The 238,318-nt window shown below is 48.2% G+C and overlaps 6 protein-coding genes, 2 long non-coding RNA genes and 1 pseudogene across 25 annotated transcripts; 5 read left to right on the forward strand and 4 right to left on the reverse strand.

The window, feature by feature from the left end:
• Positions 1–263: 263 nt before the first annotated feature.
• On the reverse strand, positions 264–11,349 carry SLC2A10 (solute carrier family 2 member 10). 4 transcript variants are annotated; one of them, XM_053199871.1, is made up of 5 exons: positions 11,328–11,349; positions 6,749–8,029; positions 6,174–6,296; positions 4,076–4,211; positions 264–1,530 (listed from the first exon to the last, which is right to left on the reverse strand). In XM_053199871.1, exons 1-5 carry the CDS (start codon positions 11,332–11,334, stop codon positions 1,413–1,415), a joined length of 1,665 nt encoding a protein of 554 aa, XP_053055846.1. In that variant the 5' UTR covers positions 11,335–11,349; the 3' UTR covers positions 264–1,412. The 4 variants fall into 4 exon arrangements, with proteins under 4 accessions (XP_053055846.1, XP_053055843.1, XP_053055845.1 ...); XM_053199868.1 differs by lacking the exon at positions 11,328–11,349 and adding an exon at positions 10,366–10,632; XM_053199870.1 differs by lacking the exon at positions 11,328–11,349 and adding an exon at positions 10,366–10,631 and having other exon boundaries at positions 264–1,476.
• Positions 11,350–21,625: 10,276 nt separating this feature from the next.
• TP53RK (TP53 regulating kinase) lies at positions 21,626–24,049 on the forward strand. Its single transcript, XM_027070257.2, has 2 exons — positions 21,626–21,972; positions 23,509–24,049. Exons 1-2 carry the CDS (start codon positions 21,690–21,692, stop codon positions 23,985–23,987), a joined length of 762 nt encoding a protein of 253 aa, XP_026926058.1. The 5' UTR covers positions 21,626–21,689; the 3' UTR covers positions 23,988–24,049.
• Positions 24,050–24,075: 26 nt separating this feature from the next.
• On the reverse strand, positions 24,076–38,135 carry LOC106968983 (uncharacterized). Of its 12 annotated transcripts, none has more exons than XR_008289070.1 (8): positions 36,560–37,176; positions 33,531–33,587; positions 32,886–33,104; positions 32,329–32,449; positions 30,956–31,631; positions 29,962–30,005; positions 29,712–29,812; positions 24,076–26,653 (listed from the first exon to the last, which is right to left on the reverse strand). It is a non-coding gene; the product is annotated as an uncharacterized LOC106968983 (long non-coding RNA). The 12 variants fall into 12 exon arrangements; XR_008289071.1 differs by having other exon boundaries at positions 24,076–26,657; XR_008289073.1 differs by having other exon boundaries at positions 29,732–29,812; positions 29,962–30,011.
• On the forward strand, positions 37,205–110,819 carry SLC13A3 (solute carrier family 13 member 3). 2 transcript variants are annotated; one of them, XM_027070255.2, is made up of 13 exons: positions 37,205–37,338; positions 65,259–65,524; positions 67,764–67,924; positions 77,948–78,014; positions 81,260–81,430; positions 84,314–84,439; positions 87,074–87,172; positions 88,146–88,250; positions 92,050–92,147; positions 97,189–97,301; positions 103,911–104,072; positions 106,981–107,118; positions 109,887–110,819. In XM_027070255.2, exons 1-13 carry the CDS (start codon positions 37,228–37,230, stop codon positions 110,061–110,063), a joined length of 1,794 nt encoding a protein of 597 aa, XP_026926056.1. In that variant the 5' UTR covers positions 37,205–37,227; the 3' UTR covers positions 110,064–110,819. The 2 variants fall into 2 exon arrangements, with proteins under 2 accessions (XP_026926056.1, XP_053055847.1); XM_053199872.1 differs by lacking the exons at positions 67,764–67,924; positions 77,948–78,014.
• A 6,519-nt stretch (positions 110,820–117,338) lies between these two features.
• OCSTAMP (osteoclast stimulatory transmembrane protein) lies at positions 117,339–125,086 on the forward strand. Of its 2 annotated transcripts, XM_053199873.1 has the most exons (3): positions 117,875–118,082; positions 120,852–121,854; positions 124,523–125,086. In XM_053199873.1, exons 1-3 carry the CDS (start codon positions 118,051–118,053, stop codon positions 124,883–124,885), a joined length of 1,398 nt encoding a protein of 465 aa, XP_053055848.1. In that variant the 5' UTR covers positions 117,875–118,050; the 3' UTR covers positions 124,886–125,086. The 2 variants fall into 2 exon arrangements, 1 of the variants encoding a protein (XP_053055848.1); XR_003424049.2 differs by lacking the exons at positions 120,852–121,854; positions 124,523–125,086 and adding an exon at positions 118,669–119,293 and having other exon boundaries at positions 117,339–118,082.
• An 8,562-nt stretch (positions 125,087–133,648) lies between these two features.
• LOC106969014 (thyrotropin-releasing hormone receptor-like) lies at positions 133,649–138,304 on the forward strand. The gene is given in 3 exon segments (XM_027069284.2): positions 133,649–134,764; positions 134,766–135,041; positions 137,449–138,304. Coding segments are annotated over 3 exon segments (1,092 nt in total). The 5' UTR covers positions 133,649–134,254; the 3' UTR covers positions 137,755–138,304.
• A 6,029-nt stretch (positions 138,305–144,333) lies between these two features.
• Positions 144,334–160,245, forward strand: LOC128311103 (uncharacterized). 2 transcript variants are annotated; one of them, XR_008289075.1, is made up of 3 exons: positions 144,335–150,304; positions 150,371–159,731; positions 159,777–160,245. It is a non-coding gene; the product is annotated as an uncharacterized LOC128311103 (long non-coding RNA). The 2 variants fall into 2 exon arrangements; XR_008289074.1 differs by having other exon boundaries at positions 144,334–159,731.
• A 54,225-nt stretch (positions 160,246–214,470) lies between these two features.
• On the reverse strand, positions 214,471–215,592 carry LOC113602564 (28S ribosomal protein S15, mitochondrial-like; annotated as a pseudogene).
• Positions 215,593–220,108: 4,516 nt separating this feature from the next.
• On the reverse strand, positions 220,109–223,175 carry LOC128311344 (FAU ubiquitin-like and ribosomal protein S30). The gene is given in 2 exon segments (XM_053201347.1): positions 220,109–220,175; positions 222,758–223,175. Coding segments are annotated over 2 exon segments (462 nt in total). The 5' UTR covers positions 223,153–223,175.
• Between the last annotated feature and the right edge of the window lie 15,143 nt (positions 223,176–238,318).

The following is a 238,318-nucleotide window of genomic DNA, read 5'->3' on the forward strand; positions in this document are numbered from 1 at the left end:
CGGGAGGGGGGTGGGATGTCCCCGTGTCTCTCGTAAGATACGCAAGGAACCTCCAGGGCAGAGCGAGAGGTAGCGAGATAAGGAAGTGATGGGTTTTTAGCATGTATTACTTTTGTTGTTAATAGAATTTATTGAAGTGTGAGCTTCAATAATTTAATTTCTCTAAATGGCTTTGTTCAACAACCAGCTGGCAAGAGTCCTGAAAACTTAATGACGGGCTCTCACAAGCTAGGCTGAGGGGCCTCCCGCACACCACTGGGTGCAAGAGAAGCATCTAGAACAAGAGGAGAGAAGCCGAGAGTCCAGAGTCCAGAGGCCACGGAGCAGGCACAGATGACCAAGGTCGTCCCACGTCAGCGCCCTGGGTCTGCGTTAGCTTTTCATTTGCCTCAGCATCCAGGAACTCATCTTTTTTGTTTTTTAATTTTTTAAGTTATTATTTTTGAGAGAGAGAGCATGCGTGTGAGCAGAGAAGGGGCAGAGAGAGAGGGGGACAGAGGATCCGAAGCGGGCTCTGTGCTGACAGCAGAGAGCCTGATGCGGGGCTTGAACCCATGAACCATGAGATCATGACCTGAGCTGAAGCCGGACGCTTAACCGACTGAGTCACCCAGGCGCCCCAGAACTCACTCTTGCCAGGCCCTTCCTCTGGTGACCTCTGGCCCGAGTTCCTTGCTTAATCTCTGACTCACCCCTCAGGGGCTGACCCTTAACAGTGTCTCAAAGGTGGGGGCCTCGGTAACTGAGGGTGAACAGAAACCCCCCAGGCCCTGACTAGCTGGATGGGACCAGCTGAAGACCCTCCTGCAGTCAGACAGGGGTTAAATACACCCCCGGGGGCCCAATCATCCCCCTTCGGTAGATGTGGAAACTGAGGCTAGAGGGAGTCGTTACCCAAGGCGACAGAGGCAACACCAGCATCCAGGCTTGTCAGCCTCCAAACCCATCTCCTTTCCGCAGAGCTGTCCTGCACCATCCTGGAAACAGCTCCCAGGGCTTGCTTCACACACCATGTCAGCTCTTGGATTCTAGTGCATACGATTCTGGAATTCTATTTACCATTCCCCTAATTAAAACTCACATCCCCTAAAGAGATGGCCGGCAGCTTGAGAGCAGGGCTCACGCTGAACCTGTGTTGAATTAGCAGCATTTAGAATTCCAGCTCATTGGCATCGGATGTGATCTTAGAGAACTCCTTGGTCCAGGTCCCCCATGGTACATATCGGGGAAACTGAGGCCCACGGTCATGTCGCGATGACACCAGGGAAGCGGGACTAGAACTCAAGCAGCCTATCACCCAGTCTGAGCTGCTGGTGACTGTGGGGTCACACAGATCGTGACCTGAGCTGGCTCTCCTCTCACCGAAAAGTCCCAGCCAGATGGAAAAAGAGAGCTGAGAGTATAGTGTATCCTCATCTGGATTTGGGGGTGATGCCAGAAAAGACTTCCTTCCAGGACTGGTTCCTTAGAGGTTCTCTGAGAAAGCCCAAGGAGCAAAGGAGACTCCATGAGATGTTGTCAATATAGGTCCTGCAGGGACGTGCAGAGACAATGGGGAAACCGAGGCAAGAAGGCACATCGTCAGGGGCCCTCAGAGCCTGAGATTCAAAACGAAGACTTCTAGGTTCTCAAATTTTCTCCTCTTTCACCCGGGGCCAAACAGACCTCTTCTAAAGCATGGGTGACTCTTACAGGACCACCTAGAACCATGCTCCAGGGGCCAGGAAGCTGGAGACTGTCTGCTAAAGCCATGGTTCCAGCACCTTCCCAGGCAGACGGATTCCTCAGGAGGCGGCAGCGACCTCGATGCGGGTGTATGGGATGCCAGCAGAGCTCTGCCGGGGGCCAAAGCTCAGGGCGAACCTGTCAAGGAGAGTCGCAGGGCGGAGGTCGGGGGGGGGGGGGGACAGTGAGTGTCTCCGTCTGTCTCTGATGTCAGGGCTTGATATCTGAACTCTAGGGACTAACTAAAGTGAGGACTGCCAGACCCTGTCAAAGCCCCTCACTTTGACCTGTCTCTTCCTGAGGTCATGGCAGACCCAGCTACCTCTCCCCACAGGCTGGTGGCCTGGCCTCCGCCATGTGACCCCAAGTTACCAGCCGGCACTCCCCTCCCTCAGCTGCAATTACGTCCTGCTTTAGCCCAAAGCCGGCTTCCACCTGCCTTTCTGCCTCCTTAGCTCCTCATCCCAGAGGAGGCGGCTGGAATCTTCTCCCAGGAAAGCCCATATGGAAGAGACGCCAGTGGCTCCTGCTATCAGATTAAAGCCCGTTTCGTGTGTGTGTGTGTGTGATCTTTTTTTTTTTAATGTTTATTTATTTTTGAGAAAGAAAGAGAGCGTGAGCGGGGAGAGGCAGAGAGAGGGAGACAGAAGATCCGAAGTGGGCTTTGCGCTGACAGATGTGGGGCTGGAACTCACCAACCACGAGATGGTGACCTGAGCCAAAGTCGGACACTCAACCGACTGAGCCCCCCAGGCGCCCCTAAAGCCCCTGTTTCTCGGCCTCCCCTGCAGGTGGGTGTCGCCAGGTTCTGTACAAAGGATGTGGGTGGAAGTGACAGGTGCATCTTTCCAACTGCGTCCCCCTCTGGCCCTCCCCTCTGCCGGGACTGTGGCGGCTCACCGTCCCGGGCTGTGTGGGAAAGGTAATACGGAAGAGAAGGCGGACCGAGCAGAGAGAAGGAGCCTGGGGCCCCGGATGACCTCTCGGAGCACAGCTGCCTCCCCAGCCGTGTTCCGAGCAGCCAGATCCGTTTCCTAACTGACAGGGTTGGGCTGCTGAGGGGTCATCCAGAAAACAGGGGGTGTTCCCCTTGCAGAGAACAGTCAGGGGTGGGGAGGAGCAGGTTGGAGGCCGTTACAATGGCCTAGTTCTGCGTCCCTTCGGGGACCAGGTTGGGTGGGACTTGGCAGGCCAGGCAGCTGCGGGAGGCGAGTTCTAACTCACTATTAGAATGACTTATTTTTACAAAATCGTTTAGGGCCTCCCAGGAGTAGAACGGGCAGTCGGGTGCTGGGGACTCCTTTTACTACAAGAAGTAACCAGGGACATTTGCCAAAGGCATGTAGGATTACAGGTCCCTTCTGATGCCCCTATTCCTCTCTTCGCTTATTTGAATGGCCAAGGCCCCACGAGGCCGAGATTCTCCACTCCTCGCTATGATCTGAAGACCTGCCATGATCAAGCTCCTACCAACTTGGATGGTCTCATCTTCTGCCCCTCCTGCCTCCCTCCCTCTGTTCCAGCCACCCTGGTTTCCTCGTTGTTCCTTGCATATGCCAGATACGCTCCCAACCTCAGGGCCTTTGCACTTGCTGTTGTCTTTGCCTGGAATGCTCCTCCCCCTCATCTTTACATGGCTGTCTCCTTCTCCCGAACTTAAATCGCACCTCCTCAAGGAGGCCTCCCCTCTCTGACCACCTGCTCCACTTTGGCCACAACGCCTTGCCCCTCTGTGAATCAGGCCTTCTCAACAGATTTCACTGTTTCCTTTTCTTCCAGCTACATATCACTCCCCAAAATGCTCTTGCTGATGCCTTGATGGGCTTATTTTCTGTCCCTACCCTCAGCCTCCTTTCTGCTTGTTTATTTAAGTCCCTACTCTCAGCGGCTCACTGTCTGTTTCCGAAGGCCCAGACACTGCCTGGCACAGAGCAGGGGCTTAATAAACACCCACTGAACTGAGTAGATTAAGCCCACAATTCTCTGTGTGTGACTTTAAAAGGCCACCGTTATAAAATTTTCCTCTACGCTTCTCTGATTCTAAGATGCTGCGACATGAGGATTTTACTATTCTAAGCTCACGTGATCCCATAGCGGCATGGTTTTAAAATTCCCATGAGCCGGGCCTTAACGTCACATGAAATTCTGCTGTAGGTAGAGATCAACAACTCAAGGGAAACAGCTCCTGTATGAGGCCAAGACAAAACTGACCGCATCCAGGCACTAAGAGGGTCGAGAAGAGGAGAAAAACGCTCTCTTGCACACAGACAGTGTGAGGACTAAATCCTGAACTGATTTGCTCAGGATCTGATGTGACTCTTTCCCAAGGCCCAGCCCTGTCCCCTCTCACCGTCTCCTCTGGAACAGCTGGTCTATCTCTGCCAGTGACTGGCCTTTGGTTTCGGGGACAAATACATAGATGAAGCCCAGGCCGAGGACAGCGGTCAGCCCGTAGAGCAGGAAGGTCCAGGACAAGCCGATAGTGCCTGGGAACAGGAGGGCGGGAGTGTGGGCAGGGGCCCAGCCCAAGCCGGGGAAAGGAGACAATGAGGGAAGGGCTTTGTTGAGGCAGAAACACAAATTATGTTCCAGAGCCATTACCATTCTCACCTCAGAGGCCATGACCTCTGAGCAACCTCCCTGACCAGCTTGGCCTCCATTTAATCCCCAAGCCAGCAAGGAGAGGGCTGGCCTGGGAGTCAGGAGGGCTCGGGGCCAGTTGTCTCCCTCCCTGCTGGCCTTGGGAAGGACGCGTTGGCCCATATGTGAAATGGGGGTGGTCAGGATATGATATAATTCTCATCACTCCCTCCCGCCCCTCCCCCACCTCCCCATCCTCCCTCCCTCCCTCCCTTCCTTCCGCCCATCCTTCCTCCCCTCTCCTTCCCTCCCCTTCCCTCTCCTTCCCTCCCTTGCCTCCCCTCTCCTCCCATCCTCTCGTCCTCCCTCCCTTCCTTCCTTCTTCCTTCCTTCCTTCCTTCCTTCCTTCCTTCCTTCCTTCCCCTCTCCTTCTCCCCCTTTCTCTCTCAGTTATTCCACATAAAGGGGATGCTCGAAGGCTGAGGCAATAGGAAGCAGCCTGGCTTCCCTGAGACTGGGGGTGGGAGACTGACACTGTGGGCAGATCCTTCTATCAGCCTTTCCCACAGGCCCCAGGGGTGGCCGTGCCTTTGAGGAGGAAATGCTTGGCTGCAGAAAATGGGAAAATAACTGAGCCCTAAGAACTGTGCCTTGGGGCTCACAGTGAAGGAGTCCTTCCCACTTTGGCTCCGGTGACCAGTGGCCTCGGGCCAGGAGCATCTCAGCAACTCGGAGGTCCTTTCTGGGTGTTCTCGGCCCAGAACACTCCCCCCCGCCCAACCCTACCATGGCTCAGACTGGGTTCGAATGCCAGGTAGGAAGAGATAGTTGTCATCCCAACTAGATAGAAGATACAAGAAGCTGACAGGTGGGCATGAGCCTGTTTGAGCCGGTTTAGAATAAAAAAGCTCACAACTCCTATACCCCCCGGTCTCAGACACATTCTCACTAGTGTGGGTGTAGACTGGCACCCGATCAAGCCTGGAGACTTTTACATTCTGCACCAAGTCTGATTTAGAGAATAGTTGTCTTGCCACAAGCAGGGACTTTTCAAAAACTCCCCTGCTTTAACGGTAAGGGCCTTTGGGCTACGGTGAAGAAAATGGGCTTGTTGGGGGGCGGGTACCAGAGCCCCACACTCAGGTCTCCAGACCCCCCCATCCCCCCACCGGGGGCTCGTTCCCTCCCCTCCCACACCAGTCAGATGGCTTCCAGATGCAAGACTGGACGTTTCAGCTCTTCCCTCCTTCAGTCCCAACTCCCAACTGCCATTCAGGCCGGGCTACTCACTGATGGGGCCTGGAATGGAGTAGAAGCTTCAAAGGTCGTGTCTTCTCTCGTCGTGGTTGCCTTGTCTCCTCCCCCCTTCGCACTAGCCCTCCTTTGCGGAGCCGCCCCTCCAACCTCTGTCCAGGCGGTTGGGTGAAGCGGTCCCCCACCCACCCTGACTCCAGGGGGTGGTATACACCCCAGGACGGGCATCAGAATCTTACAGCCCTCCAGGCAGGGATGGGCATCCCAGGACTTGGGTCAGAACACCGGGAAAGAAACGCTCTCCTTCCGCGGGGGTGCCCAGCCACGACATCCGCAGGTGGCCGTCTCGGCTACCACGAGGCCGGGCTGCCTGGGAAGGAAGCCCACCGCGCGGCAGGCAGAGCGGAAAGAGAGTGGAAGCTGGTGACAGCTTTGTGGCAGCCCGTGACTTAAGACAAAAATCCCACTCTCCGTGACTGAAGACAAAAATCCTCCCTTTGGTTCATAAACTGGTTTGCACTGGGTGTTCTGGCACTTGCACCCCCACAGGTACAGAAGCCCTGGCTTCCCGGATCTAGAGGGGACGGGACCTCTATTTAGGTCACAGGACTCACCGATGAGGTCGAGGAAGGAGAGGCTGACGAGGAGGTTGCTGGCCCAGTTGAAGCTGTTACAGAAGGCGAAGGCTCTGCCCCGGATCTCCGCGGGGTAGATCTCGCTGAGGACGAGCCAGGTCACTAGGACAGGAGAGCAGGGCAGACTGGTGGGTTGCGGCGGGGACCGGGGCCTGGCACCCCCCGGTCCAGCGGGCAGCCCCCAACCACAGAGTGTCAGTCCCCCGACACCCACTCCGCCCGCTGCCTCCCTCCTACTGCGGTAAGAACTCCCTCTGAGTAAACCCCGAGTGAGCTATCCAGGGGCAACATTCAGGTCTTCTGAGGCTTGAAGCTTCAATAATTTGGGGGCCTTTGTAAGGAAAAAAGAAAAAAAAACCAACTAGGAACAGGAAATTAGGCCCCGCCCTCCGAAGGAGTGCCCACCAAGGGGCACGGCCAGTGGAAGCTTCACTGGCCTCACGCTCAAGCCACCTCTGGTGTCCTTCTGAGACCCTGACTGACGCGGTCCCCAACCTTTCCCGCTGGGTGGGGTAGAAGGCCGCAGAGTCACCTGCGAGAGAACCCTCACCTACCTGGTCCAAATCCAAAGGAGAAGGCGCTCACAAAGACCATCAAACAGACCAGCGCGGCCCAGTGCAGCAGGACGCGCTCTGGGGCAGAAGGAGGTGCCGGGGAGGCGGGGCTGAAGGCCGGCAGGGCCGGGGCCGTGGGGTCCCCAGCTCCGGGAGGAGGCTGGATCGTCTCAGAGGTCGACAAGGCCGGCCTCCCTTGGCTCTCACTGGTTGTCGGCGGTGGAGGGGGAGCCATGGCCCTCGGCAGGCCGGAGTCCCCAGGGAGGCCTGACAGCCTGGTGGCATTGGGCACGGCCAGGCAGCTAGGGCCGGAGGCCATGGGCACGGCAAAGCTGACAAGGCCTATGCCGCTGACCGACAGGGCCATGAGGGCACAGCCGGCCAGTAACAGGGCCCTGCGGCCCGCTCGGTCCACCAGCCCCATGGCAGTCAGGGTCGCCAGCACCTTCACGGCCCCGAGTCCCACAGAGGCCAGCACCGCGGAGGAGCCTCCCCGGAAGCCCACCGCCTGGAAGATGGTGGAGGCGTAGGACAACACATTGGGCTGCCCCGTCAGCTGCTGGAAAATCACCAGCCCCAAGCCCACGGCGGTCCGGCCTCGCATGTTCTCCCGCGCCCTGAAGAGGTCCAGGAGGGAGGATCTTGGCCTCGCCAGGCCCAGCTTGGAGGTCCCACCTCCCTGGAGAGGAACGAGGTCCTTGGGCGCTGGAGTCTCGGCGGTGCCAGCAGGGAGATAAAGGAGGCTGAGGGACTGTAGGAGGGCAGGTGCAGCGGCCCAGCTGAACATATGCCTCCATCCCCAGGGGGCGCCAGCCAGGGCGTAGTTGAGTGCATAGGAGAGCAGGATGCCCGCGGTGACGCCTGCCTCGTAGAGGGACACCAGCACGCCCCGCTGCCGCGGCCCCACCAGCTCTGACACATAAATACAGCAGGCCATGGAGGAGAGAGAGATGGCAAATCCAGCGGCCAAGCGCCCCAGGACCAGCCAGGCCAGGGAGCCGGCCAGGCCTAGGCTCAGGCTGCCCGCCAAAAGCACCAAGTTGCTCCCAAGGATGGCTCGTTTCCTGCCATACTGGTCGATGAGGACGCCGCCCACCAGGGAGGCGAGGAGAGCCCCCAGGAGCAGGCTGCCCACCAGGAGCTCCTGCTCCGAGCAGGACAGCCCGAAGTCCAGCTGCAGTGGCAGCAGGGCACCCGATATGACTGCCAGCTCATAGCCGAAGGTCAGGCCACCCAGCAAAGACACAGAGGCACACAGGGGCAGGAGCAGTTGGGGACGGCCTGGAAAACAATAGTGACAGAAGCAGAGTTCAGGACGGCTCCTTGCCAGAGCATCCGTCCGCCCAGCTTTCCCTCCATCTGTCAACCCCTCCGTCGGTCCATCCAGCTACCCCATCAGTTACCCGTCCATCCATCCGCCCACCCATTCATTCATTCATCCATCCATGCCCTCCCCCCTTCACCCGCCCACCCCTCCACCCATCTACCATCATTCTTCTATCTGTCCATTTACTGTTCCATCCGTCCACCCACCAATCCGTTCATCCCTCCGTCCACTCCATCTATATTCACCCGTCGAGCTATTAATCAATCTATCCATCCATCCCTTCACCATCCACTCCTCCATCCGTCCGTCTGCTCCCTCTACCACATATTCATCCATCCATTCCCTTCCTCTAGCCCTTAATTCACCATCCACTTATTTACTGATGCACCTGTCCACAGACACAACCATTCATCCCCCATCTTTGTTTTCCATCCCTTCTGTACCCGTTCACACACTTACCCATCCATCCATGCATGCATCCATCCAATCTTCAAAATTTTATTTATCTGGCATCTACAACATGCCAGACTGTGTTCTTGGGGCTGGCAGTACAATGGTGATGTCGTTTTATATATATATATATATATATATATATATATATATATATATAAAATATATGTAAATATATAAATATAAATATAAATATATAAATATATATATAATATATATGTATATATATATAGCAGACGTTTATATATATATGTGTGTGTATATATATATAGATAGATAGATATAGATAGATAGATAGATAGATATCTTCAGGTGGAGATAGGAGTCACAGAAAAAAGCAGGGAAAATGGGTTGAAACTGATGGAGGAATTCAGTTTTAAATAGGGCAGTCGGTTAAGGCTTCTCTAAAGAGGGAAGATTTGAGCAGAGATCTGAATTGAGTGGGGGTGAAAGCCATGTACAATCTGGGAGAACATTCTAGAGAGGGAACCGCAAACACAAAGGCACTGAGGCAAGACAGTTTTTGGTATGTTTGAACAATAACCATGAATATTAATAGCTAGCGCTTATGTGGCACTTACTAAGCGTGTCTTAAGAACTTTATGTGTACTTACTCATTGAATTCTTACCACAATCCTAGAACATATTATTATTAGCATCATCCTTTAAGGCTCAGTGAGGGTAAGAAACCTTTCCCATGGTCACACAGCAAGTGGTGGCAGATGTCGCCAGAGAGGGCAGGCTCTTAATCGCTGTGCTATCAGCAGAGGTCAGGGTGGCTCCGGTGACAGGAGATAAAGAGACAGAAGTAGGCAGGGGCCTGATCACGTGGAACTTTTTAAGTCGTGAAGACGGTAATGAATTTCATTCTTAGTGGAAGAAGGCAAGTCTTTGAAGGCTTGAGCTGGCCAGAGAGAGGTGATCTATGGTACTCACCAGCACATGTGACTCCCGAGCCCTTAAAATGTGGTCAATGTGATTAAGGAACCTCATTTTTTATTTTATGTAATTTTAATTAATTTACACGTAAAAATTTCTGGCTAGCAGCTACCATATCGGCACTGCAGTTACAGGTTACTCTTAATTCTTCTTTTTTAAAAAAATTTTTGATGTGTATTTATTTTTGAGAGGGAGAGAAAGAGACAGAGTGCAAGCAGGGGAGGGGCAGAGAGAGAGGGAGACACAGAGTCAGAAGCAGGCTCCAGGCTCTGAGCCATCAGCCCAGAGCCCGACGCGGGGCTCGAACTCACGAACCGTGAGATCATGACCCGAGCTGAAGTCGGACGCTTAACCGACTGAGCCACTCAGGCGCCCCAGTTACCCTTAATTCTTCATTCACATGCTTACACTTAGATATTTCTAGATGCATCTAGACTATTCCAGCAGTGTCTAGCTCACCCACGCCCATGCTGGCCCTGACAAGAACATTGATAATACTACAGCCAGATTCACTGTTTTCTCTGGACCAGGCACTGCTTTGAGCACTTTCAGTGCAATAACGCATTTGACTTAATGTAACTTCATGTGGTGGCTTTTATATTATTTATGAATGAATAGACTGACCACCAGAGGTGAGGTGACTTATCTCAGGTCAAAAGTAGCTGAGCCTAGATTCAAAGCCAGGCAGGCGGTCTGGCTCCACAATCCACACCCTTCACCAATCCATGACAAAACCTTGGCAAATGGCGATTTTGCTCTCTTCTCTCTTGCCTCTATCTCTCCCCATCTCTGTCAGGCAATTTTTGTGCAGGGGAAGGAGTTTCATAGGTGGAAGGCTCACCCCCCATTTCTGTTCCCCCTTCTCCCTCCCAGCCCCGCCCCCTGGGAGGTAACCCCCTACCTTTCCCTGGCTGGCCCCGCGTTTCCTGCTCACGACCCGTGAACAAACCCCCTAGGAAGATTATGCGACCCAGGTCCTGCCCTGTCTTCGCCTCCCTTTGCCCCCATCTCCCTCGGTTCCTGGAGTTCACTGGCAGGAGGGAAGGTTCTTTCAGGCCGTGTGAAGCAATCAAGTGAAAACAGAATTTGTTTGCCATTTCCTCAGCTCCTCTTGAGTTGAAAGGGAACCCAGCCAAGGGACTCGGAGGCAAAGGTGACTATCGACAGGTTCTGCTGGAAAATGCATCAGGGCAGATTCGGGTCATGGTGGGAACAGCAGAACAGCAACGATAATAGTGAGACAGAATAGTAATGCAACCGGGTGTCATTGATTGAACATCTCCCCCACGGAAAGACTTTAGTGCCTTCTGTTAACTCATCTTCACAACCGCCCCGAGGTGGTGCAGGTGCAATTGTCCCCACTTTACAGATGGGGAGGTAAGGCTCAGACTCTTCTCACAGGCGGGAAGCAACAGCATCAGGCCTCCGACACTGATCCAAGTGACTCCCAAATCCATATACTTAAGAGCTCTCCTGAACTGACCTCAAGCAAGGACAATCAAAGAGAGGTGGGGTGTGAGGAGAACAGGGGTGCAGGTTCAGAGAGGGAGGGGAAATACTGATACCTTAGCCCTCAGGGAAACCCAAGTCACAAAGCGTAGTGGAATGATGGTGCCCCAAGAAACCACGAAGGAGAGGCCCCAAGGAGTCAAGGCCATTGGAACGACTAGGGAAGTACATTCCCTTCCTAAAGCTTTCCATGGCTCCCATCGCCTGCTCCATCAGGTCCTTAGTGTGTCATTCCAGGCCCTACCTGAGCTGAAAGCCCCAGCCGAACGCCTCGGTCACTTTCCCACCCCGGCTCTGTCCGCACCTCCCCACCTGCCTGCCACAAGCCCTGCACAACTGGTTCCCAGCACGCACCATCCATTTTCACGCCCACCTACCCCTCCTGCACTGCCTGTGCTCCCCACAGGTCCACGTATCCTTGTGGGTCCCAGCTCACGGTCACCTCCCAGAGGGGTCTTGAGTTGCACGTGTCGGGTATTTGGCAACCCCCCCGCCCCGGCCCCAACCCCGTCCTCTCTTGGGGCTCTGGTCTTCTTTGCCCTTTTTCTCTCAATCTGCTGGTTTGGGCAGAAATGGCCGCCCCCACCTCCACCCCCACTGCCTCACTCCAGGGCCATGGCCATGACCCAGATCTGACCAACCAGCAGGTTCCCAGGCCCTGGGCAGCAATGAAAACCACTTGGCTGAACCTGGGCCAGTGTATTTGCTCACTGTAGTTTACCTGCTTGGAGCAGTTGGATGCCATCTTCCCCCTTGGTGGGGGCGGGGGGGTGGGAGGGTTCCCATGTGTGAGGCCATGGGATTTTCAGTGACTACCTTTTTTCTTTTTTTTTAATTTTTTAAAATGTTTTTATTTATTTGTGAGACAGAGAGAGACAGAGCGTGAGCAGAGGAGGGGCAGAGAGAGAGGGAGACACAGAATCCAAAGCAGGCTCCAGGCTCCAAGCCATCAGCACAGAGCCCGACGCGGGGCTCGAACCCACAAACCGTGAGATCATGACCTGAGTGAAGTCGGACGCTTAACTGACGAGCCACCCAGGCGCCCCACCTTTTTTCTTTTCTTCCTACTTTTTAAAATTTCTTTTTCTTTCTTTTGTTTTGTTTTATTTTGTTTTGGTTTGGTTTAAGCTAGTTCAAGGGAGGCCCTGGCTAATTCCTGTACATCTTCCTCAACTTTCCAAGCCACGTTTTTCACTTCCAACCAACTCTGCATTCCCCCTTTATTTGCTTACACCATCCCAAGGTTGCTGATGTGTCTTCCTTATTAAACAGGGAAGGGCAGGGACGGAGACTTCCAGTCTGTGCATCCTGAACCCCAGCCCCGTGCTGCCGCCCAAGAGGGGCTCCGTAAGATTTCTGCCGAATGAACCAATGACTGAGCTGGGGACTAGGGAGGTGTCACTGCGTGGCATTCCAGGGGCCTGTGTCAGATACATGTGAACCTAAGAGAATGCTCCAGGACAGCCGGAGGGGTCCTGTGAAAGCCTCAGTCCTTCTGCTCACAGCCCTCAAGGCTCCCACTCTATTCTATTCTGAAAAGATGCCAAGTCCTGATAGTGGCCTTCAAGGCCCTGCAGGATCTGCCTGCTCTCTCCTGGCTCCATGCCAGCCAGCTTCCTTGCTGTTGCACCTCATTCCTGAACTCAAGGCCTTTTACCAGCTGTCACCTCTGCCAGGAGAGCCCCCCCCCCCGCCCCATTCCTTCCCTCTTTCCCTCTGGTCTTTGCTCAGACATCACCTTCTCATGAGGCCTTCCCTGGCCCTCCACGTAAAACTGCAACCTCCCCATCACATCCGGCACTTAAAAAAAAATTTTTTTTTAATGTTTATTTATTCTTTGAGAGATAGAGAGACAGGGCATGAGCGGGGGAGGAGCAGACAGAGAGGGGGAGGCACAGAATCCGAAGCAGGCTCCAGGCTCTGAGCGGTCAGCACAGAGCCCGATGCGAGGCTCGAACCCACGAACCGCGAGATCATGACCTGAGCCTAAGTTGGACACTTAACGACGGAGCCACCCAGGCGCCCCTCACATCCAGCACTTCTAACGCCCTTCCCTGTTTATTTGTCTCCATGGTACTTCTCACCCTCTGGAAGAACAATATATTTTACATATTTATTGTTCTTCCTGACCAGAATATTGGCCCCCAAAAAAGAACAGGAATTGTTTGTTTGTCCTTAGCTGTCTCCCTGATGCCGAGGACAGTTCCTGGCATTCAGCAAATACTTGTTAAATAAACAAGATGATGGAATGAAGGAACTCTGGGGGGCTTAGGGAATCCAGAGAGAAAGGATCTGGACTCTTGGGTGTTTGGAGACGTCTAGGGCCTGGAAGCGGCCACACTCCACAGCAAGTAGAGTAGATTCTGGCCCCCCAAGTTCGAGCCTAGCCTGGGTTTGGGAACTGCTCTCCCTTGCTATGAACTATCCGTCTACATATAGGTTGTATGTGAAGCTGTCTCACACTGGAGGAAATCCCTTAATCCCCTAGGCCCTTCCCTGTGGAGGACAGGGCTTCCCAGGGAGAGAATCAGGGAGTAGAGGAAGGGGCAAGAGGTCGGGTTTGGGGTAGCTGTATCACCAGCTGCAAGTCCCCGGGAGCCTCCCCTGGGTGACCCTGGAACAGCATCTCAGCCAGAAGTCACAATGCATTGGGGCCCTCCCCTACCGGAGATCTGCCCTGGCTTTCCCTGAAGCTCCAGGGAGAAGGCGGAGCAAAACTGAAATATGCAAATACCCTTACCTGGGAGGCTGGCCTCCAAATGTCCCAACACAGCTCATACTTAGGGAGCACTCACCACAGCCGGCCAGACCGCCACTTCTGGAAGCTCTATCTGTATCAGCCGACTTAATCCCTACAGCAAACCTATGACATGGGCCCTGCTGTTATTCCCATTTGACAGATACAGCAACCGAGGCACAGAGAGGTGAAGACATTTGCCCAAGGGGGCAGTATTGTAAGTGACAGAGCAGAGGCTCACCTTGGCCAGTCTTTGACTCCAGAGTCCCAACACTAGGTGTGATGAAAAAGGAAAGCTCACGTTAAGTGACCGTTCACCGTGGGTAGGTGGGGGGCCGAGCCCTTTTTGTGCATTTGCTCGTCATTTTCATGGCTGCCTTGTGATAAGCGTCTTGTATGTGGGTCGTTCCATAGATGAGGAAGCCGAGGGCCAGGGAGGTTGACGAGATGATGGACCCAGAAGTGGGAGAACGGGAGCTGGAACCCAGGTCTATACACAGGACCCAATCCCTGAGAAAGGGAGCCCGGGAAAGCAGCATGGGGTCTCTGGGGAGGACAGAGCCCGGTGCCAGTTCGATTGTACCTCCCTCCTTCACTCCCACTCAGCCCCAGTCCTGTTCTTAGGTGATGTTCAGTCAACAGCTGTTGAATTAACTTAGGAGGCAGCAAAGGGGTAGGAGGGGCAGGTGCAAGGGACCAAGGTCAAGCTGAGTGTTCTTGGGAGGACCTCTCTGGGCCCAGGATTCCCTCGGGCTCTGGGGCAGTGTGCCTTGAGGGTTAAGAGCATGGACTCTGGAGTCAGAGCTGGAATTGGTGATCAGTTGTGCCATGACTCTGCATGAGAGGCTGGGTGGTACGGTGCTTAGGAATGCAGACTGGAGCCAGAGTGCTGGGGTTCCATCCCAGCTTTTTTACTCCACAGCTGTGTGACCTTGGGCAGCTCCCTTAACCTCTCTGAGCTTCCCTATCTACAAATGTGGATATTAGTCATATCTGCATTGGATGCCTGTCTAGCTTACAGCCACTGTTAGCTATTACGATTCTCCACAGAATGATCCAGAGTTGAGTTTTTAAAACACAATTAGGGTCATGTTCCACCCCAGCTTAAAAGCCTTCTCCAGCTTCCCCTGTCATTCGGAATAGAATTCAAACCGCTCACCCTGGTCTACAAAGGCCTACACAGTCTAGCCCCTTGCCTAACTCTGACCTCCCTCCCACCCTTTTCCCCTTGCCCACTGTGCTCCAGGTGCACTGGCCTGACCATACCAGCTCACTCGTGCCTCAGGGCCTTTGCACGTGCTATCCCTCCCCCTAGAAGCTCTTCTTCCAGATCTTAGCAAACCTGTTTCTCAGCTCCAGTGCCTCCTCTGGCAGGCCTCTGCTCTCTCCCTACCTAAAGAAGCCGCCTCCCTCTCCAGTATCACATGACCTTATTTTGTGTGTTCCCCCACATTCTATCACTCCTGGAGATTATTTTATTCATTTACTTGCTCATCCAGCTTCTCAACTGGAATGCCAGCTCCATGGAAGAGAGGACTATCGTCTACTTTGTTCCCTGCTGAGTCCCACAGTAGAGGGACGAATGACGGAGCGACCACACGAGGCTCTGGATCCAGAGAGCGACATGGAGATCCTAGTCCCCTGTAGCAACAAAGAAATTTTCTATTCCCCTCCCACGCACCCACCCAGCCCCAGTGCTGGATTCCAGTCTCCCCGTCTCCCTCATTGAATATCTCGGAAGCAGAAGTTTCGCCCGCGTTGCTCACGGCAGCATCCGGAGGCCTGGCAACAGAAGTGGTCAGCAAACTGATGAATGAATTTGCTCTTTTTCGGAACCTCGATTTCTTTATCTGCAGGCTAGGAGCGGTCTCCCTGGCCGGGGGTGGGTGTAAGGCTTGAAGCGGTCAGGAGAGGGCCTGCCCTGGGTCCGCAGCTCAGTATCAAGTAAAGAGCACTCTCGGGTCACTTTTTTTCTGGGCAGAAAGGAGCCTGGAAGGAAGTGCGCCCGCGTCCCCTCCCAGCGCGCAGCCAGCCAGGCCCGCGGTCCCCACCCGAGTGGGTGGTTGGGGGGGGGGGGTGGGGACGGTGCAACAGGGGGCGGGGCGCGCACGGATGGGGTCGTCGGGGCTCCCCCGCGGCAGCGCCCGATCTCCACTTACCCATGGCGAGCTCGACTCCCGTGCGAGCGGGGGCGCCGGAGCCGGGGGCGCATCCCCCGCCGGAGTCCCCGCCTCTGTCGCCCGACAAACTTTCCGGCCCGCCTCCCGCCCTCCTCCTCCCCGCCCGCCTGTCCACAGCGCCACCGCCACGTCGGCCGGGCGGCCTTGGCCCCCTGTGCGGGACCATCCCGGCCTGGCTGGGGTCCCCAACCACTGTGCTCCTCCTGGCTCCCGCCCACTGTCATCCCTGTTGTGGGGGACCCCCACATGCTCCTCTCCCCTGTGCTCCCTGCAGCCCACATTACTAGTCCGGCCTCTCCAGCGTGTATACACACACACACACACACACACACACACTCACTCACTCATGTGTCTACTGGGACCGGGACACTCACATACCTGGTTCAGCCACTCAGACGTTCCCTGGATTCCCTGACCCTTCATTGGACAGTTGGGACAGTTGGGACACCTCCCAAGTACCCACAGGCACTGTGGTGGGCCTTAGCCACGGGCTGGAAGAACAAGACAGACTTTTTTTTTTTTTTTTGTAATTAATTAAAAAAAAAAGTTTATTTATTTTGACAGAGTGAGAGAGCGCACGCAAGCAAGTCGGGGAATGACAGAGAGAGAGAGAGAGAGAGAGAGAGGGAGAGAGGCTGATGCCGGGTTCAGCCATGAGATCATGATATGAGGCTAAGTCAGACGCTTAACTGACTGAGCCACCTAGGTGCCCAAACAAGACAGATCGTGTGTGTGTGTGTGTGTGTGTGTGTGCGCACGCGCGCGTGTTCTTGTGGAGTTTGCTTTCTCGTGGGGGAAGCGGAGAAGTATGACTGCAGGAGCCAGAGACGCACCAACAGTGATTAGGGCTGGGCAGGGAAGGAAACCAGGCTGCTGGATGTACAGGCCCAGGTGGCTGTTCCAGCTGGGGGCCTGGGACAGCTGCCCTTAGGGGGGATATCTGAGCTGAGACCTTAGGTGCCAGGCAAAAGGAAGGGCAAAGGCGAAGGCCTCCATGGAGGGAGCTTGTGGAGTATAAAGAACAGAAGTGAGGCCATCGTGTCTGGAGCACAGGGGGAGGTGGGGAGAGCAGAGAGTGGAAGCAGATAGAGCCCAAGGGAGGGGCTGGCCAAGGCCAGATCGGTTAAGGCCTTGGGAGGTCAGGGTAGGGAATGTGGATCTTATTCCAACGGACACAGAAAGAATCGGGGAGGTCCAGTGGGTTACGGGGAGCAATGGCCGAAACAGGAGGACCCGAGTGACGGAGGCTGGTGGGAGGTGAGAGAGAGGCTGATGTGGACTAAGGGAGTGGAGGAAAGTAGGAAGATGGCAGACAGACTCAAGAAGGACTCACCGACTGGGAGAGGAGCAGCTTGGGACAGAGCTCGGTTCTGGCTGTGCGACAGTTAAGGTCCTCATTAGGCATCCATGTGGAAATAGGTAGGCAATTCCATATATGAGCTTGGAGCTCTGGAAAGGAGCCAGGCTGGGGACACCCCACTAATGCTCCTTCTCGAGCAAAAATGCACATCTAAGGTCAGCACTCACACGGCCACGGGCTTCTCCAAACTCTCAATGCGTGTTCACACAAACGCACTCGTCCATGGGCATCCACAGCCACACTCTCACCCAGCAGGGATCATGTGCACTCACACACACACACACACACACACACACACACACACAGACACACACACAGCCATCTCCGCAAAAAAAGAAGCATCGACAACTCCTTCTGAGCCAGAGGACCCTTGTACAGTTCTCAAAATAATAATGCCTGGGGCAGTTTGAACCATGGCTCCAAAATTCTTTGTTCCATCCCTTGAAATCTAAGTGGGCTTGGGACTGCTTCAACCAGTAGGTGGCTCCAAGTGGCCCTGCGTTGACTCCTGAGACTGAGTCACTGGGACAGCGACACCTGGAGCCCTGCTGATCTCTGTGACTTGCATTAAAGTCATGAGGGTGGGTACGTGCTTGCTGCCGGCCTCTATCTCCCCTAGAGAATAGAGAATCCCTCTTCATTTGTTTCCCCCAAATGAGAAAGGAAATTATCTAATTGGTCCTTTGGGCAAGCATCTTCACACACGGCTTCCGTTGAAGGTGGGCAGGACCTATTAATTCATTTCCTAGACAGCAAAAGTGATGAATGTCATCTTAGAGATTAGGTTATAAAAGATGGCAATTTCCATCTTGTTCGTCCTCTCCTGATGTCTCACTCACTCTCTCCGATGTAAGCTGCCCAGTGGAGAGGTCCAAATGGCAAAAGGTGAGGGTAGCCTCCAGGCAATAGCCTGTGAGGAACTAAATCCTGCCACTAATGAAATAGTCACACCAACAAACAAAAAAAGAAAGTCTGTGACAATACAAAAAAAAAGGGGCACCAGAACTCATAAAAGTTGGGTTTTCTCTGCTCTGAAAAGTCAGAGAGGGCCTCCCTGAGGAAGTGACATTTGAGCTGAGCATGGAAAGATGTCTGGATGGGCTGAGGCAACAAAGGGAGGGAAGAGCACTTCTGGCATAGGAAACAGCAGGTGCAAAGGCCCTGTCGCAAGAGGGAACCTGATAAGAATGAGAGACTGAGAGCAAGTAAATGTGTTTGAAGATCAGAGAGCAAACGGGAACTTGGTGGGAGACGAGCCTGGAAGAAGGACATAGGGTCCCACGCAGGACCTCGTGGGTCTTTAATCCTAAACACAATAGGGAGCCGATGAAAGGCTTTAAGCTAGGTTTTCCTACCATAGGAGCCAGAACCAGTCTGACCATAGCAAGCTTGGGACTTGCAAATATGTTTGTACAGTGGATTTTCCAAAGGAGGGGTTCAGACAGATTTGGTAACCATGGAGATGTCTATGTGGACACTAACAATTATGATAATGAAGCCACAAACTTGGGAAACCGGGCGTTATAAATAGAATTTGTTCCGGGTGAGCTTTGAGTAGTCTGGGCTGACGAAAGGTGCTGGAAACCACACTGTGCCAACACAAAGGGTCTGATGTCTGAAAAGGTGGCTCGCCCTGTGTGTGAACGGCGCGCACGGACTGCAGAGCTGAGGGCTGGTGCCATAGCAACCCTTGGACGAAAGGGCCTTTCTTCAGTATTTCAAACAGGGTCCCGATGATGGGAGAAGGAAAAGGAACATATGCAGCGTTGTCTGCCATCCACACCCTCACAAGCAACATCTTATTTAATCTTAATAATTGCCACAGTAAAACTAATTATCCTCGCTCTGAGGATGATGAATCTGAACCTCGGAGAAATGATATTTGTACCTAGCTCCCTTCCTCCTTGCTTCTAGAGCAGGTCTCTGTCTGTCCAGGCCCAAAATGCCAGATCCTGGGGCGCCTGGGTGGCTCAGTCGGTTGAGCGTCCAACTTCGGCTCAGGTCATGATCTCGCGGTCCGTGAGTTCGAGGCCCACATCGGGCTCTGTGCTGACAGCTCAGAGCCTGGAGCCTGTTTTGGATTCTGTGTCTCCCTCTCTCTCTGCCCACCCCCCGGCTCATGCTCTGTCTCAAATATGAATAAACGTTAAAAAAATTTTTTTAAATGCCAGATCCTTACTTTTCCCACATCCTCTGCAGTTACAGCAAAGGCACGTGGGCCGGTCGTGGCCAATGTCCTGTAGAGGAAGCCCGGTGTGAGAGGAGGGATGTCCAGCGAAGGGTTTTTTCCCAAATAAAGATATAGAGGACATAGCACCTCTCTTCTTCAGACAGATGTGTTTGTGTCTTCATATCACGTGTAGAGCTTTGGTGGCCAGCTTATGACAATAAGATGACAAGTGTAGGGACCAAAGCTGAGGCTGGCGAAGGGCACGAGGGTAGAAAGATGGAAAGACCTTGGGTCCTTAAAATTAAAAAGTGCCTGAAGGACGCTTGGGACCCCTTACTTCCTAAAATTTTGTTCCGTCAGATAATAAATGAGCGTATTGTTTACCCAGAGTAAGCTATTTAGCTGACCAATCTGCTACTTTCAGCTTAAAATATCAAAACTATGGCAGTCTAGGGGCGCCTGGGTGGCTCAGCCAGTTAAGCGTCAGACTTAGGCTCAGGTCACGATCTCACAGTTCCTGAGTTCAAGTCCTTCGTTGGGCTCTGTGCTGTCAGCTCAGAGCCTGGAGCCTGCTTCGGATTCTGTGTGTGTGTCTGCCCCTCCCCCACTCATACTCTGTGTCTCAAAAACGAATAAGCATTAAAAAAACCCACAAACCTATGGCCGTCTACTAATTGCACCCTGTTCTAATTCCTCCCCTACTTCCTTTTAGTAATAATCTCCCCAAGTTTTAGCTGGGTTCACGGCTGCCCTGCTAGCGAATATGTCTTCCAGCTTCCTTTTCAGCTTCGGGGGCTCTGTGACTGCGTTCTGGCCAATAGGATGTGAGTGGAAGTGACGTGTGGAACTTTGGATCAAGTTCTTAGCTGCCTGTCCTCACCCTCATCCTCCTTCTTGCCAGCTGGAGTGCTGGACAGCTGGGATAGACTCAGAGAAGGTAGCAACCGGTTGAGGATGACCGATCTATACTTTTACATAAGAAAGAAAGGAAGCTCTCTCATAATGAAGCCGTTATTTTTAGGTCACTGTGTTATAGCGACTTATCCTGGACCCTCGCAATAACCAAAACACACAGGCATTCAGTGGCGGTACAAGTCAGGGTTCTTGCTGGAAGCCACACAAACCACCTTGCTCCCGTGTTTGAGCACGGGCAGCCAAGATGTGGAGTAACAGAGGGTCTTCCAAAGTTCAAGGTGGGTGTGGTGTTGCCCCGGGACACAATGCTATCGGGAGGCCCCTTCCCTCTGAATAATGGATGCCGGGAGTCAACTTGATAGCTATTGTATGAAGTCCTCCCTAAATAATAACAGCTTTAATCTATGGAATGCTTATTATGTGCCTGGTAATAGTCCCATGGGTTTTACCTCTAGTGACTCCTTTAATCCTCACAAAGCCCTCTGTGATAGATATGATTCACAATCTTATTTTGTAGACGAGAAACTAAAGCATAGAGAAGGTTCAATAACCTGCTCTTGCTCAAACATGCCAAGCACACTTCTCCCCCGGGGCCTTTGCACTTGCTGTCCCCTCTGCCCAGAATGCTCTTCTTCCAGGCATCCATCCACATGGCTCAAACGTCACCTGTTCACAGAAGCCTTCTTCTTTTTGCATAGAAGCCTTCTTAACTGTCTTTTTTTTTTTTTTTTTTTTTAATGTTTATTTATGAGAGACACAGCACCAGCGGTGGAGGGGCAGAGAGAGGGAGACACAGAATCTGAAGCAGGCTCCAGGCTCTGAGCTGTCAGCACAGACTCTGGGGCTCCAACTCCAGAGCCCCGAAGTCACGACTGAGCCGAAGTCCGATGCTTAACCCACTGAGCCACCCAGATGCCCCTTCACTACCTTATTTACTATCTTACCGCTACCCACTCGCCGCCACCCTCCACTCCACCAGGGTGACCATATAATTTATCACCCAAACCAGCACGCTCCGAAGAGCCAAGAGGGGACACAATCGGTAGGTATCCTATTTCCGGAAAAGAGCCGCAGAACGGGTGGCAGTTCGTCGACTCCCGACCGGGAGGCGGGGCCGCCTCGGCCCCTCGGGCGGCTCTCCGCGCGCTGCAGGCGAGAGCCCGGGAGGTCGAAGCGCTGCCTCCCGAGCGCCGCCAAGGGTTTACGGAGACCGCCGAGGACGTGGGAGGCGGGGCCACGTCCAGAGGCGGAAGCGCCGGCGCAATGGTGGCCGAAGAGGGCCGGAAGGGGTGACGTCACCGGCAGTCTCCGGAGAGAGCCGACGGGCCCCGAGCGGCGGCGCCGAGGCGCAGTCATGGCGGCCGCCTGCGCCGCGGCTGCTGGGAAGAGCGAGGATCCGGCGCCGGAGGCCGCGGCGCTGGCCGCCGCCCGGGAGCGGAGCAGCCGCTTCTTGAGCGGCCTGGAGCTGGTGAAGCAGGGCGCCGAGGCGCGCGTGTTCCGCGGCCGCTTCCAGGGCCGCGCGGCCGTGGTGAAGCACCGCTTCCCCAAGGGCTACCGGCACCCGGCGCTGGAAGCGCGGCTCGGCCGGCGGCGGACGGTGCAGGAGGCCCGGGCGCTGCTCCGCTGCCGCCGCGCAGGTGAGCCGGCCCGGCCCGGGGAGGCCGCTGCGCCTCGTTTTGCCTCAGTCTCTCTCTTTGTACCCGCCGCGTGAACTTCAGTTGGGAAGTGTCGGCCTTTCTCCCCCGCCCACTCCCCCCGCCTTCGTCGTTCATTTCATTCTTTGGCCTTGGCACCCGCGACGAGCACGTGTCCCGGAGCCCTTGCTCCTGGTTCAGTTCCCGGCTCTAACTGTCGCTCGGCGTTGAGCACGCCGTTTAACTGCCCCGCGCCTCGGTTTCCCCATGTGCACCGTCTCCGTGTTCGATCATTATCTTTACGTTCGTGACTTTTAAGAAGCCGGTGCAATTACAAGTACGAACTCGCTGCGGAGGCTGTCGGGGTTCCAATACCGACACGACCGCTTCCCATGTAGCCTTACAACAAATTATTTACGCTCAGCCTCAGTTTCCTCCCCTGTAAAGGGGAGTGAGTCATAGTATGTTTGAGTGCGTGATTGGTACATAGCGCTCAGTAGATTTTAGACTCCGTGAACTTGTATATTGAGTTTTTCATTAAAACACCATTGTCCACCACGGTATATCCCTTGTCCTCAGATGAGAAACTGAGGCTCAGGCGGGGGAAGTAACTTGCCCAAGGTTGCACAGCTAGTGAGTGACCCAGCCAGGCTCCCAGCCCATAGCCTCTGACTCAGAAACACTGGCTTTTCAGTTTCACACATCCTTTCTTTTATTAACATTCGTTAGGCACCTGCTTTACCCCAGGACATTGTTAGGTGCTGGGTGAGCTGGAGGAAATTCAGTCGCCAGCAAGCAGACAGATCTCTTGCCCTTGCTTGGATGTGATGAAGCTATTTGTGTGTTCCTATTTTCAGTTTTCATCTGATCTAGGATGTAAGGTCCACTAAGCAGGGATTGGCTGCTTTGTTTCCTGCTGTATCCCCACTGATAGGTCTCCAGTATCTAGAAAAGTGTGGTGGGCCCAATTGTCATTCAATAAATATTCATTGAAACTCGAAGTCAGTGAATTCTTTGCATTACTGGAGGTATTGTTCCCGCGTTAGGGAAACAGAAACAGAGGCTCAGAGAATTGATGTGACGTTTAGGTCCTACAACTAGTAAAGGAAGGCAACCAGGATTTGAACCTGGCCTTTCGAACGCAAAGATGAATCTCTCAGCTAGCGCACTGCTTGGCCTGTTTGTGTCCTGGTCAGGTAGAACGACTCTGACTGGGCGATGCTTACCCTTCTAGGTCTTTGTTTTGTTTTTAGGGAGTAAGTATGACAAATGCAATCCAGTCATAAAGGGTAGAAAGGAGGAGGGAGTTTTGGCACTACTAAACTTAGCTGTGGGGTGGCTTAAGGCTCAACCCTGCAGGGCATGAGCCGGGGAAACTTCCAGATGAGTTAAATTGTACTATTCTGCAGCATTCCTAAATTTTTTTTTTTCCCCTGAAACAAGCAGATATGCACTGTAAAAGTCTGGCTCAATCTTTGAAAATTAAGCTTAACATGAAGAGAGAATCTCATCCAATAACAATTTGTATCTTGATTGCAGGGATATCTGCCCCCGTTGTCTTTTTCGTAGACTATGCCTCCAACTGCTTATACATGGAAGAGATTGAAGGTTCAGTGACTGTTCGAGATTATATTCAATCCACTATGGAGACCGAAAAAACTCCCCAAAGTCTCCTCGGCTTAGCCAAGACGGTTGGGCAGGTTTTGGCTCGAATGCACGATGAAGACCTGATTCATGGTGATCTTACCACCTCAAACATGCTGCTGAAACCCCCCGTGGGACAGCTGAACATCGTGCTCATAGACTTTGGGCTGAGTTTCATTTCTGCACTTCCAGAAGATAAAGGAGTCGACCTCTACGTGCTGGAGAAAGCCTTCCTCAGTACCCACCCCAATACCGAGGCTGTGTTTGAAGCCTTTCTGAAGAGCTACTCCACCTTCTCCAAAAAGTCCAGGCCGGTGCTAAAAAAGTTAGATGAAGTGCGCCTGAGAGGAAGAAAGAGGTCCATGGTCGGGTAGAAGAGTCTGACAAGTACTGACGTGCTGGCCATTTGCGTCAAAGGGAATTTGAAGGAAGGCTCCGAATATGAGATTAGACCTAAATAAAGGCATTGAGATCCTTTTAAGTGCTGTCTGTGATCATGCTTGTTCAGTGTCATTATCATCTGCGGTCGACTGTTCTCAACAGCTTACTGTGGACAGAAGACAAGTTCTAGGCAGAATTGGGTATTTAAAAGAAATCTAGAACGGGCTTCCTCTTTGGCCAGGCCGCGTATATGTCAGGTACCTGGGCAATGGCATTGCAGAACGTTGAACCACGTGATGAGAACATTACTCTTCAGTCTTTTGGGTGATGTGGGGACAGAGTCTCAGTTGGTGACAGATACCTTTATCAACCCGCTAACCCAGCAGTTTTTTTGTCGTGTACATGACATATTCCCCCTGAAACCAATGCAATGGGATACAGCCAGCATTTTAAAAATGAACTAGAGGGGCGCCTGGGTGGCTCAGTTGGTTGAGCGTCCAACTTCAGCTCAGGTCATGATCTCACAGCTCGTGAGTTCGAGCCCCGCGTCGGGCTCTGTGCTGACAGCTCAGCCTGGAGCCTGCTTCCAATTCTGTGTCTCCCTCTCTCTCTGCGCCTTGTCTGCGTGCACTGTCTCTCTCAAAAATAAATCAATGTAAAAAATAAAAATGAAGTAGAATCATAGAATAGAAAATATCAGAGCGCCTTACGTGTATTGTTTAATAAAACTTGTTTCAAGTGTATGTATAGACATACAGATACCCAGGGTATCTACTGGGTTTTGATGTAAGACACATTTCTTTTTGAGAGTCTTAGCAAAAAAAAGATGAAAAATACTGCTGACCTCCAATTAGTCTCATTTTAAAAAAGCAGGCTCATAGCTTTCAGGCAACTGGAATTTATGTGATTTTATGCAGCATTGTTTTTATCTTTGTTGCTCCGTATTTCTATGATTACCTTCTAACTAAGACAAGGGATTGATCTAAAGTTCCTTTTAGTTTAAGTTCCTTTAGTAAAAGAAAGTGAGTTGATTTATATCACAGATAGTAAGCACGTAGAACAAAAGAGGTGAAACTACCTAGAAATGACTAGTTTGATAAAGCCTGGTTTAAGGGAAGGGGCAGGAAAACAGCAAAGATGCAAAATGCCGCCAATTAGCTTGCACTTAAAACCCCTCCCAGCCTCAGTCTCTTCCCCAGAGATGTGTGTCTGTGGGGAGGGAGGTATAATAAAGTACCTCTCCTCCTTGTCTGCACCAGCCAGCAAATAAGTACTTTGAGTGCCTTCTCTGTGCCCAGTATCATTGGCTACTGGGTACGTGGGCAGTGAGCATTTCCGTGGGTCCAGGACTGTGGGTTTCCTTCACCATAGTCAGCCCTGTGCCTGTGGCAGATGCCCAGGAATGAATGAAAACTTCCCTTCCTGGGTACTGGTGACCAGTAGACAGGAGAGTGAATATCGTTGCCTGGTTATCACTTGTCAAGATACCGTCCCAGGAGTGTTCATATTGGAATTGAGACAACTCTAAGGTAGCATCCCCAGTGTATCGATGGAGAACTTGTCCAAGATGTCACAGGTGCAAGGGAGACTTTTTCCTGGCTCCCAAGCCCGTGTGGCCTCCACTGATGCTTTAGGAAACGAGATGCTGGAAGGGATACACTTTTGATATATCTTGACCTTCTATAACGTTATTTTCCAAGAACTTCAAGGGCCCCAGGGGCAATGATGTTTTCAAGGAATACTGTCAACGTGACTGAGAGCTGTCTGCCTCGGGGTGAGAATGACTGGTGGGCACACACGTACAGGTAGTAAGTCAGGAAACAGCTAGAGCTCGCCGCGTGCGGGGCCCTGGAGATAGAGGGGGACCTAAGGCTGCCCTTACTCAACGAGGAAACAGTGACATTAGAACTGGTGTGTGAAGGAGAGCTGGCGGCACCCGGGTGGCTCAGTCGGTTGAGCGTCCGACTTCGGCTCAGGTCATGATCTGGTGGTTCACGAGTTTGAGCCCCACGTCGGGCTCTGTGCTGACAGCTCAGAGCCTGGAGCCTCCCTCGGATTCTGTGCCTCCCTCCCTCTCTGCCCCTCCCCTGCTCGCGTTCTGTCTCAACTTATTTTTTTCTTAATTAAACCAAAAAAGAACCGGGAGGTGGGGGAGCGTGTCCCAGGCAGAGACCCATGAGGGACAAAGTTGGTAAAGGAGGGGCATCCCTGGGCAGCAAGGCCAGGGTGGCCAGTTCTCAGTGAGCAGAGCAGAGGAAGAGCGGGAAGTGAGATCAGAGAGGTGGGTGAGGACCAGCTCGGGGCCTTGTCACGAGCCCGGGTATTGTTCTCAACTCGACTGCAGTTTTAAACAGGAACGCATTTTACGTTTTCAAGGGATCACATCGGGAGAAAAGGCGGTAAAGGGGGGCTGGAGGGGAAGGGAAAAGCCTTTGCAACTGGCCGGGTCTGCGACAGTGGCAGCCTGGGGCAGAGAGAGGCCTTGGCGAGCGTGCAGCGATCCGCTCGGGCCCGTTGGTGCGTGTGACACGGTGGCCAGCACGGCGGAGGCGGCAGCGTTAGGGAGGCTACAATGACGTTTGCAGGCATCGAGGGCGAGGGGGGTCCTGCAGCAGCCACACATGTCCCCAGGAGAACTGTCCATCTATGTACTCAGGCCCTGGCTCGGGATGGGAAACAAGGGATTATCACACAGTCCCAGGCGGGCAGTGGATTCCGTCCCTCGTTCAGCATCTCACAAAGGACCAAGCAATCCTCTGAAGTTCCAGATCCCTCAAAGTCCACGTGGGGACAGTGGCCCTCTGCAGCGGTGAGCCAACGGCCCTGGCAGCTCTGCGTGAATTCCATCTGGAGCCTTCCCAGATGCGGCTTATAAACCTCATTTTACAGACGAGGAAAGACGCTTCACAATGCAAACTATCATGTCTTAGGGTCACAGAAGTGGCAGGTCTGGGATCCAAACCTCCATTTTTAACAACAGCCGTTCGCTACTGAGTGGTTACTATGTTCTTTGCGTGCATCAACCTATTTTGCAGAGGAGGCAATTGAGGCACAGAGAAATGGAGCCTTGCCCAAGGGCCACGCAGCTAGTGAGTAGCAGAGCCGGGGAAATGTGATGTGATACTGAGATGTGTCCAACACTGAAGAGGACACAATGCCCACATCTTCTAGAACATTTAAAAGAGCTCTTGTGGGGCACCTAGGTGGCTCAGTCTGTCAAGCATCTGACTCCGGCTCAGGTCGTGATCTCACGGTTTGTGAGTTTGAGCCCCGTGTTGGGCTCTGTGCTGACAGCTCAGAGCCTGGAGCCTGCTTCGGATTCTGTGTCTCCCTCTCTCTCTGCCCCTCTCCCGCTCGCACTCTGTTTCTCTCTCTCTCTCAAAAAGTGAATAAACATTAAAAAAAAATTTTTTTTTTTAAAGACCTCTTGTGACTGCGGGCCACAGCATGGAGCCACCCATGTTGGGCATAGCGAATGCTTCTTCAGTGTTCTCGTTAGGGGAGCTGACCACGCTCGCAGCATGTGCCGGCTGAGGGGACCCGGGCACACCTGCACTAGTGAAGGGATGTGCACGTAATCTCAGCTGCGACTGAGAAAGGAAACCCGAATCCTGATCCCGGTTCCAATCCAGTTTGTTTACAAAACCAGGCGGGCAGCTCGTGGGCCATCGTTTGCCAAGTTGATTTTTTAAGATACTGCATTAAAATGTTTGTCTTGATTACTGGGTTTTTAGGTGCCGCCTCGAATTAGTGCCCTGGTAAGAGGCTCGCTCCCCTCATCCTGGTCCTCACCCGGCTGCCACTGACCGCTGGAACCCCTGGCTGTGGGAGCCCAGCTGACAGGGCCCTGGGAATCTCCTCCTTGAGTCCTGAATTCAGAGTGCCACAACTCCAAAGGACCCAATTCCCCTTTCCTGAGCCCAGACGAGTGGCCGTCCTGGCCAGCAGAGGTCGCCAAGTTACCGTCGTTATCCATGCAGGGGCGCTTCCTTCCCCTTCCATTCTCCTCCTCCACTTCCTTTTCTCTCTCCCTTTCCTCTCTCTCCCTTCTTTCTCTTCTTCTTCCCCTTTTCGTCCTATCTCCCTACCTCGAACTTGGCTCACTTATCCGCCCAACACCGAAGCATCCCCGTGCGGCAGGCACCGTGCAAATCACCCAGGCTACAGTCAGGGAGGACGTGGGATGTCTGGTTCCCTCCTGCCCGAATTTTGTCATGCGCTCTCTCCCTTCCCCACGCCTTCATTCACTGGGTATTTATTCCACACCCTGGCTCTGTCTGGCTCTGTGCTGGGTCCCAAAGAAGCTACTGGGATGAGAAAGCCCACAGCTACCACCCTGGAGCCCCTTCCCCTCCCCCTGCACTCTGCTGCAATCAATGGTTTCCCCACTGCTCCCCACTGTTTCTGCCCTGCCCATTGACCCCCCAAAACGTTCTTCCTTATAAAGCAGCCAGAGGCACCCTTGTAAAGCCAGTTTATGTCACTTGTCTAATCGGAACCTTGATGGCTTCCCATCCCACGTCTCCTTGCTTACCAGCTACATGATGAGGGACCCCCTCACCGCGCCTCTCTGAGCCTCGGTGTCCTCATCTGTAAGATGGACCCATTTTACAGATGAGGAAGCTGAGTCTCAGAGATGCTAAGCGACTTTTCTAGTCATCAGCCTGTAAATGATAGAGATTGTGCCGGGCACTGTCTGTTGTCTACCCAGAGCCACACTCTTTATTCCTTCTGGACAGAACCTCTGTTTATCCAGGTATCTATTAGGTGAGAATGGCTTCATCTCAGGGAAGGTCAGACCGGTCCCTGATGTACAGGTGGGCACGTGGCTCCTTTCTGGCCAATAAGACAGAAAAGCGAATCTGCAGAAGTTGCTTCTGGGGAAGATTTTCTTTCTTACAGAAAGGGAGAAGGCTGTGAGAATTTGCTCCATGCCCTGACCCCAACACACCCGCACCAGCATTTCCTGCCTTTAAATGCAGTGGTGATGAGTGGAAGTTCAGCAGCCATTTTGGGGCCGGGAGGCCAACGGTAAAGCACCGGCGAGGGGAAGACAAAGGAATCAAGAAAGGGCAGGGTGTGAGTCCGCGGGAACTCGGACCTTTCTTCCCTGACTTATTATTTGCATAAGTAAACATCTTCAAAGCCGAAGCTGCTTTAGTTGGGTTTTCTATCACTCGAAGCAAAAACAGTCCTAACCAGAACAGATACAGATCCCCGTCCCCCTCAAGCCACACGCGGGGTCACTGGCATCTGGCTGCCTTCCCCGGGGCGGGCTGGCATATCGGGCGGCACAGGCCTCTCGCCTGAGATCAAGGTGAAGGAGCCACGGCAGACAGTCTCCAGCCCCTTCTCTTCCAGGGCCGGAAGGTGAGACCCCTGGACTGAGATTCAGCCTGTGCGAGGCCTGGCCAATGTGCCCGCAGCTTCCTGTGTGTGTCTGGCCCCTTCTGCTGTTACTCTGCCCCCACTTGCGCACGCTGTTCTTCCAACAGACAGTCCTGCTGCTATCTCAGGGTCTTTCTCCCTGCTGTTCCCTTTGCCCGCGACACTGTTCCCCGCAGACCTCTATGTGGCCTCCTCCCGCACTTCCTTTAGGCCTCCGCCGGATACCGCTGTGAGAGGTCCCCCGGGAGCACCCTCTATAAAAGGTGGCACCCCCCTCCCCAGCCCTCCCCGCCCCTCCCCAGCTCTGTTTCCACCCCGTTCACCAGCACCTGCTATCCTTCAGATTCACCTGCTCGTTTGCATCCTGCTTGCTCCGTGGGCAGGGGGCCATGTTTGTGCCCGGCTCCGGCCGCGGTTTCTACAGTGGTGCCTGGAAGGTAGTAGATGCTCTGTAAACATTTCCTGATGGCAGTGGAATTCCCTCGTGCAAGCGTAGCCTGCTTGTGGGAAAGAAAATTCACGGGGCCACATGAGCCTCCCTCCCACTGCCCGCCCCCCCTCGCCCCCACGTGCCACTACCCACAGTCTTCCCTGCTGGAGGCAAAGCACAGTGTGGCCCCGGCCTGCAGCTTAGAACAAAAAACATTCAGAACCCTGGGGATTTGGTGCTGATCAAAGGCTTCCTCGTGTTTGTAAACCTTCACCCTCTGCCCAGGACACAGAAGGTTAGGGGCGGCCCAGAGCCCAGAGTTAGCCGGTTCCAGGCCGGGGGACTCTGGGCCTGCCCCTTCCCCGTAGCGAGGAAAGGCCCCCACCGCAAGGCCGAGCGGGTTGAACCCAGCCAGGGATCTAAAAGGGGTAACTAATCCCACCCCCAGCCTGAGGCCCACCTGCCGGCCCTTGGATTCAAAGCCAATGTTACTCTTGGAGCTATGGAGGCCTGACCAAAATGTCACGCTGAAAGATGCTGATAGTGGTGCAGCTCAGCGGGGCGGGGGGCAGGCGGGGAGGCTGTGAGTTCTCCCCTTCCATGGAGGGGGAGTGGGAAGCTGGTGCCTGCATACTCTCAGCATGCTCTCCCCTCCCCCAGCCTTATTTGTCTTCGTAGCACTAAGCACTGTGGGATATGTGATGCATTTCACTCACTTATCTTATGACAGAGCAAATAAAAGGGAGGCTCTGTGAGCCCAGAGACCTTTGTCTTGGTTGTTCACTGCTGTAGCCCCAGCGCCCAGAATGACACCTGGCGTATACAGTAGGCGCCCCACGAATACTTGTGGACGTGGGCCGCCCGGGGGGCTCCGTCACGTAAGCGTCCAACTCCTGATTTCAGCTCAGGCCATGATCTCACAGTTTCATGGGATCGAGCCCTGCATCTGGGCTGGCACAGCCAGAGTCTGCTTGAGATTTTCTCTCTCTCTGGCTCTCTGCCCCTCCCCCCCCACTCTGTCTCTCCAAATAAGTACATAAACTTAAAAAACGACTTGTGAATAAGTGGTAGTCATGATTTTGGTTGATGTTCACAATAATAAAGTGCAACAATTTAAGACAGGTTCAAGTTTTCAATGCTTACGGAACCTCCGCTATGTTCCAGGTGCTGTTCCGGGCACCGGGGATACGGTGAGGATTAATGAGGACTCCCGGTTCTCATGGAGTTTAATCTAGTAGGGAATGGTTTGAAACGATGACTCGTGCTGTGAAGGAAAGAACTCGGGGCAGACTCGACATAGAGTGTGTGACGCAGAGTGGAGGAAGGTTACGTTTCAGTAGATTGGGGGTTGGGGGGGGGCGCCTCGGAGGAGGTGACGTTGGAGCAAAGACCCACGTGAGAAGGAAGCAGCCAGTGAGGTGGGATGGTGGGGGGATGTGGGGGGGGACATCCAGGCAGAGGGAGCAGTCCGTGCGAAGAACCTGGAATGTTCAAGGAGCAGAAAGGAGGTCGTGAAGAGGGTGGCAAGCAGTGATTGAGGGGAAAGCGGGTAGGACGTCAGGCCAAAGAGCTAGGCATGGCTCGATCATTCATGTCCGCGCCCAGCACAGTGCTTGGCACATAGCAAGCCCTTAATAGCTGGGCTGGTGACTGTAATCAGTCGATCACATCGATGGTTATTTTCCTCTTAGAAATGGGGAGGGGCAGTGGCGGTGCGGATCATTGGAATTTCAGCCCTGTCGTGCACTAGCTGTGTGACCTCGGGCAAATGTCTTAATCTCTCGGAGCCTCAGTTTCCTCATCCGTCTAACAGACAAGCCTAGTAGGGAATGAAAATAAATGCTGGTCAGACCATCCGTCAACTGTGGAAGTTCTTTAAGAATTTCCTCCCACTTTGGGGCAGGGGGACAGGGGGGGGGCTGGGTAGGTCAGTCGGTTAAGCTTTGGCTCAGGTCATGATCTCGCAGTTCATGAGTTCAAGCCCCAAGTCTGGTTCTGGGCTGACGGCTCAGAGCCTGGAGCCTGCTTCGGATTCTGTGTCTCCCTCTTTCTCTGCCCCTCCTCTGCTCATTCTCTCTCTCTCTTTCTCTCTCTCAAAAATAAATAATAATAATAAAAACACTTAAAAAAATTTTTTTTCAATGTTTATTTATTTTTGGGACAGAGAGAGACAGAGCATGAACGGGGGAGGGGCAGAGAGAGAGGGAGACACAGAATCGGAAACAAGCTCCAGGCTCTGAGCCATCAGCCCAGAGCCCGACGCGGGGCTCGAACTCACGGACCGCGAGATCGTGACCTGGCTGAAGTCGGACGCTTAACCGACTGCGCCACCCAGGCGCCCCTAAAAACACTTTTAAAAAAAAGAGAATTTCCTCCCACATTCTACTTCTTTCTCAGTGTAAAGGGGGAAGAAACAAAGACAGGGAGTTCGTGGGTCCAGCCTTGGAGCCACTTTTCCTCCTACAAGGGCTAAGGTCCAAGCCATCCAACTAGGGGCCTCGTGTTGTGTGACTCACCTTCCCGTTAGAGGCTCTTCTTTGAGGACTCGGCCTATGCAAGTCCTGGCCGATCTCTGCCACCTGCTTCCTCTTGTGAGTTTGACCGCTTCTTCTGCTGCTCTGCCCCTACTTGTTCACGCTGGGTGAGAAAAATAACAGCAGTAGTAAAAGTTACCTATTGCTGTTGTAACAAGTTGCTCCAAAACTTAATGGCATAAAACCACCGTTTGTTATGCTCGCGTATCTTGTGGGTCAGAACTTTGGAGAGGGCAGCACGGGGATGCCTGCTTCCTGTTCCACCACGTCTGGGACATCAGCCGAAGGACTCAAAGGCTAGGGGCTGGAATCATCGGAAGGCTCATTCGCTCATACGCCGGTTAGCTCTTGCTGGCTGCTCGTTAGGAGCCTTGCTTACTCTCTGTGGACCCCCGACCCTCAGTGGGAAGAGCGTCCATCACGTTTAAGAGGAGCATATGGGAGGCGCATGTAGGGTGGGAGAGAGATAGGTGCCATCCTGGGAAAGTAGAATCTGCCACGAGCTAAATGATAATAATTGTCACTTGCTGAGCACTTACTATGTGCAGGCACTCTGCACCACGGCCTTGCTTATTAATTCTTCCCACATCCTTGTGAGCTACGCCCCCTTCGTGTTTCCATTCCAGACAAGGACACAGGCCCCCAGGAGTTAAAGCTCTTGTCTAGGGTTGCATAAGAAGCCAAGCGGTACGGCTGGAATTTGAACGTCGCTTTGTGTAATGCGGGGCGACAGACGCAGGGAATGCGTACAGATTATCCTACAGATTAAATGAGTTAAAACATGTAAAGTGCTGAAAACAGTGCCTGGCACATAGTGAGTGCATTATATTGCCATTATTATTATTATTATTATTATTATTATTATTATTACTATTATTCCATTTGAGCCACTGGAATAATAGGGAAACCTCTGCCCTGATACTAAGTACTTACTGTCCTCTTAATCTCTTAGCTCCTTCCAGAACAAGGGAGCCAGTCCAGGGGCTCTGGGAGCAACATACCCTGGTCCCAACTGCCTCCATCAGGCTTTGGGGAGTGACCACAGTTTCTATGACATCAGCTGGACTAAGTCCCCAGGAATAGTTTTTCCCGTTTGGAAAACTGTCCTCCCACCCCCGGGCTTTGAATGTCCAAAGTGCTCCCTCCGGGGCCTCACCCTTTATCCGAGATTGTCTGACACTAACCTGGTTGGAACCTTTGATGAAGCCGGTTATGGAGCTGCTCAAGGTCAGGTGCCTGATCTGAAAGGACATGGGAGAAAGTTTCATCACAGCCTGCCAAGGGCCCATTGGGAAATAACTTGCCCTACGGGCTTACGGGCAGCATGGCAACGTGACCCACCTAGGAAGCGGGCACTGCCCCTCTTTCTGGTCCATATCGCCATCTTTGAATGAAAAGCGTTTAAATTTTATTTTTATTTTTATTTATTTTTAGGGAGAGAGCACGAATGGGGAGAGGGGCAGCGGGAGAGAGAGAGAGAATCTTAAGCAGGCTCCATGCTCTGCAAGGAGCCCGACACAGGCCTCGATCCCACGACCCTGGGATCATGACCTGAGCTGAAATCAAGAGTTGGATGCTCAGCTGACTGAGCCACCCACGTGCCCCAAAGCATTTAAATTTTCAGTGAAAAGGATGCTCATTAGAATGGCCACCGTAAAAAAAAAAAAAAAACCAACTCGGTTAATAATAAGTGTTGGCAAAGAGGTGGAGAATTTAGAACCCTCCTCCGCTCTTCATGAGAGCTCTAAAATGGCGTGGACACTTGGGAAAATGGTCTGGCAACTCTTCAAAAGGTTACATACAGAGTTAACAAATGGCTCACCAATTCTACTCCTAGGTGTAGACCCAAGAGAACTGGAAACGTGTCCTTACAAAACTTTGTACAGGAATGTTCGCAGAAGCATTATTCATAATAGCCAAAAATGGAAACAACTCAAATGCCCATCAACTGATGACTAGACAAATAAAATGTGCTTTATTCACACAATGGAATATTATTTGCCCCGTTAAAAGGAGCAAAGCACTGATCTGTCATGCTAAGTAAAAGAAGGCAAACACAAAAGACCATATATTGTATGATTCCATTTATGTGAAATGTCCAGAACAGGCAAATCTGTACAGACAGAAAGTAGATGAGTGTTTATCTACCATTTGGGAGGTTGGGGGGTAGGAATTGGGGTGATCATTAATGCATATGAGGTTTCTTTTTGGGGTGATGAAGTTCTCTACAACTGATTGTAGTCACGATTGCCTGTGTGAGTATACTAAAAACCATTCACCTGAACACTTTAGATGGGGGAATTATATGCTATTGTTATTTTTTAAAAAAAATTTTAAACATTTATTTATTTTTGAGAGACAGAGAGAGACAGAACACAAGTGAGGGAGGGGCAGAGAGAAGGGGGGGGACACAGAATCTGAAGCAGGCTCCAGGCTCTGAGCTGTCAGCACAGAGCCCGATGCAGGGCTCGAACCCATAAACCGTGAGATCATGACCTGAGCCGAAGTCGGATGTTTAACCAGCTGAGCCACCCAGGCGCCCCACTATTAAGTTGTTATTTTTCAAATGAGAACAGAATATGCCACTCTGCTTAAATCCCTACAGTGGTTGCCTTATCATCATAGTGCGGGTACACTGTCCTCACCCAGGCTTTCAAGATCCTGGGTTGTCTAGCTGCTGGCTGTCCTTCTGATCACACCTCTGCATCCCAGGTTCTGGATCATTCTAAGCCACCCGGTTTGTTCCTGCCTTGGAGCCATTGCACTCGGCTTTTCCTTCTTCTGGAAGGAATTTTTCATTTCGCTTGAGTACACACCATGCTGATCGGGATTGCCAAATGGTAAGCTAGACGGGTGTTTATAAGATACTGATGTATCGTTTTCCAAAGTGGCTGGCTAAGTGATCATTTCCAGTAGCCATCTGTGAGGCTTCCAGTTGCCCTAGAGTCTGGCCAACACTTCACGTTGGCCTCTGTTTAACTTTGCTAGCCCAGGGGGTTCGTATCACCCTGAGATTTCAGTTTGTATTTCCCTGATGGCTTGTAATGTTGAGCATCTTTGTATGTGCCTAATGGTCATCTGCAGGTCTTTTTTTTTTTTTTTTTTTTTTTTTTTTTTTTTTTTTTTGTGAAGTGTCTTGAAATATTTTGCCTATTTTGAAATCGGGGTGTGTAACTTCGTATTATTGAGTCGTAATAGATTTTAGAATAGAGATACGAGTTCTTTGTCAGATATAGTTTTGAAGATATTTTTCCCGGATTATGTTAAATTTATATTTCAAATGCTCATCTTAGGAAAGGACAAAGGTGTAAAACCAATGATTTCTAGCTTAAGAAGCTAGAAAAAAAAAAAAACAGACAAATAAGCCCAAAGTAAGTAGAAAGAAGGAAATAATAAGAACAGAGGGGCTTCCCCGGGGAAGGTGGAGCAGACCTAGTTTTCTCTACTCTTCCTGCGGAGGACGATTGGGAACGCTGTACCCAAGAATACTTCAGAGAGTGGAGAGGTGAAGGCGGGGACTTGGGACCCAAGGAACAACCTGGTGATGGGTTTTCTTTCTGCCTACTCTATCTCAGGCTTGGAAGCCGCAGGCAACCTGGAAATGTCAGCAGGGGCTGCCAAAGAGCCCTGACGAAAGCGAGCGCTCTGTAGCCAAAGGGCCAGGAAAAGTTCAGCCAAGAGAGACCACTTTTAGACAGAACCTCCAGCTGAACACCATGGGGAAAACATGGGAGCTCGCTCCCCCCAGCACAGGCTGAGTGAGGAGCCCCAACTTCGATCCTCACCGGGCTACGACCCTGTGTGCCAGCTTCCTTCCCAGGGTGGTGTCAGAGGAAGTGGAGGAGGGGGCTGGGACTTGTGTGCTCCCTGGTTAGTAAGGAGCCTCCTCTCCTGGTACCCCCTTTCCGTGTTTGCTGGTTTTGTTAGAAGGATGGAAAGACAAGCGGTAGCCTGGGAGGAAGTGTTTGCAAACCGCCTATGGTATCCGGCGTATATAAATCACTCTCAAACCTCTAAGACCACAAGGCCATGTGTCTACACCTCTATCAGAAGGGCTAAAACAAAAAAGTAGGGACAACACCAAATGCTGGCAAAGATGTGGAAAAAACTGGATCACGGATTCATTGCCAGTGGAAATGTAAAATGATGCAAACACTCTGGGAAACAGTTTCGCAGTTTTCTTTAAAAGCCAAGGAGGCAACTACCGTATCACTCAGCAGTTGTGCGCCCCTGCATTTATCGAGGAGGAAGAAAACGATTCCTTCCTCCAGGCTCCGATCTCCAGACGGCTCACCCACCTTGGGAACAAGTAGAAACTAAATCAACAGCGGTGACCCCCGCTCAGCGCTTGCTCTGTGCCAGGCGTCGTGCTAGGCGTCAGCGGGCCATCTCCCTCAACCTTCCCAACAGACCTCTTGTCTGGTAGAGGCCGCGATCATCATCGCCCCCACTTTCTGGACGAGTAAACCGAGGCTCCAAGGCCGTTGCTCATGGCCACGCGGCTGGACTGTGCAGGGCCCGGATTCAAACCCAGGGGGACGCTGACAAGTGCTTTCATCCTCACCTGGTCATTACCAACCGTTTAACGGGGGCGGTAAAAAGCGTGGAAAAGGTGTGGCCGCGGCCGCGGGTTAGACCCGAGGCCACGCTGCCCGGAGGGCCGGAGTCTGGTTCCCAGTTCCTGGGCCTGACTTCCCTTAACTTTGCCGGGCCTCTCGCCCCCAGGCCCAGGGGCGCAGGCACCACCCTGCAGGGGCAGGAGAAGGCGGGCCCCTGAGCGCAGTCCCCTCCCCGAGCCCTCCCCCGGGCTTTAAGCCGGAGCAGGGGAGCGGGGCGCGGGCAGTCCCGGGCTGGCTCGGTCCGCCCGGCGATCGCGCGGATATGGCGGCGCTGGCGACCGTGGCCAAGAAGGTGTGGAGCGCGCGGCGGCTGCTGGTGCTGCTCTTGGCGCCGCTCGCGCTGCTGCCGGTGGTCTTCGCCCTCCCGCCCAAGGTAACGCCTCGTCCGCCGGGCGCCCCCCGTCCCGCGCGCCCGCCGGCCCGCCCCCCGAGGTCCCAGACCCGACCGATTTCACCAGAACCCCCCACCCCCACCCCTCGACCCTCTCCCCCTGTGCCCTGCCCCCTCCGGCCCTTTCCCGGCCGCGCCTTGGAGCCAGAGTCCGGCCCAGCCTTCGGGATGGTTCCCCCGTCTGCCGGAGCGAGTTCTCTTTGCTGGGCTCGGCGCGCGGGGCGCCGGGTTGAACGCTTCCCTAGATGATCCCAATGAACTGTTCAGGAAGGCCAAGCTGAAGGGCCTGGGGCAAGTCACTTAGCTCCGCTGGACTTCGGTTTGCCCAGATGTAACAGTGGAGGCAGCGACGGCGTTGGGGCAGATATTAAATAGGGCAATCTATGTACCTCTCTTCGAACTGAGCCTGGCCCACAGGAAGTGCCCGCTGCCCCACTGGCTGGTCTGATGCCAGGCCCCTTACCTGCTGGGAGCAGGCCGAGATTGGAAGAACCCCCTGGAGCCGGGCGCTAAGCTTTTAAGGTGGCGCTAAGCTTTGCCTTAAAGCGCGTCGTTTTATGTCATCCTTTCAGTGCCCCTCAGGGGGTGAGGATTATTTATCTCCTTTTCTAGAGAAGAAAAGTGAGGCTCAGAGAGAGGAAGTGACTTGGTCAGGGTCACATGGCTAGCAGCTGAGCAGGGATCCATTCCCTGGCTTGTCAGAAGCCAGCACTCGAGCGGTTTCTCCGCTCTCAAAGAAAGCAATCCCTCGACCAAAGGCTGCAGATTGAGCTCAGGAATGTCATGATGAAAGTCAACACCAATGGGGGCTGGGCGAAGATGGGTGTCACAGGTCCCTATTGCGCCCCTCACTGGTACCCAGCCCTTCTGGGGCGTCACGGGAGGGCATAGGACAAGGCTCCTACCTCCAGGAAGTTGTTTCACTATCTCTCAACGTGAGGCTAAATGTTCATAAAAAATAAAAGCAGAGAGAGGGTGTCATTTAGAGGTACATTACCCAGCACCCGCCAGCAGAGACCAGGGGAGCTGGGAGAGGTATTCGGAGAGGGCTGCCTGGAGGAAGGGGTCCTCCTTGGGCACAGGGAGTGAGGAGGTGATACCAGCTGGTGCCAGAGAGACCCAGAGCTAATGTACAAACATGGTCTTTAGTGTGGAATTACCTAAACGCTTCGACTTTTTTGACATAGAAGAGAGAAAGACAACAAATGCCCGGATAAGGATTACGTCACTTTCAAAAACCGTCCCGTTCCCGGCCAGGTGCTGACCTCAGGATCTTAGTCCAACCCCCTTTCTTCTTTGGGTCTCACTTTCCTTGTCTGTAAAACGGGGCCCTCGTGGTGCTGGCTTCTGAGAATTGATGTGCAAGGTTGAGCGAGGAAGTTGCCTCACTTTATGGGGCATCATTAGGGGAAGGACGGATGGGGTCTGTGATGTCCCAGGTGGAGTCCCAGGGAAGAAAAGACAGAAACACCCAGGGTCTTTCTCCTCAGGAGGGGGTTCTGCAGGCTTCTGTCTGCTCTGCACTCTAGCAACATCCATGAACTCAGGGACGGATCCAAGGGTTATGGGGCCTGAAGCATACAGTATTTGAGAAGTGCCTTTTAAGAAAAAGCACACAGATTGACAAAGAGAAAATTCAGTATAGGGCTGGGGAGGGGCTCAGCAGCTTAAGCTCCATAAGCTTCGCGGTGAGTCCACTTCCATGGGAATCCTAACGTGCACAGGTGCAGAGAGCCTGTGACCTTCTGCAGGGGTGGTAGGCCCCGATAAGTAAGGTGTCGTGTTGAGTGCTTAACGCTCAGTATGTGCCAAGCGCCGTGCAAAGAGCTTCTCAGGCATTGTCCTATATAATGTGCACGCACCCAGGGAGACAGTTACTATTAGCATCCCTACTGGCCAGCTGAGGAAATGGACCTCAGCAAGGTTAGGTGACCTGCCCGAGGTCACACTTCTCCTCATTGCACCGTATAGTCTTTCTTCAGTTGTGATTGAATCAGAGTCTTTCGTGTTCCCTGCAGATCCTGGTGGGGACGCTTTGTGTGGCCTGAGATGTCACTGCCTCTTTAAGTGGCTGATAAATGAGGGCCTCCCCGGAGGCAGGTCTGGCTCTTTGGGGGGGGGGGGGGCGTCTTAGCTTCCCTCAAAGATCCGTATCCCATACTCAAAGCCTCACCCCTGATAATGATATACTTACTTACTTATCATTATTTTATTCTTGGCTAGTAACTGACATGTTTCTCAACCTGCTGTGCAATGTGAATTACGCATCCTTAGAGAACATTGAACAGAGAACATTGCCGTTTCTATCGATCTGGGGCAGACATTTAAAGCAAAGAGTGGGTGTGCTAGGCAAACACAGCTTCCAGACAATTTCTGTAGTAATCTTAACCAGTTTCAACCCTGTGCTAACCTCCCCAAACAAAGCCTGGGCAGGGGGCGGCTAACAAAAACTTTCTGTTTGCTGTGCAAATGTAGCTTCGAGGCAAGTGTCCTTGGTGTCCACTCCCACTCCCAACGTCACATTGCCACTTCTGAGCCTCCGTCCCATAGAAATTCTGGAACCAGCACCAGTGCAGGTTATATTGTACACATGGGTTTCCCCCAAACTTTGCAGATATCAGATCAGGAAAAACAATGGAGATGCTTGGGCATTGGCCACCTCCCCCTCATTGGGTCCTGATGATGGCTCCCAGCCACCACTCCTCTGATGTTCTGGGAGTCTGTGTGGTCGACAGGGTTGGCCCTCAGGCACCTGTCCCCCCGGCGGCTGGTGAGCCGGTCTGCGGGGAGGTCAGGGTTAATCTGAAGAGCGGATGGGAGGGGGGGAACAATTCTTACATTATGTCCTCCTGGCTGGGAATGCTGTCAGCAGGGATGAAAGGAGTGGGATGCCCTTCTGGAATGCAGTGGTTGCAATTTCCAGTTCCACTGGAGATCCTGGCTCTTGCTACGACAGTGCTGGAGACTTAGGAGGTCAGGATGCTGCTGGAGGGACCACCCCCAAATCTTCCAAGAGTGGCCATTCTGGGAGAGGGAAGCTTAGGGACTGGCCTTGGGCGGCCAGTGGGGATAGATGAGGCTGTTAAAGCAGCTGGCAAGGGAGTGCTGGCCCCATGTGTTTGCAGGGAAGTCTTGCCCCCTTTCCTACCTTACAACCCACACCCACCGAAAGCAAATGTAGCCAGATTGACCAGGTGGCCAGGATGAGCTCTTGGAGTGGGTACTCACAGGTCACTCTTCCTAAGGACGCTTTGAAGAGGAGGAGTCTGGGGATATTCTAGGCAGGACTGCTACAAGCTGTGTTGTTGCACAGGCTGTGCACTGCGCAAGGGGCCTCGGGTTGGCAGTGAGATTGAACCACCCTGCACTTTACCTGCCAAGCGATGTATCCTGGTGCAGTGCTAGATCTGCCTGAGGAAGAGCTCCTCCCCATCCTAATTTGCACAAAGGTATCAAGTCTGGCTAGCAGCAGACTTGTTCTGAGATGGTGGAATTTTTTTTTTTTTTTTTTTGAGATGGTGGAATTTTTTTTTTTTTTTTTTTGAGATGGTGGAATTTTTTAGGCAACGGTAGTGCACCTGTAAGGTCAGAGGCCCTTTGGCATTTTCCTAATTCTTGTGGGTGGCAGTTAGGTGGGTGATGAGGAAAAATGGTCATTTCATTCCTGGTTTGGAGTCTTGGGAGTCAGAACTGGATTCCCATTCCACATGCTTGCTCTGTGACCCTGGGCAAGTCATTTTACTTCTCTGGGCTTCATTGTCTTCACTGACAGTGTGGCCACAAGACCACCGTCCTCCCTGGTTATTATTTGGGCCCAGTGAAATCATATACTGTGCGTGTGCCCTTACTTCCTACTTTTAAATTCAGTGCTCAAGGCATGTCTCACCTCTCCCGTGCTTTAGCTGGAGAAACGGACACCCGGAGAAGTCAAATGATGGACAGAGCACCAGCCTAACCGCCGAGAAGACCTGCCTTTGGGTCTTGGCTCTGAAACTCTGAGACTGGAGGCTTTGCATCTCTGAGCCTTGGTTCCCTCATTTGTGAAGTGAGGACTCACACCCTTCCCAAGGGCTTTACAAGACTTAATTAAGAGAACATACAGAAATTGTCCCGTGGGGCACCACACGTAGTGTGGTTTCTAATAACTGCCAAAGCGTTTCCCCACTTATCCTTTGCTGACTTACACGCCTTTCAAATTTTGGTGTATTTACTCTTTCCATCGCCTTAAGAAGAGGGAGTAATGATGATCCCCATTAGTACAAATGAGGAGAACAAAGCACAGAGAAGTTAGGTAATGTTCCTGAGGTCGCACAGCTACTGAACATTATTTTGGTCACTTCTCTTGGTCCTGGGTCTTGGAAGATAGGATGGCCGGGGTTCTTAGAGACCCTGACTCTTCCCTTAACAGGGGCTTCCCAGAAAACCCCACAGACCCCGCCCTGTGGGTCGAGAAAGTTCTCTGGCCAGGTACTGCCCTGCTGCTTTTAACTTGTATCCTCTCATTGAACCCAGAGGGCTTGGACAGGGAACCCCCAAATGGACTAAGGTTTGATTTAGCTTCCATCATCCAAATACCACCCACAACGTTTTTGCCAGATCCCCTTTACCCCGCTCAGTATACTCCTGTCACCACCCCCTTCTTTCTTACATTACTACTGCCTTACTCCCCCTCCCCTCCTGTTCAAAAACTTATATACAGTGACTTAAAAAGGAAATTTAATGCCAAGACCATGTATGGGAAAACCAGGATCACAAATGACTCATAGAAGAAAGGTAGCAATAAATACCTCTGCAGTGTTGGTGAATTTCTGGCTGTATCCTCCCGCCCGCTCGAAGCTGAGGGCCTGAGACCCGCCCTCTCTGTGTCGCGTAGGGAGGCAAGCGGTCAAGGGAGGTGGTAAAGACAAGTCAGTACCAAACTGAGACTCTGCTTTGGAAGGAGCGAGAGGGAGGAAAGAATCCGAAGAGTGTCTTCACCCCGCTGAAATGGTTCCCCACCGGATAGATGGATTTGCTCATAGTCCTTTCCTCCCAGGATTTCGTGATGACGAATAAGTTCATGTGCAAAAACTGCATCTCAGACACACATACATTTTTTCTTTTGCGTTCTGTCCTTTACACGGTTTTTTCCTGGAGGGATCTTTGAGGCTAATTGGGGGAGGGGAAAAGAGGAGCCGCTTGTGTGTTTGGCGGAATGAGCTGCATTGAAATGGTCAGTCCTAAGCCTCAGTCTACTCATACGGAGACTGGGTCTAATCATACTGGAATGAGTTCATATGCTTGAGGCACTTCGCCAAGTGCTGGCTATTAGTAGGCACTCAGTACATGTCAGCTGTTGGGGTGCCTGGGTGGCTCAGTGGGTTAAGCGTCCACCTTCAGCTCAGGCCACGATCTCACAGTCTGTGGGTTCGAGCCCCACGTCGGGCTCTGTGCCGACAGCTCGGAGCCTGGAGCCTGCTTCAGATTCTGGGCCTCCCTCTCTCTCTGCCCCTCCCCTGCTCGCACTGTCTCTCTCTCTCAAAAACTAAATAAACATTAAAAAAAAAATGTTTAAGTAAATGTCAGCTGTTATTGCTGCTACTGTCACGATGTTCCAGAACTTGGGGATCACTCCAGTTCAACTTCCGCAAAGAGGGAACTGAGGCCCAGAGTGAGTGAGTGACAGGGTGGGGGTGAACTTCCTCCCCCTCTCTTTGTCCATTGATCCAGCCATCATGTTTCATCTGACACTATTTCCTTCTGTCTCTGAGCCTACCTTCTAGATACAGGGTGAGGGAAATGAGAGGTCAAGCTCCCTTACTTCTGCTTAGATCATGTGGGCCCTCAACAAAGAATAAGAACAGCTCGGGGCGCCTGGGTGGCTCAGTCGGTTAAGCGTCTGACTTCAGCTCAGGTCACGATCTCGCGGTCCGTGAGTTCGAGCCCCGCGTCGGGCTCTGGGCTGATGGCTCAGAGCCTGGAGCCTGCTTCCGATTCTGTGTCTCCCTCTCTCTCTGCCCCTCCCCCGTTCATGCTGTGTCTCTCTCTGTCTCAAAAATAAATAAACGTTAAAAAAAATTAAAAAAAAGAATAAGAACAGCTCATATTTATTGAGCATTTAACTAGGAGCTCTGGTCCCCTCGCTCCCTCTGCTCCCACATTGACCTTGCTCTTTCTTAAATACCTCAAAATTGCTCTCACCGCAGGGCCTTTGCACTTGCAAAGACCCTCTGTCTGAATTGGCCTTTCCTCAGCTATCTGCAAGGCTTCCTTTCTCACTTCATTCACCTCTGCTCAAAGATGAACCTCCCTGAGGTCTTCCCTGACCTCCCTGTCTAACAGAGGAAACAAAAAATCCTTCACACTCGTTGTTTACTATCTGTAGGAATTAGCTAGCCCTGGTAGGGGCTGAACTTCCAGGGTTAACAAGGTCCCAGGATGTCAGAGCATCAAATTCAGAGACTAGAAAACATGCTTGTTTCAATCTCCCACACTCTCCCCTCACTGTAATCCGGCCTCATAGGCCTTCTTTGGGTTCTTCAAACCTACTGAGCGTGTTCCTGCCTCAGGACCTTTGCATTTGCTGTCTTCTCTGCCTGGTATGCCCTTGCCCCGGATCTTCCTGATCCTTCTGGATCCTTCTGGTCATTCAGGTCTTAGCTCTAATAGCATCTCTTCTGAGGAGTCTCCCTTGATTACTCCTTCTCAAGAACGCTTGTCCTCCTTACCCCCCAAACACTCTCTAAACCAGCCTGCTGTTTTATTTCTTTCGTGGAATTCATCCCAATCTGAAATGGTCATTATATGTTCCCCGTCTGCCTCCCCAGCTAGACTGTGTAAGGGAATGGCCTGTTCCCTACAGCATCCCCAGTGCCTAGGACAGCATCTGACATATAGTAGGTACTCAGTTAACACGTGAATGAATGAATTTGGATTTGAACCTAGGTATCTCTGATTTCAGAAAACGTACCCTTTTTTTTTTAATTAAAAAAATTTTTTTCAAATGTTTATATTTGAGAGAGAGAGAAACCACAAGCAGGGGTGGGGCAGAGAGAGAGAGGGAGATACAGAATCTGAAGCAGGCTCCAGGCTCTGAGCTGTCGGCACAGAGCCCCACACCGGGCTCGAACCCGTGAGCCATGAGATCATGACCTGAGCCAAAGTCAGATGCTTAACTGACTGAGCCACCCAGGCGCCCTGGAAAACAGGCACTTTGAAAAACCGCAGACTGCTGCCCATTTGTGGAAGACTGGAGCTGGAACCAGTATTCCCAGATCTCCTTTTTTTTTTTTTTCATTTGGGAAGACTGAGGCCCGGAGAGGGAGAGGGCCTGGAGGGGCTTTCGCGGCCTCTCCCAGCCCGGTGGCCCCAGAACCCTCATCTGTGCCCTTACACACTCTCCCGGAGGGTCTGACCCATTGCCCACACAGGCCCCTGGGCCTCGGAACCGCTTCTCTGAGGCCCAGCCAACTTTCCACTTCCCCGGAGCTCCAGCCAGGTGTGTAAACAGGCCGATGCAATTCCTGGTGATGCAGCAGGGAGCAAGATCGTCCCCTGACCAGACTCAACAGGACAGTGCCCTCTGGACTGATGAGCAGGATGTTCTGACACCCCCCAGACCCTGAAGACACAAAGTCAGCACCTTAGCAAGGCCGGACCCGGCCAGGCCTAAGCCAAGTCACGCACGCGCTCCCGAGTCACCCTCTCCGGCTAGGACGCATCAGGAAAGAGACGCACAAGGCCACAGTTCAGAGCACCTCCTGGCCAGTCCCTTCCCTTCCCTGAGCCTCAATCTCCTCACCTGCAAAGTGGGCATAATGACACCAACCTGCTGGGAAGACGTGAAGGTGTCTGATGCATAGTAGGTGCTCAATAAAGGAGCCTGGCTGTTACCGTTATCTGCATAATAGGGGTACCAGGCTCTTGGCCCTGCTGCCTGTCCCTGAAATTTACAGGCCAGGGGCAACGAAGGGGAAGGAGCCTGTGTTGTCGGGTCGGGGGAAGCACGACACACAGGACCGAACGGTGATCCCCAGTCGATAAAGAGGTTGGAAAAGGGGCAGGGGCACAGACCAGGGTGGGCCAGGAAGTGGGGTTTGATTTCAATTGTATTAAGCGCTCCTACGGGAATGTGCTGGTCCCTGGGAGGCTGCAGGAAACGAATTCAAGTTTGTCGATGTCCTGCCCCACAGGCCTAATTCATGGCCCCTTTTCTGTTCCCCAAGAGGCTCCTAAGAGTCACAGCCAACACCTCTCCAGCGCAGCTCAAAGCACTCAAGATCCTCTAGCTAGCACATTTATGCTTCCTATGGCTCTGTGGGGCAGGTGCTGTTATCGTCCACATTTACAGACGAAGAAACTGAGGCACAGAACGGTTTAGTCACTTGCCCGAGCTCCCAAGGCTTGGGGGTGGCAGAGCTGGGACCCAAACCCTGGCACTCTAGCTCCAGAGTCGGTGCTCTTAGGCACGATGTGTGACACAGGGGTAATGGACCCATTTTATAAGTGGGCAGGTCGAGACCGAAAAGCGAAGCCACTTGCCAACACCTCACAGTCACTGAATGAGCAGCGGGACTGGCATTTGAGCCTGGGTCTACCTGGCTGAAAGCCCACATTCCTTCGTGGTTCAGTGGAGGCAAGGGGTAAGGAAGGGACTGCTGTGCTAGACTTGTTGGGGACATCAGGAAAAGCTTCCCAAGAGACACCTGTCACCCTGACCCAAGTAGGAGTTCGGAAGTCTCTCGGGGAGCTCTCTGAAGACAGGAACGAACACAGGGGGTCAAGCATGACATGTAGGAGCTTGGCTTTCGCCGCTCGGGTTCAAATCCTGGCTTTTTCATAGGCTGTGTAACCTTAGGCCGGTCGCTTGGCCTCTCTGTGCCTCCGTTTTCTCTATACGCAGGTATGATGATAATCCATGATGTTTGTGAAGGTTTCGACAGACGTTGGCTGACTTCACGGACAAATCACCTACTACGTTCTAGGCTCTTGGGCACGCTTTAAATCAGGGCTTCTCAAGCATTTTGCTCCCCAGGAGACGGCTGGCGAAGTCTGGGGACATTAGTGGTTGTCACAGCTGTGCTGGAGTTGCCGCTGGCATCTAGCGGGTGGAGGCCAGGGGTGCAGCGAAACATCCCCCCGTGCCCAGGTCGCCCCACGACTAAGTCCTCGGGCCCCAACGTCGGTGGTGCGGCGCTTGAGAACCCTGCCTTCAGTGTGTTTCTTTATTTTGATCCCCACCCCCCGCCAGCCTGCGAGGCAGGCACGGTCAAGTGCCAAGGCCGCGAGGGGAAGCGCTGGCCTGTGGGCACACAGCCTGGCTGCAGACGGCCTCATGGGGCCGAGAGGGTTTGGAAATGGAGGGCGTTCCAGGCAAGACGGAACCCCGGCCACCCAGCCCAGCTCACAGACCAGCTCCAGGCGGACGGAGCTGACCCGTTGTCCCCTCTGCCCTCGGGACTCTCGGCGGGCGGGGGACAGCCACCTTTGCCTTGGCTGGGAGAAACAAGGGAAGCCCTTGTTCACTGCCACCCACAGCCTCAGTTGTCCCCGAGCTTTCACAGGCTGCTTGCACCTTTCTCTCCTGACAAGCTGCTTTCCCCGCTGGCCGGGGGCCTGGAGGAGAAGGCGGGGGTGAAGGAAGACAAATCCTGCCCCTCCCTGCTCCAGCCCCAAACACAGACGTGTAGATGGTTTGCTGGGGGTGTGTGTGCGAGGGGCGCCCACGCCCGGGACCGGGACGTGAAATGTGGGGACCCGGAGGACACGGCAGACGCCTGGTGCAGCACCCTGCCCACGGACTGGCTCCCGCCTCTTGTAGGGGACCCTGGGGACTCCGGGGACTGAGTCCCGTTCTGAGAGCACCTTCTCACCCCCGCTCAACCGACCGTCAACCCGGGAGGCCTGGCTCCGTTTCCCGCTCCTGACCTTTTTCTTCGGTGGGCCCTGGGCCTCCTCCGGGCCTCGGCTTTCATCCTCTGGAAAATGGGTCCACCCACGATCACTGGGCTGGGGTGCCCGCCCCCAGAATCCCTTTCTGAGAGGTGGCGAGGGCAGAGTCATGAGAATACGAGCCCTGGAACCAGACTTCCTGGACTCCTCTCGCTCTACCCCTTCCTGGCTGTGTGACCTCGGACAAGTGACTTAGCCTCTCTGTGCCTCAGTTCGTCCTCCGTAAAATGAGGACACTGCTAGGACCCACCTCATGGGGGTGCTGTGAAGGTTGGCTCATACACCTTAGAAACTTTCGGCTGTGCCTAGAACATAGGAGGTGCTACGTTCACGTTTGCTAGTTGTGTATTCTTAATGGCGTTCGCATTTACAAAGGAGCCCACGAATCCGGAGGTCTGGAAGTGATTTACGGGAAGTGAGCCTTGCTCCTGAATCCTCTTGGCCTCCTCCCTTTCCTCACTGTGTGGGTTCTTGCGTCTCCTGAGCTCTGTTCCCTTCCTCATAAGATGGAATAAGTTCCTCTCCCAGGGGCTGCCGAGAATATTAAGTGAGCTAGTGCTTATCAGAGAAAAACGTCTTTTTCTTATTCTTGGCCTGAAACCTGGAGCCCCAGAGGCCTGAGAAGTGAGGGATTGTGGGCAGTGGAGGGTCATTGTCAAAAGGGGCTTGGAAACTCCACAGGTCGGGCCTCAGCGGCAGGGGCCAGCTTCCCCCCTCGTGCACCGCACCGGCCCCCAGGATGCCTGGAGCGGGGCCAGCTGGACCAGAGTAGGGGTGGGGTGATGGGAAACAGAGCTGAGAATGTGAGGAGCAGGGCAGACCCCCAGTGCCTGAAGGAAGTGAGGCAAAGTAGTGCTTGCAGGGAATACGTGGCCTCAGCTGACCCGGGATGGATGCCAGCATGGCCAAGAACTTGCTCTGGGAGTGGGGGGAGCACTCGCCCGCCTCGGTGTCCTGATCTGTCTCATGGGCCTGCCTACCTCATGGGGCCATGGTGAGGATCCAGGGCCAAGAGCTTTGTATGCAGTAAAGTGCCCTGAAATAGTAGGGACCCTGTCTTGTTCACCAATGCACCTTCCCACACCCGGCACACAGTAGGTGCTTAATAAATGTGTCCACAACAAATATGGAATAAAAACGGGTATTTCTAGTTTTCTGTGCCAGGCCCTGTCCACAAGTGATGAATACATTCAGTCAAACATTATTAATTGAGCACCTACGGCATGCTGGTTGCCATTCCAGAGGAACGTGGCAGTGAACCAAATAGTCGTAAGTCTTCATACTTGTGGAACTGACATTCTAGACGGGGAGACATTGAAAGCACCCACAACAGGTAAATAAGTAAGATCTAGGATATGCCAGATAAGAAGAAGTACCCCAGAGAAATAAAATCGGGGAAGGGGAGTGGGAAGTGGACAATGCAGTTTTAGAGTCAGGAGGGTTTCGTTGAGAAGGGACATTTGAACGACTACCTGAAGGAAATGACACTTGAGCAAAGCTGGGCACGTGTAAGGGAGGAGCAAGGAAACGGCAGGTGCAAAGGCACTGAGGCAGAGCGCGGCAGGTGTGCAGGAAACATCAAACGATCTTCTTGAGTCCTCGAGACAGCCCTTCCCGGGAGACAGACCCCTGGCCCCCTGGTCATGGAGAAACTAAGCTCAAGGGCCGAGCTGGGATTTAGAGTCAGATCCAGCAAACGTGCCAGTGCCTTCAGGTCGGAGGTCGCTTCAGCCGGAGAAAGGGCTTCTGTTCGTACCGGCCCCCAAAGACGCGGAAGGGGATCTGAGGAGAGCAGGGTGAAACGAAGAAGCTTAGGTGCACCCCTGCCCCATGGTGGGAACCGAAGGGCCCTCTGGACGGCTAGGGAGACAGGCCCAGGGAGGTAAAAAGAGCCACCCAAGGTCACAGAGTGGGCGTTGCCCTCTTTTTTCGGAACAGCGTGTTCTGTCCTTCTTGGGCCGAGTCAGGCCCCTGGGGCCTCGTGGGTCCCGTGGGGCTCCCACCCTCCCCACCTGTCTGTCTGGCTCATGAATGGTTAGTGAAGCTTGGGCAGCTGTGTTGTGTGAGCTACCCCAGGAGCACTTTTAATGAGTGGCTCCAAGAGCTGGAACTTGCTAGAACATCTGCTAATGAGTCCAGGGGTCTGACCCAGTCCAGTTCAAAGGGAGGGTAGGAGGGTGAGGTGGCTGCAGCCTCACAGGTCTCCCGAGGCAGGTCACTTCCTACTGCTTTTTCCTCTTCTCCCCCTTGCGTCTAGGGCCTGGATGGACACGGGTGGGTCCTAACTGCTTTCCTGGGTGTTTTCAGGCCCAGGAGAGGGTAGGCGGGAGCCCTGGTTGCAAATTAGAGACCAGACTTCTCGGCTGCCTCCACGATTTCCCTCTGGGTCGCCCTGGGCTAGTTTCTGACTTAGCCTTCCGCGCCCCGGTCTCCTCCGGAAAATGGGCACACGGAACGCACCCTCAAGGTCCACACTGCTTATCCTCAAGACTGAACAGACGCAGAGAGGGCGCAAACGGGCTTGTAGAAAGCCTTTCTGTTGAGGATCCTTTCGTTTTCTTTAATAGAACCTTCCACACTGCGTGTGGAACCAAAGTCGGAGTAAGTCTAAGGAGCTCGGCCCCGCACAGAGTTGGTCGCTCAGTGCTGGCTGTTACCGTCACTGTCGTTCTCGGTGCTGAGCCTGGTCGAGGGCTCTGGGCTCAGACCATGTGGCGGGAGTCGCACTTTACCCCTGGCTAGAAATCCACGTGGAGGAAAGAGTCACGGAACCTGTCTGGGCCTGTTTTCTCGTTTCTAAACAGGGTCTTGTGTCAGGCAGCTGACTTAGTGAGTGTCGGAGGCATGCTTGGTGGCTGGCCGGGGCAAGGCCTCCGGAAACGGTAGCCGACTTAGTCTCCTCTCCCACTCACATTGAGGCAGTATGACCTTGGGCAGGTCGCTCAAGCTCTCCGAGCCATGGTAGAGGGGGACAGCGGTTGTGGCTGTGGCTGCCTCACGGAGCTGGGGCTAGGGCTAAAAACAAGGAGTCCACGGGAACCCGCCTGGCGTGGAACAGCGTTCGGTGCATGTGGCCATGTCGAGTAGCGGTGGTATTGCTCTGAGGCAACGAGGGACAGTCCCTTGAGAGACTGGGGGCTGAGGGGAGAGAGGGGACATGCCCAGAGCGTTGCAGGCCTTTCGGAGAAGGGCCATGGCCACGTTCCCTTTGATCGCCCTCCCGGCTCTCTCAGAACGGCGTAATATGCCTCCTCATTTACGAACGAGGACCCAGAGGCTCGGGAGGGACACGTGTCGGTCCAAGGCTTGCAGCGTGTTGAGTGCTGGACGAGGGTTTACTCCCAGGACCACGTGGCTCCCGGTGGCCTGTGCCCCTGAGCCGCAGCTGGCTTCATTCCCCACCCCTCTTTTGAAATGGAGGCCTCATGCCTAGATGCCTCTTGGCCTCTCTCAGGCTCTCTCTCGTCTTGCCAGGCTGGGCCTTTTCCCTGGGCCTGCCGTGTGTCTGCTCCAAACTCCCTTCCCTTTGGGGTCCGTATCTGTGTCCCACTTAGAATCACCACCTTTATCCTTAGAGATCATTGGGGTGAAATCGCGCACTTCGAAGGGCAAGAGAGTAAAAGAAAAGCAAAGGGGGCAAGACACAGAGCTCGTCAGTAACGGGGGACATTTTGTGAGGTGCTAACTCTGCCATCCATCGCTCCCAGGCCTTCACCGACGTTAACTTAGTTTACCCTTGAGACAAGAACTATGAGTCGAAATCCTTATCGTCACCATCATCCCTATGTTGCGGATGAGGAGACGGAGGCATAGAGTCAAGTCACGTACTCCAGGAAGCATGGAGGCAGGATTCGAACCCAGGCACCCCGGCTCGGGATGCCAACGGCGTGACTCATAGGGCCCTCTGCTTTTTGGGGGATCAGGCCCAGATTTCAGCCCCCGGGTCCTAGCTCCCCGTCCAGGTCTTGTTCTACTGATCTCATCAGCTCCTGCTTCTCGGGGGCTGGCCTTCCTCCGCGTGCTGGACCGTCCTGGCGATGGGGACGCCATCGCTCCTATGTCACCTGTGAGCAAACCGAGGCTCCGATGGGGAGGCGGCCTGCTCGAGGTCTCTCACACCAGCAGCGATGGCTCCAGAAGTTCCGGTCACGGCACGGGCCCTGAGCTGGGGTCATGAGAGGATATGCTGGGAGGCTTAAGGCATGGTTTCTGCCTTGCTAGAGTTCGAGGCTTCCCACAGTCGGCCCTGCGCACTCCTGGGGACGGGGCATTTTCTGGGCAGCGGGAGGGCACCACCGTGGGCAGCTGGCCCCAGTCCTGCGCCCTGAAGGGCTGGCCGACCAGCTCTCTGCCTGGCATGGAGCCTGCAGCCAGTGCCCGCTGAGAGCCTGGCCATGGCTCAGCGCCCTGACAAAAATGCCTGCAGCGACCCAGCAGGGAGATGGGGCGCAGGAGGAATGATGGCCACAGACACAGTTTCTGGCCAGCGCCTGACCCTGCCCTCAGCGAACAGACCGTTTGCTGAGTGAGAAGGGGCAAGCCTGGGGGCGCCGGGGCAAAAGTGGCCTCGTGTCTGCCTGGAAATCATTCCCCAGCTCAAAAATTAACCACCTGACACGGCATTTTCTTCTTTCTGCCCCACTCATCTCTGCGTATTTTGTCCGCAGACTTTAATCCCTGTAGTAACGGGCTGGCTAAATCCGAGAGGCTGGGATTTCTTTGGTGGGGGGTGTGTGTGGGGGGGATTGTAAGGCTTCCTGTAAGAAATGGCTGGGTTGGATTGGCATGACTAGGTCAGGGTCAGGGACTCTGGTGACCAACCCCACCATTCGTGGCTCCCACCCGGGGCCAGGAGGGGCGTAAGCCAGATGAGGCACTCACAGAGCAAAGTTTAAGCTGGGCTCTTCCTCATCCAGCCCTGCTCCCGGCTCCTCTGCCTGGCAAAGCTCAAGGCACAGCAGTCTTTCAATGAAACAAGGTACAAGTTCCTCACCTCTCACTTGCTGTGTGACCTCAGGCAAGCCACTTTCCTTCTCTGGGCAGCCATTGTACCAGGGCTTAGGGTAGACCACGGTTTCTCAGCCTTCACACTAGTGACGGTGACAGCACCGGGAACAAATAATTCTTCCTTGTGGGGCCGTCCTGTGCATCGTAAGGTGTTTAGCAGCATCCCTGGCCTCTACCCACCAGGTACCAGTAACACCCTTTCCATCATGGCAGCCCAAAGTGTCCCCAGATAAGTGCCCCCCGGGGGACAAAATCCCCCCCTGTTGAGAACCATCGAATTAAATGATCTCAGGGCGCGCCTGGGTGGCTCAGTCGGTTAGGCGTCCAACCTCGGCTCAGGTCATGATGTCGCGGTTCATGAGTTCAAGCCCTGCCTTGGGCTCTGTGCCGACAGCTCAGAGCCTGGAGCTTGGAGCCTGCTCTGGATTCTGTGTCTCCCTCTCCCTCTGCCCCTCCCCAACTCGTGCTCTGTGTCTCCCTCTCTCTCTCAAAAATAAACATTAAAAAACATTTTATGCAATGATCTCAGGTTCATGCTGGCTCTCATATTTTAAGATTTATTTTAAGAATGACGAACAGCATTTTTGAAGGCTAGCTTCAAGAAATTAAACCTGTATTATTAAGACTATAGTACCATTACTCTCTGATTACTACTAATAAATAAAACATAACAGCTCATATTTATTGAATATTCTCACATGACTATCGCTGGGTAACTGCTTCTTCTATTACATAAAATAAATCACTCTCTGAGGTGGGTACTATTATTATGTGCTTACAGCAGATAAGGCAACTGAGGCAGAGGCCAGTTAAATAACCAGATCACACAGCCAGAGTGTGGACGGATTGCATTTCTAATGCAGGCTTGCCCAATCCCAACACCCGTGCTATACTTCTGTTATGTAAAAGGATTAGAAAATACAGATAAACAAAAGGCAAGACTGTAGTTTCTGGTAACAAGATTGCTAGGTGGGAGGCACTTCTGGTTTAAGTTGGTGGGATCCAGCCTTTTCTATTCCATTCACCTTTCTGAAGCGGTCTGCACGCAGCAACAAAGAGCAGCAAACAGAACATGCCGTCGCGAGGAAAGGCGGCAGTCCCCAGTGCTGCCCCGGGGGTAAAGAAGGGCTGACGATGGCAGTGGGGTTTGGACCACACTGCGGGAGACCAAGAGCGAGGCGAGCCTTCGCGGTTCCTGGGCAGAGGGCAGACTCTCCCCAAGCAGTTTTCGACTCCCTGAGCCCTTCTGGACGCTGGCGAAGCCTGGGGCATGCGCAGCAGGGAAGGCTGAGTCCCCGAGACACATGTGTCAACACAGATGAACTGGATGAGGAGGCTTGAAGACCCTCGGCAGGAAGTAGGATGCTTTAAGGGGGCAGGAAGAAGACAACGGATGGATGACGACCAGCTGTATGGTTGTAATGGGTCTCGTTTTCTCCATCAAAGAGGCATAAAGCCCAAGGAGACCCCAAAGAACTGGGACATTCTTGGGACTTCACACTTAGTCCCCACAGTGAGCTCACCGCCTAGAGTAGAGACCCACTCCAGGGCAGTGCTGGTGAGACAGGGTTCCGAGAAAATTCGCAGAAAAATGCCTAGACACCTGCTGCCTCGGCTCCCCGCCCCCCACCCCCCGACCATCCCCTCTCCCCACGCCTGCCTTTCACAAAGAACTCGTCTGAAAAGAAGAATGCCCCTCATTCTGTGTTGATGTGGAGGAACCAGCATGAAAAATAAAAAGACAGAGGACATCCAGTAAAAAAGGAAACAATAAATGCTGAAGCGGCTGTGGTACCAAGTAGGAGAAACTACTGAACAGACGTTTCTCTGTGAAATATGAAACATAAAGAAATGATGGCCTTCCTAAAATAAATCTCAAGATCAGGAAATCAAAGGGTCAAAGAGGAGACCGTGAAAAGGAGAAGGGCGTGGGGGAAAAAAAAAAAAAAAGCCCTGTTCCGGAAGTGGGTGGGAGAGAACAAAATCAAGCCATTCTATTCTAAAAGCCATACTAGAAACCGAAAGGTGGAAAAAGATTCAAAATATAACCGGGGACGTGATGTCCAGGTGGAAGACTGAACAAAATGAGGCAGAAAAGAAAGAAAGGATGAGAGGAAAAATGATCCGTATGGAATCCAAAGGAAATCTGACTTCCGCCTAACTGGTGTGGCTCAAGGCGAAATAAGGAAACAGACAAAGGAAGCAGAAAACAGCACAACTCCCTCCACTTACATCCCGATGAGCCCCTTGTAAGTTGAACATACCGCGAGTCGAAAATGCGTTTCCTGCACTTAACCTACGGAACGGCACTGCTTAGCCTGGCTGCGCTCGGAACACTTCCATCAGCCTCCACTTGGGCGAAGTCATTGGACACGAAGCCCACTTGATGATAAAGTGTTGAATATCTCAGGGGATTTATTGAATACTTGAGTGAACATGGAGGGCAGAACAGTCGTATGGACGCGCGGTGGTCGCGGGCGTGTGGGTTGTTGACCCTCGGGATCGCGGTGGCCGACCGGGAGTTGGGGTCACGGCCGCTGTGCAGCGTCAGGAGAGAGCCGGGCAACATATATGGCCCGTGCTGGTGGGAAAAGATCAAACTTAAGAACTCAAAGTACGCTTTCTACCGAACGTGTGTTTTTGCACCCTCCTAACCTAGAAAAATCATTAAGTGAAGCCATCGTACGTTGGGGACCGTCAGTATTAGAATCTCTAATAGCAGAAAAGTGCTCCGAAACTAAAGGAAAACATATGCAGATTTTCTGTCTCCCGGAAAAAAATAACGTATAGAGACTCATCAACACTGAGATGTGTATGTCATGGTAACAGTCAGGGACTAGAGGGTTAAACGAAAAAATCTTCTGGCTATCCAGGCAAAAGATTCTGGTGAGCTATAAGGAGGAAGAAATCAGGCTGGCCTCAAATTTCTGCACTAGAACAATGAAATGTCTAGTAATCTTCAGAGAAAGGAGCACACCCCCAGTGTGTTACAGATCTAGTCCTTGTGTGTATTCAGAGATTGTCTTCTTTAAGAAGAAACCAGGGTCGCTTGGGGAGCTCAGCCGGTAAGAGTCTGACATTGGCTCAGGTCATGATCTGGAGGTCTGTGGGTTCGAACCCCGCATCGGGCTCTGCGTGGACAGCTCAGAGGCTGGAGCCTGCTTTGGATTCTGTGTCTCCCTCTCCCTCTGCCCCTCCCCTGCTCGCACTCTGTCCCTCTCTCTCAAAGATCAATAAACTTAAAAAAAAAAAAAAAGACAAACCATATGTGTAGTTGAAATTTGGAAAGTAGGGAGAATAATGAAGAAATAGACATGTATTCATTCATAATCTCACTCGTAAAACAGCCTGCCCGACGGTTGCACATTCCAGATGCCTTTGCACACATCTCTTCTGATGGGATCCTCTCTGATGTAACATCCCCGGGTCATTATTATTATCGTCAGTCGGCAGGTGCAGGAACTTGGGCTCAGAGCGGTCAGTGGCTTGCCTTCAGAGCTCCGTAGTGGAACCACCACACCCGGGCTTCCTGGCCCTTGAGCCCATGAGCAGCTCCATCCAACACAACTTTCAGTGATGATGGGCATTTCTAGCTGTTCCATCTGGAATGGTAGACCCTAGTCTCAAGTAGTGAGCTGAGCCCCTGAAACGTGGCTCACGTGACTGAGACACTGGAATTCTAAATTTCCTTCCTTTTCAGCGAATTCAAACTTGCAGAGCAGCGTGTGGCCTGAAGCTCTGTATTTGGCCAGCCTGGCCCTGGAGATCTCGTTGGCATTCTTTTCCCTTCTAAGAAAACGGCTGGCCACTTTCCGTTCAGCGTCCCCCAACCCCATCCACATCAAGTTCATCCAAAGCCTGGCCCGTGAGTCAACCGTGATAACCGGGACCAGCCAGAGCTTCTCGCACCTGTCTAATTGGGCCGCGGCCTCCTTCAAGGGCATCCCCACCCCTGGAGGCTTCCGCCTAGTTGCACCAGCTTCTAATGGCAGAGGGGACGGGCCAGGCAGCTGAGAGATATTTCATCTGAGGCCATGACTCCCTCGACCGTGGGCCACCTCAGCAAGATGACCGACCTGTCCTGAACAAAGTGGCGAGGAGGCCAGTTGCTGACTCAGAGATGACCCAGAAAGGGAGTCTGTGCAGGACCAGACACCTGCCCCAGCCAGAAGTTAAATTTCAAAGGAATGAGGCCTTGGGATCACGTGACTCTGTGCTTCGACCCGAATCTGCCCTTGAAGGATCAAGGGAAGTCTCCATTTGCAGACCAGCAGGAGGAGCGTCCGTGCAGCCAAGTGGCTGGTCTGAGTTCATGGAAAAGAGGACCCAGACGCAGAGGTGGGACAGATGTGCTGTGGGCTGGAGTAAAATCATGGATCCACCCGGACCCTACTCCCTGGTCCATTATTTATTTAATCTTATTTTTTGAGAGCGAGACAAAGCACGAACAGGAGAGGGGCAGAGAGAGGGAGACACAGAATCCGAAGCAGGTTCCAGGCTCTGAGCTGTCGGCACAGAGCCTGACGTGGGGCTCGAACTCACGGAGTGCGAGATCATGACCTGAGCTGAAGTCGGACGCTTAACCGACTGAGCCAGCCAGGCACCCCTCCCTGGTCCACTGTTTAAATGGCAACCAGGCCCAGGTGTGGTGAGATCTGCTTTTGAATTCTGCCTGTCCTCAAGAGATCACTGTTCCTCACCAGACCTCCGTTTCTATAGCTGTAAAATAGGAATTTTAAAAGGGAGTGGAGATTTTAAATATAGCATCCTAGGATCCCTAGTGCTCTGTAAACAACTTGACATTAGATTCGGATTTGGGTCCGTGTAAGCCCTTTTCTGGGATTTTACACCAATGAAAACCATTTAAACTAGAGATCATAAACCGGTAACCATGGGCTTGCTACTGTTTGCCGATGTGGGCTTTTTGTTTTTGTTTTCGTTTGCCTACACTTTGCTCTTACTAAGTAAATCTTTTAAAACTCTGAGCTTCCACGTAAAAGCACAGTTTCAAGCTTCTTTTGAAAAAGCAGAAGATCTGGCATCGTGGGGCTCATGTTCTCATGAACTGGGCAGCAGTCGGTGTTCTTGGACAGGCCTGTACTTCCCGTGTGTCGCCGTCCCCAACTCCTCCCTGCTGCCCTCGAGACGCTGAAGCCCAGCGCCAGCTCTCATTTGTCACCAAGCTTGGGCTTTTCCACTCCCCTTCCAAAGGGATGGTTTTCTGTACCCACAGCACTGTCAGACTTGAGGAAACGATGTGATGTTTCTCACACCAGCCCACTCCACTCACTCACTTGTCGCCCGCCCTTGAGTTTGGATCCCTGACTTGGATCGTTTCTTCATTCATTGAACAGATATCCATTGAGGCCCTGGAGATAGACGTGAACAGATAAAGACAAGAGTCCTGTTTGTTTGGAGCTTAGGGTCTGGTTGGGGGAAGAGAGAACAGGAAGCCAGCAAACGAGAAATACTCGAGTTAATTGTGAAGCACTTGATGAGAGCAAGGCCAGACAACATGGAAATCAGACCATAATCGATAGCCTGGTCAGAGTGGGACTCCCAGAGGAGGTGACCTTTGAGAGGAGGGCCAAATAACAAGCAGGAGCCAGCTGCACCCGTGGTCAGGGTTGAGGGGACCCAGCAGAGGGGGCAGCGGGTGCAAAGACCTGGAGGCAGGAACTGGCTCGGCCTGCTTGGTCTCTGAGAGCCCACCACTTAGTGTGTGCGTAGGCACCCCCCCCTCTCCAGGCCTTGCCTGCACGCCTCCTGCGCGATTTTTGCTCTCTGGAAGTCGGTTCCGTCCTCAAGGCCTGGCAGGGATGGGGGGTGAGGGCCAGTAGTACTTATTAATTCCCCGCCAGATGTCTGGCATCCAGCTGGCGATTGTGAATCCAGTTGCCCACAGGAAGCTGAGCTGGGGCAGGCAAGCAATTTGGGGTCACCTTGGCCCTGCTCCAATCCCTAACTAACCAGCAAGGTAATGAAACACGCTCTTGACCCACTTACTGGCAAAGCCCCATGCCGGCCAAGGATCAACTTCCCAATTCCCGCCATTTGCCTCGGGTCACCTCCCCCAGCTGACCTGTGCTGTATCTGGAGTGTTCCTCTGCCAAGGACTATTGTTGACATCTTGGCGAGAGCACCCGGGGTTGGGGGGGGGGGAGAGAAAGAGGGAGCGAGTAGAGGGAGGAGAGGGAAAGAAACAGAGCGAGAACAGGGGAGGGGAGGAGAGGGAGAGGGAGAATACAGGCCTGGGACTCAGAGCCTTTGAAAGGCAACCCTTGCAGCCAGAATTTACCAGAAACCGCCCCCCCTCCACTATATAATACGCGGTAATTGTACACTTCACCAAAGGACCTATAAGATGGCACCCCCGAAGCAGATGTATTTGAATGTTCACAGAAGCTTTACTCATAGTTGCCCCAATCTGGAAACAATGCAAATGTCCGGCAGAAGGAAGATGTACAGATAGAGGGTGGTGTGTGCACAGGATGGAATACTACTCAGCAGTAACAAAGAATAGACAGCTGACATACAGAGCCACGTAGAGGAGCCTCATGGGCATTGTATGGAGCAAAAAGCATACAAGCTCATCCTTCTGATTCCGTTTAAGTCCCAAGAGCACGCAAAACCCATCTATAGCAGGGGAAATCACAGCAGCGTTTTGGGAAGGGGCGTAAGGATTGACCTGAAGGGGGCAAGAGGGAACCTTCTGGGGGTGATGGAAGCGTTCTGTATCTTGAAGGGGATGTGATACGGGTGAGTACATCTGTTAAACCGCACATTGTACACTTAACAGCGGATGCATTTGGGGCGCCTGGGTGGCTCAGCCGGTCGAGCGTTCGACTCTTGATTTTGGCTCATGTCATGATCTCACCGTTGGTGAGTTCGAGCCCCTCCTTGGGCTCTGCGTGGACAGTGTGGTGCCTGCTTGGGATTCTCTCTCTCTCCCTCTCTCTCTGCCCCTCCCTGCTTGCTCTTTCTTTCTCTCTCAGAAAATAAACTAAAAAACTTAAAAAAAAAAAACCAATGGATGCATTTGATGGTATGCAAGTTATAGCTCATAAAGCTGATTTTTGAAAAGCCGTGTTTTGTTTTGCTTTGTTTTTCTCTCCTGCTGTTGCTGTAAAATGTATTCAGCAGGGGATGTTCTTCTGTGGTCACTGGGATGTAAACTCCTGCAGACCTCGTGACTTCTCCCATCACTGTTGAGAAGTAGCTAAAGTCCTCCGGTTACTTTAATACACAAGCACGGTCTCAATTCCGAGATCAGAACGGGCTGTTCCAGGTGACGATTGAAACAATGAGCTTGGTCGGAAGTGAAGACTTTTCCAGCCCCCCACCTGGGAGCTCCACAGGCCCGGAGCCCGGTAAGAGGGCTCTCCTTTAGGGTTGGTCCTCTCCCTTTTTCTGGAGTTTCTAGGTTTCTGACAGGCACTGTGAGAGAAGGCATGGGGGCAGGCAGAGGTAGGTCAGCGCCTGACGGGCTTCTCTGCCCAGCTGGCTGTGCCTTCTGGGCCCGGGGCCTGGCACATTCTCTGACACGTTCTCTTGTGAGCATCACAGGGGGTGGAGGTAAGAGGGTACCCACCCCCAGCACCTGCCAGAACACTCCCCTTCGGGGAGATGCTTTTCTCTGATAGGCTGCTCCCCTCCAGTGCTTGCGTTTCCATGGGTCTGCTGCATATGAGCTCTTTGGGGGGCCTTAGAGCACCTGAAAGCAGACCTCCTAGGCAGGGCTTAAGTTCTGGTGAACTTCTCTCCTCGCGACCCACTTCCGGTCCTCCAGAAACACTTGGCCTTTACCCTTCTCGCCTCTTTGGAGTATGGGTCCAGCTAGGGTTGCCAGACGAAATAGAGTTGCAAAATGTCAGATAAACAATGAATAATTATTTTTAGTATAAGTGTGCCCCACATATGACATGGGCGATGCTTATGCTAAAAAAAAAAAAAGTTATTCTTTGTTACCTGTCCTGGCACTGACTGGACATTTGGGAACAGCCTGCTTAGCTTCTCCCGCCTCCCCCTCCTGCAGTAGCTTCAGGCTGAGCAGAGGCCCGGGAGCCAGCACGCCTGGTTCTTATCCAGCAGGCTGCCCTGGTGGTCACTCTCATCACTCTGTGCCTCAGTTTCCTTATCTGTAAAACGGAGATCATCACGGGACCGACTTCACAAGGTCGTTCTGACAAGCGCAAGTCAATTGAGATAGCAGTTGGGACGGGGTCTAACGCGTAGTAAGTTCCCGGTACGTGAAGGTATGATCAATCTTGATATGGTGCTGGTGTTGCCATCATGCAAAGAGGGAGTGCGGTAGCCTCCAGTTAGCTTCTGCTCTGGAGGAGAGAAGCCATAATGGAAGGGTGAGGCTCCGGGGATGGGGCGTTGGCAGGGGACAGGGTGGTTATTAGGAGCGTGCTCTTTACGAGAAGTGGGGCGGAGGCAAGAAGCAATAGCGGGCCACACATGGCAAGACCAGGCCAGTGGGCTCGAGGACTGGGAGAGGCTCCAGGGATGCCAGAGAGTCGAAGGATGCGGGAATGGAACAGGGGTAACCGTGGATCGTGCAGAGTGGCACAGAGGCGTATGCTCTGGAGCCGGATCGCCTGGGTTCGAGTTCTGTCTCTACCTCAGCAACCCTGGGCAAGTCACCCGACTCAGTTGTCCCCTCAGTAGAGCGGAGAACGTAGTGCCTGCCTCCCAGTGACAGTGGGATGGAAGGAGTTAACGTGTGTGAATTGCTCGGCAGAGCGCATGGGCAACAGTAAGCACCTCGGTCGTTGCTAGTGCTCCTTTTACTTGGGAGTCCCTTAAATGCTTAAAGAAAAGAGGTTAAAATTAGAATTCCTGTCTAGACTAATTCGTTTGTGCGCGACATTACCCTGAGACTGAATGACTTCGGTCCCAGCTTTATGTGCACGGCCGAATCGATGTCCTTTTCCAACCTCCCCTCAAAAGTGGGGGATAGTAATAGTATTTCTCATTGACTGAGTTCATACATGGAAAGTGCGGGAACTTAATAAACACTCAAAGCTGTTGGTGGTTTCGGTTGTCATTATTCCTGTCATTCTTTTGCATAGTGACGCGAGGCAGGCTAGAAAAGGAAACTGGTTTTTCAGACGACTTTGTGTGTCCCATCAATGCTGGACCATTATGATGTTCTCTTCTTTCCTTTTGGTGCCCTTGTCAGGATGACCCAGTAACAGGGTTACCCTGGCCTCACACCATGAATTGGGAAGTGTTCTCTCTCTCTATTCTCTGGAAGCACTTGTGTAAGATGTGTGTTACTTACTTGTCAAAAGTTTGGGAGAATTACCGTTGAAGCCAGCAAGCCTTAGACGTTTTTTTGCAGGAAGGTTTTTAATAATCGATTCCATTTCTTTAATAGATCCTGAAACGTTCAGCTTTTCTCTCTCTTTTTCTGATGGTTGGAGACGTTGTGTTTTCCGAGGAGCTTTTCTGTTTCTCCTAAGTTATCACATTTATTGATATAACGTTGTTCATACAATCCATTTATTATCCTTTGGAAACTGTGAGATTAGATCAGCTTATGAGCGTGGGGCCCCGTGATGGGGTTACAGCCTTTGGGAAAAAAAGTGAGCTTTCTGCGTGCACACAGCAAGTATGGACCAGGTGAGGACACAATGAGAAGACGCCCATCTGGGAGGAGAGCTGTCTTGCGGGAAAGAAATGCCTGTTGTTTGAGTCACTCAGTCCATGGTATTTGGTTATTTCAGCCCCATGGTACATAAAACAAGATAGACGTGGCCTGTCTTCCTGAGCCAGCAGCAAAATTTGACAGAAAATAATTGTATACTTTAAAAAACAGTTGCATTATGGAACATGGGACCAAACATGGGTTGAAGAACGTCAAGTTCGCAACGGAATGTGATCCAGATTCCTGGGGTGTGGCGGCGGGGGGCAGGGCGTGGTGGTTTGCACGGATGTTCTGCCTAGAAGCTCACAGCAGCGTCCTGGAGCATAGGCACCAGCTCTCGATATCTGATTGCCAAATTGTCACAAATTTGGCCAGCCGGTTGTGAAACATAGATATTGTTTAAAATGGAATTATACGAACTCGTGATTCAATATATTAAAACAGAGGTAATAGATACGCAAAGCTCACCACTTCCTGCTTATTTTACTCTCACCTGTGGTCTTAGGATTACCTATATCTGCTTTATTTACATCAGTATGTGTGGAGGAAATGCTGCGTAGCGATGCGGTATCGCCGGGCTCATTCCAACGCTGTGTTCAGTGATGTCTCTTGATAGCTTGAAATCAACCACGCGGGGGTATTTACACCGTAGAAGTTGACAAACACCCCAAATCAGGGCTTAGCTTTTTGTTTTGTGGTTTGTCTGGATTTAAGAGAGTGATGGAAAGTGGTCAAAGTGCAGATCAAACTTAACAATGTGTTGCGGTCACAGCGGTTACATGGTGAATAGCCCACCCCCGCCCCGGCAAGATGAGGGAATATTCTTCCAGTATTTGAAAACTCTCACTTGATTCAGTAAAGAAGTGACTCGCGTCATTGGTGAATGAGTGAATTTCTGACATACTTCATTGTTTCCCTCTTGTCTTAATTATTAATGTAAATAAAAACATAAGCTGACGTTCATAGTAGAACCAAATTCATTGGTCAGTGAATGAGTGACTTCTTAGCTGAATTGAATAGTAACCAAGCACTTTTACACACACGCGCGCGCACACACACACAGACACACAGAAAGAGCTTTGCAGAGCGCCCGTTGTTCAACATTTACCGTCATACCTCTGCTCCCGAGAGACTTGGTGAGCAGAGTCTGTGAGGGTCATTTGAGTTTGAGAAGAACCAGCCATAGGGGACCGTTCCATGATTGGTGGGGTCACATTTGCTGGTTAAAGGGCAGTGACTATGCCTCACTCATTTTCCTGGCCTCAACTCCCGGTCCAGTCGTTGAGAAAACAGGATGCGTCTTCAAGGTACGGAAGTGGATTGTGGGTATATCTCACAAGTCTTCCCCGGCTCAGTAAATGACAACTGCTGAGATCAACAATTGGAATGGCTCCTGGTTCCTCTCTTTGCCTTACACCTCCTAACAGATTGTCCACACAGCTGTCAGGCTCTTCCTTGGAAACAGACCCAGAATTTGACCACTTCTCACAACCTCCACTGCCCCCCCCCCTCCCGAGACCCTAGTCACTGGTAATTTTTGCTTGGACGATTGCCAAAGACATCAGTCCCTCTGATCCTGCCCTTGCCTCTCTGTTAGATGGATTAACTCATCCTAGTGTCTGCACGTAGCTGATGCCTGGCCTGTGTGGCCGAGGGTATGTTCTGTTCAGCTGGTGCCTGTTAAGATGGAATACAGGTCAATGTCCTGTGGACTCTGAATGAAGTCAACCAAACCCACTGGGAGTGAGAAATAAGGAGCATAAAATGGCACCAGACAGCACCAAATTCAAGAAATAGTCTGTGTTTACTGGAACATGCAAGGTCATTGCCTTGAGAGAACATAAGAAAGCAAGGTCAGGACAGTAAGTCGTTTTATTCAACAGTGACCATGTGAATAATAAGACACTCTTTATGATGGATCTTATGGGATACTGATGCATCAGAAGTGAAGGCGTTGTCATTACTGCACTCTTGTTTCTAGAACATTTCCATCACCCCAGAAGGTGCCCTTGTACTCCTTTGCAGCTCTCCTTCCCCCCCCCCCCCAACACCTCCTGCCTGAGCCCTGACAACTGCTGATCTATTTTGTTCCGGATCTTTAATATTACATTGTCAACTTGTCATAGGTTAGGTTCTAATATTCAGCTGGTAACAGTTGGGGGTACTTGGTTAAGAGCGATGACTCTGGGGGCACCTGGGTGGCTCAGTCGGTTGAGTGTCCACCTTTGGCTCAGGTCATGATCTCGCAGTCCATGAGTTCGAGCCCCGCGTCAGGCTCTGTGCTGACAGCTCGGAGCCTGGAGCCTGCTTCGGATTCTGTGTCTCCCTCTCTCTGCCCTTTCCCCGCTCACGTTCCGTGTCTCTCTGTCTCTCAAAAATGAGTAAACGTTAAAAGAAAATTAAAAAAAAAAAAAGAGCGATGACTCTGGAGGCCAACTGCCTTGTTCTGCACAATCATCGCTTTGCTCGTGACCTCCTTGCATCTCTGCTTCCTGACCCATAAAATGGGGATGCTTACTCCTCTGGGATTTGTGAGGATTAAACAGTTCCTGGTACTTAACAGCCCAATAAATGTCGCTTATTCTTATTACTGTTTGCAGAGTGTGTGTTATGTGTTGGTCATTGTGCTAAGTGTCATGTAATGGATGTGCCAGCGGCCACTGCTGCACTCTCCACATCTCCCCGGCACTCACCAGTCTGCACGTGCCCATACCCTCTTACTGAACCTGAGATGCTCTGCACGAGTGCGTTCTCTCTCTCCAATGCTGGAGAGTTAATGCTCCCAGGAGCAGCCTTAAACCAGTGACGGCCAGGAGTTGGCAGGTGAAAAGCCAGCTTCCTTGCCTCCCAGGAGGACAGCTCTGAAGCATGAGCTACACTCTCTCCCAGGGTCCCCCATCAGGACTGAGCCCCAACTGCCCACAGGGTTAATCTTCTCATTAATACACTGTCTGTACTGGCTTCCTTCTGTTTCACTTCCCTGTTGCCTTTCCAGAACTTTCTGGGATCCTCTACCAACTAAACTATGTTCAGTCTTCATGCTCATCTCGGCGTCTACTTCTAAAACGACGGAGTGTTTTGTTTAATCCTCAATAGTCCTGTAAAATGGACAGATGTCGCTTCCCCCTTGCACACTTGAGCAAAATGGGGCTCAGGTGATGTTATCTGTTCAAGGCCAAAGCTCTGGGCACTCACGCTCTCCACAGCCTCCCTGAGGAACATGCTCTGATGGGCGCTGCCCCGGGACGTCTTCTCGCCCTGCCGCCTGGGGCTCCGCTGACCCCTCCTGAACTACATCTCCCCCTTGCAGGAAGGCCGCTGCCTGTTTGTCATCCTGCTCATGGCGGTGTACTGGTGCACGGAGGCCCTGCCCCTCTCGGTGACAGCCCTGTTGCCCATCATCCTCTTCCCCTTCTTGGGCATCCTGCCCTCCAACAAGGTCTGCCCCCAGTACTTCCTGGACACCAACTTCCTCTTCCTCAGCGGTCTGATCATGGCCAGCGCCATTGAGGAGTGGAACCTGCACCGGAGAATCGCCCTCAAGATCCTGATGCTCGTTGGGGTCCAGCCAACCAGGTAAGAGGGACCGCATCCCTTGGAGCCCAAACCCACCCTTCCTGGTCTGGTCCGGTCACCCAGGTCAACAAGCTTATTGTGTCCCACCTGCCATTGACTCATTCAATCCCCGGATGTTTCGAAAGTCAGACACAGTGCTGGGCTCCTGGGTGGCTCTCAGAAGTGCATGAGAATCACCTGGGGAGGCCACTTGAAATGCATACCCCGGGCCCCACCTGGGTCCAGTAGTTTTAGAGAGGGCCATTTTAGCAGTGTGACTCAGGCCACTGGGGGCTGAATCCCACCTTTCCTGCTCTGGGAAATGACTTCACTCCTCTCTCTTTGCCTGTAAAGTGAAGGTATAATAGCTTAGACCTGTAAGAGTGCAGTAAATCCTGGCCGATATCATCCTACTTTGCTATTTAATAGCCCAGATGCCAAGGCTGGTGGGGAACGGGGGACAAGATGGCCTTGGAGAGATAGGGTGGGAGGGTCCATTTCTGCAGGGCCTCAGGCTCCCTGGTTAGGATTTGAACTTTTGTTCTAAGAGAAATTAAACGACCTTTAAATAGGGTTTCAGGGGTGCCTGGGTGGCTCAGTCGGTTAAGCGTCCAGCTTTGGCTCAGATCATGATCTCGCTGTCCATGAGTTAGAGCCCTGCATCGGGCTCTGTGCTGACAGCTCAGAGCCTGGAGCCTGTTTCAGATTCTGTGTCTCCCTCTCTCTCTGCCCCTCCCCCGCTCATGCTCTGTCTCTGTCTCTCTCAAAAATAAATAAACATTAAAAAAATTAATAAAAAAACCCCACACACATTTATGATATAGTCCCATATGCACTCCTTTACAGTAAATGATAAGATCTAGCGACTGACCTAATAACAACTACAATAACTCCCTCTAGTCCCAGTGTCCGTGATAGTCCAAGATGTTCGTGACTATTACGGCATGATATGAAAATATCTGTGATCCTAATTGGCAACCGAGTCCCAGGCACTTCTGCTCCTATTGAATTTTGTTGCCTTTGTCTATCCCCAAAGGAAATACTTGATTTCTATTAGATATTAATACAATAAAGATGCACCTCCCCCTCATTTCTATCCTGAATTTTATCCACACTGGTCATGAATCTCTGCTTTAAAGAGTTCTAAGGTGGGGAATGACATGACTAGGTTTGCATGAAAAAAAACACGCACAATTCCTCTAGGCTGCCGCGTGGAGAGCAGACGAAGAGGGAGACACTGGATGCAGCCTAGTTAGGAGAATGTTCTGGGTGTCCAGACGAGACAGGGTGACGGCTTGGACTGGGGTGATGGCAGTGGAGATGAGCTTTGGAAGCTCTTTGGTTGATAAAGTAGCCGGGGGTAATGGTTAGGGAGAAGAAGGTTCTACGTAACTCCTAGGTTTCTGGTGTCGACTGTGTGTCCAGCACTCTGCCCGACTCTGTAACTGTGTTTCCTCATGTCTGTGGGAGAGAGTCTAGCTGTAGAAGTGATTCCAAGAAGTGATTTCGTTGTCAGAACAACGAAAACGGTGTGACGCTAGTCCAGAAATAGATTTTTACATGCCGCCTAACATTCTAGAAGAAATCTCAATCGGTGGAGGAAGGAAAGGATTATTCAGTAAACGGTGAAGGTTGGAATAACGGGCTTATCCTTTGAACAGAAAGAAACTACTTAGATCTTGCTTCGTACTATCCATCTAAACAAATTCCAGGTCGATTAAGAGTTCAATGTGAAGCGAAAAGATCATGGAAGTCGGATTCCTGTGGGTGGGAGGGGCCAAGCAGTGGCAGGCAGGCAGGGGGTCAGGGCCTGTCTGGGTGTGCTGGTGAGTTCAGGGGAGTCTGAGGCGGTGCCTGGTAAGAAGGGGAGGGGAACTGGGAGAGGAGGCTGGCAAAGGTGGTTTGAGGGGTTACGGTGGATGGTCTCGGGGGCGAACCAAGGCAATTTTATTCTGTAATGGAAGCCACCAAGGACTGGGGGACAAAGGGGAGAAAATTTCAGGGCTGGGTGTCTTTGGACTATTTTGCCTGGGGGACCCATGGCCAGGTGAATCCGTGGCCACGTGGAATCCGTTTCCTTAGACCTGAGATAAGGCTGGCGAATGGATCTGGTCCCCACTCGGTCGCCTGGCTTGTCCCCTCTGGGCCTTGGCTTTCCGTCGGTAAAACAAGTGGCTGGATTCCTCAAGGTGGCAAAGTGGGACCAGAGGACCTCCTGGGCCCCCGTTCTGGATGCGTCTCTAACTCCCTCTGTTCCCAGGCTCATCCTGGGGATGATGGTGACCACCTCCTTCCTGTCCATGTGGCTAAGCAACACCGCCTCCACTGCCATGATGCTGCCCATCGCCAGCGCCGTCCTGAAAAGTCTCTTTGGCCAGGAGACTCGGAAGGACCTCGGCCAGCAGAGTGAAGAGAACGCAGGTGAGGCTGTGGAAAGGCACCGGGGCAGCCCCCCGACCCAGCACGCAAGAGTGGGAGCAGGGTGTCCAAAAGTTGCAGGGGAAGGTGAAGCAAACGCACTTGCTGAGCATATATTATGCGCCGAGTGTTTACATAATAATAGTAACTGACAATTAGAGAAGTCAGACCTTGACACCTTTCTTTCTTTAATTGCATTCACTGAGTGCTTACTGTGTACCGAGTGACGAGTTCAACACTTTGCCTACACTGTCTCTTTTACCTCTCAAAACAACCTTATGAAGTAGTTACTATACTTACGCCTGGCTTCAGAGCATTTGAAGAGATGCTCAGCACCGCTAATCCCCAGAGAAATGCAATGTGCACAGACCCTGTAACCCGGCGGTTTTGCTCCTGGATGCACACGCCAGAGGAGTTCCGATGCAGGTCCACGAGGGGACAGTTGGGATGGCGCTCACTGCCTCGTACTCTGTGGTGGGGTGACTTGGTAGCCACGTGAATGCAATCACCAATAAAGGGGAAGGTGAAGTGCGTGCTGTTGAGCCCCATGCTGCTTTTAGGAGCAAAGAATTCGTTCTAGAAACGGATCTCACAGAACACAGTTGGGATTGAAAGAAGCCAGAATGAGAGACAGGAGACAATGCCATTATGTAAATTAAAACTTCACGCAAGGGGCCACTTCGCAAGAACATAAGCGGATGAGAGACTACAGATTAAACACATCAGCACGGTTGCTCTGGGAAGGATGGGAGTGGGAAATGGGAACCAAAGGGACTAAATAAAGAAGTAAATAGGGACGCCTGGGTGGCTCCGTCGGTTAAGCATCCGACTTCGGCTCACGTCATGATCTCACAGTTCGTGAGTTCGAGCCCCGTGTCGGGCTCTGTGCTGACAGCTCAGAGCCTGGAGCCCGCTTCCGATTCTGGTCTCTCTCTCTCTCTCTCTCTCTGCCCCTCCTCTGCTTGTGCTTGCTCTCTCTCTCTCTGTCTCAGAAATAAACATTAAAAAAAGAAAAAAACGAATAAAAAGAACAAAAGAAATAAAACAAAAGAACGGCCTTGTACAATAAGCGGTGAGAATGGGATGTGATTCACTCGAATGCTGGAAACTGTGTTCTTAAGAAAATACAAGTAGCTGCTGCATTCTTAGATGACTAACCAAGGGCTCAGAGAGGGGAAGTGAATTCCCCAGGACACAGCAGATGAATGGCCGAGCCCAGCCTTGCACCCTGGCAGTCCGGTTCCAGAATGTGCTATCTTACCCATGGGACCAGCTGCATCTGTGAGAATGCAGGTAAATGTCTACTTGCAAGTGGCTTGAAAAATAACAGTTTATTTTCCTCAAATACCAAGAAGTCAGGTGGAGTGCCTGGGTGGCTCAGTCAAGATGATTTTGGCTCAGGTCATGATCCCAGGGTCGTGGGGTCAGGCTCCCTGCTCAGAGTGGAGTCTGCTTGGGATTCTCTCTCTCTCTCCCTCTGCCCTTCTCCCCCACTCACTCTTTCTCTCTTTCTCTAAAATAGAGAAAGAAGTCAGAGAGAGGCAAAGACAGGATTGATTGATTCAGAGACACAAAGATGCCAGGACTTTTCACTGGCATCTCTGTGATTCCCTTGATCTTTCCCTCCCGGTTGCAGCAGCTGCCCTCTTCTGTCTGCTTTAAAATGTCTTCCTTTTTGGGGCGCCTGGGTGGCTCAGTCGGTTAAGCGGCGGACTTCGGCTCAGGTCATGATCTCTCCCTCCGTGAGTTGGAGCCCCGCGTCGGGCTCTGTGCTGACGGCTCAGAGCCTGGAGCCTGTTTCGGATTCTGTGCCTCCTTCTCTCTCTGACCCTCCCCTGTTCATGCACTGTCTCTCCCTGTCTCAAAAATAAATAAAACGTTAAAAAAAATTTTTTTTAAATAAAAAATAAATAAAATGTCTTCCTTTTTATTTACATAAATGCAGTTTAAAAGGAAGCTTTAAACCAGTTCATGTGTGGACAGAAATCTCTAGTTCATCCCCAATATTGAGTCTGTCTTTGCTCTGTTAGTGATAGAACCCCCCCCACATGGGCACGTGGCTTTGGAGAGAAAAAGCTCAATTTCCTGGCTGCCCTTGCAATGAGGCGTGGTCACGTGACAAAGTTTGACCAATGGTATGCGAGCAGGATGGTGCCTGCCGCTCCCGGGTCCTGCCCTTCCTGCCCTCCACTCCTGCTGGCCGGAATGGGACCTGACCGAGAGATGGGGTGGGAAGTGCCACCTGGGAAGCCACATGTTGAGTGACAGATGGGGGAGCTTGGGGTCATTCTTCCCGGATAACACAACCAACGCCGTTCGTGAACCCCTGGGCTCTGAGTGCTAGTTGTGTATTTTTTGAATACGTGTTAAAATTAATATATGTGTTAATAATCTAAACAGTGATCCGTGTACCATCTAAGTTCATCTTGTTTACTGTGGTATGAGTCTCTGCCTATGATGCAGTGAGGGGTTTTGTTTATTTTATTTCCACATCGGCCCTGCGAGCTAGGCACGATGAGAACTACCTTCCCGGTGAGGTTCAGAGAGGTGAGGTGACAGGTCCAGAATCAATCACACTGTTGGTAAAGCAGCAGAGCCGGGATCTCTGCAAGGTCAAAATCTTCCAGGTGGAAGGGAAGAGATGTTCTACAACAAGAGTCAGAAAACTTATTGTGGGGGCGCCTCGGTGGCTCAGTGGGTTGGGTCCGACCTCCGTTCACAGTCCGTGAGTTCGAGCCCCGTGTCGGGCTCTGTGCTGACAGCTCGGAGCCTGGAGCCCACTGCAGATTCTGTGTCTCCCTCCCTCTCTCTCTCTCTCTCTCTGCCCCTCCCCTGCTTGCACTCTGTCTCTCTCTCTCTCTCTGTCTCAAAAATAAATAAAAAAATTTTTTAAATGTTTTAAATACATTTTTAGAAAAAGAAAACTTACTCTGTAAGCGTCCAGATAGTAAATATTTCAGGCTTTGCTGGCCACACCATCACTACTGCTCAAACTCTGTCCTTGCAGAGAGAAAGCCTCCACAGGCAATATGTAAATAAGCGGGTGTGGCTGGGTTCCACTGAGATTTTATTTATGGTTGCCGAAATTACAATTTTGTGTAATTTTTACATCACGAAGTATTAGGCTTCTGCTGACTTTCTCCAGCTGCTTAAAAACGTAAAAACCAATCTCCAGGCGCCCGGGTGGCTCAGTCAGTTAAGCGTCCGGCTTCGGCTCAGGTCATGATCTCACGGTCCATGGGTTCGAGCCCCGCGTCAGGCTCTGTGCCAACAGCTCAGAGCCTGGAGCCTGCTTCGGATTCTGTGTGTGTGTGTGTCTCTCTCTCTCTCTCTCTCTCCCTCTCTGCCCCTCCCCTGTGCACGCTCTATCTCTCTCAGTCTCTCAAAAATAAGTTAACGTTAAAAAAAAATTTTTTTTTTTTTTACACTGTAAAAACCATTCTCAATTGGCAGGCAGCGGGCCAGAGTCAACCCACGGGCCACAGTCTGCTCACTTCCACGGCTTCATCGGTTTTCGGACTGTTTCCCTTGGGCGTTGGGCTTCCAGAGAACTGCCTCACGGTCACCCTGGAATGGTGACTCAGCTCCTTCTCCGACTTCTACCCCACTTCCTCTGTTTTATACGCTGGGCTTCCAAGGAACGATCACAGATGTTTCCTGAGCACTTACTTCAGGCCAGGGTTCTTGGGGGCCTTACATCTGAATGACGTAGAACCAGCATTGACTCCATTTAGCAGATTGGCAACCGAGGAAGCAATTTAAGAAAAGAGGCTAGAGTAGCCTCCAAGGTCACACAGCTGCACAACAGGGGCTCTGGTATTTTGAATCTTGGCTGGCTGACTTCAGAGCTTGGACTCTTAACCTCTGCTAGTGTGTCTTGTACACAAGATTTTTTTTTTTTCCCCAAGAGTTTGGTGGCCAGGAAAAAAAAAAAAAAAAGAGAGAGAGCCATTTCCTTCGTTATAAAGATGGAAAAATCTGAGATCCAGGAAGGGGAAAGGACTTGCCTACAGTCACACACAGTGTTGGGTGCAAGGCGAAATCCAGAATCTTCTCCCATATGCTGTAGGATGTCAGGAGGTAGGAGACCCTGGGAAGCAGGGGCAGATAACTACTTTCACAAGTGGTAGGATCAGAGAGCAGGACTGATTAATGATCAGCCCTGAGTCCTAAAGGAAGGCTAATTCCAGTGCAAAGAGAGATGTTCCCTTCCACCCAGTCTCTGTGGCCTGTCCTGGTGGCAGGCCATGAGTGAGGACAGCGGAGGAGGGAGTGGAGACTGTTAGTGGGCCAGGACGGGGGGGGGAGCAGGCTCCTGGGGGACCTAGGTCCATGAGGGACACCCAGAGCAACCACAGAGATGATAATATGAGCTCTCATTTCTTGAAGACCCACCAGCCAGACGTGGTGCTTAATTTTTCATACTCGTTAGCTCATTTTATAACAGTACCAAGAGGTAGGTGAGCCTCATTTTACAGAGGAGGACACTGGGGTTCAGGGAGGCAAAATGATTTGCCCAAAGCAGCGTGGTTAGTTAGTTGCTGAGCTCTGTCTGAATCTAGAATCTACGATTGTAAAAGACGAGGCTGGCTTACGATCCTTCAAGATAACGTCATTCAAAAAGCAATGTTTTAGGCTAGGTTAAGCACTGCCCTCCTCTTTCACTCCTCATTCACGAGGTCAGAAGCGGGAGGGGGGGGGGGGCTTCCGAGGCCCTTTTCTCATCTGTGAAATGAGGACACCTCCCATTTCGTACATATCGTTGGGAAGCTGGCATGAGATCCGAGAGCCTGGCGCACAGGATGTGGTTGATACATGGCGGTTGTATAAAAATCACTAAGATTTCCAGGAATAGGGGAGGAGCGGGTGATACGACCCTACCCCTTGGTGCACCTTTAAGTTTCCTTGAACCTCTAGTGGAGAGGGATTTGTTTGTTACCCGTCTCCTCCACGGACCCAGAGCCCCATGGCGGCTTGCGTCAGTCTTTCCTGTTGCCGTGAACAACCTACACGGGTAGAGTGTTGTTCACCCAGAACGCTGTTTGGCACGTAGTAGGGCTTCAATAATTGTGTGGCGTTAATGGATAAATGAATGAATGGATCAGTTACGTCACTGTTCTTTTTAAGTTTTTATTTACTTATTTTGAGAGAGAGAAAGAGAGAGAGGGTGCAGGGGAGGGGCAGAGAGAGAGGCGGAGACAGAGAACCCCAAGCAGGCTCTACACCGTCAGCGCAGAGCCCGGCATGGGACTCGATCCCACAAACCGTGAGATCATGACCTGAGCTGAAATCAAGAGTTGGACGCTTAAGCGACTGAGCCACCCGGGTGCCCCAGTCACATCACTGTTCCAAACCTCAGTGGGTTTGGAACCTCCTCCATAAAATGGGGTATGAATACTTATTACCCAGACTGTTGCAACTGTTAAATGAATTAATGGATGTCAACCTGCCCAAGCTTGGGGGGCTTTGATACAAGATACCGAATTTGATACGAGAACTCTTTCCCGAATATCCCAGGCTTCAAGAACATGCTATCCACACACAGTTGGCTGTGCCAGGTGAGACCTGCTAAGAGCCAGGTGGGTGCTGTTGGAGATGGAGCGAGATTCAAGAGGTGGGGGATCAGCGGTCCTGGGAACAAGCCTGACTCTGCCACTGACCCACTGGGTCATCATGATCCAGGCTGTAAGCCGCCTCTCCGGGCCTCAGTTTCCCCAGATGAAAGGAGGACGGGAGAAACGGCCTAGCTCTCCCAGGCTCTTCTGAGGCTGCTGCAAGATTGCAAATGGGAAAGTTCTTTGGGTCCCTCAGGGATTGGTGTTATTTCGGCAAGACCTCACATAAGCTCCAAGCTCCTAACTGGCCAGCCATTTTGGAGACTTGGCCCCCACTGGCCGATTTGTGCATGGTCACCTGGATCACTGTGGTCACAGGAGGCACGGGGGTGCACCCTGGGTAAATAGTTAAGAACATTCAGCATCTTGGTTTTTTGTGGTGTGTGTGTGTGTGTGTTTTTCAACTGCATCCTCGTGGGCTTTATTATCATCACGCTTATGAGGAAAATGATGCTCGGCATATAAGTTTTTCATCTTGCTGACTTGTATAAAGAGGTAAAACTCCTTCCTTATCTCGTGCGCTATACTGATGATTGCTGTTTACTGTTGTACCTGCACAGCTTTCTTTCTCTGCCTTGCCAGTAGCAGGTACGGTCTCATATTGGGGCCCCCCAGCTCAGTTGCTGGTGGCCACCAGCTTCCGTAGGTGAGTGACAGGGGCCAGGTGGGGACTGTAGCAGACTGCCTGCGAGCACAGGCCCCTCGGAGGGTGTGGGCAGCCTCTGGAGGCCACAGTCTCCCCCACCTATAACTTGGGGTGAGTGTTTTCAATGCTGGCCGCACAAAAGAATCAACTGCTGAGCTTTTAAAAAATACCGAAGCCCAGGTTCCTCTCCCAAGCTGCTAAACCAGAGCTTCTAGGGTGGGGCCTGGACACTTCTAGGAAATTCTGCCATTCCTCAAGGGTGCCCAGAGCTGCCTTGGGTTGTGCCTGAGATGTTAGCGAGCTCTGCTGAGGTCTAGATGCCGTGGGACAGCTGTGGTCCCAACCCAGGTAGGAAGTGAAGGGTACAGAGGAAGGTCGAGGTGAGTCGGGGCTGGGGGGTTGCTGGGTCCGAGTTCTTCATGTCTGGCCTTGCCCTGGGGAGCGACTTTGCCCACGATCGTAGGTGTCTTATTAACGGCCCTGACCTCCTGCTTCAATGCCCTGGCCTCTGGCCCCGCTCATTGGATGTGGTGGTGTGCTCCAACATAGGAGCCTTGGAACCCTCATCCCTGTGGCCCAGGGTGAGCCGATCTGCATTCAGCCTTTGGACCTCTGCTGGCGATCAGCAGGCCCAGCCTTGGTAAAATGACAGTCAGCTCCCACAGATCCCACTCCCTGTAAATACCAACAGGGAAGAAACAGCCCAGCGCGGAGAGGGGAAGGGACTTCTTCCCCAAGCCACACAGTGAAACAGGGAAAGAGCTGGGGCTGGAGTCCAGACCCTTCCTCCCAAACACACATCTGCAGTTAAACAGCTGGAGTTTATTCTGGTTGCCCCAGTGAGAGAGAGCACAAGCCACCAGCAGCCGTGATGGCCTCCGTCAGACGCGTTACAAAAGACCTCTCATGGGCTGTGGGCTTTGGCTGAGGCATTTGTGGGCGTCTAAGGAACCTTGCTCTAGATTGAATGACATCAGGAGTCGGGGGCAATTCTACAGGTAAAGAAGTAGCAGCCATTCATTCGGCAAGAGAGGGTGTGCTTGGCATTTTGTGGCGGCAAGTGGCTTTGTGCTGTGACAAGATTATGCAGTGTCCTTGCTGTCTCACTTCATCAAGTCTCAGAGAGTGACTCTGTCTGATGTTGGCAAAGTGTAAGATGATTTAGCTCCAACAAGAGAACACATGGCAAATCTGGGCCAGACCAATTCTGGACGTCAGGGGCCGCTTTCTTATTCTTTCTCAAGAGTAACCCACATTTACTAAATCCTTGCTAGGGCTCAGATTCCTGGTAAATTCTTTCAGTTGGGATCTGGTCAACTTTGGCTCACTACATCTAGCCCACCTCCTGGTTTTTTTGTGTGTGTGTGTGCAACCTATGAACCGAGCATAGTTTTTATATGTTTAAATGGTTGAATAAATCAAAAGAATATTTTGTGACATGTGACAATCGTATGATCTTCAGATTTCAGCGTCCAAAACTAAAGGTTTAGCCACACATATTCATTTATGTATTGTCTGTGGCCATTTCATGGCAGAGTTGAGTACGACAGAGACGTATGGGCCCCCCAAAACTAAGATATTTACTGTCTGGTCCTTTACAGAAGAAATGTGCCAATCCCTGCTTTATTTGTTTATTTTTGTGTTTATTTTTGAGAGAGAGAGAGAGAAACAGGGTATGAGCAAGGGAGGGGCAGAGAGAGAGAGAGAGGGAGGCACAGAATCTGAAGCAGGCTCCAGGCCCCAAGCTGTCAACACAGAGCCCATTGTGGGGCTCGAACCCACGAGCCATGAGATCATGACCTGAGCTGAAAGCAAACGCTTAACTGAGCCACCCAGGTGCCCCACCAATCCCTGCTTTAAATGGTGTCTTAGTCCATTCAGTCTGCTCAAACAAAAATACCGTGGATTGGGTATTTATTTCTCATAGCTCTGGAAGCTGGGAAGTCCAAGATCAAGGTGCCAGCAAATTTGTTGTCTGGTGAGAGACTATTTTTTGATTCGTAGACGGCCGTCTTCTCTGTGTCTACACACGATGGAAGAGGCAAGGGAACTCTATGGGGCATCTGTTACAAGGGCACTAATCCCATTCGTGAGGATTCTGTGCTTGTTACGTAATCACCTCCTAAGGGCCCCACCTCCTAGTACCATCTCAGTGGGGGTCAGGTTTCAACATATGAGGCTGGGGGAGATGCAGACATTCAGTCTATAGCAAATGGGTCAGCTCCTTAATCCTCTTGACAACTCTAGAATTATTACTTCCATTTTATGAATTAAAGAACTGAGGTACAGCGAGACTAAGAGATTTTTCCAAACCCAGGTTTCTCAACTTCAGCACCGTGACGTTTTGGGTGGGATGATTCTTTGGGGGGGGGGGGCTGACTTGTGCATAGGAGGACGTTTAGCAACGTTCCTGGCCTCCACCCACTAAATGCCAGTAACACCCCCACACCCCCACTCCCACTCCCAGTTACGACAGCCAAAAATGTCTCCAGACGTTGCCCAGTGTCTCTCAGAGGCAGAATCGGCCCCAGTTGGGAACCACTGCTGTAAGCTTGCATCGTAAGCGATGGATCTGTGATCTGAACCCAGAACCTGTGTGTTCGGCTCTCCGTCACACCCTCAATGCCCAGGGATAGGTTCTCTTGTTCTTGGTGATGGTTTCAGCTACAAAAAATCTTAATCCCTGCAATTGTTCTTGTCTCCAAAACACTATTGAAGGCTTCCAGGGAGACTGACCTATTAGGCAAGGGGTATCTTTAAAAGGAAGTCAGATCCTGTCCTGACTCCCCTTTGCTCAAACACTCCCCTGGCTCTGCTCACATCTGACTCGACGTAAACGCCGAAGTCCTTACTGTGAGCCCCAAGACCTCCGCGTGACCCAGCCCACCTCCTGCCCCTGCTCGCTCACCCCCGCTCCTTCCCTCACCTCACCTGCTGCCACCCTCTCCTTTACTTAGGCCCCTCCAGCCCCAGCCCCACTGCTCTCCCTTCTTCTCAACACACCAGATACATTCTCACCTCAGGGCCTTTGCACTTGCTGCTACTGTTGCCTAGAATCCTCTTCCCACGGCTCTTCCCATGACTGGCTCCTTTTTTCTTCTTCTTTTTTTTTTTTTTCCTCTTGGCTCCTTTTATCCTTGAGGTCTCAAATCAGCTGCCATCAGCTCATGGTGTCTTCTCAGTTGACTTGGTCACAGCCGCCCACCTGCTCCCCTCCCGACTCGGCAATCACTCTCCATCACACCACCCACTTTCTCCTACATCCCTACCTGAGATGTTCTTTCTTCATTGCTTGTCTGTCTCCCCTTCTGGAATATAACCTTCCTGGGAGCCGGGAGCTTGTTCTACATTATTCACCGTGTACTGCAAGCTCATAGCCAATAGCACATAGTAGGTGCTCAACAAATACTGAATGAATGAATGAATGAATGAATGCATGTATGGGAGAGCAGGGTGACTGACCCATTACTTAGAGCTAGTCTTTCGTAAACATCCCATTGCCAATGGCAGCTCAGGGGAGTCCGGAGCTGAGTTACCGGTCGTCTAGAGGACTTGCAGTGTAACCCCCGTCCACAGGCCCCAGGACCATCTCCGAATAGGAATAGGTGGGACGGAAGGATGGAATCTCAGGTGCCTTTTTGAAAAGTTCAATTAACGGTATAGGAGGGGAACCCGAAGAAGCCCTTTCCGCTGACGACGTGAGAATAGGAACACTCCTATCCACTCACCACATTCCACTAAAGACGTCCTGTTCTTCCCTCCCAGCTGCTGTGCGGAGAAACGGGCTGCACGCGGTGCCCACGGAGGTGCAGTTTCTTGCTGGCACGGAAGAGTGAGTTCCCGGTGCACTCGATAGAGGACCCAGTGCTTGATCCGAGGAGATGATGACCAAGAATTCAGTGCTGCAAGCAATTCTCCCCCAGCCCCCACTTTCTCCAAATGACCTAGTGCCCAAGTTTCTACCACTCATCCCTTTGGCTTAGGCCAAAAAAAAAACCCCAAACAAACAAAAACCAGTGCAAATGTGGACGGCAAGGGCAGGGGAGCACATGAGGTCCCTAGAGGTCTGGTGCGGTGGCGCATCTGAGAGGAGGGGCCAGCCGAGCGGGAGCACGCGGCTACGAGACGGTCAAGGAGGAGAAGCACGCAGACAGGGGTCAAGAGGCTCTAAAGGCAAAAGTATCCTAAGAGACGATCACAATCCTCACAGCTGTGTGACTAAGGAAGCCTCTCCGCCTCGATGGCACGTTTAGTGTCCGATGTCCTTTGTATTTGGCAGTGTGCTTAAGAGCTTGGGGTTTGGGAGCCCTGCAGACCTGACTCTGGATCTGGTTCTGCGGCTCGCCGGCCGTGTGATTGGGACAAGTCAGTCAGGTTGGTTTCATCCACCAACTGGGCGTGACATTGGTACCCACCTGAGAGGGCTGTTTTGAGATGAAATCAGCTAACGTCGATCAAGTAGGTCGCCAGGCCCTACGGGCACAGGTAGCGCTTGTTGTTAATGGCATTGTTCCCTTGGTTTGTTGGCGATGAAACGGCAGGAAGTAAAGTCGCCTGCTCAAGGCATTGCTTGGCACCAGTCAGGTCTGTTGTATGCATCCAACAAATATTTATAGACAGCTGAACAACATGAGGCACCGCCGGAGATGCAGCAACAGGCAAAAATCCAGCCCTTGTGGGGTTTACATACCAGGGATAAGACACAAACATATGAGTGGAATTCATAGTATGTCAGATGGTTGGTGAGAGCTACGCAGGGGAACAAAGCAGGAGAGAAGGCCGGGGGGAGGGTGGCCTGCGGGGTGTGAAAAGGCAGCTTTAAAACAGGTGGTCAGAAGGTGACACTTAAGCAAACACCTGTAGGAGGTGAGGGTCATGGGGGCCCCATGGGAAGAGCGGTCTCAGCGGAGGGGCCGGCAGGTGCAAAGGTCCTGAGAGTCCAAAGCGGCCAGGAAGCCAGTATGGCTGGTGGAGTGGATGGCAGCAGTTGGGGTCCGAGAGATCACTTGTGTGGTGGTGGAGAGGCAGACCGTGAGGGACCTCCTAGGCTAATGATGTAGCCTTGACTTTGAACGAGAGGGGAGCCAACGGAGGCTTTTGGCAGAGGAGAGACATGATCTTATGTCTGATTGTCTTATTCTGTGGCCTCCGCTCCTTCCTGGCACCATATCCGGGGGCTTTGAGTCCAGCTTTGAGATGTGGTTTCTGTGAGTGGCCCGGCCACTCACTAATACATGCAACCTAGGAATCTGTGTGGGCCATCTGCCCATGCAGAGCTTGTGCTGAATCTATGGGAAAAGACTCAGTCCTCATTCCTCTAGAACTCTGTGTCCACTGAATGAACACCCCATCCATTGGATGGGGGCTCCATATCCATTGGAGTGGAAGTCCCCTCTCCGGGCCTTAGTTTCCCCAACTGAACAAAGAAGTGCTTGCACAAGGTGAACCCTAAGGCCCCTTCTGCTCTCATTCTCATCGTGAGGCTGAGTCTGGTCCCCTAGGCCTGGGGACCCACAGTTCCTGCCAGGACTTTCACCCTGAGAAGTCAGGCCATGACATCAGTCTCCAGCCGCCTCTTGTCTTCCCTTCCTTTTAGACCCCAAATCACATTCCAGTTGCCTTCCAGATAAGGGGCTTCTCATTAGCAATTAAGGCCAGAAGATATTTGAAGTATCTTTGATTCCTTAAAAAAAAAAAAAAATTGATCTGTTATAGAGGGACAATTGTTAATGTCATTCATTTAGAAAAATTTTATAATTGCACAATGAAGAAGAATACTCTTTTTTTAATGTTTATTTATTTTGGGGAGATACAGAGAGACAGTGTGAGCAGGGGAGGGGCAGAGAGAGAGGGAGACACAGAATCCAAAGCAGGCTCCAGGCTCCGAGCTGTCAGCACAGAGCCTGACGTGGGGCTCAAACTCATAAGCCGTGAGATCATGACCTGAGCCGAAGTCAGATGCTTAACCGACTGAGCCACCGAGGCACCCTGAAAAAGAATACTCGTAGACAAAAAGAAAGACGTACCCAGCATCTCGGTCCCAAAGACAGATTAAAACAGTTAAGGGAATACTATTCTAGACTATTTCTGGATGCCTCTCTATGTACATAAATGCATTTTTAAAATAAAAACGTTGATAATGCTGCATATGCTCTTATGTAACCTGCTGTCTCACTTAATGGAACGTGGTCAGCATCTTTTCACCTCAATAAATTGATGGCAACGCCATTATCTTTTAATTATATAATTAACAATTCTTAAATTCATTCTTTCCCAATCCTCTTAACTGCACCAGAAAAACAACCCAGAAAATATAAAGAATAAAGGAGGGAAAAAATTCCATAATTTCATGCCCAAGAAAGGCACCTTAAAAATAACTTTGTGTATACCATTCTAAATTTTTCTTAATACTCACGTATTCATCAAATATATGAATATTTTTAAAATAAATTAAGCAGTTACGTACCCTTTTTCACTTTATATAATGGACATATTTTATCCTAATAAACATCTGTCTAGATCATGTGGGGGGTTTTTTGTTTTCGTTTTTGAGAGAAAGAGAGAGCACTAGCAGGGGAGAGGGGCAGAGGGGGAGAGAGAGAATCTCGAGCGGGCTCCACAGTGACGTGGGGCTCCATCTCACGACCCTGGGATCATGACCTGAGCCGAAATCAAGAGTCGGACGCTCGACCGACTGAGCCACCCAGGTGCCCCTAGCTCATCATTTTTAATAGCTGTGTTGGTGTTCCATCCAGAAAGAGGATCATTTTGATCTATCGAATCCCCTTTGGATGGAGATTAGGGTTGTTTGTAATGTAAACTATATTTAGTGCCGTGGTGAACTCATACCCATGCCCGAGGCACCTGCCCAATTATTTCTTTGGGATTAATTCTGAAAGTAGAACGTTTGAGCTGAAGGGTTGCATGTCTTTAGAGGTTTTCCATGCCTGTGCCAAGCTGCCTTCTAGAAAGACCACTTAGTTCTCCCAACCCAAGCGATACTTCCCCCCCGCCCCCCCAGAAGGCCAGAAATTCTGAAACGTGTTCTGAATGGCTTCTCTTTGGGTTTGTTTAAAGCAAAGACTGCCCTGAGGCGGAGGCTCCCTTGGACTGCAAGAAGGAGGGGGAATACCACAGGAACATCTGGAAGGGTTTCCTTATCTCCATTCCCTACTCAGCCAGCATTGGGGGCACTGCCACCCTCACGGGCACGGCCCCCAACCTCATCCTGCTTGGCCAGCTCAAAAGGTAAAGGCAGGTGCTCCACGGGGCACGGGGGTCTCTGCTCCTCCCACCCCTCCTCCTCTCCTTCACTCAACATTCGGGGAAATAGGTACCGAATGCCTTCTATGGGCCAGGCTCTGGGGACCCAGCAGTGCACAAGCCCAGAGAATGCCCCGCGCTGGGGAACTTCCATTTTGGTGGTGGAGACAAGCAATAAAGGAAAAGGCAGCTGGACACATATGCAACGATGTGATAAGTTATGGAATCAAATAAAGCGGGAGAAGGGTGCGGAAGGGACAGGAGTGGGTGCTATTTTACAGAGGCTGGTCAGGGATGTGCTGCCTCTATAGCAAGGTGACATCTGGGACCTAGAAGTTATGTGAGCACAGGAAGGAGGAACATTCCAGACAGGGATAACCGGCGTGGTCAAAGGTGAAAGGCACAAAGACCAGGAGCGCAGAAGGCAGAGGGGAGGGAGTGTGGGGCGACAGAAGGTGAGTTGTTAGGACCCCAGCTTTTGCTGCCAGTGAGATGGGGAGCCCAGTGCAAAGCTGAGAGCGAAGGAACGACATGATGTGACATCGGCTTTGAAAAACCAACCCCGGGGCACCTGGGTGGCTCAGTCAGTTGGGCGTCCGACTTCGGCTCAGGTTATGATCTCACGGCTGGTGGGTTCGAGCCCCACGTCGGGCTCTGTGCTGACAGCTCGGAGCCTGGAGCCTGCTTCAGATTCTGTGTCTCCCTCTCTCTCTGCCCTTCCCCTGTTCATCCTCTGTCTCTGTCTCAAGAATAAATAAACATAGGGGCACCTGGGTGGCTCAGTCGGTTGAGTGTCCGACTTCAGCTCAGGTCACGATCTCATGGTTCGTGGGTTCGAGCCCCGCGTCAGGCTCTGCACTGACAGCTCAGAGGCTGGAGCCTGCTTCCGATTCTGTGTCTCCCTCTCCCTGCCCCTCCCCTGCTCATGCTCCGTCTCTCTCTGTCTCAAAAATAAGTAAAAACATTACAAAAATTTTTTTTTGTTTAAAAACCAACCCCACTGGGGGCGTTGGGCTGTGGCCATGGCTGTGGCCGTAAGGTCCCAGGAGAAGCTCTGTAACCAGGCCCCCGGGCCAGCAGTGGAGCGAGCCCTGCCAGGAGCTAGTCTCCCCATTGCCGGAGCTGTTCCAAGAGTGGCTGGGTGGCCGTCTGTCGGGGCGGGAGAATAAAAGAGAAGGGTTCTCAGATGGCATATGACTTGTCAACTCCGTGATCCCAAGCCCCTGGGTTTGAAGATGTAAGCAACCCCAGGTATTGCCAGATTCCGTTCCTACGATGTTCAGATTCCAGGATCTGAGAGGCGAGGATTCTAAGATCCCTCTGCAAAGGGAGGGAACCTCAGACGTTCATTAGTCCACGTGAAAGCACTTGGCAAACACACACAACAGACGTATTTAATATTCAAATGGCCCCAAGTGCGGGCCAGCTCCCTTACCCGGTACTCAGTCCAAGAATCATGGACCTCCTGAGATGATGGGGGAAAGCCGGCTGTGATGGTCTTCCAGAGAGGAGGTTTGCTATCACTTCCCATCAAAGTGGTTTTCGTGGGAAATTCCGAGCACACCTGTCTTTTAACCCCCTAAGCCAATTTTCTTTCATTTGGAGAGAGACCGAGAGAGTGCGAGTGGGGGAGGGGCAGAGAGAGAGGGAGAGAGAGAACCCCAGGCAGGCTCCATGCGGTCAACAAGGAGCCCAACACGGGGCTCGAACCCACGACACCGCGAGAGCACGACCTGAGCCGAAACCAAGAGTCAGGCGCTTAACCGACTGAGCCGCCTACGGGCCCCCCGGAGCCGATTTTAAAACCTTAACTTTCCACTATATTCTCAGGTCCTGAAACCTTTTGATTTTAAAAGCTGGTGATAGACACCAGTGATTTTCAGCCATGGGTGCATATCAGAGTCACCCTCCCGGGGTGCCTGGGTCTCTGTTGCAGAGATTCGGATTCAGGAGGTGTGGGATGAGGGTAGGGCTCAGCACTTTCCCAACTGACTCAGCCCGCTGCACGACTTCGGGTTGTCTTTTCATCTTTGAGCAGGCCTGGCCATGCCTTGTGGGTTTTGGTCTGTGGCTTTGTTTGTTTTGTTTTGTTTTTAAGGACTGCAAAACGGAAAGCCAAGATGGTCCTGCTTGCCACGTGGGGACAAGCTGAGTTGGGCCCTTTAGTGCCCTCAGTTAGAAGGAAGTACCAGCAAAAGGGCGTATGGGCTGGGAGGACAAAGCTGGAGCGCATCCCTGGGCTGGGCAGGAAAGATGTGGGCTCTGGGGACTTCCGGGGCAGATGCTGAGTTGCAGGGTAGGGGGGAGCGGGGCAGGTGGGGGCCGTTGCTGTCAGAGGGTTTTCAGGCTGCCTGCCCACCCTGATACCAGCAGGACTTTGTTCCAACTTGAAAAGAAATTAAGGGAAAAAATGCTGGAGGCAGAAGTAAAAATATCAAATGTGAAGGATTTGGGGTAAATTACTTGTAAATCACATGCAAATCATACACAGCGTTTGACTGCATAAGCTTGGACCTTCTGGTCTGGCGGGAGAGGATTTAAAATGAATGCCAAATCATGCGGGGTTCTGATCCTCTAGCCAGGAGCGTGGGGAGGCGGGGGAATGGTTGCCCTGAGTGTCGCCCTTGGCCTTCGCTCCCCAAGTACATTTTATTACTTCACTCTGATTATATAGGTACATTGCAGGACACTCAGGAAATGTAGGGGGAGAAAACTGAAATACGTTCAATCGCACTGGTAACATTAAACGCACTGTTGTTGATTATGTATAAACGCCCATGCTCGCGCTGAGAAATCGCTGCGTGTATATACGCCGTGTGCATCCGCGAGGCTGACCTTGGCCGGCTCTCATCTCCCCTGTTTCTCCAGTTTCTTCCCACAGTGCGATGTGGTGAATTTTGGCTCCTGGTTCATTTTTGCCTTCCCTCTCATGCTGCTGTTCCTGCTGGCGGGCTGGCTGTGGATCTCCTTCCTGTATGGGGGAATGACCCTGAGGTACCCTCATGCCTACCGTGAGCTTTGAGCCTGACGGGGGTCCCCGCTTCCTTCTCGTCGGGTAGACAGCGGCCTTCTCGAGTCTAGTTTCCTCCGGTGTAAACGAAGGATCGTCACTAATCTCATGTCACCTTCTCCCAGGGTGACTGTCGCAGAGCCCTCACCTCCCGGGGATATGAGGATTATGGGTAGTGTGAGCTGCCTGCTAGGCCCAGGCCCTCAGTTAATGGCCCCCATCGTAACAATTACGGTTGGCGTCCTCCTTTAAGTACTCCCATTTTATGGGCCCCTGGTGCAGGAGCTGATTTGGGGTGGCACAGGGCATTAACTAACATCGACTCATATAGTGCGAAAAAGAATCCCTTTGCCAACTGCCATAGAGGGAAGCAAGCGACTCTTGGGTGATGAGGCCACCGTCCTACCTATCTAATATTTCCAAACCAGCTTTTTAAACAAAGAATGAGTGTCAGTTCCAGAGACGTAAGCCAGCAATGGTATCTGGCAGAATGTAATGATTGCCCTGCTTTCGTGTGTTTATTTTTATGATTACGCTTTTCTAACAAGTGATTCTTGTTTTCCATTGATGGGAGCGATATAAAGTGTTGTGTTTACATACATAATTAAAGACTGCAATGATGAATCTATTTGGAGGAACGTATTAAGCAAATATTAGCCAAAGGCTCTGATCATGGCGTTCCTTGACCCAGACGCCATCCGGAACTCCCCCCTAACAGAGACTCGGGGTTCAAAGCCTGCATTAGCCCGGGGAAGCAAGTCCTGACTTTGGACTCAGATGGACCAGAGTTCAAGTCACACTTCCATGTGACCTTGAGCAATTTTGTAAACCTCCCCGAGCTTTTCATTTCTTCACTTGTGGATTAAGGCTAAAAATTAGCTACAGCAAAAGTACAGGCTGGATGAGGGAGGGTGTGTAGACTGCCCAGGACTGAGCCTGAAATAGAGCCCTTTTATCCGGTCGACTTGTTTTCATCTAACAGACATCTGCAGGATGCAGCCACAAGAGGCCATGATGGAGGAAATGCAGTGTTCAGTGACAGGTGTTTCTGGATAACAGAGAAGTTTCAGGCCAATGACGTGACAACATCTTCACTCGGCAAATATCTGCTGAGTACCCACTATGTGCCTGCTAGGGTTGTAGGTATTGAGCGTGGAGCAGTGGGCAGGGCAGAGACCATCCCTGCCCTTGGGGGGCTTGCGCTCAAGGTGGGGAAGACAGACAGGGAGCAGCCAAAGGCAGCAGGAATGCCAGTCATAAGTGCCGTGAAGGAAAAGACAGTGACATATGAAGGTGCACCCTGGAGGGCTCTCACCTAACGGGGAGGTCAGGAGAGCCTTCTTGGGAAAGGGACTTTTTTTTTAATGTCTATTTCTTTTTAAGAGAGAGAGAGAGAGCATGAGAGGGGGAGGGCAGAGAGAAAGAGAGAGAGAGAGAGAGAGAGAGAGACAGAATCCAAAGCAGGCTCCAGGCTCTGGGCAGTCAGCACAGAGCCCAACCCAGGGCTCAAACTCGTGAACCGCGAGATCATGACCTGAGCCGAAGTTGGACACTCAATGGACTGAGCCACCCAGGCGCCCCAAGAAAATTTTCATGTAGATGAATTTCTCAATCCTTCTCATGTGGCTCCTGAATTTTCAGTTACAGTTAGAAAGATTTCCCCATTTAGGAGTTGTAAAAAAACAAACAAACAAATAAACAAAAAACTCATGTTTTCATTTAGTTTTTTTTTTTTTTTTTACACTGAACTCTTTGATCTGTTTGGGTTTATTCTTAGGGTGCAATGTGAGGTTTGGATCCAACTTCATTTTTGTTCCAGATGGCCGCCCAGGTGTCCAACACTGTTCATTCATTGGCACATGAAAGTTTTTAAAATTTGATGAAGTCTGATCTATCTGTCTTTGGTTGCTTGAGCTTTTGGTGTTATCTCTAAGAAATAGTTGAAGTTGAAATCGAAGGCCAGAAAAATTTCCCCCTGTGTTTTCTTCTAAGAATTGTATACCCCTAGCTTTTGTATTTAGGTCTGATCCCTTTTGAGTTATTTCTTTTTAATATGATATGAGATAGGGGTCCACATTTACTCTTTTTCCTGTGGCTATCCACTTGTCCTGGGATCATTTGTGAAAAGACTACTCTTTCCCCACTGAATGGTCATGGTACCCTTGCCAAAAGCCAGTTAAGCATGGAAGTACGGGTTTATTTCCACACTTCCACTTCTATCCCATTGATCCGTATGTCCAGCACCACTGACTGAATAGTTCATCATTTCTACACCAGTCTGAGAGACCAGCTTTGTCGTAGACGCAAATCCCCAATCTATTTCTGGGCCTTTCTGTTTGTTCCATTGGTTTATTCATGTGACTGTTTGACCCCCTACAAAATCGGAAGCCTGGGAGTCCTCTGATCACATTTACTTTTTTAGAAGACCATCCAGGCTGTAGGTGGGAAGGACAGATTTTGGAAAGGCTTCCCCAGGGGCAGGAAGGCCACTCCCAGCGGCAGCCGGTGCTGTCTCCGGAACAGAGAGAACGAGGCTTGGCCGGGGCGTGGTGGGGTCGTTGACAAGTTAGTTGTACCTTTGCAGTGGCCGTTCCTAACCTCCCTGCTCTCTGTTCCAGGGGCTGGAGGAGGAAGAAGAAATCCGAGATCAAGACGGATGCAGAAGATAGAGCTCGAGCAGTGATTCGGGAAGAATTCCAGAACCTGGGGCCCATCAAGTGCGTGGTGTGGGGGTTCCTGGCGTGGGGAGAGAGCCCAGGGTAGACTTCACTTTCAGGAGAGTTACCTCCTGGCCTGACCACTGGATCCGTAGGGGCTGAGTCCCGGGAGGGAGGGAGGTCTCAGGACGATGGCCTGGGAGCCTAGAGGTGGAGGGTAGGAGGGTGGTTTACACAGTCAGCCTCTTGCCCTGGTGCTGTGCAAACACTCTGAGGACCAGGAAGCCCCTCGGCGTGTAGTTGGGGTGGGGATCTGCTGCCCTGTCCTGGCTAAAGCACCCTTTCCCTTCCGGCACACGGGGTACCCCCTGCCTCGGGCAGCTGCCGGGACCTTTTTCAATGCATGTTTCCCATGTGGTGAAAACGCCTAGGAGTCAGGGGGCCTGCACCCAAGACTGGCTCTGCTGCCTACTTCCCGTGTAGCCTTGGGCAAGGCACTAACCCGCTCTGGGCCCTGATCCCCAGTCTGTGAGATGAGCACCTTGGGTAGATGTTTGCTTGGACGTTGGGGGATTGTCTGTGTCTGCCCCTGTCCATGTCTGTCTGCCCCCTCTGTGCATATAGTTATCTAACTTCCTCTGCGTGTGTGACTGCTCCCGTCTCACCTACCTCTTGGCTGTTTCCTTCTTTTCAGTTTTTCTGGCTCTGCTTTGCTCTTTCTTTCTCTCTGTTGAGTCTCCACCTCCCCCAAAACCTTGGGAAATTCCCAGAGGGAGTGATATAAATAGCTTGGGGGGACGTGGTGTTTGATGCTCAGGAAGGATCCTGGGGGAGTGTGGAAGCCCCTGGACGGGAATCCCTTACACCCCAGGATACCCTTCCCCTCACTGTGGGGAGTGAATTACCTCTTGCAGCTTCTCGGAGGCAGGGCCTGGGCCCATCACAGCCAGAGGGCATCTGCCCAAGGCCTTCCCAACGCTGTGGTCCGCCCAAAGCCCACCATCACCGTGGCGCCTGCCTGTCTGTGCCACAGGTTTGCCGAGCAGGCCGTGTTCACCCTCTTCTGCATGTTCGCCATCCTCCTCTTCTCCCGGGATCCGAAGTTCATCCCTGGCTGGGCCAGCTTCTTCACCCCTGGGTGAGACTCGGGGGACCCGGGGGTGGAGCCCAATAGGGAAGATTCTGGGATGGGCCAATGCGGGGGGGGGGGGGGTGCGGGCGGTGGTTGGGTGTGTAACTTTGTCCCGTGTAACTATAAACAGCTCCGTCCTTTACCCTCAAAAAATTCAGGTTCAGATGATAAAACGTTTGGGGTTCTCACGTGTTAGGAGCTTTTGCCTTTGGAATCAGACAAAACTGGGCTCAAGCTTTGTAAGCTTGGCCACTCACAAATTGCGTACCCCTGAGATCATCATCCGCTCATGCATTCTACATCTTTAAATGGCTAAAAATCAAAAGATAAATATTTGTGACAAAGAAAATTACATGAAATTCAAAGCTCATTGTCTGCAAATAAAGTTTCATTGGGACACACAGCCACACCTATTCATTTATGGATGGTCCGCAGCTGCTTTCATGGTGGTTAGTTGGAGAAGAACATTCTGTAGGAGGCTGCAGGTGGCTTCTCAACGATTCTAGTTTGGACTTGGGTTAGGCTTGTCATGAAGGCGAATATGTCTTTCAGATACTGCAACAGGCATTTGGAACCGTAAGCCTAGAAGCTCGGAGGAGGTGTTGGCTTGCAGATATAAATCTGGGAGTCATCACAGAAATTTGGAATTTAAGTCCAATTAAGGAATTGATGGGGCCAGCTGGGGAAAGAGTAAAGGGACAGTGCAGAAGATTCTGAGGACCCCCAACATTTAGGAGCTGGGTGGAGGAGAGAAAGGGGAGAAGCAGTCGGGAGGTAAGGTGGAAAGCCTGGGGCAATGAACCAGCCAAGGCCAAGAGAGGAGAGCGTTTTAGTAAAGAGTGAGCGGGCGACCACGTCAGATTCTGGTACGTCAGAACACGAGTAGATAGGAAATACGTCCTCTGGACTCGGTGAGAGCTCATGATTTCCATTAGCACCATCCAGTAGAAATAGAACGTGAGCCACGGATGTAATTTTCCAGTTTTAGTAGCCACGTTTAAAAAGTCAGAAGAAACAATGAAATCAATTCTAGTCATATCGCTCACTTAACGCACTATATCCTTTCAACACGCGATCTACATAAGAAATTATTGAGATCTTTTACTTTTTTTTGCACTAACTCCTCAAAGTCTGGTGTGTAGTTTAACTGCAGCCCATCTAAGTTTGCTCTTGCCAGATTTCAAGTGTCTACTAACTGCTGGCTACCATTTGGATAGAGCAGCTCTACTCATGTAACTCTTGGGGCCTCGGACTCCCCCCTGGTTAAATGGGTGATATAAAGTCCTCATCTCATGTGGGTTGTTATAAGGAAGAAACGATGTCACTTCATCGAGCCAAGAGGAGAGGCTCTTACTTCCACTGTCTTCTTTTCCCAGGATGTAGATGCTTTGTTCTTTTTCTCAGATGAAAGATGGGTGTTGTAAACAGGCCAACAAAGCAAAGAGAATGAAAATCACCTAGAAACTCAGTCTCCAATTCTGACACACATCTTTCCTGACTGAAAAATGCCTGTCTGGGAACCGTTCTCCATCTCAATCCCATGGGTAGTTACAGGACTGTATACATTAGCCAAAACTCAAAAGTATATTACCCTTCAGATGGGCACGTTTGATTGCATGTTCATTATACTTCAATAAAGCTAATTGCAGAGATATATGCAACCTAGCTAAAAAGAAACCTATCTAAACAGAAGATTTTTTAACAGAAATGTGAGTACAGGAGACATATAAGTTGTGATCTGCTTTTTTTCTTTTTTGTTTAATCGTAAAAGTTATGCATAATCATAACAAATTCAAACGATGCTGAATTGAAGAACTAAAAGTTATTCTTCATTTAACCTCTGTAAATGAAGAGATTTTCACAATTAAAACTTCGTGTCTGACGTATCTGATATACACACACCCTCGCCCATAATAGTAGGTACACACAGACATATACGTATGCATATTACAAAAACTGGGAGAGTACAGTACTATAATCCTGGACAACTTGGTCTTTCTAACCTACTTCATTCTTTTTAAAAAATTTTTTTATGTTTATTCATTTTTGAGAGACAGAGCACAAGCAGGGGTGGGACAGAGAGGGAGGGGGACACAGAATCTGAAGCGGGCTCCAGGCTCCGAGCTGTCAGCCCAGAGCCCGCCGCGGGGCTCAAACCCACAAACCATGAGATCATGACCTGAGTCGAAGTCGGACGCTCAACCGACTGAGCCACCCGGGGGGCCCCTACTCCATTCTTTTTAAATGCTCCATAGTAGTCTATAGAAGGAGAGCATCTTAATTTATTTAATCAATTCCTTTTGGATTGTGTCTAATATTGCAAATAAAAAGGTTTTATTTGCAAGATACCTTCGTTGTACTTCTATGTCAATGCTTAAAGATTGATATCATCTTATATCTTTTAAAAAAACAGATGCAGGGGCGCCTGGGCGGCTCAGTCGGTTGAGCGACCGACTTGGGCTCAGGTTATGATCTCGGGGTTCGTGGGTTCAAGCCCCGCGTCAGGCTCTGTGCTGACGGCTCCGAGCCTGGAGCCCGCTTCCGATTCTGTGTCTCCCTCTCTCTCTGCCCCTCCCCTGCTCACGCTCTGTCTCTGTCTCAAGAATAAATAAACATTAAAAAAAAATTAAAAACAAACAGATGCAGGACATTTCATTATAGATGAACTATTATATATACATTGTTGTACACAATTTAGTTACACGTGTCTGTACTAAAACTCTTCCTTTTTTTTTTTTTTTTTTTTACTCTTATCCATCATGAACATCCCTGTTCATAGTCTGTGTACGAGAGTCAAGTTTCCCTGAGGGTAAATTCCTAGAAGTACAATGACTGGATCAAGGGGTATTTACATGTATTGAAACACGTTGCCAGCTGCCCTCCAGAAGGTTAAACCAATTTATTTTATACCATCGGTATATGCTTTCCAACGTCCGCATTAGATACTATCCTCACCCTTTCAGGTTTGGCCTGTTAGCAGACAAATGATACTCCAGCAGCATTTTGGTTGATATTTCTCTAACGCAGCAATAATGGCCATCTTTTCCAGTTTCTTGGTCCCTTGAATGCTCTCCTTCCCAAATGTGTGGACTCAAAGGGCTTTTGTTGACGTGTGGCTCTGTGCCTCATTGAGTTTGGAGCCAGACGCATCTGGGTTCAGTGCCCGTCTCCCGCATGGACCATGGCCTGGCCTCGAGCAAGCTGCTTCTGCTCTGTGAGCCTCAGGTGCCTCATCTGAGATAGAAACTGTGTGGCCCCGAGAGACTTCTGTGAGCCTGATGTCTCCGCAAGAGGCGATGTGGATCCTTGAAAGGTGGTATTAAATTTCGAGGGGCTGTGAGGCTGCCCCCATCTGGTCTCTGCTGGCGCGACCGGGCCGCGTCTCCATGCCGTGAGCTGCCCCTCCCAGGAGGAATGTGAGCAGAAGCAGAAGAAATACCTGACAGAGTCTCAGAGAAGCCTTGGTTGTGTGTTGTGTGATCCATGGGAATTCCGCAGATCCCGTATTCGGTGGCGCTCAGATTCTGCCCTCTGTGGTCAGCTCTCTCTTCCTGGGAGGGTCAACATTTGTTTGTCTCAGCAGCATCTAAGTACCCCGGGGGGCCGTGCATAGAAGGCTTGTGCAACACGGACAGTCGCATCCATGCTGAGTGCAGGCAGGACGCTGTCCAGTGGCCCGGAACAAGGCCCCCCTCGCAGAGAGCTCCTAACTCCCTCCCGCAAATCCTCGTTTGCAAATCTGCCAAACTTTTTGGCCTGCTGTGATGCCCCCGGGGTCACACGCTTTGGGGCCTTGTCATTGTAGGTTTCTTTCCGATGCTGTCACTGGAGTGGCCATTGTCACCGTCTTGTTCTTCTTCCCGTCCCAAAGGCCCTCTCTCAAGTGGTGGTTTGACTTTAAAGGTAAGGGGTCAGGGCTGGGGTCTCAGTGGGCTCAGTGACAACTGTGGCCTGAGGCATGGTCATCAGTGGCCCGGAGGCAGGGCCCGCGCCTGGGACCCGAGCCCCATGGCACTAACCTGCTTCTTCCCTTCTCTCTGTCTGAGCCATTACCTTGTCTGGGGCACTTCGGGCCGCCACAGGTGACAGGCGGGGACAAGAGTCAGCAAGGAGAGCCGGCCCGATCCAGCTGGCCGGCTGCTTTGTACGGCCCACGAGCTAAGAATAGCTTTGACATTTTTTTAATGGTTGAAAACAATCCAAAGAAAAATATTTCATGACATAGGAACATTACACGAAATTCAAATTTCAGTGTCCATAAATAAAGTTTATTTCTTCGATAAGAAATTTGTGGACATTTATTCTCCTTAGAATCATATATAGAATAGCCTTGATTTTGCCTCTTGGCTCACAAAACCCGCCATATTCACTTTCTGACCCTTTTGTAGAAAAACTGTGCCGCCCGTGGGCCCGAGGCCGGAGCTGTGATTCAGTTGCCCAAGGGGCTGGACGTGAGGCTCTCAGGCCAGGTTTCGATGGCTAGGAAGTAGTAGAGACAGACGCACTTCTGCCTAACGGCATTCCGGGTTATGTTAAAAGGATGCCGAGTCCCCCAGACTGGCCTTCAGGTGGCCAGTCTGTGACCCCGCTGGGATGGTTCCCAGCAGGTTAGCCCCTGTGACAGAGGGATGGGGCCAGTGGGATGAGCTCGGCACCAGGAGTCGGGAAATAGGGTCGTCATCTGTTTTATTTTATTTTTTAAATTTTTAATGTTTATTTATTTTTGACAGAGAGAGAGAGACAGAGAGAGAGAGAGAGAGACAAAGTGCAAGCAGGGGAGGGGCAGAGAGAGAGGGAGACAGAATCCGAAGCAGGCTCCCGGCTCCGAGCTGTCAGCACAGAGCCCAACGCGGGGCTTGAACCCACGAGCTGTCAGATCATGACCTGAGCTGAAGCCGGACATTTAACCGACTGAGCCACCCAGACGCCCTGTAATCTGTTTTCTGTCGTTGAGACAAAAACTAGAGTAATAGGTGGGTTAAGCTCCAGTTTCAGGGGAGGGGGTCTGAGTGTGGGGCATAAGGTAAGGATCAGTAGGGAGCCGATTTCACAGGGCCCTAGAAGCGGCTATAGCAACAGAGCGAACACTGGGTCCAAGGACGCCCGGGCAGGGGGCTTTCGGACCCTGCAAACGGGCAGGATTCGTCTCTGCTCCCCGTCTTGCTTCCGACCGGCTTTCCCCATCATCCACACTGGGTACCACGTGCTGACCTCTCCATATTTCTCCACCTTCTAAGTTTTGACCTCCTTATAGCCTCTGCTTCTTTACGGTTCCTGCTTTTTGTCTTCTGTAACTTCGGTTCCCCTACGGTGTCTTCTGTCTTGTCGTGCCCGCCTTCGCCAGACATCCACAACCGCAGCTTCCTGCCTCCTCCCTCCCGGCCCGCTCACGTCCCCTCTGCTTGCGGCCTGTAGCTATCACCGTAGCACCCCCTGTCTGTCCGCTTGCTGTGGACCTCCGAGAGTGAGACCCTGCCTGGTGTGGCTCGTTCTTACGCAGGCAGCTCTCCCGCGGGGCCACTCCTAGCCTCCTGGATAGCTGGCCTGTGGACCGGTTGCCCTTGATCAGGTCCCATCCATGCCTCTGTCACCTGTGGGGGGTGGGGGGAGGCTGAAAAAGGCCAGGCTTCCTGTCAGCCGGGGGCTGTCGGGAGGGCACTGTGACATAGATGTCTGGTATCCCAGCTCTGCTGCTGATGTGCTGGGTGACCCTGAGTAAGTTCCTAGGATGTCTGGGCCTTCTTTTGCTTTCTTTTTTTTAAAATTTTTAAAAAATGTTCATGTATTTTTGAGAGAGAGAGAGAGAGAGAGAGAGAGCGCAAGTGGGGGAGGGGCAGAGAGAGAGGGAGACACAGGATCCAAAGCAGGCTCCAGGCTCTGAGCTGACAGCACAGAGCCCGACGTGGGGCTCAAACTCACAAGCTATGAGATCATGACCTGAGCCATAGTTGGACGCCTAACCGACGGAGCCCCCCAGGCACCCCTGGGCCTTCCTTTTCCACTTAGAGAATGAACATGCCCCTTAGGCACTTTTCACCTCTGCCTTTAGTCGTTTTCTGGAACAGGGGTTGCAAACCAAATGCCCACAGGGAGGTAACAGTTTTGGATGCAGCAGGGGGGGGGGGGCAGGAAAATGGGTTCCGTGAAACCGGGCCCTCCCTGTCCAGCTTTCCTTTTGCATTTTTGAAACAGAGACCAATGTCTATATCGTGAGGAAGACGGCAGCTGAGGATGATCTTGAGTGGCGAGATCCTTCACATCAGGGCACTGTGGGGTCTGTGGAAATCTGGCAAGCCAGTACCCTTGAAATAAAGGGGCGCTGTGACTCAGTTTCCACCGAGTGTCACCACACAGGAAAGCTGAACTGGTTTCACCACATTTGCTGACTTTTCAAGGGAAGCACAAAACTTTATGCAATCGCCCTGATTTTAAGCGTCAGCAACTGATTTCAGTGGAAAACCACAGCGTGGACCCACAACAGTAGTGTTAAAACGCGTCTGCGAGTTGGGTCTGGTCCACGGGGGCACAGCATGCCCCCTCTGTGGAGATTTCTTCGGGCTGGAGTGTCTGGGGCTGCCTGGTGGGTGGGGAGAGGGGACTCTGTGAGCTCTCCTGTCCTTGGACTACCGGTGGGCCCCGGGGAAAACTTGGCTGAAATGGTACATTCCAGCACTTAGGACTTACACGGAGCCCAACAGAGTGGCCAGTTTCCATGGAGAGCAAGTGACTTGATCAAGGTCACATGGCTAGTGACACAGAAACAGGAGGTGGAACCCAGGCACCCAGGCCAACCTAGATTTTCTGATTATGCCTGCTGTCTTCCATTCTTCCCGGGCTCGGAGTTGCCCTTGTATTTCTGTCCCTTTATGGTCACTCGACAAGTACAGATGCAGTGCCTGCTATGTGCTGGGTGCTGTGCTTGCGGATGACAATGAGGACGATGGCAATGGTGACTTCCATTTCCTCTCTGTCCACCAAGCTCTTCTTCCAGATATCGCGTGACTCACTGCCGTCACTCTACTCAGACTCTGTCCAAATGTCACCTCCCCAGAGAAGTCTTCCCTGACTACACTGTCTAGAAGAACATCCCTCCCCCTTGTCACTCTTCACCCCTTTACCCTACTCTCTTGCCTTCATAACACATTACATTTCCTGACATTGTGAATTTATTGGTTTCTCACCCACCTCCCTTCCTGGAATGTAAGTTCTCCAAGGCGGGGGGGGGGGGGGGGGGGATTTTTTTTTTTTTTTTCTGTTTTGGCCACTTCTGAATCCCCAGTGTCTAGAAGAGTGCTTGACACCCGATAGGTCCTCAATTTATATGTGTTAAATGAATAACCAAGGACTTGTTCTGGGCCACACCCAGAGCTGAACCCTTTGCGCACGTGGACCCATTTCCTCTCCCCAGTGGGTCTCTGAAGTGACATCACTAGCTCAAATCGCACAGCCGGACAGCCCAACGGACGGCAAGCTAGGATTCAAATCTAGTTCAGATTCAGGGCCTGCTCCAGATAGCTCGCAGGCTAACACGGGGCGGGGAGTGTGAGATTCACATAGTTGGAGGCTCTGTGCTTTTAAGAAACAGCAACAGGGCGCGATTGGATGGGAAACTAACGAAGCCGATCATGGCGATCATGGCGAAGGTTGAGTGCAGCAGGTGGCCTCTTTAGCACTTACCATGTAACTCATTGAATCTGCATGATGTTAAACCCTCCGTCAGGGCCTTTGCTTTTTCAGACCTTGCCTGCCTCTTTAATGAAATTATACTTTATCGCCTGAAGGCAGAGGACTGAGCCACCCAAGATCTCCGGCTTTCGCTTCCGGTAATCACAGTGTACAATTTGGAAAAAGCTGAAAAGGAGGAACAAAATGTCCACGGCTGGGTGACCCAGGAATTGTCCTGGGAAGTCGGGAACGGCCGTGCATGGGCCGGACCTGACCTCCTGCCTCCCTGGTGGCCGCCTGCAGGGACAGTTTCATTTCCAGAGTGTTCACTCTGCACCAGGCATCGGGCTAAGCCAGGCACCTAACATCAGCTGACGAGCATTTTGGAGTGCACGCAGTGACACGGGGATTTGGCCGTGAACCAACCAGGACCCTCTCTGTCCACCAGCGGCTCTGCCATTAACCTCGTCAGTGTCCACGAGGGCCCCCCAAGGGACTCTCTCTGTGCCACGTGTCAGCTGAGGAAACAGGGGCTCAGACAGGCGAGATCACGTTCAAGGGCGTGCGGTGAGCCAATGTTGGAGCGTCTGTCTCCAGGCCTGTGCTCCCAGCACAGGGGTGGCAAACCTCAGCCCACAGGCCAAATGCACCCCTGCCCTAAGTAGAATTTCCTGGGGACACCACAGTGCCTTGTCTGCGTCTGTGCATATGCTACAGTAGTGGCCTGTTTGCAACAGAAGCTTGCAAACCTGAAGCAGCCGCTCCCCAACCCTTATAAAAGTTTGCCGATCCCCCCCCCCCCCCCGTTCTAACCAGTGCACGCAGACACTGCCACTTTTGTAGAAAGAAAAATCATCCCATAACTCCACGGAGGGAGGATACCCTTAGTTTCTCTCTTCCCGTTTCTTCCTTCCACTTTTTTCTGGCCCGCACCCATTCAGTTACAAAAAAGAGCCTTTTCTCTTGTAAATGAGGATGAAAGCACCACTCCTCCAGAAGGGGTTTGGGGAAATTGAAAGGATGTCCTGCATGTACGTGGGGTGCCCGGTTCCAGGAGGTTCTCACGCCGTGGGAGCCATGACAATGATTTTCCTTCTGAATAGAGCAGATGCCCCTCATAATGCTCCGGGGGGGGGGGGTATTTTTTCCCTAAAGCTCCCAAATCAGATGCTGGAGCCAGACTGTGGCTCCCTGGGGACCCCCCAGCGGTGCCCCCACAAAGATGGGGCCGCAGGGTGTAGTGACCCTTCTTCAGCCTGAGTGTCCTCTCTCCACCCAGCTTCTAACGCGGAGACAGAGCCCTTGCTGACGTGGAAGAAGGTCCAGGACACGGTGCCCTGGAACATCATCCTTCTCCTGGGAGGGGGCTTCGCCATGGCCAAAGGCTGCGAGGTAAGAGCAGCAGGCGGGCTGCGGGCCTGGGGAGGTGGGCGCAGGTCGTAGCCCCAGCTGCAGGCTCCGACTCAGAGCACCCGGGGTTGCGCGGGCCCTGCGGCCACCGGATCCCTCGTTTACCAGACGGGGACAACCAGGGGCTCCTACCTCAAGGCGCCACACTCAGGGCTGGGAGCTGTGCAGGAAAAGAGGGATAAGGTCTGATCCGGATTCTCAAGGAGCTCACGATGAGCACACTGCTACTCGCGACTACGGCTACTACCCAGACTCGAGGGGTTCCGCGAGCAGAGGAATAACATCGTCTTGGGCTCGCCCTGGGCCAGGCCCTTCTCCACGTGCTTTACACACCCGAACGCATCTAAACGTCCCAACAAGCCTCTGAGGTCGATGCCCCTATTATCCCCGTTCGATAGATTCAGACACCGAGGCACAGAGAAGGAAAGTAACTTGCCTAAGGTCACAAGCGATGCGCTCAGGATTAGAATCCGGGTCGTTTGGTGCCACAGCCTACTCTCTTAACCACCATGGTAGAAATGTCAGATATCCTTACTATTAATTAGGGTTATTACGAATGTTGTTCTGGAGGGCTCTGGGAGCTGGGGCTGCAGCGGGGTGAGTGGAGCATAGAATTTCAGGAAGGGCTGCCTCAGTGTTGTCTCATCAAACGCTCACGCTGACCCTAGGGGGTGGGTAACATGTGTATTCCCATTTTACAGGTAGGGAAACTGAGGCACGGAAAAATTAAGCAGCTTTCTTAAGGTCATACAGTTGCATTCGGCTCAAGAGCGAGGGTTCCATCTCCAGGCAGGCTGCTTTCAGAGTCCCGCCTCCTCATGGCTCGTTTTGAAGAACTTCCCAAGAACAGGTTCCACCTGAAGCGCTTTGCAAATAATGGACTCCTCTAACCTTCATCAACACCCCTGAAGTAGAAGGATCGCTTGTCCCCATTTCAAAGATTAGGGAACCGAGGTAACTGGAGGCTAAATAGCTTGCCTATGTTCATGCACCCGGGAGATTGTTGGAGCCGGGATTTGAACCCCCAGCTCATGATCCTGGAACCCACCCCTGCGTCTCTCCTTGTCCGCCGAGGCATTTAAACCCACAAGCAATTAAGGGTTAATCTGAAATTCAGATGAAGGAAACCTGAAATTGCCTCTCGGATTGCTTTCTTTCTTTAAAAAGTTCTTTTTAATGTTTTTATTTTTGAGACAGAGAGAGACAGAGCATGAGCAGGGGAGGGGCAGAGAGAGGGGGAGACACAGAATCCGAAGCAGGCTCCAGGCTCTGAGCTGTCCGCCCAGAGCCCGATGCAGGGCTCGAACCCACGGAGTGTGAGATCATGACCTGAGCCAAGGTCGGACGCCCAACCGACTGAGCCACCCAGGCGCCCCTTGTTTTCTTTCTTTCACTCAATTTTAATTTCCAGTTGCAAACAGTGATGCATAGAAGACATCCGTAAGGTATGTGCTAGTAAGAAGCCTCCGCGTGAGAATGCAAGTGTCTGGATCCCAATCCCGGCTCTCCCACTTTGCGCTGTGGTGCTTTGGGCAAGTTGCTAAACCTCTCTGGGCGCCGGTTTTCTCATCTTTGACTTGGATGGAAGTTCTTCCTCTTCGGGGTTGTAGGACGTGACCCAGAGCAGACGTGTGCGAGAACTCCCCGTGCGTTCTCTCGGAATCCTCATTCTGTGGCTATTGTGGGCGGGGCTCCCAAGGAGCAGACTCTGGAATGGACATGCGTGAACAGGGGCATCAGCTTGGGCCCTTGAGGCGCCCCCCTCTGTGGAAGGGGGAGGAAGGAAGCAGGAGAGGGCGGGGGGGGGCGGTGCCCCACGACACCCCCACCAACCCCACAGGGAGCACAGAGCTGAGCTGGCCCTTCAGAGATGCCCCGATTGGTCTGAGGCTGCCCCGCCAGATCCCGGCATCCCTCCATCAGTCTGCGCCGGTGAGCAGCCCCAGGAGTGACTGTGACCTTGGGCAAGACAACTCCCAGGCCTGAGACAGTGCTGGGGCCCCCGGGGCCTCTGGAGTCCGGGGTGCTAATCTGTCACCCACAAGGGTTTCACCGAAGGTCAGCTGAGTGGCCGGCTCAGGTTCTCCTTTTTATGACATGTAGATTTATTTTACTCATTTTTTCCCAACACATAACACACACGAATACAATAGTATAGACTTCAAAAGGAGCAAATGGATGGTTCAGCAAAAGTACTGTCTCCATTTCAGGAATCCTGAGGACCAGAGAGGTTAACTGATGGATCCTAGGTAACACAGCTCATAGGTAGCATAGCATAGCTGGGATTTGAACTCCTGTCTGTCTTGACTTTTCTCACCACTGCCTCCTCCTGGGGATGTATCAGGGAAGGCTTCCCGGAGGAAGTGGCCTGTTATCCGGGTCCCAAAGAGGCCATGCAGTGTAATGGGAAAAGGCCGGGGCTGTCGAACCAGACTGCCTGGGGCGGAGTGGGGGGGGGGGGGGGGGGGTGGTTTGCAGGTCTTGTACCTCAGCTGCGCGTTTCAGTTTCCTCATCTGTAAAATGGGAATAATAATGGCGCTGTGCCACAGACTTGTGACAGTTATTGGATGAGTCGATGCCCGTGGAGACCTCAGAACGTGGCCGACGCAGTTGGTTATGATGACTGAATGTGGGAGAAAAGGGGGAAATGGCGTGGAGGTTCTTGCCTGAGCAACTCGGTGGACATGGTGCCATGTGTCGAGAGGACGTGAACCCTGTCTGACCCTGAGGCAGGGGGCAGAGGAGACGCTCCTCTACCCCAGAGGCTCCTCTGAGCTTGGGATGTGGTGGGAAAAGCCCCACTCTCGGTGGGGGCTGGGCCGCGGGGCCACTGGCCATCTGGGAGGTCAGTCTGGCTCCTGGCCCGGCCCTGGGCGGTCGCCGGGGTTTCTGTTCAACAAGGCCTTTGTGTGGCAGCTGCCCGCTTCCCCCAACCCCGGCTGGTACCATCCCCTGCCCAGGCCCGCGCGGCCTGCCCCAGGCGGGACCAGAGCGCTCATGGCACATCCCGCTTCTCGGCCCCTGCCCTGTACCCTCGCCAGGCCACAGCCAGGCCTCCTGGGGCTTACAGGTCCTCGGACGGGGTCCAGGGTGAGCCCAGGTGTGTGGACCCCCAAGTACTGGCTCAGAAGGGCTGGAAGCAGATCCCGGTGCTCGCTTTGAGCTTGAGCAACTCACTTAAACCTGCTCAGTGTCCTCACTATGCTTCTCTCCCGCTGTAAAAACTGCCCATTACTCCCGATATATTCAGACTCTAGTCTGAAGGCTTCCTGGGCCTACACACAAGGCCCAGCATGGCCTGGCCCCTGCCTACCTCCCTGTCGTTGGCTCCTGCCTCTGTCCCCTGATTGGCTCCCCTCCAGTCCCACTGGCCCCTCGATGCTCCTCAGCTACCCTAGACTCGTTTGCACCCCTGGACCTTTGCATCTGCTTTCTTTCTGCCTAATGCTCTTCCCTGAGATCTCTGAGTCCTGGCCCTTCAGGTCATTTCCAAGGTCGCCAACTCAGAGGCCCTCCCTGGCACCATCTCTAAAGTAGCCTCGCCTATAATCCCTCTCCCTGTTACCACCCCACTTATTTCCTTCCTTATTCCCTTCCCCCAAATTGCCCTGTTCCTTTCCCGGTGGGTGTCTCCCTTACTAGAACATAAGCGCCATGAGGGCAGGGATCATATATGTCTCATTCACTACTGTTCCAGCATCCAGAAGAGTCCTGGTACATAACACGCGCAATAAATATTTGTTGGACATGACCCGTAAAATGGGCTGTTTTTAGCACTGCCGATATGATGTATGGAAAGTGCACAGGGCTGATACATACCGGGTGCTAAAACCAGGGCCACCTTCAGCCCTCGTCCTTGAATTGTGAGTACAGTTTCACCGTCTCGTGAATTGAAAATTGGTTTTCCTCTGGCACCTTTAAGCATATCTCATTTAATCTCCATCCGAATAAACTTATCTACAAATACATTGAGGTTATAGGAGCTTGAGAGTAAGTCAGAGTGGAGCAAACCCTGTAGGCAAGCAGAAATGTGTTTATGCTCCCTATCCCTCATTTTCTGCTGGAGAGTCACCTCGATGATGATGGTCATGGTGATGATGATAATGATGATGGACGACTGGCATTATCATGTCATTGGAGAGGTGGCCTGTTGAAGAAAGTGCTAGAGTCCCAGCTCAGAATTCCAACCCTAGGGCAAATTACCTCACTTATTCAGGCAAGTTACCACCTCTGTGTGCCTCAGTTTCTTCAGTCATAAGATGGAGATAATTATACCACTTACCTCATGGAGTTGTTACGGGGATTAAATGAGCTAATATTAGCCCAGTCTTTGGACGAGTGCCTCGCACAGAGTGAACTCTACATTACGTGCGTGTTGAATTAAAGAAATAGTAATGAATCTTATCCAGAGCTGGGGCGCCTGGGTGGCGCAGTCGGTTAAGTGTCCGACTTCAGCCAGGTCACGATCTCGCGGTCCGTGAGTTCGAGCCCCGCGTCGGGCTCTGGGCTGATTGCTCAGAGCCTGGAGCCTGTTTCTGATTCTGTGTCTCCCTCTCTCTCTGCCCCTCCCCCGTTCATGCTCTGTCTCTCTCTGTCCCAAAAATAAATAAACATTGAAAAAAAAAAAAAAAGAAACAGTAATGAATCTTATCCAGGGCTTACTATGTAGAGGAACCGTGTTTTGCGCGTCTTTGTCTGACCCTTACCGCCAACTCCTTGAAGAAAGCGAGGGACAGAGATGTTCATCGATCTGCCCAACATCGTACAGCCTGTCAGCAGCACAGTGGTCTGAATGTTCACACGTGTGCAGGAAGCCTTCTCTTTTTCCTTTCCCTGGATCAAATTCACTGGTTCTCTTTCCCTAGGAATTATTATACAGAGTTGTATTCAAACCGCTGAGCCTGGTGTGTTTTCTGAGGCTCTTAAAGATGGTCAAGCCTCTCCCTTCCCATCCTGCAACATGGCCTCAGGCACCTCTTGACATCTTTGGGGGGCCATAAGGAACACAGTTTGACAACCACCACACTGGGCAATTTCTGAGTGTTTCCCCTTGTGACTCGAAGCTACTAATGACAGCTGGCACGTGTGGGGCCCTCACCAGGTACCCAGGCATTTTCCAACTGCTTTATAGATTAGCTCCTTTTCTCCCAACAGTAACCTTCTGGGACAGGCGCTGACACACCCTCGTTTACAGATTTAAAAAAATTAAGGCACAGAGAGGTTAAGTTGCTTGCCCGGGACAGCACAGCTAGAAAGGATTAAGGTGGGGAACAAGGTCATTCTGATTCCAGAGCCCTTTCTCCTCATCCTCTGGGTATACAACCTCCAAACTTGCTTGTTGCATGGTTCCCCCTGGAACGCCATGGGGCTGTGTGTTTCCAAGGAAACAGAGCTTTGATACCGAAGGGATTGGGAAAGGGCAGGCGAAGCCCTTTGGAGTCCCCAAGAGAACCCCGGGAAGCAGGGGGTTCTGCCGCTGCCCCTGCGGGACCGCCCTCTGACTGCAGAAGCTGAGCCAAGGACCCGCAGGGGCTGCGACCTTGGCCGGAAGCCCGCCACCCAGAGGCCCAGCCACTGGGAAGCTTTTGGCTTCTCATTCATCCAGGTCATTAATATTCCTCCTCTCCAGCCTCTCTCCCTTAAATCGCGCACACGGCCGCCAGTCTCCTAGGAGTGGCCTCTGGGAAAAACCAGTGGCCCCATTTTTTCCTTGCACGGTTCCCTGGGCCAGGGGAGGGCTGGGACCTTGACTCTGCCACTCGCCATAATTTCTAGGCTATCAGACAAACAGTGCCGAGGTACAGACGTAAAAGAAGCAAGTTAATTTTACAGTCTCTTCTAGAGAAAAATATCTTTAAGCATTTATGATTCGTTCCTTCAAGGTAACTTTTAAGTCAAATTCTGGGGACAAGTATAGTATAGTATTTTATTTATGTGAATACATAGGGTGCTTGGGTGGCTTCAGTCGGTTAAAGCGTCAGACTTCGGCTCAGGTCATGATCTCTTGGTCTGTGAGTTCAAGCCCTGCGTCAGGCTCTGTGCTGACAGCTCAGAGCCTGGAGCCTGTTTGGGATTCTGTGTCCCCCTCTCTCTCTGCCCCTCCCCCACTCATTCTCTCTCCCTCTCTCTCTCTCTCTGTCTCTCAAAAATAAACATAAAAAATAAAAAAAAGTATGCTGTGTTCTAGAATCCATTATGAAATTTTAAGTTCTAGAGAAGCGGTAAATTTTCTTTTTTTTTTTTTCTCATACGATTGGTTTAATTTTTTCTCAGCAGGAGAAAAAAGCGGTACATTTTCTATTAACCATAAAAGAAATGTGTAAAGATCCTTTGAAAACACCGAAGCGTGTTGGTCTCAGAGGATTCTGGGTTGCGAAAAGGGCTGTGGTAAAGGTTCACTTGATTGAATATCTGAATACCCCTGACTAGAGTAACTCCTGAAGAAGTCAGCAGAAGAGAGCCTGGAGACCATTCTGTAGCACTGATGGTCACCACTGTGGTCCGTCCTAACGACCTTCCTGGGCCCAGCCCTCGGGGGGTGGCAGCTGGGGCTGGGCCGGCTCTGAACAGAGGCCCCCCGCCCCCCGCAGGAGTCGGGGCTATCGGCGTGGATCGGTGGGCAGCTGCACCCCCTGGAGAACGTGCCGCCCCCGCTGGCCGTGCTGCTCATCACTGTCGTCGTCGCCTTCTTCACCGAGTTTGCCAGCAACACGGCCACTATCATCATCTTCCTGCCTGTCCTGGCGGAGCTGGTGAGAGTCCTGGGGGGGGGGGGGGGGGCAGGGCGCGGAGTGGGAGGGGGGAGGGCGCGGAGGGTGGGTGCTTCAGAAATCTCTCCCCTGCCACTGGGCGCTCCATGGGGGACTACAGGTGCCATCGCCCTCTTCTAAACCGCATGAACGTGTTAGACCCTGATTTTTTTTTAATACTGATTTTTCTTTTTTTTTCTTAAATTTTTTTTAACGTTTATTTATTTTTGAGACAGAGAGAGACAGAGCATGAGCCGGGGAGGGGCAGAGAGAGGGAGACACAGAATTGGAAACAGGCTCCAGACTCTGAGCCATCAGCCCAGAGCCTGACGCGGAGCTCGAACTCCGGGACCGCGAGATCGTGACCTGGCTGAAGTCGGACGCTTAACCGACTGAGCCACCCAGGCGCCCCTGATTTTTTTTTCTTTAAGAAATACACAGAGTAAATATTTTCAAAGTGCACCCAATTTCTTCCTTCGGAGAGGTTTCTAGGAAAATAGAAATTGTCAAATTTGGATTCAGACGAAGTAGAAAGATCTGGGTAAGGCAAATAACCACAGAAGAAACTCTAATGGTAGGCGCAGTTCTAACCTCCCTCTAGAGCAGGGTTTCTCAGCACTGTTGACATTTGGGGCCAAAGAGCTGTCTGTTGTGTGGGGCTGCCCTGGACACGGTAGTACGGTCAGCAGCCCTGGCCGCCGCCTGCTAGGTGCCAGCCAGGAGCTTCCCCTAAATCATGACAATCAAAAACGTCTCCAGACGTTGCCAAGCGTCCCCTGGTCGGGGGTGGGGGAACCACCGCCCTAAAAAATCACCAGCCCGTCCTCAGAGGGTTAGCTGGGTGACAGCTTCCAGACCTTCAAAGGGCAGATCGTTCCCACCTTATTCAAACTATTTCAGAGCACGGAAAGACAGAGAAAGCCGTGCAACCCAGGAATAAGGTTGGCAAAACGCAGCCGCTGAAACCAAAGGACAGCAGAGCGGTGGGGGAGGGCGGGGTGTAGTCACGACTCAATCTCACACGTAAAACAGAGATGCAAATAGCAAAATAAATCTGGGCGCGTACCATCAAATAGAGTCTATGTTAGGAATTTCAAAACTGATTAACATTAGAAACGATGGGCTTGGTTCCGTATTTAAATAGATTAGAGAAGGCTTTAGCGCACGATTATCTCAATAGAATAGAATCCAAAATTGATCAGATTAAATCAGTGTTGCAACTCCGGGCTTTGTATGCGAACAGTGATCAACCAGGCACGCTTATCTGAGCCACTGTGTTTTTGGCTTTTGTCGGCTTATTTCAATTTGTAAGGGAGTTCGCACTGCCTTAGCACATGGAGATGTACTTTATCCTTCTTCGGGGAGTAGAGGATGTTCTGTTACCAGTGGATGGCAGTGGGTTTATTTCAGATCTTCGGTGATGGACACGTAGGTTTGCTTCCAGCCTTTGCTGTGGTCCAGCAATGTTTGCCGGACCTTTCCTTGTCTGTGCGCCTTTGGGTCCATCTAGATACGTTCCTGGATGAGATCCCTGGATCGGAGAGCTTGTGCGTGTATACTTTTGTTAGAAGTGGGCAAACTGCCCTCCAAAGTGGGCATGCCATTCTCACTCCCGCCAGTAGTGAGGGGAGGGGCGTCCCCAAACCTTGCCACGTGTGATTGGACTTAATCACACCCTTCACCGGGCTCTGAGGGAGCAGATGATTGGGAGAGATGGGACACTTCAGGGTGATGGGGGGAGGAGAAGCAGAGACCCAGCCAGGTCTGTTGGGGCGACTTTTGCTGGAGAAGACACTGGCAAATCACACAGGCTTCCAAATGTTGCTTGTCATCAAAACCCAAACGTTTTACGTGTCAGGGACGCATTTAGTACTTTCTGAGAAAAGTTATATGCTTTGGGTTATAAAAATTTGCCAGAGGGGCCAAAAATGTCCTATCTTAAATACAATAGCAGAGAAGAAACCCACGTGAATTGTAGATGAATATGTCATTTGGGGGAGGTGACGAACCAGTGGCCCACTGAGCGAGGTCAACACACAGACACATTTGATTCACACAATCTTAGAAATCGGGAAATGCTTATCGACAGACGTGTCCTTGAAATCCGGTGAGGCCCCAAGTAAAGGTGTGGACTGTTTGGCCGAGGGAAGGACCAGGCAGGAGACTTGTAACTTTGTTTTACTATTTTTTTTTAAAAAAATTGTAAACGTTTATTTATTTATTTATTGGGGGGGCGGGCAGAGAGAGAATCCCAAGCAGGCCCCACACTGTCAGCGCAGAGCCCGACATGGGGCTCGAATTCATGAACCTGTGAGATCGTGACCTGAGCCGAAATCAAGAGTCAGACACTCAACCGACTGAGCTACCCAGGTGCCCCAGGACTTGATATTTTAGAGCCATGGTTCTCTGGACCCAGCAGCAGGGAACTCATTTCGAATGCAGGCTCTTGGGGCCACCCCAGACCTGCTGAATCAGAAACTCTGGGCAAAGTGGGGCCGCCATGCCGTGTTTTGGCAAGCCCTCCGGGTATGATGCTGCACTCTCAGGTGGGAGAAGGTGTATTCTAGATAAATCTCCCCAGCCCATCCTCCCCAGTGAACATGCAGTGTGGCCCCAGGATGTCACTAACCTGGGGAATGTCCTCTCCATGTGTCCTTTGATTTGGGTTCTCTTCTTGTCTGTCTCTACTGTTGCCTGTGGATCTGCGTTTCTGGCTGTATCTCTCCTTGTGTCGTCTCCCAACCTGTCTTCTCGTCTGCTGCCACTGCTCTCTGCCAGTCTCCGTCTATGCGTCCCTGTGCGTCTCTTTCCGTGTCTTGCCTGTTGTGGCTTTCAACCGTCTCCATCGGTTGTCGTCGCTTCTCTCTCTTTCCCTGCCGGGGCCCCCGCCCCCGCCCCTGCCTCGGTCCAGGCCATCCGCCTGAGGGTGCACCCCCTCTACTTGATGGTCCCCGGCACAGTCAGCTGCTCCTATGCCTTCATGCTCCCGGTCTCGACGCCCCCCAACTCGATTGCCTTCGCCTCTGGACACTTGCTGGTCAAAGACATGGTGAGTCCTGGCGCGTCCCGACAGAGGCCCGAGACGGGGGGTGGACAGCAGGTGCCGGGCGAGACGTCTGGGCGGGACCCCTGGTCCCACTTTACCAAACCCCAGTTTCTGAATAAGTCATTCGGAGCCGGACCAGGGGGATCCGCTTTAACAGACACTCTGGGATGATTCTTGTGCTTGGACAATTTCAGGAAATGGCCTTCGTGATGACTTTCCAGAGTCTGCTTCAGGGACAAGGGACTTCCTCCCCTCTCTGGGCACTGCTGTCTTTTCTTACTTGTTCCTCCGGCTGCTCTGTGCCTGGAATCTTTAGGAGGGAGGAACTGGGGTAGCAGCAGTGGGGAGACCCACGGGTGTGTTCCCTCTCCCCTCACTCCCCTGCTGAACCCTCTCCTCCCTCCCTCCCCTGCCTCCCCTGCTGCTTCCACTGGCTGCCTGGGGCACTCAGGGAATGCAAATCCAAAGCTGGTGTAACTGAAGAGGATGGTGTTCCCAGTCCAGGCTCTCCAGGCACAGATACCCCAGCAGGAGCTGGGGAGGGAGAGAGAAAGGGGGTGGACAAGAGTGAGAGACAGAAAGAGGTCACAGAGCAAACAGAGAGAAGGAGGAGGCTGGTGTGCCTGGAATTGGGAAGATGAGACCAGAGGCCCGGGAGGGGAGGTCGGTGCACAGCATGCAAGGCACAGACTTAGGATATTATTCAGCGCACAGTGGGAGGACTTTCAAGGGATTTAAGCAGGGCAAGGCTGGGTCTGAGAGCCCAGGGGAGGGTCCCACAGGGCCAGCCAAAAGGGTCCTTGGCTTCACGCAGGACCGAAATCAAATGTGAGCCAGGGACAGTGAAAACAGAGTTTACTGAAGAGTATGAGAGACAGAGAATAAGGGACAGAGTGTCTGGGAGACCCTCAGAATGGAGAGAAAAATGAGTCTCCTCGTTGCGAGGGGTTAGGGGTTTATACTGGAAAAGGGTCTAGGGAACGCGTGTGTTCCTTTAAGAATCCGCTAGGTCCAATCAAAGAGAGAGTCCGGTGAGCAATAGGTATTATTCCATGAATCCCCGAAGGTAAGGGTCCGTGTTTGGGATCTGGCCCTTAGGTGTTATCAGGTGTTCGGGGCCTAGGACAAAACAGAGAATGATTCACTTTCTTGCTTCCCCCTCGAGGCGGGAAAAGAGCTTCTTGGCTTATTCAGAGGCAGAATCCAGAACATGAGGATACGGACCCTGGCAGAAAAACAGCAGAGATGGAGACTTTCTAGAGTGGAGTCCCTTCAGCTGTCCGATGTCACAGGGATGTGGTTTCACTCGTGCCCCTCCGAGATGGCTTTGGCTGCCGGTGGAGTGGACTGCTGGGGGCTGGGGGCCAGTGTGGGAAGGGAGGCTGCTTAGGGAAGGCAGAAATGGAGATGTGACGCCCATCCTGGGAACAAAGGGACACGAGAGAAATGGAGAGGCTCCGAGAGGTAGAGGCCTGCCAAGAGCACGGAGAGGGACAGAAAGATGCCGAGGGGCACAAGGAGGCACAGAGAGGCGCTGGCTCTGGAGGCTTGGGTCCAGACAGTGATGATGTAGGCAGCTGACGTAACGAATGTGGGACTAAGCAGGCATTTTGAGGCAGGCTCCCAGGAGCGCAGCCCTCCTCCCGGCCGCCCCAAAGCTTAGGCCTGTCCCCTTCCAATCCTCCAAAGTTGCCAGGGTTTGAAGGTACCCCCAAGAGCAAAGGCAGGATAGCACGACACAGTTCGACCTTGTTGCTTGGCATACGCCCTCCACGACTTGATGCCCTTTCCGCGAACCATCCGTGGCAATGTTTACTTAACAATTGTAATCAACTTACATTTTTTAAAAAAACGTAAGAGTATTTGAAACGAAGCGTTTCCGCTGCAATCTGTACATGGAAAACTGGTAACGTATGCCACAGAAGGGAAGTCTAAAAATAAACGCAGGCCAAAGAAAGCAAAACAATTACTTTTGCTCCGATAGCAATTGCCCTGGAGAAGGTTCTGAACCCCTCCTTGTCAAAGAGGGCCATTGGCGAGGAAGAGAGAACGTTAAGGGCGTGAAGCACACCCGAGGGAGACCTTCTCTGTGAGGACAAGGTCCAAAGGGGGATTGAAAAGGGAGTCACTTGCCTACCGTGTAGTTCACAGCTGGTCAAGGCCAAGATGGAACATCAGAAAACCCTGATGAGAAACAGGGATTTTCAGCCCCAGGTTGGACTGAATGGCCCAGGAGGTTGGCCCCGGGGAAGAAGCAAACTTGTTCTAGCTTCTTAAAAAGGTCAAAACTTCCATCAGACAAACCTTCGCAACAAGTAAGTATAGCCTTAAGTAGACGTGTAGTGTGTATGAGTGTATGTGTGTGTGTGTGTGTGTGTGTGTGTGCGCGCGTGTGTGTTACTGGTCAAACCAGATCATTTTCAAGCTGTGTGATGTGGGTAAGCCCACTTCTCTGAGCCTCAGTTTCCTCTTCTGTAAAGTGGAAATAATAATAATCACCTGCGAAGGGTTGCTTTCAGGGTTAAGGGACACATCTGTGTGACAGAGTACCTGACACCTAGAAACCACTCGAGGGCTGGGGACATTTGCAGCTCTTTGAGGGGCAGCCCAGGGTCATGTAAAGATGGGGGGGTTGCGGGCATCCACCGGCCTTGTGTCCTGGAACCATCGCTTCCGGGCTGGGAGACCTTGAGTGAATGACTTCCTTAACTCTGAGTGTGGGTTTTCCCATCCGTACGATGACCCCTTCCTTACTCTGGGCTCCATTTCAGGTGCGGACAGGCCTCCTGATGAACCTGATGGGCGTCCTGCTGCTCAGCTTGGCCATGAATACTTGGGCACAGACCATCTTCCAGCTGGGCACCTTTCCGGATTGGGCCGACATCCACTCAGCCAACATCACATCACTGCCGTCCGCCTTGCCCAACGACACATTTCGGACCCTTTGAGCCCCGCTCCGGGACTCTCTTTGGGCTGGGCCCTCCCAGAAGGCTTTTGCCATCACCCGCTGCTAGGAAACAAGCTCTCTGAGCTGTTCTGTGGCTAGGATGCAAAGGAGCCTTATTTCAGCAATCTGGAATGGTGTTTGTCTTAAACAGTTGGAAACAGGGGCCACCGAATCGCATGGGCACAACTGACATCCCCCACTGCCTGCTTTAGGTTTCACTCTGGAGAGATCATCTCGCCTTTAGAGCTCGCCTGCCTCACAGAGGCTTTTGGGGCTGCGCTGTGCCAGGCCTTCACAGGTGGTGTGTGTTCTGCTCGGCTGGTGCCCCTCCCGTGCCCGTCGTTTGAATTTTACCGCTGCCAATCCCCGGCAGCTAGGGTTATTTCCAATCCCTGGAGACGGGGGGAGGGACAGATGACTTCCTGAGGAGGTGGAGGCTGTGCAAAGCCTCCCTGCTGCTCCTCTGTGCGCCTGAGCATGCCAGGAGAGTTCTAGAAATCCCAGCTGACGCCTCTACCCACCCTGTTTAGGATTTTCCTGTTTAATCGAGTCAGTTTGACCGTAATTCTGGGGTCAGGCCAAGCCTGGGCCCTAATGTCTCACGAGTGGCCCAAGGTTCTTCCAGCAAGGACTCCCGTCCTTTGAAAAGGGCCTTTGAGGCCATCAGCCCTTCCTCGTTCCAGCAGCTGGTCTTTACCTCCCCACCCACACCCCAGGGGGTAGGCATGTTTAATGAGCCAAGGCCACGTATTTCAGAGATGAGAAAAAAAAAAAAAAAAGTCAGAAGATAGATTGGAGCCTCGTAAGAGGCCAGGGTGAAATTTCTCAGGCAGGCAAAATATCGTAACCCTCTTCTCCAGACGGGGTCAAGGGAGACTCCCCTGAGCCAGTGGCTGGTGGGAGCTGTCCTAGAAGATGGGATCCCTCCCTGTTTCCAGCAGAAACGTCTGGGCATCCCCTGTAACAGCACCGTATTAGGTCCCATGGGTGCTCAGAAAGTGGAAAGAGCGGCCCAGCGTTAGCCTGGCTCCAGCAAAGGTGCCAGGAAGGGGTCCAGAAGCCTTATGTCTCCCCTTCCTACGCATCTGAGGGCTGAGGTTCTCTGGGCAGCGTGGGCTGGGAAGGCAGCACCCAGAGACTGAACTCAGTACGGTACGAGTGAGTCACAGATGTTTCCCTGGGAGCAGGAGGGAGAGAGGAGAGGCCTCCAAGTTGGAGAATGCGGTCCATCTCTTCCCACGTGAGCACTTTAGTATTTAGCCACAGTTACAGCCCATGGGGGTTGGAGGCTGCTCTCCTGGAGAACAGGGGACGGGAGAAACCCATGGGACCTGTAACCTGATGAATTGTGATTTCGAATCCTGATTGAAAACGCTATAAAATAAAGAATGTGAATCAACAGTGGACCTAGAGGTCATTTGCTTTGCGGACATAAGTAAGTTTTAAAGCCACAAACTCCTGAGCTGGGAGTTCCACAGAACTGACCTCCCTGACTTAGCTTCCTTATTGCCCTTCCCCCTCCACTCTAACCACACGCTTCAACTGTCCTGCCCCGGGGCCTTTACACATGCTTCTCCCCACCCCCCACCCCCGCCCCTGCCAAGAACACTTTGCTTCCCACATATGTGCTTGTTTCCTCACTTTATTCAGGCCTCTGCCCAAATGTCACCTCCCCGGAGAAGCTTCACTAACCATCTAGTCTAAAATCTTGCCCTCATTACTCTCCAGCTCCTTAGTCTGCTGTATTTTTCTTCGTCGTGTTTAGTCAAGACACCGTATTGTGTATTTTCTAGAATATCAGCCTATCAGAATACAAACTTTATTTTGTTGAGTGCCGTAACTCTGGTATCTAGAATGGTTTCTGGCACATAATAGGTGCTCAGTAAATATTTGATAAATGAATCTGTACCAAAATTTATGAGCCAGCAATCTCGACCTCTGATCTGAGGTCTGTTCTATTCATTCCTTTGCTCACTCCTTCTTCCACTCATTCATTCAACAATATTTATGTAAAACCTGATTATGGGCTCCTTCACTGTCCCCATCCACATGGAACTTACATTCTAGCTAAGGAGACAGGCAGTGGGCAGGTAAACAGATAAAATCACTCTGGGTCATGAGGCGGGGTAAGAAGAAAATGAAACTGGACAATGTGACCAAGTGACTCAGAAGCTGCTTCAGCCGGGGGTGCTCAGGGAGGACTTCTCTGAGGAGGTGGCATTGGCCTGAGACCAAGAGTCAGCCACATGCCGATGGAGGCATGGGAGGACGGTGGGCCGCAGGAGGGGTGCAGAGTCATTGGAAATACACATGAGACTCGCGTCCGGAATGCAACAGGTGTCGGAAAGAGCAAATACAAAACAAAACATCTGTTTTAGTTAACTGGCTGCGTTAACAAACCACCCCAAAACTCAGGCCCCAGAACACAGCAGCTTATTGGCTTATGTTTCTGCATTTAGACAGAGATCTGCAGGGACGGTTTCGTCTCTGCTCCAGGTGGGGTGTCCAGGGCAAGTCAGTGGGGAGTTTAGCTGGACCTTGAATGTCCACAGTGACCATGGAGCCTCTGGGGTCATGTGGCTTCTCCAGGAGTCTAGCCCAGACCTCTGAACCTGACGGTGGGCTTCTCAGAAGGCAAAAGCAGTAGCTACACAGCCCCTTACAGGCCGGGCTCGCGAATCGAAGAACTCAATTCTGCCACATTCTATTGGTCAAAGCAAGCCAAGGGTTACCTGGTTCGAGGGGAGGGGAACGGGTCCCAGCCTTCATGGGAGGAGTGGTATCCACGTACAGAGAGGGGAAGAGGCTTGGCCGCTGTCTTTGGAAGACGCCAGCCCTGACACCCAGAGCAGGGAGAGATACGGCTGTGCCGTTCTGAAGCAGGGTGTCGAGATGGCCAGAGCTTGGTAAGGAGATGCTCGAACCCATTTGCAATCAGATAAATGCAAGTTCAACCAAGATGCCAATCCCACCAGTGGGAACCAGGAAAGGGGACGATACGTGATAGTGAAACAGAAGGAAACAGACGCCCTCCCATCCCGCGGGGGAGACGATAACCCCTCACCGGCAGCCTGGCAAGCAACGGGGCAGTAATTAGGGGGAATTTGTTACCTGCGTTCCCTGTGGCCCAGTTTTCGTCCTGGGTTCGTGTCCCGGCAAAATCATTGCACGGTTCCTACGGGGACAATGTAGGAGGGTGTTTGGGCGCCGCCGTTTGAGGAACCCAGGAGCTGGAGGCCGCCTAGATGACCACCGTGGGGGTGGCAGTATTTAAGCAAAATACGGGCAAGCGCACCGTGGAAAGCACGACAGCCCGCAGAAGTGATGGACAACGGGTACGTGGAAGGACTGGATAGACACGCGCATATTCTGGTGCATATATCAAGAAATTAGAGAGTCAGTTGGGCAGGAGAACGGAAGTGGTGACGTCAAATGGAAAACAAGGCGAATAAAAGCCACTAGATGAGGGGTTCAGTGAGCCACTTTGGACTCCTGGCTCTACACGCGGCAAGCTGTGTGACCCTGAGGACGTCCTTTATGCTTTGGGCTTGGGTTTCCCCATCTGAGAGATAAAGAGTGCGTAGTCAGGGTCTTGAAAGGAAATGTGCAAACTAGCTAATTTGAGGATAGCTTAGGAACGGGTCTAGTTACAGGGTGTGGGCAGAGGACATGGAAACCATGAGGGGAAGTGCAGATCCTCGGTGGTGGGAGAGGGGTGAGGCAGAGGGGGTGGCTCCTTTACTCCTGGGACACATACAGCCCAAGACGACTTTGAAAGGGGGGCACTGCCTCGGATCTTTCTCTTCAGCCACGCTCAGCTCTCCCACTGGCGCTCCCCATGACCAACCCAACTGTATCCGTCGGGGTTCTCCAGAGAAAGCTGAACCAACAGGATGCCAATATGTGGATCTATATGACTATCCAGGAAAGAGTCCAAAGGCAATCCGCTGGCAGAATTCCCTCTCGCTCAGGGGAAGTCAGTCTTTTGTTCTACTCAGACCTTCAACTGATTGGACGAGGCCCACCCCATTAGGAGGGGGCAGTCTGATTTACTCAGACTCCATTGATCTAAACATAAATCCCATCCAAAAAGTCCCTCACAGAAACAGCTAGAATAACGTTTGACCAAATAGCTGGATGCTGTGGCCCAGCCACGTGGACACAGGAATCTTACCATCACACCTACGGAAGCCAGAATGCGGGAGGGCCCTCTGAGGCAGCCCATCCAGGTGAAGCTCCAGGGATCAGGGCAGGGAGGAGAGCGGAGACTGTGTCTGGAGGGGTAAACCGAGAAAACATGGCACGGAAGGTTTAGACCAAATCGGAGCTTGTAATCTAGCGGTCCCTGGGTCTGCCTCCAGCCCATAGTCAGGGTCTCTTGCCCCCTCTCGTGAGTTTTAAACTATTAATTGATTGCTAATATTTTAAACTCAGAAAATGTCACGTTAGAACCTAGTTTTGTGCTGCTCTTAGAAAAGAAAATGTCAGGAGGTCTGGCAACATGGGACCCTATTGCTACCTGGCAACAGTAGTTTGGAGTTGAGTAGTGGTGGTGGGAAAACTCAAGTTGGAGGGTAAACTCTCTTGTTTGCCACAGTCCCCACCCCTCCTTAATGTCTTAGGCTGACTCTCTTCATTTTAATTTTTTTTTAATTTTTTAAAAAATTATTTATTTATTTTTGAGAGAGAAAGAGAGAGAGTGCGAGTAGAAGAGGAACAGAGAGAGAGGGAGACACAGAATCCCAAGCAGGCTCCAGGCTCTGAGCTGTCAGCACAGAGCCCGACGCGGGGCTCGAATCCATGGACGGTGAGATCATGACCCGAGCCAAAGTCAGACACTCAACCGAATGAGCCACCTGGGTGCCCCAAGACTCTCTTCACTTTAAAACACAGGTTTTTAGGAGCGCCTGGGTGGCTCAGTCAGTTAAGTGTCCGACTTCGGCCCGGGTCATGATCTCATGGTTCATGGGTTCGAGCCCTGCGTCGGGCTCACTGCTCTGTCAGCACAGAGCTGAGAGCCTGTTTTGGATTCTGTGTCTCCTTCTGTCTCTCTCTGCCCCTCCCCAACTTGTATTCTCTCTCTCTCTCTCTCTCTCTCTCTCTCTCAAAAATAAATAAACATTTTTAAAAATTTTTAAAAATAAAAACACAGGATTTTAAAACAGAGCACAAAAAAGGAAGATAATATATCCCCTTAATAAATGTTATACTGATTACATTTCGAGAGGATACTATTTGGGATACATTAGGTTGAATAAAACATCTGATTAAAGTAAATTTCAGTTTTTTATGTGGCTACTAGAAAATGTCTAATTATATACTCGGCCCACATTCTGTTTCTGTTGGATACTACTATCTATTTGGTAAGACTTTAGCCACCTCCCCACATTCTCAGACCGAGGGGATGGTGGCAATATTCTATGCCCACAGGCTGTACAACTCAACGACTCCGTGTTCCATGGACTACTGATTCTGACTGTGGACCTGAAGGCTCACCACTTCCTCTTCCTGTTCTGTCTTATGGTTCTGAATCTTCTACCCAGAAATTCCTCCAACAAAGCTGATTCTATTTTTGATGATTCAGAAGACACTTCTGGATGTGGGATTTGGAGCCAGGCCAGCTTTACAGAGGCAGAAGTGACTGCCTACATGTGCTGAGAAGAGCCAAAAATATCTTCTGCCCCTTCCCCCGCTGCACCACCGAACCCCCAGATCTTACGCATTCCTCGGAGGCCTTCAGGAAATGGTCAACATGGTCCTTTAACCGATCGGCTGTCCGGTCTCAGCACACAAACTGGGCGAATGCCGGGGTCTTCCGGGAGGCTCCCCTCGGACCAGCACGATGCCCTGAAATTTCCTGTGCGAGGGGGACCCAGGCTAGGGATCCGACTTGTGGGCATCACAGAGGCCTGTATTATCAGTGAGGTCTGAGCAGCCTGGGGCTCACGGAGGCCGAGCTGTCAGCCCATGTCTGCGAAAGCAGGGCAGGAGTATTTGGCTGTTATGCCCTGGGTGCTCTGCATACATTATTTCATTGAATCCTCAAAGAATCCTAAGAAGTAGGTAGGAGTAGTCTCATAAGAGCAGAGTCCACACAAGTTCAGAGAAGGACAGTTTTCTTGTCCAAGGTCGCACAGCACAGGAAGTGCAAAGCTGGCATTCAAGTACAGACCGACTACCGTCAGCCCGGGGCCCCTGCAGTTCGGAGGGACCGTCAGACGGCTCCCTACGTCAGCCCCACGGAGGTTTTCTGCAGAGGTTGTGAGTCGGGAGCCCTCTTGCTGGCTTCGGCCCACGGGCCTGTTGAGGTTGGTCTGCACAGCGGTCTTTTCTTTTTCTTTTTTTAATGCTGGCTTGAAAAACTTGGAGACTTTTACGCCCAAAATGGGAATGACGGGCATCTTCGGAAACAGTGGGAAACCTGGTAATGTGGGACCTTTGTTCAAGGGACCGGAGCAGGGTAGAAGCTGTCCTTTCCGAAAGGGTCTACACGCAGCAGCTCACTGCTGTTTCCATGTGTTCTGCTCTGCCCCTTAGCTGGCTGGCCTCCGCACGTGCATGTGTTTCCTGCTCCCTGCCTGCTCTGTGCATTCCATGTTTGGTGCCCGGCCTGATTCCCTGGAGGGGCTTGTGGTCTGGGAAGGGTGTCAGGCCCTCCGAGGGCCACAGGTGTCTCATTCACTTGTGTGACTATGAGAATGTCACTTCCCCTATCCGGGCCACAGAACAGCCCCCTTCAGACCTGAGCAAGCGGCCGAGGCAACGTGTCCTTATAAAGGAAAATGTGGGGGAGTCTGGAATACGGCTTCACTGGCCCATCCTGTGGGGGTGGAGGCCTGGGGGTGCAGGGGAGGCCTCCCTGGAGGAGGCAGCCTGCTGGCTGTGATGGAGAACAAAGACGCTGGGGGGCGAATTGTCTGCTTCCGGGCAAGGACTGGCTCTCAGGACAGCCCAGAAGCGTACCTGCCGGACAATTTCTACAGCAGAGCACATATACAGGGACCTCACACTTATTAAGTGCCTGCCCTTTGCAGTTTCGGGTGCATCTGAAGGTAACCATGAGTCTTGTGAATGCTTCCCTCCACACCAGTAGAGCACAGAGGTCGACCAGTAGACTCTGGAGCAGGACCGTTGGGTATAAATCATGGCTCTACCCCTTCCTGGCTGAGTGGCTTGGTGAAGGGAGTTAATTCTTCGGGGCTCGTTTTCGGAACTGAAGAATGAGATAACTTAGCAAAAGGGTTGTCGGAAATAAGGATTCAGGGGATTCAAACAGAACTATCAAGGAGCCTGATGCTTAGCAAGTGCTCAGTAAATGTTAACTGTTACTGTTGTTGCTCCCTCTTAAGAGGAGGCAACTGAAACAGAGAGATGAGGTCACCTGCTCAAGGTCGCACAGGTAGGGAGGGAGAGAGTTGTGACTTGAAGCCAGGTGCCTGTCAGGCTAGACAGAAGGCCAGCTGGAGAGGGGACCAGCTGAGTGGAGAGCCACTATGCTTGGAAAAGAGTCTCAGCCAAGGTGCCAGTGTCTCTGGTGGGTTCCCACCACGCAGAGTTGGGGATCAGGTCCTCTTGGGGCACACAGCTGTGGAGGGTGCGGGCAAGGCAAAGCCAAACACGGCGCAAGTCCTGGTGTTGCCACTGCTGAGCGGTGTGGCTTCTCTGAGCCCCGGTTTCTTCCTGTGCGAAGTGAGAGTAGTTCCACCTTCCCGCTATCAGGATTACAGACATCGCTTGGAAAAGGCTCTTTCCTCCCACACCTTCTACCCACTCCCGCCTGCGGAAGAGGAGGAAGCAGCTTGCCCGGCCCTCCGGGAGGTGGGCCCAGGAGGGGCGGGACAAGGTGACCAGGAGGGTTTAATTACAGGCCAAAAAGCAGAAGCACCAGGGTCTCCTAAGTTCTGGAGAATGCAGCTCCCCCCACTTCCTCTCCACCTGCCCATCGCTGCCTGAGCCTGCCCACCCGGATCCACAGCTATTCAGGAAGCATGAAAACAGCTGAGCACCTCGCCAGGACCGGGTAGGTCTGGGGACCCTAGACTCTGGGACCACAGGCAAGAAAACGGCAGTCGGGCATGGCGGGTGCGGGCTTCGGCCCCAAGCTCTGCCATTCCCTGGCCGTGTGACTTTGGGTAAATCTCCACCCCTCCGGACCTCGGTTTCCCCATCTGTGAATGAGAGTCGTGATAACGACTCTCATTGTAAGAACTGACCGAGAAAACGCACGCACAGCGCTTGCCATCACGCGCAGCTCGGAGTAGGCACGCACAGCAAGCAGGTGCTCTTTGCACAGCAAGGAGATGCATCATGGATCGTGCATCTCCCACAGGCCTTGGCCTTCAGTGTGACTCACAGTGGGCTTTGCTTCCCTTGCCGTTTATATTATTCGCTGTTGCTTTAACAGCTGCCATGTTCCGAATACTCCTTACACAGTAGGAGGAGGTTTAGTCCTAAATTGAGATGCCCTCCGGGGCTAGCAAGGCCACAATTCGTCTTCTCTAACTGCCAGTGGGCCCGTGGTGCTGCCCAGCTTGTAGCAGTTCCCGGGTTCGTCTACTCTCCCAGCCTCCCGGACCACTATTTTCTACCCCATCCTTCTTCTTCAGGCCTGCCCTGCACGGCCTCGTCCAGTACGCTCTCCATCCGTGCGGACCTTGCTTTCCTGCTACCCTGAGCAAACAGAAGCAGTCACACCACAGCTGACACCCGCTGCATGCAGACACCATTCTAGACGCTTGCGGCGTATCAGGGACACCAAGGAGCCACTCGCTGCCCCGGTGGCACGGAGCTCCAGTGACAGATCACAGCCGATGCCGTACTTACTACGTTCCAGACACAGAGTGGCCCCCTGAGGTCCTACTTCACGGCACCATTTTACAGACATGAGTCCCGTTGTTTATGCAAATGAGAAAACGGAGGCCCGGAGGGATTAGAAACCTTGACCAAGGTCACACGGACCGACCGTGAGTAGTGAGGCGAGGATTTGGACCCAGGCAGTCTGGAGGCCACGCCCTTAATCATTGCTCCTTTCCGTGTCGGAGGAACTGAGATGTACGTGCCCACACTTTGCCCGTCCATTCACGGTCATCTGAGCCCGTGTCCTCTGCCTTCCCATCTGCTACATGGGATGACCACCCTGCTCTTTTCTGAGACCCGCCCTCAGATTTTGTGCTGTCGATCATACCCCCCTGCCCCCACCTGTGAGCCTCCCTTTGTCCACGCCCCCTCTTGATTGGCAAACCTGCTAGAGTCTCTCCCATCCATGTCCCGTCCCCACCATCGGCCACGGCACCATTTGTGTGCCCCTTTATTGCAAAACCGAGTCAGAAGAGCTGTCGGGACTCGGGTCTCACATTCTTCTCCTTCCAGTCTCTCCTGGGCCCACTCTAGTTGGGTTTTGGCCCAAGGTGCCACCAAGCTACCCTTGGGCCGTCTCCAGGGACCTCCTCCACATGGCAAAATCCAATGGTCATTCCTCAGCCCTCGGCCTTGTTGACCCATCAGCAGCACCTGACCTATGTGGTCGCCCCCCCTCTTCTTGGAACATTTTACTTGCTTGGTTTCCCAGACACCACATCACCTTGGCTTCTCCGCTTCCTTCTCGCCTCCCACCTGTTCACCCTGGAGTGCGAGGGCTCAGTCCTTGAGTCTCTGTCCTCCCCGCTTAACACACTGTCCTGAGGGGTCGGCTCCTGCCCCCTGGCTTCAAGTGTCATCTATAAATCAATGACTTCGTATCTCATTTATTTCCCGTCTCTGGAAACGACGCCTCGGTGTTGCAGTTGCTCGGGCATCAAACCCCATGGTCATCCTCCACTCCCTCCTCCTCCTCGCTCCCCCAGCCAATCAGACTGCCAGTTGTAGTGGTTCTTCCAGCAGAATGTACCCAGAACCCTAACCTCTTTTGACTACACCTCGGCCGTCATCTTTAATGTGGGCTGGATGAGGGCGGGGACTCTTGTCCGTTTCATTCATTCCTGTTTCTCCAATGGCGAGCACACAGTCGTTGCTTGCTGAATATTTTTTTTTTAATTGTAAACATTTATTTATTTTTAAGAGACAGAGAGAGACAGAGCATGAGCGGGGGAGGGGCAGAGAGAGGAGGAGACACAGAATCCGAAACGGGCTCCAGGCTCTGAGCTGTCAGCACAGAGCCTGACGCGGGGCTCGAACTCACAAACCGAGAGATCATGACCTGGGCCGAAGTCGGACGCTTACCCAGGCGCCCCTGAATATTTTTGAATGAATAAATTTAAGGACAGCAGAGTAGAAAAGTTCCTGAGTGGCCAACGGACCCACTCTCCTGCCCCTCCAAATTATAGAGGAGATCTTGAGGCCCGTGGAGAGGGGACCACACAGCAGGCCAGCAAGACTGTGAATTCAAGTACAATAGTATGTCTCTCTCCCCATGTTTTGTTTCCTCTTTCTTATTCTCTCTCCTCTGCGCTTCTCTCTCCGCGGCTCTTTTCATTCCCCGGGCCGGGCACCCTCACCAAACAGGAATGGTGGACGCAGGCAGCCCAGACATTCACCCTCACCTCCCCAGAAACTGCACGGAAACTGGGCGGCTCCCCCAACAACTCCGGTGGGAATAGCCCTAGGGCAGGCTCTGACTGGTTCGGGGCGGGTGGTGGGGGTTTGGGGGTAGCCACGGGGGAAGGGTGCCGAGCCCTGTGGCTAAGGGGTGGAGCCTGTGAGCAATTGAAGGGTTTTGTGGATCAGGGGCCTTGGGCAGACAGCCAACCCCTCGTCCTCCTGAAAGACGTCCCCCCAATTTCCTTGTGTGCAGGTGGAGGGTCTGGCACTTGGGGCTCCGCAAGGCCCTTGTCCCACTGCAGGCTGCCTGGGTCACCTTCTCTCAGCCTGTCCCAACCAGCTGTGGCCAGCTGCTAACCCAGCTCCTCCTGTGCGGTTCCCCGGCCCTTGCTGCTGCGGGTCTGACGCACCGCTGGCTCGTGTCCTCGCTGCTTTACCCTCCGGGACCCTCGGCCACAGTGGCCACTGTCTGCGGCCTCCTGGTCTTCCTGGTCCTGGGCTTGGTGCCCCCCGCGCGCTGCCTGTTTGCACTCAGCGTCCCCACCCTGAGCACGGAGCAGGGCCGCCGCCTGCTCCTGTCCTGGAGCACCGCCACCCTGGCCGTCGCCGTGGTGCCCAACGTCTTGGCCAACGTGGGCGCGGCCGGGCAGGTGCTGAGATGTGTCACAGAGGGCTCCCTGGAAAGCCTGCTCAACACCACTCACCGGCTGCACACAGCCTCCGGGGCTCTGGGCCCCGCTGGCCAAGCAGGCGGCCGGGGCTTGACCCTCCAGGCCCAGGGCAATGGCTCTGTATTCCTGCTTCACATGCTCAGGGTCACTCAGCAGGTGCTGGAGGACTTCTCTGGCCTGGAGTCCCTGGTCCGGGCGGCCGTGCTGGGGACCCAGCAGGTGGTCGCGGGGCTCTTTGTGCTGGGCCTCCTCGTGGACTCCGGCTGGTACCTCCACCGCTACCTGACGGACCTGCGGTTTGACAATATCTACGCCACACGACAACTGGCTTTGCAGCTGGCCGAGGCCCAGGCCACACACCTGGTGGCCTCCCCACCAGCCTGGCTGCTCTGGGCCGCCCGGCCGAGGCTGTCCCAGGGGGAGCTGCTGAGCTGTCTCCTGAGGCTGGGACTGCTCACCCTGCCCCTGATGGCCACAGCTGTGATGGTGGCTACAGACCACGTGGCCTTTCTCCTGGCTCAGGCAGCCGTGGACTGGGCGCAGAAACTGCCTGCCGTGCCCACCACGCTCACGGTCAAGTATGATGTAAGTAGGGTGATGGGAAGAGAGGACTAGAGTCCTCTAGGAAGCCCCCTCGGAAGGGCTAGGGTGTGTTAACCATTTGATCTGCGACTGAATTTTATTTGCCTTCGAGTCCCAGCCCTTGGAGAAGCTACGGGAACCTGGGGCATTCACAGGCTCCTGTAATTCCCACCACAGCCTGATGCACTGGGTTCCATTTTCACCCCGAGGACAGGAGAGGACACAGATACCCAGAGGCTTTAAAATAATTCGATGCCCAAGGTCACTCTTTTCTTACGTGGCAGCAAGTCCTAGTCTCTTTTTCCTCACTTGGACAAAGTGGATCAGTCCCCCTCACCCCACAAGGTTATTGTGAGTCTTAACAAGTGGTAGTTTGTAAAAGTACCCAGGCGCTCCAGGCCACACAGGAGGGGGTTGACAGATAGCGGCTATCATTAAAAGCTGACATCTGTATATATCAGACTGTATATATTGAATGATCTAGGCCAGGAGTCCGCCAACTATGGCCCACGGGCCAAACTCTGCTGGCTTCCTGTTTTTGTAAATTAAGTTTTATTGGAACATAACCGTGCCATTTGTTTACGTGTTTGCTGTGGCTTTTCGACAAAGTTGATAGTTGAATCAAGGACTGTATGATCTGTGTATGATCTAAAATAGTTACCATTTTAATAGTAACATACAAAATATTTACCATCTGTGTACCGTTGGATATATTTATTATCCGATCAAGATTTGTGGTTTTCAATCTTTTGCCAAAAATCTTTTTTTTTTTTAATGATGAGATCTCACACAAAACTCCACTGCATAAAACCAAAGTTCAGACTCTGAGTGAATAATATTAATGGCTAATATTTATTAAGTACTTATTATATCCTAAGAAAGTGCTTTCTTAAACTGCATGAAATCAATGTAATCAACTTGGGAGGTTATGGCCACTTTTTTTTTAATGAAATCAAATAGACTAGAAATTTATGAGAGTATATTTTAAAGGATAAGGTTGAGGTTTTGTTTTATGACATTTTTCTCTGATCACAATACAATCTGTGCTTGCAAGGTGCTCTGAAACACGTTTCATATGGGAAGGGGGGGGGGGTCACAGTAAAGAAATGTATCAGGCAATGTCCCGAGGGTGGCACCTGAGTTACCTTATTTCATCAAATCCAAGATGTCATTGATTGCAAATCACATCATCATTTTTATGTGTCATTAGGAAAGAAAATGCTGCCAATCAAACCAAGACGCAATGCCTTCTTATCATTTAGAATTAAAAAATATATACTTATTTATTTTGAGAGAGAGGGAGAGTGGGGGTGGGGCAGAGAGAGACAGAATCCCAAGCTCGATCCCAAGAACCATGAGATCGTGACCTGAGCTGAAAAGAGTCGGATGCTTAACCGACTGAGCCACTCAGGCACCTCTTATCATTTAGAACTTTAATTGTATTCATATAAAATAGTTCACTTCTTATTTCACATAGACTTATCTTTTCTCAGGTATGGAAAAAAAGAAAAACGGTGGATTCATTTTGTGACGTTTTCCTAAAACGTCCTTCCGTTCAAGCCTGACTCCTCTGAATGGCTCTGCTTGAGTTCTCAGCGTCTGTGGGTTTTCACCTAATATTACTGGCCTCTGTGCCTTCGAGAGCTGGTGATGCCCCACTATCATTTCCAGCATTTTCCTCCGCCCACTCTGCAAGCTTTCTTGCTGGCACCCTCTGGCCCTCTCACAAAGCGTGAAATGGCACAACTGTGGAACGGGGTTACAAGTCCCATTGCTTGAAAGACACATCTTGATCTCAAAGAGGTTAAAATGTGGGGGGAGAAATGAATCCCCAAACCGACAAAATGTGATAGCTCACTGTTCCTGGCCGAGAAGTTGGCCCTGGGCAGACCAGGATCCAACCCAAGAAGTCTGGCTCCAAAGGTCAGATGGTTAACCTCTGACCTCCCTGCCTCCCCGTGCTGTGCTCCAACATACCCCAAGGGAATTGTAGAGCTTAGGAATAGGCTCAGGGTGTTGGCACTCCCCTTGGCTGGGACTGATCCCCGGGCTGGCCACATGTAACACTAGGGGACCTTAGATTTCCCATCTTTTGTCTTTTTTTTTTTTTTAGTGTTTATTTATTTTTTTAAAGACAGAGCATGAGTGGGGGAAGGGCAGAGAGAGAGCGAGACACAGAATCCGAAGCAGGCTCCAGGCTAGGAGCCCTCAGCACAGAGCCCGATGCGGGGCTCGAACCCACGAACCCGGAGATCATGACCGGAGCCGAAGTGGACGCCCAACTGTCTGAGTCACCCAGGCGCCCCAGGTTTCCCATCTTTTCAGCAAGGCTCGTTCTGGGCTCAAGCTCATAGGATTGCCCATATTTGATGAAAAAGACGTCTAAAATATTCACTAGAGGGCTTAGCAAAGAGTAAATGACCAAAGCACCCGTTTGTTTTCCTTAAAGTATTCTGCTCAGAAAGTAATAATGAAAACAGCATTTGTACGGTGCTTTTTCTTTGTCAAAAAGCCTGCCTCAGACTCCCCATCTCATCTGGCCGTCCTCCACCCCCAGGAGGCTGCCTTAGTTCTGCGCCCATTTTGCAGATGAGGACAAGCCTGCACGAGTGGCGGGAGACAGGGGATGGCTGGAGCGTCTGTTGACTTGGCCTTTTTCTCCTCTTTCGAGGCCACGTACACGGTCCTGGGTTTCGTCCCCTTTCTCTTCAACCAGCCGCCTCCGGAGAGCCCCTTCCTCTCTGCTCACAGGTCCTTCCAGTGGGAGCTCCGCCTCACCTCCCAGGGCTGCCGGCTGCTGCCCGCGCAGCGCCCCCAGGCGGCCGCCCCCCTGGCTGCCGGCGCCCTGCAGCTGGCGGCCTGCGCCACCGTCCTGCTGGAGACCTACGCCCGGCGCCTGCGGCACACCGTCGCCGCTTCCTTCTTCTCGGCCCAGGAGGCCAGGAGGGCCCGCCACCTTCACGCCCGGCTCCAGCGCAGATACGACAGGCGCCGAGGCCAGCAGCTGCCCCCACAGACCCCCTCCTGCTCCTGACACCCGGGCCTGCCAGCACCCGCCCCGGCCTGCATGCTAGAAGAGAACAGAGAGCAGTAAGGCAGAGGGGAAGCAGCGCGGGAGCCGCACAGACCTTGGTCCTTGCTGTGTGTGACCTTGGGTAGATTGCTTCGCCTCTCTGAGCCTCAGTTTCTATGCCTGCCTAATGACTGCATAATAACAACCCATGTGACCTACTTTCCACGGACTGGGGGGGGGGGGGGGGGCGGGGGAATGTGGGAAGGGAGGAATTCGATACTGGGCGTAAAAAGGCCTCGAGAAGCAGTAAAGCATTCTGCACAGTGACCCACGAGGAAGTGCAGAGACAGCCCCAAGTTCCTCCAGACCAGCTGGGGATCAGTGAAGGCTCTCACCTGCATCAGGGGCCTCCGACTGGCAGATGGAAACTTTGCCTAGCGAGATGTGCCCTAATGCTCCCGGAACTTATTTATACGACCCCCCAATCTTCTGAGGTTTAGCAGCCTAACATTTTCTTGATTTTCTAAATGAAGTATTTATTAAATCCTAAATTAGATTATGTTGCTCCTTTGTTTCAAAATCCTTGGGGGATTTCCCGACCAGGCTTGCCAGCGTTTAGCAAATAAAAATACACGATACCTGGGTCCATTTGAATTTCAGACAAATAACAAATACGGGTTTAGTGTAAGTACGTCCTTGGGACATTCTTATACTGAACATACTTGTACTAAACCTGCGTTTGCTGCTTATCTGAAATTCAAATTGAACTGAGTTATCCATATTTTATCTGGCAACTGTATCCCCATCCAGGTTCTAGTAAAACCCCCGCTCCCTCCCCTGTGGGCTTGGTATTATTCCCTGTTTTCCCCTCCACATCATTCTCTGCCCTTCTCTTTCCCAGGAATCAAAACTCTGTGAATTGCATCACCCCGGCTCCCTTGGCCTCTGACTTCTAGTTGGGCTCAGCCAGTGGGAGTCACTGGCAGGCCATCCAGAGGGGGAGAGGAGACAGATGTCAGGGTATTCCTTCCTGCAGCCCTCTGGGCTGTTTGGCAGGGACGACATTCCATTACCAGCAGCCACAGCTCCTGTCTGGCTGGGGGGCCCCTCGTCGGTGGCTAGAGACCCCCCTGGGTTCTGAAGGGGGACAGCTTCCAGGGTTGCTGGTTTCTGAAGGCCTCGCCATCCTTCTTCCCTTTACCAAGTCCCCGCCTCTGTACCTTCCTCAAACTCTCTTTAGTTTCTCCCTTTGAGACCACCGACCCTTTCCTGCCAGGAAATTGATGTGTCCTGGGTCACAAAGCCCTGCTCAAGCCAGCCTCTCCCTCCTTCCCTCTGCCCCCCGGCTGCCTGGACTTCAGCTCCTCAGACACACCAGGCTGGCTTGCACCTCAGGGCAATGCCCTTGCTGTTCCCACATCCTGGAACACGCTTCCTTCACGTCTTGGCATGGACCGTTTCTTTGCATCCTTTGGGGATTGCCTCAAACGTCACCTCCTCGGGAAAGCCCTCCCTGACCACGCTACCTAATATTGCCTTATCCCAGCCAGTCTCACTCCATCACAGGAGTGGGCAAGCTACTATCTGTGAGCCAATTCTAGCCTGCTGCCTGGTTTTGTGACCAGAATTTTATTGGAACATTGCCACACCCATTAGTTTGAGTATTGCCTCTGGCTGCTTCTGCCCTGATGGCAGATTTGAGCAGTCGAGATGGGGACTGCGTGGCTCACAAAGCCGGAAATATGTACTATCTGGCTCTTTAACTAAAAGGTTTGCTGACCCCTGATCTATCATATCAAATTGTTTCCTCTTCTCCATAAACACCCTCATCGATAGTCTTTACTATCTTACGTATCCATCTAGAGATTTAGCTACCTCCTTGTTTGTTCCTTGCCGTGTGTTTCATGTCGCCCCGCAAGAGTGTAGACACCATACGATGTGTCTGGTGCTCCAGGGTATTTCCAGTTCCTAACGCAGTGCCTGGTGCAGAGTAAGCACTCGGTAAACATCAGTTCAACGACCAGGTATCTGGAGGTGGGACTGCGCCGCCCCCTCTGGTCTCAGCTCCTTTTCCTGAAGATTTGGGGCTTGCAGCAGGGAATGGTCAGGCCCTGGAGGCAGCCCGCGTTGCACCAAAATTTGTGGCCAAAGGGGAAATGGACAAAGCAGTTGACAAAGAGTTCCCCAGGCAAGTGTTTGGACTTAAACAGCCAGTGTGCGCTGTGAGTCACCAACCGGGGTGAGCTGAGCCCCCACTCTTGCCATTTTGCCACCCACTCCCCAAAGGGAGTTGTGCTCATCACCGAGGGCCATCGCTGGCCTCACGCGACACCCTCCTCGTGGCTTATTTAGGCAGTGGCTCACCCACACGTTTTTTTTTTTTTTAATTGCACAACTAATCCGTGAATCCTCGTCTTTACAAAAATTAGAGTGGTACAGATAATAATAGCTAGTGTCTGTTGGGTGCTTACGATGTGCTGGGAGCGTGCACAGAGATGCCCGCAATCCCCTCTCACGAGTCGGCGTGGGCTGGCTCTAACATGCCGTTAGATGTGCCCCAAACTCTGTGAAAAGCTTGATGTACATAACCTTATTTAAACCTCACAAAAGTATATGAGATAGATGGTAGTATTCTTATCCTTCTTTGAGAGGTGGAGAAACCGCATTCAGAAAGGTTCAGTGTTTTGCACAAAGTCACACAGCTAGTAAGCTGCAGAGACAGAATTTAAAGCCAGGTAGTCTGGCTTCCAGAGCACCCCTTCTATACCAAAAGCTCTCTGAGGCAGGCAAAGGGGTCATCATCATGCCCATTTTACAGATAAGAAACCTGAGGTTCAGAGAGGATTACGGGATTTTCCCCGAGTCATGAATGCTAATGTTGACCTTTCTCCTACCCAGGGAAGAATCCAAACTTCAAAGAGGAGAGTTGAGGAAGGGGGAGTGCTAATTTCCCTTGACCCCAGCAGTGGGGAGCCCTGGGGTCTCAGGGTTGGAAACTTGGCAATATCAGAAGCCCTCTGCTGGCTGCCACAGGCCCAGCTTTGGGGATGCGCAGCCAAGGGGGAAAGGTTCCAGGTCAGAAGTTCAAGTCCCCTGCTGCTCCCTCTCACTGCCCACCTGGAGATGCCCACGTGACCCTGGAAATGAGTTCGAGCGCTGACTTCCAATCCCCACTCTGGCACTTGCTGGCTCCATTATTAAGAGGAAGGAAAACAAAATCAAAATATCTCTACACTGGGAGACAGAGTCCCTGACCTCTAATCTCTTCACTTAACACCCACCTTGTTGTAGGGTAGGTGTTCTTGGTTATTTACGGCTGTGAAGCAAACTACCCTCAAAGCTAGGGACGTAAAACAAAGATCTATTATTAGCTCACAGAGTCCTGTGGGTTAACTGCCCTCTCGCTTGTGGTTTCTTGCATGGGTGCAGGTGGAGGGGGACGGGGGCTGGGGCCATTTCCAACGGCCTCTGCACTCAGTGTCTGGGGCCACGGGGCTCCTTAGGTGTCCTGGACAGAGCATCCTTGAAAGTCTTACCAGAAAATTGGGGCTCTGGGGGGCCAGAAGCAGCATCTGCCAGGCCAGTTAGGAGCCGCGCTGGAACCAGCCAGCATCGCTTCTACCAAAAGAATCCCAGACTAGAGGGAGTGGAGAAATGGACCCCACCTCTTGACTCTTGCAAAACAGTACGTGGGACACCTCCCTGCGGCACCCTTGGAAAACCCAGTCCCCTACTGCGGAGCAGGGGAAGCCAGGAGACCCCTCTGGCTTTCAAGGAGCAGAAGCTTTCCTGAATTCGGCTGGCAAGGACTGTCGGGGGGAGGCTGTCTATCCACTTGCGTTCTCCAGATGCTACTCTGGGCAAAAAGGGAAGGACAAATGGCGATAATCTCTGTAACATGGCAATGTTATTTTGAGTCAGCCAGAGACACGTGCAAATCTCAGCTCTCATGGGGTGATTTTGAGACACCCCATCGCCTCTTCGGGCCCCTGTCTCTTCACTCGCCGTCTGAAGGAAGCCAAGGTGGTGGAAGCAGTCTGGGAAGCTGCAGGACCACAGACCCACGCCGGGCCCCGAGGCGGGGGCTTCCTCAGGCAGCGAAAACCCAGAGAGGAAAAGGGTTTCCTCTTGGTCACAGCACTGCCACCATCTGGCAGCAGAGGGCGCCCGTGCACACGGCCAACGCGTGCCCCGCGGGCGGCGGCCACAGGGGTTCCTAGGCACCTGGGGGCAACGTCACCCAGCCTGCTTCCTCTGTAGGTGCTTGGAGCAGACCTCATCTGGGAGCTCTTCCCTGACACTGGCGTGGATGGGTGCTCCCCATTTCCTTCACCCAAGGTGGGAAGCACAGGAGGTGAGAAAGCAGCGTAGAGCAAGAAATTTGAGGCACTCACTGAGGGTCACGTGTCTGTAGGATCTCTCTCTGTCTCTCTCCGCCTCTGTCTCTTTCCCTCTCTCCCTCCCCCTCCCTCTAGGACTGGTTACAGAAGATTGCAACCTTCCCAGAAGCCCCCCCAGCAGCAGCCATTCATGACTCATTAACTAGAATTAGCCACTTGTGCATTCCAGCCCAGTCACTGGTGAAGGGTTGGGATTACCAAGACTGGGTGAGATGTTTTTCACATGGTGGGTCACCAACTGTGGATCAGGAACCAGATTGGCAGATTGTAACCAGTATTTCTTTTTTTAAAAAAAGTGAAATAGACTAGGAAAAACCAGCATACATTGCTATAGTAAGTATAAGCATAATTTTGTAGACCTTGTTTCAGTGTGTGTGTGTGTGTGTGTGTGTGTGTGTGGGTGTGTGTGTGTGCTGGGATGCTCTATGAAATGTTTTTTTTTTTTTGTGGGTACTGGGAGAAAAAGAAAACTGGTGTCTTACATTAATTGTTTGGAATGGGGTTGGTGATGAGCCAGAATGACCATTCCAGTGGCTCTGCTGATGTGTCACTTTCTTGGGGACACATTCCCTGAATCCTGTACCCAAGCCTCACTGCAGACTAGACATGAACTTAGTGGCATAAACCAACAACCCATGTAATAATGCTCGTGGATTGGGTTAAGAATTTGAACAGGACAGTGGGGATGGCTCGTCTTCGCTCCGTGATGTCTTGGGCCTCAGCTGGAGTGACTCAAAGGGCCGGAGGCTGGAATCTGGGGGCTTCACTGACATGTCTGAAGTCTGAGCTGGGATGTCCCATCTGGACTGTTGACCAAAGTACCTATAGGTGGCTGCTTCTGTGGCTTGGACCTCTCATAGCATCTGGGTTCTGAGAAGGAGCATCCCAAGAGCAAGCATCCAGGAATGAGTGTTTCAGGAGAATCAAGCGGAAGCTGATGGCTTTTTATGACCTATTCTCAAAGTCACATAGCACTGCTTAGGTCATGCCCTATCTGCTGAAGAAGTCCCAAGTCCACCTAGATCCGAGGGAAGGGAACATAAACCCTACCTCTCATGGAAGCAATGACAAACAATCTGGACCATTATGAAAGACCTCTACAATGGGGGGCCCCTGGGTGGCTCAGTTGGCTAAGTGTCTGACTTTTGATCTCAACTCGGGTCATGATCTCACAGTTCGTGAGATCGAGCCCTGCTTCGGTCTCCACACTGACAGCACAGAACCTGCTTGGGATTCTCTCTCTCCTTCTTTCTCTGCCCCTCCCCATCCCCACATAAATAAGCAAACTTTAAAAACTTATTTCTAAAAACAAAAAACAAAACACCTCTACAATGTGTCTAGGCCCATAGCAATATTTGTTGAATGACTGAGTGAATGGAGCCTCTATTTCCCCATCGGTTGGCATGACCTTCGCTCCCACCCTAGGAACCACATGCCCACGACTGGGGGCATCTGGGCTGGGCACTGAGCTGAGGAAATCATGTACAAAGTACAGAGGCTCCAAGGCAGGAAGGTGCTTTCCATGGCTGCAGTCAGAAATCACCACAGACTGAGGGGCTTAAAATAACAGAAGCTTATTCTCTCACAGTTTTTGGAGGCTGGAAGTCTGCAGTCTAGGTGTCAATGCTCCCTCTGAGAGAGGGAGAGGCCATGCTCCCTCTGAAGGGTCAAGGGAAGAATCTTTCCTTGGCTCTCCTAGCTACTTCCTTGGCTGTAGCCGTAGTGCCCGAAGAAGACCTCGTACATTGGATTTAGGACCACCCTGGTCCAGGATGACCTCACCTTAACTAATTATATGTGCAAAGACCCGACTGCCAAATAAGGGCACGTTCTGGGGTGCTGGGGAGACATGAAGTTTGGGGGGACACTATTCAACCATCACCCCTGATAAGCCGGATAGAAATATAGAGGCTCTGGCTGAGTAAGAGGGAGAGGTGGGGAGGTGTCGCTTCGTGCAGGGCACTCTAGGGCTCACAGAAGGCGTTTGGGCTCATTTTAGGTGCAAAAGGATGCCGTTGAAGGGTGTAAGCAGGGGAATGGCTTACATTTTTAAGAGATCACTTGATTCTGTATGACGAGGCTGTAGAGCGAGGGGCAAGAACGTAGTGGAGGTCCACTATGGGAATTGGGATGGGTCCACAATGGCAGTTGTCCTACCAAGAGGTTAGAGATGGAGGAAAGTGCTGGAAGAGGACGTGGTGGTGAAAGGTGGATTAATGTGAGGTGTGTTTTGGAGGTTGAATCGAGGGATTTGCTTACGTATTGCATGTCAGCAGTGAGGGAGAGAGAGAAATAATTCCTGAATATTTGGTTTCAGCGACTGGCGCCTTCACTAAGATGCCTTTACTAAGGTGAAGAAGACTGGAGATGGACAAGGTAGGGCGTGGGAAAATGAAGAGTTCCGCTTGAGATGTACTTAGTTCATTGTCAGGTACTGCCCTTTGCTGCCAGCAACTGAACAGCTCAGTTAGGCAGGAGAGAGAACTGAGCTGGCAGACTTAGAGGGCAAGAAGCCCAAGGAACCACTTGCATTTAATAGGGCTAAAAGGATTGCTCTGGACCACAGCCAGGGAGGACTGCCACTCTCTGGACTGGGAAGGAGGAACCCTGGGCTTCACTGGCACTTGGTACCCTGGAAAGAGCTGAGTAAGGGACCGCTGGGGTTGGGGTGGGGACAAGGGGAGTGGGGTCCTGTTTCCTGCTTGGCCCCCGCCTGCATCACATTGGAGACCATTCCTCTCTGGACCTCAACGTCCTCATCTATAAAATGGGACTAATAATGCCTGCGTAGCCAGTGTGGGAAATAAAGATAATGAATATAAGACACGCAGCACCACGTTTGACCCTGAGTAGGATGCTTTGCTATTGTTATTGCTGAAGATCCCAGAGAAGAGTATAGTGCCGAGAGGTGGAGCGTGTGTGTGTTTGGGGGGGGGGGTGGGGAGGGATAAGAATGGAGATTCTACAGCCAAACCACTGGGCTAAAATGCTAGCAGCGACCCCCCCCCCCCCCACTAACCTATGTTAGTCATTTAACCTCTCTAAGCCTCAGTTTCTTTGCGAAGTGGGGATCTAATAATAACGTCCCAATAGGATATTGTGATTATAGAATGAATTAATATGCGTAAAGCACACAGAGCATCACCAGGCAGAGTTGTAGGAGCTTCATATACCCTAGCATCATTCCTTATAAAGACTGACAGTGGGGGATGTCTTGCTGGTGCTCCCAAGATACTGTCCTGCCAGGTTCCCCATCATTCATTTCTTGTCCATTTATCAGATCGGTAGACTGAGAGTTTGGGGTCGTACATAAGGCAGGGGGGAGGATACATGTTAACATAACTGTCATCACTTAATATATTCACCCCCTGCTCCAGTCGAGCCACAGCTAAGCACTTGGCATGGATTTTTTTCCTCTGTCACTCATGTAAGCCTCCCAGATGAAGAAATCATTTTTAAAGAGCATAACTGATGGGTTGGAAGCAGCAGACAATCCCACGGCATCTGCTCTGTGTGGGCACCGTGCTAGACTCCCTGGAAAGCAGCCCTTTCATGAAGCTTAGTGGGTTCCACCTTCAGGAAGAAACAAGTTCTTTCTTTCATTCAACTACCATTATGCACCTTTTCTGCAGCGGACACAGAGCTAAGGATTCCTAACTGGTTTGTGCCTCGTGAGTGGCACAGTCTTAGAGATGGGAGAGATCCTTGTGAGGGTGGGGCACACCTGCCAAGAATTTCCAGATCTTCTGCTGGGGGGAAGAAAGGAAGACTAGGGGGGCGCCTGGGTGGCTCAGTCGGTTAAGCGTCCAACTTCGGCTCAGGTCATGCTCTCACAGTTCGTGGGTTCAAGCCCCACTTGGGGCCTCTGTGCTGACAGCTCAGAGCCTGGAGCCTGGAGCCTGCTTCCGATTCTGTGTCTCCCTCTCTCTCCGTTCCTCCCTCACTCATGCTCTGTCTCTCTCTCTCCTTCAAAAATAAATTAAAAAAAAAACATTAAAAAAAAAAGAAGAAGAAAGACTAGGAAAGGGTAGCAGGAGAAAGTGAAAAGTAACCAGTTTAGGAGGAGAGGGGATCAACCCAGGTCTAGATGGGCAATACCTTCCCTTCCCCGCAGCTCTGGGCCTCCGCTGGCCGTTTGTCAATAGTAGGGCTGAGGTTTCTGCCGGAGGAAACAAGATAGGATTTCTGGATTGAGTCCAGAAACCAATGGGTGGCCGACTCCTCCCCCAGTGCCCAGTGGAGCTGCCCTGTAGAGGAGAGAAAGAGGGGAGGGAGCGAAAGCCCAGGCCAAAGGCGCAGGAGCAGGGGGCTTAAAGCATCCTTCCTCCCCCCCACCCCCCACCGCACCTTGCATCTCCCAGACCCCAAGTGTCCGGGGTGCGGTGCCAGGAGCCGGTGGGAAAGAACGGGTGCTGAGCTCGGTCAACCAGCATCAGCCCAGCGGTATCCGTGGAGAGAGCCGACGCGGGGTGGTGGCGGAAAGCCGAGCCAAGAGAAAGTCCAGCGAGGCGAAGACCCGACACCACACACCGCGCCTCGTTGACGGGACACCCCAGATCGGAGTCCTGAGACCCGCGAACCTAGAGAGCGGAGGGAAGACCCGAGAGGGCTGCCGCAGTCGGTCCTGTGGGAGGCGGCGTCTGGGCGCCCAGTGCCCTCCTGGAGTGTCACGCTAGTCTGCGAAGCGCCCCTGCAGCAAACCTCACCCCGGGAAAGATCGCGCCAGTCCAGGCTTAAAAGTCGTCTTGGAAACTGAGCGGCACGCGCCTAGCTCCACGTTCCTGCTCCTGATTCCTCGGAGTCCTCAGCTTCCTGAGCGGCGACAGTGAGACCCTGCACGGAGCTGAGAAACCTGTTCGGCCGGAGACAGCTGCCGGACCCCCAACTTGCCGCTAGGAGAGCGCCTCCAGATCGCCGGAGGGCACCTTTGCAGCCGGGGTGATCCCCCCAACTCGCCACTGTCTTCGGGGTGCAGGGCGGACCCGCGCGCATGGAGGACCACACCGAGCACCCTGAGCGCGCGAACGCGTCGAGCCTGGGCACCTTGCCCCAGCCTCCGCCGGCTATACAAGCGGTGACCTTGACCCTGGTGCCTCTCGTGTGCGCCATGGGTGTGGCCGGCAACGCCATGGTGGTCCTGGTGGTACTCCGGGGCCGTCACATGGTCACGCCCACCAACTGTTACTTGGTGAGCCTGGCCGCGGCGGACCTGCTGGTGCTCCTGGCGGCCGGAGTGCCCACCGTCGCCGAGGCGGCGTCCGCCCGCGTTTGGGTCTTCGGCCACGCAGGCTGCCTGGGCATCACCTACCTGCAGTACGTGGGCATCAACACGTCCACGGGCTCCATCGCCGCGTTCACGGTGGAGCGCTACCTCGCCATCTGCCACCCGCTGCGCGCCCAAACTCTGTGCACCGTGGCGCGGGCCAAGCGCATCGCGGCTTTGGTGTGGCTGGGCACCAGCGCCTACTGCGTGCTCTGGCTCTTCCTGGTGGACACAACGCGAGACCGCGTACGCCGACGGCGTGCAGGTGCAGTGCGGCTACCGCGTGTCGCGCTCTCTCTACCTGCCCGTCTACTTCCTGGACTTCGCACTCTTCTATGCGCTGCCCCTGGGCCTGGCCACCGTGTTCTACGTGCTCATAGCGCGCGTCCTCTTCGCACGGCCGCTGCCTCCTGCGCGCCCGGGGCACTGGGGCTCTGCGCACCAGGGCAGCCCCGCGGGCCACCAGCGCTTCTCCTGCAGGGGCAAGAAAGGCGCCCTCAACTCCCGGAAGCAGGTGGGGACCTCCGTCTTCCTGGAAACCGTTGTACTGAGCCAGCAGATGGAATGGATGGGAGCTTGGGCCCTTTTGGAGTCAAATTCCTCAAGTATACACCCCTGCCGTGCCACTTACTAGGCTTACTTTTGAAGCTCTTACTTCTCCCTTTCTGAGCCTCACTTTCCTCTTCTGTCATATGGGGTGATGACAGCGCCGACCACATTGGGGTGTCCCGAGAAATGGGATGAACCATGTGAAGTCTGGAGCCCATGTGAAGCCACATCACAAAGCAAATGTTCAATCAGTGCTGGCTATTATTCAACTTGCACAACCAGTGGCTGGCCCCCACGGTGGTATTCTCCTAATGATGGGGAGACCGAGACTCAGACAGGGGAAGTGACTTTCCCGAGTCCACGCCACAGCTAACACTAGAGCTGCCTGGATGGCCTCGGGGAGCCAGACAGACCAGATGGGGATGGATTGGGGTGAGGTCAGCAGAGACCCAGCACTTATGGAGCACCTGCTGTATGCCTGGTTCTGTGATCATTCCTGAAATTACCCCTTGTTTGGAGGCTTAACACCCATTGTTATAGATAAGGAAACAGGCTCAGAGGGGACAAGGGAGTGAGGTGACACCTGGAGGCACCTGATGAGAACCCAAGTGTCCAGGCTCCTTATGTCCTCTACCCGTACTCCAGCAGTGTGGCCTCCCAAGGGTATTCAAGGACTGCAGGTGGGAGGAGGGCTCCCAAGCCCAACCGGTCTTAATCCTCAGCCTTCTGCCCATACCCTCGGCTTGAGGAGGAGGGGGGAGGCTACCTCACCCTGCTGAGTCACTCCTGAGTCCAGGAGGACCATCCGTGTCCTCTCCCTGCCTCCCCCCCCCCGGGGTGGGTGCACTGTGGGGGGCTCTTACAGCCACCTCAAACACGGGGGTCTTTAGAGGAAAGGGGGGCAGGACACAGGCTAAACTGGTGTGGACCTTTAGCTCTGGCTGTAGGCCCATCATGACCTGAGGCTCCAGACAGAGGCCCCTCCTTCCCTCCCCCCACTCATCTACTTCTCCATTTACTACTTTCCTGCTCAGCCTGAAAGGGCTGGGCTCAAGCTCCCCTCTGGCCTATGCTTTAGATGAAACTTTTGCTCGTACAAATAGTACTCCAGACCTGGGTGGGTTCTTTCTGGCCCCCAGCTTTGTTAACATCTTGCCGCGTGGCCTTGGGTAAGTCACTTAACTTCTCTAAGCCTTGATTTTCAACCCTGTAAAATTATTAGAATTATAGGAGTGAATTCCAAATCTGGCACATAGTAAGTGTTCAATATAGGGTACCTGTTATTACCCTGTTGTTGGCACATGAATGTCTTTTTTGACAGTGGGCAGTCTAAGGACTGAGCATTCTTTGATGCCCAAGAGAGCCCTTGCAGAATGCCACCTACGACAGCAAGAGGGAAGGTGCCTCCCATGAAAGCAGAATGTCTAGGACAGCAGGGTGGGGAATACTATTGCTGATAATAATAACTATATTATTACTATATACATCCCCAATTATTGGGGACTTGCTATGTGCCAGGCACTTTACACAACTTAGCCTGTTGAGTTTTTGGTAACAACTCCAAGGCGTATAGACTGTTACCATCTCAGTTTGACAGACGAGGAAACTGAGCCACAGAGGGGCAGTCCCTGGGTACAGAACTGGTAAGTGCTAGAACCAAGATTTGAACCCAGGCAGCCTGGCTCCAAAGCCCACACACGGGCATCCAGTGTGTATCACCTAAATGAACCTAGAATGGAGTAGAATGAAATCTGAATCCGGTAAAACCAGGAGCCGAGACTGTCTAGGGAATTCCCGAGATTTTGGGTTCCTGGGGACTATCACAGCCCTGAAGTCTACCGATTTAGTCAGGGCCAGGTCTCGTTGCAGAGGTCGCTTATAGGGACTACATTCCTGGGCTCTGAGAAGCAAGCTTAAGCCCAGCTGTGCCTGGCTCTGAACCCCATGCACTTGTACCGGAAGGAACAGAGGCTATGTCCACAGCAGCCGTCAGCCACAGGGCACTTATCGCCTTCCCGGCACTATTCTGTGTTCCTTACCTGGGTTCACTCCTCTAATCCTCACCTGTGATGACAGCAGTAGATTCATGAATCTGCTGCCAGTGTAGATGGTGACCCATCCAAGGGCTTTGGGGGTGGATTGGGGTGGTGGCTCCCCAGCGAAAAGGACTGGAGCAGGGCCTGCAGGGGTGCACAGCAGTTTCCTAGCTGGGAATGGAATTGAAGTGGTGGGGAGGCGGGGGGCGAGGCATGAGGGCACAGTTTGGCAAAGGCCCGGATGTTCTTTGGGCTTTCTCCTCTTGCAACCCTGCAGAGAGGCCTGGAACTTGGGATTCTCCCTTGTGTCCCTTTTTTTCCTGTCCTACCTGGCAGGTCACCAAGATGCTGGCTGTGGTTTTTGCTCTGCTGTGGCTGCCCTACCGTGCCCTGGTGGTGGTGAATTCCTTCCTGAGCCCGCCCTACCTCAACCTTGGCTTCCTTCTCTTCTGCCGGCTTTGCATCTACCTGAACAGCGCGGTCAACCCCGTCATCTACGCCCTTATGTCCCAGCGCTTCCGGGAGGCCTTCCAGGGACTATTTCAGTGCCAGCTGGCCCGGCCCAAGCTCCCGCCCCAGGAGGCCACCCCTGTGTACTACAGTGTCATCAAAGACTGTCCCCAGATCAGACTGGGCTCTTAGAGGGAACCAGGGAGCATGATGTGCAGACAGGATCCTGGCACCTGAGGGCAAGGCCCACTACTTTATTTCTACCGAGGAGGGAGCGGTGGAGGAGGGAGTGGCGTCCAGGGCTGTTTAGCAGAGGTGCACAGGTTGGGCACTTTACAACCCTAGGGGTCACCGTTCACATCACAGCCTACATTTGTATATTTAGTAAAACAATTTCCCAGTTTAATAAATAGACAAATCTAAGCGGGAGGCACCTTTTTATAATTTACACAAAGGCACTCGAGGGCCTAGAGGCAGCCTGGGTGGGTCAACATTTGCAGAGACTGAGTAGGGTAGGAGCTATTACCGGGGATCTCTTGGGAATCTGTGGGCCCTCTTCCTGAAAATTCAGAGAGCCTTCCCCCACCCAAGGATAAACCCCAGACGCTGCCTCCCTCTGAATGGTGACATGTGACTTTGTCGGGGACCTGCTCCACACAGGGCAGCCTGCTGGGCATTACAGATACTACGGCGAGGATGCCAGCAGGGCCCCTGCTCTCGGGAGCTCCCAGTCTAACGGGGAGGGAGGAAGGACATGTCCATCCTGGCACTGGAGTCCTGGCTGATGTGCCCAAGGAGGCAGCCAAGTGGGTGCTGGAGACATCTGTCTTGTTTCAACTGGGCCTGAGCCCTCTGGTCTGTGGCCTGGGTCCAGGCTTCTAGGACCACCCAGCCTGGTAGTGCAGGGAAGGAGGACAGGGAAGGACTTCTAGAACCAGCCTTACCACAGGCAGGGGCTCCAGGACTTCATTTAAGGGAATGTGGGACGTTCCCTCCCCTGCCCCCACCAAATCTACTTATATTTTTTTCTCTGTAGGTGCCACCAAGCCACCGTGGGTACTTATTTGAAGTTGTTGAGGATTGTGTTTCCCAGATATACGCATGAGGAGTTAACTGAGTCCCTGAAACTTCAGTGTGGATGGGAAGTTCTTGAAAGCTTTTCCTCTAGAAAGGATTTAGGGTGACAAAGGTTGCAGCACAAAGAAGATAGCATCGACAGGTAGGAAGATAGGGCAGAGATGGTAATTAGGGCAGGGAGGACAGGGGGTTTCTAGGACCTTGGCAAAGCCTTGTTAGGGTAAGGTGGTCCCTTTGGGGTCCTCACTCATTGGGCTCAGGAAAAACTCAAAGACAGCTCATAGAACAGGTTGGGCTAAGATTTACCATGTAGGGAGTAAAGTTCAAGTCGAGGGTCAGGGCACAATGATTTACTGGACTCTCAGTGTAAGTGATTGTGTTCTGGGGGAAGGACCCCACACCTATCACTGTCCCTTCTTGTGGGGGAGCATGTGAAAGCAGCCTCATCAATGAAGGGAAGCGACAAACTGGGCACCAGGCAGAAGGGATTGAGGTTGCCTGTGGTTCACCGTTGTCTGGGGACTGCACCTGCTTTTGGGGACACTGGGGAAGGTACAGCCTCTCCTGCGGAGGAAAGGACCCCTGGTCTCAGGGGAGCTAAGAAGGAGGCACTCCTCCTCGATGACCCAGCTGGCTCGGTGCCCAGGCAACCCCATGAGAACTTTTGGGAGCCACTTTTGGACGACTCTGTACCTGGCATGGGTGCACCCGGCGGCCGCAGAAGTGGTATTAGGCATTTTATTAGCATCCATTCGCTTTGGTTCTTTGACTTCTGACCATCCTTTCTGTACATGGGAAGTCACCCACGTGTAAATCTTGCTTAGGAAGCAGGGCACTCGCTCCCACTATGAACACCTCAAAAGCCACACACTTGCTTTCTTCACCCCTGGCACGTGGCTGTGAGCCATGTGACTTGGGTTCAGCTAATCAGACGCCCGGGGATTGGAATCCTCAGCAACTGATACAAATGCACGGGGAGAGCATTTTATTTACAATGTGGCAACAGTAACAGTGGTGTCCATTATTCAGTGACGGTGGAGGCAGCCTCAGCAGCATGACAGCCAAGGCCTGGGGCAGTGGTGGCAGTGGCATCCCCACCAGAGGTAGTTGATTCCTGCCACTCAGCCTACCCTCTTTCTCACCATATTCTGACTTGGTTCTATGAGCCTCCTGACACCCTCATTAAAAAGTCCCCCTCTTTGCTGATCTGAGTCAATGTGTGTTGCTTGCAACCAGATTTCCTGACTGATCCTGAGGCATTTAACCTCTAACTCTTCTCTGGGCTCTGACAAGCTAAGCCAAGGGGATTCCCTAATTCCGACATTCTTCTCCAACCGTGTCCTAGCATTTCCACCTGGATGGCATACCCACTAGAGCCAATCTGAATCACCCTCTTCTACCCGGATCGCTTCCACCCCACTCCTGAGCCAAAACCCTGGAGTCAACCCACTTCTGCCCCTTCCTCCCTTCATATCCAAACGGTTACTGATGGTTGTAAGTTTCTGATCATCTCAACTCCCATCTCTTCCTGGACCCCAGCCTCCTCGCCGACCTGCCTTCAGCCTCTCCTGCTCATCTCCATTTCTCCATGGACTGTGCACATCCGAGGGCACCCGCGGGGTGGTCACTATGTACGTGAGCTTCGGGGTCAAACTGGAGCTGGAGTCAGTATTCACCCCACCACTCCCTGAAGTGTGACCTTAGCCAAGTTACTGAGGAGAATGACACCTTGTCCACGTTTGCCCAGGACGGCCCCAGTTTTAGTTTTGAAAGCCCCTGGGAAAGTCCTATGTATATTTATACATTATTAATGATATCTATTTCTACTTAATGTAGGCTTGGTGATCACATCTGTGAAATAAGGCCCCCAGTAGTATTTAATCTGCAGTATTGTTCTGGCGATTGCTATGGGACATAGAAAGTGCTTGCCCTTGGGGCGCCTGGGTGGCGCAGTCGGTTAAGCGTCCGACTTCAGCCAGGTCACGATCTCGCGGTCCGGGAGTTCGAGCCCCGGGCTGATGGCTCAGAGCCTGGAGCCTGTTTCTGATTCTGTGTCTCCCTCTCTCTCTGCCCCTCCCCCGTTCATGCTCTGTCTCTCTCTGTCCCAAAAATAAATAAACGTTGAAAAAAAAATTTAAAAAAAAAGAAAAAAAAAAAAGAAAGTGCTTACCTTAGTGAGCCTAAAATAAATGCTATCTACTTAAAACTACCTTCCACACGGCCTTCCATCCTTTTCCCTCCCAAAGCTCCTCGCAATTCGGAATTATACAGCTATTTGAAATGCTATAGCTAGTTGTGGCTAATAAATATTGTGGTCTCCCTCACCCGTTTCTGAATAGACAGATTCCATGAAGGCAGGGGCCATGTCTGTTTTTTTCACTGGTGCTTCTGAGCCTAGAACAGTGCCTGGCACGTAGCAGGTATCCAGAAATATTTGTTGGATGAAGAAATGATGGATAATGAATAAAGACTAGCTGAATCTTAATACTCAAGACGCTTTGCTGTGATTTGGCTTCTGGTTTGAGGAAGGTTTGAGGTGTAGATTGCAACTTCTTGAGATTCTTTGTTGGCAACAGAGGGTATCTCTGAATAACTGCATTAAAAAGGAATTTGTTGGAGTTGGAAAGAACCAGAACTAGGATAACTCTAGAGACCTACATAATAGGAATTAATGGGCAGTTGCTTCAAGGCATCCATATCAGAATGACTCAGTTCCGCCTAGGCCAGGAGTAGGATGGGCAACTTACTAGACCACAATTCAGTGACTGCCATTGACAGTTGTATAGGTCTGGCACTGCTCACTTCCAGAAGATACCACTCAGCAATGTAAATGGATGAATCCAGGGTGCCTGGGTGGCTCAGTCAGTTAAGTGTCTGACTTCAGATCCGGTCATGATCTCACGGCTCGTGAGTTTGAGCCCCGTGTCAGGCTCTGTGCTGACAGCTCAGAGCCTGGAGCCTGCTTTGGATTCCGTGTGTGTGTCTCTCTCTGCCCCTCCCCTCCCCCTCTCAAAAATAATAAACATTAAACATTTTTTAAATAAATAAATGGATGAATCCTCTGGAGTTGTGCAGTGTGCCTATGCAAGCATATATATATATATGGCAGACCTTAACAGAAGTGTGGGAGTTCCCCCGAGCAAAATTGAACTGATGTTATCAGAAAAAGGCAGCATGGATGTGAGGAGGAACCAAAAACACCAACAGATACCAGCCACAGATGAGTTGACTAGGTTAACATCAGTAAGGAGCCTGTCATCCTGGTAGTCAATGACAGCTGGTCCTTGCGAATACTGTCACCTGGTGGTCTTCGAGGAAACAGCATTATCCAATATCTGCTTTGCAGGGCTCCCTTTTGATGTCTTTTCTTCCTCTTTCCCAGCCTCCCTCCCTCCCTCCCACTTTCTGGCTTTCTCTCCTCTCCCTTTCTCTACCCTCCCAATCTCTCAGCTTCCCTCCTGATCCCTTGGCTCCACTCCCCTACCTGTCTCTTCCTCCCCCTAGACTCACTGACTAACTCAGACGCTCTAGAGACCAGTCCCTGAGTGTTGTGCTGGCCAGACTGAGCCCCAGAGTTGGGGACCCAGCAAGCTATAGAACTCAGACCATATCCCCTCTCATCACTTTCCCTATTTTCCTCTTTCTTCTTGCAGTATCTTCTCTCTTTTGGAAACCATGCACTCAGCAAACGTTTGATAGCTGGAGCACCACCTATATGCCAGCATCAGCCCGAGATTCACTAACTCTGCTGGAGATTCAGTGCGTGGCTTTCTACCCTTCCAAGACCTACTTACGTTGTATTGCCCAAATACCTCTGAGGAGAGATGCCCATACGCATATCAAAATAAATATGAGGCCATATTTCATTTCATTCTACTACAGCTATCAGGAAAATTGCTGGATGGTCATTCTATCCCCCAAAAGGATGTTGAAGTTTTAACCCCCAGTATCTGTCTGTATGACCTTATTTGGAAATAGGGTCTTTGCAGATCAAGTGAAGATGAGGTCATTTGGGTGAACCTTAACCTAACATGACTGTATCCTTACAGAAAAGGGGGCGGGGGAATTTGGAGACAGACGCGTGCAGGGGGGAAGACCATATGAAAACACGGAAGAATACCACCTACAAGACAAGGGACGCCTGAGGCTATACAAAGTGAGGAGATGAGCAAGGAACAGATCTCCCTCACAGCGCTCAATACAAACCAACCCTGTGCACCCCTCGATTTCACACTTCCCGCCTCCAGAACTATGAGATGATGAATTTCTGTTGTTTAAGCCACCCTGTGGTGACACCTTTTTACACACTCTTTAGCACATTCATACAGACGGTTAGATGGCAGAAAGAATGGTTTGAGGACAGAAGCTACTGAGACATTAAGGAAATTTTTGGAAAGAAAGTCCCTTAACATCAAAAATAAAATTTCCCGGGGCGCCTGGGTGGCTCAGTCGGTTGAGCATCTGACTTTAGCTCAGGTCATGATCTCGCAGCTCGTGAGTTCAAGCCCCGCTTCAGGCTCTGTGCTGACAGCTCAGATCCTGTGTCCCCCCCCCCCCCACCCTTCCCCTGCTCTCTCGCTCTCTCAAAAATAAATACACATTAAATAAATAAGAATTTAAACAATTCCCTATAAACCCGTACCTATAAGTGATGAACATTTAATATTTTCATTTCCGGTACTTATTTCCATGAGAGTTTGTGTGTGTGTTTATTCTATTTTCTCTCTTTACACAGAGATACACATTTGAAATTCAAATTAATAGGCCAAGAATACCTTGATATTTCTCTTTGATTTTGTGTATCTTTCATACATAGAATGGAAATATCATCCATTTTACTTCTGCATAGAAAAATTACGCAGATGCACAAGGGAAAGTCCCTCTTCCTCCTAAATAATCTCATCTCCTGTGGATTACCATTGTTAATTTGGGAGCATATCTTTCTAAATGTTATCTAAGTTAATACCTACTTAAATGTGCATATCTTTATCCAAAAGTGTATATGTAAAAGATAAAATTATGCTTTTTATATTTGTTTGCCTATTGTCGTATTTAAGAGTATACCATACTTTTTATTAGTATTATTGCTACACTCCCATAGATTTTCTTTCAGCGTGAATTCCTGGATAGATGTTTGAATTCTACCACGCTTTCACACATTCAAAATATTTGTATGGCTCCACCAAAGTAGGTGAAGGCTTCACTGTATGGCTACATTCTTTTGATTGCTCCCCTATAAAGAAGAATTTATCACATTTAGAATGTTCGTAGGGTCATTCCCGTGTGTTTTTTCTGATGCTCAGTGGGAAAAACAGTAGAAAGTATAAGATAAACGGCTTAAAGAAGAAGAAAAGTTTAGGAGGAAGATAAAGATTTTGGAATCATTCACGTTTGGGTGGACATTTCCGAGGCTGTAATCTTCGCTTCTCAGCTATAGTCTTCGACGAAGTTAATAAGCAACTTTTCTCCTTGTATTAATAGTTAATAAGCGATCAGCCAAGCCCGGTAATCAAAGTCGACCTTCCTGGAGAAATCCTTCAGCTTGGGGCGGGGGGTAGGGCGCGCGCGGGGCGGGGCCGCGGTGCCTTATGGGGACTGTAGTTCGGAAGCCGACAATCGCCCCTTAGGTAAGCCTGGGAAGGACCGCCCGGAGGCTTCTTCTGCGCATGTACAGATCCTGGTGCTCTACCTGGGCCCTCCTTCCGGTTCTTCAGGTCCTTCCGGGGGCGGGTCGTGCCGGCTCCGAGCTGCTCGGGTTCCGCTGTTCGCTGTACGTGACGCGAAGTGGAAGCGAAGCAGGTGCACCGGGGAGCTGCGGGAAGGGCTGGCGGGGGCCTCCGGACCCTCGGGGGTCGCAGAGAAGGAGGGGCGGGGCTGACCTCGGTCCGACGAGGGGGGACGCGCCCTCCCCCGCCTCGCTCGGCAGGGAGGCCCCGAAGCGGGTTTCCAGTGGTCCAGGAGACGGGCGGCGAGAGCCTGGCTGAGCCCCTGACCCCAGGCCTCAGGGTGGGCGCTCCCTGCAGCCCTTCTTTGCCTGAAGAAGGTGCTCTGTGAGGGTGGAAGGTTTGTGCATCCAAGTGACTAAAGCCTGATTCCAGAAGTTTCTCTGATGCCCTTGGCTTTGCAGGCTGTCGGGCTAGAGGGCAGCAGGGAAGGGAACACATAATCATTATGAGAAATAAATACTGTTATTGTTCGGTTAGTTGTTTTACACTAACGATCTGTTGGGATAAAGATGCGAGCTACGGTTGAAGGGAATGGCCAGGGTGCAGAATTGACTGGACGAGTGTTCAGTGAGGAGGGACTAGAGGGTGCGGGCGGAGATGTTGGCAGCATTGCATAAGATTTTAAGAGCCTGATGTTTGGGTTCAGGTCAGGTCCTGTCACAAAACAGCATCGCATCCCAGGGCGTGTTATTTAGACCAATCCTGTTTCCTCACCTGTAAAATGGGCACAGGTCCAGCGCACCAGGCACTTGACCCTTGGGACTCCCAAGTGTAAGTTCCAGCTGCTGGAAATGTGGCTCCAAGGCCCAGGCTGACACAAAACCAGTCCAGTGAAGTAGGAAGCAGCAGGCCTCGGGAACAGAAATCACGATGGGAAGAACATATTCCTGAACTGAAACCTCTCCCTACAATTTCAGTGTGGAGGCAGAAGAATCCTGGAAAGGAACGTGCTCAAGTTACTGGCCAGAATTTTCCCCTCTGGTGTGAGCAAAGTCTGGGCGATAACACCGTAATTGTAGCTCAGCAAAACTTTAGTTCAACTTTCAAAAGAACGATGTGAGCTGCAATTGAAGGGAATGGGCAGGATGAGAATCTGATACGAAACGACACTTTCCTGAAGGATTTGGGGGCTCTGGGTTGAGGAAGAGGAAGGAATAGGGACCAGCTATAGCCAAGGAAATGGTTTCTCATCACTTCCCAAGCACATATGTGTCATTCCCTGTACCCTCCACTCTGTTTATTCTGAGCTGCTCAAACCATATTTACCACCACACTTGGGGTTCATTGAATGGCCCCCTTATAGAATCGCAGTGGAGGTAAAGAGAAGGTTTCTAAAACTCTGTAACTTTGCCTTATTTTTTTTAAGCTTATTTATTTATTTACTTTGAGAGATACAGAGAATGCAGGTGGGGCAGGGGCAGAGAAATGGGGAGAATCCCAAGCAGGCTCCACGCCACCAGCGCAGAGCCCATGTGGGGCTTGAACTGACGAAACCGTGAGATCCTGACCCGAGCCGAAATCAAGAGCCAGATGCTCAAATGACTGAGCCACCCAGGCACCCCACTCTGCCTTATCTTATAAGTAGAACTCAGAAAGTAAATATCCAGTTACACAGTTTGCTGGTAACAGCCAAGAACTGAATCCAAGTCTCGATTTCCAGGTCAGGGCTCTATCGTCTCCCACATTTAGGTTAAAGCAAGTTTCTCAGCAAAACCTCCTCTTGTGAAACTTCATCTAAGAGAGGCCAGACAAAAAGGCAAACATCTGAAAACACTTGCTCTCCTTTCTGAGCTTCTGGATTCTCCGCCCTCGAGCGGCTAAAAAATATTAGTAGGAAAATAGGTAAATGACATCATTTCAACATTTCCTGTGCCAAGAAGTATTGTAATCCTAGTATTTTTAATGCTGGAAAAGTGTTCCAAACTTTGTATATCCTAAATTTTATTGTTCCAGTTATTGCACACAGGTTCTTTTTGATTGTTTCAAAGGCTTAAATTGATGGTAATTCCATAAAAAACAACGGTTTATATTCACTCAGTAAGAAAAGTTCTCTGGGATCATTTCAGAATTATAAACAGGCAAGTGGAGGGGCGTTTGGGTGGCTCCGTCGGTTAAATAACTGACTTCAGCTCAGGTCTTATCTCCCGGTTTGTGAGTTTGAGCCCCGCGTCCATGTCTGTGCTGACAGCTCAGAGCCTGGAGCCTGCTTCGAATTCTGTGTCTCCCTCTCCCTCACCCGCTCACACTCTGTCTTTCTCTCTCAAAAATAAATAAACAGTAAAAAAAATTTTTTTTTAAGTAAATGGACAAGTGGATAATCAGTCGCCAGATTGGTCAAAGGACCACTCTCTTGATAAGTAATCCTAAGCCGCTGAGTTACCCAGACCTCATGATTCCATTCCTCATTCTTCCTTACCCAGCTCTGGTATCACCACTCTTGGCCCTTTCTCAAGAGCATCCGAAAATGAACAAATCCCAGGTAAGTTGTTTAGGGCTTTACTTCCCACATTTTACAGTGGATTTCGAGGAGGCTGATAGTAATTTGTACATGCAGATGAAATAGTAGAAACGTGTAAAATAAAGCATCAGAGAAAAGTATCAGATCACCACCGGAAAGGCTGGCATAAATATACAGAAATCATATGTTCCTATGGACTTACTCAAGTTGTACCAGAAAGGCCCAGACAATATGAACTAGGTTTTACACTGGCTATTTGAATGGCTTTCTTGTCATTTTCTTAGATGGTCTCTGAATAACTGACATAGAGGCCAGTCTTGCCAAGGCAATGGGTTTTCTGTGACTTTCGTTCTCCGTTATTAGAGGGGACCGATTCATTGTCATCTGAATAGACACCATGCAGATGATTCCCTGTGATCTAGTTTTTATCCAGGGATAAAAACTAGAATAATGGATTGCATGCTCCCCAAATAGTGCCCTGTAACTATTTCTTTCAGCTTTATCTTTGAAACAGGCTTAGAGGGAACAATGCAGTGTTCTGTTCTGTGGATAAAACGTCCTCACTTGACGGTGTCATTTCAACTCACTTCGTGTAGTCTTGTATCTGTTCCCACCCCTCCCATGGATCTGGTCAAAGTTGGCAGTAACCTAAATATTTTCACACCCAGTGGGTGTTTTCCAGTCCATGCTTTATTGAATCTGTGGCCTCTGACAGTCGATAATATAGATTATAATATAATCTAGTTTGGTAATTTCTAAATTATTTTAGACCCCTCCCTAAAAATCATCTACGAGCCAGTGATTTCATGCAAATATCCAACATTGCTTATGTGTACAGCTGATTATAGTATGCTGTGCACTTACTCCCACTTTGCATTCTACGAAAGTTGAATTGTCTTCAGAGATAATGTGATCTTTATTATTTTTTAATATTTAAAAAATTTTAAGTTTATTTTGGGAGAGAAAGAGAATGTGTGGGGGAGGGGCAGAGAGGAAGAGAGAATCCCCAGCAGGCTCTGCACTGTCAGTGCAGAGCCTGACTGGTGACTCGATCCCACGAACCAGGAGATGACCTGAGCCAAGATCAAGACTTGGACACTCGACCAACTGAGCCACCCAGGTGCCCCGATAACTCAATCTTTAATACAGGGAAAACGTTCATCCAACAGCAGTTATTTTGTGTTGACTCTCCTAAGGACCTCATCGATTGGATTTTGACCTCATCTTGATTTTATCTGCAAAGGTCCTATTTCTAAATAAGGTCACATTTGCAGGTAGCAGGGTGTGCGATAATAGAAAATACATATATTGATTTCTGCTCCTGGTTCCTGGCACAGAGCTCCTAAACCCCTTAGAGTTTCATCGCTGACTGTGGTGTCTTTTCTTGTAATGGGGTGACTCTTGCTGGGCTCCTGGATGGGAGGCAGTCACCAGAAGGACCAAGCCACGATTAGAAGCTTGAAATTTTCAGCCCACCCCCATTCTCCAGAGAGGGGAGAGGGGCTAAACATGGAGTTCACGATCCATCATGCCTACATGATGAAGCCTCTGTAACAAAAATGCCAATAGCACGGGCTTCGGAGACCTTCCAGGTTACTGAAAGCATGGCGATGCTGGGAGAGTGGCGGCCCCAGGACCGACATGGAAGCCCTGTGCCCCTTCGCATACTAGGTCCCACACATCTCTTCCGGTAAGATGTTCGTCCTTACCCTTTATCTCTTTTTATAATAAACTGGTGAACAGCAAGGACGCTTTCCCTGGGTTTTGTGAGCTGCTCTAACAAATTCATCAAACTCGAGAAGGGGATCATAGACCTTCTGAGTTGTAGCTGAAGGGTCAACACAGATGACAACCTGGTCTCATGATTGGCGTGGGCAGTCTTGTGGGACTGAACCCTTAACCTGTGGGATGTGACACTGTCTCCAAGTACATAGGATCGGAATTGAGTTACACTGCAGGATACCTGGCCCAGGTCACAGAATTGCTTGGTGTGGGAACCCCCCCCCCCACACACACACACATACACAGCTAGTGTGGTCGTTGCGTGAGAGTAAAGGAGAAACACAGGAGGTCAGAGTGTCTCTGCACATGGAGGTTAAGACTTCAGCTCAACCCACAAACATCCTGTTAGATTATATCTTCAGATGTGTGACAACGAAAACAAAGTAAATAAGAATTTCGTGATTAAAAGCAAAAAAAAATTTAGTTGTATACACTAGGTTAGTATTCAGATGACTTTTCAAGTTTAAATAGAAGCCTTTAGGGACACCTGGATGGCTCAGTTGGCTAAGCGTCTGACTTCAGCTCAGGTCATGATCTCACAGTTTGTGAGTTCGAGCCCTGCCTCAGGCTCTGCGCTGCCAGTGTGGAACCTGCTTGGGATTCTGGCTCTCCCCTCTCTGCCCCTCCCCACTTGCGCTTTCTCTCGCTCTCAAAATAGATAAACTTCAAAAAAATAAATAAGCATTTATAACTTTGCTCTCCATTATTTAGCACACCAACAACTCCAGTTAAACAATGTAAACATCTTATGTGATTTTAATATTAAAATTCAATTGGAAATAAGCAGAAAACAAAAATTTGTGCTGAAATTTTATAATGTCTCAAATAGCCTAACTTTTGCATGAGGACTTTCTTTTTCTTGTAAGTGAGGAATTATGGCTTCTAATTAGTGATAGGCCCCAGGAGACATGGCAGATCTAAAAAAAGTATAGGAGAATTTTTGTTGAGATCGAAATTTCTGTTGAGCTTAGTGATGGCAAATTTGGAGGACAAGACTTTTCAGAAGATGTTCTGTTCTATTAAGCTTCTTTCTTTTCTTATAGACTTTAGAATTAGCAGTTTGATCCTGATAGGAGCCATGTTGGAAAGGTTAATGGATTTGAAGCATGTGAAATAGTTCGTTTAATTTTAACTCTAACCTAGAATTTTGAGAACCAAGTTTAGGAGTAAGGAGTCCACTGCACAAATTTTTTTCTCTTTATCCCAATAACCATTTCTATTTCTATAGTTGTATTGATAAGTGTGGATGATTTTTTTTTTTTTTTAAGAGAGGGAGAAAACAAGTGAGCAGGGGAGGGGCAGAGGGAGGAGAGCGAGAAACGCAATAATCTACTGGTGAACAGCAAGGACACTTTTCCTGGGTTTTGTGAGCTGCTCTAATAAACTCATCAAACTCTGGAAGTGGGTCATAGGACCACACTGGGCGTGGAGCCTGACACGGGGCTCAATGGCACAACCGTAAGATCACGCCCTGAGCCAAAAGTCAAGAGTTGGACACTTAACGGACTGAACCACCCAGGTGCCCTGATTCTGTACTCATTTAAAAAACTTATTTCAGTTGTAAGAGCAAAAAAACAAAAAAATCTTATTTCAGTTGTATCTTCAGCTTATATATAACTTAATCTATAAAACTATAAGGGGTCTTATTTATAAAGGTAAGCCATATATATATATCACACATACATATACACACGTGTGTGTGTGCATATATATATACACACACATATACACACACATATATATATATATATGCATACACACACAGTTTTCTTAGAGATAAACACATAAGGAATAAGACGAGGAGGGGGCCACGTCTGGGGATTACACAATTTGGCTCTGTGCCAGCCACTGTAACATCTAGGAAAGCAGAAAGACATGGGAATAACAAAGAAGAAACAGGATGCGGTCTTCCCGTCACTTTCTGTGGATCGAGGCCAGTCGCTAAACAGACTTGTTAGGCCACACCTGTCCCACCTGGCTGAACAGCGAGAAGTTGCTACCAGTAATGATGGGAACCGATTCAGGGAAGTATAATTAGATTTCTGACCCAAGGCCCGAATGGATTTAGCATCATACACCCGTGTTAGCACATAACTAGAAGACTTAGTATTTATTCATTAAAGCATACAGGAAATCAATTTACTTCAAATTACAGGGCAAGTAATAGATACTCTGTGTCCTGAATCTAACTAGAATTGTTGCCATTCGTCCATCTCTTTTGGTTCTCTAGATACATCGAAGCAGTGTGTAACTACTCAGGGAGGCTGGATGTTCCAGAGTTATATCTGCTTTGACTAGAGGGAGAAGCCATTACACCCCCAACCAACAACCTTTAGATTTCTTATGTCCACTCTTAGCTTTTTAGCCTTCAAATCATGATCAGCTTGGGTGCCCGGGTGGCTCAGTCTGTTAAGCATCCGACTTCAGCTCAGATCATGATCTCACAGTCCGTGAGTTCAAGCCCCGTTTTGGGCTCTGTGCTGACAACTCAGAGCCTGGAGCCTACTTTGAATTCTGGGTCTCCCTCTCTCTCTGCCCCTCCCCTGGTCATGATCTCTCAGTCTCCCAAAAATGAATCAACACTAAAAAAACAAATTTAAATCACGATCAGCTTTTCCTTTTTCATGGTCCATTGGCAAAGTTTCTTCTTTTTTGATAGTTCTAATTCCAAAGGAAGGCTTTCCCCTCCCCTGCCCCCTTATTTATGCTTAGATTCAGGTTGGATCATCTCCCTACAAAAGTTTACATCTTTAGAGAGCTGGCTCCATTAAAAATAGGCTTTTTATTCATCCAGTGAAAATAGATTATGAACAAGCAACAAAACCACCATTCTTTTCGCTTCACCCTTCTAGCCACCTCCTAGCCTACTTTTCATGATAGGAGCAGCCTTCTACAATTTCCTGTTTCTGGTGAACATGTGCAGCCATTTTTGCTCAAAAAAAAAAAAAAAATCCAGTCAATGCAATATATAGAGTACATTTCTAATCCCATCTCCGTCTCTTCAACATACACATATTTCTGTTTCTCTCATGTTTTACACAAAAGGCTTTGAGCAAAAACCTTTTTCCACATTGACCTCTTTTGCTAGAATTGGGAATTGAACCCAAGCGTAAGTGCTTTCGAAAGGCCTCTCTGCCTCTTACAGCTGTTCAGGGTTTCTTTTTATCATGAGTTTTCTGATGTCGAGTAAGTTTGGAGTTTAAGCTAAAAGCTTTTCCACATTGGTTACATACAAAAGGTTTCTCTCCAGTATGGATTTTCATGTGTTTGTTAAGATTTGAGTTATTGTTAAAGACCTTTTGACATTCACTACATTTATAGAGTTTTTCTTTGGTATGAATGTTTTTATGCCGGTTAAAATCTGAGCAGAAGCGAAAGGTCTTTGGGCATTCAGGACACGTAAAGGGCCGCTCTTCAGAATGAGTTTTCTGATGTTTAATGACGCTTGACTGATACTTAAAGGTTTTGTCACAAACATTACACTTGTATGGCCTCTCTCCAGTATGACTTCTTTGATGTTGAGTTAGGTCTGAGAAACGGACAAAGGTCTTTTTACAACTGCTACAGATGTACTGTTTCTCTCCAGTGTGAACGTGTTGATGACGCTGCAGATCGATGAGCTGCGTAAAGGCCTTTTCACAGTTGTCACATGAAAAGGACTTCTCTCCAGTGTGAATTTTCTGATGTTTTTTAAGATTGGAGCTGCTCTTGTAGGACTTGTCACAGTCATTACATTTGTAGGGTCTCTCTCCGGTATGAACTCTCTGATGGAGGACAAACTGTGAGTATGGGCTGAAGTCCTTTTTGCAATAGCTACACGTGTAGCATTGCTTTCTCACGTGAATTTTTTGGTGCTGCATTTTCTCTGCGAAACTGTCAAAGGCCCTTCCACAAGACTTGCAGGCAAAGAGTTTCTTTTGAGAATGAGGTTTTTGGTGGAGGATCAGGTTTGGTCTCTTGCCGACGTGAAGCCTGTGGTGAACGTTAAAGGAGGAGAGAAACCTGAAGGCCTTTTGACACACACCACACTTGTAGGGCTTCAGACTGCTGTGCGCATCCTGGTGCTGAATAAACTTGGAAGTCCTGTTAAAGGTTTTTCCGCACTGGTTACACTCCAAGTGCTTATCCAGAATAGAGAGTCTTTGAAGCGTTGTGAAGGATGAGGGATGTCTGAAGGCCTTTGCGTTTTGGCCCGGTTTGTGGGCTTTCTGTACCGTGTGAATTCTCTGATGTCCAGTAAGATGGGAGAGGTGGCTGAACGCCATGCCGCAGCCCTCACAGTCATAAGGCTGGACAAAAGTACAGAACTTTTGATATTTCGCATGGTGACAGCTCGGTCTGATGCTAGTCACAGATTCACTAAGGGCATGATAACTGGCCAGTGCTGGCTGACATGCTGTCAGGAGAACAATAGGAGGGAAGCCGAATTAAATTCAGGCACTGCCACAAACATCAAGATCATTAGTAAGTGGGGTACGGGGAGGGAACGGCTCAGTGACTGGGGACTTCAGAGAGGTGGGAGGAAGGAGAGACCCATTCTCCAAGTAGAAGAATAATTTAAACGACCAACAGGTGGCCCGTGAAAGATTTCTGTAAACTTGAAATACCTACATTGGTGACCGTGTAAAAAAAAAAAAAAAAAAAAAAAAAAGGCAAGTAGTTAAAATTTTAAATACCAAATCACCAAAGCTTAAAGAATCTAAAAAGAATCACATGAAATTCTAGCGGGGAGTAAAGGTTAATTTTCATTAAGATTCTTTAAAATAGCTCTGCCATATAGATACAGCAATTTGTAAAAGTGATTATACTTTAAATATTTTCCATTAAACGATAAAATTGGGGGTATTTATATGAATAGATATAAACCTGGCTTCTTAATTTTACTGGTGTATGATGTAGATTTTATATATTTTACTGTAGGGCAGAGTCAATATTGATTGGGCCAGTGCTCTACTTGGGTGGTTGAGTTGTATTTTTGTTACTTCAAAGAACACCAAGCATATCTTATATATCCATCCTTGTAAAATTTTTTTGAAATGAATTCTAGGCGTAGATTCTTCAAAATGAGAGGGAGTCCCAAATTCTGATACACACACTACACTCAAGCTTTATGATGCACAAGCACATCATTTTCTAGTATCTTGATGACCCACTGTTAAACTTAACTTTTTTGTCAGAGTGTGGGGCTAGAAGTTCTAGCTTTTGTGATTAAAGAAACCTAAATTAAAATTGGTTAATTGCTAGGGAAAAAAATCATTTTGAGCATTTCTGCAGAACACAGAAAGTTTTATATAGATTAATCAATATAAAAAATTTTACAGTGCCAAGATGGTGAGCTAGCATGGGTTTCTGTGATCTTCCTCATTCTAGATCTTGAGAGGTACTGAAGTGAAAATGGATGGGTACCGAGGAATAGTTTAAAACAGACAGGAGTAATATTTTCTAAAAGATAAAGGTCATTATAACGTAAGACAGGATCAGGTGAGAATTAAAAAGAACAAGGTAGAAATAACTGGTTTGAAGGTATAAGGTTTAAATAAACTTAATAGTTCACATTTATAGCAAAATTATGCAAAGACAAAGCAGGAACATGGAGATCCTGATTGGAGAACTTGAGGAAAAGGGCTGAAGAACTCAGAAGCTGGAATAGAAGGACTAAAAGAGAAGGATCACCATCCATTAATAGAAGTCCTCGAGAGGAAAGAAAAGGAAAAAAAAGGGGAGAGGATTTACCAACTTCACATGGCTGAGTACATGGGCAGCTGGAAGAGAGGAGAAAGAAGGAAGGACCAGAAAAAAAAATATTTGAGGGAATAGACCAAAAACTTTCCCAACACAATGAAAACTATAAACCCACACATTCAAGGAGCCCCACAAATCCAAACTTGAGAAACGTGGAGAGACACCAAGGCACATGATGATCAGATTGTTCAAGATCAGCAATAAAGAGAAAACTTTTTTGAAAAAAGAATAAAAAATACATTCTGCACATTGAACAAAGATCAGGATGATGAAGGACATCAGATTTCCCACTGGAAACACTACAGGCGAAACAATAACAAAAAAGGGAGTAGAGCAAAAATTTTAGTATCCTGAAAACAAACAAAAAACACCCTACCAAGCCGAATTCTTGCGCCCAGCAAAAAACTTTCAAAAATGAAGGCCAGGGTGTCTGGGTGGCTGAGTTGGTTAAGCATCTGACTTCGGCTCAGATCATGATCTTGCAGTCCATGGGTTGGAGCCCCACAATGGGCTCTGTGCTGACAGCTGAGCGCCTGAAACCTGCTTTGGATTCTGTCTCTCTCTCTCTCTCTCTCTCTCTCTGCCCCTACCTTTCTCGCTCTCTGTCTCTTCCTCTCAAAATTAAACATAAGAAAAAAAAAAGGGCAAAAAAAAAAAAATTCAGAAATACAGAAGTTGAAAGATTTCCAGCAGAACTATACTACAAGCAAATGTAAAAGATTTAAATTTTTAAAAATTTTAAGGCAAAAGAAAAAGGCTACCAGGTGGAAATTTGGCTCTATACAAAGGAACAAAGAATATCAAAAATTGTAACTACATGGTAAATATGTAAGGTTTTAAAAATTACCTAAGGCTCTTTAAAAGAGTATTGGGGCACTGGGTGTCTCAGTCAGTTAAGCATCCGGCTTCGGCTCAGGGCATGATCTCCTGGTTTGTGAGTTCAAGCCCTGGGTTGGGTCTGTGCCGACAGCTTGGAGCCTGGGGCCTGCTTTGAATTCTGTGTGTGTGTGTGTGTCTCTCTCTGCCCCTCCCCTGCTTGCTCTCTCTCTTTCTCTCTCTAAAATAAACAAACATAAAAAAAAAAGTATTGGCTGATTCAACACAAACAACAGTGTGTTGTGGGGCTTGTAACAGATGGAAAAGTAAATGTGTGGCAACAGCATAAAGGCCAGGTGGAGAGAAATGGAAGAACTGGTATATGAAAGATGATATATCCCAAACCTTAATGCAATCACGAACATAAAGAGTTATAGCTAATAAGCCAACAAAGAAGATAAAGTAGAATTCTAAAAAGATAGTCGACTCAAAAGAGGGCCATAAAGAGACAAAGGGGAATAAAGAACAGATGTGACAAATCAATAACAAGATGTGTTCAAACCTAACCATATCAATAATCATATTAAATGTAAATGGTAATAAACTAGGTTTCTCAGTCAGGGCATTATTGACAATTTGTACCAGATGATTCTTTGTCGTACAGACTGCCTTGTGCACATAGGATATTTAATAGCATTTCTGGCCTCTGCCCCCTAAATGCCAGCAGCACACTCCCATCCCCAGCTGTGACCACCAAAAAGGTCCCCAGACACTGGCAGATATCCTAAGGGGACAAAATCCCCTACACACACACACACACACACACACACACACACACACACACACACACTGAGAACTACTGGTATAAATATTCCAATTAAGAAGGTAGACATTATCAAGATTGAATAAAAAACGCCAAATTATGTATTCTGTAAAGAAACTCACTAAGTATTTAAAGACACAATTAGGTTAAAAGGAAAAGGATGGAAAATATGTCCACCCTGTTACCAGTCAAAAGAAAGCTTGAGTGGCTAGTTATACTAATAGTAGACAAAGCAAATCTCCAAGCAATAAATATTTCCAGGAATGAAAATATTCCGTAATAATAAAGTGATCAGTAGCATAGCAACCTTGAAGTTCATGCACCACAGAGCTTCAAAATACATGACAGAGAAATAGACCTCACAATTCTAGAGATCTCAATACCCTTTTCTCAGTAATTGATTAAAGAAGTAAGCAGAATATCAGCAAATATATGATAGGTTTGAACAGCACTATCAAGCAACTAGATCTAATTGCTGTTTATGGAACATCAACCACAGAATACACTTCTCAAGCGTACAAGGAAACATTTCCCAGATTGGACCACATTCTGGCCATAAAACAAGTCTTAACTCAGGAGGATTCAAGTAATGCAAGGTAGGCTCTCTCACTCTAACAGAATTTAAAATTTAGCAGAAAAATCCCTGCAAAATCCCTCAATATTTTCAAACTAATATACTTCTAATTATGTAAACAAGAAATGAAAAGAGAACAAGTATTTTAACTGAAGGAAAATGAAGACACAATATGTAAGAATTTGTGAGATGCTACTAAAGCAGTATTTGGGTAAAATTCATAGCACTAAGTGTCTATATTAGGAAGAAGAAAGGTCTCAAATCAAGGACTTCAGCTTCCACTTTAAAATTTTTTTATAAGAGCAAATTAAACCAAAGTAAGCAGAAAAAAAAGGAAATAAAAAAGAAGAAATCAGTGACCTAGAAAATAAGAAACCAATACAGACAAAAACAGTGGAACAAAAAGATAATCCAGAAAAGTGATAAACCTAGCCAGACCAATCAGGGAAAAAAGGAAGACACAAATTACCAACATCAGGAATGAAAGTAGTGACCTAACTACAGATTCTACAGCCATAAGAAGGGGAGTAAGGGAAGGGGTACCTGGGTGACTCGATACCCATAAGGTAATAACACCAGGGGCACCTGGGTGGCTCAGTTGGTTAAGTGACTTCGGCTCAGGTCACGATCTCATGGCTCGTTAGTTCAAGCCCCGCGTCGGGCTCTGTGCTGACAGCTCAGAGCCTGGAGCCTGTTTGGGATTCTCTGTCTCCCTGTCTCTGTCCCTCCTCCCGCTCATGCTGTGTCTCTCAAAAGTAAATAAACATTAAAAAAAATTTTTTTAAACAGTATATTGCACTACAAAATAAGGCATATATGTAGGTATATAGAGGTACACACACTACATGCACACACATACGACATGTAAAGATCTCAGAAATAGAAATGGAAAGATAAGAGAGGACACTTTTCACAACGCGTCATGCAAATTAAAATGCACTCATATATGAAACAGTATTTTATATCTGATATGTGCATAGGTAACATAGGAAATACATCAGACTGGCTGTGGGTAGAGAGAACCAGACTGGACTACAGAGGAAGGGATTATAAAATCATGGGGGATTCTCAAATAGAGAGACAGTGATCATTAGCTATCAACTGAAGAATCTGACTGAATTCTCCTTACATGATTGCCAGTCTGCCCACCACCTCATTGCCAGCCATACTGTCTAAACTGTAATACTCAAATTGGTGTGTGTGTAAGTGGTGAAAGCAAACAGGTTTGTTTTCTAAAACCACAAGTCTGAAGAGAGGAGGAAAAAATACTGTAGGAAATCTAAAAGTGACTACAACTTGATAGAAAAGTATGCAGCAGCACACAAAGAATGAGAAAGTAAGGAAGAAAGGCAAAACACTAATGGAATAATGAGAAAGTCCAGAGAGGACCCCTCTGAATAGATGAACGAGCTTGGTGTGAGAAAGGCGTTTGGGCCAGGTCAGGAAGTTTCTAAAGAATAAGAAGGGGGCACCTGGGTGGCTCAGTCAGTTGAGCGTCTGACTTCAGCTCGGGTCATGATCTCATGGTTCGTGAGTTCGAGCCCCGCATCGGGCTCTGTGCTGACAGCTCGGAGCCTGGAGCCTGTTTCCGATTCTGTGTCTCCCTCTCTCTGACCCTCCCCCATTCATGCTCTGTCTCTCTCTGTCTCAAAAATAAATAAACGTTAAAAAAATTAAAAAAAAAAAAGATTAAGAAGGCCCAGTGTTACTTGGAATTCTTGTGAACAGTCTTACAAAAGCTTTGAATTTCTTCCTGGGTTCCACACTCTCTTCCCAAAATGTCTATTACAGCTTATATGCATTTTGGGATTTTATTCCACTCTTTGGATCTAATAATGTGCCAAGCCAGATCATCATCTGTTCCAGCTTTTAACTTTCTATCCCTGGACTTTCAGGAGTCTGCCTTCTGTATTGTGCCCTGAAACTTAAACACATTTCTCTTAAATCTCTAGTGAACTTGCATTCCGGCAGTTTCTACTTTCTGTTGGTGATGGGGGTGTCCTTGCTGTCCATTAGATGGCGAATTGGATTGTTTTTCTGGGGATGGTTCATCTGATTAACCTATTAGCTTAATCTAGAGATAAAAAAAAAATCCCTCTCCAGAACGCTTTCTTGGGGGGAAAAAAAAGGCTTTTCAGGACACTTTTCTGAGCTAAGGCATTCATTCATTCTAATTACTGATCAGTTATTTGACCAGTTCAGCTATTCATACTTCTAGCTCTTCACATGGTAATTTTAGCCTCAGGATTTTACCAGCATGCCATTTAATGTCCTGAGACTAGGGGTATAATAAAAGGAGTCCAGGGAGAGTAAGAAACATGCAGGGGAAAAATAAGAGTTCTTTGGAAGCCTGTGGGGAGCTCTTCTTGTCACTTCAAGGGTCCAGGTTACTCTGACCAACTAGTTGGGATATAAGCTAGAACAGTTTCCACCTGCTTGGTGCTTGTCAGTTACCTGGGCACGGAGCACCGGTCACTTCTCTCTCTACCATCAAGAGGTCTTTCCCTTGCTTCAAAGAGGATATGACTTCCGCCTTGTAAGTCCAGTGTCCTAAGAGAAACCAATGACCTTGATCATGCTGTGGTCATTACAGAATTTAGACCCACACTTTTCAGTAATAATGTATCTCCTTACCACCCTAAAAATCTCCCAGCAACCTCCAAAGTATTATTGTTTTTCTTTTTTAAAAAAGTACCACTCAGGGGCACCTGAGTGGCTCAGTCAGTTATGCGTCCAACTTCAGCTCAACTCATGATCTTGAGGGTCGAGAGTTTGAGTCCTGCTTTGGGGTGTCTGCTGTCGGCACAGGGCCTGCTTCAGATCTCCAGTCCTGCCCCGCCTCTCTCAAAAATAAACATTAAAAAAAAAAAGGACCATCTACATTTATAACAGTTCCCCAGCTGTTTCTGAGGCACACAGTAGCCTGAGAAGCATGGTTCTTAAGGCAAGTGTGATGGTTTGGAAGATGGTGGAGAATGTGAAGCTTGGGTCATCACAAGATGAAAATGTCCTTTCCTAGCATCACAGGGCTCCAGTCCTTTGCTGAAGGAGGTCAAGTTGAAATTCAGTCAAGCATTCTCAGGGGCTTTGAGATATTCACACAGAAGGAAAGATTCCACCACAGGCAGTTTTAAACCAGCAGGGAAAGATCTCCTTACCCAAAGACACAAGGTAATTAAACCAGCAGGGAAAGATCTCCTTACCCAAAGACACAAGGTAATCACAGTTATCCAGCATCACATCCTTATACAACTGTCTCTCTTCAGGGCTCAGATAAGCCCACTGGTCCGGAGAAAAGATCACAGCCACGTCTCTAAATTTCACAGACTCCTGAAATAACAGTTTATGCTTTATATGTATGCAAACTTCCGTGTGCCTCTTGGTAGTTTTCAAGTTGGGCATAAGAGGGTGACAGCATATAAGGATAGATAAGGGGACACCTGGGTGGCTTAGTCAGTGAGGCATCCAACGCTTGATTTCGGCTCAGGTCATGATCCCAGGGTTTGTGAGATGGAGCCCTGCATCGGGCTCTGTGCTGACAGCACGAAGCCTGCTTGGGATTCTCTCTACTCCCTCTCTCTGACCCTCCCCCACCCATCCTCCCTCTCTCTCTCAAAATAAACACTAAGAAAGAAAAAAGGATAGGTAAGAATGTGTGGCCGAAAGCGGTAATGGAAAGCAGAAACTGTAAGAAATATACTTTGCCCTTGTAGGGTTTGGGGAGGCAAAAATCACCCATCCTCATGAAAAAGGAACAGCTAAAGAAATATCTTTGGTGTATGTGCTGAAGTCTCAAGCCTGCCAGATTTCTGACTGGCACTTACACCGTCGACTTTCCTGGTTCCCAGGCTTTCTTGCTGTGGCTGGAACTACACCATCAGCCCTCCTGGGTCTCCAGCTCGCCAACTACAGATCTAGGGACTTCTCAGACTTTATAATCACATGAGTCCTTATAAGAAGTCCTGTATATCTCCTGTTGGAGAATCCTGATGAATACAATCACTTGTTAAACGCCATGCAGTGTCGATTGATAAAGATTGACAATTACAGGAGCTGAGATATCGTGGGGCACCTGCAGAAATGAAGTCAATTTGTCCTTTGAGTGAACGGACCCCTTTGGTTCTGCCATGATGGAGTAGCTGCTGGGAGTTGCCCCCTTGCCGTGAAAGAACTAAAAAGCTAGATAAATAAGCAAGTCACTATTCTTACACTCTAGAAAGTGACATATCCAAGGCTGTGACCTTTGACAGAAGAAAAGCGCATGATCCTGGCATTTTCTTGGATGGCACTGCTAGGGTCACAGTGCAGGAACATAGAACCCAAGCTGGGATCTTGCTGGATGGTGGGAGAGGATATCAGAGTTTGGAGCTTCCTTCCAACACAGCTGGGGTGTGGAGGGCAGGATGCTGGAGGGGGAGCCCTAAACACCTATATAAAAATTTCCCTCAGGCCCTTGGTGGACATTGAAAATGTGCCTGTACAGGACCAGACTTGTGAGAACAGCTCTTGGGATACAGAGTCTGACAGAACTCTTGGAGGTCACCAACTAATCCTACTTTCTTGGGTTAAAAGGTAGGATTCCAGACTATTCCAGTGTTCAGGGAGAACAGCGTGACTGAGCATTTAGTGGAGGCCATGCACCTAGAGGTTTGTTTTTTTTTTTTTAAGTTTATTTGCTTATTTGGAGAGTGAGAGAGCTCAAGTGAGGGAGGGACACAGAGAGAGGGAGACAAAGAATCCCAAGCAGGCTCTGCGCTGTCAGCCCTGAGCTCAACATGGGGCACGAACTCATGAAACCATGAGATCATAACTTGAGCCAAAACCAAGAGTCAGACACTTAACCAACTGAGCCACCCAGACACCCCCTAGATTTATATACCCAGTAAAGAGGTCCTTCAAAAATGAAGGCAGATACAAATTTATCAATTTGAATTTGGAAAGCTGAATGACCAGTAACCACAAGACAAAAAGAAACTTCTCTCCCAGAAGAAATAAGTTTTGGTAAGTTTTTGTGTCTGCCTATTACGGATTCCTAACAGGTCTCCCCAAAAAGTTACATGAAAGTCCTAATCCCTGGTACCTCAGCTTGTGACCTGACTTGAAAATAGGGCTTTCACAGAAGTAATCAAGTTAAAATGAGATTAGGGTGGGCCTTACTCCAATGGGACTTATAAAGGGGAGATTTGGACCCAGAGACAGACATGCACAGAAGGACACTGCATGATGAGACGTGGGGAGAATGTGATGTAAAGAGAAAAACGGAGATTCGGGAGAGGAGTCTACAAGCCAAGGAGCGCCCAAGATTGCCACAGAACCAGCAGAAGGTAGGGTCGAGGCGTGGAACAGATTCTCCCTTACAGCCCAAGCAGCAAAATGTTTTCAGGCCCTGTAAATTCGTATTTTAGGAAGGAAATCAGAAGAAAGCGATTCACCTGTGATATCACCTTGAGAAATGAAAGAGCCATTTTTCTTTCTTCCTCCTCCTCCTCTTGGGAGAAAGCAGACTCCTGGGAAGCCACACCTTCAAATCGAGGGCAGAAGCATGTGAAGCCAGGCACCCCAACCTCCATCCCCACCCCAAATCACTACCAACTCAACCACACAGAGGAAACCAGGAATACACAACAGCCTCCCAACCTTGACCTGCAGGCTCCCCTACAAGGGCCCCACAAGGAGCCCACACGTGATGCTGCAGCAGCTGCGATTTGGGGGCACATGGGGCCTCCCCCCATGTTCCAAAATGTGTAGCTCCGCTTTCCAGATCTACCCTGAACAAAGCTCCCTCTACGTCCCAGTGGAACAGAGCATGAACTCACCCTCCTCGGAGAGGTCAGCTCCAACACGGTCAGCAAGCCCGGCATGCACCTGAGCCTGCTTATGTAGAGCCCGGGTCATCGCACCCAGAAACTTCTCATTTGCCAATCAAGGCCAGTAACTGCCCACAGGGCTCTCAGTCCTAATGGCCCCAACTATAGTATGAATAAGAAGGAGCAGGGAACACAGGAGTGTGTGGTCAAGGTCTAGGCTGAAAATTCCCAAGTGCTCTTTGTTCGTGCCTACTGTTTACCCCAATCATGATGTCATACAACACACACCACAGAAGGGCTGTGACACACTTCCCACTTAAAGCTTTGAGATGGGGGGATCTCACCTGATGCCCTCTATGTGAAGCAGCTGCACGGAGAAGAAGCAGTGAGGTGCCTTCAGTGGGGTGATGGTGTAAAAAGGCACTTCCTCTTTCCCTTGGCCCATCGGTGACTTGGGGGGCATGCGGTAGGTGCTTTTTGCCCCAGCAGGGGTTGTGAATGATGGGAGGGTATGGTAGGCAGAATAATGACCCCACCACCAGCACCCCAAGAGGATCACATCCTAATTCCCAAAACCTGTGACTATGTTACCTTACATAGCAAAGGGACTTCACAGGTGTGATTAAGTTAAGGTTCCTGAGATGGGGAGAGTATCCTAGAATGTCCAGGTGGGCCTGATGTAATCAAAAGGGCCCTTATAATAAGGAGGCAGGGGCATCAGCTGATGAGAGGGGGGTCAAGAGTTAAGGAAGGGCAAGCAACCTCTAGATGCTAGAAGAGACGGGGAAATGGGTCCTCCCTCGAGCCTCCAGAAGGAACGCAGTCTTGCCAGTAGCTCGATTTTAGCCCCGTGAGACCCATTTTGGACGTCTGGCCTCCAGAACTGTAAGGTAACCAATTTGTGTTGTGTCAAGCTGTACTCTGTGTTTGTGACGCTTTGTTAGAGCAGCAGTGGAAACTGATGTAGGGGCCAGAGGCAGAGGGCCAGGGTTGGGACGAGATGGGCACAGAGTGCAGATGTCTGGAGCAGAGGCATGAAAGAGCATGCCAGGTGGAGATGCTCGCTTCCACCCAAAGGCCAGGGTGACCATACACGGCAGCAGGACAGAAGCCCAAGCAGGGTAAGATGCCCCACACGGAAGCCAGCTGAGCCCAGAGGACAGCACCAGACCTGAGACCCAGTCCCCTGTTCCTTTGCCTCCCATTTAACCTTCACGCAGGGGAACACTTACCTCCAAGTCAGAACATGAGGATGGGGAGCGAGAGTATACATGAAATTTGGAATCAGAGAACTTAATATCTTGATTGCTCATTTCGGAAGACCCTGTGTTAAACACGAAGATGTGAGATTACCTTAGAGTGGTATGAATATAGAAGATGTGTTCTATCATCTTTTGTGGCTGAGCAAGTAGCTGAATTATCCTCAAGGTGGTGGCATTTTTGCACACACGTGGGCGTTGTCACGGGCTGCTGGGAGATCCTGAGAACTTGTCAGGTGCTAAGCATTGCCATGCTCATGATCTCATTTACCGACGTAGACGTCCTCAACGGAAATTATTCTATTAGTATTTTGGAGATGAGGAAAGGGATGATTTTGAGAAAGAGGCGATTTGCCCCAGGCCTCCTAGCAGTGAGGGGCCCCCCTGGGCTTCAGCCCCTCAGCTGTCTGACGCTGAAGGGCTAGGCTCTTTGGCACGACCCTCCAGAGGGGCACAGTACAGATGCCTGACTTTGCACCTGGCCACAGTTGACTTAGCAGGCTTGTGAACCAATCCCCTCCACCCACCTATATCTGCTTCTGAGGGTTTTATATATATATATATTCTCTTGTCCTAGGCTTTGCTCATAGACCAGGTGCTGTAACTTTTATGTCTTTCAATCAAAGCCTCAGCTCCGCGGTCTAGCACTTCATATCAGTGAAGAGACATTCTTTCAAGAATCTCCCACCACCTCGCAGTCTGTGAATTCGAGCCCCACGTCGGGCTCTGTGCTGACAGCTCAGAGCCTGGAGCCTGCTTCGGATTCTGTGTCTCCCTCTGTCCTCTGCCCCTTCCCCGCTCATGCTCTGTCTCTCTCTTTCTGTCAAAAATAAATAAACATTAAAAAAAATTTTCAAAAATCTCCCACCAGCCCTCTGTACTAGCATGAATTACTTTATTTCAGCATCTTGAAATCCCATTGGTGTAGATACGATTGTTCTCATATTAATTATTATAAAAATGCAAACATTAGTTTTCTAAGATCGTGTGGCCAGATATTTGTGGTCCAGAAGGGATATATCCCAAAGCTGTTTGGATCCAGGGCTGGAGGGCTTGACATTTGCCCCAAAATGCTCCGTTATAAATCTAGAAAGGCAGAACTTGTGATGAGCTGCTTGATAGTAACAAGTTTTAGGGGCTTGAGTAGGTGCTTAATCTTGATATGCCTCTGTTTTCTCATCTTTTAAAATGAAGGCATTGGACTCTTTCACAATTTTTTTATCGTAAGGATGATGCAAACTTATCTGTGACTACAGGTGTAACCTGAGACTGCAGGGAAAAACTTTCTTTTGGGTCTGGCTTTTTTTTTTTTTTTTTGACATTTTTGAGACCATTGTAGATTCACATACCATTATAAGAAATAATAAAGAGGTTCCATATGCCATTTGCCTGGTTTTCCCCAATAGCCACATCTTGTAAAATGATAGTATAGTATCAAAGCCAGGATATTCACATTGATAAAATTCTCCATTCTTTTTCAGATTCCCCCAGTGTGCTTGTGCGTGTCCTATACAAGGTCATTACATGTGCAGGGTCGTGTATCCGCCACTACAGTCATGTCCTAGACCTTTCCACCACCACCAGGATTTCTGGGGTCGCCCTTTTATAACCACGCCCACTTCCGTCCCACCCCCTTCCCAAACCTGGGAACCATTAATCTTCATTGCCAAAATTTTATAATTTCGAAAGTGCTATATAAATGGAATCCTGGAGTATATGATGCTTGGGATTGGTTCTTACCACTCAGCATAATTCCCTGGAGACTCGTCCAACATGTTATATGTATTGGCATTTGCTTCTTCTCATTGCTGGGTAGCATTCCATGGCATGGATGGACCACATGGTTTAGGGAATCACTGAAAGACATCTGAGTTTGGGGCTATTACAAATAAAGCTACCGTGAAAATTAGTATATAGGTTCTTAGGTGAATATAAGTTTTTATTTTTCTAAGATAAATGCCCAGGGGTAAAATTTCTGGGTTGTATGATAATTGATCATAAGAAACTTCCAGGGGTGCCTGGGTGGCTCAGTAGGTTGAGCATCCAACTCTTGATTTTGGCTCAGGTCATGATCCCAGGGTTATGGGATCAAGCCCCGAGTTGGGCTCTGCACTGGGCGTTGAGCCTGCTTAAGATTCTCTTTCTCCCTCTCACCCTCCCTCTGCTCGTGCTCTCTCGCACATGTGCCTTCTCTGAAAGGAAGGAAGGAAGGAATAAAAACTGCCAAAAACTGCCAAAAGTGGTTATACCATTTTACATTCCCACAAGGAATGTGGGATCCAGTCTCCCCACATCCTTGCCAGCATTTGGGGGTGGAACTATTTTTTATCTTGGCCATTCTGATAGGTATGCAGTGACAGCTCATTGTGGTTTTATATGCATTTCCTTAATGGCTAGTGATGGCGAACATCTTTTCATGTGTGTGTTTTCCATCTGTTTATCCTTTTCAGCACAAAAACTGTTCGTCTTTTGCCTACTTTCTAACTGGATATATTTTTTTTTTACTATTGAGTTTCGAGAGACTTTTATATACTTCAAATATCAACTCTTTGCGATCTATCTGGTTTGCAAATATTTTAGTCTGTAGCTTGTCTTTTCATCCTCTTCACATGGTCTTCTGCAGAGCAAAAGTTTTTAACTCTGATGTCCAGTTTATAAATTTTTCCTTTATGGACCATGCTTTGGTGTCCCATCTAAGAAGTCTCTGCCTAGAACTCCTGCAGCGTTTTTTTCCCCCTGAAACTTCTAGTTTTACATTTAAATCCGTTGATTTGGAGTTAATTTTTGTAGATGTATGAGGCTTAGGTGAAGATTTACTTTTTGCCTGTGGATGTCGAATTGCTTCAGTCGTCTTTTGTTAAAAAGGTGAGGTTTTATTTTAAAATGTATGATGGTTTTGTAGCTTACCCCATATTTACATTTTCATAGAATAATGCCTACATTATATGACCTCAAATAAAGTTGATCATCCAAGAAAACGTATCCAGTAAATCCTGTGGTTTCCTTTCCTTGTAGGTATAGGTCCACAAATTCCTTCAGGTATGTAAATCTCAGCGTGAGAATTCCTACTGGATGATCTTGGAGGTGCCTGGCTTTGATAATCTATTTATGTCTCTGTATCTCTCTTCTCTGCTGCTCATTAACTTCTCTCTTCAAACGACCATTTAAAGCTTTGATCTAGATATGCTTTAGCCCCAATATGTAAATAAAAAATTTTGAGCAAAAAGAGTTCAAGCATCTTGTAAAGGTGGTAGGTCTCCATACAATATTTTGAACTCCTACAGCTGTGGACCTAAACTAGCATGATCAGGGCACCTGGGTGGCTCAGTCAGTTGGGCATCTGACTCTTGATTTCAGCTCAGGTCATGATTCCAGGGTCATGGGATTAATCCCTGCATCAGCTCCGCACTGAGTGTAGAGCCTGCTTGGGATTCTCCCTCTATCCCTCTGCCCCTCCCTGGCGTGTGCATGCGCATGCACTCTCAAAAATAAATAAATCAGCGTGATCTAATCATTCAGGCTGACTCCTTCCCATCCATCTACATGGTGGCCATAAATTCTGGATACAGGTAAATATATACATATATATACAATGGTTGCTTGATATTACAACACATGATACATCCAAAGGCTTATGTGATATATTCAAACTCTTAATTCCTCATTAGCAGCGTATAGTTCCATGTGCTTCACAAAACTGCACTGGACATGGACCATTGGCCTAGAAGTTTCAGCAGCCTCTCCACTTGTATATGGAGTACATACTTCAGGTTTTTGTCTCTGACTTTCACAAGATAACCTGTGCCTTGAGCATCCCTCAGAAGAAGTAATCAGAGTTTCTGATCTGGAGAATGTGCACCCAATTTCACGTGGCAATCTCCTCCAACGCAGCTTTGGAAATTAATCCAACCAGTTTCTCTCCATCCTGGCATAAAGGGGTAGCCCATCATCCTGTTAGGCTCACATTGGATGATCTCCCTCTTCCTTGTCAAGTGTCGGCATTAGTTGATTTTATAACATGGTCACAAATCAAATATTTATCCACATTTCCCCAACTTTATGGCTACTCTGTAGATTTTTAATTGGTTTGTCTTCCTCATGAGAATGTACACTCCATGAGGGAGTAAGATGTATCTGTTTTGTCCATTGATGGATATATCCTCAGCAGCTAGGAACAAGTATGCCTGATAGAAATAGGCTCTCAATTTTTAAATGCATGGTTAAAATATGGGAAGGAAGGAAGGAAGGGGATGAAAAAGAAATGACCAGATGCTAGAGTTGGAGAACATTGAAAAATTGAGGTTGATTCTCTGAATTCTACCCACCAACCAGGAAGGATATTTTTCTATAGTTCTTCCAAATCTCGTACTTATGATCTTGGTTCTGTGGCTTAGACACTAGGTGACATGGTGTAGGTCCCCAATTCTTCGTAAAGGAACTAGAATCTAGGGGCTCCTGGATGGCTCAGTCAGTTAAGTGTCCAACTTCGACTCAGGTCATGATCTCGCAGTTTGTGGGTTCAAGCTCCACGTCAGGCTTTGTGCTGGCAGTCCGGAGCCTGCTTGAGATTCTCTCTCTCTCTCTCTCTCTCTCTCTCTCTCTGCCCTCCCCCACTCATGCTTTCTCTCTCTCTCAAAAATAAACTTAAAAAAAAAAGGAACTAGAATCAGACTCCACTCTTCCTAAAGCTGAGGTGAACTCTTCCCACTAGAATAATTTTATTGGACAATACTTTTAATAGCTCCTCAAAATGTCAATGTAAAGGATTTTATGTTAGGTCTTGACTGTCTGAAAGACTTAATGACAAAAAATTCAAACTGGACATGTGGATAACATGAATATTTAGATGTTCCAAGGTAGATATAAAGATCACTCCCAACTATCATTTGGTTGTATTGAAAACCCTGTGTTATCTAATATAGTAAGTTATTTATAAACAGATCTATTAAAAATGGGGAAAACCTAAAATGATTTTGCCTGGAGTTCTTTGATCAAGATGTCTTCGAATGACCAACATTTCATAATGGATGCTTTTTTTCTTCTTCTTCTTAGGCAGTCGGTTCAGACCGTTATTTCAGAAGCCAAGACTGACCTGCCGTTAGTGAATGCCCCAAGCGAGTGTGGCAAACATGTAGGGACAGGAGAATATTAGTCTGGGCTTTTTGAAACGAGGGGTCTCTTACTCTAACAAATCTATTGATGGCCTGTTTGGAAGGCCAGCTTTTCAGAGCAAGTTCCTTTGGTTTTCTATTCAGTTTCTTTTTCTTTCCTATCGTTTGGATTTCAGTACTGGAGTTGTGGACTGGTAGGAGTTATTTGGGCCAAATAGATGCCATAGATGCCATTCAATTTGCTTTAGTCCTGGATTTTAAGAACGAAATAAGATGGGAGAGGAAGTTTGATGCATTGTCTCATGAACTTAGGAATTTATGAGCCACCTCAGGCCTGTAATGTCACTATTTTCATGACTGTGTTTCTCATCTCATTTCCATTTTCTCAGCCATTTCTCAAACATATTTTAGTTCACTTCTCAGCCAAGTGCTGTTATATTTTCAGCTCCTCTACCTTGAATCCAGTCCAAGTGGAGTGAGCCCTGTATAGGTACAAGAACTTAACATCTGTATCCACTTTAACTAGGAGAAAGATATTAGCAAATGTGCTTGCAAGGCTCATCTGGAAATCCAAAACGAACTTTTCTTTAGAGAAGCCTTAGTAATATCTGAGAGAGAAGCATTATGGGCAAGAAAGAGAAATTGAGGGTCCTATTCAAAAAATTGTCAGTGCATTGGGATCAGGTTCAAGAGACTTGTTAAACTAGACCCTCTGCATTAGGCTGGGCAGGGGAACTTCATCACTAATGGTTGAAGGAATTCACCTTCAACCAGTGTATGATAGGTCCTAAGTTTGTAAGGTCAGAAATCCACTAGGTAGCAGATACTAGAAAGGTTTATTGCTTATTAAGTCATTAGCAAATGTAGTTACTTTCAAGCAAAACACTACTCCAAGTAGGTTCTCCAGGGGCACCTGGGTGCCTCTGTCAGTTAAGTGTCTGACTTCCACTCAGGTCATGATCTTGCAGTTCGTGAGTTTGAGCCCCACGTCGGGCTGACAGCTCAGAGCCTGGAACCTGCTTCAGATTCTGTGTCTCCCTCTCTCTCTGTCCCTCCCCTCCCCATGCTCACTCACTTGCTCACTCGCTCTCTTTCTCTCAAAAGTAAATAAATATTAAAAGAAAATATTTTAAGTACGTTCTCCAGTTTCTGAATGCAAGCCAACAGCCCTCTGTTGCAATAAGTCAGTGTCCTCATTTTTCTCTAAATAGATCAAAGACTAATGATAATTCCATGAGGCCAGAGGACACAGATATCAATGTTTGTCAGTCCCAACATTTTTATTTATATTACAAATGTCAATACCCATCAGTAATCATTCTTTACATTCTGGTTTCAAAACTAGAGAAAAATCAGTTGAAGGGGGTTTTTTTGTTGTTGTTGTTGGTTGGTTGGTTGGTTTCTGCAGATAGGAATTTTTTTCAATAGTTTTTATCTCAGAAACAGAATTCATATCACTTCTTTATGTCTACTTGGATTGGGTGTAAAGTGTTCCACATGAAATCTTTTTATCATTTACCATATTGCCTCTGTATCAAAAGTATTTATGATCTAATTCATTGTCTTCACTGAATAACCTAAAGAAAAAATTTTTCCTGATTACATTACTCTTCATAGCTTCCTACTTTCAATACAGGGAATATGATAAAGACAATGCCTTGGTTTATTCCAAATCCTAGGCTGAATCCTCTCATTTTTGTGGTGGATATTTCAAAGAGCCATGGTCAAAGGAAGATAGAAAATGCATCTGTAATCATACAGTGCTCTTTCCTTGCTGAGTTTGTTCTTAAGTTTCATACATGAGTTTTATATTCTAAAATTTTCCAATAAGTATGAATTCTGAGGAACAAGGGTTGAATATTCAGTACAGAAAGCTGTTTAGCTATAGATCGGGTCTCTCTGGATGAATTGTGTGGTGTTTAGTAAAGATGCGGCACCTAGAGATCTTTTCAGCCCTTTTAGAAATGGTTTCCCATGTGTTTTATGATGTTGAACAAAGTATGACCTTCTTTGAAAAGCTTTTTTATGCTGAATGCAAATAAAGGGTTTCCCTTCTGAACGAGTTCTTTTATGATAGCTGAGATTAGATGTAGTTCTGAAGGTCTTACCACACTGGCTACATCCATGTGGTTTTCTCCAGTATGAGTTCTTTCATGCTGGGTAAGATCATAGTTAGTGCTAACATCATGTCCACACAACTTGACAATAAAAAAAGTTTCTCTCCAGTGTGATTTTTTTTTTTTAATGCCATTTCATGGCTCCTTGACTAAAGATCTTTCCACATAGATTATGCTTGAAGGGTTTCTCTCCAGTATGAGTTCTCTGAGGTCTATTAGACTGTGAGTAAACCTTAAGGCATTTTTCACATTAATCACATTTGTATATTGTTGGTTCAATAAGAGTTGTCCAGTGTTCAGTAAGCTTTGAAACTTTGTCAAAGTTACCTCCATATCCATTACATTCAAAGAGTTGCTCTGGGGTGTGAATTATTTTATGTCACTTCAAGGTTGCCTGTTGGCTCAAGTCCTTCATACATTCATCACACTGGAGGGTTTTTTGTCCAATGTGAAGTCTCTGATGCTCAATAACGAGGGGACACAGTGTAAGGACCTTGTTTGTTACAAGCGTCACACTTGTGTAGTTTTGGTCCTGTCTGCTTTTTCTGATACTGTATAAACTTTGAAGCTCTGATAAAAAGGATTTCTACAATCATTACATTCAAAGAGTTGCTCGAATGCATGGGTATTTTGGTGAGTAGAAAATGATGAATGATAGATACCTTCAAAGGCCTCTTAGCTTGCGCGTTGTATTTGTCTGGTTTCTCTACTGTATGAATTTTCTTATGTTGAGTAAAGGGACAGACATGACTGAATGTTCTTCCAAAGCCCTCACACTCCTGCCTCTGCATTACAGTGTAAAGTCTTTGTTGTGCATTCAAGGGTGAGCTCTGTCTGAAGGCACTCATGGCTGCATTAGGGATGGAGAAAAAGCCAAAGTTGGTTGGCATGCTGATGGGGGGGCCAATAAGAGAAGAAAATAAGACTAGACTCTCACATCACAATATAAGTCACAATGAGTTATTGTGTGTGTGGAGGCTGCAAGGATACCGTGACTGCAGGTTAGGAAGGGGCAGTGTGTGAGGGTGAAGAATGAGGGGTGTAGCCATACAATTTGAAGGTCTCATTTAAAAGCAGCACCAGGGGTGTCTGGGTGGCTCAGTTGGGCATCCAACTCTTGATTTTGGCTCAGGTCATGATTCCAGAGTCACGGGATCAAGTCCCACATAAGGCTCTGCACCGAGCATGGAGCCTGCTTGAGACTCTCTCTCGGCCCCTTTGCCCTTCTCCGTCACTTGTGTGTTCGTTCTCTCTCTCTCTCTCAAATTAAAAAAAAAAAGCAACACCAATATTTTTTAAACAATAAAGAGGCACAGACATTATTCTTTAAACTGAAAGTCTTTTTCTGTAAGAATTACCTATTAAAAATTTTACACTCAAAAATTTTACACTTAGTAGAGTGTTAATTGGATTTTACTCTCAAGTTTTTCTTTTAGCCGCAGATTTTAATGAGTTAATATGTGACTAAATATAAATACAGTACATTGATTTTAATGCTACTTCAACACTAACAATTAGAGTGCCACACTAGATTTCCCATTGATTTATTACATAGAATTTACATTGTGTCCATTTGTTAATACAAAGAGTGGTCCACTAAATCATAGATAGGCCTTTATGGATTTAATCACCAGTATATTATATTTAAAGTTCTAGAATTAGACTTTTTCAAAGAGGAATCTCCATTGTATACTTTAAAGCACAAAAGTGAAGTTCTGGTCAGTTGGCACTTAAAGTCTAATGTGTGTGTATATCATTGTTATCACAGTTTCTACAAACCCAGGTTCTACCAATGTTTTATATTTTTGCCCATCAGATATGAAGTTTTATCACTGATCTTTTTATTTGGATTTATTCAGTTGCTAGAAAATGGTTGGTTTTTGCTTCATGAGATAAAACAAAATAAATTACAAAAATATGAAGGGGTAAATATAAGACTCTCCACCACTGACAAAAAGTGTAATTAAGCAGAACATCCTATTACTTGCCTGCATCCGAACTGTGGGTAGTGCTACTCTGGTCTCAAAATGATGGCTAAGTTATCATTAATGTGAAACAGGATCAGAAAGTAATTTTAAAAACAAAGTAGAACTATTGGGAATGAATACAATAGATGGTATAAATAGAAGAATAATACAGGCAAAGACAAAATAGTAAAATGGGAAGTTTATGGAGAATTCAGAAAAATCCAGATTGGATTTAAAAGAATATTAAAATTAAGGCAAATATAAAATAAAGAACTGTTGCTAACTAGAAGCCTCAGAATAAAAGAAAAATTAAATTTGGAGGCAAAAAATAATCCAGAATATCTGAATACTCCCCCAGAAATGATAGGAGTCTTGGTGGACAGGTTTGGTCTCTTGCCTTCAGCACCGTGAAAGTTTCTTCTCCCTGCCTCTACCCTCCACCATTTTTGAAAAGCCAGCTGCGAATTATACTGTTGTTTTCTTGTACATGATGGGTCAGTTTTCTCTTGCCAGTTTCAAGATTTTCTCTTTGTCTTTGGCTTGTAACAGTTTGATCATGATGGAGGGAGTTGTGGAATTCTTTATTTTCCCTGTGTGGAGTTTGTTGACCTTCTACGCTAGGCAGATTACTGTTTTTCACCAAATTTGAGATCTTTCTGGTCAATATTCAAATATTTTTTCTTTCTCTCTCTCTCTTCTTCTGAGACTTCTGCTATGCATATATTGGTATGCTTGAGGGCATTCCACTGGTCTTTGATGCTCTGTTCGTTTTTATTCTTGTTCTTTCTGTTCTTCGGATTAGGTAATATCTATTAATATATCTTCAAATATATTCATATTTTATATTCATATTTTATTCATATTCATATTTCATATAATATATCTTCATATTTCTGCCAGCCCAAATCTACCTTTGAGCCCTCCAGTGAAATACTCATTTCAGTTACGGTACTTTTAAACCCCGATCTCCAGTTTTCATAAATTCTGTCTCTCTAGGGATATTTATTTGAATCATTGTCATACCTGCAGTGGTTTCCTTTAGTTCTTCGAACATATTTACAATAATGGTTTTTGAAGTCTAAGTCCAGCATCTGCCCCCCAACCCCCCCCACCCCAAAATTTCAAAATTTCAAAATTTCAAAATTTCTGTTGGCTGCTTTTTTCTGTGTGGGTCACAGTTTCCAGTTTCTTTACATGGCTTGTAATTTTTTTTTTTCTTAAACACAGGACATTTTGGATAATATTGTAGTGACTCTGGATTCTGATTTCTACCACAGGAGGGCATTATTGTTGCAGTTTTTTGGTGACTTGTCTGAACTAATCCTTTGGAGTCTGTCTCCCCTGTGGTATACAACTACTGTTGTCTCTGCCCCATATTTTAAATGTTTTATTTATTTTTGAGAGAGAGCACATACATGGAGGAGGGCAGAGAGGGGGACAGAGGATCCAAAGCATGCTCTGCGCTAACAGCAGCAAGCCCAATGTGGGGCTTGATCCCACAGACTGTGAGATCATAACCTGAACCGAAATCAAGAGTCGGACGTTTAACCGACTAAGCCACCCAGGCATCCCTAAAAATTCTTGATTTCCTTCATAAGCCTGATTTTAATCCTGTTTAGCATAGGTTCATAGGTAGCCACTGATTGGCTGAAGATTGTGCTCCAACATCTTGAGCCAATAAGGCTTCTACCCTTTGCCAACAAACCTATGTGAATGTTGGGTATTGAATTCAAAGTTGAGTCTGTTTACAAGTCTGCTCCAGGTTTTATGTTCCATGGTACGCTCTCGTGTCTCTCCTGAGCATGGCTTCCCATTTAGCCAGGAAAGGGTAGATAGTTAAGGTCCTCTCTCCTATCCTAAGCCTGTGCCCACCCTTTCTCAGAATTCCGGATCACCAGGGATATGGGGAACACATCAGGGCTAACTATACCTATCTCATTTCTTGGATTTCTGATCAAAAGTTCTGGCTAGTTTGCCACTTTGTTGCTGGCCCCGGTGAGGATCACAACCTCAGGCTAACCACAACCTTGACCTTTGTCATTCATTTGCACCAAGCTCACTACCATTTCCAAAACTACCCAAACGTGGGATTTTTCCTAGCTTCTAGGTTTCCAAATTAAGTCAGTCTTCTCTTAAAGCAAAGCGTCTAGTTTTCTAGCTTGCCATGAGGCTACTGGCCTGACAAAGCTGGGGTAAAACACCAAGAATCTCATTGTTCGTACCCCTAGTTCAGTAGTTTCCTTGGAGAAATACTTCTCAATTTGTTGTATGCTCTTCGTCCACTACCAGAGTCCTGTTCAGTTTTATCAGTGCTTTTGGAGAGAGGATGTGCTAAGCTTCTCATTCTACTGTTCTACATGTCCTAGGAGGTAGCTTAAGTACCACGTACTGGAAGCTAGCATTGAAATGTATATATAACCAGGGTGCCTGGGTGGTTCAATGGGTTAAGTGTCTGACCCCCAGCTCAGATCATGATCTCACGGTTTGTGAATTCGAGCCTCGCGTTGGGCTCTCTGCTGTCATTGCAGAGCCCGCTTTGGATCCTCTGTCACCCTCTCTCTCTGCCCCTCCCCCCTCTCAAAAATAAATAAACATTAAAAAAAAAAGTACTGGAAGCTAGCTAAATGAACTGAGGGCATTGGTGTGTGACTACCATAAACTAACATGGGAGTGGTCTGATAATGGTTAGATCTTAGTAAATGTTCAGTTGATAATTTTAAGATTAGAAATAAATGTTAATTCAGTTCTCACAGAGTGGTAGATGGGGGTCATTTCTTATGTTTCCTGAAACTTTATAGATTGGCATTTGATTATATATCAGTTTATATTTTTGAAAATGTAATTTAAGGAAAGAACATTTTCTTACATTTAACGTGAGTGATCATAACTCAGGTTATGCTATCCTGCAGTCAAGTTCATACTTTGACTATTCTAAATGGAAGCGTATTAAGGTCACCTCGAAGGAGCAATTTTTAACTCAGGAAGCTCAATACCGAGATATCACTTGTGATTCCTAGGACTGAGTCTCAGAAATATATATTTTAAACTTACTTCTGGGCTTCCAGTGCACATTAAAAACTGATTACAGCTTATCTACATTTGATCTATTCCCTATTCTTTGAGTTTAATTATGACCCAAAGCAGAAATAATAATCCCCTAAATTTTTAGACATCAGCTAATGGGCAGTGACTTCTTTCAAAATGCTATTATAAAACTTCAGAGAAAATTGTATTTTACTATGTCTGAACTCTGTATTGAACTTATGTTCTATGTGATTTGAAATCCTGGTGGTTTCTATATTGATATGTAAGGTCACAGCATCTCTCCCCAGGTAGATAAAAACTTCTTGATTATTTGAGGTTTGTTTTCTTTCCCGGTTTGATTGTTGCTTTACCATAAACATTTTTTATTTTTTTTAATTTTCTTTTTTAAGTTTCTTTATTTTGAGAGAGCATGCACACGAGCAGAGGAAGGACAGAGAGAGAGGAGGGAGAGAATCTCTAGTAGGCTGGGCACTGTTAGCACAGAGCCCCACGCAAGGCTCAAACCCACGAACCTTGAGATCATGACCTGAGCCAAAATCAAGAGTCTGACACTTGACCGGCCAAGTCACCCAGGCGCCCCACCACAAAGGCAGGCAAGAGTATCTACCTCTTTGGGGCACCTGGGTGGCTCAGTGGTTGAGCGTCCAACTTTGGCTCAGGTTATAATCTCATGGTTCATGAGTTCGAGTCCCACGTCAGGCTCTGTGCTGACAGCTCAGAACCTGGAGCCTGCTTCAGATTCTGTGTCTCCCCCTCTCTCTATGCTCCTCCCCTGCTCATGTTCTGTCTCTCTCAAGAAAAAAAAATTGAAAAAAATTTTTTTAAAAAGAGTATTTACATCTTTAAGAAGAGGGATGTGGCAAGAGGGACTCTAGAAGAATAATGATGGGTAAAAAGATCCATTTTCGTATTCTTTTCTCCACTGTAGGGAAGCCCAATGCAAAGAGCTCATGTCTCCTCACCTCAGGGACCCAGGTTACTCTGACCAGTTAAGGTGTGAGTTGTGATGGCTTTCACCTCTGCTCCCTGTATCAACTACCTGAGCATGGCGTATTTGCCCCTTTCTCACCATCATCCAGGGGTCACCGTCTTGCTTCAAAGAGACCTCACCTCTGCTTTAAAAGCCTACTGCCCTGCACAGAGGGAAATACAATGCTCTTTTTTCAATGCTTTGAGTATCAGAGAATTTAGCGTTTGCACCACTGTCTTTGAGAAAGGCATTAAGATTGGAGCAGTCTGTGATATTGAAGCTTGGGTGTTCATAGCATGAATGTGCCCATCCCTTCCTTCAAAAGCCCCCACAGATTATTTAGAGATAGCTGAAATTTAGGTAAGCATTTCAAGAGTTCTGTAGACATTTGTACAATAGGAAGAAAAATCTCAAAGTAGGCAGCTTATCAACAAATGGGAAAGATACTCTTACCCAAAGTCATCAGATGTTTGTGATTTTCCAACATCACCTTCTTGTGTAGCATCTGGATATTCCCACTGCTTCCAAACTAAGTCAATGAGCACATCTCCAAATTTTATTGACTCCTGAAACAACAAATACTTCATGATTCTCCAACTGCCCATATAGTCAAATAGTCCTAGAAGGATGGGTCATAAAAAGTGGGAGTCTGAGTCTAAGCATAAACTTGGATAGCAAGGTGGACTAAGAAGAAAGAGAAGACACAAATTAACAATATCAGGAATGAGATAGTAGTTAGCCATCGCTGCAAACCCTCCAGACATCAAAAAGATAATAAGGGAATATTATGAACAACTCTATACACACATTTTGGCAACGTAAAGGGCTCCTCAAAAAGCATAAACTATTATAACCCACCCAATATGAAACAAATATCCCCCAAACTAATAAGGAAACTGAATTCATGATTTTTAAAAATTATAGAAATGGAGAGCAGATTAGTGGTTGCCCAAAGTTAGGGATGAAGCAGGGAGGGGCTGGGTATGCCAGTAAAGGGGTAGATGAAGTTTTTACACTGATGGAGTAGTTCTGAGTCCTGAAATGACATGGTGGTTCTACTAATCTATACCTATGATATAGGATGATTTACACACATTATACCAATGTCAGTTTTGTGATTTTTATATTGTACTCTGGTCATATGAGTTATAACCAATGGTAGAAACTGGGTGAAGGGTACAGAGAGCCCTTCTATATTGTCGTTCTAACTCCCATAAATCTGTAATTCAGAATAAAGGCCTAACGAACATACAGTGGGAGGAATCTTGAGTCCTCCACATCGGGTTATTGGGGAGCACATACGCCCCTTGCTTGTCAAATTGTGACACAGACTGAATACTGTGGAGCATTTTGCCCTCATAGAATTTAAGGTTTGGGGAAGGTGAATTACTTATATTCATTAAAAAATTATTACGTTGTTAAAATGTCAGTACTACCCAAAGCAATCTACATATTCAATGCAATACCTTTCAAAATAATACCAGCATTCTTCACAGAGCTGGAACAAACAATCCTAAACTCTGTAGGGAACCAGAAAAGACCCCGAATAGCCAAAGCAATCTTGAAAGAGAAAACCAAAGCAAGAGGCATCATAATCCCAGACTTCAAGCTGTATTACAAAGCTGGAATCATCAAGACAGTATGGCACTGGCACAAGAACAGACCCTCAGATCAATGGAACAGAATAGAGAACCCAGAAATGGACCCACAAACGTATGGCCAACTAATCTTTGACAAAGAAGGAAAGAATATCCAATGGAATAATGACAGTCTCTTCAGCAAGTGGTGCTGGGAAAACTGGACAGCGACATGCAGAAAAGTGAACCTGGACCACTTTCTTACACCATACACAAAAATAAACTCGAAATGGATGAAAGACCTCAATGTAAGACAGGAAGCCATCAAAACCGTAGAGGAGAAAGCAGGCAAAAACCTCTTTGATCTTGGCCACAGCAACTGCTTACTCAACATGTCTCTGGAGGCAAGGGAAACAAAAGCAAAAATGAACTACTGGGACCTCATCAAAATAAAAAGCTTCTGCACAACGAAGGAAACAATCAGCAAAACTAAAAGGCAACTGACAGAATGGGAGAAGATATTTGCAAATGACATATCAGATAAAGGGTGAGTATCCAAAATCTATAAAGAACTTATCAAAGTCAACACCCAAAAAACAAATAATCCAATGAAGAAATGGGCAAAAGAAATGAATAGACATTTCTCCAAAGGCATCCAGATGGCCAACAGATATGAAAAAATGCTCAACATCACTCATCAGGGAAATACATCAGGGAGATACCACCTCACACCTGTCAGAATGGCTAACATTAACAACTCAGGCAACAACAGATGTTGGCGAGGATGTGGGGAGAGAGAGGCTCTCTTTTGCACTGCTGGTGGGAATGCAAACTGGTGCAGCCACTCTGGGAAACAGTATGGAGGTTCCTCAAAAAATTAAAAATAGAACTACCCTACGACCCAGCAATTGCACTACTAGGCATTTATCCAAGGGATACAGGTGTGCTGTTTCAAAGGGGGCACATGCACCCCGATGTTTATAGCAGTACTATTGACAATAGCCAAAGTATGGAAAGAGCCCAAAAGTCCATCAATGGATGAATGGATAAAGAAGATGTAGTATATATATACAATGGAGCATTACTCGGCAATCAAAAAGAATGAAATCTTACCATTTGCAACTTACATGGTTGGAACTGGAGGGTATTATGATGAGTGAAATTAGAGAAAGACAAATGTCATATGACTTCACTCATATGAGGACTTTAAGAGACAAAACAGCTGAACATAAGGGAAGGGAAACAAAAATAATATAAAAACAGGAAGGGGAACAACACATAAGAGACTCTTAAACATGGAGAATAAACAGAGGGTTACTGGAGGGGTTGTGGGAGCGGGGATGGGCTAAATGGGTAAGGGGCATTAAGGAATCTACTCCAGAAATCACCGTTACACTATATGCTAACTAACCTGGATGTAAATTAAAAAAATAAATAAAAATAAAATTATTACAACAGGTAGTGCTAAATGTGTTACATTGGCCAAGGGATATCAAAAAGTGAGATCACTATTTGTATAGAAATGTTGCCTTCAAAAAGAAGGTAAATTTGGATTATGTCATAAATGAAAAAGCAGAGTTAAACAGAGGAACTCCCAGAAATGCATCCTAAGAGAAATATACAAGAGTTAACTAGAAATACGTCCATAGTACTGTTTTATCATAGCGAAAAAAGGAAAAAATTGTTTACATTGAGGGATTAGTCAGATGATACCTATTTATGGGATATACCACAAAGAAGCTATTAAATATTAAAGTCAAGTTTAAATTATAATCTGCCATTGATAATATCTAATGACTTGTAGAATTTACGTTAAACTGATATATTATAAATTTTTTATACTGTGCCTTTGAAAGAAATATACAGTTCCTAGGAAGGATGACTAATAGTGGAAGTCTGAGATGTGGCCATATAGATGTATTTTCTTTGTAACCCATACTTTCAACTTTTCCACTGAATGGGTATGGTTTTTTTTTTTTCTTTAAAGTATTATTATAATAGCAGGAAGGTTGTCCAGGACTTTTGGGTTGACTGAGGAATGAATCTCATTCTTGAGCCTGGAGTAACTGACAGAATTGTGTCATGGAAAGAAGGTTATCCTGGAAATACATCTTTGTGAACATTCCTTTTGGGGCAGATGAAGTATCCAGGACTCAGAATACTCGGAATACTCACGTTTAAAATCTCCAGACCTTGGGGCGCCTGGATGGCTCAGTCAGTTGAGCGTCCGACTCCGGCTCAGGTCATGATCTCACAGTCCGTGAGTTCGAGCCCCGCGTCGGGCTCTGTGCTGACAGCTAAGAGCCTGGAGCCTGTTTCAGATTCTATGTTTTCCTCTCTGCCCCTCCCCTGTTCATGCTGTCTCTCTCTGTCTCAAAAATAAAAATAGACGTTAAAAAAATTAATTAATACATTAATTAATTAAATAAATAAAATCGACAGACCAGAAAAGTCACTAAAAGGTTAGATGGCCCATGCAGAGTAAAAAATGTAAATAAGTCACAGTGCATATAGTAGGAACTCCTTATGCTCAAGGACCGACTTTTCTCTATTACATTTAATTTGGAAACAATAGATGTGTTTGTGCCAAAATATTCCTTTGGCACCCATTAAATCCTACGCTCTCAGAGTCCCCGCCACCTTTCAATGCCTATGTAGTGATAGGAAGAGAACAGAAAGGTTTTTTTTTAAGTTTTTTAATGTTTATTTATTTTTGAGAGAGAGACAGAGTGTGAGTAGGGGAGGGGCAGAGAGAGAGGGAGACAGAATCTGAAGTAGGCTCCAGGCTCCGAGCTGTCAGCACAGAGCCCGATGCAGGGCTCGAACCCACAAACTGTGAGATCATGACCTGAGCAGAAGTCGGACGCTTAACCGACTGAGCCACCCAGGCGCCCGACCACATAAACTTAATGTCCAAATGTTCTGTATCAAAGAGAAAAGGAGAATTGTACATTGATAAATATTAGCCTTCAGATTCTGTATTAGTCTTTATGCACCAAAGCTGTATGCTTTAAATCAAGTAAAACTTAATAGAAACAAAAAGAATTTTTTGTTTTACGTCTGTCTCAGAAAACTGCTTACATGGGCAAATTGAGTACAGAAGAAGAGTGTCACAATTAAACTTGACATAAATGTTACAAAGTTACTATATACCCAACATTTATTTAATAGCCAGCCCTTGAGTTTTGCAATGTATTAGGAACAAAGAAAATCTCCACAGATTCTAAAAGCAGAAATTCTATGTCTGGGTCACCTGGGTGGCTCAGTCGGTTAAGCGTCTGACTTTGGCTCAGGTCATGATCTCGTGGTTTGTGGGTTCGAGCCCCGTGTCCGGCTCTGTGCTGACAGCTCAGAGCCTGAAGCCTTCTTTGGATTCTGTGTCTCCCTCTCTGCCCCTCCCCCCTGCTCATTCTCTCTCTCTCTCTCTCTCTCTCTCAAATATTAAAAATCTTTTTAATTAAAAAAAATTGTATGTCTGATTTTCTGCCCAAACTGTGATTGTATTTATTAAAAAGCCAAACAGAACAAAATAATAAAATATTGTCTGAAAAAATGTTTTCCTCCAAATTTTTATTTAAATTCAAGTTAGTTAACATATAGCATAATATTAGTTTTAGGAGTAGAATTTAGTGGTTCATCACTTACATATAACAGTGCTCAACACAACAATCACCCATTTAGCCCATCCCGCACCAGCCTCCCTCCATCAACCCCCAGATTGTTCTCTATCATTAAGATTCTTACAGTTTGCCTCCCTCTCTGTTTTTATCTTATTTTATTTTTCCTTCCCTTCCCCTATGTTCATCTGTTTTGTTTCTTTAGTTCTACATATGAGTGAAATCATATGGTATTTGTCTTTCTCTGATTTATTTTACCTAGCATAATACGCTCTAGATCCATCCATGCCATTGCAAATGGCAAGATTTCATTCTTTTTGATGGTTGAGTAATATTCCATTTTACACACACACACACACACACACACACACACACACACACACACACCCCTTCTTTATCCATTCATCAGTCAGTGGACATTTGGACTCTTTCCATACTCTGGCTATTGTTGATAGTGCTGCTATAAACATTGGGGTGCATGTGCCCCTTTGAATCTGTATTTTTGTATCCTTCTGGCAAGTACTTAGTAGTGCAATTGCTGGGTCATAGAGTAGTTCTATTTTTAAGTTTTTGAGGAACCTCCATACTGCTTTCCAGAGTGACTGCACCAGTTTGCGTCCCACCAACAGGGTAAGAGGGTTCCCCTGAAAAAAAATTTTTTTTAATTTTGTAGCGCAAGCAGGGGAGAAGGGCAGAGGGAGAAAGAATCTTAAGCAGGCTCCATGCATAGCATGGAGCCTGACACGAGGTTCAGTCTCACGACCTCAAGATCACGACCTGAGCTGAGATCAAGAGTCGAATGCTTTACTCACTGAGCCACCCTGGTGCCCCTACCCTAAAAATTTTTTAATTATGAAACACTACAGCAAAAGAATTATTCAGATTTTGAGCTATTTAGAAAATACAGCTATTTAGAAATTGAGGCTAAATGTGAGCTATAGCCTTACCTGTACTTATTCTTAAATAAGTACAACTCAGCGAAAGGTGCTAGTGGGAACGGGACATGAAACCAAAACCAGCGATTGCCAGACCAGCCCCTTTCTACCATAAAGAAAAGTGACATGTCTGTAAAAAACCTATGATTCTTTAAACAAAATCATTTCTTAAAAAGGGACATGGCCTTGACCATTTTATGCAGAAAGCCAATCAAAACTTCAAAGGAGCCTGGGTGGCTCAGTCAGTTAAGTGTCCAACTCTTGGTTTTGGCTCAGGTCATGATCTTGTGGTTTGTGGGTTTGAGCCCTGCGTCGGGCTCTGCGCTAACAGTGCAGACTGCTTGGGGTACTCTCTCTCTGCCTCTCCTTTCTCTCTCTCAAACTTAAAAAAAAAAAACAAAACTTCAAAGGGTAGGAACACCTAGCTGGCTCAATCAGTAGAGTGTGTGACTCTTGATCTCGGGTTCGTGAGTTTGAGGCCCACTCTGGGGGTAGAGTTAACTTAAAATTTTTTAAAATAAAAAAATCAATAAATCAAACTTCAAAGAACACATTTCCTTATTATACAAAGCAGAAGAAAGAAAATAGATATGGGAAAATTAACCACCTTATTCTAGGAGACAAAGACACCCCCCAAATAAACAGGGCAAGCATAGTACATACATGTAGTCACAAAAGAATAAATAAACTAATTTCTATTTTAAACAGATACAAATTCTAAATATAAAATAGCAAAATTATTCTGCTATATAGTTACTAAATTTTGTTTCTGGGATGAACATAAACGTTGATTATTGATTACAAAGATCCTGTTGTTTAAATTTGTTACATTAAGAGAGGAAAGAAAAGCTTCCAATGGGCACCAAATTATGAATTTGATAATATTCAGCCAATTAAAAAAATAATACTGTATGCAAATAAGTCACAGATGAAAAATACAGCATAGAGAATGTAGTCAATAAGGTAATGTATGGTGACAAAACACTTATCGTTGTGAGAACTGAGTAATTGAATTATTGTCAAATCACTATGTTGTACACCTGAAATTCCTATGACATTGTATGTCAACTATACTTCAATGATAGCTTTTTTAATGCAAAAACTGAAAAAAATACTCTTTGAAACCAAGGAAGAAAAGAAAATCACTTAGATAACAAGCATTGCTACTCAAAACCCATTGCACATAAACATCTGAAATAATGAAACAGTGGGAACATTTTCATTATAACAAAAATGTCTAGGATGCTCCTATTGTCATTTAGCTTTCTTTGAAAAAAAATTGACAAGGGCAATAAAACACATATATGCGTGTCAAACTATATATAAGTATATAGACAAATAATCAACAAAAATGAAAAACAAAATGTGAACAAGTTTATAAGTCAGGAGATTTCCCATCCAGGAAAATGAAACATTAGAGAAGAAAAAAAAGCATTGCATTCTCAATGGCAGAGCACCCCTAATTAAACAGCTGGTAATTCAAAAAGAACTGTGTAAAACCTATGGAGAGAGCAAAAGTAAAGTCTGAAGGGAATGCTGGAAGCTCCGAATATATTAACCATCAAAAATTCTTGGAAGGAAATATTAATACCAGAAACATTAGTTCTCGAAAGTTGATCCATAAATTTAATGAAGTACCAATAAAAATAGCAATGGTTTTTTTTTAAGTTTATTTATTTTTGAGAGAGAGAAAGTGGGAGTGGGAAAGGGGCAGAGAGAGGGACAGAGAGAATCCCAAGCAGGCTCTACACTGTCAGCATGGAGCCCAATGCAGGGCTTGAACCCATGAACCATGAGATCATGACCTGAGACAAAGATGGACGCTCAACTGACTGAGCCACCCAGGCTCCCCTCAGCAGGTTTTTTTTTTTTTAATGGAACTTCGTAAATAGATGCTAACATTCAAATGGAGGGGAGTGTGGGAGATGAATCCATTTTTTAAAGAGAATAAGGAAGGGGTTCCCACATCCACAGAATATAAAGCTGTAGTAGTTATAGAATAATAATTGGCATAGGAACAGGTGAGCAGATCAATGGAATCGAGTAACAAGCCCAGAAATCCACATATCAATTGTAAAATGATTGAATGAACAACAAGTAGATAAATGAACATCCTCTGGGGGAGGAAGAAGAGAAGAAGAAAGTCTGTATCTGGAGTTGTCCACAGAAGTAAATTCCAGATGAGACAGACACTAACATGAAAAGGGCATACCAATGTTACAATAAATTACAATAGTTCAGAGTCAGAGGGAAGAGGAGGTCTTAAGCAAAACTTAAGGTTCAAGAAACAAAATGGAAATGACTAATACAGTCAATGAACCTATATTAAAGATAGAAAATCTACCGGAAGCAAAGTGATAGGCAACATATCTGGAGACATTTGCCTAGGGCATAGCCAAAATTAATATTCAGAATCTATATGCAGCTTAATAACTAAGAAAAGGAGAAGCTCTTGGTAGTGAATAAGATTCTGTGAAAATTCATTGTTCAAATGAAGACAAAGGGCCAATAAAGGTGAAAGATGGTCAGATCCAGTAGGAATCAGGGAAATGCAATTAAATTAGTCATGAGCTCTAATTTCTTGGCAAGAAAGTCCCAATACCCAAACACAGATAATATCTACTGTGGTCGAGCTCTGGGAACAAAGAACTCCCCAACACTGGAGATGGGTTTAAAAATTGGTCCGTGTCTTTTCAAAGTACAACTTGGTAATACTTCTGAAAACAAAAATAGCTCATATCTTTTAATGAACTACGTTTTAGTAGAAAAATATTTGCACATCCACGGTACATTTACAGCAGATTATTGCAACAGTAAAATATGCAGGGACTGTATGGATATATAATTAGAGGAGTAGTTTATGGGATAATCAGACTGTGGAATTGCATGCAGAAGTTGTAGGAATTAGAGCGCTCTCTATGGATAGCCATAGACATATCTCTAGAGGGGGCACCTGGGTAGCTCAGTTGGTTGAGGGTCTGATTCTTATTTCGGCTCAGGTCATGATCCCAGGGTCGTAGGATTGAGCCCTGCGTCGGGCTCCACGCTAAGTGTGGAGCCTGCTTGGGATCCTCTGTCCATCTTGTGTGCTCTCTCTCTCTCTCTCTCAAACACACACACACACACATAGAATACTGTGAAGCTTTAAAAAAGTGTTTACAGGATATTACATAGGTTTTCCCATTTTTATACAAAAATCTAAAAATGTTAATTATATGTATAATTATGTATATGCACACATAATGCCTAAAGAGTCACAGTCTATAAAAACTGGAGAAAATGAGATAGGGTTGGGGATCAATGAAGGATTTCACTTTTTATTCTGCATTTTTTTCATTAATACGAGAATCTGCAGGGGTGCCTGGGTGGCTCTGTTGGTTAAGTGTCTGACTTCAGCTCAGGTCATGATCTTGCAGTCTGTAAGTTCAAGTCCCACATCGGGCTCTGTGCCAACGGCTCAGAGCCTGGAGCCTGCTTCAGATTCTGTGTCTCCCTCTCTCTCTGCCCCTCCCCTGCTTGCGCTCTGTCTCTCAAAAATAAACAAACCTTTAAAAAAAATTGTTTAAATATGAGAATCTGTAAGTATGTTTATAGTTTGAAAGAAGAGAAGTGTGATATGCCAGGACAAACACAGAATTCAGTTTAGCTTTGTTTGATTCTCAGGGTCCAGCTTAATAACCACTACACTCTACTCAATGACATCATGTATATTATATTCATGAAAATTCCTTAAACATTTTAAGAAATATTTTGATCAAATTAAGTATAATTGAATTAAATGTACTTAAAAGTCCTATTTTCTATATGTGGGTGTTTGGCTTGTTTCCAATTCTTTGAGGTCATGCATTGACTAAGCTTTGTCCTCTTATGTTAAATTCTGCAAAAATTCATCAATCACCTAACCTTTCTGTCTACATTGATTTGTTTCTGAATGTTCACCGTCATTGCATTTAACCTCTCAACATTAAGGCCAATTTCATTGTACCTTGGTGAGATTAATAAAAGAATTTGGTAAGGGTGCCTGGGTGGCTCAGTCAGTTAAGCATCCGACTTCGGCTCGGGTCATGATCTCACAGCTCATGAGTTCAAGCCCCCTGTCGGGCTCTGTGCTGACAGCTCAGAGCTTGGATCCTGCTTCAGATTCTGTGTCTCCCTCTCTCTCTGCCCCTCCCCTGCTCCCACTCTCTCTCTCTCTCAAGAAATAAATAAGCATTTTAAAAAAAAGAATTTGGTAGTGTGCATAATCCCTAAATTTCTTTTCTTATCCAGATGTATCCTGGCATTGCAACAGGTTCACACCAGTCTGTCCTAACTGACCGTTCGCTTTACCCCTGATCAACAGGAGGTTTCAGAACAACAGATGCAACTCCAGCCAGAGATTTTGCAACTCTTAACAAGTCCTAGCAATTCCAGCAAATTCCCAGGTGGTCCTGATGCTGCTGTCCAATACCTGCTCTCTAGCTCCATCCCCAACTCAGTTGGTCTCTGCTGCACCCCCACAGTGAAATTCCTAGCAAATCCCCCCGCACCTCATAGTAGACCATCTTCTGATACCCTTTGGTCAGTACCTCCTCGAGTCGTTTGTTGAGTGACTATGTGAGTTTTGGAAGAGAACTTCCGCTCTCTGACTAGTTTCATCTGGAGAGACAGACGTGGAAAACTTGCCACTGGACATGAGAGTATGAGAAGCCGGGACACCACAGCAGCTGACGTGTTAGGAACTGCCTGTCAGCATCTCAGAAGAAGAGACGAGAAGTTAATGCGTCTGGGACAGGATTTTTTTTTAATGAAACAATCATTTTCTCCTCCCCCTTCTCCTCTTCTTCATTCCGTCACTAGAGAAGAACAGACTCTGAGAAGCCACACCTTAGAACTGAAAACAGGAGCATGAGAGACCAGGAATCCCACAGCCCCCCCCCCCCCCCACCACAGAGCGGGAACAGACTAGACTGTTTCAGACCCCCTAACTTGGACCCTCTGATTCCTGCGTTACCTGATGGGCCCACAGGGTTGCCACAGCAGCCAGGACCTGGGGTAGAGCAGGCTGCCCCAGTGATCTAGAGTCCGAAACTGCCCTCCCTCACCAAATCTGTCCAGGAAAATGAAACTGCCTCTAGCATCCAGCAGACAGGGAGTGAACTCCCTTTCTGCAAGAAGGAAATCCCACTACTAGGGCGGACCCAGCCTACACCGGAACCCACTTATATGGGGCTCAGATAAACACACCCGGGACCTTCTGGTTTCTCAGTCAGGGCCAGTCACCTGCCTACACATTGCCCAGCGCTTCGGGCCCATAGTGTAATGAGGAGAGGATTAGAGCAGTCATCCTTAACCTGAGCTTGTACCACAGGCACTTGTCAAAACATCCATTGCCAAGCCCCACCCCAGGCTCTCTGAATCAGTAAGTCTGGTGTGGGGCCCAAGAGTTTGTATGGCTCATAAGCTTCTGGGTGCTGCTGGTGGAGGACCATACTTTGAAAACCAGTGGACTGAGGAATAAACAAGGCTTAGGCTGAAAAATTATGAGCGTTCTTTAGCAATGCCTGCTATGTGCCTCAGTTGTGAGGTCTGTAGTACACAGACCCCGCAGGCCTTGTGACCCATTTCCCCCTTGACACTTTGAGACTAAAGGGTTTCACCCGGCCATCCTTACCTTCACAAGGTAGCTACAGTGGAGGAGGAGAAGTAACTTGGCACCTTAGGCAGAGATACCTCCCCATCCCATGGGCCAACACTGACAAGGTGCCCTTGGGCAAGCAGCACATGCTGTCCCCCTAAGCGTGGCCTGGGTGAGGGATGAAGTGGCCCCGATGTGCATACCTAGACCAAAGGCCACAGAAGGGGGCACCAGATCCAGATACACTTGTACCCAAAGACAAGTGACACCATCATTAGATGGGGCAGAACAGAAGCCAAAATCGAAGACCAAGAAGGATCGGATGACCGTGTCAGAAGCAAGCAGGACCCAGCAGACAACACCCAGACCAGACATCTTGTCCCAGTCCCGGGACTAAGAGCCCTCTGCATAAAGACTGATACTGAGGCCCAAGAGGGAGAAGTGGAGAACTCTTGAGGAAGAACGTGCTGAATATCACTTTTGAAATAGGAAAGGAAAAAAATTCCTTAGTCAAGAAATGGTTAAATATCAGGAGCTGTCCCCTTGAATGGGATCAAAAGATGAATTTTTATTTCGTCTCATCAGGAGTGAGTTAAAAGCATGCCTACTACCACCACGTCTCCTCAACATTGCAATGATCTTAATGCAAAAGGAAAGAAAAAGAAATCAAGACAGAAGGATTGGGAATGAAACTATTTGCAGAAGACATGATTATGTCTATAGGGGCACTTGGGTGGCTCAGTTGGTTAAGCGTCTGACTCTCGGTTTCAGCTCAGGTCATGATCTCACGGTTCGTGAGTTCAAGCCCCGTTTTGGGCTCTGCTGACAGTGCGGAGCCTGCTTGGGATTCTCTCTCTTTCTCTCTCTCTCTCTCTCTCTCTCTCTCTCTTCCCCCCTTCCCCACTTGTGTGTGCTCTCTCAAAATAAATAAATAAATAAATAAACAAACAAACAAATAAATAAATAAATAAATCGATCTAGAAATTATTTCAGGTAAATGAATTTAGCAGGTGCCTAGATATGAAGTAAATATCTTTTAAGTCAGTGGTTTTTCTATATGCCAACAAACAGATAATAAATGAAAATTTTAAAATATTAAAATATTCATTTGCATAGTATCAGAGTCATTTCATATAGAGGAATAAATCTAGCGGAAGCTATATTAGGTTTTCAATGCTGAAAACAACAAATAATAAGGAGAGAAATTTAAAAGGTTCTGAATGAAAGAATGTACCATGCTCTTAGGCCTGAAGACCCCCATATTATAAAGATTGCAATTTTCCCTAATTGGTCTGTAGATTTAATGCATTCTCAGTAAAAAAAAAAAAAAAAAAACCAGCAGATTTTACTGTTGAACACCTCAAGTTGACTCTTAATATGTCAAGTTGACTGTAATATGTACACACAAATTTGAAGGTCCAGTAACAGCCATGGTCAAATCAAAGAAAAATGACAAAGCCGCAGGATTTCCTAACAACGGGTGACCCTTCCCATTTTTCTATAAGAAGCCCCCTTCAGGAAGATCTCTCTGATTTGGCTTGCTCATCTCCTTCACTTTTTCCTTTGTGACTGGTCTAGGAGTAAACTCTTCTGAGACGTTGTTATAATAGCACTAAGAAAACGAAACAAGGGGCCCTTGGCTGGCTCAGTCAGTAGAGCACATGGCTCTTGATCTCAGGGTTGTGCATTTGAGCCCCACACTGGGTGTAGAGATTACTTTAAAAAAGAGAGATAAGTGTCACCAATCCTGCCACTTCAGGCTGGGTTAGATACGAAAAAATATGCCTGTCTCTGCACATTGTAATTATATAGACAGCTATGTATGGAACTTTTGGGATACGATTGGATCATGTACTTGATTTTTGTGCAACAGCGTTCTACTGCACCGAGAGTTACTACTGCATTCATAGCACGTGGGAATCGGTATTTTGGAATGAGTGGAGTATGTTTGCATACTGGGTAGGGAAGTGCTGGGTATTTTGTGACTGATTTGCATAATCTGTTGAGTGGGGATCTCAGTCTTTAAAGATACAGATTATGCAGAAGAGTATTGCTATGTAAGAATATGTATGTAGATTATATGGCTTTCACAAGCTCAATAATGGTAAATAAGGCCCCAGAAATAGCTTCTACTTAATACTTCACACCCATCAATTACCAATTAGTTTGCATCTGATTGCCAAAATATTTCTCAAATCCATTCCCTTCTATCTGTTTCCAGATGCATTCCTAGACCAGGTGCCTATTACAGCCCCTGGGGAGCTGAGTGCCCTCAGTCCCTCAAGCTGCCCCTTCTCCTCCACCCTTTCCTGCTCTGGGAGGTCGGTGGGGGATCCCCAGTGTGCCAACGCTCCCCTCTGCTTGTCTTTCAACAGGAAAACTATATGGAGCCAGTCCTAAGCCATTCTGATTATTAAAAGTATTACTCTGCTGTTCTTAAAAAAAAAAAATTATTTAATTAAAAATAATTAATTTCCTTTCAGATGAACTTTTAGAACCGTCTGTCAGGGCACCTGGGTGGCTCAATCAGTTAAGCATCTGATTGCAGCTCAGATCATGATCACAGTTCTTGAGTTCGAGCCCCGCGTCAGGCTCTGTGCTGACAGCTCAGAGCCTGGAGCCTGCTTTGGATTCTGTGTCTCCCTCTCTCTCTCCGCCCCTCCCCGGCTCACGTTCTGTCTCTCACTCTCTAAAATAAACACTAAAAAATTAAAAAAAGACTGTCAAATAAAACAGCAAAAATAAATCCGATTTGGGTTGGGTTTGTTAAACCAGGACAAGCTTTCTTGTGTGCAGTTTTCTTCATGCAGCTTCTTCACATTTGTTTTTTTCTTTCTCTTTTTACTTTTTTTCTTCTTTCCAAGGCAGTTTGTGGGAAAAAGTGGTAGCAGGATTGGCCCCGGTGGGCTGGAGGCAAAGCTTTGAGATCTCCCCATCCATGCCAGCAAGGACGCCCTAAATTCTTTGTTTCTCAGCTTACTCTAAAGTCACCCCAGAGACAAGGAGACCAAGGTGGGCCCCAGCCGGAGAGCTCCTTTCCAGGGCTGGAGAAAGCTGATTTCTTTCTCCGTAAGTGCACTCTGTGTGTTAGTTATGGCCATGGAAATGTACAAGAATTCTCTTCCTTGACGTGGGTGTGGTTACACTGGTTTCCCATTACAGTAATTTGGTAAGCTGTACATTCGTTTTGCATACTTCTCCATAAGTGTTTTATATTTCACAAATTTAAAAAGTAAAGAAAAAAACGGGTTACCAGAATTGATTCCATAAATGCAAGGTGCTTGATAATGAAGTACTTGAGGGCAGCTGGTAAGATCACTGACGTTGTTGTTGTTGTTCTTATTGTTGTTGTTGTTGCTGCTGCTGTTTAGTTTCCCTGATAAGGGATCATCCGCAGTGCTTGTGTGCTTTGTAGAACCAAACATGCCTGGCTTCAAATCCCAGATCTGCCCCTGAGAGGCTCTCTGACCTTGAGCAAGCTATTTAATCTGTGTTATTCTGTTTCCTCTTTTGAAAAATGAAGGTGCTGTTATGAGGATTGAATGAGATTAGAAAGGAAAAGTTTTAGCACCTTGCTACTCAAAATGTGATGGGGATGGGGGCACCTGGGTAGCACAGTCGATTGAGTGTCTGACTCTTGGTTTCAGCTCAGGTCATGATCTGTCATGAGACTGAGCCCTGCACTGGACTCCATGCTCACAGTGCACGAGCTTGGTTGGGATTCTCTCTCTCTCTCCCTCTCTCTCTCTCTCTCTGCCCCTCCCTGCCTCAAATAACTACTCTTAAAAAAAATGGGATAGGGGGCCAGCAGCATGGGCATCACTGGGGACTGTCAGGAATGCAGGATCTTGTGCCCTCCCCCATACTGGCTGAATAGGACATCTGCATTTTAACAAGGTTCCGAAGTGATTCTATGCACATCACCTAGTACCTAATAGACGCATAGGCATCCGATCAGTGTTGTTATTACAAGCCTCTTTATTTAGGTTCTTAACTATCTCCACCTTCACAGTCATGAGGTTAGAATTTTTTTTTTAATTTTTTAAAATATTTATTGATTTTGGAGAGAGAGAGAGAGAGAGCAAGTGGGGGTGGGGCAGAGAGAGAAGGAGGCACAGAATCCAAAACAGACTCCAGGCTCTGAGCTGTCAGCACAGAGCCTGACGCGGGTCTTGAACCCATGAACCATGAGATCATGACCTGAGCCAAAGTTGGACACTTAATGGGATGAGCCACCAGGCTCCCCGACGTTAGGGTTTAATTTTTTTTTTTTCAACGTTTATTTATTTTTGGGACAGAGAGAGACAGAGCATGAACGGGGGAGGGGCAGAGAGAGAGGGAGACACAGAATCGGAAACAGGCTCCAGGCTCTGAGCCATCAGCCCAGAGCCCGACGCGGGGCTCGAACTCACGGACCGTGAGATCGTGACCTGGCTGAAGTCGGACGCTTAACCGACTGCGCCACCCAGGCGCCCCTCCCCGACGTTAGGGTTTAAATCCTCATTTTGATAAATAAGTAAAGTAAGGCTCAGAGGTGAAGTAGAGGTCGTATAGCTAGTGTATGGAGTTGTTGGGATTCAAACATATACTTAACTCTAAATTTGATTATCTTTTCAATACATGTTTATGCCTAAAATTAAAAATGTATGCACCATTTTATCCTTAATATTAAAAGGATATAAAGTATCTGTAATATCCTGTGTCCCACATGCCAAATAATTGTGGAGAAAATATTGAATTAATCTTACTATTCTGATGATTGCATTTCAAAGGGTCAGACAGTGAGAAAGCCTCTCTAGTCTGCCTCTGTCCTCAGTCACCCAGTTTAGAGTTTACAGCCCAGTCTGAGGTTCTAGATCGAGTTCATTTGACACCCAGGCACACGTCCAAGCTCCAGAGGAACACTAACGAGCTCAAAAGAAGGAAGAAGGGGATGGTTCTAGGAGTACCTTGGAGAGTACCCTTCCTAACCTGAGACCTCTTAAGGCAGTGTGTCACAGTGTGACACTGGAAGCTATGAACAAACTTGGAGAGAGGAGCAGTAAGCCAGGGCAAAAGGGACTGGTAAGGGACAGGGTCTGAGGGGGAAATAAACATTACTGTAGGGTGTTGGAGCGGTTGGCACTGGAATAAGAGCTCCCCAACCCCAGCAGATGAAGTGTTCTCCACTCTCCCCTAAACTACACACCAATTTTATTTTCTGCTTCCTCTTTCCAGATTCTGGGCTGGTTTTATACCATATGCGTTACCATACTTATGGTAACTGATTGATTTTTTTTTTTTTCCCTTCGATCCTGGCCAAGGTGAAGAAAAGCTTCTCCTCTTAGCTAGAGAAGCACTGAAAGGTAGTACAGGAGTGAACTTCGCAAGTTATCTAAATCTTGCTCCTTGTTTAAAACAGCAATAACATTAGGGTAGAATGAGTAACTCGCCTGGGATCACATATATCGTTAGCAACAGAATTAAGACTAGAAATTGAGAGGATCCTCCTGCTATTGTTTTTAGATGAAATGGATGAATGTCTAGGAAAACATCAATTACTAAAACTGACAACAGAAGAAATAGAAAACCTACATAATTCTTTCACTGTTTAAAATTCTTTTAAAAATTCATTCCATAACTTAAAATTTGAGGACCCAGATATTATCACCAATTAATTGTACCAAATATATAATGAGGAAGTAACACAATCTAGGTGTTCTAGAGAATAGAATAAGAGGAAGTATTCCTCAACTTATTTTATTCATTATAAGAATGAAACATCATCAATCTCATTCATGAAGTAGAAGAATTCTAAAAAAATATTAGTAAATTGGACAATATTTCTTCCAGTTCTATTGAGATATAATTTCAAGTTCTATTGAGATACTGTACTGACATACGGTACTGTGTAAGTGTAAGATGTACAGCATAGCTTGGTGGCTCAGTCGGTTAAGCATCCAACTTCGGCTCAGGTCATGATCTCACGGTTCATGGGTTCGTGCCCCGTGTCGGGCTCTGTGCTGACAGCTCAGAGCCTGAAGCCTGCTATGGATTCTGTGTCTCCCCCTCTCTCTGCCCCTCCCCTGCTTGTGCTCTCTGTCTCTCAAAAAATGAATAAATGTTAAACAAATTTTTTTTAAGATGTAAAGCATGATGACTTTTTTTTAAAAGATTTTATTTTTTTTTAAGAAATCTTTACACCCAATATAGGGCTCAAATTCACAACCCTAAGATCAAGAGTCATACATTCCACTGACTGAGCCAGTGAGGCACCCTGACTTGACTCTCACATTTTATGAAATGGTTACCACAGTGAATTTAGTTAATATCCATTACCTCACTTAGATACAAAAAGCAATATTTTTAAAAGGTGAGATTTCATGATCAAGCTGAATGTAGTCCAGGAATACAGTATTTGTTCAACTCTAAAAATTAATCAGTGAAACAAAAATACATTAGCAACATACAGGTCATAGCAATAATATGGAAAGTGCATTTGTTAAAATTCAGTCTAGTCATAATTTTTTAAATTCATAATTTCAAAGATCCTTAGCAAACTAGGAAGGAAGGAGGTTTCCTAAATATGATTGATAATGGACATTTATAAGAAACCAACAGCAAGTATACTAATGCTTCATATTAGGTACAAATTTCAATATAATACAAGCCTTTTGGAGTTTCCAAAATTGTAAGGAACCACATAAATTATAAGCAGTAAAGAGCGCTAATTGTGAGTTTTGTTTATGTTACTGAGATTTGGCTATGTCATTTTAGCAAATAAACTAAAATTCACCCATTTAACAATCAAGCTCAGGATTGTTAATGTCCTTGAATAAGTACACTGTTACTAATGCTTTAGGATATTTTGAGTGATTTTGTTACTTTGGCAGTTATTTTAACATTCACCGTTATTAAAATTTTAAATATTTTAATTACTACACCAGTCTCATCCAAATATTCATTAAATGGTAGTGCTCTTAGGGGGCTTAAAAATTCATGAAGACCAATTACTTTGAAGTGAAAATTAGATATTGCAATATACTACAAAGACACTTAAACAAACACCATAATGCACTGTGCAGTTAATTTAGCGGAGAACGCTCAATACAACATCAGAGCTAATGCCGAGAAAATAAAACGAGGCAGTATTAAAGCAGATACATTCCACGGTGGGTGCGAATTTATGCTCCCTGAGAATGTTTTCTTCCTATTCTACATCTCTTCCTATGGGGATACGAGAATTGAATAATGCAGGCTTTGAATTTTTCCAGGTCTTATGAACAAAATCCTTGCATAGACTGCTCCATTGTTACATATGAAATAAAGTAATTTTAAATTTTTTTGGTTCGATTTTGTTCCTGTATTTGCTTTTATGTGCTTACACCATTTATGATTTTCATACAAAAAAAGACCAATACCTTATATTTTTGTGTAAAATGCGTATTATTTTTAAAAAATTTTTCGCATCTATCTATTTTTTGAGAGACAGAAAGAGTGTGAGCAGGGGAGGGGCAGAGAGAGAGGGAGACACAGAATCTGAAGCAGGCTCCAGGCTCTGAGCTGTCAGCACAGAGCCTGATGCAGGCCTTGAACTCACAAACTGCGAGATCATGACCTGAGCCAAAGTCAGATGCTTAACCGACTGAGCCACCCAGGTGTGGCTCAATAATAAAAGTATATTATTTTTTAAATATTGTAAATTCTCCCCATGTCAGTTTATATATCTTGGCCTTATGAACTTTCATGGTTACCTGATATATTTCCCACCTTACGGATTCCTACAACCCGTTTTCTTCTTTTTTCCCCTGTTTTTGTTTTTTTGGTTTTTTTTGTTTTTTTTTTTGTTTTTAGATTTAGATTCCCTTTTAATGTTTATTTTTCAGAGAGAGAGAGAGAGAGACAGAGGATCCAAAAAGGGCTCTCTGCTGTCAGCACAGATGCAGGGCTCAAACTCACAAACCGTGAGATCATGACCTGAGCCAAAGTCAGATGCTTAACCGACTAAGCCACCCAAACGCCCCTAGATTTAGATTTTTGACAATGTGGCGCTGTTAACATAAATCGTAAGAAATGTACTTATGTGTGTATCTTTAGACAATTATTTCCTTAGGTTGTATCTCTAATAACAGAATTGCTACATTAAAGTACATGCTTCTTTAAATCTTGGTACAGAGTAGCTTCCAAATTGTTCCATAAATTATATTCCAAATAGAAATTTATGAGAATGAACATTTCCCCAAACTTATGCCCACCATGGATATCATTTTTTCTTTATAATCTTTGCCAACTGTAAAGGCCAAAAAATGTATTTAAACATTTGCATTTTTTATTTGTAGTTTATCGGCTGCTTTCACATATTTATTCCTCATTTGCATTTTCCCTTTTATTACTTTCCCCTTCATATCCATATATCACTTTTATGGTAGTGCGATCTTCTTATAAATGTGTAAGAGATAATTAAATGAAGTCCATAAACCATTTCTTTCATATATTTAACAAATGTGTTGTCCAAGTGTGTTTTTACTTGATTTTTTTCCCTGAAAGTAAGGTTTCAAATTTTTCTAGAGTAAAATTCAGCACTCATTTCAAGTCTGACAGCTGGCCATCCCTGCCCAGAAATTAGTGAGAAAGTTCTTTTATATTTTCTCAAGGTACTTGGTGGCTTCCTGTTAAAATGTCAAATTAAGAGTCCATACAAAATGTATGTCTTATAATGTGTCTGTACTAGAGACATAAGCTTGTCTTCTCCTCCCACTGCCCCTAGTTTCCTAACATGATTTCTCGACTGCCTCATTTGTCCCCTCCTCCCACAGTGCCCAACTTGGAAATTCTACCTGCTCTCAATTCTTATGAGCTCTTGGGTTCCTGCTCTTCTAAGAAGCCAGAGGCAACCATTTGACTATCACATTTATATCATACATATACATGTCTGATAGGAAATACTACAATTTTTCTCAATTCTTGGCTTTTTTCCCAGGGCTTTTTTATTTATTTGTTCCAGATGAAATTTAGATGTGTTCTGTTAAGTAAAATAACAAAGAACAAAAGAATGAAAGGAAGGAAGGAAGGAAAGAAAGGGAAAGGAAGAAAGAAGAAAGAAAGAAAGAAAGAAAGAAAGAAAGAAAGAAAGAAAGAAAGAAAGAAAGAAAGAAAGAAAAGGAGAGAAAGGAAAGAAAGAAAGAAAGAAAGAAAGAAAGAAAGAAAGAAAGAAAGAAAGAAAGAAAAGGAAAGAAAAACTGCATCACTCAAGTTATTGAGATTTTGACTGGACTTTTATCAAAGAATGTTGAGCTTTCCCATCTAGGAAAACAATATGTGTCTTTACAATACAATATGTGTCACATCATTAATGTCACATGGTAGAAGGTAATAGTTTCTTTTGTGTAATTCTGCCAAATTCTTGGGGTTTTTTTTATTTGAGTATAGTTGACACACAATGCTATATTAGTTTGAAGTGTACAACACAGTGATTCCACAGGTTAACACATTATGCTATGCTAACCACAAGTGCAGCTAAATTCTTATTAACCTAGTGCTAGATACTGAATGCCTCTGTCAATGGATCTCACTTCCTATAACTATCATTGGCATAAGAGATACAATTGATATAAGAGTATATTGACCTTCACACCATCTTAATCATGGGATCAAAGGTGATATTACCAAAACTGGAACAAACTAACATTATGTACATGAAACTGATCTGATGTGATTTACTAAGAACATAACATCCCTTATGTAGAATTTCTGCCAAGAAATGTATAACCTGAATCTAACTGTGAGGAAACAAACCCAAATGAAGGAATATTCTTCAAAACAACTGGTCTGTCTGCTTGAAAACTGACAGTGCCATGAAAGACCGAGGAAGACTGAGGAACTAGATTAAAGGAGTCTGGGCAGTGCGACAAATGGGTCTAATGAATGATTCTGAATTGGATCCTGGATCAGGAAAAAAAAATGTTAGGCGATTATTGAGACAGTGGGTAACATGTGAATATGGCCTACATATTAGGTAACATTTCAGTGTTCAATTCCTTGGATTTGATCTTTGGTATTACGTAAACGAATGCCCTTGTTCTTAGGAAATATAGGCTAAAGTTTTAGGGGTGACAGTTCACGTTTGCAACTTACTCTCAAATAGTGAGGAGGATGAGAAGAGAGAAATTGAAACTGCAAATGTTAACAATTGGTGAATCTAAGTAAATGGTTTCCAGGTGTTCATGCAGAATGACTCACTCCTGCAATCTTCCTGTAAGTTTGAAATTTTTCCAAATAAAAAGGTTAAAAGGGCCAGAAAATTATTAACCACACGTTTAATGAAAAGATCAAACTACCACATTGAACTCTTAGGGTCCTGTTTTAGCAAAGGTGTCGCCTAACATGGTCTTTCTGGGAGGGGAGATTATGAGGGCTGCCCTTGATCAAATCTTCCTTTGACTTTTAGTGTATCTGCCGTTTTATATACAATTTTAGTGCATTTTGAAATCTCTTTTTTAATTTTCTTAATGTTTATTTACCTTTGAGAGAGAGGGGGAGAGAGGGAGCACAAGCAGGGGAGGGGGAGAGAGAGAGGGAGACACAGAATCCAAAGCAGGCTCCAGGCTCCGAGCTGCCAGCACAGAGCCCGACGCGGGGCTGGAACCCATGAACCATGAGATCATGACCTGAGCCGAAGTCAGACGTTTAACCAACTGAGCCACCCAGGCGCCCCTGAAATCTCATTTTGAGCGGAGGTGGTGTTGCATTCCTGGGGGGAGACTTGCTGGTGGTGGGCATCAATCTTTTGCTATATTGCTGGGCTTTATTTTCTAGAACTTTAGTTAAATTCTTGTTTTCATGTGTGCAGTTGACATACTCAAGGTACATTTCTCAAGGTAGCTTTGAGTCTAAGGGGACCCTGGTTGTAGGCGGAGCCGGGTTCAGATGCTTAATCCAGGGGGTTATGGAGGAACCAGGGCTCTAAACAAGAGTAAAGATGATTTTGGACAAATAACCCAACTCACCCAATAGGCAAGGGCTCTTCTGACATTCCCTGAGGGAGCACAGAGACTTATGGGAAACGGCGTCCCGAATTTGATGGATGACCGGAGCAGAGCCCAGGGAACGGGATCCCTCGCAGCTCCTTCTGCGCATGTGCAGCTCTTCCTCCTTGTTCGCCCGCTCCCTCGTCTCCAGCTTCGCAGCGCAAGTAATCGACAAGCCTCCCGGTCGACGCGCTGCTCCGTGACCGAGTCCTGCCGGAAGAATGCGCACCCCAGGTGAGAACCTGGTTTGGAGGGTTGCTTTGCCGGGTGTGGGATAGGTCTGTGCCCACTCGTGGTGGAAGCGAAAACTTGGGCGAATCCCACGCGGCCCGAGACCCTAACGAAAACCAGAGACAAAGTAGTTTGGCTGCAGACCCGCAGATTCCACGACAAGGATAAGGGCGCGGGTTTCTTGGTCAGAATAAAGTGCTCCGAGAAAAGGCATCTGAATGTTAAAGAGCTGTTTCCAGAAGCTCTTTGAATTTGCCCGTGCCCTGGTCACGTATTCATTAGCGAGTCAAATCCAGGACAGCAGCGGGGATGAAAGTGAATTCTTGTATTTATTATATGCCTGCAAGCTAAGGGCAGGTGGGGGGTCTGCATTATAGCACACTGATACAGGAGCCTCAGTTTGAACTCAGACGAGTTTAAATTCTAGTTCGGCCACTGAGTCTCCATGGGCAACATGATGAGCCTCTAAGACTTAGTTTCCCCATCCTAAAATGAACTCATTCCTAAAACCTGCCTCAAGGTTGCTCTGCGGATTGAATAAGAGAGCACCTATGAAGCACTCATCATGGGTCCTCACTGAGTAACTGGGAAATGTTAATTACCTTTATCACCGTTCTTTTCATTAAGAATATTATTTATTTCCAAAGACCCCCTGTAAATTTGGTATTAATCCCATTTTAACCGAGAAGAAAACCAAGGCTCTGGAGGTGAAGCCTCATGGACAGTAACTGAGGGAGCTGGGATGCACGTCTCAGTTTTATTTCTAAATCCCATGCCGGGGTTCGTCCAGCAGCACATCCTTTACAGCACTTAGCAGAGTGGCAAGCCCCCAAGCGCCACGAGGAACAACCTGGAGTGGACCAGGCTGACGTCTCTAGAGTTCTTGGAGATTTCTTGGCATCTGTTCAGAACCCTCGGGTTACCGCGTAATGGAGGCTTCTAGACGTCAAGGGGCTTGAAGCCCCTTGAGGGCTTGTTAAAACCCAAGAGCTGTCTGGGCCCCACCTCCAGCGTCTCTGGTTCAGAAGGGCCCCCAAATCGGCATTTCTATCAAGTTCCCCAGTGATGCTAATACTGCTGGTCTGGGAGCCATGAAAGTTGTACAGGGGTGGTGAAGGCCAAGAGAGAGTTGGGACCTGGGCTGGAGATTATTTGAATTTACCCCCTCCAGCCAGGTTCCTATTTCCTTGGATCACACAGCTCTTGTGAGGAAAGAAGGTGGGGCCACCAGAAGCAGGACTCCCACCTGGGAGGGGAGATCCCCATCCTACCCGGATACAGCTCACCTCCGATGCGGGGGCACAGATCCCAGGAACAAGCACGTTCTATCTTGACTTCCTCTGGGGCAATTCCTGATCCTTCTGCCCTGAAGAGCATCACCACACCAGAGGTTGTCGAGAGCCGTCAATCGGTGAAGATGTGAGCCAACTTTCAAAAGGGAGAGGTCAGCTGAGCTGAGGGTGCTGGGCAAGAGGCAGGCTCCCTGGGATGAGGAAATCCTGTGGATGGTTGGTGAGGCTGTGGTCTGGGAGGAAGGCGGGGGAGACACTCTCTCCACTCCTCCCAGAGACTCCTCCCCGCAATTTTTATTCTCCAGTCCCTCTTCTGGGATCTACACAGCCCACAGACCCTGGCCATCACCTCATCTGGAATTTAGAGATATGCTACCCCCCCCCATTCCTGCCTTTGTAGGAGTACAAAAAGGGGGTCTTCAGGAGTTCTATGATCCTGCCTCATTTTAGAAGTGAACAGTATGAACTCTGAGCGAGTCATTAGCATAGGGTTAAGTTCAAGGTTTCTGGAGACTACCAGGGTTCAAAGTGTGGCTCTACCCTGTTACTTTCACTTCTTTCCCTCAATTTCCTCATCTGTAAACTGGGAGTAATAACACTACCTACATTCTGCTTTATTTTAAGGAATAAATGAGGTAATATATGTGAAGGACTTAGAATAGTGCCTGTTACACAGGAACCACGACCCAAGTGTTTTCAGTATCATCGATATTATTATAATCTCGGTTTACATTATTTGTTAGTCCCAGCACCTAAAGGGGCATTGGGGCCCCCTGACTCCCAAGTCCCGTCCTGTCTACTATGTCTCAGTTAAAGCAAAATTGGTTTCTTAATAAAAAATCCTTTGGAGGGGCACCTGGGTGGCTCAGTCAGTTGAGCGTCCAACTCTTGATTTAGGCTCAAGTCGTGAACTCACAGTTGTGGGATCCAGCCCCATGTCCCGCTGAGCATGGAACCTGCTTGGGATTCTCTCCCTCTCGGCCCCTCCCCACCCACGTGCATGCTCTCTCTCTCTCTCATTAAATAAATACACATTAAAAAAAAAATCCTTTGGAGACACTGAAACCAAAGGAGAATAAATCCCTTTTAGAAAAAATGGACTCCCTTGAAGCACACCTGTCCCTCTTGTCAGAGGTTCCTATTAATTCTTTAACTTGAAGGAGTTGAAAATACAAGTAGGAGAGTAAATGAGCAGATCTCTGTCAGGTTTTTGTTGTTTGCTGCGTCCTTTTTTACACTTTTTCTGGTGGAAATATTCAAGACATACGGAAGAAAATAGTGTAATGACTCCCATATATTTGTCACAGCTTCAGCCATTATCAACATATGATCATTCTGTTTCATCTGTCCCTGCCCCAGTTACACACATGTACGTGTTCTCCCTTCCACTTTCTGTGACCAGATTACTGTAAAGGAGGTCCCAGACAGCAAAGACTTCAGAATGTACCATGTTTAATAATGGCCAGAGACACGGCTGTCATCCTTGCTAAGATTTGTTTAACCCGGTCTTTGTCTGGTTTTATATTTGTCTGTTACAAATCAAAGAAAGCTGTAAGAAACCAATTGTAAGAAACCAATAAGATAAAAATATTTACTCTCCCCGGTGAAAAGTATGCTTCTCTTGGCTCCCCACGGTTACACCAGGGTCACGAGAGTCCCCTCGGCACACCTGCCCCTCTGAAGGGTCAGAGACTTTCTCCCACCACGTGGCTGTTTGCCAGCTACGACGTGTGGATTTCTAGGCAAGTGCTATGAGGACTGTCAGGACCGACCGCTTTTCTCGTGATTTCTCTGCTGCTTCCGCTTCCTCCAGCTCTGCCCCCACACTTCTTGAAACTTTTCCTGGAGCAGGAGAAAATGAACACATCCCAGGTGAGTCGTTTACTTATTACTCAAAATTTTCAAAGAAATCTAAGAATTAATTTTACGTGTTTAGTAACCGTGCTTTCTTTCTTTTTTAATGGGGATTTGAGAGAGAGATCATGCGAGCAAGTTGGGGAGGGGCAGAGAGACAGGAGAGAGAGAATCCCAAGCAGGCTCCACACTGTCAGCACAGAGCCTGATGCAGGACTCGATCCTACAACCACGAGATCATGACCCGAGCCAAAATCAAGAGTTGGATGCTTAACCAACTGAGCCACCCAGGCGCCCCAATAATTATTGCAATTCTAGTATACGTTTTCTTGTTATTTTTGTGGTCCCAAGTTTGAAGATAAAGAGATGAAGTTATAATAGTTATATGTTATCTACAATTTAGGATGGCTTATAATATTCCAGTCACTGTTAGGGCATCAGGGTGGCTCAGTCAGTTGAGCATCCAACTCTTGGTTTCAGCTCAGGTCATGATCTCACAGGTTCATAGGTTCATGCCCCACATCGGGCTCTGCACTGACAGTGTGGAGCCTGCTTAGGTTTTTCTCTCTCTCCCTCTCTCTCTGCCCCTCCCAGGCTCACACATTCTCTCTTTCAGAATAAATAAATAAACATGAAAAAAAATTAATAAAAAAAATATTCCAGTCTCTGTTAAATTCCTTACCTGGCTTGGCTCTTGGAATTACAACAACAACATTAAAAGGTAGGTACTCTTATTATGCCCTTTTTACTGGAAGTATAAATAAAAGATTTAACTGCCTGTAGCTGGTATGGTTCTAAGGATACGTCATTAGAAATTTGGCCAGATAGGGGGCAGCTGGCTGACTCAGTTGGTGGAAGATGCACCTCTTGATCTCAGGGTCGTGAGTTCAAGCCCCACATTGGGTGTAGCGATTACGAAAAATAAATAAAAGGAATTTGGCTAGATAGATCAAGTTTATCCTAGAGCCCAAATCCACAAGCTTTCCACCCATTCTGTTTCCATCCCACCCTGTCCAAAAACTTGGAATGGGACATCTCCTAGGCGTGGCATTGCCAGATAAGACACGGGGCACGTAAAGGGACACACTTATACTAAAGTAAAGTATGCATGGGATATACTTATACTAAAAATCTATTTGGTGTTTAACTGGGTGCCCTGTGTTTTTATTTACTAAATCTGGGAACGATACTTCGGTAGAAAGAGGGTGTGACGTACCCTTTGCTGACCCTTAGCTCTGACAGTCCTAGCCCATCCAGAGGACCAGTCAGTCTCTATTTTCAGTGGTTGATTTTATCACCATATTCCAGGTGGCCTGTTGCTGGACGGGACCAGCCTGCCTCAGTTTCTCCGTCAATCACTGTGGCCGTCCCTCTCCCAAAGTTTCAAGAATTCTTGGGCTTCACACCCACAATGTGTAGCCTTGTCCAAAGATGAAAATTTTGCCTACTTACACTTTATAGATATTTTTGAAAGTTTCTTTTTGAGTATCTTTTTTTAAAAAAAATTTTTTTACATGCATTTTTCAGAGAGAGAGAGACAGAGTGTGAGTGAGGGAGGCCCAGAATCCGAAGCAGGCTCCAGGCTCTGAGCTGTCAGCACAGAGCCTGACGCGAGGCTCGAACCCATGAACCACGAGATCAAGACCCGAGCCGAAGTCGGTCGCTTAACCGACTGAGCCACCCGGGCGCCCCTCCTTTTGGGTAATCACCTGCCTCTTCCCTTGCACAGTCGGTAAGTCTCCCTCACTTTGCTGGCTTCATCAGGAAGTGGTTCTTCCTGTCTGTTCTTCTCTGTTCACCACACTGTCCCACTAGTTGTCTTCCTTCTCCGACTGCTGAGTCCTCATGGAAGGCTCTGGAGTGTTTTGCACACATCTGTGTGGTGATACGCCTGCTGAGTCTGAATATGCGAAAGTACCTTTATTCCGCCCTGTTACGTGAGTGACCGGCTACAGAACCGGGGTTTGGACTCCCTTCTCCTTCAGGGTGTTCTGGGAAAGCAGGGTCTCCCTCACCTCCCAGCGTCTGGACAGGCTGAGAAGTCACGTGCCAGTTTGGTCCTCACGCCCGTGCAGGTGACCCGTTCTGTTCTTTCTTGCAAGTTTTTTTTTCTCGGAGGGGTTTGAGCTCTTTCGCCAGGATGCCCACTTGCCGGCCGGTTGGTTCCTGCCCGTGAAGACCCGCGTGCACCCGGACACTTTCAGTGGTTTGGGGGTTAGTTCCCTCCCTTCCTCCTCTTCGTTCTCGCCACCCAGACCTCCTGCGAGGCTGTGGGCGCCTCTCCCCTGCGGTCTGTCTGGGCTCCTTTATTTTTCTGTCACCTTTTCCATTTTCCTGGGCTTTTGTTCTGTGCGTTGAAAGATCAGCTCATTTTTGTCACCCGTGCCATTTTGTTTTCAAGCCTTCTTTAGAGAGTTTTAGGGTTGGCTTTTCCCCCCGCCAAGTGGACACCAAAATACTTACTATCTGGGGAGGCGCCTGGGTGGCTCAGTCGGTTAAGTAAGTGTCTGACTCTTGGTTTCGGCCCAGGTCATGATCTCATGGTTTCATGAGTTCGAGCCCTGTGTGGGGCTCTGTGCTGACCGTGCAGAGCCTACTTGGGATTCTCTCTCTCTCTCTCTCTCTCTCTCTCTCCCTGCTCCTCCCCTGTTCATGCTGTCTCTGTCTAAATAAATAAATAAATCTTTAAAAAAATATATATTCACTATCTGGGTCCCCCCCCTTTTTTTTGCCCATAGTCCACTTTTCTCATTTTTTTAAAATTTAAATTCAAGTTAGTTAACATATAGTGTAATAATAATTTCAGAAATAGAATTTAGTGATTCGTCACTTACATATAACACCCAGTGCTCATCCCAGCAAATGGCCTCCTTAAAGCCCCTCATCCATTTAGCCCACCCCCCATCTCCCCTCCAGCAACCCTAAGTTTGTTCTCAGTATTTAAGAGTCTCTTATGGTTTGTCTCCCTCTCTGTTTTTATACAATTTTTGCTTCCCTCCTCCTATGTTCATCTGTTTTGTATCTTAAATTCCACCTATGAGCGAAGTCATATGATGTTTGTCTATCTGACTGACTTATTTCACTTAGCATGATACACTCTAGTTCCATCCACGTTGTTGCAAATGGCAAGATTTCATTCTTTTTGATTGCTGAGTAATATTCCATCGTATATATACATCACTTCTTCCTTATCCCTTCACCAGCCAGTGGACATTTGGGCTCTTTCCATACTCTGGCTATTGCCAATTGTGCTTCTATAAACATTGGGGTGCATGTGCCCCTTCAAAACAGCACTCCTGTATCCTTAGGATAAACACCTAGTAGCAACTGCTGGGTCATAAGGTTGATCTATTTTTGGTTTTTTGATGAACCTCCATACTGTTTTCCAGAGGGGCTGCACCAGTTTGCATCCCTACTGGCAGTACAAGAGGGTTCCTCTTTCTTCCCATCCTCGCCAATGCCTATTGTTGCCTGGGTTGTTAAATTTAGCCATTCTGACAGGTGTGAGGTGGTATCTCATTGTGGTTTTGATTTGTATTTCCCTGATGATGAGTGATGTTGAGCATTTTTTCATGTGTCGTTTGGCCATCTGGATGTCTTCTTTGGAGAAGTGTCTATTCATGTCTTTGGCCCATTTATTCACTGGATTATTTGTTTTTTGGGTGTTGAGTTTGATAAGTTCTTTATAGATTTTGGATCCTAACCCTGTATCTGATATGTTGTTTGCAAATATCTTCTCCCATTCTGTCTGTTGCCTTTTAGTTTTGCTGATTGTTTCCTTCGTTGTACAGAAGCTTTTTATTTTGATGAGGTCCCAATAGTTCATTTTTGCTTTTGTTTCCCTTGCCTCCGGAGACATGTTGAGTAAGAAGTTGCTGGGGCTGAGGTCAAAGAGGTTTTTGCCTGCTTTCTTCTCTGTGATTTTGATGGCTTCCTGTCTCATGTTTAGGTCTTTCATCCATTTTGAGTTTATTTTTGTGTATGGTGTAAGAAAGTGGTCCAGGTTCATTTTTCTGCATGTTTCTATCCAGTTTTCCCAGCACCATTTGCTGAAGAGACCGTCTTTATTCCATTGGATATTCTTTCCTTCTTTGTCAAAGATTAGTTGGCCATACGTTTGTGGGTCCATTTCTGGGTTCTCTATTCTGTTCCATTGATCTGAGTGTCTGTTTTGTGCCAATACCATACTGTCTTGATGATTACAGCTTTGTAATACAGCTTGAAGTCCGGGATTGTGATGCCTCCCGCTTTGGTTTTCTTTTCCAAGATTCCTTTGGCTATTCGGGGTCTTTTCTGGTTCCATACAAAGTTTAGGATTGTTTGTTCTAGCTCTGTGAAGAATGCTGGTGTTATTTTGATGGGATTGCATTGAATACGTAGATGGCTTTGGGCAGTATCGACATTTTAACAATATTTGTTCTTCCTATCCATGAGCATGGAATGTTTTTTCCGCCTTTTGGGGCCTTCTCCAATTTCTTTCATAAGCTTTCTATCATTTTCAGTGTATAGATTTTTTCACCTGTTTGGTTAGGTTTATTCCTAGGTATTCCTTGATTTCTCTTTCTGCTGCTCGATTATTGGTGTATAGAAATGCAAGCGATCAACTTTTCTCATTTTATGGAAGTAAGGCTCTTACATCAATCTAGGGACACCAATTTGAAGTCTTAAAAATATTTGTCTTCAATATCTAAATTGATTTTGTTTCCCTACGCTTCAATCTATTCATCTTGGTGCTTATTTTTTAAGATGTTGGTTTCTATTTACAGAAAATAAATAATTTGTTAAGCAGTTTTACTTGTGAATGCTTATTTTTCCGATGGTTGTTTTCACTCCCGCATCTGGGCCTTTTTAAGTTTTCTGTGTAAATGGAAAGGCAAAAACCTCATTAGATCCAGGCAGTTGATGTGTGTTCACTCGGCAACACAGGAGTCTGTGTCTTTGGCGAGCTTTTCCCTTGAATGAAAGGGCGGACTTGGGGGCCTTTTGGGTTGCAAAGTTGCTTCCCTCTTGGGTTGCAAAGTTCATGCAGACTCCTGGAGGTGGTTCTCCTACCTTTTACAGGAAACACAATCCTGAGCGTCAACCCTTAGGCAACCCCTCGGGGTGTAAGAACAACCCAGAAGTGTGGCTGTCTTTTCTCAAAGCCCCGACTCACTCTCCTGGTTCTTCAGCCCGGAGCCCACGTCCTGCTGTGGCCGGTTCTGAGTTGGGAGATCCCGCCTGGCTCTGGACAGAACCGAAGACTCTTGCACATTCCGTGTTTGTATTAGGGGGTTGAGCACACCGCCTCCAGTACGTGCCTCCTACTCTGTATCTTACAGAAGCCAGTCAGAATTTGTCACTTGCCAACAGCCCCCTTCCCCGTACTCCTCTGCCCTGATAATGTATTGGTGTTTTTATGTCTCTCCCTGCTATGGTTTTGGAGGCAGAAGAGAGAAATCTGGAGATGAGTCCAGCCCATCTTGTGGTATTGAAAGCATCACTTATTCTTGAAATTGTCACCGCCGGTGGCTTCATTCATTTGATGGCTGTTTAGTGAGCACCGCTGTGGACCTCCTCTGCTCTAGATGCTGCAGATACTGGGCACCTGGGGGGCTCAGTTGGTGAAGCATCTGACTCTTGATTCCTTTGGCTCGGGTCATGATCTCACGTTTTGTGGGTTCGAGCCCCGCGTCGGGCTCCATGCTGGCAGTGCGGAGCCTACTTCAACTGCCAACCCGACCTCTCCACCCGTATGTGTCACAGACGCCTTACACAGAACATGTCCAAGATCTACCCCGCTCTCTGTCTCTCTCCTGAGTGGTTAGTTTCGTATATGCCACCAGCATCGACCCAGCTGCTCTTGGATATAACCTCGGAGTAAGTAGTGTTCCATTTCCCTGCTTTCCCTAACCAATCGCTGATTAATTCCATTTAGAATCTGCTGTACTTTTTTTTTATTATTAATTTTTTTTCACTTTTATGTATTTTTGAGAGACAGAGACCGAGCATGAGTGGGGGAGGGGCAGAGAGAGAGGGAGGCACAGAAGGAGAAGCGGGCTCCAGGCTCCATGCTGTCAGCACAGAGCCCCACGTGGGGCTCAAACTCACGCGCAGTGAGATCATAACCTGAGCTGAAGTTGGACACTTAACAGACTGAGCCACCCAGGTGCCCCTCTGCCGCACCTTTTTTTTTTAATATCTTTTTTTTTCATTTTTCTAATCTTTATTTTTGAGAGAGAGAGAGACAGAGTGCCAGTGGGGGAGGGTCAGAGAGAGAGGGAGACACAGAATCCAAAGCAGACTCCAGGCTCTGAGTAGTCAGCACAGCACAGAGCCTGACGTAGGGCTTGAACCCCACGAACTTCGAGTTCATGACCTGGGCCAAAGCTAGACGCTTAACCCGCCGAGCCACCCAGGCACCCCAGAATCTGCACTTTTAAATGCCCCTGTTACTACATTAAAATCTTTTCTTTTCCCTTTAAAATAAGCTTTCTCAACCTCAATGCTATCAGTATTTGGGGCCAGATAATCCTTTGTTGTAGAGGCTGTCCTGGGCATCACAGAACATTCCACAGCATCCCTGGACTCCCCCCACTATATACCAGAAGCACCTTTTCCTCAGCGGGGACAACGACAAGGGTCTCCAGACATTGCCAGGTGCCCCCCCCCCCCCCAGCAGGCAAAAACATGTCGCTTGAGAAACCGCTGCTTTCACACACTCCCCGGCTCTGCTCCTAGGGCGTTGCTTTCCAAATATGAATCTGGTCATGTTACTTGTGTATATATCCCCATTGTCCACAGAAGTCATCCCCAAAGCCAGGTGTCCACCCCGGAAAACTGCGTGAGACAATCAAGTAGTGTATGGTATGCAAAGAAAGTATTAGAATACCCTTTTGTGTGTCTTGTGTGCCTACAAAAATTAAGAAAGGAAGCTTTCCCTTTGGTGGGTAGCTGGAGAGTCGTAGAGGTACATCATTTACAAGTTAATGCACCGAGGGAGGCTTAGGAACTCTTACTGACGGGGTTGATAAATACCTGGAGGCCAGTGGTCTCCAGGAGAAAGTCCAAAATTTCTCTGTGTCTGACCACTAAGTACCTCTACTGCTCTGAGTCTCATCAAAGCCCCCAGCCTTATCCTGTCACACTGCACTGCTTACAGCTCTCTTAATTTAATGTGTTTTTAACGTTTCTACACCTTTGCTTAGCTGTTGCCCATATCCACACGAAACTCACACTGATTGGTGTGCAATCAAATATTGATCTCCTTGATGAACATAACCTGAGAAAACAAGGAGATTGAACACCCCTCCCTTTGTGATTTCACTCCACCTTATATACACATTTTTTCGCGGCCCCCATAATTTATTATTGTGCATGTATGTGTTTTGTAGAAAGTCTCCTTGATGGTCTATAAACACCTTAAAAAAGGGACCAGTGTCTCCTTTGCCTTACCATCCTCTACAACTAGAACAGTTCTAGGCATAGAAAGGGACTCCCATTTTTATCATTTTATGAATTAATAAGTAAATGGGAGACAGTATTTCTATTATGATGTCTTTCTCCCACAAAGTATACATGAAGGAAGGTTAATGGCTGACATCCTTTGTAATGTTTTCTGGTAAATTCTTAACATTGAACACAGTAGGAATTCATTCCCATGCGTATTTCCCACGTTGTCTGGTCTTGAGCACTTCACAGAGAGCAGGATTGGTCTGTTACAGGGATCAGTGTTGTTCGAAGATGTATCTGTGGACTTCACCCTGAAGGAGTGGCGGCTGCTGGACCCGGCCCAGAGGCTCCTGTGCAGGGATGTGATACTGGAGAACTACGGGCACCTGGTGTCCCTGGGTAAGCACAGCTCCCCGCTCAACTACCAACAGCATCCATTTCCTATCTTAGGAACCAAATCATTGTAGGATGTAGCGAGTATCAGACTTGAGATGTGGGATTTAAAGACCCTTTTCGGGACTTGAAAGTATGTTGTATCCTCGCCTCCCTGGTGCAGAGGTCTCCTTTGATGAAGGCTCTGTCATCGTACAGCTTCTAAACCTTCTCTCTTCTGATTCTTCAAAGGCCCTGAACCTTCAGCAACTTTGCCAAGCCCCATGTCATTTCCCACAACAGGGCGCTGTGTCACCAGACCTGAGCTGATATTCAAGTTGGAGCAAGGAGAAGAGCCATGGGTACCAAGGAGGGAACTCCCAAGTCAGAGCCCCCCAGGTGAGTTAACGAAGGTAGACAGAAGGCAGCTGGTGGACATTGGATCCCAAATGGCCAGTTCAGGGTATTTTTCAAAATGTTTTAGAAATCTCTTTTATTTTTTTAAGTTTATATATTTCTTTTGAGAGAGAGAGCAAGCGGGGTAGGGGCAGAGAGAGAGGGGAGAGAGAATCCCAAGCAGGCTCCACACTGTCAGCACAGAGCCCGATGTGGGGCTCAAACCTGCCAACCGTGAGATCATGACCTGAGCTGAAATCAAGAGTTGGACACTTAGCCAACTGAACCACCCAGGTGCCCCAGAAATTTCTTTTATAGGCTTCTAGAAGTGACTAAAGACAGATGATCACCATGCCTTAGATACCAAACCTCCAAATAGCACTCTCATGAGTAAATGCTCTTCGTGTTCTGTTTGACTTTTACATACAGAGAGATTGGCTGGGTTTTCGTAGAACCCAATTGCTGCCTTCCTCACCCGAGACCTTCATTTCCCTGTCTTTCTGTTCAGCAATGGCCATTCACCTTCCCTTCTGTGCCAAACACTCTGTAAATATACAGTTGTTGGTGCACTCTTATGTTCAACAGATATTCATTTTTTTTCATGTTTATTTATTTATTCTGAGGCTGGGAGAGAGAGGGAATCCCAAGCAGGCTCCACACTGTCAGCACACGGCCCAATGTGGGGCTTGATCTCATGAACCATGAGATCATGACCTGAGCCAAAATCAAGAGTCAGATGCTTAACTGAGCCACCCAGGCGCCCCTCAACAAATATTTATTAAGCACCTGCTGTGCACCAGTCACACTCCAAGCAGAGGGGATACAAAGTCTCTACTCCTATCAGTAGACCCAATTAGCAAATTGGCAAATTTAGCAAAAAATTGGCAATTAGCAAAAAAATATATATATACATATGTATATATACACACACACATATATACATATACATATGTGTATGTGTATATACATATACATATATGTGTATATATATGTGTGTATATATATGCATATATGTGTATATACATATACATATATGTGTATATATATGTGTGTATATATATGCATATATATGTATATGTCTACCAAAAATTGGCAATTAGCAAAAAATATATATATACATATATATGTATATATAGGCATATATATGTGTGTGTATATATGCATATATATGTATATATATATTTTTTGCTAATTGCCAATTTTTTGTATATATATACACATATATATCCATATATGTATATATGTGTATATATATGTATATATATACAAAAAATTGGCAATTAGCAAAAATTGTATATATTACAATTAGCAAAAATGTATATTGCTAAAAATATTAGCAAAAAATTTTATATTGTATATTGTATTGTAATTGTATATATTACAATTAGCAAAAATGTGTATTGCTAAAAAAATTAGCAAAAAATGTATATATATGCATATATATGTATATATACACACATATATGTATATATACGTATTTACATGTATACATATATACATTTATATGTATATATATATATATATATATATATATATATATGTCTGATAGTGATCAGCAGTATGAAAAACTGAAATCAGATGAAGGGCATTGGGACTGACATGGAGTGCTGTTCTGGAAAGGAAGTCGGGGAAGGCCTCTTTGCAAAGGTGGACATTGGTCAGGAACAGTAGAATACAGTTTCAAACAGGATAGAGTAAGCCACAGGTTATCTGAGAGATTTCCAGATTGAGGGAGCAGCAGGTACAAGAGCCTCTGAGATGCGAGTCTCCTGGGTGTAATCAGGGAACAGCAAGCAGTCAGTGGGATCAGAGCGGGGTCAGAAGAAAGTCTCAGCTCATGTCAGAGAGTCAGCAGGAGCAAAGCTTTCTGGTCCTCGTAAGACTGACTTGTACTCCGAGTGAGACATTAGAGAGGGGGTCAAGGACTGCACCTGTAAGCACTACGTTTGGAGGTCAGGAAGGCACACGGCTTTAGCAAGGGAGGCTGAGAAGCACCCAGTATGGAGGGAAGAGAACCAGAAGACAGTGGTGTCCCAGAAGCCACATGAACAAAGGGTTTTGAGAAGGAAGGAGTGAATTCCAGCATTGCAGGTGGATGCGTGAAGTCAGAATCGCCTCCTCTTTTCCTGCAAGTTATTCAAAGGCCACAAGGAAAATAAGAGCAACATGTCAGCCCCATTTTCATTAGTGGTTGGAGGCGGCTGAAATCCCAAACTGAAAGCAACGGAAATCAGGCTTGGTCACGGAAGTAGAAGTAGAAAAGAACACCATACAAACCAGCCGTGGAAAATAGTGTCAGAACACATTGTGCAGATAGTACTTACTTGCAAACCTTGCCGTAAATGGAACTTGAAGTGATGAGATTCTTGTTTAAAAAAGCAATTGGGTGGTAGCATTGCCCTGAAGGATGTATAGGTTCTGAGTAGAGCGAAGGATAGACTGTGTGCTACCCGAGTAAAAACACGAGAGTGGGTTTGTATCTAGAGATTTCCAGTTCACAGAATTAAATGCCCTGGTCCGATATGATCTGACAGGACTGGACTGGTCACTCAAAATTGTATTGTGATTTTGGGTATAAGAACCTAGCGTAAACTCTAGGTATAAAAATCCAGTATCAAATTTTCCTTGCTCACGTATTGGCTTCTATTTGTTTTATCTGCTACGGAAAAGTCATATATTTTTAGGCATACCGTGGATTTTATTGCATAAAATGATAATAGCAGAGGATAATAATAATCACCCATAGCTAAAAAAAATTTTTAAGACAAAGATTAATAAAGGTCCTTGGACCAAGTTGATAGCCAGCTGCTTGAGTTTTCACAGAAAAGAGAAATCAGAGAGGAAGAAAACATGATATAAAGGTGGAATTAAAAATTAGTATTGTGACAGGACACAATGGGTTGGCAAAGTAAATCAGCAGATCGAAAGAGGGAAAAGTAGAGGTGTCAGTCAGGACAGATAACTGGTGACCAATTCTGATAGAATCAAATGAAGCCCCACCAACCAGAATGCAGAGGTGAATGGCTGGTTCTCGCCTATGTTTTAACACTCTCTTTGGACGTTGTTTCACCATATCACAGCTCTGTGAAGAGATGGGGATGAACTATAAGACTGACCTTTAGACCCAAGGAACTTAGTAATTTCATAGGTTTAATTGGGAGTTGGTGTACAGAATGGGAAAGAGGAGGAAGAGATTGGGAACATGGAGAATGGAGTAAGGATTCCGCTGCAGGTGTTAAAATATGGGCGCGAGGAGGATATGGCTCTAGTCTCTGACCTGCTGTAAACCTGATCTGGGCTCTGGTACTTCCTTCTTACCCCCCCCCCCCCACCAGTCTCTTTTGTCTCCCTCCTCACTGTCCCTTGTCTTTGCCCGTCCTCTGAATATCCTCCCTCCTTGTTTTCCTGACCATCCTTTTTGCTCAGTTCACCATTCCTTATGTCTTATTTCAAGCCCTCTAGCCATTCTTTTTGACAGAACTCTAATATGATTTATTGGTTTTCTTTGATTGCCTCTGGTCCAGCTTTGGAAGGGCTTTCTGGGCTCTTCTGGCCTTCCGGGCTGCCGCTGCTACAGGTTTTAAGGCCCTTTTTTGCTTCTTCAGCCTTTGTACTTCCAGGAAAACCCAAATGCACAGGGCCTTCTTGGTCGCCCAGCGGTGGTGGGCTTTCCAGTGGAACGGAGCGGGAAAGGTGTATTCCGTCCCCAGGTCCTTGCATACCTTCTCAAAGGCACATGGTTGGTCTTATGGAGGTCGGTCTTGTGAGTATCTTGCTCCTCTGGTGGATGCTCATCAGCAGACAGCGCTTGTGCGTCTCGTCCTTTTGGTGGCTCCGCGTGTGTGCTTCGTAATTGCAGATCTTGATGGTCAAGGCGACAATTCGAGCCTCCAGGAAGCTGCTACTCTCAGGGTTTGCCACAATCTTCTTCATCAACTGATCTTGCTTGACTTTTAGTTTCTCCTTCTGGTTGGCCATTTCCAAAGACAAGAGTCTTTTTACAACGTCATCAAACTTCTCAGTTCCAGGAATGTTCTGGTAGTCTTTGAGCAGTTGTGGAAGGGGGTGGGTGGGTCATCTTCTTGGCTGGGCTGGACTGGTTTCTGGGTGGCATATCCACAAGCAGCCAGGAGGGTGACACCCCCAGGAGGGGAGGGAAGGCCCCACTGGTGGCGGGGAGGCCTGGTGCGCGCACCACCCGGCAGCCCACGGACTGGAGCCTGGGCTGCTGCCTGGGTCTGAAGTGACCTCAGCGCACTCCACGCCATTCTCAGCATGCTGACCTGTGACCCCAAGGGGCCAGCGCCACAGCCACCTTCCCTTTTGCAGCACAGATTATGTTACAAGGACGTCACCATGCTGGCTCAGCCTCTCTGTCCATTCTGACAGCATATTCATAACAAACCATAGTCACTTGTATTAATTTTCAGCTTTCTCTCCTCTTTCTACTTTTCCTACCACAATGTGTTTTTTTCTTTGTTATCATGCTACCAAACCAAAAGAGTAGAATAAATATTTGCTCAGGACTTCTTTCATCCCAGAAGACTATGTCTAAAAACTTAAGAATCAACTCTACATAGTCCACTTGTGCACATGCCGTATCTCAAGAAATGTGTGAAGATTTATAATGTGTATCAATTTTTCATATTTCTAGAATGCCAGAAAGCCAATAACATGAAAGAAAGAAGCCAAGAAAAGGTAGATAAATACTTGAGGCAAGCTTTATTCTTCAACAGCAGAATATTGACTATGGAGAGAGGCAAGATGTTGAGAGAAGCATTTAATATGGCCACAAATCCAGTGCCCTCAAGAAAAATATCCCATAAATGTGACTCCTCTGGAACAAGCTTGGAAAGTGTTTCAGAATTAATTATGATTAATAGAAACCAGATAAGAAAAAAAGTCTAATGATCTCAATGGATGTGGATTCCTTGATACGATACATGAGAAGACTCACCCAGGGAACAAGCCCTGTGAAAATGATCAAAAGAAATCCCACAGACATAATGAGGAGTTTATACAACATCAGAAGAATTCTGTTTTGAAGAAGATTCTTGAATATAATAATTGTGGGAAAGCCTTTCACAAAAAGGCGGCCTTTGTTACACGTAAGAGAGCTCACAAAGGAGAGAAATCCTCTGAAGGTAATGAATGCAGACAAGCCATCACCCAAAAGTTAAAGCTCAATGCTCATCCAAGAACCCTTAGGGAAAGGAAATTGCAAGAATCAATAAAAACAGGAAATCTTCATGCATGAAGTCAAAACATGCACATCAGAGAGCTCACCTAGGGGAGAAATACTATGATTGTAATAAACTAGAGAAATACTTTAGCAGGAAGTCCAACCAAACTCAACATCAGAGAGGGTACGGATGAGGAAAACCCAAGGAGTATAATGAAAGTGAGGAAACCTTGTGGAAGTCATACCACATTCAAAGTGAGAGAACTCTTGGAAAGAAAATCTATGACAGTGATAAATGTGGGAAATCCTTCCACGCAAAGCCATGCCTCACTCAACATCAGAGAACTCATACAACAGAAAAACTTAGTGAGGGTAATGATAGTGAGAGCACTGTAAAGAAGGAGTCACAGCTCACTCTAAATCAGAGAATTAACACAAGAGAGAACAGCTTTAAAGGTAAAAAATGTGAGAAGTCCTCCTGTGAGAAGCCAAAACTCACTCAACATCAGAGCGCTCATAAGGGAAAGAAAGCCTATGACTGTAATAGATGTAGGAAAAGCTTTTGTAAGAAAACAGACCTTGCTCAACCTCAGAGCACACACACAGGAAAAAAAGCCCTTTGAGTGTAATGAGTGTGGGAAGTCCTTCTTTGTGAAGTCCAACCTCACTGAACATCAGAGAACTCACATAGGAGAGAAGCCTTATGAATGTAATGAATGTGGAAAGTCCTTCTGCCAGAAGTCAGCCCTCACAGTGAATCAGAGAACTCACACAGGAGAGAAACCATACAAATGTAATGAATGTGGGAAAACCTTCTGTGTGAAATCAAACCTTACTCAGCATCAAAGGACCCACACAGGAGAGAAACCCTACAAATGCCCTGAATGTGGGAAAACCTTCCATGAAAAATCAGCCCTCGCGAAACATCAGAGAATTCACACGGGGGAAAAAACCCTATGAATGTAATGAATGTAGGAAAACCTTCGGCCAGAGGTCAGCCCTCACCGAACGTCAGAGAAAAACACACAAGAAGAAAACTCCCATCAACACTGCCTGTGTGCGGAAGCCTGTGTCTACAAGTCAGACTCGTTGAACGTCAGCAAAATCACAGGGCTGAAAAGCTAAGATGTCAACACGTGTAGGAAAGTCTTCATCAGTCGGTTATAGCTTATTGGAACTAGAGGATTCATATGGGAGTGAAACCTCATGAATGCTTTGAACATGTGAAATCTTTCGACAAATATTCAAGGAAATTGAGGGGAAATGTATCAGTTTAAGGAATATGGATAAAAATGTTCTTGCGGAAATATTAACCAGAAGTCCTATTTCAGATGTGATACCAAACTTATTATAGAAAAGACAACAGAAGATATTCTGTTAATAGATTGTGAAGCGTGGAGCTTTTCTAAAAGCGTAAATAATTTAAGTCACTGATGCAACAGCCTGAAATGTATGTGTGAAGACTGAGGCATTTTGGATTATAAGCATATAGTACATGAGTGTGCCATACGACATGACTCACGTGTATGGTCGATTTGTGTGCAGGAACCCACCGCTGTTCCTGAATCTCAACAGTAGAGCACATAGAGACTAAGTGGAAATGGAGCCATCCCCTAACCTGTGACCCAACAATTCCACTTCTAGAGACGTACCCGAAAACAGTAGTTCTCAACTGCGCCTCCCAAAGGGGTATTTGGAAACACTGGGATGGCTTGGCTGTCACTGTGACAGGGTGCTACAGGCAGTTAGCGTGTGGGAGGGCCGCAGATCCCAAACGTCCTACAATGTGTCAGGAAAAGGACAGGAAGAAGAAGTTCATCCACGAAGACGTGGCTCCATCACAGAACAACGCTGCCCTGGAGAAACTCTTGCACAGCTGCAGCCACAGACGTGTACAAGAATGTTCACCGCATCACTGCAATAATTTTTTTGATAAGAGTTTTTAAAAAAACAGAAAGTAAAAAATGCCCATTAGTGACAGACTAGATAAATAGATGTTGGTGATGGTCATACCATGGAGATAATATATAACAATGAAAATGAATTAATGAGTTAGACACCTCGAGATTAGTATACCTTAAAGCAATAATGTTGGATGGAAAAATATATATATAGCTATCATGTTACTGCATTTCAAAAACAAAGTTCAAAACACAAAGAATTCACGGGTGCCTGGATGGCTCAGTCAGTTGAGTGTCTGAGTTCAGCTCAGGTCATGATCTCACGGTTTGTGGGTTTGAGCCCCGCCATCGGGCTCTGTGCTGACAGCTCGGAGCCTGGAGCCTGCTTCGGATTCTGTGTCTCCCTCTCTCTCTGCCCTTCCCTGCCCATGCTCTGTTTCTCTCTTTCTCAAAAATAAACATTAAAATTTAAAAAAAAAAAAAAGAATGCAGGAGTACATTGTTTGGGAATATAGATAGATAGATCTTTGTGTAAATATACACATAGAAATATATATGTGAGCCATAAAACTACAAAGGAAAGAAAGTGGATGATTAACAAAATCTAGGGTAGCTATTACACTTGTGGAGGAAAAAGGGACTTACATTTACAGAGAGAGAAAGCTTCATGTTTCTTAAAGGGGTCACGAGTATACAGATGTTGCTTTTAATATGCTGTATCATATCTATGCATACATAACTATTTCTGTTTATAGACTTTGATTTTCAAGAAACAGGCTTCAAGATCATTGCATTAGAATGTTAACAAAAGTGGTGTTTTGGCATAAGGATCATAGTTAAGGTATTTTTCATTCATCTATTTTTCTATATCCAAAATTTCCATAATGACTTTTTCTTTTAAAAAAAAAATGTCTACTTATTTATTTTGAGAGAGAGAACAGGGAAGGGGTAGAGACAGAGAGAGAGAGAGAGACAGAGAATCTCAAACAGGCTCTGCACTGTCAGCGTGGATCCCAATACAGGCCTCAAACTCATGAACCGTGAGATCGTGACCTAAGCCGAAGTCGGACATTTAACCAACTGAGCCACTCAGGCGCCCCGATCCAAATATGCTCTTAACCTTTAAGTTCTTCAGCGTCTCATCAAAAATGATCTCATAGGGAAGTGGCCATTAATATGTATATATATCCAGGTTATGCTGCTTTTCTGTCGTAAACTAATGTTTTGTTTTTTAAACTAATGTTTTTAACCCTCCGTAACGTGAGGATCCACAGGAAGGTCTGGAAAGAGCAGAGAAGGGAATGGGCTTTCAAACGTGTGTCTTTTGGACTGATGGCGCTCCCTTGGTTGTCCTTTCTAGTAAGAAACTTTTTGAGATGCGTGTTTTTGACTTCATTTGGAATAACGGACAGGGCCCTGGGGGTGGGCACCTTGACTTCTAATCTTGGCATGGCCTCCAGCCCAATTTTATTAATCTTTAAAACAAAGAGCAGATTGAGACAACTTTATTGTCTTCGTCTGTTTGGGCTGCTATAATAATCCCACAGACTGAGGGTCTAATAAAGAACAGAAATTTATTTCTCCTAGTGCTGGTGGCTGGGAAGTCTGAGACCATGGCAGGGTCTGCTGAGGGCTCACTTCCTGGTGCACTGTCGCTTCACATGGTGGGAGGGGTGAGAGAGCTCTGTAGGGTCTCTTATAACGGCAGTAATCCCATTAAAAGAGCTCGACCTCATGACCTAAGCACGTCTCGAAGCCTCCACCTGCTAACACCATCACAGCTGGGCGGTTAGAATTTCAATATATGAATTTTGGAGGGATACAAACAGGCCAAGAGAGCTATTATGTGCTTCCAGTGTTGTCATTCTGAACTTTGCATGTCAATGTACAGAGCAATCCGCACATCTTTAGAGGCCACAGGTGATGATCTGGAAAGAACAAGTGGAGAATAAAGAAAGCATGGAATGCGCATGTCCTCAGCTGAGCCCGATGATGCCCTCCTACCTAGATCGTACCCTTGCAGACACCCAGTAAGAGTCTTTTTCTGGTAAAATCTTTTTCTGCCAGTCCCCCAGTTCAGTTCACCTCCTTCTTTTTTAATGTTTATTTATTTATTTTTGAGAGAGAGAGAGAGAGAGCGCGAGAGCACACACAGGAGGGGCAGAGAGAGAGGGAGGCAGCAAATCCCAAGCAGACTCTGCACTGTCAGTGCAGAGCCTGATGTGGGGCTTGAACTCACAAACTGCAAGATCACGACCTGCGCTGAAATCAAGAGTCGGAGGCTTAAACGACTGAGCCACCCAAGCGCCCCTCAGTTCACCTCTCTGGAAGTTGCCCCAAGCCTTCCATTGTCACTCAGTCCTGACAGTCTCTACAGGGGGTAACACTGCAAATTTTGCATGCTCAGAATAGGAAGACCAAGAATTATATCTGACCTGGCTTCCTGTCTGAGGCCCTCCTGCCTCTTCCCAGAGCCTTGGTAAGAAGTCTCGTTTCAGTGTGGGTCCCCTTACTAGAATTATTCCTTGAGCCTCCTCCTAACACACAAGAGCTGGTATATTTACAGGGAGTCAGCATCCATCCGGGCCCCAAGCACAAATTCACTTCAAATGGAAGCTCCACCCCAGGGACCGGTATCTATCTCTGATGGCACCTGCTGCCCCCTGGAATCCCAAACCTGGCTTCTGGTAAACTCAAAACGGGGCCACTAAGAGAACTAGCAGTCTAGAGAGTCCAGGAGCCATCCTGAAACCCCAGACATTCAATTTGGCCTCAAACTCTGAAGAAACACCAAGAAATTCAAGGACCAGAAGGCAGGAGTCAATTTTAATTCAACGTGTGTTTCCTGGAGTCACTTGAGGGCATTTTTATTGGGCTGAGTGCTCTGAAGAATTCAAAGATGATCAAAGTCCAAGTCTGGGTTTTAAGCAGCGTGGTATATTGGGAAAACGTGAAATTTGAAGTAAAGTTGTTCTAGGATTTGATCCCAGAACCTCCACTAGATTTGAGGACTTACTTCACTTCTCTGCGCATCAATTTATTTGTCAAAATAAGAACGGCAACACCAGCTGTAGAATAGAGTTCGTGGAGCTGCTTAATTAAAAGAACCTAGCAAGGTGCCCGTAGTGAGTGGTGGTGGTGGTGGTGGTGGTAATGGCTTTTAATAGGATTTTGTTATGCAACAAGCAATGAAGCCAGTATGTATACGCCGTTTTGCATTTAATCTTTAAAACAGGCTTACGGGTGGGGGTGGGGGGGCGCCTCGGTGGCTCAGTCGGTTGAGCATCTGACTTCAGCTCACGTTATGATCTCGCAGTCTGTGAATCCAAGCCCCGCATCGGGCTCTGTGCTGACAGCTCAGAGCCTGGAGCCTGCTTCAGCTTCCGTGTCTCCCTCTCTCTGCCCCTGCCCCACTTTCACTCTCTCTGTGTCGCTCAAAAATCAACATTAAAAATTATTTTAAGATAAATAAAATAAAACAGGCTTATGAAGTAAGTTCTCTTTCCAAGACTATTTTAGAGACGAGGAAAACAAGCGTTATAAATGTCACTTAAAATTACTGGTATTATAGGGAAGCCAAGACCCTGGAGTTGAACCCAGGTCTCTCTGGCTTCAATATTATTGCCTTTTTTTAATATGAATTTGCACTATTGTTGCTTTTTTCAGATCAGCACATAATATTCATTCTCTTCCTTGATGCTCTCAAGAAACTTTTTTTTTTAATGTTTATTTTTGAGAGAGAGAGAGAGAGAGAGACAGAGCATAAGCAGGGGAGTGGCAGAGAGAGAGACGCAGAATCTGAAGCAGGCTCCAGGCTCTGAGCCGTCAGCACAGAGCCTGACATGGGGCTCGAACTCATGAACTGCGAGATCATGACCTGAGCTGCAGCTGGACACTTAACCAACTGAGCCACCCAGGCACCTCTCAAGGAAATTACTTCTTAGAGTACCAGCCTGTATGTTGGCTAGGCCACACTTGCAAAAGCACAGTTTCCAGAATCTTCTTGTGCTCTTTGATTCATGTCCTGGGCTCCTACCCAGCACCCTGCTCAAGGGAAGAAACAAATGCAAACCTAGCCCATTCCACCCTTGCTCACTCTCTAACTCAAAAACACTATAGATAGATAAAAATAGAATTCTGAAAAGTTCCCAGTAACACAAGAAGACAGGAAGAAGAAAATAGAGAAAAATGAAGAACACTGATAATAGAAATAAACAAAAAACCAAATGGCAGACTTAAGCTCTAACTTGTCAATTATTACATTAAATATAAGTGGTCTAAACACCTCAACTAAAAGGTTGACCGTGCAAATTAAAAAACATGCCCCCACTATATACCGTCTACAGGAAACTCACCTGAAATAAAATTATATAGGCTAGTTAAAAGTAAAAGGATGGGAAAAGATATACCATACAAACATGCATTGAAAAAAAGTGGCTATATATATATATATTTTTTTTTTTTGACTGGACTAAGTGGTTTATTGGGGAAAGCCAAGATTACAACGAACTTAAGAGTTGGCATGGTGCCCTTCTTCTTGCCAAAGGTGGGCACAACATTGGCAAAGTAATGGTTGTACTACCTCTGCCTCTTGGCTCAGCCTGCCTTCTTTTTCTCCTGTTTGGCCACCTTGGGAGTCTGCCCTCTTACTTTCCCAGCACGGGCCAGGGAATGATGGATTTTACCTCCAAGCATGGAGCTGGCTACTTCCAGGGTGTTCAGAGCCTCCACTCCAAACTGACCTAGGGTAGCCTCATTCTCTAGGGGTGTGCCTGCCAGGAGCACAACTTGATCTTCTGGAGCGATGCCCTCCAGAGGGACTACATGAGCCTTGGTCTGGGCAACAGTCTCCTCACCAGTCACCTCGAGGGTGTGTATCTCCTGGGAACAGACAAAGAGCTGCATGTCAGCACCTGAACTGTGGCCACTGGAGCTGCAACCGAGAAGACAGAGTCGAGAAAGAGCCAAGAGTGGTTGCATTAATATCAAATAAGGTTAAACATCTAAGAAAAAAGTTACCAGAGACACAAAGAGACATTACATGATAATAAAAGTAAACACAGCAATCCTAATGTGTATGTACCAAAACAACAATAACCAGATCTGCCAAATATGTAAAGCAGAAATGGATGGAACTAAAAGGAGAAAGAAACAAATCCACAATTAATAGTTGGAGACGTCAACACCCCGTCTTAATAACTGATAGAAAGAGACAGAAAATTATCAAAGATATATAATTCAGGGGTGCCTGGCTGGCTCAGTCGGTTGAGTGTCCCGCTCTTAATTTTGGCTCAGGTCATGATCTCACGATTCGTGGGTTTGAGCCCCATGTAGGGCTCTGTGTTGACAGTGTAGAGTCTGCTTGGGATTCTCTCTCTCCCTCTCTCTTTACCCCTCCCCACTCATGCGCTCTCTCTCCTTCTCAAAATAAACATTTTTTAAAAAGATATAGAATTTGGGGCACCTGGGCAGCTCAGTCGGTTGAGCATCCAACTTCGGCTGAGGTCATGATCTTGCAGCTCGTGAGTGTGAGCCCCGTGTGGGGCTCTGTGCTGACAGCTCAGAGCCGGGAGCCTGCTTCAGATTCTGTGTCTCCCTCTCTCTCTGTCCCAACCCACTCACATTCTGTCTCTGTCTCTCTCAAAAATAAATAAACATTAAAAAAAATATTTTTAAGATACAGAATTTAATTAACACCGTCAAACAACAGGGTCTACTTGACAGCGGACCATAATATAAACCTCAAATTTTTAAAATCATATAGGCTGTTTTCTCTGACCACAGTAGAATCAAATCAGTAGAAAAAAAATAACATGAACATCTCCTAACACTTGGTAACTAAGCAGCACACTTCTAAATAATCCACAAATCAAAGAGGAAGTCTCAAGAGAATTAATAGAAGTACATTGAACTAAATGAAAATGAAAATATGATACACCAAAATATTTGGGATGTACTAAAAACATTTTAAAAGAGAAACATAGGGGGGCCTGGCTAGCTCAGTCGGAAGAGCAAGCAACTCTTGATCTCGGGATTTGTGAGTTGGAGCCCCATGTTGGGTGCAGAGATTACTTAAACAAATAAAACGTAAAAAAATAAATAAATAAAAGAGAGACATAATCTAAGATCACAATCCAAGAATCTGGAAAAAGAAGAACAAAATAAACCCAAAGCAAGCAAGGAAAGAAATAATAGAAGATACCAATGACACTGAAAACAGAAAAATAATAGGAAAAAAAAGCAACAAAGGTAAGAGTTTGTTCTTTAAAAATGGATAAAATTGATGTCTGTAGAAAGATTGATACAGAAAAAGAGAGAAGACACAAGTTACCAGTATCAGTAATGAAATGTGATATCATGACAGACCCTACAGACATCAAACTAATAGAGCAATCAATGAACAGCTTTATACCCATAAATGTGACAACTTAACCCACTCTGAAAAAAAAGAAAAAAAAAACCTACAAACCACCACAACTCACGCAATATGAAATAGAATTAAAGAGATTGACTTTGTAATATAAAACCTCCCCAAAAGGGGGTGCCTGGGTGGCTCAGTTGTTTGAGCTTCTGACTCTTGATTTTGGCTCAGAGGGTTGTAGAATGGAGCCCAGTGTCGAGGTGTGCACTTAAGTGTGGAGTCTGCTTAGGATTCTCTCCTCTCCCTCTGCCTCTCCCCAGCTCAAACTCACTCTTTCTCTAAAAATGAAGTGAGGGGCGCCTGGGTGGCTCAGTCGGTTAAGCGTCCTACTTCAGCTCAGGTCACGATCTCACGGTCCGTGAGTTCGAGCCCCGCGTCGGGCTCTGGGCTGATGGCTCAGAGCCTGGAGCCTGCTCCCGATTCTGTGTCTCCCTCTCTCTCTGCCCCTCCCCCGTTCATGCTTTGTCTCTCTCTGTCTCAAAAATAAATAAACATTAAAAAAAATTAAAAAAAAATAAAAATGAAGTGAAATAATGAAATGAAATGAAACATAAAAATTCCCCAAAAGGAAATCTCCAGGCCCAAATGATTTCACCAGAGAATCCTACCATGTGTTTAAGGAAGAACTGACACCAATTCTATACACTTTATTCCAGAAAACCAAAGAAAAGAAAACACTTCCCAGTTTAGTTTGTGAAGCTAATATTCACTGATGCCAAAACCAAAAAATAAAAATATATACAATACAAAAAAATTACAGACCAATATTCCTTTGGCTATAAGCACACTAGTCCTTAACAAAATAATAGTAAATAGAATTATTCATTAATTATATGAAAAGACATGTGAATATATGAAAGAATTATATACCATGGGGTTTATTGCAAGGATGCAAGGCTGGTTTAATATTCAAAATCAATCAGTGTAATCCATTATCTTAATAAACTAAGAAAGAAAAATCACATTGTATTGACCAATGAAGGAAAATTATTTGACAAAAAGTATTTTAAATTCATGACAAAAACTCTCAGAAAAATAAGAATCGTTGGTAGCTTGGTAAAGAGCATCTAATAAAACCCACAGCCAGTGTTGAGACTTAATAGTGAAAGACTGGATGCTTCCCTCCCAAGATCAGGAACAAGGCAAGGATATCTGCTCTCACCACCCTTATTCAACACAGTGCTGGAAGTTCTAGCCTGTCTAATATGGCAACAAAAGGAAATTTAAAAACAGATCAGAAAAGAAGGAATTAAAACTGTCCTTACTTGCAGATGACATGATTGTCTAAGTAGAAGACCCAAGGAATCTTCCAGAAAAGAAAAGGAAAGGAAAAGAAACCCTCCTAGGACTAGTGAGTTCAGTAAGGTCACAGGATATAAGGTAAACGTATGAAATTCAGTACTCCAACAATGAACACATGGCCACCAAAATTTAAAATACAATACCATTTTAAATTGCTCCCCCCAAAAATATATGGTTGGGTGTAAATCTAACAAAACGTGTGGAACTTGCATGCTGAAAAGCACAAACTGCTAATCAAAGATGATCTAAATAAACAAATGGATAAACATACCTTGTTCATGGATTGGAAAACTCAACCACAGTAAAGATGTCAATTCTCTCCATACTGATACATATGTTTAATGCCGTTGCTATTAAAATCCTAACAGGAGGGGTGCCTGGGTGGCCCAGTCAGTTAAGCTACCACCTCCAGCTCAGGTCATAATCTCTCAGTTCATGAGTTCAAGCCCCTGTGTCAGGTTCTGGGCTGACAGCTCAGAGCCTGGAGCAGATTCTGTGTCTCCCTGTCTCTCTGTCTCTCCCCTGCTTTTGCTTGGTGTGTGTGTCTCTCTCTCAAAAATAAATAAACATTTTTTTAATTAAAAAAAATCCTAATAGTTTTTTTGTAGATATGGGCAAGATTATTCTAAAGTTTATATGGAAAGAGAAAGGAATGAGAAGAGCTAAAACAATTTTGAAAAAGAATAATAAAATGGAAGGCTGCCTACTGACAATTTACGATAAAGCTAGGATAATCAAGACTGTGTGATATCAGTGAACAGATAGATGCGTAGATCAATGGAACAAAATGGAGAACCCAGAAACAGACCCATACAAATATCCCCAATTGATTTTTTATAAACGTGCAAAAGCAACGAAGGAAGAGGAGACTTTTGACCAAATAGACATCTATAGATGAAGAAATGAACCTCGACTTCCAAAGGAGGAGAGTATGGGCTTTAGATTCAGGCAAACCTGACTTTTAATTCTAGTTTTGCTCCTTACCACTGAGTGATTATGACTCATTAAACCTCACTAAACCTCGAACCCAAGCCTGGAGCTCATCAACGACATGTTAAGGATACTGAAAAAATAGCAGGTGAATGAATGGGCTCCATTTAATTTACTGGGGGATGTTCCCGGAATGGCCAGCAGAGGGCTCTAATCGCACACGAAAGACCATAACTTCCTCAAAGCTTGTCTGCCTTGCAAATCCCACCTTGGCATTTCAGGCACCCATTTTCATAAACCCACATTAATGCACAGTGCTGGGGAAACATTTTTCACAGCTATGTGTGTCACTATGTTTCTTTCAAAGAATCAAATCGATAATTGTAATTATACCTCCTTTTCCTTGCTTACTTTAATTATTTTCATACAGGAATAGGCATGCGTACTCCACGGGAACAATATTGCCCCCAAGGGGGTGAAAATTGGTTCTTGGGTCCAACCCAAAATCTCAGATATTGTAATGGCTTGTGGCCTTCAAAGGACCCTAGTACATAAACAGATATACAGTATATCTATGGTATTAAAATTTCATGGGGAAGGGGACAATTAGGGGAAAAAATATCTAAAAGGGCTTTTCAGGACAGAGGGGACCTGTAACTTAAAAAATAAAGGTTGAGAAACACTGCAGTAAGGAAAGATGAGTCAAGAGAACGCCCCATCATTGGCCCACATCTGAAGTTAGGACAATCCAGGGGCACCTGGGTGGCTGTTGGTTGAGCATACGACTCTTGATTTCAGCTCAGGTCATGATCTCATGGTTCATGGGTTCAAGCCCTATGTCTGGCTCAGCACTGGCAGCCCAAAGCCTGCTTGGAATTCTCCCTCTCTCCCTTTCTCTCTCCCTCTCCCTCTCTCTCTCTCTCTCTCTCTCTCTCTCTCTCTCTCCCTCTGCCCCACCCTGCTTGCTCGCTCTCTCTCTGTCTCTGATTACCCTTTTTTAAAAAAATGAAGTTAGGGCAGTCCTTTCTCCTAGAACTTGGGGTAGGCCACAATCCTGTCCAACATCAAGAGCTCCTAACTAAAGATCTTGTTATTGTTCAGAAGGCACTCCTCCAGGGAAAATTTAAATTCCATTATAATCCATTATAATCATTCCCGAAAGTTTCTCCTGTACCACCCTACTCCCCCCCTTCAGGTCCAGTCCATCCCGAAACAACCATCGATCTGCTTTGTGTTGCACACTCTTTTTTTGCTTCTTTCACTCAGCGTAATTATTTTGAGATTCCTCCATGTTGTTGGGTATATTTTTAAAAATTTTTTAAATGTTTTCTTTACTTTTGAGAGAGAGAGAGAGAGACAGAGCGTGAGTAGGGAAGGGGCAGAGAGAGGGGGGGAGACACAGAATCCGAAACAGGCTCTGCATGGTCAGCACAGAGCCTGACGCCGGTTCAGACTCATGAACCATGAGATCATGACCTGAGCCGAAGTCGGACACTTAACTGCCTGAGCCACCCAGGCACCCCGAGTATATTCATAGTCCATTTCTTTTTACTGCTGAGCACTATTCCATTGCGATGCTGTATCACAATTTGTTCATTCGCTCACTTGTTCGTGGATGTTTGGTTTGTGTCCAGTTCAAGGCTGTCGTGAATAAAGGTGTGCGTATTCACGTCCAAGTCTTTGTGTAGGTCATGGGTTTTCGTGGCTATTGAGTAAATACCTAGGAGAGTGCTACTGGCCTGTATGACAGGTGTGCCTTTAACTTGGCAACAAAGGGACTGATTAAAGTCTCTCTGCCCAGGCTATGGGACCCCCTTGCCACTCCTCTGGGAGAAGCCACCTTGTCTAATTCAAAAGGAGTCTTTCCTGGGAAGCCTCACATGATCCCTGAGAGCCACACCCTCGGAGAGCAGCAAGTTGACTACTGCTCTCACTACAGCAAGGTGATTTTCTGGAACCTCCCTCCAGAGGAGAGAAAACACACCTACACCCGTATCATCACTGGTGTGGCAAAGTACATCTGCTACAGCACAAAAATGTGGGGCGCCCGGGTGGCTCAGTCGGGTAGGCGGCCAGTTCTTGGTTTCCGCTCAGGTCAGGATCTCACGGTTTGTGGGTTCAAGGCCCGCGTTGGGCTCCGTGCTGACAGCACAGAACCAGCTTGGGATTCTCTCTCTCTCTCCTCTCTCTCTGCCCCTCCCCTGCCTCAAAACAAGTAAAACTAAACTGGGAAAAATGGTGGAAAACCTAGAAAAATGCAAAGATTAAAAGGCTTGCAATACCACCAGTGAGAGGTAAGAATGGCCCACAGTCCACTAAACGTGGACTGTTCTAGTCTTTTCCTAAACATAGTGTACATAGAAATGTATGACTCTGTGTCTCTTCTCCACTGAGATACATCTTTCACAATTTGACTCTCCTGACCAGGTAGTTAATCACCCCTTTAAAAAGCCACCATCCCTTCCATGAGTTCGAGCCCCGCGTCGGGCTCTGGGCTGATGGCTCAGAGCCTGGAGCCTGTTTCCGACTCTGTGTCTCCCTCTCTCTCTGCCCCTCCCCCGTTCATGCTCTGTCTCTCTCTGTCCCAAAAAATAAAATAAAAAAAGTTGAAAAAAAAATTTTTTTAAAAATAAAAAGCCACCGTCCCTCACTCAGTCTCCAGACCTGAGCCAGTGTTGGGATCCCAAACACATGGACTGAAGCAAAGACTGGATCCTCAGAAGGACCCTGTAAAACCATGACAGATAACAACATGCCGGGGGAAGGGGGAATATGCAAGCGTTTAAAAAAAACCCATCACACAGGGTCTGCACTGGCATTTATGCCCAGGAACCCATACGAGATTAGTGTAGAAATGAATATACTTTATTCCTGCTGTTTTAATTCAGCCTTACTATTTATTTTTCTATGTTATTTCTCTCCTTTTTCATGTGTTTGCTGGCTCGATAACGTGGCCACTGATTATCTTCTTTTCTCTTAGATTTTAGTGTTCGATACTTTTCCATTCTGACAGCAGTTACCTTCCCCTTTTCACATTTAGAGTAAAATACATCATCGCAATTATATAACCTTCCATTATATGAACAAATACCATCTATTTCCCACTTACAGTGCTTTTAAGATGACCCACTTATAACACTTTTAAATCCCCATGCTCCCAACCCCTGTAGAGACTTAAATGCTTGTATTCTATAACATTGCAACTCAGGCAACAACGGGTGTTGGTGAGGATTTGGAGAAAGAGGACCCTATTGGCACCGCTGGTGGGAATGCAGGCTGGTGCAGCCACTCTGGAAAGCAGTCTGGAGGTTCCTCAAAAAACTAAAAATAGAACTACCCTACGACCCAGCAATTGCACGACTAGGCATTTATCCACGGGATACAGGGGTGCTGTTTCGAAGGGACACATGCACCCCCATGTTTATAGCAGCACTATCGACAAGAGCCAAGGTATGGAAAGAGCCCAAATGTCCATCGATGGATGAGTGGATAAAGAGGATGTGGTGCATATATACAATGGAGTGTTACTCGGCAATCAAAAAGAAGGAAATCTTGCCATTTGCAGCTACGTGGATGGAACTGGAGGGCATTAGGCTAAGTGAAATTAGTCAGAGAAAGACAAAAATCCTATGACTTCACTCATATGAGGACTTTAAGAGACAAACCAGATGAACATAAGGGAAGGGAAACAAAAATAATATAAAAACAGGGAGGGGGACCAAACAGAAGAGACTCTTAAATATGGAGAACAAACTGAGGGTTGCTGGAGGGGGTGTGGGAGGGGGGATGGGCTAAATGGGTCAGGGGCACTAAGGAATCTACTCCTGAAATCATTGTTACACTATATGCTACCTAATTTGGATGTAAATTTTAAAAAAGAAAATTAAAATAAAAGCTAAAAGATATTATGAAATAATAAATACATTAAAAATTTCAAAAAAAAAATGCTTTTATTCTCCATCTGCCCCTTCCCCAAACATGGGGGGTGGTTTACAGAGGGAGGGAGGTCCTCCAGGTACTATTATTAATCTTTCATTTTCTCTCAAAACCCTGCGGATTATCGTTTGCTTTCAGTGTTGCAGGAAAGAAGTCCAATGCCTGCCTCATTGGTTTTCTTTGTAAGCTGCTTATTTTCTCTTTCTGGAAGCTGGGAGGCTTTTTTTTTTTTAATTTTTAATGTTTATTTACTTTTTTAGAGAGAGAGAGACAGACAGTGCGTGAGCAGGGGAGGGGCAGAGAGAGAGGAAGACACAGAATCCAAAGCAGGCTCCAAGCTGTCAGTACAGAGCCAGACACGAGGCTCGAACCTGAGGTGAAGTCAGACGCTTCACCGACTGAGCCACCCAGGCGCCCCTGGAAGCTGGGAAGTTTTGTACTTATGCTTGGCCTTCAGTCGGCTTTTCGGGACATGCCTCAAGGTGAGCTTTATTTTTTTTTCTAAGTTCTGTTTGGAATTCAAATCTTCAGATCAAGTATGTATTGGAAAACTTTCAAGGCAAATTCCCTCCTTTATGCTCTTTAATTATTGCTCGTTAATTATTTTCCATTTCCTCCATCTTACGAACTTCATTATACCGATAATAATGATTCCAGTATCTGAGTATTTGGTTGCCTGCGTTGTCCCCTCAACCCTCTTCCGTTTCACCTTACGATTGCCATCTCTTTGACTCTTCGATTTGTGTGCTGTCTTATTTCTCCATTGATATTTATCCCATGTCAGGCTCCAACAGTGACCGTCCCTCCTCAGACTCCTCTCCCGAGGTGTTTAGTCTGGACGTGAGAGTGTCCTTCCGCCCAGAAGGCGCGTTATGTCAGTGAGTGTACTGCCCTGTATTTGTACCTCTTTGGGTGTTGCTTTCGTCGTTGCTTTCTGTTCAGGGGCCTTCTCTCTCCTCCAGGAGGTCTGTGCCTGCTGTTCTCTGTGATGTTCTAGTTCTTTCTCTTGCTCACTTCTAGGTCCCCATCTGGTATGTTGGTGTTTTCCTTTGCTGGCTCATCGGGGCACATGGTCAGCTGCTGGGGATCTTCGGCAGGATCCGTCCCTCGAGGTGTGGATGGCCCAGTGGTTTTGGCCCTTCTGTCACTGGCCCTCCAGCTGGCAAGCCATGGTTCCCAGAAGGACGTCCTCTGCTCTCCAGTCTCCTCATTCTCCTGGGGAAGAGGGAATTCAGCACATTGTTTACACCCTCGCAGCTTTGTTTGTTTGTTTGTTTTTTAAGTAGGCTCCATGCCCAACGTGGGGCTTGAACTCACAACCCTGAGATCAAGAGACTGGGCCAGCCAGTCACCCCTCCCCCACGGCATCTTAAGTGCCCCAGAGCAGTGATCCCAAAGCACCCTTGTGTGGGCCGGTACAGCCGCTCCCTGAGGATACACTTGGACTCCTATAGATCAAATGTTCCCAGATTTCACCAGTTTCCTTCTGACCATGACTCCTGGGCTCTGTGCTTCTGGTCCCCAGGCCCTCACTGGACCCGGAAGCGGAAAGTTTCTCTGCCAGCTCTCTTCCTCTGGACTGGAGAGAAAAGCAAGGTCTTGTGTCCACCCTAAACCTCACAGGCTTCTTGCCTCAAAGAATGTTCTGTAGCTAGTTTTAAGCTGAAGGATGATGGCAGCAAGGATGTATTCAAGAACCATCTCCCTGGAATGCCTAGAGGAAAATTCACTACATTCCAAAATACTACAGGCCATTTCACAGACCACAGTGCAATAAAACCAGAAATCATTAACCAAAAAACCCCAAAAAACTTCACCAACAAAACCCTAATAGACTCAAATATCAAACTTCACTCTTTTCAACTGTCTACTGGGTTAAAGAGAAAATCAAGACAGAAATTATAAATCACTTCTAATGAACGACAATGAGAGCGGAAAATATAAACCTCCGTGAGATGTGACCAAAGGAGAATTCGAAGGAAGACATACAGATTCATAGAACGGTATTAGAAAAACAAACAGAAGATTAAAAATAATGCAGAGCCCCCAGGGGTAGTCCGTGCACTGCGTATGCCAGCCTAATTTTGCTTCCACCGAGATGCCTATTAAAAATAGAGTCGAGAGATTTTATTTCCACCTTTATATTTTGTAGAATTTCAAATCCCCCAGAAGAGCAGAAGAACACTACAACGAACATCTCTGGATGCACCCCTGGTTACGATTTTGCCACATTAGCTTGCCATCTCTCTCTGTCTCTCTTGTTATACGTGGATGCACTTTTTTTTTTTCTGATTCATCCACAATAGTTACCGGGATTATGACCCCTCCCTCTTCCGCACGCATCCCAGGAGAAGAGAGAAAATGTCCTCTTGTCATCGCTGGCCTTCTTGGGAGAAGGACTCTGGAGCAGGGATTCGCCTGCGGAGCGCTCTGGGGCTGGACGTCCGGGAGAGGGAAGGAAGGTCTGGGCGGAGTGAGGATGTGGGGTGTCACATAGATTCAATAAAAGCATGTGCAAGCTCCTCGAGGAGCTTCGCAGCTTCTTCAGAGTTAGTCCTGAGTTGCCGTGAGAGGAGCTGGGTCCTTCTAGGCTGCCCTGTCAACCAGTGATTGGACACGGGCTGCCCTGGGAAAGGGCATGACCTTGGATGAGGCAGTTCCCTTCAGCCCGGGGATCGCCCTGAAGAGAGCCAGCAACTGAAGACTGTGCTTCCAGCAGCTGTGGGAGTAAGTCCTTCCCTCCTGTGGCCAAGTGCCACTTCATTTCGGTTCCAGGAGCTCCTCCTCCAGGACGCCAAGGGGCGTCTTTCCTGGAGGACACTGACAAGGGGAAGGTTAAAGGGGCAAAGTACAACCCCGGCCAATGCAGCTGGGCTCAGGGCCGCGCTGATGCTCTTGCTCTGTCCATGTGTTTGGGATCCAGAAGCTGGCTTTGATCTGCAAAGAAAAAAGGCCAGTGTAGCAACATTCATACCAGACAAGTTGAAGATTAAAATTCCCCGAGGCACCTAGGGGTGCCTGGGTGGCTCAGTCGGTTAAGTGTCCGACTTTGGCTCGGGTCACGATCTCGCCGTCTGTGAGTTCGAGCCCCGCGTCGGGCTCTGTGCTGACAGCTCCGAGCCTGGAGCCTGCTTCCAGTTCTGTGTCTCCCTCTCTGTCTCCTCCTCCTCTGCTCATGCTCTCTCTCTCTCCTTCAAAAATAAATAAAAACATTTTTAAAAATTAATTAAATAAATAAATGTAAATAAAATAAGTCAGTAAATTTCCCAGGGCGCCTGGGTGACCCAGCCAGTGGAGCGTCCGAATTCAGGTCAGGTCATGATCTCGTGGTTCGTGGGTTCGAGCCCCGTGTCGGGCTAGAGGCTGACAGCTCGGAGCCTGGAGCCTGCTTCCGATTCTGTGTCTCCCTCTCTCTCTGCCCCTCCCCAGTTCATTCTCTCTGTCTCTCTCTCTCTCTCTCAAAAATAAATAAGCGTTGAAAAACATCAAATTAAAAAATAAAATGCAGACTCTGATTCAGTAGTTCTGGGGCGGGGCCCGGGATTCTGCATTTCTAACAAGCTCCCAGGTGATGCCGAGGCTGCTAATCCCATCCCCCCCACACATAATTTAAGTACACCCTCACCCAAAGCAATTAGCCTGGTAGAATGGCGGGGTGGCCTGTGCAAGGTCAGTTAAGGCATCAGCTCAGCTACCACACCCGTCGGGGGTGGGACCCTGTCCTCCGGAATATGGCGTAGGCACTGAGCCAATGGGCGTGGTGTCCCCAGGAACAAACGAGCAGGGAGGGAGGCTTTGCCTCCCACCACCTCCTGGCAATGTTGGCGTCTTCATGCAAAAAAACGGAGTAGGAAGCGAAGAATGAAATGAGTCTGCTGGCGGGGCTGGTCCACCTGCCGCACGGGGAACTAAACCAACTGCTACCCGGTGGGACTGAGCCTATGCCTGGCGCCCAGGGCATCACGGGGCATCTCTAGGGGCTTCCAGGACATTCCAGGTGATTGTAACAACCGCAGTTAGACAAAGGCAAGGCGAGGGAGGAAGGGCTGGGTCACCCCAGCAGGCCAGTAGCACCTGCCAGTTGAAGTGATGGCCACGGGGCAGGAAAATCTGGAACGGGTGGCAGAGGAGGAAGAGGACGACTATGGATTACCACCCTGGAATGAGCTACCACTGTAGACACCGGACGTTGGCTTGTGAACCCTCTTCCAGACTGTTTAGGAGCTGCCACAGGCTTCCCCCTTGAAGGACTGGCCGAAGACATCTTATTCTTACATGTGCGACAGATGTTACAGGAGGGCGAAAGAGAATCTGACTGGTGCAAGGGCCGGAATGTGCCAGACTCGGTTTATGCACCACCATGGATCTCCGGCCTTCTCCCTGCAACCACCCTGCACACTCACCTCACCCCTCAGCTGCTCGCCTTGATTCCCAGCTGGAGGGGCTCTACGGGGAACGGGGGCGGGCGATTGCCTGGTCCTTAAGCCTGATGGCGGCCTCTGCCATTGATGACCCTACAGGTCAAGGAGCCCCACGGCAGTGCTGACCGAAAGGGAGAGACCGACCACGACATGAACTGTTTGGATTGGTCCCAGGGGCTCCCGGGGCGGGGATAGGAAGGAGCCGGTGGACAAACTCTGCTCACCTTCTCCTCCAGCGGGGTGTTCCAAGTCGGAGTAGTTCACGCAACTAGCTATGCTAGTTACAAAACTCTCAGCAATGCCCCGGCTCACCCTGGCTCTCCTCCTTCCTGACTCACTTTCTCCCTCAGCCTGGTTTCCTCCAGGAAGTGTTACCACGTAGACTTTTGCCGAGGGCTCTGCGTTCTGGGGAGCCCAGGCTGAGACAGCGTGGTCCTTGAGAAATAGACAAAGAACAAGAAAACAAACTGAAAAAAAAAATTAAGAAGAGAGAATTCATGAAGACAGAAGATGCTATTTTAGGAATCGTGGAGGGGTGGGGGGATCAAAATGGCTTTCTTTGAGGAAAACAATCCCAGTATATCAGCAGTCAAGTTTCCGTGTTGTCAGGGATACAAGCCGATTCTGATGATTAAGCAGCAAGCAAGTTTGTTAAAGAGATAATGAGCAGCTCACGCTATTGTTATGAGGTCTGAAAAGCCAGACTCAAGGTCAAGTAATGCCCCCAACTGTTCTGTATGATGATGAAAAACTGCCATTCTTGTCACCGCCCCTCCCCCATGCCAGGACCTTGACCTTGGAACCACTGAGGGCACTACCTCCTGCAAAGCCCATTGCCTATGCCACCTGGGCCTTCGGAAAAGACAATTCCATGCAGAACTTGACCCCCCCCTCCCGCCCCCCGTAGCTAGCGCACTTAGTCATCCCACAAAGGCCCAGTGCCCACATCCTAACGATGAGGGAGGCTGGGAACTGGAGTTCCGATCCAAGCCTGGAGGGACAGGACTCCCGATTGTGAATCTCTCCAGATCTAAGACCGTTGTTCCAAAGATGGTGGGAAGACGGATGTCTACCAGAAGCAATAAAACAGATACACCCCTCGTGAGGCAGATCAGAAATAAGTAAAACAGACAAAAACATGTTTAAGAAATAGTTCTGGAGGGGCCCCTGGCTGGCTCAGTGAGTAGAGCATCCCACTCAGGGTTGTGAGTTCAAGCCCCACATTGGGCATGGAGCCTACTTTTAAAAAAAGAGAAAGAGTTCTGGCAAACGGATTATGTGGAATAGTGCTGTCCGATAGAAATATAATAGAAGCTGTGTAGATAATTAATTTTTTTCTAGCAGCCACATGAAAAAGAGTTAAAAAATAAATATGTGAAGTTAGGGGCGCCTGTGTGGCTCAGTTGGTTAAGCACCTATTCGCTTCGGCTCAGGTCACGATCTCAGGGTTCATGAGTTTGAGCCCCTCATCAGGCTCCCTGCTGAGAGTGCAGAGTCTGCTTGGGATTCTCTCTCTGCCTCTCTCTCTCTCTCTTTCTCAAAATAAACAAATACACTTTAAAGAAAAAAGCATATTTAAGAAATATGTGAAATTAATTTTAATACTTAATCCAACATATAATCAATATAAAAGTTAGTAATGAGACATTTTATATTCTTCTTTTTTCACACTAAGACTTGGAAATTGGTGTATATTTTAAACTTACACTTCATTTCAGTTGGACTGGTCATATTTCAAGTGCCCAAAAGGTTCATGTGGCTCATGGCTATATTAGATAGCACAGAGATAGTAGAGATAAAATCAGAACTCTATTTCACACATCATTTAAAGAAAAGCAAATTCCAAGTGAACTCAAGATGTAAATCTAAAAAATAAAATGATTAAAATCTTAGAAGAAAACGTCCAACGCTATACCTAGCTAGCATTTGTGAGATCTTTCTAGCCATCTGCAATGCAGGTGGCAGATAAGGGGTTCCTGTCTATATCCACAAGGAGCTTTGGCAAATCAGTATCAGAATAAAAATGGTCAGAAGTTCTCACAGAACAAACCCAAATGGTGAATAAACCTAAGAAGATATTCAGCTTCCCTGGGAGTCAGGAAAATACACATTAAATAATGAGACATTGCTTTACTCACATCAGACTAGCAAATCGGGAGCATGGTAACACCTACTGGAGGCTGGGAAGGGACCCTCCTCACCACATCACAGTGGCTATGACCTTGTTGGAGAGCAGTCTGCCAACACCTATCAAAATAAAACAGCTCCGCATATTCTTTGACCAGCAATCCCATGCCCGGGAATCCACGCCAGGGAAATAAAAGCACCAGAATATGCGGAGAGGACGGACGTTCCCATCCACAGTGACCATGAGTATAGGCAGAGGAATGGCTGAATAAAGTGTGATACATTTGTATCATGGCAGGTTATGCAACCACTAGAAAAGAATCTCTTGACTCAAGGGAATTACCATCTTCCACCTCTACAAGATGTAGAGACATGCATGAACTGTGGTTCCGTTTCTGTAAGCGATCGGGAGAGAAATCTACACAGACATGTATATTTACATCTGATTTCATGAGCATGAAGAGAGGTTAGAAGGATACAATCGCCCTGCTAGCAAGGTTACCTGGGAGGAGGAGGAGAAGCAGGTGGTACAGATAAAAACACGGGAAGGCAGGAAAGAAAAATATGAGAACAGAGAAAAGACACGGGGGACGATGGGGCGGGGAGGTTAAAAGGAAAAAAACTATCATTTCAAGGAAGGACAATTTCTGTGAAGTTATCATGTGTGTTTGAAAAGGGCAAACATGTATCTCCACATAAATGTGTTCGATAAAGCTCGTGAACCATGGCATTCAAATCTTCCATGTGATTTACTTACTGTTTCGACTGCTTGTTCTGCAGATTTCTAACCGTTTCCCACCGAGCTGTGGATTGGTGGTTTCTCCTCGGGATTCTATCAGTGTTAGTATTTGACATTTCAATCCTATGTCACTAGACGCATACAAGCACAAGGGCTAAACTCATTGGTAGATTGAATATTTACCAATATATATTT

This window comes from Acinonyx jubatus, chromosome A3, assembly GCF_027475565.1.
Source record: "Acinonyx jubatus isolate Ajub_Pintada_27869175 chromosome A3, VMU_Ajub_asm_v1.0, whole genome shotgun sequence".
Classification (NCBI taxonomy): Eukaryota; Metazoa; Chordata; class Mammalia; order Carnivora; family Felidae; genus Acinonyx; species Acinonyx jubatus.

Coding starts and splice junctions, on each gene's coding strand:
- SLC2A10 (XM_053199868.1), bottom strand. CDS start 10,561: ATGGCAAACAAATTCTGTTTTCACTTGATTGCTTCACACGGCCTGAAA. Junction 6,297..6,748: donor CTCCTTTGGATTTGGACCAG/GTAGGTGAGGGT, acceptor CTCCTGTCCTAG/TGACCTGGCTCGTCCTCAGC. Junction 4,212..6,173: donor CTCCTTCCTCGACCTCATCG/GTGAGTCCTGTG, acceptor TCCTGTTCCCAG/GCACTATCGGCTTGTCCTGG.
- TP53RK (XM_027070257.2), top strand. CDS start 21,690: ATGGCGGCCGCCTGCGCCGCGGCTGCTGGGAAGAGCGAGGATCCGGCG. Junction 21,973..23,508: donor GCTCCGCTGCCGCCGCGCAG/GTGAGCCGGCCC, acceptor TCTTGATTGCAG/GGATATCTGCCCCCGTTGTC.
- SLC13A3 (XM_027070255.2), top strand. CDS start 37,228: ATGGCGGCGCTGGCGACCGTGGCCAAGAAGGTGTGGAGCGCGCGGCGG. Junction 87,173..88,145: donor CAGAACCTGGGGCCCATCAA/GTGCGTGGTGTG, acceptor TCTGTGCCACAG/GTTTGCCGAGCAGGCCGTGT. Junction 107,119..109,886: donor ACTTGCTGGTCAAAGACATG/GTGAGTCCTGGC, acceptor GCTCCATTTCAG/GTGCGGACAGGCCTCCTGAT.
- OCSTAMP (XM_053199873.1), top strand. CDS start 118,051: ATGAAAACAGCTGAGCACCTCGCCAGGACCGG. Junction 118,083..120,851: donor GAGCACCTCGCCAGGACCGG/GTAGGTCTGGGG, acceptor CCTTGTGTGCAG/GTGGAGGGTCTGGCACTTGG. Junction 121,855..124,522: donor CGCTCACGGTCAAGTATGAT/GTAAGTAGGGTG, acceptor TCCTCTTTCGAG/GCCACGTACACGGTCCTGGG.